General features: G+C 33.0%; 5 protein-coding genes across 11 annotated transcripts; 4 read left to right on the top strand and 1 right to left on the bottom strand.

Annotated features, from left to right (window-relative positions):
• The first annotated feature begins 16083 nt into the window (after positions 1 to 16083).
• LOC143231789 (alpha-1-inhibitor 3-like) lies at positions 16084 to 81525 on the top strand. Of its 2 annotated transcripts, XM_076466440.1 has the most exons (32): positions 16084 to 16117; positions 19653 to 19822; positions 20211 to 20405; positions 22465 to 22520; positions 24390 to 24462; positions 25591 to 25704; positions 30002 to 30086; positions 30654 to 30759; positions 31397 to 31508; positions 32989 to 33110; positions 34658 to 34861; positions 35216 to 35431; positions 35879 to 36193; positions 37093 to 37242; positions 38982 to 39075; positions 39745 to 39821; positions 41820 to 41913; positions 42954 to 43098; positions 49440 to 49668; positions 50869 to 51108; positions 54356 to 54407; positions 55178 to 55261; positions 69810 to 69986; positions 70312 to 70550; positions 70868 to 71105; positions 71195 to 71388; positions 72108 to 72320; positions 73015 to 73133; positions 75649 to 75739; positions 76018 to 76092; positions 80787 to 80889; positions 81218 to 81525. In XM_076466440.1, exons 2-32 carry the CDS (start codon positions 19753 to 19755, stop codon positions 81286 to 81288), a joined length of 4353 nt encoding a protein of 1450 aa, XP_076322555.1. In that variant the 5' UTR covers positions 16084 to 16117; positions 19653 to 19752; the 3' UTR covers positions 81289 to 81525. The 2 variants fall into 2 exon arrangements, 1 of the variants encoding a protein (XP_076322555.1); XR_013017186.1 differs by lacking the exons at positions 71195 to 71388; positions 75649 to 75739; positions 76018 to 76092; positions 80787 to 80889; positions 81218 to 81525.
• Positions 81526 to 96082: 14557 nt separating this feature from the next.
• On the top strand, positions 96083 to 141648 carry LOC143231788 (murinoglobulin-2-like). Its single transcript, XM_076466439.1, has 32 exons — positions 96083 to 96239; positions 99885 to 100045; positions 100393 to 100587; positions 103087 to 103142; positions 104780 to 104852; positions 105428 to 105541; positions 107360 to 107444; positions 107636 to 107741; positions 108049 to 108160; positions 109834 to 109952; positions 110592 to 110795; positions 111544 to 111759; positions 112097 to 112411; positions 114406 to 114555; positions 115493 to 115583; positions 115983 to 116059; positions 116801 to 116900; positions 117277 to 117439; positions 118018 to 118246; positions 122566 to 122805; positions 123828 to 123879; positions 125167 to 125256; positions 126062 to 126238; positions 126791 to 127029; positions 127301 to 127538; positions 127687 to 127880; positions 135737 to 135949; positions 136344 to 136462; positions 139192 to 139282; positions 140160 to 140234; positions 141107 to 141209; positions 141535 to 141648. Exons 1-32 carry the CDS (start codon positions 96160 to 96162, stop codon positions 141597 to 141599), a joined length of 4542 nt encoding a protein of 1513 aa, XP_076322554.1. The 5' UTR covers positions 96083 to 96159; the 3' UTR covers positions 141600 to 141648.
• Positions 141649 to 149073: 7425 nt separating this feature from the next.
• LOC143231787 (murinoglobulin-2-like) lies at positions 149074 to 200666 on the top strand. Of its 3 annotated transcripts, none has more exons than XM_076466438.1 (32): positions 149074 to 149751; positions 165346 to 165506; positions 165851 to 166045; positions 172253 to 172308; positions 172862 to 172934; positions 173529 to 173642; positions 175491 to 175575; positions 176139 to 176244; positions 176585 to 176696; positions 178717 to 178835; positions 179471 to 179674; positions 180322 to 180537; positions 180876 to 181190; positions 183118 to 183267; positions 184205 to 184295; positions 184706 to 184782; positions 185527 to 185626; positions 185975 to 186137; positions 186922 to 187150; positions 189178 to 189417; positions 189970 to 190021; positions 191306 to 191395; positions 192163 to 192339; positions 192944 to 193182; positions 193454 to 193691; positions 193838 to 194031; positions 195453 to 195665; positions 195902 to 196020; positions 198379 to 198469; positions 199007 to 199081; positions 199578 to 199680; positions 199993 to 200666. In XM_076466438.1, exons 1-32 carry the CDS (start codon positions 149672 to 149674, stop codon positions 200055 to 200057), a joined length of 4542 nt encoding a protein of 1513 aa, XP_076322553.1. In that variant the 5' UTR covers positions 149074 to 149671; the 3' UTR covers positions 200058 to 200666. The 3 variants fall into 3 exon arrangements, with proteins under 3 accessions (XP_076322553.1, XP_076322552.1, XP_076322550.1); XM_076466437.1 differs by having other exon boundaries at positions 185963 to 186137; XM_076466435.1 differs by having other exon boundaries at positions 185957 to 186137.
• Positions 200667 to 206029: 5363 nt separating this feature from the next.
• Positions 206030 to 223932, top strand: LOC143231780 (5-formyltetrahydrofolate cyclo-ligase-like). Its single transcript, XM_076466425.1, has 4 exons — positions 206030 to 206360; positions 210122 to 210255; positions 213370 to 213497; positions 221304 to 223932. Exons 1-4 carry the CDS (start codon positions 206235 to 206237, stop codon positions 221525 to 221527), a joined length of 612 nt encoding a protein of 203 aa, XP_076322540.1. The 5' UTR covers positions 206030 to 206234; the 3' UTR covers positions 221528 to 223932.
• A 2733-nt stretch (positions 223933 to 226665) lies between these two features.
• On the bottom strand, positions 226666 to 250168 carry LOC143231784 (uncharacterized). 4 transcript variants are annotated; one of them, XM_076466430.1, is made up of 5 exons: positions 241170 to 244543; positions 238597 to 238691; positions 234827 to 236021; positions 229147 to 231509; positions 226666 to 226923 (listed from the first exon to the last, which is right to left on the bottom strand). In XM_076466430.1, the coding sequence occupies exons 4-5, from the start codon at positions 230323 to 230325 to the stop codon at positions 226726 to 226728; spliced, it is 1377 nt and encodes a 458-aa protein (XP_076322545.1). In that variant the 5' UTR covers positions 230326 to 231509; positions 234827 to 236021; positions 238597 to 238691; positions 241170 to 244543; the 3' UTR covers positions 226666 to 226725. The 4 variants fall into 4 exon arrangements, with proteins under 4 accessions (XP_076322545.1, XP_076322546.1, XP_076322547.1 ...); XM_076466431.1 differs by having other exon boundaries at positions 234827 to 234972; positions 238601 to 238691; XM_076466432.1 differs by lacking the exons at positions 234827 to 236021; positions 238597 to 238691; positions 241170 to 244543 and adding exons at positions 249681 to 249771; positions 249998 to 250168.
• Between the last annotated feature and the right edge of the window lie 31764 nt (positions 250169 to 281932).

Below are 281932 nucleotides of genomic sequence, written 5' to 3'. Positions count from 1 at the left end.
CATGATGGGAGACTATGTTTGGTGGCTGACACGTGAAAGTGATTTACATTACAGTCGCAAATTTTGAAAAACTACTCACTTCTAAACATTTTTATTCATTTTGTATAACTTTAGTATAAATACATGTAAATCATATGTTGTTTTATTTAGATCTTATGTAAATGAAAAAGTGTAAATTTGCCCGTTTTTACGTAGAAAATAGGTTAATTTCTAAATTTCAGTGTCCAGGTCACAAAAGCAAAGTATGAAGGGAATAATGGCCATTTTTTGCACTTTTACAACATAAGCAATTAAGAAATAACACATACTATCCAGGAACAAAATATGTGTTACATAGTGTTATTATCTCAACAAGGTTCAGGTAATGATAAGCCATTTTGTTCTTTTTCTGATACAGATAGTTATGTGTCATCTAACCCTGACTCTATTAAATCTACCATGTCAGATAATTATTTTCAACTCTGAATTATGTCAGATGTGTATCGTCAACTGGAATCTCCTAGTCAAAATTGACAATAATGACAGCAAAAGTAATGATGCTGCACTTCCAACCAATGATTGGCACAAAGTAGATGGAATATATCGCAAAATCTTTCTTCTCACTAACAGCCTAAGCATACCAGAAATAATCCATTAAAAGATATGATAGGAAAGTTATAAGTGATAAAAGATGAGACATTTCTATGTGCCGTTTGGCGTTGGAAACGACTTTACACTACAAGCTAAGGAGAAAATTAATAAATAAGTCACGCGACAGCCAACGGTTAAACATGAATATTTGTCATTTTCTCTTTCTCTTAGGCCCGGCATGGTCAGATGGATAAGGCACTCGACGTTCAGCCGTGGGGGTATTATAATGTAACGGTAAATTCCACTATTCGTTGGTAAAAGAATAACCACTGCTAAATTAGAGACGGCTAGCGTTGTCCCACCAGAGGACTCGGACAATAACCACATAAATATAAACCCACAAGTTTGTTTTTAATTGAGCACAAAGCTGTACAATGGGCTATCTGAGCTCTGCCCACAACTGGTATAAAAACCCAGTTTCTAGTTAGGTGAGTTTGTAGACATAACGTTTGCCATTGGTGGTGGTGGGGACAAACCAACAACTAGTTTGAAAACTTACAAAAGCATTAGTGTGAATGAAGATTTTTTTAACTTACTGTCAAAATTCGATATATTTGTTGCATAATAGTCCTGAACCTGAGTTAATGGATTTTTTTTTTTAATTTTAGGGGACTTCTCTAGTTCATAATATAGTGTTTTTACTATGTTGTTTATGTACTGATGGTTATAAAAATTTAGAGATGGTATCACGTGTTAATGGCATTTGATTTGACCTCCAATAACGTATGATGCATTGGTGGTAAAACATAGTACTCACGGTACTATATTGAAGATGAGCAAGCATATTACTATAGTGCAGAGTTGCAAAGAATATTAGAAAAAATGAAAAAAGCACAAACATTATTAAAACGAGTACATAACTAATGTATATATATATATATTTCACACAATTCATTAATAAATACTTGTTTATACACGCGTGTTTCCATAAATTTAAAAATATTATAAAACCGCTAAACTGTGCTGGATTTATCGAAACAAACAAAGAAATATTCGTTCATTTGGTTGTTTTTAAGTACAAAGTATATAACATTTATATGTTTTTCTGAGAGCTTCACAAAATTTTATCAGATAACTATGTAGCTCACGTAAATGTGCTGAGATTAATTTTTAAGAATGCTTGCAATGATTTCTTTTAATCTGTGCTGTGCTGTGAGTTATATAATGTAACTTGCCAGCATGAAAATAAAACAGCTTATTTTATAACTTAGGTCAAAGTTTACTTTGGCAGAATGGTTTGGTTTGTTTGTTTTGAATTTAACGCAAAGCTACACGAGGGCTATCTGCGCTAGCCGTCCCTAATTTAGCAGTGTAAGACTACTGGGAAGGCATCTAGTCATCATCACCCACCGCCAACTTTTGGGCTACTCTTTTACCAACGAATAGTGGGATTGATCGTAACATAATAACGCCCCCACAGTTTGAAAGGGCGAGCATGTTTAGTGTGACGAGAATTCGAACTCGCGATCCTCAGATTACAAGTCGAACGCCTTAACCTGTCTGGCCATGCCAAGCCACAAAAATAACCTATAAATGGCGCGGTGATATAGGCCTATAAAATAACTCTTACATTTTTCAACAGCTATGGAAACAGAATTGTTTTCAAATGAAAAAGTCTTTTGTTAGTGAGACGCGAATATTCCCATTCTTTGTTGTTATTGTTAAGAATAACAATAATTTAATTCACACTGAAATCATTAATTACCCATATTAATGAAGTTTAATTGGTAAGACAAAATGGCAATCGAAAGTGAAACGTAATAATAAACATATCCGCTAGAGCGAAAGCCCAGCATCAAAATAAATACGACAAATTTAGGAGATTCGATTTTTGCTCACTAATCTTGGACAAGAATACAATCGAAAAGAACAAAAAAGTACTTTAAAGTTTCGTATTATTTGAACATTTTTTTCTAGCTAATGTTAACTTCCGAATTAAAAATAGTTTCCTGAATTTACCGAAATTTGTTGCGAACGATTTAGGCGAGTGTAACATGATAATATATTTATCAGCGTTTGTAGGGTAAACGATGCACACGATAATCACGACAATATCTTATGTTGTTGTAAATTTAGATTTAAAAAAAACAAACAGGCATGAAATATGAAATAAAGTTTGACGGGAATGACGATTTCATCTCGTGGAAGTTCGACACAAGGGAGTGTCGTCAGCAAAATAGCCGAACTTGCAGACATTTCCGTGTGCTGAATAATCTCGATGTTCTTGTACAGAGGTCGCTCTATATCAAATATCTTGAAAAGGTTAAAAATTAACTCTCTCTAAGTATGTTACTGGTTATTCGTAACTTAAATCAAGAAGTCTTTCATAAGCTCGTGCATGACCTTGACAGATATGAAAAGGATTGCCTATTAATTAATAAAATTTTCCATAACAACAGGAAATCAAAACTTGCTGTTTGAAACGACCGAAATCAAATCCCGAATTTTTTTAGCCGACGTTATTGTTTGTTATTAAACACAAAGCTACAGAGAGGCCTATCTGTGCTCTGCACACAAGGGGTATCGAAACCCGGTTTCTAGCAGTATAAGTTATCTGTCATACCACTGGGATATGACGGCATTTTAAGCCGAGAACAGATCGTTTATTCAGATTTTTATTATCATGAAACTATACTGCTTTTGTTTCCACTGGGAGAGGTAAAAAACATAAAATTCTTTCCAATAAGAAAATAACCTCGGTGCCTGTTGCATCATTGTGCTTTCACTAGTGTTGTTTTTAAAATGTAAAAAGTCAAAGCTCATTAACTAGTGGCAAAAGGTTTTGGTAAACTAGCAGACTAGTCAGACCACACAGTTTATTAACTAGTAACAGAGAATTTATGTGAAGTAGAAGAGTAGTCACACCATACAATTTATTAACTAGTAGCAGAGAGTTTATGTGAAGTAGCAGAGTAGTCACACCATACAATTTATTAACTAGTAGAAAAGAGTTTATGTGAAGTAGCAAACTAGTCAGACCACACAGTTTATTAACTAGTAGCAAAGAGTTTATGTGAAGTAGCAGAGTAGTCACACCATACAATTTATTAACTAGTAGCAGAGAGTTTATGTGAAGTAGCAGAGTAATCAGACCACACAGTTTATTAACTAGTAGCAGAGAGTTTATAGGAAGTAGCAGAGTAGTCAGACCACACAGTTTATTAACTAGTAGCAGAGAGTTTATGTGAAGTAGCAGAGTAGTCAGACCACACAGTTTATTAACTAGTAGCAGAGAGTTTATGTGAAGTAGCAGACTAGTCAGACCACACAGTTTATTAACTAGTAGCAGAGAGTTTATGTGAAGTAGCAGACTAGTCAGACCACACAGTTTATTAACTAGTAGCAGAGAGTTTATGAGAAGTAGTAGACTAGTCAGACTACACAGTTTATTAACTAGTAGCAGAGAGTTTATGTGAAGTAGCAGACTAGTCAGACCACACAGTTTATTAACTAGTAGCAGAGAGTTTATGTGAAGTAGCAGAGTAGTCAGACCACACAGTTTATTAACTAGTAGCAGAGAGTTTATAGGAAGTAGCAGAGTAGTCAGACCACACAGTTTATTAACTAGTAGCAGAGAGTTTATGTGAAGTAGCAGAGTAGTCACACCACACAATTTATTAACTAGTAGCAGAGAGTTTATGTGAAGTAGCAGACTAGTCAGACCACACAGTTTATTAACTAGTAGCAGAGAGTTTATGAGAAGTAGCAGACTAGTCAGACTACACAGTTTATTAACTAGTAGCAGAGAGTTTATGTGAAGTAGCAGACTAGTCAGACCACACAGTTTATTAACTAGTAGCAGAGAGTTTATGTGAAGTAGCAGAGTAGTCAGACCACACAGTTTATTAACTAGTAGCAGAGAGTTTATAGGAAGTAGCAGACTAGTCAGACCACACAGTTTATTAACTAGTAGCAGAGAATTTATAGGAAGTAGCAGACTAGTCGGACTACACAGTTTATTAACTAGTAGTAGAGAGTTTATGTGAAGTAACAGACTAGTCACACCATACAATTTATTAACTAGTAGCAGAAAGTTTATGTAAAGTAGCAGACTAGTCAGACCACACAGTTTATTAACTAGTAGCAGAGAGTTTATAGGAAGTAGCAAACTAGTCAGACTACACAGTTTATTAACTAGTAGCAGAGAGTTTATAGGAAGTAGCAGACTAGTCAGACTACACAGTTTATTAACTAGTAGCAGAGAGTTTATGTGAAGTAGCAGACTAGTCAGACCACACAGTTTATTAACTAGTAGCAGAGAGTTTATAGGAAGTAGCAGACTAGTCAGACTACACAGTTTATTAACTAGTAGCAGAGAGTTTATGTGAAGTAGCAGACTAGTCAGACCACACAGTTTATTAACTAGTAGCAGAGAGTTTATAGGAAGTAGCAGACTAGTCAGACTACACAGTTTATAAACTAGTAGCAGAGAGTTTATGTGAAGTAGCAGAGTAGTCAGACCACACAGTTTATAGGAAGTAGAAGAGTAGTCAGACCACACAGTTTATTAACTAGTAGCAGAGAGTTTATAGGAAGTAGCAGAGTAGTCAGACCACACAGTTTATTAACTAGTAGCAGAGAGTTTATGTGAAGTAGCAGACTAGTCACACCATACAATTTATTAACTAGTAGCAGAGAGTTTACGTAAAGTAGCAGAGTAGTCAGACCACACAGTTTATTAACTAGTAGCAGAGAGTTTATAGGAAGTAGCAGACTAGTCAGACCACACAGTTTATTAACTAGTAGCAGAGAGTTTATGAGAAGTAGCAGACTAGTCAGACCACACAGTTTATTAACTAGTAGCAGAGAGTTTATAGGAAGTAGCAGAGTAGTCACACCATACAATTTATTAACTAGTAGCAGAGAGTTTATGTGAAGTAGCAGACTAGTCAGACCACACAGTTTATTAACTAGTAGCAGAGAGTTTATAAAAAGTAGCAGACTAGTCAGACCACACAGTTTATTAACTAGTAGCAGAGAGTTTATGTGAAGTAGCAGACTAGTCAGACCACACAGTTTATTAACTAGTAACAGAGAGTTTTAGTTGAAGTAGCAGTTAGTCAGACCACAAAATTTATTAACTAGTAGCAGAGAGTTTATGTGAAGTAGCAGACTAGTCAGACCACACAGTTTATTAACTAGTAGCAGAGAGTTTATAGGAAGTAGCAGACTAGTCAGACCACACAGTTTATTAACTAGTAGCAGAGAGTTTATAGGAAGTAGCAGAATAGTCAGACCACACAGTTTATTAAATAGTAGCAGAGAAGTCACATCATACAATTTATTAACTAGTAGCAGAGTAGTCACACCATACAATTTATTAACTAGTAGCAGAGAGTTTATGTGAAGTAGCAGACTAGTCAGACCACACAGTTTATTAACTAGTAGCAGAGAGTTTATAGGAAGTAGCAGACTAGTCAGACTACACAGTTTATTAACTAGTAGCAGAAAGTTTATGTGAAGTAGCAGAGTAGTCACACCATACAATTTATTAACTAGTAGCAGAGAGTTTATGTGAAGTATCAGAGTACTCAGACCACACAGTTTATTAACTAGTAGCAGAGAGTTTATAGGAAGTAGCAGAGTAGTCAGACAACACAGTTTATTAACTAGTAACAGCGAATTTAGTTGAAGTAGCAAGTTAGTCAGACCATAAAATTTATTAACTAGTAGCAGAGAGTTTATGTGAAGTAGCAGACTAGTCAGACCACACAGTTTATTAACTAGTAGCAGAGAAATTATAGGAAATAGCAGACTAGTCAGACCACACAGTTTATTAACTAGTAGCAGAGAGTTTATAGGAAGTAGCAGAGTAGTCAGACCACACAGTTTATTAACTAGTAGCAGAGAGTTTATGTGAAGTAGCAACTAGTCACACCATACAATTTATTAACTAGTAGCAGAGAGTTTATGTGAAGTAGCAGAGTAGTCAGACCACACAGTTTATTAACTAGTAGCAGAGAGTTTATAGGAAGTAGCAGACTAGTCAGACCACACAGTTTATTAACTAGTAGCAGAGAGTTTATAGGAAGTAGCAGAGTAGTCAGACCACACAGTTTATTAACTAGTAGCAGAGAGTTTATGTGAAGTAGCAGACTAGTCACACCATACAATTTATTAACTAGTAGCAGAGAGTTTATGTAAAGTAGCAGACTAGTCAGACCACACAGTTTATTAACTAGTAGCAGAGAGTTTATAGGAAGTAGCAGACTAGTCAGACCACACAGTTTATTAACTAGTAGCAGAGAGTTTATAGGAAGTAGCAGACTAGTCAGACTACACAGTTTATTAACTAGTAGCAGAGAGTTTATGTGAAGTAGCAGACTAGTCACACCATACAATTTATTAACTAGTAGCAGAAAGTTTATGTAAAGTAGCAGACTAGTCAGACCACACAGTTTATTAACTAGTAGCAGAGAGTTTATAGGAAGTAGCAAACTAGTCAGACTACACAGTTTATTAACTAGTAGCAGAGAGTTTATAGGAAGTAGCAGACTAGTCAGACCACACAGTTTATTAACTAGTAGCAGAGAGTTTATGTGAAGTAGCAGACAAGTCAGACCACACAGTTTATTAACTAGTAGCAGAGAGTTTATAGGAAGTAGCAGACTAGTCAGACTACACAGTTTATTAACTAGTAGCAGAGAGTTTATGTGAAGTAGCAGACTAGTCAGACCACACAGTTTATTAACTAGTAGCAGAGAGTTTATAGGAAGTAGCAGACTAGTCAGACTACACAGTTTATTAACTAGTAGCAGAGAGTTTATAGGAAGTAGCAGACTAGTCAGACTACACAGTTTATTAACTAGTAGCAGAGAGTTTATGTGAAGTAGCAGAGTAGTCAGACCACACAGTTTATAGGAAGTAGAAGAGTAGTCAGACCACACAGTTTATTAACTAGTAGCAGAGAGTTTATAGGAAGTAGCAGAGTAGTCAGACCACACAGTTTATTAACTAGTAGCAGAGAGTTTATGTGAAGTAGCAGACTAGTCACACCATACAATTTATTAACTAGTAGCAGAGAGTTTACGTAAAGTAGCAGAGTAGTCAGACCACACAGTTTATTAACTAGTAGCAAAGAGTTTATAGGAAGTAGCAGACTAGTCAGACCACACAGTTTATTAACTAGTAGCAGAGAGTTTATGAGAAGTAGCAGACTAGTCAGACCACACAGTTTATTAACTAGTAGCAGAGAGTTTATAGGAAGTAGCAGAGTAGTCACACCATACAATTTATTAACTAGTAGCAGAGAGTTTATGTGAAGTAGCAGACTAGTCAGACCACACAGTTTATTAACTAGTAGCAGAGAGTTTATAAAAAGTAGCAGACTAGTCAGACCACACAGTTTATTAACTAGTAGCAGAGAGTTCATGTGAAGTAGCAGACTAGTCAGACCACACAGTTTATTAACTAGTAACAGCGAATTTAGTTGAAGAAGCAAGTTAGTCAGACCATAAAATTTATTAACTAGTAGCAGAGAGTTTATGTGAAGTAGTAGACTAGTCAGACCACACAGTTTATTAACTAGTAGCAGAGAGTTTATAGGAAGTAGCAGACTAGTCAGACCACACAGTTTATTAACTAGTAGCAGAGAGTTTATAGGAAGTAGCAGAATAGTCAGACCACACAGTTTATTAAATAGTAGCAGAGAAGTCACATCATACAATTTATTAACTAGTAGCAGAGTAGTCACACCATACAATTTATTTACTAGTAGCAGAGAGTTTATGTGAAGTAGCAGACTAGTCAGACCACACAGTTTATTAACTAGTAGCAGAGAGTTTATAGGAAGTAGCAGACTAGTCAGACTACACAGTTTATTAACTAGTAGCAGAAAGTTTATGTGAAGTAGCAGAGTAGTCACACCATACAATTTATTAACTAGTAGCAGAGAGTTTATGTGAAGTATCAGAGTACTCAGACCACACAGTTTATTAACTAGTAGCAGAGAGTTTATAGGAAGTAGCAGAGTAGTCAGACAACACAGTTTATTAACTAGTTCAAGCGAATTTAGTTGAAGTAGCAAGTTAGTCAGACCATAAAATTTATTAACTAGTAGCAGAGAGTTTATGTGAAGTAGCAGACTAGTCAGACCACACAGTTTATTAACTAGTAGCAGAGAAATTATAGGAAATAGCAGACTAGTCAGACCACACAGTTTATTAACTAGTAGCAGAGAGTTTATAGGAAGTAGCAGAGTAGTCAGACCACACAGTTTATTAACTAGTAGCAGAGAGTTAATGTGAAGTAGCAATCTAGTCACACCATACAATTTATTAACTAGTAGCAGAGAGTTTATGTGAAGTAGCAGAGTAGTCAGACCACACAGTTTATTAACTAGTAGCAGAGAGTTTATAGGAAGTAGCAGACTAGTCAGACCACACAGTTTATTAACTAGTAGCAGAGAGTTTATAGGAAGTAGCAGAGTAGTCAGACCACACAGTTTATTAACTAGTAGCAGAGAGTTTATGTGAAGTAGCAGACTAGTCACACCACACAGTTTATTAACTAGTAGCAGAGAGTTTATGTGAAGTAGCAGAGTAGTCAGACCACACAGTTTATTAACTAGTAGCAGAGAGTTTATAGGAAGTAGCAGAGTAGTCAGACCACACAGTTTATTAACTAGTAGCAGAGAGTTTATGTGAAGTAGCAGAGTAGTCACACCACACAATTTATTAACTAGTAGCAGAGAGTTTATGTGAAGTAGCAGACTAGTCAGACCACACAGTTTATTAACTAGTAGCAGAGAGTTTATGAGAAGTAGCAGACTAGTCAGACTACACAGTTTATTAACTAGTAGCAGAGAGTTTATGTGAAGTAGCAGACTAGTCAGACCACACAGTTTATTAACTAGTAGCAGAGAGTTTATGTGAAGTAGCAGAGTAGTCAGACCACACAGTTTATTAACTAGTAGCAGAGAGTTTATAGGAAGTAGCAGACTAGTCAGACCACACAGTTTATTAACTAGTAGCAGAGAGTTTATAGGAAGTAGCAGACTAGTCAGACCACACAGTTTATTAACTAGTAGCAGAGAGTTTATGTGAAGTAACAGACTAGTCACACCACACAATTTATTAACTAGTAGCAGAGAGTTTATGTAAAGTAGCAGACTAGTCAGACCACACAGTTTATTAACTAGTAGCAGAGAGTTTATAGGAAGTAGCAAACTAGTCAGACTACACAGTTTATTAACTAGTACCAGAGAGTTTATAAAAAGTAGCAGACTAGTCAGACTACACAGTTTATTAACTAGTAGCAGAGAGTTTATGTGAAGTAGCAGACTAGTCAGACCACACAGTTTATTAACTAGTAGCAGAGAGTTTATAGGAAGTAGCAGACTAGTCAGACTACACAGTTTATTAACTAGTAGCAGAGAGTTTATGTGAAGTAGCAGAGTAGTCAGACCACACAGTTTATAGGAAGTAGAAGAGTAGTCAGACCACACAGTTTATTAACTAGTAGCAGAGAGTTTATGTGAAGTAGCAGACTAGTCAGACCACACAGTTTATTAACTAGTAGCAGAGAGTTTATAGGAAGTAGCAGAGTAGTCAGACCACACAGTTTATTAACTAGTAGCAGAGAGTTTATGTGAAGTAGCAGAGTAGTCACACCACACAATTTATTAACTAGTAGCAGAGAGTTTACGTAAAGTAGCAGAGTAGTCAGACCACACAGTTTATTAACTAGTAGCAGAGAGTTTATGTGAAGTAGCAGACTAGTCAGACCACACAGTTTATTAACTAGTAGCAGAGAGTTTATGAGAAGTAGCAGACTAGTCAGACCACACAGTTTATTAACTAGTAGCAGAGAGTTTATGTGAAGTAGCAGACTAGTCAGACCACACAGTTTATTAACTAGTAACAGCGAGTTTAGTTGAATCAGCAAGTTAGTCAGACCATAAAATTTATTAACTAGTAGCAGAGAGTTTATGTGAAGTAGCAGACTAGTCAGACCACACAGTTTATTAACTAGTAGCAGAGAGTTTATAGGAAGTAGCAGACTAGTCAGACCACACAGTTTATTAACTAGTAGCAGGGAGTTTATAGGAAGTAGCAGAGTAGTCACCCCATACAATTTATTAACTAGTAGCAGAGTAGTCACACCATACAATTTATTAACTAGTAGCAGAGAGTTTATGTGAAGTAGCAGACTAGTCAGACCACACAGTTTATTAACTAGTAGCAGAGAGTTTATAGGAAGTAGCAGACTAGTCAGACCACACAGTTTATTAACTAGTAGCAGAGAGTTTATGTGAAGTAGCAGAGTAGTCACACCATACAATTTATTAACTAGTAGCAGAGAGTTTATGTGAAGTAGCAGAGTAGTCAGACCACACAGTTTATTAACTAGTAGCAGAGAGTTTATAGGAAGTAGCAGAGTAGTCAGACCACACAGTTTATTAACTAGTAACAGCGAATTTAGTTGAAGTAGCAAGTTAGTCAGACCATAAAATTTATTAACTAGTAGCAGAGAGTTTATGAGAAGTAGCAGACTAGTCAGACCACACAGTTTATTAACTAGTAGCAGAGAGTTTATAGGAAGTAGCAGAGTAGTCAGACCACACAGTTTATTAACTAGTAGCAGAGAGTTTATGTGAAGTAGCAGACTAGTCACACCATACAATTTATTAACTAGTAGCAGAGAGTTTATGTGAAGTAGCAGAGTAGTCAGACCACACAGTTTATTAACTAGTAGCAGAGAGTTTATAGGAAGTAGCAGAGCAGTCAGACCACACAGTTTATTAACTAGTAGCAGAGAGTTTATAGGAAGTAGCAGAGTAGTCAGACCACACAGTTTATTAACTAGTAGCAGAGAGTTTATGTGAAGTAGCAGACTTGTCAGACCACACAGTTTATTAACTAGTAAAAGAGAGTTTATAGGAAGTAGCAGAGTAGTCAGACCACACAGTTTATTAACTAGTAGCAGAGAGTTTATGTGAAGTAGCAGAGTAGTCACACCATACAATTTATTAACTAGTAGCAGAGTAGTCACACCATACAATTTATTAACTAGTAGCAGAGAGTTTATGTGAAGTAGCAGACTAGTCAGACCACACAGTTTATTAACTAGTAGCAGAGAGTTTATAGGAAGTAGCAGACTAGTCAGACCACACAGTTTATTAACTAGTAGCAGAGAGTTTATGTGAAGTAGCAGTGTAGTCACACCATACAATTTATTAACTAGTAGCAGAGAGTTTATGTGAAGTAGCAGAGTAGTCAGACCACACAGTTTATTAACTAGTAGCAGAGAGTTTATAGGAAGTAGCAGAGTAGTCAGACCACACAGTTTATTAACTAGTAACAGCGAATTTAGTTGAAGTAGCAAGTTAGTCAGACCATAAAATTTATTAACTAGTAGCAGAGAGTTTATGTGAAGTAGCAGACTAGTCAGACCACACAGTTTATTAACTAGTAGCAGAGAGTTTATAGGAAGTAGCAGACTAGTCAGACCACACAGTTTATTAACTAGTAGCAGAGAGTTTATAGGTAGTAGCAGAGTAGTCAGACCACACAGTTTATTAACTAGTAGCAGAGAGTTTATGTGAAGTAGCAGACTAGTCACACCATACAATTTATTAACTAGTAGCAGAGAGTTTATGTGAAGTAGCAGAGTAGTCAGACCACACAGTTTATTAACTAGTAGCAGAGAGTTTATAGGAAGTAGCAGAGTAGTCAGACCACACAGTTTATTAACTAGTAGCAGAGAGTTTATAGGAAGTAGCAGAGTAGTCAGACCACACAGTTTATTAACTAGTAGCAGAGAGTTTATGTGAAGTAGCAGACTAGTCAGACCACACAGTTTATTAACTAGTAGCAGAGAGTTTATAGGAAGTAGCAGACTAGTCAGACCACACAGTTTATTAACTAGTAGCAGAGAGTTTATAGGAAGTAGCAGACTAGTCAGACTACACAGTTTATTAACTAGTAGCAGAGAGTTTATGTGAAGTAGCAGACTAGTCACACCACACAATTTATTAACTAGTAGCAGAGAGTTTATGTAAAGTAGCAGACTAGTCAGACCACACAGTTTATTAACTAGTAGCAGAGAGTTTATGTGAAGTAGCAGACTAGTCAGACCACACAGTTTATTAACTAGTAGCAGAGAGTTTATGTGAAGTAGCAGAGTAGTCAGACCACACAATTTATTAACTAGTAGCAGAGAGTTTATGTGAAGTAGCAGAGTTAGTCAGACCACACAGTTTATAGGAAGTAGCAGAGTAGTCAGACCACACAGTTTATTAACTAGTAGCAGAGAGTTTATAGGAAGTAGCAGAGCTAGTCAGACCACACAGTTTATTAACTAGTAGCAGAGAGTTTATAGGAAGTAGCAGAGTAGTCAGACCACACAGTTTATTAACTAGTAGCAGAGAGTTTATGTGAAGTAGCAGACTAGTCAGACCACACAGTTTATTAACTAGTAGCAGAGAGTTTATAGGAAGTAGCAGAGTAGTCAGAACACACAGTTTATTAACTAGTAGCAGAGAGTTTATGTGAAGTAGCAGAGTAGTCACACCATACAATTTATTAACTAGTAGCAGAGTAGTCACACCATACAATTTATTAACTAGTAGCAGAGAGTTTATGTGAAGTAGCAGACTAGTCAGACCACACAGTTTATTAACTAGTAGCAGAGAGTTTATAGGAAGTAGCAGACTAGTCAGACTACACAGTTTATTAACTAGTAGCAGAGAGTTTATGTGAAGTAGCAGTGTAGTCACACCATACAATTTATTAACTAGTAGCAGAGAGTTTATGTGAAGTAGCAGAGTAGTCAGACCACACAGTTTATTAACTAGTAGCAGAGAGTTTATAGGAAGTAGCAGAGTAGTCAGACCACACAGTTTATTAACTAGTAACAGCGAATTTAGTTGAAGTAGCAAGTTAGTCAGACCATAAAATTTATTAACTAGTAGCAGAGAGTTTATGTGAAGTAGCAGACTAGTCAGACCACACAGTTTATTAACTAGTAGCAGAGAGTTTATAGGAAGTAGCAGACTAGTCAGACCACACAGTTTATTAACTAGTAGCAGAGAGTTTATAGGAAGTAGCAGAGTAGTCAGACCACACAGTTTATTAACTAGTAGCAGAGAGTTTATGTGAAGTAGCAGACTAGTCACACCATACAATTTATTAACTAGTAGCAGAGAGTTTATGTGAAGTAGCAGAGTAGTCAGACCACACAGTTTATTAACTAGTAGCAGAGAGTTTATAGGAAGTAGCAGAGTAGTCAGACCACACAGTTTATTAACTAGTAGCAGAGAGTTTATAGGAAGTAGCAGAGTAGTCAGACCACACAGTTTATTAACTAGTAGCAGAGAGTTTATGTGAAGTAGCAGACTAGTCAGACCACACAGTTTATTAACTAGTAGCAGAGAGTTTATAGGAAGTAGCAGACTAGTCAGACCACACAGTTTATTAACTAGTAGCAGAGAGTTTATAGGAAGTAGCAGACTAGTCACACCATACAATTTATTAACTAGTAGCAGAGAGTTTATGTAAAGTAGCAGACTAGTCAGACCACACAGTTTATTAACTAGTAGCAGAGAGTTTATGTGAAGTAGCAGACTAGTCAGACCACACAGTTTATTAACTAGTAGCAGAGAGTTTATGTGAAGTAGCAGAGTAGTCACACCATACAATTTATTAACTAGTAGCAGAGAGTTTATGTGATGTAGCAGAGTAGTCAGACCACACAGTTTATAGGAAGTAGCAGAGTAGTCAGACCACACAGTTTATTAACTAGTAGCAGAGAGTTTATAGGAAGTAGCAGAGTAGTCAGACCACACAGTTTATTAACTAGTAGCAGAGAGTTTATGTGAAGTAGCAGACTAGTCACACCATACAATTTATTAACTAGTAGCAGAGAGTTTATGTAAAGTAGCAGAGTAGTCAGACCACACAGTTTATTAACTAGTAGCAAAGAGTTTATAGGAAGTAGCAGACTAGTCAGACCACACAGTTTATTAACTAGTAGCAGAGAGTTTATGAGAAGTAGCAGACTAGTCAGACCACACAGTTTATTAACTAGTAGCAAAGAGTTTATAGGAAGTAGCAGACTAGTCAGACCACACAGTTTATAAACTAGTAGCAGAGAGTTTATGTAAAGTAGCAGAGTAGTCAGACCACACAGTTTATTAACTAGTAGCAAAGAGTTTATAGGAAGTAGCAGACTAGTCAGACCACACAGTTTATTAACTAGTAGCAGAGAGTTTATGAGAAGTAGCAGACTAGTCAGACCACACAGTTTATTAACTAGTAGCAGAGAGTTCATGTGAAGTAGCAGACTAGTCAGACCACACAGTTTATTAACTAGTAACAGCGAGTTTAGTTGAAGAAGCAAGTTAGTCAGACCATAAAATTTATTAACTAGTAGCAGAGAGTTTATGTGAAGTAGTAGACTAGTCAGACCACACAGTTTATTAACTAGTAGCAGAGAGTTTATGTGAAGTAGCAGAGTAGTCACACCGCACAATTTATTAACTAGTAGCAGAGAGTTTATGTGAAGTAGCAGACTAGTCAGACCACACAGTTTATTAACTAGTAGCAGAGAGTTCATGTGAAGTAGCAGAGAGTTCATGTGAAGTAGCAGACTAGTCAGACCACACAGTTTATTAACTTGTAAACTAGAGTTTATGTTAAATATATGTTTATATAATTGGTTATATCATTTAAAATATTAGTATATCATGGGTTATGATGCTTCAAGTAATTGTAATATTAGCATTTTATCATTCTAAAGTTTTACATTTATAAAATTGTTTTAAAATGTTAGCTGACTGCTAACGTTAACATCTTAAGTTCTCTAAAATTTACGATATGTTATTGGGATTACGGCCGAAAATGTTATTAATAAGTAAGAATACTCAGGAAATGATTCAATGCATTGTATTTATTAGAGGTTTTAATTTTATTTTGTATAGTTTTATGATATTAAGAACGTCTCGTAATTCGTTTTGTAGAATTCGATTCATTGAATTATAAGTGTAGTTCGAGTTCTGGTCTATCCTGTTAGCTTTTGATAACGAAATAACAATAATTTATATTAAAGCTCAGAAACTGCATGATCAAGTGTTCCCTTTGGGTCGTGTTAATGTCACGTGGTACTAAATCGAATGTATATATAATAGTATCTCATGCGATTTGCTCTGCTTAGAAAGATCTGAACTAAATATCGTGAGGTGCATGCGCAGAAGCAATACTTCTAGATCTATAAACTATGGATGGAAATAGGTGGCAGAAATCTTTCAGTCTTCTTCTCTTTCTTCTTTTCATCAATGATGTGTATAGTAGAAGGTGAGTCAATTACTGATTCCTGAATCCATATTGTATTATTATTTTAAAAATAAATTTCTAATTAAGTTATTGCATTAATTGCAACAACGGTTTTCATTATTGTTAAAAGTTTGCTTTGCTGTAAGGTGTAAACTATTTTACTCTCTGTTTCACAGGTCACACGAATATATTTTTCAAAGAGATTTGAGAAAAAGGTAAGACTTTCTATTGCTTAAAAAGGTTTAACTTAAAAGTGTTAAAACATTATTACAGAGCTGGCATGATAGAATGCGTTAGGCCCCAAGTAGCAGATTAGCCGGATCACATAGTTCATTAACTATTGGCAGAATGATTAAGTGAAGTAGCAGGTTAGTCAGACTACACGGTTCATTAATGGAATGTATGCCAGCAGAATATTTATGTTGCTTGCACTCTACTCATACGAATTCGTATATCAAAATCTTAGTAACAAACATAATGTTACTTTTTGTTTCAATTTTAGGTTGGTAAATTTTATCAAGTGACGTCCTTTAGTTCATATTTGTAAAAGTGTATGAAGAAATTGGTGAAATTATGAAACGAGTTGAATAATAGCAATATACAGCTGAAGGTCTATTATTTAAACGGTATTTTAACACCTACCACACGATACCAGGCCAGCATCTTTACTGGTGAACCAAAGATAGTTAACAGGGAAGAGGTAATTCCGGAAGCTGGCGAGTTAGGATTATTTCGATATCTCTCGATCAATGAAGATTGATTAAACTTGCAAAACGAAAACAAAAAATAAGCAGAGTAAACAACAACAATTAAACATTAATGAACATGTGACACGATATGGATTGTACTTTGGTAGTACCATAAGGGCATAATACCACCATTCTTATATTCACTTGTCACTGCAGAAATGACATTATTGGTTTGAAAGTCACTAAGAAAATTATCTTGTAATGCATCGTGCATCTGTTTCAGCATCAAAATTGCATGTTTTGGCTTTACTGTGCCGTTAATTTCACAAACGTTTGAAACTAATTATTTCTGATATATGATTCCAATCCCCTTCTTTAAGGTAGCGATCCCATCATGCCTATTTTCCTTTTCTTATCTCACATTAATTAACTGACGAATATCCAATTCAGCCTGTAAGTTACGTTGGTTAGGATATCTTCAAATAAGTTCTTCCCTCACTTGACCTGGGTCCAGGATTTAGCTCAATCGCTACACTTAAACCACAACATTCACATCTGGAACATTTCAAGTATGTTTCATTGCAACATCGCTTCTCTGTACACTTAGAAGTTAACTTCTTCGTGTTGACTCTTAAGGCCTCGGATCAGGTTTAACAACCTAAACCTCGAAAATAATGCCAAACGTCAATCGACACAACACAAACCTTTCAGGAATTACTTTTTATTTTAAATCTACATCAGGTCCGTCTTGGCTTGTGTGGTAGGTGTTAAGATATTATATAAACTTTACCTCACACACTCACTGTCAATAAATGTGGATACATCGTGATTAGTTTATCATTATTTTAGATTTACTAATTAGTGAAAGTCGATGAATGCATATTTTAACAAACTAAAAAGTGACTAGTAAAATAATTTGTATTAAAATAAATATTTAAAACGCATCCAAGTTGGTTTTTATTAAACTAAAACAATGGGCTATCTGTGTTTTGCCCACTACTGGTATCAAAATTCGATTTTTAGTGTCTTAAGCCTGCAGACTTATTACTAAGCCTCTATAGAGTAAACCATTTCAGAAAAAACGAATTCATGTATCACTCTTATATTTAGAAAACCTATATGATTTTTTAAAAATTCATTTCAATTTTCCCTGCATGGCCAAGCGTGTTAAGGCGTGCGACTCGGAATCTGAGGGTCGCGGGTTTGCATCCCCATCGCGCCAAACATGCTCGCCATTTCAGCCGTGGGGGTGTTATAATGTGACGGCCAATTCGACCATTCGTTGGTAAAAGAGTAGCCCGAGAGTTGGTGGTGGGCGGTGATGACTAGTTGCCTTCCCTCTAGTCTTACACTGCTAAATTAGGGACGGCTAGCACAGATAGTAGTAGCTTTGTGCGAAATTAAAAAAAACAAACAATCATTTCAATCGGTTGTCTAATATTTTGAATTAACAGCATTATCGCCACTTAATATATATACTTGCGAAAAGAACTTCGAGTACTACTTACAAAATTCTTTGTTTTTGTTCTCATCTCCAACTTCCTGTTTTGTAGTAAATGATGTCTTAAGCTGGAAATTCTGGGTAGATGCAGAAAAAATTGTGACTAATTTAATATTTGCATTTAACAGTTCATTTTCCCAGTGTTTTATTCTGTTATTGATGTCCTTTTATATCTCGTTGATTTCGTTTTTGTACTTCTTCAATTTTCGTTGTAGTGATTCCATACTTTGTTGTTATGTGGTGCTTCAGTCTTTTTGATGAAATCTCTCTTCAAATCTTCAGTAATTTTGTGGATTTTATCGTTTGTCATATTTGTTTTTGTTCTCGATTCTTTTTAAAATTACCACCTGTTACTTCTTGATCTTTTGATTTTATATAAATTTATTTTAAACATTTTTTAAAACTTGTTTTATATCTCTTTCTTATTGATCTTGTTTTAATCATCCATCCCACGAAAATTACATATTATACTGTTTTCAAAGGCTCACCAAATCCATGTCTTCTAATTAAACCAATAATGAACACATTGAGATTGGATAAGCAGAAAGTAGTAAGTCTCTCTCGATAAGATTTGGCATCAAACTTTAATATGTTATCAGAGAAGCTAAGAGGTACATATTTCTCAATAATAATAATAATAGACAAAATTATCGATGGAAGCAAAACTAAAAAGTTGACGATGTGTGTAATTTATTGTAGCGGTAATTAGTTTCCTAGATGGGTGTACAAAGTATTTATTTAATAGGATAGTAACACCACTTCAAAAACAAAATGTGCTTCAGTGAAACTGGGTGTGATTTTGTTGTAACAATCAAACAAATGTCATGAAGAATATTAATCACTCAGTTTGATCAATAGTGAAACAAAGATTTCTATGGAGTTGTCAAATGTAGTTACCTTAGAATACATCTAGCTTCTTCAAATGACTACAAAGATCTCTTGTAGTCTTGAAAATGTCCCATGAGGCGTGTGTAATCATTTTTGTTTTATTGCTATATGAGCACCAAACTTAGTAACTACAAACGATTTGACACATATAAAATGCATGTTAAGCAAAATTAAATTAGATTTAATTTGTTAGGCAATCCATTGTAATGGTTGACTGAGTTAATGAGTTTGTCGATTTTAACCAATAGTTGAATTTTATAAGTTCACGTGAGCTTGTATTCTGATGATGAAATGGAAATACGGTGTAATTGTTAACATTGTAGTTCGGACATAACTTTTTCATTATGATTAATTAATTGAACTTTCACTTGTACTTTATTTTCCAAATATTCCTTTACATAAAGGATAATTTAATGACGTAGTAAGGTTAAAAAACTGGGTTTCGATACCTGCGGTAGACAGAGCACAGGTAGCCCATTAAGTAGCTTTGTACTTTAAAAAAATTACAACTTTTTTCAGCCTATACTAAAATAAATATTTATAACTTTTTATAAAATCAAATTAATTATTTCAACATATTTGCGTATTACTATTAATAATTGAAAATTCCATAAAAATGCTATTTTGCGAGGCTGAAAATTAAACTGATTTTTTTATATCTTGTTTTGTTAGCAGTTTCATTTTAACCTCTCAGAAGGTTTTTACAATTGGCAAGATTAATCGTCTGGACTTACAACTTTTTGGTACAGAAGGGAGTGTTGAATTTGATCACATGAGAATTGGTGTGAAGGACAACGATAATGGAAACGTCATAGCAGAAACTGTAGTGTCGTTCAGTAAAGGTTTGTTTATTCTTTTGTGTAGTATTCACAATTGTATTTTCCCTTTATTAACAGTGTACGTTTTTGTGTCATCCTTTTGTTACATATTAGGTTAATATAATTTTAAAAATAAATTTAAAGTGTTGTAATTTGTGTACCAGGTAATTTTTATTTTTAATTTTACCGTCACTTAATAGTGATGAAACAACGCAATCTTTATACTATATTAATAATGAAGAGACTTCAAAAATTCAAATAATTGTGTACATAAGCTTTTTTACATGTATGTGTATATTTATACATAGTGCTTTTATAACTGAAACAGAAAACTATAAAATATTTTGAAGATTTTAATTTTTATTTGATAACAATGTTATTAACTCCAATTATTTTTGTTTCTTTATTTTAGAAAGAGATAACCGCATCCTACTGTTAAATATTCCACCTAAGGTTGTAGTTAAACAGCCAAGGCTGTTTGTTTATGGATTCTACGCTCATTCCAGATTTAATGATTTTTCATATGAAAAAAGTATCAGATTAGAAGAAGAAAAGATTATTATCTTCATCCAGACTGACAAACCCATATACAAGCCGGGAGAAACAGGTAAGAATACTGCAATTTGGTTTTTAACGATTTAAAGTTTTTGAGTAGTTTGACTGCAATAGGTTATAAAAGCGCTCCATCACTTGACCAGAGAACAGTTTTGGAGCATTTAGTTTATTAGACGTAAGGTTAAAGTTCACAGGAACAGAGTAATCTGTCTCAGCAACAGGAAGAGGTTTGCGTATCTGCTAGTTGGGAGAAAGGATGTGGTGTTTTATTGTTGGAGAAAGAGTGAAGGCGAAAAACAACAAACAACTCTAGTCGACCACAGATGGACAAAAGTAACACTGACTTATTGTTTATAAACTATTATTGTTTAAAATAAAAAGGTGCAAGTGATCAAAAAAGATATGAAAGACTTTGAGCCAAATTCTTGGTTCTTGAAAGATAGAAACAAATCTAGTTAAAACTACTGTCACAATCCACATTGGATCAATGGTACAAAATAGTAAATAGCCTCCTTGATTGAATTGTGATACTGAAAGCAGTATCTGTGGCTGATTTAGCGCATGATGTTAATAAAATTTGACAAATTATGCATTAGAATCTTAGAGAAGTCCACAAATTTTGTAAATATGAAACAAACTATATGTTTGTTTTGAATATCTCGCAAGGCTACACGAGGGCTATCTGCGCTAGCAGTCCCTAATTTAGCAGTGTAAGACTAGAGGAAAGGCATCTAGTCATCACCACCCACCAACTCTTGGGCGTCTCTTTTACCAACAAACAGTAGGATTGACTGTCACATTATAATGTCCCCACGGCTGAAAGGGTGAGCACGTTTGATGTGACAAGGATTCGAACCTACGACTTAAACTATAGTACAGTGAAATAAGGTAGGTTATCAGTCCTAACTTGTCACAACAGAATGCATATAATGAAAACATATGTGTATATAAAATAAAATAAGGATAAAATACTGCTGAAAAACAATAAGTGAAAACAACTTCATTTTCAATACTGTAACTAGAAAAGAGAAAGAAATGTAGCTTTTACTGCAAAAATTTGTCGTTTGCAAAATTAGTCAACTAATTGAAGTTAAACATTCAAGTGATGATACATAAACAAAATTGCACAAGCAGCTCTTGGTTCCTCCAAAACTGAAATGAATCAGCTGAAAATCGCTAAACCTATATCCAGAGTCTGCATTTTCCCTACAGCTGACCAATCACAAACATTTGGAAGTACTTTTGTTCCATGTGACAGATGTCAATCTCATAATCATGATAATGTTGGATACGTTACAACTGTATCTTGTAAAACAGCATATAACATTTTGCCTGGCTTATTTCAAAGAGAGAAACACCTAAAACTAAGTTATCAATTGTGAGGTTTGAGTTTTCTAAGTTCTAAGCTATAATTCTTTAACATATTTTTACTTTGCTGTTGGGGTAACGCTACAATATAATGTTACATTTTTTTAAATAACTGTCATTACTGAATTAAAGAGGTCTCTTCATAACTTACTACAAGGAATTTGTTTTAAATGACAAAACTAAAAAGCTTGTGTGTTTCCATCTAATTTGTTCTTAAATATCAGGAATAATTATTGGAAAAGATGTTAAAAAACAGGATTTAATGAACTTATTTAATATTTTATTTGCGTTTATTATTATTCTAAAGATGTAATACTTTTTGAAGTAAAATATCCTATTTTATATTATTTATATTCCTATCAGAATGTTTCTGAAAGAGGGTTTGCAAAACAAGAAACTGTAAAAGAGAAAAAATAAAAATCTACAACTAATTTTCCATCAAAAAAAGAAATTCTTAATTTATTAATTTTTATTGTGGAATTGTCAGTCATATTGTTTTGTGATATTTCATGTATTATTTGTATTTTCAAGTGAAAATGGATCTTAAGGTACCTGAGTTGTTGGGTTTTTTATGTAATCGTAATTACTTTATTCTTTAGAAAAACTCGCTGTTTTACTATTGAAAAGTCTCAAAAATTGCAAGCTAGAGAGTAAAACTGTCAAAAGTGTAATGATCATTCAAAATAGATTTATGTCTCATGTCTATACGCTACAATTTCAATATTACGTTTTCTTTTTTTCAGTCAAAGTGCGTGTACTTCCGACAACACATGATTTAAAACTTCTCCCAAGAACAACCGTAAGTCTTGTTTGCATTTCTACAAATTACTAAGTTTATTCACCATAATTTAAATAAAGACATTAATACTGTGACCAAAAACTTTATATTATAAATATATATTAAAAGATCTTAGAGCATTTCATACGTTGATAAGTATTATTTGAAATAATTTATTCGTTTTAATAGGAAGAATTCAAAAATTGTCTTCAGTGTTACATAGAATTTTCTAATGATTTAACATGGATTGCGACTCGTAATCCGAGGGTCGCGGGTTCGCGCCCGCGTCGCGCTAAACATGCTCGCCCTCCCAGCCGTGGGGGTGTATAATGTGACGGTCAATCCCACTATTCGTTGGTAAAAGAGTAGCCCAAGAGTTGGCGGTGGGTGGTGATGACTAGCTGCCTTCCCTCTAGTCTTATACTGCTAAATTAGGGACGGCTAGTGCAAATAGCCCTCGAATAGCTTTGCGCGAAATTAAAAACAACAAAACAATCAAGAAAAACAATGAACAGAGGGAAGGCAGCTAGTCATCACCACTCACCGCCAACTCGTGGACTACTTTTTTACCAACGAATAGTGAGATTGACCGTAACATTATAACGCCTCCACTGCTGAAAGGGCGAGATGTTTGGCGCGACGGGATGCAAACCCGCAAACCTTGGATTACGAGTCGCACGCCTTAACCCACCTGGCCATGCCGGGCCAACAATGAACAGACATGTTGTCTTTTATTCTTTTAGGTTATGGAAATAAGTACGTTTCTTGTGATTTTTTTCACTGTCAGAGTTTGTAATTAAAATGTAGTAAAATTATTTCTAGAAAACGCTTACAGTTTCAAGAATACTTTTTACATAGGAACTAAAAAGTATTTTAATGTTTGATACTGAAAATATTAAATGCCCCCTGAAAAGGATGTTTCACTGTCAGTTACATAGTTAACATTTCTGGTGTCGGTAATAATTTTTAAAAATCTTTCATTTAAATTTTGATTTTACTGACATGGATAATTCTCTATAAACTTTTTGTCTTGTAAGCTGATGGTTAATATCTGAACAAAAAACAATAAGTAAAAAGTCGAGACTCTATTTATTTATATGAAAAACTACTACATTGCACTGAAGTACTTCATGTATTAAAAGTGGTTAACTTGCCACTAGATGCTCTGTTACAATTCTGTTTGTAATGCAATCCATTTGATGTTGTAATTGGCCACCCAGTGGTACATCAGTATGTCTGCTGGTTTCAATACTTGTGGTGGTCAGAGCACAGATGACTCACTGTGTAGCTTTGTGCTTAGCTACGAATAAACAAGACACTGTAATTGCTACAACAAGACAATGAAAGGAAATTTGGGACATAAATGAACACTTTTTAAGTTACCCTATTTTATTTCAAAATATATTTTGGCAATTTTTCAGTAGTTACAGTCCATCATATTTTGATGGTTAGGATCTGCTTGTATCTACATTGATATATATATAGTTGTTTTGTTTTCATGGATCATTACCGGAAACTACTTCATTAGTCGGTAAATCAACTGGTAATAAGATGAGCATCCAGCACAGAAATTATGAATAAATATTGTGGTTTGTTCTGTGGAAGGTTTTAAAAAGTATATGAACATGTCTAGTGTGTGCACAGAAATAACAAATAGCATGCAAAGCAGACACTAAAATAACAAGTGAATGCTCTGAGGATATACCTAAATAGACGTATCTTAAAATGATTGTTTTTATGCAACTGATATTACACTTTAGCACAAGCAACGATAGAACTTTTGGTATTTTTTATTTTAATTATTTTAAATGTAATTAGCTTTGTTTCATAGAACTACGTCGATAATTTGATGATAATGATATTTTGTTTTCAAATTAATGACTCATGAAGATTGGACATTTCCAAATTGAAAACCCTAATGGAATAGTTCTGGGGATTTGGCCAACATTGTCTTTTGTTGAAGGTAGGTTGTACCTTAAATTTTTGACTATTTCAGAACATTTTGGTTCTTATTTATTTGTTGACCTTAAAATTGTAGTTCATGTATGAAATCTTGTGGTATATTTAATATTATTTTATTTTGCTTTTGAAATGTCTTGGTTTTGTTTTTATCTGCAAATGCAAAACAATTACAAGATCTGATCTTATCAGATCTTTTGAGTTTCATTGTATATTGCTGTTCGTAAGTTGAGTATTCTTTGAGCGTCTTCTTTTGTACATTCTGCTAACATTTGAAGGTGATGGTAGCCATTAGAACAACACTATATAGGTAGTATATAACCAAAATATGCAAGTTTCCACCTATCCACAGAAATAGCTAAACTACCACAGTATTAAACTCTACTGTTTTTTCTCCTCTCTATTGTCTTCTAGTTGTTTAGTGATTTCAATGAACACTCCTCAGAATTTAATTTTAAGAGAATCCATAACATAAACATTCAAAGTCAACTTATAAAATGTACAAACATAAACTAAAATTTTATATAAAATAAATACATTAAGATATACTTAAAAATGTTAATCTAAGCTAATAACTATTGTAAAACTATACTTTTAGTTCTACTTTATTCCTTTATCATTTGTGTTCTAATTAAAGTGTTAGCTAATTACGCTTTTTCCTGCCATTGTACTAAAGCAATTTATTTCTGTGACCACTTATAGTATAATACACAAATATTTGTCTTATTTCCTTAATTTTTTTTGTAAATCTTAATACTAGGTTTTACTGTTGCACTATTCTAGTTCACAATTAACAATTTAATATATAAATATTTCTCTTATTTCTTTAAACTCTTTAGATTTCCACAACTCTCTGCAACATGTATTGCTACCATAACAATGTGGAAACTAAATAATCAATTGTCGTAAAGATTTCTGTTTTACTCAATGAGATAGAAAATCCATTATATGTCTGTATAACACAATTTTTTTGTCGTTTTTAAGGATAAGATGCAGATGCTTCTATAAAAGCAGGTGACAGAAAGTAGAACAGGTTATTAATTGTTCAAAAATTTCGTTGTTAGTGTAGATAAATGTTGAAGTATTATCAGTGAAAGAAGTATCTAATTTTGTTTTGATAAATTTTTGACAGGCATTGCACAGTTTGAGTTAGATTTACCTGATGAACCCACCTATGGATTTTGGCACATCAAAGGGAACATTGATAATGTTCAAATTTCTTGGGCTTTTGAAGTTAAGGAATATGGTAGGTTTTTTTTCTTTCATGTTGTAACTTGAATGAATTGAAGAGATTTTAGAATTTTTTTAAAACTATAAGATGTAGTTTTTGGAAACTTAAATTCTCTCTTGTTGAATAAAATAACTAAATGAGGAATTAAAATCTTTGTAATAGGAATATTGAATAGGAAATATTGATAAAAATGGGTCATTTCAGTGTATTTGGAGATAATAGAAATTTGGTTTTTATAATAGTCTTTATGAACTATTTTTCATTATTGTCAACAGGCTAATTTATTTTCTTTTTTTAATTTTGTTAAAGACAGAAAATATTTTTGCAAAACACTTGACACTGTATGGTATATAAGAATTCTTGCTTCTCTAAGCCAACATAAGAGAAAATATCTTGTATATGCTTAATTTTGAATTGTTTAGATACTTCCTTATCAGTAGTATTTTTCTCAAAATATATAATTAGTTTAGAATGTCATGGTTCCTTTTGTATGTCCGACATACTGACCACTTCTGTATGTTAAGCATGGTTATGATGTCTCACATCATGTTTTGATTATCATCTAACTTAAGATCTCATTGGTTGGATTACTTTTAAATTTATGTTTAATTATAGGGTTAAAATTTAGCGATCATCTGTAATTGGATACATACATACACCATGTTAATTTTTAAAACATGTCATAATCAACAATTAAAAGTAGCTCTGGACATTAATTTCTAATAATTACAATTAGGAAATTGAAAATATAATTTTTGTGCAGAAAAGAACACAAATTAATTTGTTTTAATTACATCCAAGTAAAAAACTGGTTTAAGTTACTGTTATAGTAAGTTACTTTTTGCATTTACTGTGAAAGAACTAGCCCTTGAAGATTTTCTTTTTTAGCTGTGTATTATCACTCTAAGTTAATTACAACTTAATAACATAATGTGTTTGTTGAATAACACGACATTTTATGTTCCTTTGCTTAGTTTACATACATTTAATTCTTTAATTTTTGATCATGCAGAGTGTGGTATTTTTGAAGTTTATAATCAGATCATTGATACTGAATTGTGTAAGAGTCCTTGCATCAGCCATTGGATTTTATTTCATTATTATTTTGTTGGAGCATAATAAATGACAAGTGGATAACTTATTTTATAACATGCATTATAATACTTTGTATACTGTACATTATTTATGTGTATGATATTTTTCACACTGTTTTATTACACTCAGGAAATTGAAGTAAAAATTAAAATTGATGTATTTTGATAAAATAAATTGATATTTATTAGATTTAAAGTGTACTTTTACAGGTGGTGTGATTACAATCTACAACTATTGTATGTTTCACATGTGAAATGATTTCCAGTATCAGTTTATCTTTTCACAATAAAAGCTGTTGCTTCTAATATTTACGTTGTGATATATTTCAATAGCTTATACTAATAAAAATATGCATATGACTTCATACACACCTGTGTGAACATATGATGTGTCAGGTTTCTGCTTTATGTTCATGTTTTACAGAGTTGCATCTACCTAGTTGTTTACAGTTGGAATAACAACTAATTTCACCCTTTCATATCTAATAAAGAACATATATTTAATTAGTTATATTTTGGTAAATCTTTATATATTTTCATACATAGTTTTTTATGCAGTTCATTTGAATTTTCAAACTTACACTAACACTTTAGGCCATAAAAAATAGTTGAATAATGGAGTGGTAAGGCTTAAACTTGACCCTGTTTTGTTTCTGTATTAGGAAATAAGGCCATACTCATGTCAAGGGGTGAAACAAATTCTTGTACAAATTTGTACAAGCTGAGCATGGATATATGTATATATATATATACAATGGGAATTATCAATGATGTAGGTAATTTCCAATTGTGAAATATCACACTAGGAACTTTTGTTTTAATATATAGTGTGATACATCCTACTTTTGGTTCTGGTTTTTGTCTTGTGTGGACGTTTGGTAGTTCCAGCAGTAAGAAATTTAAAACAAGTTTAGCAAGTACCACAGAAATTGTTTTTTCTTTGCTGCTTTCATTAATTTCGTTCTTCTTAAAATTTGTGGTAATTTTATATTTGAAACTATATTGTAAAATAGCTGAATTACATTCTGTTTATTTACTAGGGTCGATGACAGTGTCTACTATCACACACAAAATTAGTTTCTGATCAACTCATGTGATCTTCAGATAATTAACAAAATGTGTATAGTGGATAAAAGCATAATTAATAATAACTAAATGAATGTTGTAATTAAAAAATACTCATAATTAATAAGTAATATGATATTCCTACAAACACATATGCAGGGCTGAACTGTAACAGAAATAAGGCTGCTTCAGTAGTAATCTAAGTTTAAATGTTATGATGATAAACCAAAGAGTTTCACAGAAATGGCAAAATATTTGTTAATTTTATAGTAAAAACTACTGAAAGAAACTACATTTATTGTACATCTGATTTAGAATATTAATCTAATTATTAGTTGTTTAACTATTTTTATATATTATTTCACAGAGTATTTGAAAAGCATGCTTGTATAGATTAGAGACTACTTTTCTAATTGTTAGTAAATCTATATAGGTTTCATTTTTACATAATTTCCTAACACTTAAAGATTAATTTATCAGATATTATTGTCTATTTTCTGGGAATGTCATGTCGAAAGTGGAAAGACAGAACAACGAAGACATCCCTCTTTTAGAGTTTCAGTAACTGAGTACAAATATTCAGGTATTGTAATACTAGATCTCAGAGGCAATCTCCATTGAAAACACAGTATAGTTGGCCCCTTATGCATAATGTTTGGATGGGTGTGTTTCAGTAGTTAGTGCGTCTGAACTTTGCATTCCTTGATTCGTGGCTTGTACAACGTTGTTGTAAAAACATGCTTTGGAATTTGGGGCTGTAGATGGGCTTATATAAAAAATGATGGTTAAATTACACTGTTCACTCAAATAAGAGTAATAGGAGTAATAGGTGCTGTTAACTAGCTGCTCTCACTCTTCTCTCTCATCTGAAAATTGTGATAGCTATTAAAAGATTGCCATTTTTATAGACTGAGATTCTGATACTTTTAAGTAAGGCTATTCAAGATAGATTAAAAACCACAGCTCATACAAGTTTGTACAGGTCTCTGTATCACCCTTTGAAATGAGCATAACCTCACCAGGATAACAATGGAGAACCAGAAAGAAGCATTGTAGTATTTAATATTTATCTAATTCAGAGTATTAGTGAAAGACACAACTTTTGTTCCTCATTGTACCAGAAAGATGCACAAAAACTGAAATAAAAGTTACCTGATTAAGGATATATTTTACACTAGTTATGAAAGAGCAAAATTTGATGTTATTAACATCCTTAAATTTCAACATATGTGATCAGGACTTGAGTTGAGGGGGAGTGAACATGAGCTCCATACCTGTTGTTAAAATAAATTGTGAAAATGCTCATGTTGTTATAAATTTTTATGGAAATGGTTTTATTGTAGCATGTTTAAGGACATATGCAAATTTATTACAGTTACTAATTACACTGCACAACAATTTTTTGGAAAAGTTTTTGCTGATTATGACAGGTACCTTGGGGGTATGCACAAATATAGTTTTGGTTTTGCTTCATCACATAGGAACTCTGATAAATAGACAGATAACTGTTTACCAGTAATAATGTATTTAATTGCATTTATGTTTCTAATATGCAATTAAGTTCAACATAATTAAAAGTGTTTTTCTCCTGATTTTCATTTGTATTCAATGTCTAGTGCATCACATTGCAGTGCCCAACAGTAGTCAGCAAGCATTGACGAATTCCAGTTGCCCTGATATCATTTATTCATTGTAGCAATGTGCTGACAAAACTAAAGATTTTGATGAAATGGTACGTGATGGGCAAATTTGGATGTGATTTTCATGATCAGCAGCCAAAAATCTATAAGGAACACCCAACAGTGTTGAAGAAGCAAAAATTTTGTTGTGCAGTATTATTATTACAGTCTTACTAATTAATATAATTCATGTAGGCCTACTTCATTTTAGGCCTATTTTGCAACACATCATTTTTATATATTTTAGTTATTTTCTCATGATGTCATCAAAGTGAACTTCATTTCATAACTTTACACAACTCAAGACCAATGTGTGATCTTCTTTCACTCGTTTTTAAATCTTCTACTAAATATTTTATATATCACAAAATATCTTTAAACTTAAAATGAATATTAACACAAGAATATTGGCATCTTTTCATGTAAAATGTGTCAAAATAAAAATGTTGGATTTTTCAAATTTATGCATTTCAGTATTACCAAAGTTTGAAGTCAAAATAATACCTCCTCCATATTTGTTGTCGGATGCTGAGTTTATCACATGGGAAATATGTGCAAAGTGAGTAAATTTTTTCTGTCCATTTGAATACAATGTATAGTGTGTATGTAACATTTTAAATATTATTCAAATATTAAAAATATGTTATTGGAGGTGGATAACTCTTACATGTTTGTGATGCACATTTTTTTACATATATTTATAACAATTGTTAATAACGACTTGTGTACGTTTAAAATATTTTCAAATAAAATTGAGAAAAAATAAATTTTTAAAAACACTATTTTTGATTATTAAATAAAATGAACACATGCATGTTCTGTATGGGTAAAAAAAGTAAAAAAAATTGGAAAAAAAAATGTCAGTGAAAACATGAATAAAAGGGTTTTTAAGTTTTTAAAACATTTACAAAGAATCAGCTTCATTTGAAAACTATAATTAGGTTTAATAAGATAACGAAAATGGATTACATAAGCCATTTATTTATCTGGAAATAATTCTAAAAAAATAGAAACAGTAAGTAACAATGTTGACTATTATTTAGTTCAAAACACTTGTCTTATGTGAGGCATGCTTTTCTTAACTCAATAAAACTTTTATATCATATAAAGTGTTTCCAAATTTCAGTTATACCTATGGTCAGCCAGTAGAGGGTACGATTGTAATTGAGACAAGTGTTGTTAAATACAACTGGGAAAAGAAACCTGTACCAGTCGTTCATCATAGTGGACCAGTAAGTGGACCATTTTAAACATTAGTACTCAAAAGCTTAAATAAAGAACATAGAGTAAAATAAGAAAGCGATTAACAACAGAAATATGCTATTTTAAGCAGTTTCAGGTGTGCCAGAGGAACATTGAATATCATTTTAAAGCACAAGATAAATAAAGTTTAAATCCATAAGTTAAAATTAATACATGATGTACGTTTTGATACAATATAATGCTTTCCTCAGTTAAATAATTTTAACATCTGTCTTTATTTGTCTGGCATTTCATTAAGATGTTTATTGGAAAAATTGTTTGTTTGTAGTTAAGCACAAAGCTAAACAATTGGCTATGTGCACCCTGCCCACCATGGGTTTTGAAACTTGGTTTCTAGCATTATAAGTCCATATAAAAATATTTGCTAAAATACACTTGGCGTGTTCTTATGCAAATGATAGTGTATTTGTTTTCACATAACATGCAAATTTATTTCAAACATAAACTGTTTTGTGTTGTTGTTCTTTTTTTCCATAATTTTCTGAAATATTTATTTGAAAATATGGAACTTAATATTTGTCGCAGTGTAAGCTAGAAACATTAAATATGGAATATGATTTCAATTTTGAAATTTGAGATAAGGTTTATGGAAATTGCTTCTTTCAGATTGTTGGCTGTTTTACATTCACTGTTAACTCTTCTGCTATCGGCTTCAATGAAACAAGGCTAAGATATCGGCCTGTGACCATAACTGCAGAAGTCACAGAAAAAGGAACAGGTACTAAAGATTTGATATAGCTCATAAATTTTCCTAATTTTTTGTGATGGTGAGAAACCAACTTGAAATAAAAATGTATCTCAGAATGGCTGGTATGGATATTAACACTTTTATCGATAAGCATAGAACAGTGTTTTGATCTTTCTAGGTCATCTTCAGGTTGACCAGTTTCTTAACCATCTTCTTAACATTTCCAAATTTTTGTTTAAACTTTTAATTTACTAGAAAGTCTGATTTTTTAAATATTTATAGATGAAGTAAAGAAAAATATTATTTAAAATAGTTTGCTAAAGTGATAAAAGGAATTAGGTAATTATTACATTTATTGTTCTGTAATATAATGTGGTTTTGGTTTAAAAAATTCTGATAGTGTGAAAATATATTTATTGTCAAAAATTCCATGTGAAAGTATAATGCAGTATGGTGCATTATAAAGTATGGTGCAGTAGAATTATACTATAGAATACTAAATATTCTTTATATTTTGATAAGAAAAGGAATAAATTATTAATTAAAATCAATATATAAATACTGTACTATTTATGTGATTTGTTTTAAATTTGTACATATTTCTTTACATGAACAAGATATTCAGTTTAGATGTATATTTGTAAGGTATTAATTTGTATTTGATGAAAATTTGAATTAGAAGGGCAAATTTGCGTTTTTCAGAACAAACATAACATTTCACATGAAAGTTGTGTAGATATCTAAAATATTTATATCATTACTAATGTATGGATTTATGTGGTGTTTATTTGTGATTTATGTGGTGATTTTTTTGTGACATTCTTTTGAGATAAAAATGTTTTTTTATGTGGGGATAATTGGTCACTTTCATTAAAACATGTTTGTGGTTTGGTGAAGTTTTTTTTTCTTTTTTGCATACTTAAAAATGAGTAATAAGAAAAATACTTGTGAAGTCTTAAAGAGATAGAGCCTGATATGTCTTCAACACAACTTTCAATTGTCTGCAATTTTAGTTTTATTGGTTAATCATCATATTATAACTGAGAGTTCATTGAAATAACAAAACACGAAACATTCAAGAAGCTTTGAAAATATAACAGAAGGTTACAGTGTTCCAAAATTCAAAGTGTTTTAGAAACGTTTTGAGAATATATTTCTACATTTTTAGATTTTTGTATCAATCACAGTTGTAAAGGTATATATGTATGTATAAAGTTATGAGGTTAAGTTGTGGAATTAATATTTACAATGTGTTTGTTATCAGTTTAACATTTGTATTACATAAGTCTTTTCATAAATATTATTGATGTTGACAAATCGATACGAAGCTAGCAATGAGACTATAAATGCTATGACAGAATTCTGCTTGTTTGTGTGATATACATATATATATAAAGATAAGATGAAAGTTACTTTATTGATATTAATAAAACTTAAACATGAGCGAATGATGATATTTAACTGCTGTTGGGTAAATAAGTTTCTTTTCAACTATAATTTTTTTTCTCAGATATTAAGATGAATGCCTCACGCTCAATCTCTCGAATATTTTATCCTTTCACTATTCATTATGTTCAGCCACCTACAACAACAAAAAGTTACTTAAAGCCTGGCCTTCCATTTTATGGAGAGGTATGCCTAGTACCTTTTTTTTTCATGTTAATGATCCATTCCTGTGATATATGTGATACCTATCTAATTGTAAATGCCTTAGAACATTTGTTAGTCTTATATGTAAGAAATATTACAAGGAAATCAGTCTAGCTATAAGTTTTTGTTAGATAAGTGTTTAATGTGAGATTTCTAATCACAGATTTTTACTTTAACAGTGGAAAATAAATGCTACTTAAAAAAATTAAATCTAGGTATTATAAGAAATATCTACTATTTCCTTTTAATTTGAAATAGTTTACATTTGCATACTGAGATTTTTATTAATTGGTCACACCCAACATAAAATTGTTAGCAAATTTCTAATGTTTAGGTCATAGCTACTGACAAGCTATGCTTAACTGTCAACTGGTGTTGTCTTGTATAATAACATATTCATTAAAGTATACCATATTTTGTAGGATGTGTAGTAAAGCTCAAACAAAATTATACAGCAGAATTGGTGATGTAATATTTTTGTTTCCTTAAATATGATAAAAATTAACAGGACTGCAGCTACTTTCAGTTAGAAGAAGATTATTTCTTTAAGTCAAAATAAATTACAATATTTTATTAATAATGTTTAAATACTGATACAAAAGTTAATAATTAATGGATTTAATAAAGAAATTTTTGATAAAATTATTAAATCATTCTGTAATAAATACAAAAAGTGAAATCAGAGAAACTTTACTAATAATTACTTTTAGTTGAAAATAAAGTCATTTAAAAACTTGGCACTATTTTTTTGTGGATGTATACCTTGAGCCACATATAAAAGCATGACAGTCACAATAAACTTAGTACACTGATATGGTTCAATGTCATGTTAATTAGTGCTTCCACCATATTGGGGACAGGAATGCTAACTTCAAAAAGTAAATTTCATCTTACTTATCCCCAAATTTTCCTTAGTTTTTATTTTATTTTCATCTTTTTATGTTTATCTTTTTCTTATTTTTATTTTAACTTGGGAGAGCAGTCACCTTTTCACAGCTGTCTGTATGCAGTGAAGGGTGATATAGACATGAGATGTTGTAGCCTTGAAAACCCACATCTCGCTCTCCTGATTTCTAATATTCTTATGTGAGGCTAGCAAATTGGAGGTTAAGACTGGTAAATGGTGTATCCCCACCACAATGTGGATCCCACTTCCATAGTCACCTCCAAAACCTAGGATACATTTTATAATCCCACATTGTAGCTTGTACTCTAGGATCTTTTACAAAAAATGCAGCGTATTTTGTTTAATTCTAATATGTTTTGTTTTGGCTTAAAAAAATTTATGATTATAATGTGATTAATCAGAGTTTGGGATTTAATGTTTTTAAAGTTGTCCTTTCTCATGATTTTGTTTACTTATTTAATTTATATATATATATATATACTACTCATATATTTATATATAAAGAGGGATTTTGTTTAAACAACTTTATTTTATAAATTGAATGATTCCAATCTAGTCATAATGACAGTGTTATTGTTTGTAAATTGTGTGTAAAAACTGATTGACTTAACTCTTTATTCAGCTGAAAGTTCAAAAACCTGATGGATCTCCCGCACCACATGAACCAATTGAAATATGCATGTATACTAGAAGAGAAGTGTGGAATATTGAACGTTTGTTGCTAGAAAAAAGTAAAACTTGTAAATCATTTACTAGTGATCAAGTAGGGATCATCCAATTTACTGTACCTCCTCAAACTCCTGATGTCATATCGCTAAGATTCAAGGTAGTCAACTTTCCTGGTCTTTTGTTGTTTGTGCATTTAGTGAATTCTTTTCTCAGCATATAGTTAATTCTTGTGTTACATGATTTTAATAAAAGCTTTTCAGATTAATGCTTCTAAGTTTGCTTGTATGAATGTTAATGACAGAAGAAATTGTTATTTTTAAAGCTTTCACATTTTGCATGAATTTACTTTGTGTGAAAAAGCGACATATCTTATTGAATCCTGTGTTCAACATCTACGTTATAAAATGATCACAATTTTTTACCATTTAAATATAATATAGATACATTATGCACATTTGTGTGAAATTATTTATTTTGAAAGTAAAATGTAAACCTTTTTTTTTTATCTAAGGCTAAGTCCTTAAGATATGAACAAAATAAAGCAGGAGACAATGATAACAAACTAAAGCAGCCTGAATATTCCTTCATCGTGTCATCTTGGTATTCTCCTTCTGGAAGCCATCTTCAACTGGAACCTATAACAGAGACAATTGAATGTGGAAAATATTTAGGTATTAAAATAAAATATACAACACGAGGAGAGAAGAAACGAATCTTCTATTATAAGGTAATTGTGCTTAGAATATGGATTTTTTTCCAGATCAGTTTCTTTTTTCCATATGCCAGAAATATGAATAACAACAACAATGAGAAAATTCATATTATTTTGTATCTGTTAATCTGAATATTTTCGTAAATACAACAAATTCAAACGTTTTAGGTAAAGAATCTTTTAATTACAGTATCAGACAATATTTTAAATCATTTATTTGAAATTTGAGTGTTAACAATCAACATGTTTGGATTGTTCATTAATTCAGCTGTAATAAACTACACTACAAGTGTATAAATAACTGGACAAAGAAATCAAGCAACAAATGTAACATCTTTAGGGTAAAAATTTGCATGTTACTGCCAAAAGATACATTATTTCAGTTTACTCTATATAACTCTGAAGACTTTCAGAGTTAAAATGATAAAGTTTTTAAACTGAAGTTTATTATTTTCTTTTCAGATAATGGCACGAAATAACATTGTTGATGCAGGCTCTTTTCAACGTAAATTCTTAAAGAAAGATGATAAATCAGGAGAAACTGATGAGACTTACTTTCCTTATGATACTAGTGTCCTACCTTTACATCCACCAAATGAACCTGAGTGGGAAAATTATGTAAATATACCTCCCTTCATTGGTGAAATCACATTGAAATTCATGCCAACTTTTAAGATGAACCCTGTTGCGAGAATTATTGTATTCTACGTCCGAGAAGACGGAGAAACTGTAGCTGATTCAACTATAATTGGAATAAAAAAGTGTCTGCCAAACAAAGTAGGTCACGAAATTCGTGATTCAATTTTACTGGATGAAACGTGTACTTTCCTCTTTTATTATTTAGTATGTATCTGATTCTTTGTAAACTGTAATGTGATTAATACTGTTAAATTAGCAATCTGGTCTTTTACTGAGTGTAATATATGTAATAAATATCCCTAATTTAGTCTTCAATCTAGTAGTAACGCATGATATCTTAAAAGTAAAATATTTAATGTTTCTAGCATTAAATTTGTGTTGCCTCTTTGAAACAAAAAGGCTCTTTTTTTACATTAAGTAAAATGGACGTTTTCATCTACTTTTTAACTACTAAATTTATTAATATTATTTTTTAACAAGTAAAAATAAACAGCTGTGTTTCTTCTTTACCTTGAAGCTGGTTTGACTCAGTATGACAAATTAATTTATTAGAGTTCAAAGGTTTTTTTGAGTAAAAATTACAAGTATTGTAAAGACATTGTGGAATGTTGAGGGTTTTGGTAGCTTATAGGTTTACCATCGTTGTTAAGACAGTCTGAAATTAATAGCCCTGTCTTAAGATTTTAGAACTAACAATTTAAAAAGGTAATTATGCATGCAAAGAAATTCAAAATTGTTTTAACTTTTTGAAAGGAGTAAAGAAAAGTTTATTGATTTAATTCATGGTGAGTTACAGTGAATTATTATAACTTCTTGTATTCCAGTCTGTCAGATAGTTACAGTGTGATAAAACGATAAGTTGAAACTTAAATATAAATTGATAAGTTAGAACTTTAAATATGCAGAGCATACATGCTGTTTGTAATTTTTCTTTGCAGATTTTTTAACAAATTATTATATTTTTGTTCTTATAATTTTTTTTTCAAATATGTCACATTTTTTTCTATAAATATAAAATTCTTTATTTTTTTGAACAGGTTGACCTTAAATTTAAAGAAGAAAAAGTAACTCCAGGTGCTACTGCTACACTACAGCTAACAGCAAGTCCTTATTCTGTCTGTGGAATTGGAGCTGTTGACAAAAGTGTTTACTTATTAAGTTCAGATAATCGAATAACTGAAGAAGAGGTATATATTTCTATATAAAAATCAACAAACCACAAATACTTACATTGGATTATTTTAGTATTAGATGAAAAATTTGTCGCACATTAATGTGTAAATGTCAGTAAGTGCGTTTAAGATGTTTGAAATTCCTCCTTAAGTCTAGAATGTTTCAAGAGAGTGGGCCATAATAAAATATTTTGTAAGTTGTATATAAGTGTTAATGGTGCTGCCCCATTATATACTTTTAAAATAACTCATGTTTAGATCACAAAAAGAACAGCACACTTAAATTATGTATTGAACATGTTGGTAAATTTTTTACATAAAAAAACCTTCTTCAGAAAATAAAAATTTTTATTGCAATGTTTAAAGACCTTATAGAAGATACTGGTTATGTGGTAAAAAACATGATGGAACTATTGTTGAAGTTGTGACAAATGTTAAAATATGTGAAAAAGCTACTAAAGAATAGATGCAAGGGAAAGATTTAGGGCCTGGCTTGGTGTGGTGTTTAGGGTGCTTGATTCCCAATGTGCAGATTATGGATTCATATTCCTTCATCAAATGTGCTCACCGTTTCAGCTGTGAGGGTGTTATAACTATGATAATCAACCCCATTTTTCATTTTTAAAGGCATAACCCAAGAGTTTACAGTGGGAGGTGTTCACTAGCTATCTTCATTCTAGACCATCGCTTCTAAATTAGGAGTGCCTAGCACAGATAATCCTCAAGGTTTTGTGTAAAATTTCAAAGATAAAGAAACAAATGAGAGATTTGGTGGGAAAAAGTGTCTTAAGTTTGAGGAAAGAGAATTTTTAAAAATGCACATCCTGGGAAAAACTGTGTCTGTTCAAAGAAGGCTTCCTTTGTGCCCTATGACTAACTTCACATCCTCTGGAATGCTGTGTAAGAATTTAACAGCATGGAGTCAAAATATGAAATACTTGAATACTGACTTAGGTGAAGAGCTGGCATGTTTTTCTTACTATCATATTGGTGGTCATTAACATGTAGATTTTAATCTGCTGATGCCTGATAAGATTTATCATCCAGTAATTGAATTTAACTTGTCCAGTGTTCATGAATTGTGTTGTGTAATTTGTAATGAATAAGTAATTCCCAAGTTTACTCAATGTGTTGTTGTTGAGCTAGTTTAGGCTACTATCAATGATTTAATCATTCTTAGTACAGGGTTAGCTTATATCACTTATCTCAACCAGCTAACTACTCGCATTACTGTAACAACGTAAATTTAAAGCATCTATTTTTTTAGTGTGGTATACCATTTGGATGTTATACCCTACATTCTGTTTGAACTAATGATACTTTGAAATGACAATTATTACCAAGCAAGATAGGTTTCCAAATTTCTGAAACCAAAAACATTAAACTATTCACTTTCTCTGAGTACATTTTGGGTCATTTTTTTAAATGTTTTCATCTGCCTACTAGATCCTCTCATTAAGAATCACTAAATTTACCACCTTCTACAGTGAAGAAATAATTATTTGAAAATTTTGGTTGTCTGTTAAAGATTGGATTGGTGTTAGAGTTGTTAGATCAAGTCAATAGTAAAATGTTGACTCTATCCTCATAATTTGTGTTGATGTCTGAGATTCATGTATGGTCTTTCTTTGTCATTTCTATAGAACTTTTCTCAACATTGTTTTTAATATTACATTTGAAAATGTCATATGAAACAGTTTTTAGGTACAGTTAAAAAAGGTAACACTTCATTCATTTATTTTATGATACCTCAGATTTTCAGGAAACTTGGAGGCCATATGAGCTATTATTGGCCACCACAGGCAACACCAGACCATGAGTATTGTAAAAACTATGTACCCAAACACCGTAAGTATGTTTAAATAGTTTTAAAACAGTTATTATAATGTATATACTATGATTATTTCAGAGTAAATAAAAATTTTGTAAATTCAATAAGTAAAGAAAAATATTTTCTTTACAAAAGTAACCTCTTCTGGTGTAGCCAGTGGTTAGGGTGCTTGACTTGCAGAGTCCTGAGTTTGAATCCCCATTCCACCAAACATGCCTGCCATTTCAGCCATGTGGATGTTATAATGTGATGGTTAATCCCAATATTTATTGGTAAAAATAGTAATCCAAGATTTGGCAGTGGGTGGTCATAATTAGTTGCCTTTCTCTCTTGCCTATAACTGTTAAATTAGGGATGGCTAATGCAGACAGCTTTGTGTGAAATTCAAAACAAATGAACAAAAGTACCCTAATTAATAATATTATATATGTTTTTTCTCCATATGTTAATTAATATAATCTTTGGTTTGGGGGAAGGATTGATGTTATTTTGCGAACATTTATTGTTTAGGCTTAAGTTTGGTGGGTTTTCTTAATGCTTAATATATTTATTATGTTATTTTTCAAAACAGAAAAAAAATTATGTTTACAGGCCATGGAAATATTGTCACAAGGAAATATATTATTAATTTGTTGGGCTTACAGACATATTTTTTTACAAACATGTTTAATGTTTCATTTCGTTAGCTGTAAGTGAAGAAAAGATGATCTACCCACCAGTGTTTTCATCTATTGGGTATTTGGATACAATCTATGCTTTTGACGTAAGTTATGATGTTACAAATGTTTCCTCTTGCATTTTCTATAATTAAAATGATTTTAAAGGTTTTAGGTTAAGAATAAAAATACATAATTTTCGTAAATGTAATCAGTTTCTTATTTCTTTGAGTAGCCCAAGAGTTGGCAGTGGGTGGTGATGACTAGCTGCTAAATTAGGGATGGCTAGCACAGATAGCCCTCGAGTAGTTTTGCATGAAATTTAAAAAACAAACAAATCTTATCTCTTTGAACATACTTCTTAAATCTTTTCAGATTACTGTTAAACATTTTTTGTCTACCTTTTGCAATAAGTTAAGACTGTTAGGTACAACAATTAAAAGTATACATTAAAGCAGTTGTTTTCAACCATTTTTATGCTACATACCCATAGTCAAACCTTTGAGCCAGTGGATTACCCCTTATGTAAGTAATTTGTTAAGGAAAATTATGAGTTACTGTAGTAATGTAAAAGTAAATGAAACGAATTATTCAACAGTTGGTATAAATACCACAAGTTTGGAACAAGTTTCATTAAAAAGAAGTAATGAGACATATGTTTTGTACTTTGTAAATTTTTTTAAGACTTGTGTTGCTGGAATGGGCTTGATGTTTATCTTAGACAGTGATGTAGTTTTTCAAAATAATAATAATAAAAGAAATCTGTAACCCAAATGCTTTTGAAAGTGCTTAGGCTATAGGGTTTTCTTTTTATCATTTTATATGAAGACTTATGGAGCTTACATGTTGTTTTGACATCACGTAGTTATAATAAGTCAGGCCTAGCTGGAACCCAGGCATTTTTTGTATGTAATAGATTCATGCACCTTCAGAGTTTTTTGTGGTTTTCTCTATAAATTGTTGATTAGGTAAATTAAAAATATTAATTGGGTAATCAATAAATGAAATAAAGATTTGATAAATAACAGAGCAATGATCCCTCTAAAAACTTCTAATTATGTTTGGCTTCACACAGTAGCAGACTGAACTCTTGAAAATCTTACTGGAGAAAAAACTAAAAGAGTCCCACAAATTTGTCATAAAAACAAACAAACTACATACTTTCTCAAGGAAACCCACCAAGATTTTTCTCAGTGTCTTGTTTAGCCAGTCTGTGCCTAGCTCCATATTATTATTTTTAAAATATAGTTCAAACACTTTTGATTTTCTAGAATTATGTCATTGCAATTGATTTTGTGTTTTTACAACCTTGTTATTAAAATGAAAGTAAGTTATTTGTTTCTTAGTCAAAGTGATAGACTTTTTTTAAAATTCTGCAAAGAAATCAGAATAAAATATTTTCATGTGTGGTGTTCCTGGTTTGTGGAAATAGTGGCTTTAAGGTGTAGTAGCCCCACATAACAAGAGTTTCAAGGATTTAGCTGAACAGGATATCAGTTTGAGAACAACAGGAGAAGAGAATAAAACAAGTTTTATGATACAATGTGTTTATTTCATATTTTCTGTACAAAACTGTTATATGACATTCAGGGGAAAGACAAAAAGTAGAGTAAAATAAATAGAAACTTAGAGAAGTAAACTTACGTGAATAGCAGAATTAATAAATAACAGATAAACACATAGATAAAACTTCACTGACATATCTATATTCTCTTAAAAATAAGAACTAATATCTAAAAGTGCCAGCACTGCATGTTCTCTCTATAGGTGACCAATCAGAAAAAAAAGGCACAAAAACATGAAAATATTTCTTTTTGTTCAACCACAAGACCAAGCACGGCATATGCAACATTTCCTTGACTAATCCAAGCTGTTAAAAGTAGCACATGAGACTGTAATTTTCACATGATTTTAATTAACAAGACTTAGCACTCCCAGAAAAAAACGTTTATAAATATTAAATGTAAACTATGGGTGAATGTGTGTGTGTGTAATATTTACATGTAATTTTAAAAGTTTTGCTATTTTCAAAAACGTTTATCAATAATATGACCAGTGTTTTAACAATAAAATGTATTGATTTCTTTCCTTTTTTTATTCATAAGGAAGCTGGTCTTCTTGTGATTAGTGACATGGAATTGGAAACTCGTCCTTGTAAACCACAGGATTTTGAAGATATTCAAAGACCTTGCTTCTATGGTAGTGTGATTTAAAACATTTGATTTGATTTTTGATAAATATTTTAAATTTGAGTTTTTACACATTTTGTGTTATTTTTTAAAGCATCACTTTAATTTTTTTTCTCACTTTTGTTTTTTATTAGAATTTAGAGAAAAGGTTGGAAACTTTGACATACAATTTTGTTTAAAATAACTTGTTGAGAATCACTCAAACTTTAAATCAATCATGAGATGGGGTCTTTGAAGGAATAAGAAAAATCATGGTGAGTCATTCAAATAGTTCAGCATTTAGAACATCCATTTATAATACACAGAATTAATAGTACAAGCCTGTCTGTGGAAAATCTTTTTTCAGCAGTGTTGTCACTGTAATATTATTGGTCAAGATGAAGAAACGTTTGAACTGAAACACCTGGACTGCACATATACAAACATACTTGGCTCAGTTGATGAAGTGACAACCTGATCTATGGCCAGTGCTAAGTTTTAGTGTGTCACTCAAATTAACTCTTAAAAAATGTGATGCTGTCATCGATGAATGCTGTTTAACGATTGTAACCATGCTCACAATTACCTCAGTAGATGGGATACAATAAAATCAAAATGGTGTTACAATGAAATATAAATACCATTTATAAAAAATTGTTTTCTTCCCTGTAATAATGTTTCAACAGAAAGTAAGAGGATTAAAATTATCCCAATTTTTTTCCCGAATTTATTAACTTAATGTAACTGAAGTAATGTTTTTATATCAGAGTGACTCATTTTTTAGTTAGCTGCATTTAGCAATATGTGATTTGGTATTAAGTAAAGTAGAAGCATAAACATACATAAAAGTGATTCAGTTTAACATAAAATTTAAATCCATATTAGTGGAACGACACTAAATCCATATGAATACAAGTTTCAACACTTTCGTGTGTCTTGTTTAGTCCAGTATTTGTTTGTGAAAGAGACACAGTGTTATGTGTTTACCTACAATTAGTTATTTAATTTAGTTTATCTAAGATATTTTAACAGATGAATTTTAATGTGTAAAATGCACTTACTACATACCAGATGTGAAGTATTTTGATGAAGAGGAAAACATTAGAGGACCACTATCACCACCACAACCTGGAAGTCCTGCTATTCCAGAAGAGCCAGTAGTAGCAGTAAGGACTGATTTTCGGGAAACGTGGCTTTGGGAGCTTCAACATGTTGGGTGAATATATTAAAGTGTAGTTAGTTATTCACATGTGGTGTAATTTGATTAAATTTATTATCGCTGTTATAAAACATTTTCTTCAACATTATGTTTGTCACCTGATGAGACAACATATTAGGTTTACAGACTTACAACACTAAAATCTGGGATTTAATTGGGGAAATAGCAGATAATCCAATGTGGCTTTGTTTTGAAAGAAAACAACAATTTTTTTCCAAAACATACCATCTGTTATGACTATTTCTTGATCTTCAAAGTTTCTACATCTTTGTCTATCTAAGCACTGATCATGCTTGCTCCAATCTTTTGTACTTACTCCACTTTGATACCCTTGGCAAAATCTAATTAGCAAAATTCTTCACTTTTATTTCAGCACTGTATATAAGCACATTATTCAGATGATGTAATTCAGTGATTATCCTGTGTGTGGGATTACATAATTATTTGGACATCTAGAGTTCTTTCACCATGGTATTTCGCAAAAGTTTATATACAGGAGTGTTGTGATTGTTAACAATTTGAGTTGTGACTTTAAATGCTGTTTGTATTTCTACAGTTATATTTTATTTTAAATTCATTAACTGACATGGAGAAAATTTCTGGGCATGAATTACCAAGTTAATGTTTCTTCTGTGAAGGCCAGTGAGACCTCACCTATTACCTCACCTATTCCACCTCTGTTGGTGGCATTTGTCAACAGTCAGAGGAGGATCCACTCTCAGTTGAGACTTTTAAGTGATATGATCTGTTGTAAGATGAAGATGTATGTGGACCAGTGATGTTTCTTTGGGAGGTTCTGAAATGGCTTTTACAAAAGACCCAGGACTGGCTAAGGAGAATTTAGAATTGTTTGTTCCAGCTCTTTCCTTCACTAGGTTGGTTTCCACACAGAACTATTTCAATCAGATGCCATCAGCTCTTTTCTTTCATTTGGTCAATCTGGTTCCTTCCTTATTAATAAAAAGGATGACAAGTGACAACTTCTTTCTTCTTCTTTCTCCTGATATTGATGTTCGTACTGGAAGTTTTACCATTAAGTTACATGACAGGAGAGCTATGCTTTGTTCCCCACATTTATCTGAACAAAATATCTTGGCTTATAACCATCAGTGACTGAACCCCTATTGAATCTATGATCACTTTAAAGAGATCATAGTTTTCTTGTATTCGTCTTACTCTCCTGACAGTCCTGAGTATTTTTCTACAGCTTAACTTTTTTCTGAAGCTTACTAACGTTCCCCTCAGCAATTTCAGGAGGTGGGGATTTTGTTGATATCTGCCTCTGTAAGATTGTCGTCTTTAGTTATTTTCTTGGTTTCCTGTTTTTGTTTTTTTTGGTATTTATTGGGTAGAAATGTCTTGTTGGAAAGTGTTTATTTGCCATCTGCTGCTCTCAGGGAGTTATGGAAGTTCCTTTTCTCCACCCCATGTTTTCTAGAGTTCCATAGATATTGGAATCGGAGATTGATACCACCCATTTACATTCTTCATTACCATTGTTGACCTCTAACCTTTCTTTAATTCCTGCTTGTAATTAGGGAGCATTGGTCCATTGCATTTCTTGAATCCCAACTTCAATCTCTTGACCTATTGGTTTCAACAGTAGAGTCTGTCCTTATTTTAGAGGTTCTTTTACTAGGGCAGACAGGTAACAACAGCATCAGTGATTATCCTGTGTGTGGGAGAATGATTACATCATTTTCTGGACATCTAGAGTTCTTTTACCATGGATACTCCATGTTCTGCCATAAGGGTTGGTCATTAGGTTTACATCACATCCTCTATTATCTTCTCAACCTGATGCTTTTCACCTCCAACAGATCCATGGTGAGGGGAGCTTCATCCCCAGGCTACAAGTGATGTTGTAAGCCAAAAGGGTGGAAGAGAGGGTTGATTTCATTCTTCTGAGATATTTATCTTGTTTATTTGTTGTACCTGAGAAGACAGGAGTTTGGTATCCAATCATATTTTGGATCCTTCTTGCTTTACAATGGAATCTTTTTTAACCCACAAGGCACGTTGCACCAGGGCTTTGGATGACCAGATTCAATGTTATCAATGCTTATATTCACATTCCTACTACAGTCCCATAGTAGAATCATCCCAAAGATTTCTATGATTTATGCAAAAACAGTGGTCAGGTACTGCAGTTCAGGGCTCTATTTTTCTGTCCTTATCTCAGCACCTGATGTTTTCTGTAGAGTTGTTCAAGCTTTTTCTTGTTATCTGCATTGCTTTGGCCCTTCTAGTGTACACATTATTATATGGAGTAATGGCTCCTTCTGGCATCACCTCTTCAGTTGGCAAAAGATACACACCCATATTTTCCTTTCAGAAGCCACAAAGATGGGCTTCCTTATCAGAGTGGAGAAATCCATTCAGTCATCAGCTCAGTATCTTGTCTAGTTGGGTGTGTTTTTCAACATATGCTTAAATTGGGTTCAACTGACTCCCATCAGGCTATGGAAAAAGCAGTTTGGCTTTTACTTACATCTTCTCATGCTACGTGGGTGACTATCTCTCTTTTGGGGAAGTTGGCACCCTTTGTATCTCTTGTTCCTTTGAGATAAACAATGGATTATGCTCTCTAATCCTTTGTATCATCCATTCTTTGTACTCAGGAGAAACGTTGTGGATTGAAAATGGTTGCTAGATCAGAACAACACTGCATTTGGGGTACCAGTTCCACCATCTTATTCTGAAATCCATCTGTTCACAGACATATCTCTCCAGGAATGAAGGGCATATCTTCAAGTTCAAGAGTTCCAGTGTATTTGGGACGAAAGACAAGCCTACCCTACACATTGGTGTTTTCAAACTCCTTGCTGTACAGTGGGTGATGGTTAAATGTCTGTATCTTTTGAAGGGAAAATTTGTCATAATACATTCTGACAGTTCCATAGTGGTATCTCATATTTCTTGTCATGGGGTCACACATTCTAAAGATCTTTGTTTTTGCTGCTCTCACTTCCTTTGTACCAGTCTTTTCGGATGCCATGTTCCAGGAGTGATAAATATAATTGAAGATCATTTGTCTTGAACCAATTGAATACTTCTGACAGTATGGATGCTACATCATAAGGTTTTTCAGTGGATTTGATCTCAGTTTGGATGTCCAATGATTGATGCTTTTGCAACTCATTGAACTTCTCAACTGCAGCCATTTTGGTCTCCTATACATCATCCTCAGGTGATGGCAATAGATGCATTCAGTCAGGACTGAATGATTTTACAACTGTATGCTTCCCTCCTGGCCTCTGTATTGCCCATAGTTCTGACTGTGGTTCATTCCACTCCCTGTTGAGTGGGCTTAATAAAACCATATTGACTATCTCAAACGTGGTTTCATTTTCTTCTGTATCTGCAGGAATGTCCACCTGTACCATTTTATTTTTGGTCATCTTTATTCAGACACTCTTGATCAGATGTTTCACACTCAGGTGATAAGAAACTAATATTCATACTTGGAAATTTTGCAATCTTTTCCCTGACATCAGGTTATAACTTCTAAGGTTTCTCTGTATTTAACTAAATCTCTCTGTAGACCAGCTTTGGCCTTTTTCAATAAAAATGGCATACTTAATGTGAGTGGTGTGTTAAAAGAAAATTAAACTCTCATTATCCTAAAGTATTTACCATATCCTTTTTTTGACTTGGATTTTTGAAAGATGTTTTGTCTACTGTGGCCTTATATAAGATATTCTTATCATTATATTTTGGTATTCCAAATATAGGAAAGTTTTTTCATTCCCCAGCAATACCTGGTTTACTTACATCTTTTTGCATTCTTCAGAATAAATGACCTTTTCATTTACTGAACTAGGATTTTAAGGTTGTTTTACATGTGATGTCTCATTATCCCTTTGAGCGTTTAACTTCATGTTCTTTGTATTACTTTTCACCTAAATTATAATTTTAATTGTGTTGGTATGTGGAAGTCATTGGTCAGAGTTGTTTGCAATACATGTGCATTAGATTCTTTATCATTCCACTTATGTCCTGCTTTACCCCAAAAGGTCTTTTCTTCCAAAAGCACTGACAGATACAGAAGGGGAAAAGTCGTTCTTACTAATTAAATTGTCAGCCATTTTTATCCTTTATGATTGATCAGACCCTGATCAGTTGTTATGTTCTGTCAGGGTCCTCAGGTGTTGTGGCTCATACTAATTTATGTAGAGATACTATGAATCTGTTGTTTACTCATTGGGATCCTTTGATTTCCCACAGTTTACCTCCTATTATTTTAATAAAGTGGGTCTGTAAATTGATTCATAATGCCTATAATGATTTATCATTGCAGGAGAGGAATCTTCTACAAGTCATGTTTCACCAGCTTCTTCATATTTCAGTGTCATTATCCACCTGGTTGAATTGCTTTCTGGTAAACATTATATGGGTTAGGATGTGGAATTATAATACTTTCCTCTTTCATTACTTACATGATAAGATAGTTTCCTCTTTTGAGGGTTTTTGACTACACCCTATACTTATTTTGACCACTTCCACTAGATTTTAACCAGGGCTGAGTCACTTTCTCCATCATCTAATACCTTCTATTTCCATGGTCCCTTTACTTTTCACTGGATCCCACACTGTGGAGAATGTTGCCCAGACAAGTATATTTTATCATTTCATTTCTGCTCTACCAACCACTTTCATTATAATTACTGTATGTTGCAACAAGCTCTATGAAAATGGAGTGTTCAATAAGCTCATCTAGACATCTACTGCAACAGTATTTTATGGACCAACACTCACAGAGATTACCATGAGTAAACCTAAAGGATAATCTGTCCATCCTTGCTAATCATCAGATTGAATAAGTTGGTGTTAGTTTAAAATGCTTTTGAAAATTTTGGGAACTTGGTTCACTGTTTCTCAACACACACAGAGATTCTACTAATGGAGGTATGGAGTCCTTACCACATCCAGCTTCCAGTCACTGGAATGGTGGGTAGATGCTTTTCCTCCAGAGTGCCAGAGTGTGTTCCTCAACTCTTGGAGAAGAGGGCTCTCCTACTCAGATCCCTGAATGTTTTTTCCAGATGTCAAAAAAAGATGCACCAACTTCCATGGAAGTCTACTCGCAATACTAGTTCAAATTCAAAATTATGTTATCTGGTTGGAGTATGCATGGTCCATCTGTTTGATCAACGTTGTTTTAATATATTGTTCAAAGAAGGAAGTTCACTTTCTCCTTATAATTCCAAACACAAAGTGGTCATATTCTAGATTCTTAGTTGTGCACAGTGTTCCACATCCTCTCCATAAATCCAAGGGTAAATAGAATACTTCTTGCCCACTAAGGTGGGGAATGAGGATGAATGTTCATAATTCCAAACCAGAGGAACTCTGTCCATTTGTTTGAGTATAGCATACACAGTTCTGTCAATCAGAGTCCGGAGTGTTGCTTTTGGGCTTCTTTAGGTGGAAGTGATAGTTTATTCACTTCGGTGTTGCTTACTTCCTCATTGTGATTCTTGTGGTTCAGAACACATCATCTATGGCTACAGGTTGGGATCCAATCAAAAGTATATCTGTAAATAACATTGAAGTCCAATTGCCCTATCCACTAATGTCGGGTATAGGGACCAAGACCCTATAATTCCAACATTAAGTTATGGAACCTCAGTTATCTGGTTGCAGCTGGCCTATACTGATGATTACTCATATTCTCTTCCACCTTTGGTTCAGGAAATAAGTTCTGTGGGAAGGGCATACCTATTCTAAATGTAATGCAGTACTTCCACTTTTGTACCAGTTTTATCTTGGTACACTCCTTTTTTGCATGCATATTGGCTGCATCAACCCCTTCACCTTTTCAGTATGGGATTCTAGCTATAGTGTGAGCAGGTGGTGTGCAATTTTTGGAAATTAACATTTTCCTAAAGTTAAAATGTATTTCCAGTAATACTTATCTCCCATTCCACTTAGAGCTGCTGTATATGTAAGAAAATGTTAACTTATGCTCTTTGTTGTACAAAAACACCATATGTGCTATAATTATGTTAAACTGGTTATGAAGAATAAACAATCTATACATTTGTTGTTACACTGAAAATTTTCTGTCAGTACTGGAAACCGTAACTTCCACTTTTGATTTTCATTGTGTATTTGTGCATCTGTTGGCATCACAATATTGTTTTTAATGTAGTTGTTTTTACTTTAACAATGTTTATATCAATAACATCAATTGATTTTAATACAAAATTTTAGCTGTATAAAGTATTATGCAGAACTGTAGTAATATGTACTACTTAGTGTAGACTTTAGTCTGAAGTTCAATCTTTTTCCTTATAAGTTAAAAACATACACTGCCTTAATTTTCAATTTATTAGAACCACTGGAGAACTATGTTTGAAGCGTAATATTCCACACACAATCACAGAATGGGTTGCCAGTGCTATCTGTATCAGTGAAAAGACAGGCTTAGGAGTTTCAGAGGCAGCAACTGTTAAAGGATTCCAGCCGTTCTTTGTCAGCCTTACACTTCCATACTCTGTGATACGAGGAGAGAAAGTTCCTATCATTGTGACAGTCTTCAATTATCTCAATGAATCATTGGGTGTAAGGATCTAGATTTTGTAACCGTAAAAACTAAATCATGGAAGATGTATTTCGTATAAAGTCAGTAATAACGTTTATTTTCTCTAGATGATCATATATAGCATCAATGTATGTGTTGAGTACAATAATTTTCTGCTCTTTTTGTCTCTAGAATACGCTATGAATATTTTTAGTTATTGCATTAAACTAAAAAAATATCTTGTTTATTTTCCTTCACAAAAAATTATTTCTGAGAAAAAGTTATGGTTGAGAGGCAAGTCTTAATTTAAGGTACATAGTAAATTAAGAGTTTCTTTCATACGACATGAAATTTACTTTTTTTAAAAAAACATAATTTACTTTTTTGTCACACAATCAAATTTTATATAAGTTCTATTAAAAATATTTAGTATTAAAAATAATTTGTTACAAGGGTTATTTATTCCTCACCTATGATAATCCTTTTATATGAACTAATTTCATTGCATTGAAAATCAAAAAAGTGTACCTGTGATAGATTATAAGAAAATTCACAGATAAACTTTCTAAATGATTAAACAGTTTTATCTTTTGTATTTAGTCTAAAAAGAACTATTTGTTTACGTTACCAAATTAGAACAACTCAGTATTTCTTTATGCAAATTTCTAATTTTTCATGAATCTTTTCTGAATATATTTTTTTATATTTCTACTGTGAATAATGGATCACATAATAATAAATTTATAACTAATAGAATATAAATTATTAGGAAAGCACCCTCCAGTGGGACCCGGCATGGCCAGATGGTTAAGGCACTCAACTCGTAATCCGAGGGCAGTGCATTTGAATCCCTGTCACACCAAACATGCTCGCCCTTTCAGCCATGGGGGCATTATAATGTAACTGTCAATTCCACTATTCATTGGTAAAAGAGTAGCCCAAGAGTTGGCAATAGGTGGTGATGACCAGCTGCCTTCTCTCTAGCCTTACACTGCTAAATTAGGGACAGTTAGCGCAGATAGCCCTCATGTAGCTTTGTGAGAAATTCAAAACAAATAAATGAACATTAGGAACAAAATTTCGTACAGAAAAAAATGTAATTATCATTCTTGAGATTCCAGAAATAATTACTGACTGTTATTTTTAACAATATATCTAGTTAATATAAGGTGAAGAAATCCGCTATTGTACTTGCATCTGGAAATTTTATCTTATTTGAACTATATTATTTTCTCTTTAAGGTTGAGCTGTCATTAGAGCAGAGTGAAGATTTTGACCTGGAAAATTTTACCAGTGCATACACCAGCTGTGTTTTAGGAGGAAGAGGTGACACAACTCGTTGGATTATTAGACCAAAATCTCTTGGCCAAGTTAATCTGACAGTCTATGGTGCTTCGCTACCTTACAGAAGAAGTTGTGGTAGTCATTATTATTCTACAATTACAGTACGTGATGCAGTAACAAGACAGTTGTTGGTTGAGGTAATGTTTCTTCATCTTAGTAAACTTATTTGTTGGTTTGGAGTAATTTATAAAACTGCTTAAATGTTATCATTAAAGTAAGACTAGTAGAAGAAGCCAGATGAGCAAATAAAATCTTGTTTACGTCAAGCAGAACGTTTTCACAATTCAATATAAAAATTGCTCCTAGTATCTCTCTAACCTTTGACTACAGAAAATTAAAGGTCATGACCTTCTTATTTGTAAAGTGTGGTGGTTTTTCAAGTGTATGTATCACCAACTTATCGCTTTTTAAGAGGGTTGCATTAGAAGACTTTTCTACTTGAATTACTTTATTTACAATTATTAACAAATGGAAAGCACAAGCTTTATCAGTTTTAGAGAAAGAAATATCTGTTATGCTGAATCATACTGGAAAGCAAGGGAAAGTGTGATTCCAGCAGGGATGAATGTGCTACTCCATGACCATCTACCAGATGCTCACCAGAAGTAACAAGGAAGTTAAACAGCTTGTTAGTGGCAATAACCCAACCACAAATTGGCCCATTTCAAAATCTCACAAGAACTTTAAATGAGATAATTCAGTTATGTTTAAAAAAATCAACATGGGGGATAGCATTCACCGACGTCTTACGTCTGAGCAGGAAAAGATGTTCTGAAAGTTGTGCCTACCATATATCAAAAAAATATAGATGTTTTCATACTAGATTAAACATGTCTATGTACATTCCTAGAAAAGTCTGGGTGATTTATTATAATTCTATCAGAAGAGTTGGGAATGTTGCATTATTAAAGTAACAATGTTTTCTATTTTGAGGAGACTTATGAACTAAAGCTAGCTGCACCCCAAAATTCCTCCCATTACAGCAGTGAAAAAACTCTTCAGTCCTCAAAATCTACTACTCATTGTTAAGGAAATTACTTTTCCAAAACAACTAATTCAGAACTTTCCTGCTGATGTGATACAATAAGGAACTATTCAGATCTGTAAATAAAAAAGTTTGAGTAAATGTTTGTATTGAAAAATTCAAATTGTGTGAGTGTGACAAATACCTCAATGTAGTTGATGGATAGATATACAATACATATCTACAAAATAGATGTATATGTCTATCTGTTGGTTATGTTAGTACTTTACTTTAACAATTTTATCTATCCTATGTATCTATATATATATATATAAAAGCAACATTGTATGTTTGTCTGTCCACAAATTCCTCCCACACCATTTAACCGCTTACCACCATACTCTACAGGGTGGCTCCCCCTACAGTCCCCCAGAAGAAATATAAATACCACAACATTATTAAAAACAGAGCAGACAGAGATAAACCACAAAATAGCATGCATTACACATTCAACAAAAACAACATTGTTGGCCTAACAAAAATATTCTGATAGTTTTGCTACTAAGCAACAATGCATTACCATAAAAGGGGCATAAATTACTTATCATATTAAAGGAACTGATTACTCCTCTAGAGGGAGCTGTTTTAAAGAAGTGATCATTTTCTTTGCTATAAATTTCAATGTAAATGATTTTAAACTCTTGTTTGATTATTAACCTTTTAGGAGAAAAGAAGTGAGCATGCTTAACCTTTAAAATGCCAAGAAAAGTGACATTAAGATATCTTTAAAATACAAATATTCCAGAGACAGCAAGAAAACCAGAAAGAAGACTAAATGAATCACAGGAACAAAGAAAAGTAAGGCTGAAAGCTGAAATACGTGCATAAAAATCTGACGAATTAAGAAATGAAAGACCTGAAGGAGTGAGATGTGTGAGAGAAACTGGAGGATAATGAGAGAGAAGAAAATAAGGATTACATCTGGCAGCTCATTGCTATAATTTTCAATTCAGTTATGAATCTCAATAGTCTATGATATTGGGGGTATGATCACAGTTTCTGAACACTGTAAGGGAAACAAATGGTCTGGTAAACTCCTTCAATGTCTTGTTCTGGTGCAAAAGTTTACTTGTCTTCTCTTGAGGTCCTACCTGAATCATTAAAATTGTTGTTACGAAAAAGCAGTGAAGAAATCTCGACAGCTTTTAGCCAGAATTAGAAAGTATAACAATTTTTTTTTCAAATTTCCTCCTTTGGAGCTACAAAAAAGTAATGAACAAGGCTACATGTTCATATTCAAAATACGAGGCCAACCAAGTGTATCAGAGTATTGGTTCATTACAACCTTTTCCAAATAAATCACACAAATCTATTTTATTGCAAAATTGGCTTTAATTTAGATTGTGTAATTTTAGTTTTGAAAATCAAAGATAAAAGATGCTATGAAAATTGAATTTTTTAAAATAAATGTTCTTAAAAGAGATTTCATTATGTTTTTACATACCTATTTCTAATAATTTGGACACCTGTGCAGGAATAGTTAATTCAGTTAGCACATTATATGTCAGTTTCTTTCAACTAACATGAGCTATTCTCTTATGCATAACTTTTATTCTTTTGTTTTGTTTTAATAACTCCTTATGTATTACAAGTTGGAAAAATGTATACTTCTGAGGAGCTGTGTGTATTCAAATGGTAATAGTTTACAATTTGTATTATCTAAGACATACTTGAATTGTTTCAACAAACTTTTCATTGGATGTGCAGAGTGAAACTTTTATTTTGTCTTGTCAAATTTTACCAGGTTTATTGGGCATCGTCAGGTGTGAAAGAGATTTAATATGTACAGAAATTAATTCAGAATAACAATTCATATGTGTATGCCATAACAATAGTATTCTGCAATGTAGGTAATTCAGCAATTGTGTAATTAATAAACAAACTGTCAAATACTTAAATATAGAAGTGAAACTTTAATGTCTGAGTCTAAATGTGGAAACTTGTTTTAAGTGAATCTATGTAACTGCTCTGAGATTAACTTACTTTTATGTGAACAAATTACACCTGTAATTAAATAGCTCTGCATAACATGACCTCCATTAGCTCTTAGTATTGTCTTAGAGCTGCAATCAGTATTGACCTTAAAATGGAACCACTTTGAAGATGTTTTTCCTTGATTTAATACTGGAATTATGACCTAATATGATGTTAACAGAAAGGTCATCCAATTTATGAAACAGTGCCTTCTTATCTTTATAGTTAAGACCATAAGAAAAGCATATTTCATACTAAATGGTTATGCTCATTAACATATTGATTACTTGTAGCTTGCTCTGATTGAAGGTTCATATTAATAATTTTCTATTATTGTTCTGATGAACATAATTTGAATGTGTTTCATCCTTTTGTTTTTCTTTTAGCCTGAAGGATATCCTAAAGAGGAAACTTGGAGTGCCTTTCTCTGTTCAGAAGGTAGTGTTTCAGTATTTATTTAATTCTATCAGAGAATAATGAAATATATTACTAAAACAAACATCCCCTGTTAGGCCAGCTCTAAGTTTCTAACATGCGATCCTAAAATAAGGGTGATTCTTTGCAGCGGACAGAATTCAGATAGTCTACCGTGTACCTCTGTGCTGAAACAATAGCAAACACAACCAAGAATAACTGTGATTATGGTGAGCCATATAAGAGAACATTGGTTAAAACTGATGATAATTTGTGATCTTTAGTATGTTCTAATTTCAAATTCACTTAAAGTCTCACAAGAAACTCTGTAAATAGTTCTAGAATTGAGTCGCTTTTATTGTAATTGTATTTGTTTTATTATTGAGATGCTTTGTGACTTTTTACGTTTCTTACAGTTATACCAAATAATACAGCACTTTTGTCTCATCTTTGGTGTTCTGAGGCAGAACTCCTAATGAAATAAAGGCTAAAAATGAAGAAAACAAAGATTTCTACTGACTCCATCAGATTAGGTTAACAAGAATCATTGTGATACTATTTTTGAAGTTCACTGCTAACTGAGAGAGTTTGCTTTAACAATTGTGTATTTCTCTGACAGGTACACACACACTCACAAAAGAAATCTTGTCTTAATCAGGTAAAATTGAAAACTGAAAATGTGAATAAAGTTATGTTAATTACTTATTCTCTGTTGTGAGGCATAACTTTATATTTTTTATGATAGTTTGGGTGTATCATTAAGTTTTCATTATTATTTTTTTTATTCTCACAAGCTGAAGGGATTACTGCCACTTCAGAACTTGTATCACCCAACGATTTAGTTGAAGGTTCTCTTAGAGGATATGTATCCGTAACAGGTAAGAAAATTAAAGTGAAGTTATGTGTGTATGTAGACTTTTGTCAACCTCTTTAACAATGTTACTAAGTTAAATTCGGTTTATTATATATTATTTTAGTGCAATTGTTTCACTAGTTTTCTTGTATTTTGTGACACTTGCTCAGTTATTTTTTTATCCAGTATACACTGACAATGGAGATACACATTCTAAAGAATGGTTAATATCAGTTGGTACACATCTACAAACAGAGAATGTCAGATGTTGTCACCTTGATCACAAAGACTCTTAACTAGTTCAAGTGATAGAACTGAAAACCGCTACTTAGTATGAGTTAAATGAATGAGTTATATAAATACCAAATGTACAAAAAATCAAACACTAGCCATCCTATAAGCACTTGTGAACTATTTCTAACATAAAAATTAAATGGCAGTCAGATAAATATTAAAGTGTTAAAACCGAAAAATAAAAGTAGAAACTAAAGTAGTAAGTTAAATAAAAAGTTATGCTCACAAAATTATTATTATGTACCTATATTATTTAATTGTGTAACCTTTTGTATCTATGTTTGAAGAAGTGATTTACATTTTTAATTCCAAAATTAATGTTTATGTCCTAGAATATTTTAGGGGGCAAACAACAGATAGTCCGTTATATAGCCTTGTGCTTAATTACAAACAAACAAGCTGAGAAGAATACAAGTAACTTAGTTTTATCTAACTTCCATGTTATTTAAACAATAATGTAATTTGTTCTGAGTGTCATATTTTTTAATGTGAATTTGTAATTGGCTTTAAATCAGTGACAGTTTGTTTTCTCGTTGCTTAAACTCTTAGTTTACTGTTTTTACATAATTCGTTCTTGTTTCATATTAAAACAGCATAATTTTATATCTATGTAATCTAATTCGTAACATTTAATTGAAATATTTCAGATGAATGTGACTGTCAACAATAGGGGGTTATTATATGGGTTTGACAATTAACAAAAGTTAAATATGAGTTGGTTCATCCAATCACATACTGAGTTACGGATTGACGAACTCCAACAAAATATTTATTTAAATGAAAATATAAAGACTTTGATAAAAACATGGCATGAATAAAACAGATTTCTTTTATTTAAGGAGGAGTAATAAAGAAATCAATATTGTATGGATTAACAGTGTGAATGTGTGTAGTTACACATGATATAATATGTTATTAATATGATTCACTGATTGATTTGGTGTTTTATGGCACAAAGCAGCTAGGCTATCTGCGCCAAACGTCCAGTAAAAAGGTAAAAAGAAATTAAATGTAGTAAAATGCATAAAAGGGAATGAAGGTAAAACAAAACATCATTGGAAAACAGAAAAAGTATAAAACCAATGTTGACATCTAGTTTACAATGGTAAGAGAGAAAGCAGAATAAGAGAAGTTGTAAAGTACTTACTCTAGCAAAATGGTAATGATCATAACCTGCCAGGAAGACTAACAGGTAAGTACAAGAACCACCGTCAGTCACCTGAAGTTGGTCTTTCCAGTCCTGGTTCCGGGTTATGTTGTAATAACAGCCATTATCAAAAGGTAAAATAAGAAAAGTGTTAAAAGACACATAGCAAAATCGTAATAATAATTACCAAATGCCCAGTAAAAAGGTAAAAAAGTAAATGTAGTAAAATTCGTAAAAGGAAACAAAGGTAAAAACAAAACAGCAGTTAAAACATAAAATGGCGTAAAACCAATGTTGACATCCAGTCTACAAAGTTGTAAAGAACTTCTGTAGCAGAATGGTAATGATCATAACCCGCTAGGAAGACTAACAGGTAAATACAAGAACTGCCATCAGTCATCTGAAATTGGTCTCTCCAGTCCTGGTTCTGGGTTATGTGTCATTATGGCCAGTACCAAAAGGTAAAGCAATAAGAGTGTTAAAAGACATGCAGCAAAATTGGAATAATAACTCGCCAGGACGACTAACGAGTAGTTCAAACAGCAGCGTTAGTCATCTGAAGTTGGTCCTGGTGTCGAGTGATTTAATGTTCTGGTCATTTTCCAATTTCAAATTGAATTAGAGATATTGATATTCTGAAAATGGAACCACAATTAAAAATGTGTAATGAATAAATATCCAACACTTAAATGAGATTAAAAAGATTAATGGCCATTAAAAAACTAAAAACTTTATCAAGGTGGACAGTGTCACCATCACCAATAACACTGTCCAATGTTACAGACAAACCCTGGGACAGAACATGTTTAAAATAGTGACGTCGTTGAGAGTCATAACGAGGACAAGACAGTAAAATGTGGCTTACAGTGATCTGAGTGTTACACAAACTACACACTGGTGTAACTGTTCCAGATAAAAGAAAACGATGAGTTAAAAAACTGTGACCAATGTGCAGTCTAGTTAGAACAACTTCTTCCTTTCGAACTTTAAGAAAGCTAGACGGCCAAAGCCCAATATAGGGTTTTATTGGAAAAGGCTTGTTGTCTCGTTGCTCAATCCAAGTGGACTGCCAGCTGGCACGGAGCCGAGCCTTGAATACAGGACCATAGTCCATATACGGAATAGGCACAGTGGTGATAGTGCCAGAGCAGATAGATTTAGCTGCCATGTCTGCAAGCACATTCCCGCGAATACCAACGTGGCCTGGTATCCAGAAAAACTGGATAGAAGTAGATGTTAATGAAAAATGGGCCAGTCGGTTTTAAATATCAGCAAGAACAGGGTGTGAGCCAACGTGAAGTAATTCCAGGGCCAGTAGAGAACTAAGCGAGTCAGTGTAGATAGTGCAGTAGGAGTACTGCTCAGCTTCAATATGATCCAGGGCAAGAGATATGGCATACAGTTCAGCAGTGAAAACAGAAGCTGTAGAGGGGATTCTGCGCACAACCACCGAACTGCAACAAACCATGGCAGAGCCCACAGAGTAACCTGATTTTGAACCATCCGTATACATTGGAATAGAAAGGTTGTTCGAAAGATGTTCTGTAAATAAAAGACGGCACTTCCAATCGGGAGTATCTGCCTTTTTAGATGACTTAAAGAAAGGTCACATTTGGGGGCTGTAATAAGCCATGGGAGGATGGGCTGACCAGTGGATTCTGCAATGTTTTCCAAGGACAGACCCAATTCATCCAATTGTGCCTGGATGCGAAGGCCAAAAGGAGCAATGACAGTTCGTCTGTTCTGAAAAAGTAAGGCCCACTGAGGAAGGAAAACACATCACCAGGTGGAATGCTTTGGTAAGGAGCGAAGTTTCGAAGAATATAGTAAAGACGAAGGTGCAGAGAATATTCGTGAGATTCCATATAAAAGCTCTGAACTGGGGAGGTGTGGAAAGCCCCAGTGCAGAGTCAAAGTCCATGATGATGAATGGGGTCCAGCATTTTTAAGGCCAAGAGTCTGGCAGAGCCATAGACCATTGATCCATAGTCGAGTTTTGAACGAATAAGAGCACGATATATCTTTAACATAGAACATCGATACGCTCTCCAACTAGCAGTAGAGAGGACAAAGAGGATGTTCAGTGCTCTTGTGCATTTGACCTGTAGCTGCTTTAAGTGTAGTATAAAGGTCAGCTTATAAGCTTGATAAGCCCCAACAACTTGGTCTCAGGGGCCACTGGCAGCGAAACTTCACTGATACGGAGTTCAGGATCAGGGTGGATACCCCGTTGGCGGCAAAAGTGCATGCAAACGGTTTTAGAGAGAAAAACCATTTGCCGTAGTCCACTTCAGTACACGATTGAGGGTAGTTTGTAATTGCCGCTCAATATATCTCATGTTCGACGACTGACACGAGATGTGATAGTCGTCAACATAGAGCCCATTTCCAACAGTGAGAGGGAGTAGTTCAGTGATGGCATTTATCTTTATACTGAAAAGTGTGACACTCAAAACACAGCCATGAGGGACCCCAAGTTCCTGTACAAAAGAACGGGAAAGTGTCGAGCCCACACGAACTTGGAATCTCCTGTCCATTAAAAATATTTTAATAAACATAGGTAAATGGCCACGTAACCCATATATATGGAGTTCTCGCAAAATGCCATACTTCCATGTTGTGTCATAAGCCTTCTCAATGTCAACGAATACTGAAACAAAATGTTGGCGTTTGAGAAAGGCTTCTCTGATTGATGTTTCAAGTCGAATTATGTGGTTCGTGGTGGAATGCTGTCGTCGGAACCCACATTGGATGGGCGAGAGGAGGTTATTTGATTTGAGGAACCAAACAAGACGAGCATTAACCATCCTCTCTTAGGTCTTACAGAGACAACTCGTCAAGGCAATTGGACGGCAGTGTGAAGTAATCTTGGGATCTTTCCCAAGTTTAGAGAAAGGTAAGATAATAGCCTTGTGTCAGGCATCAGGAAAAACATTCTCCTGCCAGATCTGGTTAAAAACAGTTAGAAGAACATCAAGAGAAGCAGGAGAGAGATAGCTCAGTATGTCATAGTGTACATCATCAGGTCCAACAGATGTACTGCCAGACCAATGAAGGGCCATTTTCAGTTCCACCAGTGTAAAGGGACGATTATAGTAAAAAAGACAATCAGTTCGAAAGGAAAGAGGTGAACGCTCTGCCCGAGTTTTGATGGCCAAGAAGGTGGAGGAACAAGCAGAAGTGCTAGGTACCTGGCAATAGCTTTCACCTAGAGTATCGGCGATGCTCCGGACATCAGCTACCTCTTGTCCATCAGAGAATAAGATGGAGAGGGGTGACAGAATTGTAGTGCCCACTGACCTTTCGAATCCTGTCCCATATGACCTTGGAACTGGTGGTAGAAGATATGCTAGTTGTGAACTTAATCCAAGATTCCTGCTGGCTTTGACGTCTTACCCACCTAGCATGTGCACGGGCCCGTTGGAAAACAATGCGGTTCGAAAGTGTGGAATATATACAAAAAGTATCCCAGGCCCGTTTTTTGAGCCTTCCGTGCCAAGTGGCAAGCAGGATTTCGCCACAGACAAGGATATCGTGGAAAACGTGTCGAGGTTTCAGGAATACACTGAGCAGCTGCTTGTATAATACAGCCAGTTACTGCTGCCACACAGCTGTCTATTGATGGCCGATTCACGATGGCAGGATCTAGTTCTGTCGAGGTTTCAGGAATACACTGAGCAGCTGCTTGTATAATACAGTCAGTTGCCACTGCCACACAGTCGTCTATTGACGGCCGATTCACGATGGCAGGATCTAGTTCTGCAAGAGCAGTAAATGTTGACCAGTATGCTTGATCCAGCTTCCACTGGGGAACGCAGGTAGGGTGGCATCAACCACGGCTAGTCTCTCTCAAAAGTATAGGAAAATGATCACTGCCTAGTGAATTACTGTCAACCTTCCATGAAAAATGGGAGAATAATGAAAGGGAGCAAACTGAGAGATCAATAGCGGTAAAGGACTGACTAGGTGCATGAAAGTAAGTGGAAGAACCAGTATTGAAAAGAGAAAGATTGTGATTAGAGAGCATATGCTCTACAGAGCGACCCCTCCTATCAATAACAGCACTTCCTCAGAGCGGATGATGTCCATTAAAGTCCCCCCAGGATTAGAAATGGAGACGGCTACTGTTTAATGAGACCATCAAGGTCTGATTGGTCATATGTATTTCCAGGGGACAGGTAGAGAGAAGAAATAGTGATGGTATGACTCAAGGAAACACGAATTGCTACGGCCTTCAAGGGTGTGTTGAGTGACAAAGACAGGGTGGGCACATGCTGATCAACCAATAGTGCCACCCCTCCATGTACTCGTCCATCACATAGCCTGTCATTTCTGTACAGAGAAAACTGCCGAATGGTGACTGTATCAGCAGATTTTAGAAATGTTTCTTATAAGAAAAGACGTACAGGATGGTAGGAAGCAATCAGTGTTTGATATCATCCAGATTAAAAGGTAAACCTCGACAGATCCATTGTATTCAGGTGGCCATTTTTAATGACGGGTAGGCAAAGTGGCTGGAGAACCCTTCTGTTTACGACCACGTCTTTTTTCCTTACTGTCCTTATTCGGAGGAAGTCTATCGATCTCCATGGATCCTGCCCTGGGTCGATGGGGCAGGTCTTTGTTATTGGAAGGGGTTTCCAGTGACTGAGGACGCGAAAGAATGATTGTTTTGCATCGTGGGGTTGGAGAAAAAGATGTATCAGAAGAAATGTCTGTATTTGAAACAGAAGGATGTGGATCTTTAGGTTTGTTGGAATGGATGGGAGGAACAGAGATGGATGTGGAAGTCAATTCATCGACCTTTTTAACCATGGAGGTCAAAAGGCTTTTCATTTGTTTTGAAAACGATTCTCTTGGAGGTACAGAGAAATCTGTCTGCACTCCCACTGTAGTTATGGAACGAAGTGCAGCAGCATATGTCCGAGATGAAGTGGCGGACAGCAATTTTCGAGCCTCAGGATAACTAATGTTATGTGTCGTTTTCAAACGCTGCACCTCTTTTTCCTCCAACCATTTTGGGCAAGAACGAAAGCAGGAAGGGTGAGAACCATTGCAGTTGACACAATGTGGGTCCATGTGAAACTCATAGGCATCGTGGTCCTTGCCACCACAACGAGCATATGTCAGGGAACCACGACAGGACGTCTTTGAGAGGCCGAACCTCTGACATTGGAAATATCGAAGAGGGTTTGGAATGTACGGTCATACCCTGCAAATTAGACAACCTGCCTTGATGGTGGCAGGTGCACGTGGTGATGTAAATGTCAAAACGAGGATATTTGTCGGCAGTGTAACTCCGTCTTGCGAGTGGAGATGTGTCTCACTGCAGAAACTCCTTGAGTGGAGAAACCAGCAAGAATCTCTGACTCGGGGATGTTCTTCAAATCCCTCTCAATAATAACTCCTCGTGATGAATTCAAGGTAGGGTAACCTCAACAGGTACATCCCTAATTGCCTTTGAATTCAAGAGGAGTTCACTATGTTGGTATGTGGATGTTTCAACCAATATGTTTCCAGATCGAAGCTTCTTTACTGACTTTGGAGAGCCAGCAAGTCCCTCTAGTCCCTTCTGAATAAAAAATGGGGACATTTGCCCTAAAGGTTTTTCTTAAAGAGAATGTAATATAAGAAAATGGGGTACAGGTGTTACAGATGTTGAAGATTGCTGCTCAGAGTCTTCAAGACGTGGTCGTTTACCTATTGACTGTTTTTTCGCTATTTTATTTAATTTTTTTATTGGAGGATCCATAGGAAAAAAGGAAAATTTCGGTACCCACTGACCCCACTCACCATGGAGCCCTACGAGGGGACGCACTACAGTATCATGCAAGGACATTGCAGTAACGCCAGGGTTTCGTGAGCACTATACCCAAACACCAGCATCAGACACAATGTCCACAACATCCTTTGAGAACTTTCAGCACTGGTACTATGTTGACTGTAGCCCAAGTGGACCAGCCGATTGACCCAAGGGGGGCCACCCAAAGGCCGCCCGTCTACAGGAATTCAAGGCCAAAGTGGTGTGTTAGGGTTAGACCCCTCAACCACCAGGATCCTCTCCTCTCCTTCACGGGTCGTCACGCACGGCAAACACGTGGGTGGATGTTTAGATCCCAGAAGAGGTAAACTGAAAGAACAGAACCTTCCCTGGGAGGACACCTCACCACATACAGGAATCCACATCGAGGGGCGTTATTAATAGTGTGAATGTATGTACGTACATGTGATATAATATGCTATTAATAGTGTGAATGTATGTACACGTGATATAATATGTTATTAATAGTGTGAATGTATGTACGTACATGTGATATAACATGCTATTAATAGTGTGAATGTGTCTACGTACATGTGATATAATATGTTATTACTAGTGTGAATGTGTCTACGTACATGTGATATAATATGTTATTACTAGTATGAATGTATGTGCGTACGTGATATGTTATTAATAGTGTGAATGTGTATGTACATGTGATATATGTTATTATAGAATTGAATGTGTGTACACATGATATAATATGTTACTAATTGTGTGAATGTACACGTGATATAATGTTTTATTACTAGTGTTGAATGTGTGTAGGTACACGTGATATAATGTTTTATTGATAGTGTTGAATGTGTGTAGGTACATGTGATATGTTTTATTGATAGTGTTGAATGTGTGTATGCACACGTGATATAATGTTTTATTGATAGTGTTGAATGTGTGTATGTACACGTGATATAATGTTTTATTGATGGTGTTGAATGTGTGTAGGTACACGTGATATAATGTTTTATTGATAGTGTTGAATATGTGTAGGTACATGTGATATAATGTTTTATTGATAGTGTTGAATGTGTGTAGGTACACGTGATATAATGTCTTATTGATAGTGTTGAAAGTGTGTAGGTACACGTGATATAATGTTTTATTGATAGTGTTGAAAGTGTGTAGGTACACGTGATATAATGTTTTATTGATAGTGTTGAATGTGTGTAGGTACACGTGATATAATGTTTTATTGATAGTGTTGAATGTGTGTAGGTACACGTGATATAATGTTTTATTGATAGTGTTGAATGTGTGTAGGTACACGTGATATAATGTTTTATTGATAGTGTTGAATGTGTGTACGTACACGTGATATAATGTTTTATTAATAGTGTTGAATGTGTGTACGTACACGTGATATAATGTTTTATTGATAGTGTTGAATGTGTGTAGGTACACGTGATATAATGTTTTATTGATAGTGTTGAATGTGTGTGTAGGTACACGTGATATAATGTTTTATTGATAGTGTTGAATGTGTGTAGGCACAACGTGATATAATTGATAGTTTATTGATACGTGATATTGAATAGTGTTGAATGTGTGTAGGTACACGTGATATAATGTTTTATTGATAGTGTTGAATGTGTGTAGGTACACGTGATATAATGTTTTATTGATAGTGTTGAATGTGTGTAGGTACACGTGATATAATGTTTTATTGATAGTGTTGAATGTGTGTAGGTACACGTGATATAATGTTTTATTGATAGTGTTGAATGTGTGTAGGCACAACGTGATATAATGTTTTATTGATAGTGTTGAATGTGTGTATGTACACGTGATATAATGTTTTATTGATAGTGTTGAATGTGTGTAGGCATTACACGTGATATAATGTTTTATTGATAGTGTTGAATGATGTGTTGAATGTGTGTAGGTACACGTGATATAATGTTTTATTGATAGTGTTGAATGTGTGTACGTACAACGTGATATAATGTTTTATTGATAGTGTTGAATGTGTGTAGGTACACGTGATATAATGTTTTATTGATAGTGTTGAATGTGTGTAGGTACACGTGATATAATGTTTTATTGATAGTGTTGAATGTGTGTAGGTACACGTGATATAATGTTTTATTGATAGTGTTGAATGTGTGTAGGTACACGTGATATAATGTTTTATTGATAGTGTTGAATGTGTGTAGGTACACGTGATATAATGTTTTATTGATAGTGTTGAATGTGTGTATGTACACGTGATATAATGTTTTATTGATAGTGTTGAATGTGTGTAGGTACACGTGATATAATGTTTTATTGATAGTGTTGAATGTGTGTAGGTACACGTGATATAATGTTTTATTGATAGTGTTGAATGTGTGTAGGTACACGTGATATAATGTTTTATTGATAGTGTTGAATGTGTGTAGGTACACGTGATATAATGTTTTATTGATAGTGTTGAATGTGTGTAGGTACACGTGATATAATGTTTTATTGATAGTGTTGAATGTGTGTAGGTACACGTGATATAATGTTTTATTGATAGTGTTGAAATGTGTAGTGTACACGTGATATAATGTTTTATTGATAGTGTTGAATGTGTGTATGTACACGTGATATAATGTTTTATTGATAGTGTTGAATGTGTGTAGGTACACGTGATATAATGTTTTATTGATAGTGTTGAATGTGTGTATGTACACGTGATATAATGTTTTATTGATAGTGTTGAATGTGTGTATGTACACGTGATATAATGTTTTATTGATAGTGTTGAATGTGTGTATGTACACGTGATATAATGTTTTATTGATAGTGTTGAATGTGTGTATGTACACGTGATATAATGTTTTATTGATAGTGTTGAATGTGTGTAGGTACACGTGATATAATGTTTTATTGATAGTGTTGAATGTGTGTAGGTACACGTGATATAATGTTTTATTGATAGTGTTGAATGTGTGTAGGTACACGTGATATAATGTTTTATTGATAGTGTTGAATGTGTGTAGGTACAACGTGATATAATGTTTTATTGATAGTGTTGAATGTGTGTAGGTACACGTGATATAATGTTTTATTGATAGTGTTGAATGTGTGTAGGTACACGTGATATAATGTTTTATTGATAGTGTTGAATGTGTGTAGGTACACGTGATATAATGTTTTATTGATAGTGTTGAATGTGTGTGAATGTGTGTAGGTACACGTGATATAATATAATAGTTTTATTGATAGTGATATAATGTTTTATTGATAGTGTGTGAATGTGTGTAGGCACACGTGATATAATGTTTTATTGATAGTGTTGAATGTGTGTAGGTACACGTGATATAATGTTTTATTGATAGTGTTGAAACGTGCGTACGGTATAACGTGATATAATGTTTTATTGATAGTGTTGAATGTGTGTAGTACGTACACGTGATATAATGTTTTATTGATAGTGTTGAATGTGTGTAGGTACACGTGATATAATGTTTTATTGATAGTGTTGAATGTGTGTAGGTACACGTGATATAATGTTTTATTGATAGTGTTGAATGTGTGTAGGTACACGTGATATAATGTTTTATTGATAGTGTTGAATGTGTGTAGGTACACGTGATATAATGTTTTATTGATAGTGTTGAATGTGTGTAGGTACACGTGATATAATGTTTTATTATTGATAGTGTTGAATGTGTGTAGGTACACGTGATATAATGTTTTATTGATAGTGTTGAATGTGTGTAGGTACACGTGATATAATGTTTTATTGATAGTGTTGAATGTGTGTAGGTACACGTGATATAATGTTTTATTGATAGTGTTGAATGTGTGTAGGTACACGTGATATAATGTTTTATTGATAGTGTTGAATGTGTGTAGGTACACGTGATATAATGTTTTATTGATAGTGTTGAATGTGTGTAGGTACACGTGATATAATGTTTTATTGATAGTGTTGAATGTGTGTAGGTACACGTGATATAATGTTTTATTGATAGTGTTGAATGTGCGTAGGTACACGTGATATAATGTTTTATTGATAGTGTTGAATGTGTGTACGTACACGTGATATAATGTTTTATTGATAGTGTTGAATGTGTGTAGGCACAACGTGATATAATGTTTTATTGATAGTGTTGAATGTGTGTATGTACACGTACACGTGATATAATGTTTTATTGATAGTGTTGAATGTGTGTATGCACACGTGATATAATGTTTTATTGATAGTGTTGAATGTGTGTAGGTACACGTGATATAATGTTTTATTGATAGTGTTGAATGTGTGTAGGTACACGTGATATAATGTTTTATTGATAGTGTTGAATGTGTGTAGGTACACGTGATATAATGTTTTATTGATAGTGTTGAATGTGTGTAGGTACACGTGATATAACGTTTTATTGATAGTGTTGAATGTGTGTAGGTACACGTGATATAATGTTTTATTGATAGTGTTGAATGTGTGTAGGTACACGTGATATAATGTTTTATTGATAGTGTTGAATGTGTGTATGTACACGTGATATAATGTTTTATTGATAGTGTTGAATGTGCGTAGTGTACAACGTGATATAATGTTTTACTGATAGTGTTGAATGTGTGTAGGCATACACGTGATATAATGTTTTATTGATAGTGTTGAATGTGTGTAGGCACACGTGATATAATGTTTTATTGATAGTGTTGAATGTTTTATTGATAGTGTTGAATGTGTGTAGGTACACGTGATATAATGTTTTATTGATAGTGTTGAATGTGTGTATGCAACACGTGATATAACGTGATATAATGTTTTATTGATAGTGTTGAATGTGTGTAGGTACACGTGATATAATGTTTTATTGATAGTGTTGAATGTGTGTATGTACACGTGATATAATGTTTTATTGATAGTGTTGAATGTGTGTATGTACACGTGATATAATGTTTTATTGATAGTGTTGAATGTGTGTATGCACACGTGATATAATGTTTTATTGATAGTGTTGAATGTGTGTATGTACACGTGATATAATGTTTTATTGATAGTGTTGAATGTGTGTAGGTACACGTGATATAATGTTTTATTGATAGTGTTGAATGTGTGTAGGTACACGTGATATAATGTTTTATTGATAGTGTTGAATGTGTGTAGGTAGGTAACGTGATATAATGTTTTATTGATAGTGTTGAATGTGTGTAGGTACACGTGATATAATGTTTTATTGATAGTGTTGAATGTGTGTAGTGTTGAATGCACACGTGATATAATGTTTTATTGATAGTGTTGAATGTGTGTAGGTACACGTGATATAATGTTTTATTGATAGTGTTGAATGTGTGTAGGTACACGTGATATAATGTTTTATTGATAGTGTTGAATGTGTGTACGTGATATAATGTTACACGTGATATAATGTTTTATTGATAGTGTTGAATGTGTGTAGGTACACGTGATATAATGTTTTATTGATAGTGTTGAATGTGTGTACGTACACGTGATATAATGTTTTATTGATAGTGTTGAATGTGTGTACGTACACGTGATATAATGTTTTATTGATAGTGTTGAATGTGTGTAGGTACACGTGATATAATGTTTTATTGATAGTGTTGAATGTGTGTAGGTACACGTGATATAATGTTTTATTGATAGTGTTGAATGTGTGTAGGTACACGTGATATAATGTTTTATTGATAGTGTTGAATGTGTGTACGTACACGTGATATAATGTTTTATTAATAGTGTTGAATGTGTGTAGGTACACGTGATATAATGTTTTATTGATAGTGTTGAATGTGTGTAGGCATAACGTGATATAATGTTTTATTGATAGTGTTGAATGTGCGTAGGTACAACGTGATATAATGTTTTATTGATAGTGTTGAAGTGTTGTGTGTAGGTACACGTGATATAATGTTTTATTGATAGTGTTGAATGTGTGTAGGTACACGTGATATAATGTTTTATTGATAGTGTTGAATGTGTGTAGGCAACACGTGATATAATGTTTTATTGATAGTGTTGAATGTGTGTAGGTACACGTGATATAATGTTTTATTGATAGTGTTGAATGTGTGTAGGTACACGTGATATAATGTTTTATTGATAGTGTTGAATGTGTGTAGGTACACGTGATATAATGTTTTATTGATAGTGTTGAATGTGTGTAGGTACACGTGATATAATGTTTTATTGATAGTGTTGAATGTGTGTAGGTACACGTGATATAATGTTTTATTGATAGTGTTGAATGTGTGTAGGTACACGTGATATAATGTTTTATTGATAGTGTTGAATGTGTGTAGGTACACGTGATATAATGTTTTATTGATAGTGTTGAATGTGTGTAGGTACACGTGATATAATGTTTTATTAATAGTGTTGAATGTGTGTAGGTACACGTGATATAATAGTGTTGAATGTGTGTAGGTACACGTGATATAATGTTTTATTACTAATGTTGAATGTGTGTAGGTACACGTGATATAATGTTTTATTATAGTGTTGAATGTGTGTAGGTACACGTGATATAATGTTTTATTGATAGTGTTGAATGTGTGTAGGTACACGTGATATAATGTTTTATTAATAGTGTTGAATGTGTGTATGTACACGTGATATAATGTTTTATTAATAGTGCTGAATGTGTGTAGGTACACGTGATATAATGTTTTATTGATAGTGTTGAATGTGTGTATGTACACGTGATATAATGTTTTATTGATAGTGTTGAATGTGTGTAGGTACACGTGATATAATGTTTTATTGATAGTGTTGAATGTGTGTATGTACACGTGATATAATGTTTTATTGATAGTGTTGAATGTGTGTAGGTACACGTGATATAATGTTTTATTGATAGTGTTGAATGTGTGTATGCACACGTGATATAATGTTTTATTGATAGTGTTGAATGTGTGTAGGTACACGTGATATAATGTTTTATTGATAGTGTTGAATGTGTGTAGGTACACGTGATATAATGTTTTATTAATAGTGCTGAATGTGTGTAGGTACACGTGATATAATGTTTTATTGATAGTGTTGAATGTGTGTATGTACACGTGATATAATGTTTTAATGATAGTGTTGAATGTGTGTAGGTACACGTGATATAATGTTTTAATGATAGTGTTGAATGTGTGTAGGTACACGTGATGTAATGTTTTATTAGTAGTGTTGAATGTGTGTATGTACACGTGATATAATGTTTTATTGATAGTGTTGAATGTGTGTATGTACACGTGATATAATGTTTTATTACTAGTGTTGAATGCGTGTATGTACACGTGATATAATGTTTTATTGATAGTGTTGAATGTGTGTATGTACACGTGATATAATGTTTTATTGATAGTGTCGAATATGTGTATCTTTATTAGGAGACCTCATGGGACCATCCATCAAAAATCTAGATCGTCTTGTGGAATTGCCAACTGGTTGTGGTGAACAAAACATGGTCAAGTTTGTTCCTAACATATTTGTGTTAGACTATCTAAGAGCAACTGGAAATATAACTTATTCAATACAAAAAGAGGCCCTGAACAACATGAGGAAAGGTGAGAATTAGTTAATGCTGGATATTTTGAAATATTAATTATTTTCAGTTGTGAGGTTGTGTATATTTTCTGTGTGTAATTTTTGTAATTTATGAAATTAAAAAAAAATTACAGAAATAATTATAATATAGCAGTTATTATGCATAGTGATAAAATATGGTAAGTATACTCAGTAGGTGATTCACACTACAAACTGTGTAAATTTTCTGTCAAATTTACAAGCGTATTAAACTGCTAAAAGTAAATGGATATAATTGTTGTAACAAAGATATTTACATGTTTTATGAGCAGGGTTGTGATATTTTACTGTGTCAAATCTCTATAGGATATGCTGGTCAACTTAAGTATCGCCACCCAGATGGATCTTACAGCGCATTTGGAAAACGTGACAAAGAGGGCTCCACGTTTCTGACAGCCTTTGTATACCGTTCATTTTTCCAAGCTCAGCGTTTCATCCTGATTAAAAAATACGACCTCACCGTAACAGAAAACTGGATTTTGAGCAAACAGCGACCTAATGGTTGCTTCATTAGAGTTGGAAAAACTTTGCAAAGTGCTTTAATGGTACTGCTGGATGTAATATAACTAACTTTATATCATTATCTCTCTTTCAAAGTGACAAAGAAATCATGTTTATATTTACCAACTCAAGAAAACTACAACAACCACCGTATTTAATAATACAGTTTTTGTTAGAAATCATTTCCTTTCCCTTTGTAAGTGGTTAGTGTGTTTTGTTACTTGTATTTCATTTATGTAGGAAATTGCACAAAGTTCCAATAATTAGTTAAATATGAATTAATTTATTAATTAATTTCATTTCAGGAAAAATAAAATTTAAAATGCCATGACACTGTTTATTAATATTATTATTTTTGTAGGGTGGACTGAGCCACGAAGATGAAACTCCAGCACCTTTAACTGCCTATGTATTAATTTCCCTTTTGGAAGCGGGTTACAAAAATGACACTGTTATTGATCAAGGCATAAGATGTCTCAATGCATTGTCTAATCCAAGTACCTATTCTCTTGCCCTATTTGCATATGCAACTTCACTTGCAGACCATTCTTCAGCTAGAAACTACCTACGGTTACTAGAAGAGAGAGCGACTACTGAAGGTTAGTATTGTACTTGTGAAGCTTACAATATTGCAGGTACTTCTGTTTCTAATCTCTTTGTCATAAGTGTTTTCTTATGTTTGTGTTAGGTGGTAAAACCTTCTGGAAATCTCCAACTAGTGGTCCTTATTCTTGGGGAAGATCTGTTAGTGTGGAAATAGCTGGTTATGCTATTCTAACACTTTTACAGAATAGAAGTGCTTCTGACATGGCTAAAGTTACTCCTATTATTCGTTGGTTGGCTCAGCAACAAAACTACCGAGGTGGCTTTTTTTCAACTCAGGTTAGCTCAACTAACTTGTAAAATATTACTCTGTGATTACATAATGTTCTGATATTTATTTAACTAATTAAAATATGCTGTTTTATACATGCATTTCAGCAACATAATTTATTTTTATCCTTGTGGATGGCAGAACCAAGATAGTTCATTGTATAGCTATGTGCTTAACAACAGCCCAAATTAAATTATTAAATGTTAATTTTTTTACCTGAGAGATGACTAGATGTTAGTCTCTTAAGACTATCACACTAATATTATTGAATATAAAATGTTTTATTCTCATTCAAATTAACTTTAATTAATTTTTCAACATGGAAATTTAATTTATCTTAAATGTCTAATAAGCACATTTTAAATAATGGCCTACAAGTTTATTCAAAACAGTTCTTGGTTGTTTTCTTCAGTAAAACATGCTGTAGTATTTGGTTAAAGTTGTTTCAAAACTCATCTCAGGAAGGTAATTGTTTTCTTTGTGATACATTATAACACGTTCTACAGTAGTTTTGTGGTAATTCTCACAGCTTACAACTCTATCATATGAGTTTTGACATCTGTGGTAGGCAGAGCACACATAGCACATGATGTAGCTTTTTGTTTAGTAACAAACAAAGCAGTATCTTTTGAGCTGCTACCAAATTGTTACAAATGTGGGCCCTACAGAGTAGGAAACAACAAGGGTTTCCAAATTTTCATAAAAGGTTTTGTCTATTTAATTGCAGGACACTGTTGTGGCTTTGCAAGCTATGGCCAAGTTTGCTACCATCGCTTACAGGCACGATTTATATTTGAGAGTAGAAATAGAAAGTACTGGATTTAAAAGGGAGATCACACTTAACAAAGATAATAGCATCTTGATGCACACTTTCCGTATACCAACTGTCCCCAGTCATGTGGAATTTGAGGCTACGGGGAGAGGTTGTTGTCTTGTACAGGTGAGAGTATTTTATGGAAAATAAAGATGCATGAACTTTGTTTTTGTTTATTTATTGATTTTCTCCAATTAGCTTGAAAATGCTTATTTGTAGTAATCTTTTTAAATGTAAATTATTTTACAATTAATTGGAGGTAGCTGTTTAAACAATTTCCAAGACTATAAAATTTAGTGAAGAAAATGCTTATTTGTAGTAATCTTTTTAAATGTAAATTATTTTACAATTAATTGGAGGTAGCTGTTTAAACAATTTCCAAGACTATAAAATTTAGTGAAGAAAATGCTTATTTGTAGTAATCTTTTTAAATGTAAATTATTTTACAATTAATTGGAGGTAGCTGTTTAAACAATTTCCAAGACTATAAAATTTAGTGAAGAAAATGCTTATTTGTAGTAATCTTTTTAAATGTAAATTATTTTACAATTAATTGAAGGTAGCTGTTCAAACAATTTCCAAGACTATAAAATTTAGCTTGAAAATGCTTATTTGTAGTAATCTTTTTAAATGTAAATTATTTTACAATTAATTGAAGGTAGCTGTTTAAACAATTTCCAAGACTATAAAATTCAGTGAAGAAAATGAAAGAATGATTTTTTTGGAAATACCTTATCATTTGACAATGTTTTATTAATAATAAAAACTTTGTGTTTTCACAGCATATTGATATGTATGTTATAATTTTAATTATTTCTAGACATCTCTTCGTTACAATGTTTACACTCCACCTCCAAGAAAAGGATTTCATCTGTACGTTACTGTAAAAACAGATATGTACCAAGATTATAATAATGCCCACATTACCATCTGTGTGAGGTATATCGTTTTTATATGTATCTATGTACAGAACTATTATATGATAATTCAAATTACTGCTTTTTGAAAGAACAAGTTTAACAATGAATATACATAGCTTTATCCTTTTGTGTAAGTAATCCTTTCTCCCCCAATATACTGACAGTTTGGTAACACTAGTATCTTTACTCCTATATGGGCTTTTGTTGTACACCTGAACAAAGTCTTTATATTAAATTTGGTATGAAGAGGAAAAGGTGTGTTTTATGTCTGTGTGGTATGCAGAAATATTATATCTGTTTGCTACTCCTTACTTAATATAAGTGTATTTAGTTTAAGCATAGATGCTGTTGAATAAAGTCACTAAATTCCTTTTGCCCTAGCTACCTATTGTCTTGGGTCACTCATCTAAGACAGAGGTTCTCAAGCATTTTTCTTGGTTCCTCTTCAAACATTATTTCAAATTGTGATGAATCTTCCTTGTTATGTATTAGAATTTGAAATAGTCTGCAACTGAGTTAAAAATAATTTAAATTTAGAAATTAATGAAATGTCAATATGTATCAGTTTTATGATATTTGTCAACAATATTCTTACACAGTTTTTTTTCTTAATACAAGTGTATATTAATATATAAACAGTAATATAATTTATAATAAAGGTTATTATAAATAATGATTTATATACTAAAGTTTTACAAGCAATATTGAGTCTGATCTGGAACTTCCTTGATGTCTTATTGAGGGTTCATGATGAGTGAATTAATTTCAAGTTGGTATCATTATAATTTACTTAAAAGGAACCTATCTAGCTCTCCACTGATTGTTTACTGGTTACATGTCGAGTTTTTCACCGATGAAGGTATGTAATATTTACATAAAGCATTGAGGGGGAACATAAATTGATAAAGAAAAAAATGTCTCTTTCTGGAGGACAGTGATTGTGGACATGAAATTCAGTTCTGAATTTGAAAAATCCTGAAATAGAATGAATGACTGAAGTATATGCCCATGAAATGGTTTTTGTAGTTTCTAAAGCATCTACTTGTATAATAACTTTTAAAGAAGGTGTGTGTTGAATATTTCCTGAGAATTCTGTTGAAACAGTAATAGTGCAGATATTTAAGTCTTGTCCATTGATAAAAAGCATATTGGCACTTGGGCTAAAGGAATGAATTTGTTACACTATAAATCTTATATCAAACAGACCTGATGAGAACAAACAAGCTGTATGAGTGTAAAACTTGTATTGAAGGCTTAAAAGACAAAACCTGGTTCTGTAGGTAATATAATAAACTGGAATCTCGGAGAAACTAAATTGGTAAATGTGATCATCTTAGATGGAAAATATTTCAATCTAAAACTTCCAATAAAATTCTCAGTTATTCCTGTGGATAATCTAACTAATATATTAAGGCAGAATAAGAATTAGTCATTTAGGGTTGAGAAAAAAAAATAACTTGAATCCAAGTTTCAGATAAAGGACAATGATTATGAAACATGCATTTGACTGAGGGTATTATAGAGGTTCTTCCATCTTAATAATCTTGAATCAGCTGGTGAAATAGACTATTGTGATTTTTGAGGATACTTATGATATTTCTGGCATCACTTAGAGTAAATATTAATCTGCACCTATACAGGTTTTAACACATTATATAAAAATAATTCTGAATATTTGAATCAACAAGACATGCAACATCTGCTGTAAATCTGTAGTAGAATAGCGTGTATCAAAACAACATTTTAACATTACTTAGCATTTTGTGATGCCATTAAAAATTATTCACTTTTGGGAAGGCTATGTAACAATCTTTTCCCATGCCAAAATATCTGTACATTCGGATTATAAATATGTAATCAAATTTCAGGACATGGCTTCCAGTTGTTCTTCCTATTCAACCTGAAACAACTGAAGAATGAAACATACATGCTATTATACACAAATACATACCAGTCAAATCACCAGAGGCAATACCAGTGGATTTCTGTGCCATCGTTGTTGAATTGAGCACTAAAGAACAGTTATCCTTGTACAGTGGGTGATTATTGAAATTCTGCAAGTATGAGTGGTGCTCTTTGGACATGATTTCCTTTTACAGTGGAAATTGCACTGCAAGACTATTGCAAAGATACATGGTTGTTAAATAGAGCATGAAGATACATGGCAGCATGGACTGTCATGACGTATGTAATATAACATACTCAAATCTCTATATTTACAGGGATAACTACATTAATATTTTATAGATACTGTTGTATCAAAGCTATATTACGCAAATAGTTTTTGTTCTAATATGTTTCAATACTTCTTAATACAGATAAGTGTAAAATCTTTATTTTGCTTGAGATGTTTCAAAGATACATTACATCTATAATAAAATTTCTATTACATAAACAATTACATAAAAGATAAGTAATTAGTAGAGATGGAAAAATTAATTACATAACAGTAGGTAGAGTAGAAATGGGTTACTCTTATACTGATAAATTTTGATAACTGATAATGTGTTAACCTATAACACCACTTCTTTCAGCTATGATGGCAAAACTGGCGTATCTAACATGGCTGTACTGGAGATGAAAATGGTTTCTGGATGGATACCAGATGAAACAAGCATTGAAAAAGTGAGGCGTGTTTGTTGTGTGGCATTGTGGACTTCAAAATAAATAATTTATATACCAGCAAGTTTCTAGAACTTCATATATTAAAATCTGTGTTCACTCATGAATTTTTCTCAATAATTTCTCCAAAACAATAGTTTGTTTTAAAATTTATTGTTGCATTATATTTTAATGTATTTTGTTCTCTTACTTTATTATAAGAGTTTGTTACTTCGAGTTTATAAAGTTATACACAGTTTGTTGATAACTGTCATGAACATTCTTGTTATTTTCTCCCATAGCTTTTGACCGACGAACGGCTAAATATTAGCTATTATGAGGTGGATGGAAATCAACTAAACTTGTACTTTTCAGAGGTAAACTTGTACTAAATTAACACAAAATGTTATTAGTTGATGATTTGCTAACTGGAATTAGTTCATGGAACTGAAAATTTTTCTCCTTCAAAATGTCTTTGCATAACTATTCAAAACTTATATTCAAGAAATCTACTTGTATTATGTCAATTACAGATCCAAAACTGTGACAAAATGAGAAACCTTTCACACTGTACAATTTGAAAGCATTTTAATAAGGTTTAAGCTAATTATTAGACATACAAGACTGTTTCTGAATACGTATGTAGCATGAATGTTAGAATTTTTAAAGTAATAGTTTATCACAGGTTTATTTACATAGGTGTGTGTTGTGTAGTTCAGTTGTTGTGAATTAGCAGTTGTTATATTGTTACATCATATTACTAAAACCTTGTGATGACAAAAACCCACTTGAAGTAAAAATGTATTCTGAAGATGATCTAAGAAGGTCAAAACGTTGTTCTATACTGTATTTTAAATAAAATACTAATCTTGAGAATACATTTTTACTTGAACGTTATAAGTTTTTCTAGTTTTAATTAAGTATTATTCCATCATGGTATCTTGTAGCATGTAGAAAGTTCTATAGCTCTGCCAGATTATAAATAGGTATTTGGATTTTGACTGAGTGATTGCAAGTGCAGGCATAATTAGAGCATATATTTGCAATTTTTTAAACTGAAATTATCACAAACTGTAATGTGATGATAACAGAGCAGGAAAAATAATTTGTCTTATGAAATTGTGTCCTAAAGTAACCGGCCCCCAAGTATTGCAGTGGTATGTTTGTGGACTTGTACTTCTAGAAACTGGATTTTGATGCTCAGGGTGGGCAGAACATAGATAGCCTTTTGTGTAGCTTTGTGCTTAATGACAAATAAGAATAGCAATGTAAAGTGACTAACTAAGCTATTGTATGGACTTTGATGTAAAAGAGACAATTATTTAAAGCTCTGAATACAACTGTGGTAGTCAACAGGGTAATGAACATTTGTTTCTATGATTAGTGATGTCGAGAAAACCCACTTGTAGAGAAATATTTATGTAAAAATGGTTCGTTTGGGTTGAGAAAATATTTTACGTAGAAGAGGGAACAACGTTTCGACCTTCTTCGGTCATCGTCAGGTTCACAAAGAAAGAAAGAGGTAACTGAACGGGAGCTGACCACATGTTTGGAAGGGGGTTGTGTAACTGAGTGTCGGAATGTAGAGGGCGGTGTTAGATGTTTGAATATATAATTTTATGTTATTTATTTTATTATATTTAATATAGGTATAAAGGCGTTCCTTTATATTGGTTTATTTTGGGTTTAAGTTGTTGTATAAGTAAGGCTTCTTTAATTTTGCGTTTGTTTATGTTTGTTTCTTTATTTAGTATTTGAGTGTTTTCAATGGTTATGTTGTGTTTATTTGACTTGCAGTGTTCGAAAACGTGTGTGAAGGTGACTTTTTATGTTCATTGAATCTGGTTTCCATTTTTCTACTTGTTTCTCCAATATAGAAGTCGTGGCAGTTATCACATTGTATTTTATAATACAATTGGTGTGGTGTTTGTCAGTATAGTTTTTACATAGTATAGACCTCAGTTTTGTGCCTGGTTTTTGAATAAATTTGGTATTAACTGGAATGTCATATTTTGTTACTAGTTTTTGCCAAATGTTGGTTATTTGTTTGCTGATGTCAGGAATATATGGTATGCAGCAGTATATGGTTTCGTGATTTTTGATTCGTGAGATATATTTACTTTAGTTGGTTGATTTTGCTTTCTGTCTAGGTGTGTACGTATAATGTTTTCTACGGTTTGTGGAGGAAACTTATTGATGTTGATGAAGTATTGTTTTATTTTGTCTAATTCATCGTTAATTTATCTGGTGACCATAGTTTTATAAAACTGTGTTTATTTGGTTTCTTAGTATGTTGAGTTTTTGTTTTGTTTCATGTGCTGAGTCCCAAGGAATGTATAGTCCAGTATGGGTGATTTTTCGGTGGATTTCTGTTTTGAAATGTGTGTCGGTTATTATAATTTTGAGGTTAAGAAATGATATTTGATTGCTTTCTTCCTGTTCATGTGATGTTAATGTTGGGATGTATAGAGTTAATGTGATTGAAAAAGATGTGTGTTCTGTAGATGTGAATCCCAATCAGTGTCATCTATATATCTGTACCAGTATAGTGGTGGATGTAATGCTGTGTTAATTGCTTTTCTTTCAACTTGTGTCATAAAAATATTGGCTAGAACTGGTGATACTGGGTTGCTCATGCTTAGGCCATTTGTTTGTATATAGTTGTGGTTGTTGAACATGAAGTTTGTCTTTATCGTGGTGAATTCTATGAGGGTTGCTATTGGTTGCTGGGAATGTCTATAGTTGGGTTAGGGTCTCGGATATAGAGTTCTAAGGCTATCTTGCAGGCTTCAGTAGTTGGAACTTCTGTAAAGAGGGATATAACATCGAAACTGGCCATTAAGGCTTTATGATTAAGTTGATTTAGATTAGACTTGAAATTAAAAGAGTCTTTGATGAATGAGCTGGCTGATGTTACATATTTGGAGAATGCCCATGCTATGTATTTACCAAGATAGTAATTAAACGATTCATATGTGGACATTATTGGTCGTAATGGACAACCTGGTTTATGAGGTTTGGGGATGCCGTATATTTGCGGTGTGCGTGAGTCGGTTTTACGTAGGTAGGAATAAAGTGTTTGTGAAATTGTGTTGGTTTTTTTCATTTGTAGTAGTAATTTGTTCAGTTGCGTCTCGTGTGTCTTTGTTGGATTTGTGTGTATTGGCTTAAATTTGTTCGTGTCTGAGAGGATGTTCTTCATTTTTTGGATGTATTCATTCGTGTTCATTATGACTATAGCGTTACCTTTATCTGCTTTTAGAATTTTTATGTTTTAGTCTTGTTTTAGGTTTTTAATGGAATTAATGTCTCTTTTTCTAAGTTTTTTTTTTAGCTTTCTGTTTTGTGAAATTATGTTGATGGTTTTGTGAGAAAATTCTTTGAAAAATCGTTTAAGATGTTATTTTTAGGTGTTTCTGGAAAATATAAATTTTTAATTTTACCTGGGAATTTTGGCTGTTGAATGTCAATAAAATTATCTAAGTTGTCTTCTTTCTGTTGGTTGTTTTTGGTCGTTTCCTTGTTTTTGTTTTCTGTAGAAAGTATCACAAGTCTCCTGGCTAGATCTTCCAAACATGTTTTGATTTCTATGGTTGGAATGTACCTAGGTGCTATTGCAAAGAACATTGCAAAGATTTAAAGAACATAAAAGTCACCTTCACACGTTTTCGAACACTGCAAGTCAAATAAACACAACATAACCATAGAAAACACTCAAATACTAAATAAAGAAACAAACATAAACAAACGCAAAATTAAAGAAGCCTTACTTATACAACAACTTAAACCCAAAATAAACCAATATAAAGGAACGCCTTTATACCTATATTAAATATAATAAAATAAATAATATAAAATTATATATTGAAACATCTAACACCACCCTCTGCATTCCGACACTCAGTTGCACAACCCCCTTTCAAACATGTGGTCAGCTTCCGGTCAGTTACCTCTTTCTTTCTTTGTGAACCTTACGATGACCGAAGAAGGTCGAAACGTTGTTGCTCTTCTACGTAAAATATTTTCTCAACCCAAACGAGCCGTTTTTGCATATATATTTGTTTCTATGTTTGACTTGTTTTGATATATTATTTTAAGACACTTCAGCTATGTGCCACTTGTTTATTATTGAAATTTATTGCTAAAAGTCACAGACATCTACTCTAAATATTCTTGCTCATCCATTCATATCAAAACCTGACACTAAATCAATAGACAAAATTGGATGCGAGGTTAGTATTTTTTCGATTTTGTTCAGAACACTCTTTGTATTTAAACGACACCTGCAGATAATAAATCTTCAATAGAAACCTTGATCTTAAATGTGGAAAGTAAGCTTTCAATAAATTTCTGGACTGAAGGTAGGAAAGTAAGCAAGAATATTAAGTAATATTGTAGTTTCACATCAGCTTAATGTGTATTCGTACCTTAGTTTCATGTTTCACATCAGCTTAATGTGTGCTCGTACCTTAGTTTCATGTTTCACATCAGCTTAATGTGTACTCGTACCGTAGTTTCATGTTTCACATCAGCTTAATGTGTACTCGTACCGTAGTTTCATGTTTCACATCAGCTTAATGTGTACTCGTACCTTAGTTTCATGTTTCACATCAGCTTAATGTGTACTCGTACCTTAGTTTCATGTTTCACATCAGCTTAATGCGTACACATATCTTAGTTTCATTACATCCTAGTAACATTAATTTAATCCAGTAAGAATTTCAGAAATTTAAAATTTGGTGCATAGTACAATTTTAAAAAATTTCTGAAGTAATTAAAAATTACAAGTTACGTGCAATAAGCTCGTGTTAATTAATATAAAAATACATTTAATCACTGACAGTTGTCTTTTTAAAAAGGTTCCAATTGGTTTGAATACAAACTCAATATTTTTTCATAACTAATAAATTTAAATTATATATGTATAATTCGATGGTTGCTGTTTTTATGAAGTAATCCTAAAGTGTTAAACTTAAGGTTATTTTTCTGTGTGATTAATTTATGGTGTATGGGAGCCATAGTTATGATGATTTTGCGAGGTATCATCTAACTTGTTTATCTTATCTTACAGCTAACACAAGAACAGGATTGCTTCACTTTCTATCTTAACCAAGAAACTGATGTTCAAGAAACAAAGCCAGCTTACATTTGGTTATATGATTATTATGAGCTAGGTATGAAAATTATATGAACTAAAGCCATATTGATATTCATATAGATTTAACGAAATTCTGAAGAACTCCCATAAACTTTTCTTTGCATTTGTTTATATCATTGATAAGAGTGCAGAACGTTACATTAAATTGTTAAGCCTAACTTCTTTTTTAATCGATTGTAAAAGTGCAATGCATTTAAAATTAACCACGGTTATAAAAGATTAATTTATAAAACGATTTAAAAGCGATAATAACGTTTAACTTGCCAAAGAAACAATGACTTTCAAACAAGTTTTGAGTCTCGTTTGAAAAACCATTTATTAAATTGATTTTATAAATTTTTCAGAGCAAAAAATTGTAACCACGTACACCATTGGTGAGAACATTGAGAATCTGCGGCAACGTCCTCGAATTTGATTATACGTCAGAAAAGTTGACTAAGAACTGTTTGATGTGTTTATTTTTGTATTTTTTTCACAACAGATCTTAAATTGTCGTTCATTTTAATTGATCAATATGTATCGATCTTGTATTAAAAAAAAAGCAGTTACAGTTTGTAGTGTTAAATCTCGCCCAAGGTCAGTTGTGTGTTAGAGTGAAATGAAATAAAGACTAACCTTGGAAAGCACAAACACGAGGTTAATGGAACACGTGGTTCGTGGTGTGCTAGTTTTTGTAAAACAACTTTGGATCGTTGTATTTCATCATAAATACTCTCACTATCACAAATGGCCTCAGTATGTTCCAACAGTAAAACTTTGAAAAAAAAACAAAACACGTACGAACTATGTAAATACTTGCTATAGCAGAATTAATGTGTTTTCTAAGTATCTCATAATTACAAACTTTAAGGCGTTTGTTTCTTTTGGATTTCGCGCAAAGCTACACGAGGGCTATCTGCGCTAGCCGCTCCCAATTTAGCAATGTAAAACTAGAGGGAAGACATCACCACCCACTGCCAACTCTTGGGCTACTCTTTTACCAACGAATAGTGGGATTGCCCGTATCATCATAACGCCCCCCACGGCAGAAATGGTGAGCATGTTTGGTGCGACGGGGAACTTTAAGACGTAATAATAGGGCCTGGCATGGCCTAGCGCGTTAAGGCGTGCGCTTCGTAATCTGAGGGTTGCTGGTTCACGCCCGAGTGGCGCCAAACATGCTCGCCCTCCCAACCGTGGGGGCGTTATAATGTGACGGTCAATTCCACTATTCGTTGGTAAAAGAGTAGCCCAAGAGTTGGCGGTGGGTGGTGTTGACTAGCTGCCTTCCCTCTAGTCTTACACTGCTAAATTAGGGACGGCTAGCACAGATGGCCCTCGAGTTGCTTTGTGCGAAATTCCAAAACAAACAAACAAACAAATAAGACGTAATAATAGTAAAGATTTATTGGCGAAGTTGGATAATAAAGGAGTTATATGGCCTAAGCCCGCCTTCACCCATGGGCGTCCGCAGAACAATAATATACATATGCTGAATGGATAAAAAGAATTATGTTTCACATTTTCCTCCTCCCCCGCGGACGTTCATGTACTCATCCTATTCCACTCTAAAGGAGTTAACCCCTTATCGTTGCGCGGAGCAGGCGCTACTGTGACTTTAAGATAACAAAAAAGATGACGTCATGTAAGGAATTTTGTGGAAGCCACGGACGGACAGACATAATTTCTTCGGCTTCTGCTCTCTGTGTGATGTTAAAATGCTTATAATTAATTCAAGTAAGACATTCGTATTCTCACTCTATACTATCTCTGTATTCAAGCGAAAAGCCACACGTTTGATTATGTACGCTCTGCCCACAGCCAGTATCAAACTCCCAATTTTCATGCTCTAAACCCTTAATCTCCTCACTGAGTTACTGGAGGAAAACTCCAAATACCGAGCTATGGAGCTGAAGCCACATGACTCGCTTCCCACATTCTGAGGCTGAGGGTATATTTCACTATTTGCAGGGGGCTAGCCCCCTTACTTCCTGTCTTTGAATTTAAAATGAGAGAAATCCAAATGCTGTACACCTGATAATAACATTTTAACAAGATTAACTTCAATAAATGACTGCCACTTGATTTACATTAAGTAATTAAAAAACAAAGGTAACACACTTTTCTTATTACCGTCAAGAGATGTCACACATTAAATTCAATGGTCCGCCCTTATTATGTTCCAGTAAACAATATTTAATGTACTTGTATGTAAAACTGAATGTATATATACGCTAAAACCAATTTTAATTACAACAAATAGGAAGGTATGCGCATCCATTTGATTAAATCCCAGACATAAAGGTGGAATTTCAGGTTAACTAAAGTAAGGGTATAATGATGTAAGCTGAGATTCTATTTAAAAACATTAAAATCATTAGTGGATAAAGTGATATGTGATCATTAGTGGATAAAGTGTTATGTGATCATTAGTGGATAAAGTGTTATGTGATCATTAGTGGATAAAATGATATGTGATCATTAGTGGATAAAGTGTTATGTGATCATTAGTGGATAAAGTGATATGTGATCATTAGTGGATAAAGTGATATGTGATCATTAGTGGATAAAGTGATATGTGATCATTAGTGGATAAAGTGTTATGTGATCATTAGGGGATAAAGTGTTATGTGATCATTAGTGGATAAAGTGATATGTGATCATTAGTGGATAAAGTGTTATGTGATCATTAGTGGATAAAGTGTTATGTGATCATTAATGGATAAAGTGATATGTGATCATTAGTGGATAAAGTGATACGTGATCATTAGTGGATAAAGTGATACGTGATCATTAGTGGATAAAGTGATACGTGATCATTAGTGGATAAAGTGATACGTGATCATTAGTGGATAAAGTGTTACGTGATCATTAGTGGATAAAGTTTTATGTGATCATTAGGGGATAAAGTGATATGTGATCATTAGGGGATAAAGTGTTATGTGATCATTAGGGGATAAAGTGTTATGTGATCATTAGTGGATAAAGTGATATGTGATCATTAGTGGATAAAGTGATATGTGATCATTAGTGGATAAAGTGATATGTGATCATTAGTGGATAAAGTGATATGTGATCATTAGTGGATAAAGTGATACGTGATCATTAGTGGATAAAGTGATACGTGATCATTAGTGGATAAAGTGATACGTGATCAAGTGATAAAGTGATACGTGATCATTAGTGGATAAAGTGATTATGTGATCATTAGTGGATAAAGTGATATGTGATCATTAGTGGATAAAGTGATATGTGATCATTAGTGGATAAAGTGATATGTGATCATTAGTGATAAAGGATGATCATTAGATAAAGTGATACGTGATCATTAGTGGATAAAGTGATACGTGATCATTAGTGGATAAAGTGATACGTGATCATTAGGGATAAAGTGATCATGATCATTAGTGGATAAAGTGATACATGTGATCATTAGTGATAAAGTTTCATGTGATCATTAGGGGATAAAGTGATATGTGATCATTAGGGGATAAAGTGTTATGTGATCATTAGGGAATAAAGTGTTATGTGATCATTAGGGGATAAAGTGTTATGTGATCATTAATGGATAAAGTGTTATGTGATCATTAGTGGATAAAGTGTTATGTGATCATTAGTGGATAAAGTGATATGTGATCATTAGTGGATAAAGTGATATGTGATCATTAGTGGATAAAGTGTTATGTGATCATTAATGGATAAAGTGATATGTGATCATTAGTGGATAAAGTGATATGTGATCATTAGTGGATAAAGTGATATGTGATCATTAGTGGATAAAGTGATATGTGATCATTAGTGGATAAAGTGATATGTGATCATTAGTGGATAAAGTGTTATGTGATCATTAGTGGATAAAGTTTCATGTGATCATTAGGGGATAAAGTGATATGTGATCATTAGGGGATAAAGTGATATGTGATCATTAGGGGATAAAGTGTTATGTGATCATTAATGGATAAAGTGATATGTGATCATTAGTGGATAAAGTGTTATGTGATCATGAGTGGATAAAGTGGTATGTGATCATTAGTGGATAAAGTGTTATGTGATCATGAGTGGATAAAGTGATATGTCCACTTCCATTGCATCCTTGTTTGGTTCCTTTTTTCAGTTCAATATCAAAGTTTCCATAGGTTTTAAAATTTTATTTAGTGATAAGTTTTTGTACTTGTATATATTATAAATGTGTTTCTTTCATGCTATGGATAATGAAATGAGGTTGATTTTAGTTTGTAAGAATATTCTGGTTACATTATAGGTCATATCAAATGTTTAATGTGATTTCCATTTATTTAAAGAAATTCCGAACAGGATATGATCTGACGTATATTACGTAATGTTGGACATGATTTATTACTTGAGGATTAACATTTGATATCTTGCTAACTGATGAATGGGCTGTGATACTAAACACACTTTCAAATGTCACATGATAAGCAAACGCTAGAGTTTTGAAGGTTACCATAGAACGCCAGTTAATGTATTGTAATTGTAAAAATATTACATATGTGGCTTTATTCATTAATGGTTCTCTGGCTAAATAAAATCGTCTGCTAAGTGAGAACTAAAATATTCTATAGGCCCACTGAAAATTGTGTTTTGAAACCACATGAGTGTTAAAACAACAAAAATTACTTAATATCTCTTGTAGCCATATATAAATTTATTTTCTGAGATAGTGTAACGTTTGTTAAGTTCACGCTATGTGCAAAACATCACACGTTGTGGTCAACAAAAGTATTTGCACACAAAAGGTAGGGCGCACCATATTGCAAAGCAGCATGTCACGTGACGACCTCAAACTGGTATAAAATTGTGGTGGAACGGATCTATAAGAACTACTTTTGGACATTGTTTGGTACTGTGAAACCACCGAAAACAGACCTCTTTATAACAATTTATCTTCCGAGTTTGGCTCGTGATCTTTCGCTAATCGGTTCAGCCTTAGTCCATACATTTTCAATCTGATTGACATCAGGTGATAGACTTGGCCATTCCATAACATGAATTCTCTTACGTCTAAGATATATTTTAACGACTCTACAATTGTAGAGAAACTTGTTTGGTCATTGTGTAGACTAATTGGAATAATATCTAACAAACTACGGCAGGTGCACGACACCTTTAATGAGAAAATGTAACTAAAATCATGAAAAGTTAAGGTATTTATAAAACCCAGTAGGCCCGGCATGGCTAGGTCGTTAAGACCCTCGACTCGTGATTTGAGGGTCTCAGGTTCGAATCCCCGTCGCATCCAATATGCTAGCCCTTTCAGCCGTGGGGACATTGTAATATGACGGTCAATCCCACTATTCGTTGGTAAAAGAGTAGCCCAAGAGTTGGCGGTGGGTGATGATGACTAGCTGCCTTCCCTCTAGTCTTACACTGCTAAATTAGGGACGGCTAGCACATATAGCCCTCGAGTAGCTTTGTGCGAAATTCCAAAACAAATTTAACATTTAGCTTTTTTTTTCAACACTTCAAATTAAAGTATGCCCGAATTTAAAAATTGATCTGGGCAGAGATTACTGAATATTATCTTCATATGTTGGTTTTGACTGCGCATTCTGTCTGAGCTACCAAGTGATTTTTGTACCGTTCAACATTGTTGAGGCTTCCGTATTGCGTATTGTGTTGTTTAATAATACTGAACTAACAAAAAAAAAGGATGAAACCTCTCATTTTCTGTGTATAATCAATAGAGGACCCACGTATTAATTATTGTGATTAAATGCAATTTTGATAATTTGTTGTTTCTTATTTTACATTTTTGTGTGTCTCGGGTTACTAAGGTTACATTTTTTTAAAGCTAATGTTCCTTACGTAAAGTATATTACGTTATTTATATATTGTCGCTTTCTTTAATACTATTGGTCAGACTAGTGTTTATTTGACTGAAGTTAAGCACAAAGTTACACAAGGGGCTATCTGTACTCTCTCCACCATGAGTATGAAAACCCGGTTTCTAGCTTTGTAAGTCCCAAGACATGCCGCTATTTAGTGCATCTAATATTATCAGTTTTAATTACTTCTTATTATCGTAAATAACGTTTTACACTATTAACGTAATATGTGTATTTTATTCTTACCAAAATCTCCTAAGCTGAGATATTATTGGTATTATGGCGGAAAATATCGCTAACAGTGAGGGTACCCAAGTGACGTCTCTTAAAAAGATTGTATTTCATTAGTTAGGCTTATACCTAATTTCACTTCAAGTGAATAGCTTATTTTTATCGGAAGTGGTATAAATTAAGAATTCTGTAATCAGCAGCCGCGTATCACAATTCCACTGGTTTATAAAAATAACATCAAAATATCTTTTTTAAAAAAAGCAGACGAGAACTCTATCGTTACTTTTGGAAATTAGCATCAGTTTGAATGCAGAAACGAATCGTAAGATTACTGCTAAACTCCAAACGTTACAGAATACATTAAGTACGTCATCATACAGAGTACCTAATACCACTTCATCAAAGTTCATGCATAATTACTCAAACACACAAACAATACCAGATAAACTTCTACATAGTACAATAAAATATTTTGATAAAAATTGGCGAAAAAATGAGTTTTTATGCGAACTAGACAGGTATTGCATATGTGATGAAGAGAGACCTAAACACCTCTCCCCGCTAAACTTCTACATTAGATCATTAAGATAAAATTATTTAAAATAATAACAATCATAGTAATAATAGAATAGAGCTAAAATAAAATAGGCCACCTACATTCTAGACTTATTAAAATAAATAAAATGAAAGAACAACATAAATCGACATTGCCCTGAAAAGGACCAGATTAAAGTTATGATATTACTTCAGCCATTCAGTATTTACTCGAAATATATTAATCTGGCCACTCCAACAAAGTAATGGAAGAAGGAAGAGGTCTAGTGTACCTCACCCTCCTGGGTATACAAATATATATACCCAAATACCAGAGAGAGAGAGAGATTACTGCTATGTTTGATTTACAAGGTCGTGTGGTGATGGATAGCTAGCCTTGTACTGCTTGGCTTCCTCAAGGTCAGGAGCAATGGCAAATGCTTCAAAAGCCACTAATCACGTTAATCTAACAGACATAAACTACCAAGCGGAGGAGCTTTTATGTTCACCGGCGCACGTTAAAGGATGCCAAACAATGTTGAAAGGTCTTACAAACCAGTAAATTGATTGCTACGCTAGCACGTGGTAGTTGCTGTTACTAAGCGACATTTCAGTACAGCAACTTATGATAAAAAAAAAGGCTAATGCGTAATCATGTCAACTGGTGATATGGAAAACTCTTTTAAATATGTGTAGAAGTCCAAGCACTTCGACTGTTACGAGAAATTTCAATTACATTATTTAAAAACAACGTTACGTCACGATTAACGTGAGATCACCAGGCGCTGTAACGACAATAAATACACCTAACTCGTGACCTGATCTTCCTGTTTCATTTATTATAGATTTATATTCGTTTATGTTCGTTAATATTAGGTCATTTACAAATAATTTTAACAGTCTTACATTTATTACTTCGCTTTGTATCTTTAAAACGTGTACATGTTCCACTGTTCTGGCACTTACATTCCTATCAGCCTCCACTACACAAAGATTATTATATTCCATATATTATATTTCTTCTATCACATTGCAGTTGTTTTCTAAAATTGTGTAGAAGGTGTGTGTTTTCTTATGGCAAAAGACGCATCGGGCTATCTGCTGAGTCCACCGAGGGGAATCGAACTCTTCATTTTAGCGTTGTAAATCCGTAGACTTACCGCTGTAGTAGTGGGGGATTTTAGAATGTTTTACACTACCAATATTTACAAAACTAACACTTTCGAAGAACAGTGTTCTGACATTGTTAAAAGCCAAGTGTTCTGATTGGTATTATTTCGAACCAATTGTTCTGACAATGTTTTAACTAACGTTGTTGAAAACCAAGCGGTATATTTCAGTGATATACGCTTGATTCATTCTTCTCTTCGTGACAATTAAAATGGTATCTCTTGTTGTGCGACCTTGTGTTCCAAATAACTTCCTTATTAAATTTCTTTTCTTGATAACATTAATTAACACTACTTAGTTACATTATCAACAACCATGACCATAATTAGCTATGACGTCACTGTCGTTGTGTTCTCGTCTTTTCCTTATATAAGTTATAACTTGAAAACTAACTGTGACCTCGGTAGAACGTAGCCTCTGGTTGTAATGCTCGTCACGATGGCGAAGCGCCTACGTCTGTTAAGGCTGAAAGGCAGCTAGTTAACAGTACTCACCGCCAACTCTTGGACTGCTACTGTTTGGCCAAAGAGTGGGATTTGACTGTGACTCTTATAACGCATTCACGGTCTCAGAGCGCAACCCCCCATTTTTGCATCAATTTGCTGCAAATCACAAGCCTTCAGATTTGCAGTCCGAACACGCTAGCCATTAGGCCACACGAAGCTCAAATTTAATTTGTTCGTGGTGTCATTAACAAGTCAATAATCTACTAAACGTTGTTTTTTCATGTTTGTTTTAACATAAAGCTACACACAGAATAGGCTAACTGCGCTCTGCCCAATATAGGTAATCGAATCCCTTATTTTAGCGCTGTAAATCCATAAACTGTCAGTCATAACTTAGTTTTGATATAAGGTTGATAGTGTTAAGATCTTTGTCGCAATAGTTTGATAATGCTATTGTTTAAATTATTGTCACAATAGTTTTAATGAGGTTACTATTGTTAAAATCCTTTTCGCAACAGTTCAATTTTATTTCTTACCTTTGGTGTTATTTTATGAAAATACACGGCCCCAAAAAGGTAAAAATTTATCACTAAAAAGTATGTTATTAAGATAATAATTCCTTATCACTTGTTTCATTTGAATATAGTCTGTAGGCAACCCTGGATTAAGGCATGGACTTACTAGGTAGGCTGAAGCCCAGAGCCTCACACTGACAAACACTGTCACACACACTTGTTTAATTAAATGTGTAATATCTTACACATGCAACGCATGTTGGCCTAAAAACTAATGCTTTGTCTACGAAGTGTTCTTTATCACAAGGCTTATAACAGGAAATGATACATACGTGAAAATAGTCCTAAGTGTTGAAACAACACGTATATCAATATAGAGAAATATAAGATTTTACAAATATGTGCAGAAGATTTTTAAAAAATGTAAATAACATTACAAATTAAATTAGCAGTTAAGATTTTGAAAGTAATGTGTGTGTGTGTGTGTTTTCTTATAGCGGTAAGATTAGTAGATTATAATGCAATAATCCGGGGTTCGATTCCCAATGGATCGAAAATTTTGAAACTTAATTGGATTGAATGTTTTTAATTTTCTAATTAGACGGTTTTTACAATGTATGGAAAAATGTGTATTTTGTAGTAAGCAGTTCACTTTGTTTAGCCCATGTTTCGATCCCGTATGTGAAATGAATTATACGTTTACGACATTCCTTAGGGCTTGTATAACTATCTATTTACTGGGATAGCCCAAAATAAGTTAAGTAACGTAGACGTTTTATCATAGTTTGTATGTTTTAGTGCAAAATTACATTGAATTATCTCTTGTGTCCACCACGGGAAATCGAACCCCAGATTTTAGGGTCGTAAGTCCTTGGGTTTACCACTATCCCACAGCGGGTCTTTACTCTGATGATGTGTGTGCTTTTCTCCTCTTTGTTCGTTTGCTTAGCAAACAAAGTACACATTTGTGTCATCACGAGTATCGAAACCCAGTTTTTAGAGTTATAAACCTTCAGGTTTACCGCTGAGGCCAGGCATCGCCAGGTGGTTAGGGCGATTGACTCGCAACCTGCGTGTTTGGATTCCTGTCCCACCAAACATACTCGCCTTGACACCCATATAGGCATTATAATTTGATACTCAATCCCACTATTCGTTGGCTGTGGATAGTGATGAATAGCTGTCTTCCCTCTAATGATGGCCCAGCCATCACGAGTTCGAATCCTTGACGCACCAAACATGCGCGCCCTTTCAGCCGTGGGGGCATTGCAATGTCACGCTTAATTCCATTATTCGTTGTAAAAGAGTAGTCCAAGCGTTGGCGGTGGGTGTTGATGACTAGCTGCGTTCCATCTACACTGCTAAATTATGGACGGCTAGTGCATATAGCCCTCGTGTAGCTTTGCGCGAAATTCAAAACAAACAAACTAAGCATATCTCTGAGCCACTTCTCTTCTTTCTACCTAATCCTAAAAAAGAAAACTATGTTGTAATGTACGTTTCATTCTGAATGTTAATTAATAACTAGTGTTAAAGAGCATGTTGTGTCAAATAATATGTGTGATTTTATCCTTGTTAAAGAGTTCAATCATGTATTTTTACGAGTGTTTTTCTCTTCGTCATGTGTTTTTAAGGGTTTATTTATGTCTCTAATGAATGTATCTGTGTTTTGAATTGTCCCGTTAAGCCTTAGCATGTGGTCTTTTCAAGCAAAATTGACTTTCCAAAATGGTAGCTCAGGCAGATCCTCTATATAACAGGAGGTTCGGAAAGATACACTACGACATTACACTGGCCAAGTTCAACTAAACCTAATTTAGTCTGTGCTAAGAAATATACAGACTGGACATAAGTGAGGCACAGAGAAACAGCTTTTATTTTGATGAAAACGATGTGTATTTACGAATAACTTGAATAAAGCGGATAAAAATTATTCTTTACTAATTTAATGTAATTCTCAGCATATTGTCCATGTAATTTGATTATATAGATAACGTCTTTATCTCTGTTGTGCCTGTTGTATGCCAGCTATAGTATTGGATGAAAGGACACAAGAGCACCAGATATAGTAGATGTACTGCAAGTTAATGATGGAAAGTTGTCTTTACTGGAGATGTAGATCGATCAAGAGTTATTGCAGGTTATCTAATCCATTCGAAGTTATTTTAAAGGCTTAATGAAAGTTACACCAAATAGTTGACTTGGAAATGACATACTTATCCAGAGTGACTAGCGATAACCACGTTACTGATAATTATTATTGGAATATAAGACATGTTGTAACCTCAGGACATCAAATAACCTTCCAAGAAAGGACACTTCTGTTGATTTATTTCGATAAAATACAACTTTACAGCGAAATCTCTTATGGACAGACTAGATCTTTCCTGAAGAAAATGAACAAACATAACTGGAGTAGAAACATTCTTGACGAAGCATTGCATGGAACTTCACACATCTAGAATAAATAAATAAAAAGGGAGATGTTCCTACGTTTAAATAAATAGTAGAAGTGCATGGTATGCCTGCATAACACATGTGCTTATAATTTCCTTATTCCTATATTTGATTCTGTAAAAAAAAAAATGTAACATTTTAAATTTGCAATTGAAGTTAAAAAAATGTTTGACTGTTTGTTTATTATTCAAATAAATAACTACGGTAGTTTTGTTGGCTTTTTTTGCTGAAATTGTTAAATAACCCAAATATCAATGTATTATTACCATTTTTAATTGTATTCACTGAAGGCTATATTATCTGAATTTTTACAATTATGGAGACTGTAGTGTTAAGCTTTGAATTAAACAAAGAAGAGTTACTAGATGGATTTTGAATTAGAAAGCTCATATTATTTCGTGTTTGTACTTTTTGACGTGAAGATATTTTGAAAATGGTAGACTGATGATGTCAAACCCTGGTGGCCCAATAGTTTAATCACGTTTAGCTCTATAAATTTAGAATAAAAGTGAGAATATTTTCGCATGTACTTGAAACCATAATTTTTTTCACACCAGCATAATTTTTATAATTATAAGTGGCCAAAATTTAAAAAAAACCTTTTAATGACTTTTAAAACATTTTGACAATTTTTATGGAAATCAAGTCTTGCAACATCCTTTCAATTTTAAATGTGGCCAACTCTATGAGACATGAACAACCTATAAAAGGTTTTATTTCATTTTAACATTGGAGTACTTCTTTTAACAGATGTTAGACCTGTATATAGCAAACTTAAAGTTACACCTACTCAGATGTAATATTAATAGTCACCTTTGCAGTAGGACTATCTTCATCTATTCCAGTTAACCGTTTTTGTTCTGAATTTTCCTGTTACGTGGAAGATCACTTGTGGTTATTTTTCATATCTTTTTTGTTCTACTCAATGACTAAAGTGTTTGATTTTTATTTTGACTTTATTACTGTGTCTTGTCTCCTTCATTTCATCTACAACAAATCATTACGATAATCCATTTGAAAATTAAATTAAAGGAAATGGTGGTAAATTCCCGTGTTTGACTTCTCAAAATTATTTTTATCACCAAATGATAAATTGCTCAAGAGGTAGCGCTGCATTCTTGAAATAACTGATGGAATGGAGGACTTCCAGATTGATCTGAGAGTAAGAACAATGGAACCCTGATTAATTTAAAGAAATCTTCACAATGAAGATTTTCTTTTCATCCTCCAACATTTTTTGTTTTTTCTTTTACTTTTATAAACGTTCAGTAACGTTAGGTATAACACTAATTAAAAACAGACGATCTCCTTAAAAACACTGGAATTTGAAACCTCAATATATCTCATCTAGCCTCGACCACAGCTCGGTTCTGGATTTTCTTATTTCTAGTTGGAGATGAATGATGTCTTCGTTCTAGAAATCACTGACTGCAATTAGATTAAACTAAAAATATGAATAGCTATATCTCATCTAGCCTCGACCACAGCTCGGTTCTGGATTTTCTTATTTCTAGTTGGAGATGAATGATGTCTTCGTTCTAGAAATCACTGACTGCAATTAGATTAAACTAAAAATATGAATAGCTATATCTCATCTAGCCTCGACCACAGCTCGGTTCTGGATTTTCTTATTTCTAGTTGGAGATGAATGATCTCTTCGTTCTAGAAATCACTGACTGAAATTAGAAAGAACTAAAAATATCAATAGCTGAGGATGATGATGGCATTTTGAGCTAAAATTTTGGCAATTCTGATCATTGAATAAAATCTGTGTTTATTGTGCCTACTGCTTCAAAACCTCAAAACAATAAGCTAGTAGGCTACAGTATCATAAATGGAACAATAAACTAGAAGGCTACAATGTTATAAACAAAACAATAAATTACTGCGCTAGAATGTTACAAATGGAACAATATATTTATAGGCTACTGTGTTAAAAAGAGAACAAGGAGTAAGGTACAGTGTTATAAACGGAACAATAGACTACAGTGTTAAATTCGGAACAGTATATATGTAGGCTACAATGCTATAAATGGAACAGTAAACTAGTGAGCTACAGTGTTAGAAATGAAATAATAACCTAGTACGAGTGAGCTACAATGTTAAAAACGGAACAATTGACCAGGAGACAACAGTGTTATAAACGGAATAATAGACTACAGTGTTAAATTCGGAACAGTATATATGTAGGCTACAATGCTATAAATGGAACAGTAAACTAGTGAGCTACAGTGATAGAAATAAAACAATAAACTAGTACGAGTAAACTACAATGTTATAAACGGAACAATAGACCAGGAGACAACAGTGTTATAAACGGAATAATAGACTAGGAGACTACAGTGTTAAAAACGGAACAATAGACCAGGAGACAACAGTGTTATAAACGGAATAATAGACTAGGAGACAACAGTGTTATAAACAGAACAATAAAGTGGTGTGTGACATTTTTATAGACATATTATTTGTTGGTTTCTTTCAACAATAAATTTGCATTGGACTCGCTGATGTGTTTACTGTGAGGTATCGAGTCCTGGATTTTAGCATTGTAAGTTCGTAAACTTCCTGCTGGCCCACTGAGAATCAAATGTACTGCAAGATAGAGTGTAATTATAAGAAAATAAACACAGTTTGTATCGCGTAATGCTTGAAGTATGTAATTCCATCCACTGGTCTTATCACTGTAGCTGAGGCCCCGTACGGCCAAGTTTGTTAATGCACTCGCCTCGTAATCCGAGGGTCGCGGGTTCGAATCCCGGTCGCACCAAAATGCTCGCCCTTTCAGCCGTGGGGGTGTTATGATGTTACGGTCAATCCCACTATTCGTTAGCAAAAGAGTATTCCAAGAGTTGGCGGTGGGTGGTGATGACTATCTGCCTTCCCTCTAGTCTTACACTGCTAAATTAGGGACGGTTAGCGCAGATAGCTCTCGAGTAGCTATGAGCGAAATTAAAAAACAAAACCAAACCTTACTGATTACCAAACTCATTGTATCAGACAATGAACGTCCAGAGTTGAGGCCCACAGAAAAATGTTAGGGGCATAATGTGTCCAATACGTAAAACATACAGACATTATTGTTTTTAAACTAACTTTTAATTAATTCCTTAAAACATGTTTTTTGTAATGAAAGTAGTGGGGTTGGAGCCTCACTTATCATACAGAATGTTCGTATGCTCAGAACGTGTGTACACATTCTGTATGTGAAGACATGTTTCATCTGGCAACTCCATAACTGGAAGAGTAAGAAAATATAACTAAAAATACCTCCTTCCCCATTCTCCCCAGTGGCAAAGCAGTAGGACTGTGGACTCACATATCTAGAAATCGGGTATCGATACCCGTGGTGGGCAGAGCACAGATAGCCCATTGTATAGCTGTGTGCTTAATTCAAAACAAACCCTTCTATATACATAACTGTTGATCTTTATTCCAACATTGAAAGTTAGTTAAAGTGGAACTCACATTTACACTGTGATATTAATGTCTTTGTACATACGTTTTATTGTTTCAAATGTTTAACTATGGAGTAAGTACGTCTGCGAGTCTGCTCTATTTGTAGTCATTATATTATGTTCTCTGTAAACTCTATATCGCGAGTGTGTCCTTAGCAGTAGTAGCACAACCTAACTATGTTTATCACGTTTTGATCCATATAAAAAGGAAACGACAACAACAAAAATGTTTAGTAATTGTTATGATTACGGTTGTTTTCCGAACTCTGTAAATCAGGAAACGTTAGTGTTTTTAAAGGAGAGATATGTTGCTATGGGTTAAAAGGTGATAAACAGATTTTACGTTCTATTAAGAGATGTTGATGTATTTTGATACTGATGTGCCAGCTGTGTTGATAGAGGTCAGTAGATATTTGCACATATACCCAAATATTCCCACAAGAAACCAATTTCCTAGAACTTTATACTAAACCCAAAAGTTTGCGAGTGAAATTAACAGCACGTGTTATGTCCACCCACCCACTTGCTTTTCGTCATGTGAAAGTCACGTGATACCAAATCCACTATATATTGTGGTAACGCGTGTCAATTGTTTCACGTGGAAGTACTTGATATCGCGAGGTACTAAAACAATACGACCAGACCAACAAACTATGAAGGAAGTTAAATGGCGGAAGACATTTCCACTTCTCTTTGTCTTCTTCGTCTTCACCCAAGTTGTTTATAGTAAAAGGTGAGCTAGTTATATCGGCAGATTTGGTAAATTTAATAAGCTGAATTATTTCTATAAAAGCATTTTATATGTTTAATTAGATTATGCTATAAGTGAAGTCTAGTGTAACATTGTGTTCCACATAATTTACGTGTATAATAATTATATAAAGGTTTTAACAAAACAATTTTTGTTTTAAATGTGAATGGCTTGTATATAATGTTGTTTTACTTTACAAACAACCTATTAGTGAATCGCGAGACTACCTATTATTGCAGCTTATATTCTAACGCACAAGTTAGACAAAGCTACTCGAGGGCTATCTGTGCTAGTCGTCCCTAATTTTGCAGTGTAAGACTAGAGGGAAGGCACCTAGTCATTACCACCCACCGCTAACTCTTAGGCTACTCTTTTACCAACGCATAATGGGATTGATCATAACATTATAATGCCTCCACTGCTGAAAGGGCGAGCATGTTTGGCGTGACGGGGATGCGAACCTGCGACCCTCAGATTACGAGTCGCACACCTTAACACGCTTGGCCATGCCGGGCCTAAAATATTAATAATATCTTTAAAATTTGATTTTTTCTGTTGTTAGACAGAATTCAGTTTTCATTAATTTTTTTCTTCATATTGTTATTATTATTCATATTATTATTGTTTCATAGGCCTACAGAAAAGAACAACAACTTCGAATATTTTATTCACGCCTTCTTAAAAAAACAACAAACACCTGACTATTTCTTATGTTGATTCATTCATTTTTTCTTCACATTGTTATTATTATTTGAAAGAAAAGGAGAAATTGTACCCGGTTTTGTTTGTTTTTTTAATCAGTATTGGTTTGGTTTCTCTTCGAAGCCATTCAAGCACTGAAGCGTAAACGGCTAGGTACAGAGTGCCAAAATCTGTGTCCAGCTACTAAAGAAACTTTTACAAATATAGTAAGATTATTTTTATTTGATTCTTGAAAGTGGACATTTTCGCACTTTAAAAGTTTCTAACTTCTGCGCTACCTAAGTCATCTTTTTGAAACCCTTCAAGCATCTTAGAAATGTAGAAGCCACTTGAACAGTGTTATACGAGTTGGAAATGCTTCATTTCATTACGAGTAAACAATGTGTACATTTATAACAATAAATTATTGTTATTGAAAAAACGGTTACGAATATTTTATTGAAACCTGGACCCTAGGAATGAATGCAGTCCTGAATATGTCGCAGAGTTGCTTAAATTTTATTTCAAGCACCTTTTTTTGGTTTCTCGCCCTGGAGAATTGCTTTAAGTCCCTCACTTTCCGCTACCGAAAAATATCTTGTGTTTTACTAATGCGCATTAACTGGAAAATAACTTATGCAACTTATAGCACCTTAATTAGAAACTGCCACGTTAAGGATTCATTTCTCCAGTTTGTCGTTCTTCATTGTTTCTCACGTTCACTGTTACACTTTGTTTGTGTGGTTTGCTGCGACGATTTCAGTGAGTTTCATTACAGTAAACGATTACCATAGAAGATATCTCTATTCCTGTGAGTGGTAACGTGTGCTACTGATTTTCTCTTTTTCCTGAAATTGTGAGTGCGTATTGTATTATTATTTTATTATTATTCATATTTTTGTTTTACAAGCCTACAGTAAAATTGGCTGAGTATTGTGCGCTAAAATTATATGAACTGCTTTAAATGTCATGACCTATTTTTCATTAACTATAAATACAAAATATATGTGATGCTGCTGTAAGCGAGTTTCTTTGTATTAGACGCTTGTTGAACGTGTGTTTATGCGAAACCTTAAGCACAAAATTACCTGGCTCATTAAATAATGATTGGATGAAAAAAACAACAACAATGCAACAGTAAACTGTTGGAAAACATTATAATTCTTAACATTTTAAAGGCAAATTGGAGTTATTATGAGACATTTTTATAATCGTAAATAAAATCATGACCTATATCTCCAAAATGCAACTTTAGTAGCTCAGTATTTTGCTATTACAAGTTCATTAATCCAGTTAAACTTGTAGATTATCGATAGTTTTTGACGAATCTGTAACAGCAAAATAATGAGCTAATAAAGTTACATTGTTGAGTTATAGGTCGTGATTTTATTTATATTTTTAGAAATGTTGAAAAAAAATGTAACATTCAGCTGAACGCATATGTAGCTTAAAATTATTTTCCATAACTGAAAGTTTTAATAAACAAGATTAATAAAGATTGTCGATTTGAAAATGGGAATAGGGTACGTCACCAAAGTATAGAAACAAGTTGAATCAAAATGTTTGTTTGTTTTTTTAATTTTGCTCAAAGCTACACGAGGGCTATCTGTGTAAGTCATCCTTAATTTAGCAGTACAAGACTAGAGGGAAGGCAGCTACTCATCACCACTTGGCTATAGTTTTACCAAAACCGAAGTGTGGGATTGACTGTAACATTATAACGCCCCCACGTCTGAAAGGGCGAGCATATTTGGTGTAACAGGGATTCGAACTCATGACCTTCAGATTAGGAGTTGAACACTCAAACCACTTGACCATGCTGGGCCAAACCAAAATACAAAGATTATACTTTAAAACTAAAGACCAGAAAGTTAAAAAAACTAGATTGAAAACAGCGTCTACATTATTTTCTCAAGCTAAACATTCTTATTCTGATTCCACTAAATTTGATAAATGAAAAAGACATAGAGTCTCTGAGTGTTGTTTAAAGAACAAGTCTGCATTTTAAGATGGGTTCTGCTCGTATTTTCCATTAGAAATTTTGTAAGTTCCCTTAACAGTCCATATCATGAACCACTATCGTGACTTATGATAACATACGTGCAAAGAACGATTTATGGATCGATGTTTTCTTCCTTGTTATTATGGGTTTTCCTGGTATTTGTAACTTTAGTTTTGTACAATGTTGTGTTTTCGATTTTGCTCACTTGTAAGGTGGTGTAAATGTTTTGCAGGGGTAAAAGTTACACCAGTTTATTCACCAATAAGCAATATATTTAAAAAACAAACAAACTAATAAAATCTCACCTTATTTTTAAATAATCACCATAAAAATAGTTCTATTACCTGCAAATGAGTTTTATTTGTAGGCTTAACCAGGTTTTAAAGCTTAAACTACACAATGGGCTTTATGTGCTCTGCCCACCACGGGTATCGAAACCTGGTTTTTAGTGTTGTAAGCCTGCAGACATACCACTGAGCCGATGGGGGCTGGTGTTCAGAGTGAAATACACTAAAATCAGTATTCTTTGCTGGTAAGGACATTCTGATACATAATAACTTTTAAGAAGCCAATTAAAGTGATATTTTATTATTATTTAGACGACCATAGATGTAATTTATGCAGGGAATGTATCCTCCAACTTTTCATCGTCGAGGAAATGCCCCCTCATAATATATCTGTAATATATTTGTCAGTAATCTACTTGTATAATCACGGGTCACTACAGTACCCTAACATTTTGTACTTCAGATAAAATACTGTATCCTCTACTTCAACCTTTTAAAACTAAAATTACATAACTAGTTAGTACTATACATCTTCCAAAGTTTCTGTTATATGTAATGAAGTAACTTTACATGAACATTTCTGTATCGTACCAATTTGAAAGTTCCATAAGAAACTTTTATTTTGACTTAAATTTTGTTTTTCTTTATCCCCTCCAGTGGCTTCATTCTCACAGCTCCGAAGAGTTTAATTCCAGGGAGAAACAATATCCTAAACTTGCATCTGTTTGATATAAATACCAATGGATTTTTGAGAATAGGTGTAAAAGACCAAAATGATGGTAACGTTGTAGCAGAGACTGAAGTGTCCTTCAGTAAAGGTTGGTTAACACCTTTTACATAAAGATCTTAAATAGTTAGACTTTCTCTTGATGTCTACTTGCTAGCAGCTTGTTATTCATATTTCTAATTAATCAAATTGAAGTTGTTATGAAAGTGTTAATTTCATTTAGCTCATTTCTTACAATCTTTCCATTAGGATAAACTACTACAACCTGCCTGTGACACTTAAATTAAAAAATTCTCTGAGCCTCAAAGAATATTTTTGCATTTCTTGTTTTCATAATACAATAGAAACTATAAAAAGTTTTTAGGAATTTTAATTTCTCTGTCTTACACATGACATTGTAGGATAACTTGACTAATTTTTTGTTTTAAATTTATTTAGATAAACCTAGCAATTCTATTCAGTTAACTATTCCATCTGGAACTGAAGTTAAACAACCAAAGTTGTACGTCAATGGTTCCTACAGTAGTCCAAACTCCAATGACTTTTTTTTCGAAAAGGCCATCAATGTAAATAAAGACAACCTTCTTGTTTTTGTCCAGACTGACAAACCACTCTACAAACCAGGACAAATAGGTAGGTTGTAAGACTACACTTGATACAGCATTGGATTATTAACCAATTATTTAAAATATTTAATCTGTTTGAATGCATCACAGGAATCGTTTTTGACAAACCTGGTTTATTAAATATTAGGTTAAAATCATATAATGAAAACATTAACAAGTCTTAATAACTGTTCATTTTATTTCTTTAGTAAAAATTAAGTAGAGCTTTGTAAGCTATATTTTTCATGGTTTAATTTAGTGTATGGGACTGCCAAATTATAACAATATTAGTGTTTAAAATTTCATAAAAGTAGCCCTAGGGTGTGTAGAATGTTTGTGGATTTCATAATAAAGAGAATTCACAAAAACCTAGGAGCAATGCTATATTGTAAATATGAGAATCAGTGAAGCAGTCAGTCAGTTTCAATTTGTTCATTGACTGAAAAGTTAATGAATTTCACGTATTTTGATTATTGTTAGTTATTGTGTATATTCAGTTTCTCGATTGATTTGTCATTAAATTGTACACATACGTTTATTTATATGCTAGTCATAGTGCTAATAGCAAAATATACTGTTCAAATTACAAACATTATTTGTAAACTGGGATCAAAACGTACAAGTGATAGTAGCCTGTTGCTAAGGTCACAAAAGAAGCTAATTTTTTTATTGTTATGGTGACTAGACTGTCTTCATCAAATAAGTTAAAAGAACCAGCTTAACAAAAGAACATATTACACACTGTCAGAAGTGGAATTATTTTAGTGAAAACAAAATGAACAAACAAAAACTTATTTAATTTCAATATGACACCAGAGCCAGAAGCAACAGTGAGCAAAAGCGGAAGAACATGAGAATAAATTAAAAGATCTGGTTTCATTTGTTTAGAATTTTGTGCAAACCTACATGAGGGTTATGAGTTATTCATTCTTAATTTAACAGTGACTAAAGAGAAGGCAGCTAATCATCACTATCCACCACCAATTCATGGACTACTATTTTACCAATGAATAGGGGGGCTGAAGATCATGTTATAACACTCCCATGACTGAAAGAGAAATTAGAAGAAAAACTAAGAGTTATGAGAAATTTGAGAAGAGAATGAAAAAAAAAAAAGAGGCTTATGAAGGGTTCAAATCAAAAATAAATTTGAAGACAGGATTGGAAATGATTGAAGATATGCAGAAAGATTACAAGAACAAGAAATTAATATGGGTAGAAATACTGTAATGATAAAATTGAAGTGCAAGAAACATTAATGATGTAAATAATTAAATGAATGAAGTAGCAAAAGCAGAAAACAGAAATAATTAAATGTAATATTTAAATCATCGTTCTGTATTTACTGAAAATGTTCAATCTAACTCTACATACTAGAAAATATGAAAGAGAGGATCTTAGATGATATACACATTACCATTACTGAATGCATTACTACTGAAGAATCTTTTTGATTAATTACTACATCCATATCACTACCAAATACATTTCCATAACTGAACTGACCCATTAATCAACATTTTCTGATTGAGAAACTGATGGACTACAATGGATAGATACCATGAAAGACATATTGAGCTCAGTTTGAAATAACTGCAGAAAAAGGCTTGTGGAATCTTGAAACTCTTCTCAAAAGATATCAGAGAACCATTACAAATATTGGGAACTTAGCTACAACAGCCAAAACAGAAACCAATAGTGGTTCATACACCAAGGAAACAATACTCTGAGGATGACTTTTTGAGCCCAATGAGATCAAAAGGTTAACCAATCACCTCAGTATGGGGAATTAGTTGGACCAGTAGGACAAAAGGAAGCTGAGAGTAAAAATATCTCAGCTACCTTGAATGAAATAAGAAGTTTATTATTTAAAGACACCAATCCATGATTCCATGGATTTATTGATGGGAGACTTTGATCTATGTTAATTAACATTCTCTCTATTTGATGTAGTACTGAAAGATGAGAAATTGCCTGAAAGATGGATTTATGTAAACAACAGACATAAAGTTACAGTAAAAGGAGAGTTGGAAGATACCATTAATGGTATTATTGTATGAAAGTTTTCAACAACTCAAAGGGTTATAGAAAGTGGCAAGGCCTGAGTAAATTTTAGGTATTAAAACTTGCTTATTTTATTAATTCAATACATTATCTTATGTGTATCTGTAGTTAAAATGACTCGAGATTCAACTTCATAGCATTACATTTTCAAATAAATTCTGTCAGTAATTCAATACTTTATAGGTTTTAATGCTGAAAAAAAATTAAATATATGCATGTAGAAAGCAGAAACAATTATAAGTTGAAAATTATAAGTTGTGTCTTAAAATATTGATTTTCTAAATGATGAAAATTTTATTCTATGATCTCCACAAATTCTGTCAGTAATTTAATATATTAATACTGAGTGAGTGAATATAGGAAACTGGAACTACTATTAGTTGACTAATCAATTATTATTGAATTCTATCATGTATCTAATGTTCACAATTTGAATAATAAGTTTTGTATATTCTGTTTTCAGTGAAAGTTCGGGTACTTCCAACAACACCTGATTTAAAACTTGTTCCCAAAGAGACTGTAAGTTTTTATTTTTACCTCTACAAATTATGAAGTTTTGTTACAGATCACTAAAGTTAACTTAAAGTAAAATACTGACATCGGTAAATTATTTGTCCTCACGTTTTATAATTAGACAAATGTCAGTGATACAAAGTTTTCAAGAAATTAAGTTACCGTTATTTTTCTTTCAGATGTAGGCATCTGTTATTTCATAAACATTACATATATTATCATACCATTATACAATTTAAGACTTCAGTAACATTTTTTCAGAAAATAATACATCATTGTTTAATGAGTCTGGTGAACTCTTCCTTCCCTAGTTATGGTGTAAACAATGTTTTTTTATATTTGACTTAATGAACATTTCAGTTTTTGCATCTTATGATACAGCATTTAATGAAAAATTTAGAAATCCAATTATTTTTTTATTTTACAATTACATGAGTAAGTAAAGAATCAAATAAAAAGAGTCCCATTTGACATATGTTTGAAAACACAAAGTGATAACACATTTTTTTTTGTATGCTTCAGTTTCAGTTAACTTGGAGAGAGGCTAAGTACATATATCACTTTGGTCAAGGTATTATTCTAAAGGGTACATATGGCTAATGATTTAGTATTAAAAAACAATAGAACTTGTTTGCAAATCAAATGAATTAAAACAAATAGTGATGAAGATCGATTATTGTTTTAAATACTCCTCCCCAAAACAAATTTTATATATATCACATACCCTGCTAGTACAGCGGTAAGTCTTCAGATTTACAATGCTAAAATCAGGGGTTCAATTCCCCTTGGTGGGCTCAGCAGATTGCCTAATGTGGCTTTGCTATTAGAAAACATACACACACAAAACTAACCGAGGTTTGCTTATAGCCCCCAGTGGCACAGTGGTATGTCTGCAGACTTACACACTAAAAACCAGGTTTTGATGCACATGGTGGGCAGAGCACAAATAGCCCATTGTGTAGCTTTGTGCTTAATTCTAAACACACAAACAATTTAAATATAATAATAGTGTGGAGTAGAATGCTTTGAAACTTTCTCAAATATTTCAGATGACAATAAAGATTTTATGAACAATTGTGTATTATTCTAGCTTTTGTATTAATATTAATGTTTTTTATAGCAAAAACAAATATTGGCAATACCAAATGAATGGAATAAGGGTGTATCTAAAGGAATTAGCTCATAATGTTACTATAGGCCCAATATGGCCAGGTGGTAAGGCACTCAACTCGTAATATGAGGATAGCAGGTTCGAATTTCTTTCACACCATATATGCCCACCCTGTCAGTTATGGGGGCATTATAATGTGATGGTCAATTCCACTATTTGTTGGTAAAAGAGTAGCCTAAGAGTTGGCAGGGGTGGTGATGACTAGCTGCCTTTCTTCTTGTCTTACACTGCTAAATTAGCGATAGCTAGCATAGATAGCACTTGTGTATCTTCGTCTGAAATTCAAAAACAAGTAAGCAACATTCATATATCTTTGGCAAAATTTGTCAGATTACTTGCAAGTGAAACACAGCATTTTAGTATCTGTAATGTTTGGTTTTGAAATTTTATCTTGTTTATTTTGAATGTAAGTAGTTTTTGTCTTGTAGAACTAAATATAATATGTTTTTTTTTATATTTTTAAACCATAAAGGTTGGAAGTCTTCAAATTGAAAACCCTCATGGAATAGTTCTGGGGTATTGGCCAATGCTGTCTTTTGCTAAAGGTAGGCTGTTCCTCTGATTTTTGTATTTTATGATATAAATAAATAAATGCTTGCTCTTACAACTATTGTTTTCTTCACTCTTTAAATTGTGACGAAATATACAGGTGATGCATTTGTTTAGTGAGTCAATAAATCTTCACTGAAATTTGGAGTTTTCTGAACTATTGCTTGTATTACATTATGTTTTAAAAGTACTACATACTGTTGAGGATAAAAGATAATGAGAAAAGTTTGAATTATGTTACATGCTATTATATTTTTATAATAATTATATTTTCATTTATTCTTTTCTGAAGCGTCAAACTGTTTCTAGTAATGTGACAGAGAGTTCTAAGGTGTCATTTGGGAGAGTCAAGTGATACAACGTTGTTTAAACAATTTGTTTCTCTTGTTATTTAGTGAAAAACTTAGCAGGGACATACAACCTCATTTTTCACTACTTAGCATTGAATAATTTTTTTTTTCATTGAGCAGAATTTGTGGGCTTTTTGACAACTGTAGAGGGGAATGCAATTTTAAAAGTTTTATCAATAAAGATTATTGCTTAATATTTAATTTGTTGAATTTCTCTATAGGTATTGTACAGTTTGAACTAGCTTTACCTGATGAACCAACCTATGGAATGTGGCGAATCAAAGGGAACATTGAAAATACTGAAATTTATGAGAATTTTGAAGTTAAAGAATATGGTAAGGTTTTTTTTATTTCTTGGATTGGCAAGTTTAATGAAAAAGTTTTAATATCTCTTAAAAACTTGTTTTGATCATTGGAAAGTAAAGTATTTAAATATTGAAGTTAAACTCAATTTTTAATTAAATCATTCTAATAAATTTAAAATTAAGTTATTTTAAGATGGTCTAACAGTAACAAAGGTTATTAAGATTGTCCATTGCAGTGCTTTGTTTTTTGTAATACTTGTGACTGAGGTTAAAGTTTCATTGTTTGTTTTTCTCATCTCTACATATGTTTGTGAATAAGAAAAAAATGATAAGAAGTCAGTTCTACTTGAAACTAATGTAAACTTTTTTATGTATATTAGTAGAATATATTTTTGAAATTATTTTTTGTGTTTCTTTTTTGTTGTGAAGAATTTTTAACTTGAATCCAAGACTTGTCACATGCCAGGCAAATGGTTTGTCAACCTTATAGCACTTGCTTGTAAATCTCTCTATAGTTTGTAACAACTCAAACTACAATACTTTTAATACTATCCTTAGCAAACCGTTTTTAAGTTTTCTTTTTCTTTGCTTAATAATTTCATAATTTTCATTTATTCATTAAGAGTAAAATTGTGAATGTGTCAATTTTTTATCAAAATAAAAGGTTTGTAAACTATTAGCAGTTTAACCCTTCATCAAATGAATAAACTGTCTGTATGTTACTCACAACTAGTGGACATCATTTTAACTCATTGCATCTTGTTACTTTTAAACCTTTTGTAGAAATTTTCAAAAAAATTGAGTTGAAGTAATTTATGAAAATACATGAACTCTAGCAGTGATTACTGGGATTGATTAAAATACATGAACTCTAGCAGTGATTACTGGGATTAATTGTAAAGATGAAGGTTTTTCTTGTGACTTGGGTGTTAAAAAGATCCTGTAACTAAAAACATCATGGATTTATTGATTTCAAAAATAGGTAGGATCTATGTAAAAACTATTTTCTACTTTTAGAATAAATGTTTTATGTTTTAATAATTAATTAAGAAATGCTTAATTACAGATTTATCTGTTTGTAGTATTTTTAAATGTACTCTTATAAAACTATTTTTCAGAGATTATACTATTTCTTAATACATTCTATATTTGTCAACTATAAGGTTCTGATTATTCTTTTTCTTATTTGTTATAATTTAGTAATTTTATTGGTGGTGAACAGAATCATTTATATATATGAGTTTAATAATTTATAACTTTTTGAACACTGAAGGTAAAAGCTAAATTTAGCAAGAGTCGTTCTTTCATTAAATTTAAAATACATTTTTACAGTTGAAATAGTTTCACAAACCAAACTAACTGTATGTGTAATTTGTATTTTGTATTGTATTTTGTTCTTTGTTTATTCTGGCACATTAGTAGCTAATTTGAGTATTTTTTTTAGACTATTTATTTTTTCTGTGACTTATTCACATAATTCTATGTAGTTCTAATGTGTCAGCTTTTTGTTTGGTGTTAATATGTTTTATAACTGGGACAAGCCAGTTATGTTCTATAGAGAGGCCTGATTTAACTTTACTGACAAATGCATAATAAATTTCTAATTTATATAAATATCTAACAAAATGTTATTGATAAAGCAAAATTAATAATATTAATGTAGTAAATATCTTGTAGTCAGCAGTAAGTTATCACCAGATGTAAAGTTTCTGAAAATATCTTAAATGTTTATAAAATGATAGTTTAATAAAACTAACTTTTTACTATTTAGAACAAAATAAAAATAAAAATATTTTATAAAATATGTTGAAATAATTGAAAACTTCGTTTTTTAAATTTGTTTCATAGTCTTGCCAAAGTTTGAAGTGAAAATAACCCCTCCTTCATACTTGCTGTCTAATGCTGACTTAATCAAGTGGAAAGTATGTGCCCAGTAAGTGGAATTGTATCTATTCACTTTGAAAATTTTGAATATAATGTTTACATAATTTCTTCAGTATATATGTGTAAAATTTTGAATGTTACTGAAAAGTCTGTGAAGACAAAAACAAACAAGCTTAAAAAATAAATGTTTGTAATGTGTGGTTTCTACAAATTTGTAATTATGGCCTTTCAAACTTTCAGGTACACCTATGGTCAGCCAGTAGAGGGTACATTTGTAGCTCAGACAAATGTTGTTAGATATAAGTGGGAAAAGGAGAGTTCGCCAGCCATTCATAAGGAAGGCCTTGTAAGTTTTAAAGTTAATTTTGTCATTAATTATTAAATATTAAATATATTAAATATAAAAATAAGAACTAAAGTAATTAAAGTTGGTAGAATGTGTTGTTAAAACTTAACATTTTTTTTTCTGTAAATGATAATATTTATAGAACAATTTCAAATGAAGTTCCTAAATGTTTATTAGAGTGGATTTTTGAATTATACAAGTCCCCAAAAGATACAGATAGGCAGATGAAGTATATACAGGTTTTATTGGTGAAATCAAAGATGTCGAAATATGAAAATTTGCCATACATCTGCACAATTTCTTTCAGATCGATGGGTGTATAGATGTTACTGTTAATTCATCTGCTATTGGTTTCAATGAACAAAGGCTAAGATATCGAGCTGTAACCATGTTTGCAGAAGTTACAGAAAAAGGAACAGGTGAAAAAAGTTTCAAGAGTCAATATATCTCACTAATTCAGATACACTGTTTGTAGTTTTAAATTAACAGCATCTCTCAAGTATGGTTTTCGTAGTAAATATTTTTGTGAAATGTTAACTGGAGATTAATAACCATTAAATTTGTTATTCTTTTGCTTTGTATAATTTTATTTTATCATGCGGTTCATTTAGTTTGTTTATTTGTAATTAAGCACATAGCTACACAGTTGGCTATCTGTGCTTTGCTAACCACAGATACTGACACACTGTTTCTAGCTTTTTAAGTCCATGGACATACTGCTGTGCCACTTGTTTAAACAATCCAAAAGTCTTGATGTATTGTTGATTAAATTTGTTTATGTAGATGTAATGCAACTTCCATAAATATATTTTTAACGTTTTCAAGCATGTATTCTATATAATGAAAACTTATGTGTAAGAAAATACATTCAGTATAGAAACTTAAATATAATATATGAAGCTGAAATCTGTGATGAATGTGTATTTGGTGAGGCAATCTTAACAAGATTTGAGCTGTATGTAAATTTAAGTGTATATTACATTTTTAACTACAAAGTATATATACATAAATTTCCAGTATGTGCATCTTGAATGAAAGCTTTTTGGGGTGTCTATTGTAAAATTTCTAAATGGGAAGATAATTGGTTATTTGAGATTAAAATTAGTTATTGTTTTGATCTTTATTGATTTGAAATTATCATAAATTTGAATATTTGGAAACATATATTGCAACTACAATCACTTTGTGTATGTATATGTAACAATCTATTTTTTAACATTTTATGAATAACAAAAATAATGCTATAAAGAAAATCTAGAATAAATATAACTGACATGATTTATCACTGTTATACGCTTTTAGCATGATTCTTATTTGTTAGTAATTTCATTTATATAATTTTTGCATTATAACTCTAAAGAAAATAATCCAAGAAAACATTGATAAAAATATCAGTTAAAAAAACAAGAAGATATTTATGAAATCGAACCATTAAGTACAGTTTAAAGATTTTTATTGTTATTTAATTCAGATGTGTGTGTGTGTGTGTATTTGTTTTGAAGTACCAAGGTGAGTTATTTAAAAAAAGTTCATTAGTGGTTAGCTGCTTGAAGACGTATTGCTAGATACTGTCACATGGAGCATGTGCTTTTATTTTTTTTGAAAGTGAACTGAATCTCTGGGTGGTTTCTTAAAATCAGAATATAAAAACCATGATCAATATTGTACTGAAACTCAGAAAATAGATGCCCCTATGGGCCAAAGTCCCACATCTTTTGAGCACCTAGCAACACCTCAACTTACTTGCATGGATTAGAATGCCTAGACTGTATAATAATAATAATAATAATAATAATAATAATAATAATAATAATAATAATAATATATAATATATTTATGTGTTTATTTCATAATGCAGAATATTTGTATACATTTTCCTTAAAATATTTACTTGGTTAATGCTTAATTACGTCACCAGTTGATCTTTGTAATTACACAAAGTAATATAAAAGCCTTATTAGTATTGTTAAAAAATTGGAAGTTTCGTTGAAATGACAAAGAAAAAAAATAATTATGTTTTATATAAATCCAAATGAATATTAGATGAATATGTATTTATACTGATATTACACTTACAAATATTTTGTCACAGGAGTTAAGATGAATGCTAGTCATTCAATCTATCGAACATCCAATCCATTCACTATTACATATCTTGAACCAACAAGTAGGGAAAGATACTTGAAACCTGGTCTTCCCTTTTATGGAAAGGTATTTTATATCTAATTATTGTTTATTTCCAAATAAAATTTGAAGTATTATGATATCCTAACTGAACTTGTTACAAAACATATGAAAAGCAAAAAAAAGTGGAAGTTAATGTCTCACCAGCAAAATTGCAAACAGTTCAGAAGTTGTTCTAAAAATTCTGTTCTACACGATTATTACTCAGCTGTGTTCTAATCTTTCATTAATAAATGGTTTCTGTTTTAGATGTCATGTAATTTCACTTAAACTGTTAAAACATTTTTTCAGATTCTCTACTTCATGTAATAAAATACTGATTACAATAGTAACACGTGTTGTAAAGCATATAAAAAAATCAAATTTATGACAACGTGATAGATATATACAAAAAGAGAAAAGAATAACAACTGAAGTTTATTTATGGTATGGTAACAAGCTATATGCATTTACTAATTTTAACATATGTATTAAAGCATTACTTGTGTGCAAGTTAATGTTTTTGAGAAACAGTCATTATTTAAAAAACATTATTAAAATAATTTACATTTAGTTACTTTTAAAAGTTATTCATAATCTACTAGTTTTGAAATAAATTGTCATTAAAACAATTATTGCTTGTAAACTGTAATGTGTCAAAACTGTCTTACATAATGTTTCATTTAGCTAAAAGTTGAAAAACCTGATGGAACTCCAGCATCAGGAAAACATATTGAAATCTGTAGGTTTGCTGACAGAGAAAGGTGGAACAGGAAGCGTTGGTTGGAAGAAAAAATACGAGCATGTAAAGAATTCACTAGTGATGAAACTGGAATAGTTAAATTCACTGTACCTCCTCAGACACCCGACATCACTTCATTAAGATTCAAGGTAATCAAATTTCCTGGTCTTTACTTGTATATTGATATCATGAAAACTTCATGGGTTTTTTCTTTCTCTCAGAGTTAAAAGTCACCAGTTGTAGTGATCTGTTTTTAATTCTATATAATTAAATGTATCTGTAGCTAATTCTTCAAAGTGTGTTTCAATGAGTGTTAATGACAAGAACAAATTATTTGCAAGGAATATTTTTTTAACATCTAATTTGATAATTACATTTTCTAAACATAAAGAACTGTAAGAAAGTAATACATTTTATCAAAATTGGTGCTTCATTCAATCTCCAAATTTCTGATTTGTTTTTATATATATCATTTGCTACTGCTATTGTATCATATTAAATTTTTACATTTTTACATTATTTGTGTAAAGAATTGACTCAAATAGGTGTAACTATTCTTTTCTTTTTGTTTCTATGTCAAATGTCTGCTGGTCAAATAGTAGTAAGTTTATGGATTTACATAACTAGAATGTGGTATTTGATTCTTTGCAAAAAACACAGCAGATAGTCCAATGTAGCTTTGCTTTAATACAAACTTAACTTTGTGTAAAATAGTTATGAAACCATGTCAGTGATTAATGTGATTAATTACAACATTTATATGTCACTTTTCCTTTAAAAAAATGTCATGGGATAATTCTGTATTGTTCTCATCAATGCATAAGCTATATTTATGTGTATAAAATTAATGTTGTTAAAAATAGAATATAACTTTTATTTTTATTGTCTTTATTCAAGGCTAAATCATTAAGATTTGAAAAAAAGAATGGAAAAGATAGTGATAACAAACTAAACCGACCTGAACATTCCTTCACCGTATCATCTTGGTATTCTCCTTCTGGAAGCCATCTTCAACTGGAACCTATAACAGAGAAAATTGAATGTGGAAAACCTCTTACTGTTAAATTCAAATATACAACAGGAGAAGAGAAGAAGATAAAGTTCTATTATCAGGTTGTTATAATGTTCTCAAAATATGAAGTTTTAGTATATAGCAATTTTTTCAATTTCTAAATTGAATAATAGTAGAATTGGCATTTAATTTACTGATCTTATTTTGATGTTAATATAATATTATATTATTAATGCATCATTATGCAGGCTTTTATTAATTTGTCATTTAAAAGCAGCATATCAGTTTCATGCTAATACCATTTTATAATCTAGGATGTAACTTGTGACAAATAAACAAGCCGAATAAATTGGTTTCCTTTGAGACTTTCAGGTTTGTCAGATGAAACAGGTGAAATATAAAATCTATGAAGCTGAATAGTTTATTTTTCATTTTCAGATTATGGCAAGGAATTTCATTGTTGATACAGGTTCTTTTGAACACACGTTTCTCTTATCAGAAGATAAATCAGGGTTAACTGATGATACTTACTTGCCTGTTGATGTTAGTGCTCTATCCCTAAATCCACCAAATGAACCTGAATGGGAAAACAATGTCATTATACCTCCTCACATCGGTGAAGCATCATTAACATTTATTCCAAACTTTGAGATGACTCCTTCTGCTAAAATTCTTGTGTTCTATGTCCGAGAAGATGGAGAAACTGTGGCTGATTCAACTAAAATCACCGTAAAGAAATGTCTGCATAACAAAGTAGGTTACTGATTTTCTATTGTAATATTTTTTTTCTTCAAAGACAGATCCCATTATTCATGTATGTTCAATGTTTTATTGATGTTAGTAAGTCTCATATAATATTTTAAAGAGTAGCTTTTAGTGTTAATATCTACTTTAAACTTTATAAAAATGTATAAAATTTGTCTCAACAAGTAAAAGTTTATAGCATTAAACCTGCTCAATATTTTGAAAGGAAGGGCTATTTTATCAGTAAAAGTAATTTGATGTGAAAATAAGATATTTCAAAATTTGAATGTTACAGAGAACTGTGTACTTAATTTATTATTTGCTTTTATAATTTATTAGAATCATTAATTTCACACTTATTCAGGATCACGTGTTGGAAGCTTATCAGTTTCAAAAGGTTAAAAAATATAGTTAATGGAACCTATTTACCTATAAACAAGCTGATTTTTTGTTTAATCATGTGTGCTCCTCATTTTATGAGATTCCTGTTGAGACTTGAAATTATTTGGAAAGGGAAAAAAATTTGAAAAAAGGTTGTTACCGGAAAATACAGGATAAAACATGTAAATTAATCTTTTTTTCAAAATAATCGTAAAGAAAAAGTTGAGAACTATATTTTGTGGTATTTTCAGAAATTGTAAAAAAATTATAGATTGATATTAAAAGTTTTGATATTTCAAACTGTAAAAATACAACGTGTATGTGTTAGAAATTTGTACTTTTGACAAAAAGTTTACAATTCAGTACTGAAACTTTCTTTAAGTTATTGGATAAAACATGTGAGTAATGTATATGCAATATATGTATCATAGCTGAGAATTGTTTATGTGACTTTAAAATTAATTTGTGATGTTTCTCTAGCATCTTATTTTATATTATGTATATAGCACTTCTAAATCAAAAAATGTGCACAGTAGTTAAAGGTATGGTAATAATTGAAGATTTTATACAATTATATAAAGTTTTTTTAATATATTGTTGATAGCTTGAAGTTATTACATTTTAAATATTTGTTTGATAAAGTACAAAATTTGTATTATCTTGTGTTATTACTTTAAATTTTTAAAATTGACATCAGTTTTGGTTAAATTGTCAGATTTTATGGAAGATGGGTTTCTATTTCTGGCAATGAATTTTAGTGGTAAACATATAGCATACAATCCACTTGTTTTTAAATAACATATTCCAAACAGGTCAAATGTGTATATAAAATATTATTACACTGTTAATTTGTTATCACAGATGTATCAAGAAATTTAAATAATTGTTTATTTTTGTCCAAGTCTGTACAAGCTGGTTCAGTTACTTCAAAATACACTTTGATAATAGAAATTATTGTTTTCTGTTTCTGTTATCACAAAACAAGTTGAATTACTTCATGTAATTCTTTCTTTTACTAATTTATGTGTTACTGTAATTTTGTTGTTGTGTGTGTCCTATGACATTTTATAAGCTATGAGATATTAAGATGTATCAGTACTCGCTTCAAGCAATGAGAGATGTTTGGAAGGATTTAGTAACATGATGTAATAATGCAACAACTTCTGATGAACTACACAACAAATCACATGTAAACAGTTATGTTATCAAACCTGCAGTATCAATTGCTTTTAAAAATAACTTACTTAACATTCATGCTCTGCAAAAAATCTAAATGATAATGTTCTCAGTAAACTTAAATATAAAATTAAACATTCTAGTCTATCTAACATAGACTTTAGAAAGACCAACTGAAAAAAAAAAATTCACATGCAAAGAATTTTCAAGTACAAACAAATAATATTTATATAGAAAAACTTTCAATTAGAATGAAGTGAAATGCTATTATATTTCAATATGATTATTTACTGTATGCTAAAATAGTAATTTAAATGCATATTTATATCATATTTTAGTAATATCTTCTTCTTAAATTTGATAATTTACACAACTACTTTTTTAAATACCCCAGTTTTGCTGCAGTTAGATTGTAGGTTTTATGACGTTGTTGTATTTTCAAACAGGTTGGACTTAAATTTAAAGAAGACAAAGTTCTTCCGGGCGCCTCTTCCACTCTACAGTTAACAGCAAGTCCTGATTCTGTCTGTGGAATTGGAGCTGTTGACAAAAGTGTTCACATACTAAGTTCAGATAATCGAATAACCGAAGAAAAGGTTCATTTTCTCTTTGTCTGTAATCTTCAATAACCTGAATCATTGAAATGGTTTTATTGTATGTTAAATGAATGAATAATTATAACATATGGATTATACATCCATGTAGTTTGAATAACAAGATATTCAAATGAGTGTGTTACAAGAAATATATTATAAGTATGATTAATATTTTGTTTCCTTTTCAAATTACATATAAGTAAGTATCCCATGTTCACATTGAAGAAGGCTTTCATGTTTGTTTACATATTTGTAGACAAGTTTATTCCAGGTTTTCAAACAAAACTTATTAATGTTTTTTATTATCATCATAAAATTACATCTGTCTGGCTTTGAGCTAAAGATACGTCTGTTAAAAGATATAGTTAGTCTGACAGGTTGGAGTGCAAATATTGTTGTCCATTGTAATATTTGCAAATTGTATTTGCATAAGTTTTACTGCCTTCTTACTGCAAACCTAAAGTTTCTTTCAGTGCTTCAGTATATCTTAAGATATTCACTCATTTTTCTCAAGCTGTTGCCAAATCAAAAGTGTAAAATAATAAGAAAGTTTAACCACAACATTGCTATCATAATATTATTTTAGATGGTACTATATAGAAGGCTGGAGGAGGTACATTGTGACCCTAGTCATGCACACAGGGTTAACTGTGACAGTTAACTTAAATATTTTGTTTTTCATTAGTTACATTACAAAAGTGAAGACAAACTTATTTCTGCATCTTATTGAAAATGTGAGAAAACATGAATTGAGAAGTTATCTGTTTTAATCTATTGATGTGAACAACCTGCTTTGTGAGCTAATTCTCAGGTACCTTAATCAAGTTTTACAGTTGTTTGAATTGGCATATATTTTGGTATTTTAACTTGGAATATAATGCAATTTGACAGAGCTCCATCTGAGAAGTATATTTTTATTTTCTCTTTCTCATTCTAGGTTTACAACAAACTTGGAGGCCATGATTATTATTGGCCAAGACAGGCTACACCAGACTACAAGTACTGTCAGAATTACAAATTCAAACAGGGTAATACGCTTTTTATTTTGTTATACGACTATATCGAGTAATTGTCTGAAATATTTGTATATTTAAATTTTTATAACAATGACATTTACTCTGGAATAAGAAAAAAATATGTAATAAGTTTATATAGCCATATTACCATTAAAATTAAATATCATTTACAAAAATTACATAGCTAGTAATTATTACAAATTTAGTTTTAGTTCAAAAAATTATTTGTTTTCTCAACATCTTACTTAATGTGACATTTTTGTTCTATAATGGTGCCTTGAATATGTGCACCATCAAAAGAGATACAGTGTTAGGGTTGGTGTTTTTATTTGAACAAAGAAGGAGCTTTTGAAACTTAATGTATTTCATTGTTTTACTGTTTCTCATAGTTTTACTGTTTTATTTTTCTAGCTGAAGGAGAACATAAAGAATTCTTTTCACCAGGTTTTACTTCAACTAATTATTTAGATTCCATCGCTGCTTTTGATGTAAGTTTATCATTAACGTTTCATAATTTCATGTTGCATTTTAAGCTGCAGTTTAAGTTTTTATTGTCTTAGAACAAGACAAAAAAAACATTTCTCATAAAAACCAAACATAAAGAAGGAATGAGGGAAAGAATTTTTTTTTTCTATAGAAATTGATGGTAAAAGTTTATTAATAAATATTTGCTTCTCATTAAAAGAACAACACTGGCAAGACTAGAATCATCTTGCTGCATTATTGATTACTTTGAATATTTGTAGTTGCTTTTTGTATTAAGAATTTGTTTGTTTATTTATAATCAAGTGAAGTTACACAATGGGTTATTTATGCTCTGCCTACAACGTGTATCAAAACCCAGTTTTTAGTGTTGTAAGTGTGTAGACAAACTCACTGTGCCACAATGGAGCCTGTCTTAATAATTAATACATCATTATAGTTATGATAGAGTAATATTTTGTGTACCATTTGGAAAATAAGCATTCCTTCTTTAAGAGCTAACTAGGAAATTTATACAGTTATTACATGAAGAACAAACTAAAAATATGTTTTTAAAGAAGAAATTTTTGTTTTTGGTTTTAGTATATCAGTACAGATCAGTAAGTTAAGGTGTGATACAATTACTTATTTAATCATTGATAGTTGCAACAGGATATTTGTATTTGAATTTTTAGTTTAATATGAAAAATTCTAACACTGTTATAATTACAGTTTTTGAAAAGACTATATAAAGATTGTTTTATTAGGAAGCTGGCCTTGTAGTAATCAGTGACATGCAACTGGAAACCCGACCTTGTAAACCATCAGGTTTTGAAGATGCTAGAAGACCTTGCCCTCAATATGATGGTATGACAAATAATAACCTCTTTTAAAAATTATTACTTAATACTAATATTATTAAAATGTTTTTATTGTGTAAGTATTATATTAATTTTTTAAATAAATTGAAAGTGCTTGCCATTACAATAATAATAATAAAATTGGCCACAGATGACAACAAATATTGTATTTAGATTTTCAGGCCAGACAACCACAGAAACCGTTACTTTAAATCAGGTCATTCTAGTTAATTAATATTACCACACGGAAATAGCAATTCAGTAAGTGAGAAAGAATTAAGCTTTTTCATGAATTTTTTCTATAAAAACATTGATTAATATGTATCGATAAGTTAATCTGATTTATTTTTATACATTTAAGTTTTAACTTTATCTAATTACAGAAATAAACATTCCTGTGAGTTTTTCTTCTCCAACCATTGGAGCAGGATTACGTGGACCTGCAAGTCATCCATCTAGTAGTGCAAGAAAGAAAACTAAAAAGCCAGTTGTAGAAATAAGGACTTACTTTCCAGAAACATGGCTGTGGGAACTACAGTATATTGGGTAAATATATTTAATTATGGTTTACTCACATTAGGCTTAATCTATTATCATTTAGTATTTCACATGATTTTTTTTATATTTGAAGTAATATAAAACTTGATATAAATGAAAAGCTGTATGTGTGTCTGTGTGTGAAAATATATATATATATATATATATATGTAAAAACATGTTTGTGCATTATAACTGATAGACTATTTGGTTAATAAAGTAATGCAGGTAGCGGAAGCTGCTAACCAGTTCTCTTTCAGGTCAAAAGTTCTAAATTACGGAAGGCTATATCTGAAATTTGAAGGTCTCCGAAAAGTTTAATTATATCCGAGTACTACATAAGATGCCGTTTAGCCTACATTTTCAGTATCAGCTTTTTGTTAATGAATAAATACATTTAATGGGCTGTATTTCCATAATGTATTTGTATCTGACCTAGAGAATTATATGATATGCATTACAATACTCATATTTTAATATTAAGTTACATTGGTTACAGCCAGTTAAGAAACTGTTCTTAACAGTCAGAATAAAAACTAAAATTAGCTGTTCTGATGAATTTCTTTTCAACCTTTCCAATTTATTAGAACCACTGGAAAACTAAGTTTGAAGCGTAATATTCCACACACAATCACAGAATGGGTTGGAAGTGCTATCTGTATCAGTGGAGAGACAGGCCTAGGAGTTTCAGAGGCAGCAACTGTTAAAGGATTCCAGCCGTTCTTTGTCAGCTTTACACTTCCATACTCTGTGATACGAGGAGAGAAAGTTCCTATCATTGTGACAGTCTTCAATTACCTCAGTCAATGCTTACCAGTAAGAATGGAGATTTTATACTCATTTAAATAATTTGAAACAATAATTCATATAACTTCAATTAGATATTTAGTGCTGCCCTCTATATTTTGATTACCACTAGCCTTGATGCTGTCACCTATTTTCATGTGTACAGCTGCACTGTAACATGGAAGTAAGCATTGCTGTTTTCCTCCATACTGTTGAGCCCAATCTACACGTCTCAGTTTGGCATACTAGAGTGCAGACATATCTAATTTTCAGTTGTGGAACAACAATTTTCGTTGTTTCCTGCTTATTATATTTTTTTCTCCATATTAAATTAATACTGTGGGTTAATCTGAAAATACCCATTCTCAGTTTGAATTATCAATTCACCATTTCAAGTTATAACAGCTACTGTTATTACTATTGCCACTAAATCTCAACATGTAGTTTCTAAGGCTTTGAGATCCACTCTTTCTGTTGAGTGTTCATTTGCATCAGTTGGTGTCCATCATGCAGCCTTCTATGTATCCTGACCCATGACCAGATATATCATTTCCTGTGGAACCTGGCCAAGATGACAAGGGTTTGGATAATCTATTCCCACCTTTCACTGTGCAATCTTTTGGATGTTTCCAGACATTCTACTGCCTTTCTCAGTATAGTATCCCAGGTATGTTGACTTTTGTTTGTATTCTGTATGACTTATGATTACTTTCCTCTTCTGCATACTATGCTGCCCATTATTTGGATTACCTTGTTTTCTCACCTTTCTTCTATCCCTCAGCTATTCAAGGCTATATACTGTTCTTCTGAGGGATTCTTTGCAGATACCTTCTTCATTCTATTTCATATTTTGGTTAGCTTGTCTACCTCCGACTTTCCCCTACATACTTGACTCATCAGTTTGTGGGATCTACTTGGTAGGGAAATGCTTGTAGCTATTTTATGCTTTCCCCCTCTTTGTTTTTGTGTGATCTTTGTATGGCTACATGTTTACATCAGTCAGATGTTTCCCCTCACTTCCTTACCCTTTCAAATCCAAACATTCTGAAATTACCAGCATTTTATTGGCAAATACTGAAGAAATCAATTTTGCATTGTTTTGATTGGTCTAACTTCCCCAACTTATGCATGCTGTGAGGTTGTCAGGTCTTTGCTCATCTTCTTCATGTTCACACACATACACACACACACAAACATTTACTTTTTTGAGAGGCTGCTAACGTTTGTTGACTAGTAGAATTAGAGAAGTCCTTTCTTATCTTGTCCCAATATCTCATCCATTTTGTAGTGTATTTCAACTCCTGTCTCATTCAGGCCAAACTCTCTTCTCTGCTTAGAGATTTTTCTCATTTCATGTGAGATTCTATCTCTTTTTGGACCTTGGGCTTCCATGGAAGCCCTCATTCACTTGTATTGTGCTAACATGCATGCTCTTCAGCATGTTGTGCATGTTCAAAGAAGAAGACATTGCTTCCAGTTCCTTGAATTCTTTTACCCATCTCCCTACATTACTACATATTGATTTGTACGTTGTGGCTTGACAGATAGAACACCACAGCTGGTGTTTCTCTTCCACCTCTTTGCATTTCTTTTACAGGTGCCTTCTTTATGGGTTGGGAGCATTTATGGATTTCCTGAAAATTGTAAATCATTGATCTTTGATTGAAAAGGCTCAATACATCAGTCTGCTTGCTGTTTGATAAGCTGCAGCTCATTCCCTATCTTTAGGATAAAGCAAACAGGTCATTTTCCATTCTGGCTATTTGATTATTGTCTCTCATATCAGTTGACAAGGAGGTACCTATTCACATTTGCTTCATTTTCAAATATTACAACTTCTTTTGTGGGAAGGGTTTATTTAAATAACATAAACATTTTGCCTTGTCATGTCCTGGGTGCTCTGAATCTTTTTGCATATAGTTTGTCTCTTCCCAACAAGATTCTTCCAATAGAGCTGCCACTAAAGCCCCAGGTGTTTCAATGGTTGTGTGCCCAGTAGAGTACATCATTAATGGATCCATTTGCTACTCACATCAGTTTCAAACTGCCCGTTTTTGTTCTTTGGTTCCATATCCTTTGGTTTTAGCCATAGATATCTTCAGTCAGGATTTATCCAACCTTTATCCATTTCCTACCCAAATTTTTATCCTTATCCAAACCACTCTGTAGGAAGTTCTTCTTATTGCTCTTTTCTGACTTTGGTTTCCTTACCCTCCTTCAGTAATCTCCTCTGGCACCACTTCCATTTTTCTTCTTCTTTCTCTGATAACCTCAATCATCTGTATGTCATCCTCCCATCATTACTGTCCAAGATTACATGTGACAGTTGTCTGATTCCCTGTGAGGTAGCTTAGACTCTCTGTATACTTAGCATCTCTCCTTTCCCTTTTAGTTCATCTTTTGTCCAAAACAGTTTATCAGACAAAATGATGAGTTTCTCACTGTTTGTCTCTGTGCCGTAGTTATCTTCTTCCCTTCTTCTTCTGATGTTCCTCATGTCTCAGAATTTTTTACTTAGCTATTTGACAGTCATTCTTCTGTGTCAACCACTGCTTATTATTAGGTAGTTTAATACAATACCTTCCATTTCTCCAATTCCAATAGTTTTTATTCTCTTGTCCTCACTCTTTTGTTTCACTCCTTCTGCCTCCTTTTGTCCCTTCCAGATTGGGACCTCACTGTGGTTCTTTATGCATTTACTTAACCGTTTTTTGAACCATTAGTATAAGGAAGTAACCACACCTGTGTTCCTCTGTCAAGTTTTTTCTCAAGTCATTGACTGCTTGTGAAGGTGATGTCACATTCACATCTGTTTCCTTCTCTTTGATTTCCCACCTGTATTTTCACTCCAACATGGATCATTTACTCTTTTATGTTTGTGTTCTCCAGTCTTATGTTGCTTCCTCCTGTGATTCTCATTCCCATATTTTATCCATTTGTCAGCCATCTGCTGATCCCCATCTTTTGCATCAGATCCATCATCTCATGTTCTTTCTGGCTGCTTATTTCCATGACCCATTGACGGATATCATCCAGGCTGGCATGTGAACCACACCACACATCTTCACGTATTACCTGCATCATGTGGCCATCTTCTCTTTCTTCTCTGGATACAGAATACTGACTATTGCCATTCAACACATTGCAGTTGAACTGTAAGTTGATAAATATATTTCGATTTTTTGTTTCCATTACAATGTAATATTTTACTCACTGGATCACATTGTGTGATGAGTAGTTGCTGTCCAGGTTTGCCAATCTATAAATCCACACTGTATGAACATTAAGGTCTATAACAACTCACTTTTGAGATGGTGGTGCTCCAGAAGATTGCTAAAAATTTCCTTGTGGTGTTTTAATTCATACAGTCCATCTCTGACTGTACCATTGTCCCTTCTCTTTCCTAGTCTTGAGGGCTAAATAAGTGATGCAACTTGACTATGGACTGGAGTTGACCTTTCAACTATGGTGTGACATGCAAAATTAAGCACTGGATGTGTGTATGTCCTTTCTGCCTACTTCAGTGATATGAATCTTCACAATATGATAAAAGTATATCTGGTATAGATATGGTGTGGTTTCCCATGTATTTCTCCCTCTACCTTGAGGTTTCATGCTTCAAGTGTTCTCATTAATTGCTTTCCAAAGGATGTTCAACTAGATAAATTTTGTATCATTTCCCCCACCAGATTCCCCCAGATTAGAGATCAGGTACAGTATGGAATGTTATAATTTTCCTACATTGAAAATGTATTTGCAATACATACGTACTAATATTGCTTAAAGTAAAAATAGATATATAGTGCACATAATTCGTGGTGCAGCTATAACATACAATTTGTGGTATCAAATTACAACACAAATTTTAATTTTTAAATGAAACATTTGTTGATTTTTGTTGTTGTTGTTTTGAATTAAGCACAAAGCTACACAATGGGCTATCTGTGCTCTTCCCACCACGGGTATTGAAACCTGGTTTTTAGCATTGTAAGTCTACAGACATACCACTGAGCTACTGGGGGCATTGATTTTTGTATTTGTGTACTTCATAATATTTGTTGTTTTACTTCAGTTTATATAGATTTTTAAACTATACCAGATATTACTGTTGGAAGTATTAAGATAAATTTTGTTCAGAAGTAATTTAATGCCACCATTAAAGTCATGTGAATATTTGTTGTATTAAAAAAGTTGGCGGTACATTAGTGGTTCAGAAGTATTCATCATCAGATCTCTAAATCAACAGTAGTGACTAACTTACTGGTATGCAAATTTATTTTTAAACTATATAGACTTAAATTACAATTTCTAGGGAATTTTAATATCAGTAAATAATATTTCTTTCATAGATAAAATTGTCATTGGAGCAAAGTGATAAGTTTGAAATGCAAAGTGATACCAATAGTTATATCACATGCGTATGTGGAGGTAAAAGTGACACGACTCGTTGGATGATTAAACCACTGTCCCTTGGCCAAGTTAATCTGACAGTTTATGGTACTTCATTGCCTAATGAAGCAGTTTGTGGAAATCAAGATTATTCTACAGTCACAGCACATGATGCAGCAACAAGACAGTTGTTGGTGGAGGTAATGTTTTTCTGTTTTATCAAATACAAAAGTTGTTTAAAGAAATATCCATTCCCCCTCATCTCTAACTTATAAGTTTTATTGAAATCTCGGCCATGTTTATAGGAAAGAATAAAAGCTGTCTAGCATTGCTTTAAATTTCTTTATAAATAATTATTGGCTGCTGTGTAAATTTATGATGGTGAACTTATTACTTATTGTCAACTGTATTGACTTCCCTTTTTTATAAGTAGGATTAAAAATCACGCTGCAGACAAAATAGATAAATCTCAAAAATTTTTCATCAGGAAAGAAAAAAATAATATTTATATAAATGTTTTGCTTACCATTTCTATACATATCAGGAAAGGCTAGATTAAGGGTTTTATTGGCCCTAGGCTTTTCAACTTATAGAGGCTTCCTTAAGACAGAACCTCAACGTGCAGTACACTTATAGTTATAACTTGAGACCCCCTAATTAGTGTGAGGCCCTGAGTTTCAACCTGGGAAGCCCATGCCTTTATCTGGGGTTGATATGAAGTATTTGAAGTTTTAGTAGGTTCATAAAATTAGTTCTATATTTACTTTTCATTTAAAGGTATCTTTAAACAAGTGAAATTTCAAGTATGCTTGGAGTATATCTTCAACGAAAGTATCTGTGTGTATTCTAATAATTTAAGGCTCAGTTGCAATGCATGACTGAACCACCCGAGTCAGGTTTAGGTTGTTATATGTGATCTTTTCAATTGTCAGTTCGTATTTGTATGTTACACTTTAATGTTTGAGAAATGCATAAATCGAACGATTGGGTTTTGAAAAATGTTTTAAAGTTTTTTTTAGCAATATTTCATGTAAACATGTTCATGTAACTATTTTAAAATTGTTCCTTCTGTATTGATTTAGAAGCATTAACAAATGACAAACTTTAATATTGCACATAGACTGAAGTTCATTAACTTCGTTTTGTAGTCTGTGTTACTTTTCTCACTGATGTGAGTTTTGTTAAAGACTGAATGTTTTATCAGAACCTTGTTCTTATTTAGCCTGAAGGATTTCCAAAAGAGAACACTTGGAGTACTTTTGCTTGTCCAAAAGGTAATTTGTAAACTTATACTTTGATCAACATAACATTACTAGAAGTAACCGAGGCTGCCTGTAACTTATATAGAAAATTTGATGAGAGCCAAAAGTATTTCCAACTGTAACAGAACTAATATATTCAAACTGTTTAAGTTTTTATTTTATTACTTCCTATAGTTCTAGTTTGAATAGTTTATTAAATTAGCTATATCAAACACCAACTTGAATATTCTTTAATTGTAATATATTAAGGTAGCTTACTTCAATTAAGTTAATGATAGTTACAATTTCACTTCTAACCTTCACATAAAAAAAATATAAAGCTGAGAAACTATTATTATTGTAATATTCTAAACAACCATAATTATTTTCTAAAACAAAATTTAAGAAAATCATAAAGAACTGAGCCAATGTTTTTTATTTAAAGTTTGTTAATATCTTTTGTAACTTCCATATTTTACAGCACACCATGGCCAGGTGGTGATAACACTCAGCTCACTATGTGAGAGTAGTGGGTTTGAATCTCCATCCCACCAAACATACTCACTCTTTCAACTGTTGGGACATTATAATGTTATGATCAATCATGCTATTCATAGCAAAAGAGTGTTGGCAGTGGATGGTGATGACTAGTTCTAGTCTTTCACTGCTACATTAGGGATGGCTTTCACAGATAGCCCTGGTGTAGTGTTCTGTGAAATTCCAAACAAACCAAAGCCATCGTTTATTATTGGTTTCTAATTTTATCAGTCAAATTGTTTTATTTATACAGTACCTATGCCTCAACTTTTTTAGTGATCTTAGACATAGTTTTTATTGAGTTCCATTAAGCATTAAAATAAATCTAAATTTCATATTGTCTTCATGAGAGTACTTCATACTATGAATGTGGTGCTATTTTGAAGTAACACATTTTTAACAGAGATTATAAACAAGAATTTGTTCTTGTTTATTCAACACCAAAACTACTTAAAATTAGTTAAATTACCTAATAGGTTTTTGTAAAAAAGAAAAAAGTGTGTTTGTTATCTATGGTTTTAAAATAAGTATTCCTCAGAAATGTTTAATTTGTAATTATTTTTAAAATATTAAGAACTGTAAATTTATATTATTGTTGAACAAAAGTAAGAATTAGGCATTCTCCATTAAGATTAGCTGCACACTTAGAAGTTTCTGCAAATTATTATTATTATTTTGAATGTTTTGTAAACATTGTAAAAATTTTCTGTTTCTCAAACCAAAAATTTATATTATGATGTTTTGTTTTATTTATGAGAGAAATTGGTTTTTTATTTTCGTTAGATCAAAATGGAAAGTTTACTGCCACTTCAGATCTTTTGTTACCTGGAGATTTAGTAGAGGATTCTGCTAGAGGCTATGTATCTGTAACAGGTAAAAATTAAATACTGTGAATGTAAAATATTAAAACATTCTCCCATTTTGTTTTGTAAAACAGCCATGTTGTCACTGTTTTGTGAATTCAAAACGAACTTTGTAAAAGCATAATTGCTTTGATGCTGTGAAGTAAAGTCTTAATACATTTAAATAATTAGACTTTAGGTACCACTTTAATTATTAAAACTTTAAACATTTATTCACCTTCATCAACAGTCAAAGTTTGAAAGTATGCTGAGGAAAAAAAATATTTTTCATGTATTGCCTGCTTAAGATTATTTTAAAGTGGAAAACATTTTATCAACCCAACAAATGTTTGCTAATCTTTTATTCCATACAGAAAAAACAAACTTATTTAGTTTTTAAAGTTTTTTAGTTTTGGTGAGCAGAGTAGTTCCTACATTATTTTTTAGTTCTGATATTTCATTAAATTTAATTAAATTAATTAAAGTCATGGAGAATATTTTGCCAGCAGAATTGGAAAAAAAAAAAAATTCAACTATATGAGAAATGAAAGCATCAGATCATTAATGAATATGAAGTTCAGACCAAATTCTGCTTAAATGCTGTTTGGTAGTTTAAAGGTTTGAACGAACTTTAAGTATCAACAAGAATAACTTAAACTGAACTTGGACTGGTCTTATTTATAAACTTCATTTATTATGTCACTAAATTATTAAAACTTGGTTAAATCTATGTTGAAAAAGAAGAAATTCATGTATTAAATTATTTTAAGTAAGGTTTTTATTTATTATTTATGAGTGTAGGTAAATGGGTCACAATATTTTCACTGTATTTTCAGGAGACCTCATGGGACCAGCCATTAAAAATATTGATCATCTTGTGCGATTGCCAACTGGTTGTGGTGAACAAAACATGGTCAAATTTGTTCCTAACATATTTGTGTTAGACTACCTAACAGCGACTGGAAGTATAACCGATTCGATAAAAGAAAAGGCCCTGAACAACATGAGGAAAGGTGAGTTTCTACGTTTTTTTTTATTTAGAGCTAAATTGTATAGAATTTAAATTTGTTAATATCAAGTTTTCATTTCTGTTTTACTTAGCAAGTGAATTGAAAAGCATAGAAAATATTATTACAGCTCTTTGTTCTGTACTCTGGTTAATACAGTAAACACACACATTCTATAAACTTTATATTATATATCTGTACTATCTAATATGTTATTTATATGTCTTTTGTGTTTTGCCTTAAAATATTAACCATATTTGGGAAATCTACAATATTGAGTGAAGTTCAGTTTAATGAAGTGAAAAGTATAAACAATGAAAAGAAAGAAATGACAAATAACACTTATGTTTATTTCACCTTTTGTTTACTATAATTATGTCTTGAAGATTCTCTAGTTACTTTAGTAATTACTTTTGCACGTATTTCAGTCAAAATTGTGTCTAAATTATTTATGTTTAGTAAATAAAATTAATATTGAAAACAGATATCCGAAAGTGGGTTATATTTATTTAATTGTTGTAAATGTATTTCTTCAAAGTATTGCCAAAATCATTGCAGGATATGCTCGACAACAGAAATATCGCCACCCAGATGGATCATACAGTGCATTTGGAGGTCGTGACAAAGAGGGAAACCTGTTTTTGACTGCTTTTGTGTACCGCTCATTTGCCCAAGCAAAGCGTTTCATCATCGTTAATGAAAATAAACTTGGCATAATTAAAAATTGGATTTTGAATAGACAGCGATCAAATGGTTGTTTCAGAAAAATTGGAAAGCTTTTCAACAAAGCTTTGCAGGTACTTCTTTAAAATGTATTTAGTACGTTCACTATGTTATTACTCTTAAAATAATATCACAATAAATTCAAAAGTACCAATTTATCCATTTAACAAATTGTAATCATTCAGTTTCATAAGATTGTTTATAATAAGAAATTATTCCACTTTGTTTTAAAGTTAGTAAAGTTGTTATGTTGCATATTGTTTCATATGAAATTATGTAAATATATATTACTGACAGATCATATTGAAATCTCATTTCACTGTTTATAATTACTCTTATTTCAAGGGTGGAATAAGCTCCAATGACGAAACTCCAGCACCTCTAACTGCCTATGTATTAATTTCCCTTTTGGAAGCGGGTTACAAAAACGACACTGTTATTGATCAAGGCATAAGATGTCTCAATGCATTGTCTAATCCAAGTACCTATTCCCTTGCCCTATTTGCATATGCAACTTCACTTGCAGACCATCCATCAGCAAAGGATTACCTAACAAAACTGTATAGCAGAGCAATTACCGAAGGTTAGTTTTGAACTGGTCATATTTACTTACATGGATTTGCATGTTTTTTTTACATTTGAGTATAAGGTTTCATTAAATTATGTGGTACAACTCAAATGAGAGTAAACCACTTTTCATAAATAATAGTTTTTTTTTATTTTTGTTTTAGGTGGTAAAACATTCTGGAAAACTCCATCTGGTGGTCGTTATTACTGGGGAAATTCTATTGGTGTAGAGGTCGCTGGTTATGCTGTATTAACACTTTTACAGCATGGAGGCGCTTCTAACATGGCTAAAGCCACTCCTATTATTCGTTGGTTGGCTAAACAACAAAACTATCGAGGTGGTTTTTATTCAACTCAGGTTGGTTAAAGTTCCGTGGATAGTTTCCAGTTTAACTAAATTTTTATAATGCTTTAATTTGTATATGGAGAAATTTGTTTTTACATCAATGACTGTGTGTTCTTCGATTTTTCTGTAAGAAAAAATTAAAGTTTGATATCCAATGAACACACTTTATCACTTTCTAAAGTCACTGTTCATGTTATACGAATTGTGCAAATTATTATTTCATTGGTAAAAAAAGACTGTCATGGTACTTTAAAATTTTAGCAAGATATTATGACATAATATAATTATAATAATATATATATATATAATACAACTGCATTTGTCTGTTTGTCTCTCTGGATCTTTTCTTGCAAACTTCTTTATCAAGTGCTACAAGTTTTATGTTGTCAGAAAGCCTTTTCTCGAGAAGTCTGGATTGCATATTGACTTTTCCATTCATGATCCCCTTGCCTATTTTTTACCCCTTGGTGTGGATTCCTGTACATGGTGAGGGGACCTCCCAGAGAAGGTTCTGTTCTTTCAGTTTACCTCTTCTGGAATCTAAACATCTGCCCACGTGTTTGCAGAGCTTGGCGACCTGTGAAGGGGAGGAGATGATCCTGGTGGTTGAGGGGTCTAACCCTAACACACTACTTTGGCCTTGAATTCCTGTAGACGGGTGGGCTTTGGGTGGGCCCCCTTGGGTCAATCAGCTGGTCCACTTGGGCTAGGGTCAACTAAGTACTAGTGTCAGAAGTTCTCAACAGGTGTTGTGGACATTGTGTCTGATGCTGGTGTTTCGGTATAGTGCTCACAAAACCCTGGAGATGCTGCAGTGTCCTTATTTGACATTGTAGTGATCCCCTCATAGGGCTCCATGGTGGGTGGGGTCAGTGGGCACCAAAATTTTCTTTTCTTCTATAGATCCTCCAACTAAAAATGTAAATAAAATATCGAAAAACAGTCGATAGGTAAACGACCACGTCTTGAAGATTCTGATCAGCAATCTTCAACATCTGTACCACCAGCTGTACCTCATTTTCTTATCCTACCTTCTCCCTCAGAGAAACCTTTATTCAGAAGCGACTGGAGGGACTTGCTGGCTCTCAAAAATCATTAAAGAAGTTTCGATCAGAAGACATATTGGTGGAAACATCCACATCAACACAGTAAACTCCTCTTGAATTCAAAGGCACTTTGGGATATACCTATTGAGGTTACACCTCGTGCTACTTTGAAATCATCACGAGGAGTTATTATTGAGAGGGATTTGAAGAACATCCCCGAGTCAGAGATTCTCGCTGGTCTCTCAGCTCAAGGAGTTTCTGCAGTGAGGCGCATCTCCACTCGCAAAGATGGAGTTACATTGCCAGCCAATATCCTCGTTTTGACATTTACATCACCACGTGCACCTGCCACCATCAAGGCAGGTTATTTTAATTGCAAGGTATGGCTGTACATTCTAAACCCTCTCATCTTTCTAGTGTCAGAGGTTTGGTCATCATATCGTGGTTCTCTGACATGTACTCATTGTGGTAGCAAGGTCCTTGATGCCTATGAGTGTGAAGTGGACCCACATTGTGTCAATTGCAATGGCTCTCACCCGTCCTACTTTCGTTCTTGCCCTAAATTATTGGAGGAAAAAGAGGTGCAGCATTTGAAAATGATTCATAATATTTCTTAGCCTGAGGCTCGGAAATTGCTGTTTACTACTTCATCTCAGAGATATGCTGCTGCACAACTACAGTGGGAGTGCAGACAGATCTCTCTGTGCATCCAAGAGAATCGTTCTCAAATCAAATGAAAAGCCTTTTGACCTCCATGGTTAAAAAGTTGATGAATCAACTTCTACACCCATCTCTGTCCCTTCCATACATTCCAACAAACCCCAAGATCCACATCCTTTGGTTCCAGGTACAGCCATTTCTTCGGATACATCTTCTTCTTCCACCCCAATATGCAAAACAATCATTTATTCACGTCTTCAGTCACTGGAATCCCATTCCAACAACAAAGAGCTGCCAAATCGACCCATGGAGGTTGATAGACCTCCCCCGCATAAGGATAGTAAGGAAAAAAGACGTGGTCGTAAACGGAAGGGTTCTCCAGCCAATTCGCCTACACGTCAATAAAAATGGCCACCTTGATACAATGGAACTGTCGAGGTTTATGTTCTAATCACGATGACATCAAAACACTGATTGCTTCCTACCATCCTGTATGTCTTTCCTTAAGGAAACATTTCTGAAACCTGCCAATACAGTCATCTTTTGGCAGTTTTCTTTGTACAGAGATGACAGGCTGTGTGATGGACGAGTGCATGGAGGGGTGGCACTGTTGGTTGATCAGAATGTGCCCACCCTGTCTTTCCCAATCAACACACCCTTGGGGGCTGTAGCCATCTGTATTTTCTTGGGTCACACTATCACTGTTTGTTCTCTTTACCTGTCACCTGGAGAGACATGATCAATCAGACCTTGATGCTCTCATTGAACAGTTGCTGTCTCCCTTTCTAATTCTGGGGTACTTTAATGGACATCATCCCCTCTGGGGAAGTGCTGTTATTGATAGAAGGGGTTGCTCTGTAGAGCGTATGCTCTGAGATCACAACCTTTATATTTTAAATACTGGTTCTTTTACTTATTTCCATGCACCTAGTCAGTTCTTTACCGCTATTGATCTCTCAGTTTGCTCCCCTTCATTATTCTCCCATTTTTCATGGAGGGTTGAGAATAATCCACGAGGCAGTGATCATTTTCTGATCCTTTGAGAGAGACTGGCCGTGGTCGATGCCACCCAACCCGCGTGCCCCGGTGGAAGCTGCATCAGGTGGAATGGGCCACTTTCACTGCACTCGCAGAACTTGATCCTGCCATTGTCTGTCAGTCATCAATAGATGACTGCGTGGCAGCAGTAACTGACTGTATTATACAAACAGCTGCTCAGTGTATTCGTAAAACCTCGATACGTTTCCACTATATCCTCGTCCGTGGTGGAATCCTGCCTGTCACATGGCATGGAAGGCTCAAAAACGGGCCTGGGATACTTTCTGTAGGTATCTCACGCTTTCACACTACATTGCTTTCCAGCGGGCCCATGCACATGCTCGATGGGTAAGGCATCAAAGTCAGAAGGAATCTTGGATTAAGTTCACAACTGGCATATCTTCTACCACCAGTTTCAAAGTCATATGGGGCAAGATTCGAAAAGTCAGTGGGCAATACAATTCTGTCCCCCTCTCGATCTTACTCTCTGAGAGCCAGGAAGTGACTTTTATGCGGAGCATCGCCAATACTACAGGTGAAAGCTTTTGCCGGGTATCTAGCACTTCTGCATTTTCCTCCACCTTCTTAGCCATGAAGTCTTGGACAGAGCGATCACCTCTTTCCTTTTGAGCTGATTGTCACTGTGACTACAATCGTCCCTTTAGGCTGGTGGAACTGAAACTGGCCCTTCATTGGTCTGGCAGTACATCGTTTGGACCAGATGATGTACGCTATGACATGCTGCGCCATCTGTCTCCTGCTTCTCTCTTCTAATTGTTTTTAACCAGATTCTGGCAGGAGAATGCCTGGTGCCAGGCTATTACCTTACCTTTCTCTAAGCTTGTGGAGGATCCCAAGTTATCTTCAAACTACCATTCAATTGGTTTGATGATATGTCTCTGTAAGACCTTAGAGTTAATGCTCGTCTTGTTTGGTTTCTCGAATTAAACAACCTTCTCGCCCACCCAGTGTGGGTTTCGATGACAGCACTCCACCATGGACCACCTGATTGGACTTGAAACGTCAATCAGAGAAGCCTTTCTCAAATGACAACATCTTGTATCAATATTCTTTGACATTGAGAAGGCTTATGACACGAGATGGAGGTATGGCATTTTGCGAGACTTCCATATAGATGGGTTACATGGCCAGTTACCTATGTTTATTTAAAAAATTTTAATGGGTGGGAGATTCCAAGTCATATGGGTTTGACACTTTCCCATTCTTTTCTACAGGAACTTGGAGTCCCTCAGGGCTGTGTTTTGAGTGTCACACTTTTCAGTATAAAGATTAATGCCTTCACTGAATGACTCCCTCTCACTATCACAAATGGGCTCTAAGTCAACGACTTTCACACCTCATGCTAGTCGTCGAACGTGAGATATATTGAGCGGCAGCTATAACCTTCCCTCAATCATGTACTGAAGTGAACCACGGCAAAAGGCTTTAATTTCTCTCTCTCTAAAACCGTTTGCATGCACTTTTGCTGCCAATGGGGTATTCACCCTGCTCCTGAACTCTGTATTAGTGAAGTTGTGCTGCCTGTTGTCTCTGAGACCAAGTTCTTGGGGCTTATCTTTGACTGTAAGCTGACCTTTATACCACACATTAAGCAGACACGGGTCAAATGTACAAGAGCACTAAACATCTTCTGTGTCCTCTCTACCACCACTTGGGGAACGGATCGATGTTCGATGCTGAAGATATATCGTGCTCTTATTTGATCAAAACTCGACTATGGATTACTGATCTATGGCTCTGCCAGAACAACGGCTTTAAAGATGCTGGACCCCATTCATCATCAAGGACATCAGCTCTACACTGGGGCTTTCTGCACTTCCTCAGTTCAGAGCTTGTACATAGTCTCATGAACCTTCTTTGCACCTTCGCTGTCTGCAACTGTCTTTACTGTATGCTTCAAAACTTCATTCCTTACCAAAGCATCCCACCTGGGGATGTGTTTTCCTTCCTCGGTGGGCCATACCTTTTCAGAACAGATTATCTGCTATTACTCTTTTGCCCTTCGTATCCAGGTACAGTTTCAGAGATGCCAACCATTACGATTTGAGCGTAATCATTGCAATTTTGGTGTATACATTACAATTATATGCTCATGCAGACAAATATTACGACTTGTTGTAACTCCCAAATTATTATATATTATATAGGCCTACACAATAAAGTGATAAACTGTTCCTCCAGGGCTTGAAAGGGGTGAAAAGAAAATTTCTAGTGAGATACAAATAAATTTTGATAATAAATAAAAGACATAATCCAAATGGCTACTTGAGATAATCATGCTTGTGCTTGAAATAATAAAAAAATATTTGTATCTCCGACATCTACCAATTGTTTGAGTGTGGTGCTTCTCCATACTGGGTACGTGGGGGAATTCATAGTTACGTTATCAGTGCTTGTCAGCCAATCAGCGCTCGCGTAGATGGGTATTTCTCGTTTTCTAAGCGGCATAGAAACACCAATGCGATCGTTCACAAGATGGAAAAAAGAAGCGTGGTTCACCAGATTGTCTTGTTTCTGGCAAATCTAAAAGAACTAAAACTGTGAATCAAAAATTTAGGAGAAAGTATAGTGCAAAATATCCAATCATTGCATCAAAAGTCAGTGATAGTCATGCATTTTGTACAGTTTCTCACATCGATTTTTCTGTGGTGCATGGCAGGATAAACGATTGTTCCAGATATACAAAATCGGCATCTCACCAACAAAAGGCTGAGGCGAAGACAAAACGATGCAGATAACGACATTTATGAGTAAGAATTCAGAATATGAAACCATAAATGCAGAAGTGATATTCATGCAATTCTTCATTGCTCATAATTTACCCCTAGCTGTAGCTAATCATGCAGGACATCTATTCAGAAAAATGTTCCCAGACTCTGATATAGCGAAAAAATATGGCTGTGTTAGAACCAAAACTACAGCCATTGTACAAATGTTGGATTGTGAAGATGACAAAATGATTTCAAGCATACTTACTAATAGTGTTTACAGTTTAGCCACAGATGGATCCACAGACATGGATGACTCAAAACTGTTTCCAGTGGTTGTACGATATCTGTACAGGCTCTGTCTGCAACCATTATGCTCAGTCATTTGAAATAGTTGGCATCTCTGCAGTTGGATGAATTGGATCTGTCCTTGGATTACATTGCAGTATCCACTGGTCAGGAAATTCCACCATGGCTTAATACAGTCACCAAATGTGACCTTTTTTTAAGTCATCTGAAAAAAGCAGATAATTCCAATTGGAAGTACCATCTTTTATTTATTGAACATCTTTCGAACACTGTTTCCTTTCTTATTTATATGGATGGTTCCAAATCAGGTGATTCTGGGGCTCTGGCATGGTTTGTTGCAGTTCGATGGTTGCATGCAGAATCCCCTCTACAGCTTCTGTGTTCCTTGCTGAACTGTACACCATTTCTCTTGCCCTGGATCATATAGAAGCTAAGCAGTACTCCAACTGCACTATTTATACTGACTCGCTCAGTTCTCTATTGGCCCTGGAATCACTTCACGTTGGTTCACACCCTGTTCTTGCCGATATTCAAAACTGAGTGGCCCATTTATCTTTAACATCCACTTCTATCCAGTTTTTTCTGGATACCAGGTCACATTGGTATTCACGGGAATGCAGACATGGCAGCTAAATCTATCTGCTCTGTCACCATCACCACTGTGCCTATTCCATACATGGACTATGGTCCTGTATTCAAGGCTCAGCTCTATGCCATGCCAGTTCGCAGTCGACTTGGAGTGAGCAACACAAAAACAAGCTTTTCCAAATAAATCCCTATATTGGACTTTGGCTGTCTTGCTTCCATAAGGATTGGAAATAGGCAGTTGTTCTAACTAGACTATGCATTGGCCACAGTTTTTTAACTCAACGTTTCCTTTTATCTGGAACTGATGCACCAGTGTGTAATTTGTGTAACACTCAAATCACTATCAGACACATCATCAAGACTCTCAACAACGGCACCATTTTAAAAATGTTGGGTCCCAAGGTTTGTCCATAACATTAGACAGTGTTATTGGTGATGGTGTCACTGTCCACCTTGATAAAGTTTTTCGATATTTAAAGGCCATTAATCTTTTTAATGTCATTTACGTTTTTTAATATATACATTAATCCTTTTTTAATGTGTTTCCCTTTTACGAATCACAGTCTCTCTAGTTTGATTTGAAATTAGAAACTGGCCATAACATTAAATAACTCGACATCAGGACTGGAAAGGCCAACTTCAGGTGATTAACGCTGCTGTTTGAACTATCCATCTGAACTACCCATTAGTCATCCTGGCGAGTTATTATTAAAATTTTGCTACAGGTCTTTTAAATCTTTTATTACTTTACTTTTTGACAATGGCCATAAAGACACATAACTCAGAACCAGGACTGGAAAGGCCAATTTCAGGTGACTGACGGTGGTTCTTGTACTTACCTGTTAGTCTTCCTGGTGGGTTATGATAATTGCCATTATGCTACAGAAAGTCCTTTACATCTTTTCTCACTGTAGTTTCTTTCTTAACATTGTAGACCAAATGTCAACATTGGTTTTGTGCAGTTTATGTTTTTAAATGCTGTTTTGTTTTACCTTCATTCCCTTTTATGAATTTTACTACATTTACTTTACTTTTACCTTTTTACCAGATGTTTAGTGCAGATAGCCTCACTGCTTTGTGCCACAAAACACTAAATCAACCAACCATCCTGTTTTTTATCTTAGTCAAACATTTAATGCAACAAGTATTCTACAAAATGTTGTTTTCATGCAACAACTGGTTTCAACAGATGCATGTTTTCAACTTTAGGTTTTTTTATTTGCTAATTATTTCACACAAATAACACTCAACCCATGTATAATTTCCTGAAAAAAAATGAACATTACAGTAAATATTATTCCCATGGGTTTCGTTGACTTACTCAGGTCTAAAATGTGCATGTGGAGTTTGTTTAAAACACTATACATATCACTTTATGTTCATACTCTATACACTATTATAAGTGCTCTTACTTTCCTTTATTGTTTATCAAATAAAGTTATGTTTGCATTGATTTTTGTTTGATCAGAATTTAATGATCTGGATTTTCGTATTTCAGGATACTGTTATTGCTTTACAAGCTTTGGCCAAGTTTGCTAAAATTATTTACAAAGATGAATTAAACTTGGAAATAGGAGTTGAAAGTAGTGGATTTGAAAAGAAATTCATGCTTACAAAAGATAACAGTATATTGATGCAGACTTTCCGTCTACCAACTGTCCCCAGTCCAGTGGATTTTGAGGCTACGGGAAGTGGCTGTGGTCTTGTACAAGTGAGTACCTCAAATAAATGTTACGTTATATACTTCTTATTTGTTCTATATTAGCTTTTACACTGCTTGTGTGTCAGCTTATATATATATTTAAATAAATGTTTGTGTATAGAGAGGTGTGGGTTAAGAAGCATTCTTAAGGGGAGAAATATCTTTAACTGAAAATATTGGGAAACTTTGTTATTTAGAAATAAAAAAAAGTAATAAGAAAATTATAATTTGAATTACAATAAAAGACTGTTAGAAAATATTTATTTGTTTGACTTTATAATTAAAATTTTTGTTCATCTAAATTATGTTGGGTGTGTTATGTACATAATATCAGTTGCACTAGAAATAAAAATTAATCATTTACACAGCACAGTGACATGCATGTAATTTTTGTGCTTGTTAGACGTCCATTCGTTACAACGTCAACACACCACCTCTAAGTGTATTTTTTCATCTGGATATTACTTCAAAGAGGGGCCTTTACCGTGACTGTAATAATGCTCGTATTGCTACTTGTGTGAGGTAAGTTATCATTTTGTAACTTTAGTGACTCAATTTAAACATTGGAATAAATAAGTGTATACTCTTTGTTCATGGCTGTGCAATTAAATGCATAAATATTCGCAAATCTTAAGATTTTTTATCTGCAAATAGTCATTTAACATCCTGGGAGCTTTATACATGGGCATTACAATCTATGTGATTAGACACAAGTAATTTACCTAACATTTAACTGCGTCTAACTGATACAGAAAAGATAAATTTTTATGTGTAAATTTTTTGTAAGTTTCTCTAATGAAAAAAGCACTATAGTATTTGATAGTTTAATGAAATTTGTTTGGAAACTATCTCATGTTGGTAATGGTTTTGTCTAATTTTCATATTGTAGGACTGGAGCTGACTCGTAACTGTGCTATAATGCTTTCAATGAACTTATACAATTTTCTTCTAAATTTATATAGTACACAGATTTTAATCAAATGTCTGTCCTTATTGGGGTAAGACAAAGATGATGTGACTGCAGGAACAAAAACTCGTCACTGCAGTAAAATCATTTTTACGTGAAGTACTGTAACAGATCGATGCAGTCTTGTTTTATATGATACTCAACCAAATGTATAGAACATCTCTCTGTCTTTCACACACACACACTAATTGGTAATGTGAGAAAAATAAGTTTCTGTTTATAATATTAATGTATTATTGCTAAAAGTGTAATATGAAGATAACTATATAATAGGAAACTCAATTCAAACAAATTTCATGTAATAGTTGTCAATACAATGACAAAACACTTAAGATGTATGAAAAAAATGATCAAAAACATGTTCACATTTAAGATAGTTGGCGTTATTATAAAATCATTATGATAGCAAACTTTTACCATAACTAGAGAAATAATAAAGTAATTTTAATGTAACGTAATGTTTTGGAACAAAAAGGGACTTGCTGGTCTATTGGAACAATTCCATCTACTAAACTAAAACTATAAATACACTTTACAAATTTCTTATGATTCATACACTTCAAAACTTTCTCTTAAATTTACTGCATCCGCCAACCCTGGATTAAGGCATGGGCATACTGGGCTTTACACGAATTAAGTAGCCTCAAGCTAAGACTATAAATGAATTGCACATAGATATTCTGTCTTGAGGGGTCTATAAGTTGAAAAGCCTAGAACCAATAAAACCATTAATCTGGCTTTGGCTTCCACTGTGTCTGAAGGAAACCCATTCTAAAGACCAACTAGCCTCCTAGAAAAACTAAAACTGTATTAGCTGAAGATGACTCCTACTCTGCCAAAATCTATATTTGTGTCCCTCACTCCATATATTCTCACTGTTAAATATGATAAAAAATTGCTTCAATGCTATCAATTACCTTTATGATCTTAAAACACCTAAATCAGGTACTCCCAACTCATTTTTTTCAAGAGAAAACAGTCTGAAAGATTTCAACCTCTCATCATATGACAACCCCTCCATTCCAGGCACCATTCTAGTAACCCTCTTCTGAACCCTTTCCAACAATTCAATGTCTTTCCTAAAATAAGGAGTCCAAGACTGAAAACAGTATTCCAAATGTGGCCTAACCTCTCATCTCTACTAGGAAATTATAACCTCTTTAGACTTGTATTCAATATTTATGTAGATACAACCTAAAATCTTATTTGCCCTACCACTAGCAACAACACGTTGCTTGGAAGGCTTAAGAGACTGATCAACTATTACACCAAGATCCCTTTCTTTCGTGACACTGTCATTGTTATCCTATAGAAAATATCCTTATAATTCAAATTGTGATAACCCACATGCATCATTTTACATTTATTATAATTAAAACCCATCTGCCATTTATTTTCCCCACTTACTAAATGATATAAATCATTTTGTAGATCAGTAGCATCCTCTTTACAGCTGGCAACACCCAAGATCTTAATATCATCTGCAAATTCAAGTAATGTATTGATCATTCCTTCATCTGTGTCATTAATGTAAATAAAAAAAGATCAAAGATCCTAAGACTGAACCCTAAGGTACCTCACTTGTAACATTAATCCAATCTGACTTACCTGCCTTTGTAACAACCTTTTTTTCAACCAGCTACTCTTCTGTCCAATTTATCAACTTATCCCCCATACTTATAGAGGCATTTTTTTCACAAACCTTTTATGTGGCACTGTGTCAAATGCTTTCTGAAAATCTAGATACACCAAATCTACCTCCTTTACCCTGAACTACGTAAATTATACACTTTCCGAAGAATGTCAAAAGATTTGTAAAACAAGATATTTTCTTGGTGAGACGGTATTAACTTTCAAATATTATCCACGATGAAGAGAAAACTCTCTTATAGAGAAAAATATATATGTGAAAATGGCTGGTATGGGTTGAGAAAACGCCATGTAGAGGAGCAAACAACGTTTTGACCTTCTTCTTTGTGAACTTGATGATGACCGAAGAAGGTCAAAATGTTGTTCGCTCCTCTACATAAAAAATTTTCTCAACTAATACCAGCCATTTTTACATATAAATCAAATATTATGTGTCTTTGAAAATGCTTCATGTTTTTCTAGCTTAAACAAAATGAAAGTAAATGTCAACTTTATCTGTGTTTCGAAACTATATAAATAAATTATTTGCTATACTTATAAAGGAAACGCCAAATATTTAGCTTAATTATGATGATTTTCAAGTCTAATTTGAGATAAGTAATTAGCTGTTAACCAATAACATTAATGTTTTCAGGTATAATGGTAAAGGTGGTGTATCTAACATGGCTGTACTGGAAATGAAGATGGTTTCTGGATGGATACCTGATAAATCAAGCATTGAAAACGTGAGATACGTTTGTTCTGTAGCATTTTAAGCTTTGCAAAAGTAATGTATTATTAGCAAATATTTATACATTTTTTATGTTTTATGTACATTTATGAGCTGTATTAATTTCTTTATTTATGAAGGTTGTGTATTACTATGTATTTTATGTATAAGAGTTTATATGAGAACAATGAAATAACAATGTTTAGAGTTTGTATGAGAACAATGAAATAACAATGTTTAGAGTTTATATGAGAACAATGAAATAACAATGTTTAGAGTTTATATGAGAACAATGAAATAACAATGTTTAGAGTTTATATGAGAACAATGAAATAACAATGTTTAGAGTTTGTATGAGAACAATGAAATAACAATGTTTAGAGTTTATATGAGAACAATGAAATAACAATGTATAAGAGTTTGTATGAGAACAATGAAATAACAATGTATAAGAGTTTATATGAGAACAATGAAATAACAATGTTTAGAGTTTATATGAGAACAATGAAATAACACTGTTTAGAGTTTGTATGAGAACAATGAAATAACAATGTTTAGAGTTTGTATGAGAACAATGAAATAACACTGTTTAGAGTATCTTGAATTATATTTCGAGTGTGTTTTCTGCCTTTCGTTGACTAAGGTTAAGCTTCAAGACTTATGACATTAATATTTGAGTTTTGACACTCTGGTGGACACTGCAGAAATAATCCTTTCTGTGAACTTTTACTTAACAACAAATGAATGAAATGTATTTCTTTGTTAATTTGTAATATGTACTTGTTTTAAAACTGTTTTAAAACAAAAATTCATTCTCTTACTGTCTTCAGTAACGTTAGTGCAGAGCACTAATAAGTGTCTATTTATATTTTTTGTGTGGTTTTCTGTTTTAGATTTTGAATAGAGAAGAACTAAATCTGCGTCGTTATGAGGTGGAAGAAAATGTTCTAAACTTGTACTTTTCAGAGGTAAACTTGTATTAAATTAATACAAACATTCTCTGGTTTAGTTAGTTATATATTTATTAATACAAGAAGTAAACCGAAAATATGTGAACAGTCAGAATGTGAGTGGGTGATAGTTTGCATCTTTTGTGATGTACAGTATAAATAATTTCTGACACTCTGAATGAACCTGCTTCGGTAATTGTTATGAGAAGTTTCAGCATTTGCATTGAAGAGTTAGGAATGGCTGAAATGGCAAAAATAACTTCTAACAAAAGACACTTATTTAAGAAAAACTATTACGTTTATTTTTCAGTACATTTCTTTTTAAGTAGGGCTGATATCAGTGAGAAATTATTATTATTATTACTTATATTTCAATGGCTATTCAAAACTGAAATTGAAAAAAGAAACTGTTAATAAAGCTTTATTGATTTAATAAGTTTTTTATGGTGCTCTTATTTTATTTCCTTAACATTCCCCCTAAATACCCCACCACCACCTAAATCTACCACTCCATTCTAATGCTATTAGTTTAGTTTGAGGGGAAAAATAAAATCAGTTTTTAAATCTGAAATATAATTAGTTTTAGGATGTGGAAGAGTGTGATAGATGTAATCATAAATTGTTAAAAGACAATGAACCTAAATATATCAGTGATTTGGTAAACTGAAACAACTCTAAGTTCTTATTAATAACTTTGATTCAGAATGTCTTCAGTGAGACTTTGTTTTTGAGATAATAAAAGTAGACTACAAATATTTACCTTGTTGGCTGTCATGATTTTTATGTATTAAAGACCTAAATTTAATTTTCTATTTATTAGTATCAGGTTATATCTTGAACAGTATAATCATACATTATCTGACTTCTTTTGTTAATGTGTTATTTTACAGCTTACAGACCAGAAGCAATGCTTTAACTTCTGGCTTGAGCAAGATATTGAGGTCCAAGAAACAAAACCAGCAACCATCCGGTTGTATGATTATTATGAACAAGGTATGAGAAAGTTATGTTCTTCATGAATGTTCATTTCTGTATTTTAAAACTGTATTGTTATATGATGGGATATAGTCTGATATAACTATTTATATAATTTTACTAGTACAAAGTTTAACGAGGAACTCTGTTCTAAATATCGATCACATCAATTTACTTCAGTGATGATTTTATTTTAACTTGTTCATTTTATTTTTAAACTGAGATAATAAAACTATACTTGTTAGTTCATAAGACTTCTTGTGTGTGGCACAAACTTACTGAGTGAAATTGGTTCTCAGTTTCTAAAACAACATTTACTAATGTTTCTTATTACCTTTTTCAGAAGAAGAAGTTGTCACCTCCTACTCGATTGGTGAGAACTGTGAAAAGCTACCTCCCCTTCCATGAGTTTGTGTTTGTAATATCAACAGATTAATAAAATTTGTTGCAGAATGTATGTTTTGTTCTGATATTTTTGTGAATTTATTATTTTACGATAGAAAACTATAAGTAAGATTTATTTAATCAAAGTGTATCTTTCTTAAATTGGGTGAAGAAGCAATAACATTCTGAAGAATTCATTATCTATTTTGAAAAATTATTTTTATACTATTACTATACACATTTTGCAATGCTTCTTTTAACATATAATAATATTAATTTTCATAACTTTAACAGACTGAAACTGCCTTCTTAAGGAAATGAAGACGATGTTTTAGCTATTATATTGAGATATTCTTTAGGCTGTCATGAGTAACTCCGTATAGAAGTCTTTTTTTTTTTACCCAACAAGCAGTTGCTGTTCACTAATGTTCTTAAACTTGATACGTCTGCTTCACCTAAAGTTCTACGAAAACCACATGTAATTATTATTTTTACTGTTTTTTATAAATCTTTCTATGTATTTTTCACTTTCTAAATCTATTGGTATAACAAAGATAGTTTTTTCACTTCTTTTAACAGAAAAAAAGTTTAGTGATAATACTTTAAACTGATAAATAACAATTTTTAATGTAAAAACTTTTAAATATTTATGAGTTTTGTTGCACAGTTTCAGATAATCTAGGAGAGATTTTTTTTTGAAAAATTAAAGCAGATCTATAGAACATTTTCTTCATTGCAATGAGTTCTTTGCAGCAGTTTCATCAGTTAAAGTTTAATCTGCATATTATCTTAAGATTCAAAGAGCCAGAAAAATACTTTAATATTTTAATTCATTAAACTTTAAACTGAGAAATCTAAAATATATCAAAGCACACCAACAATGTTGCACAATGGGCTATCTTTGCTCTGTCCACTATAAATAATCATAAGCTCACCAGGGGACACAAGGAATAAATAGGACTAATAATTATTATCAGGTTATATGAGTGAAAACATTGGTGGTACATTTACTGTGGTTTTATAATAATTGTTTCTTTTCTTTCATATCCAAGTAACAAAACGTTTTCTCAATTTCACCGCATTAAAGTGTTTCCATTGTTTCAAAATAGTTTGATTTTCACAATTCTAATAATCAAAATATAAAATGCCATTTCTGAAAGACCCTGAAGCAATTACCTCACCTATTGCTATGATTCTGACAATAACCCACATAAAATAAATAAATGAATATTTTTTACTTAGCTATTTAATTAGTCTTAAAAATGAAATTGTATTTTCATGTTCACAAAATGGTTTAATTAACTAATATTGAGACACAACGTTCCTTTAAATCAGTGGTTCCCAAACTGCACCCCTAAAAAATGTTAATATGTTCTTGTACCCCTCACAGTAATTATTTATTTAAGAATAAAGGTGAAGGTAGCCCAAAAAAATGTTATCTCACACCCCCTGGAACGCTATCTCGTACCCCTGATTGGGAACCACTGCTTTAAATGAACCTGAAGTTATTTTTATGACTAATTAATTTGAAGTGTGGTACTTTAGAAAAACTATTTTCCTCAAGAGATTTGACAGAACCTATTAATGAAAAGACGTATAAGCAGAAGTTTATTATAGACTTTAACGAAATTATCTTAATTTTGACTTGGTTACAAGAAAGAGATTGGATGTGATGCTATAAACACAATAGGATTCAACTTTATTTCATGGCCCAGTGATTGAGCACTTAACTTGCAGTCTAAGGGTCACAAGTTCAAATTTTCATCACTGAACATGCTTGTCCTTTCAGTCATGGTGGCATTATAATTCAATGGCCAATTCTACTTTTGTTGGTGAAAGAGTAGCTCAAGATTTGGCAGTAGATGATGTTGAGTAGTTGCTTTCTCTCTGGTCAATCACTGCTAAATTAGCAATGGTTAGTGCAGGTATCCCTCTTCTAGCTTTACTCAAATATTCAAAAGGAATCACTCAGCCATGAGGGAGAAAGAAGTGGGATTAGTCAATTTGCTTTTCCTCAAGTCAATCAGCTGACATCAAAGGGAAGAGTTTCTAAAGCAAAATCTGCAGACCATCATCAATACTGTTGATATCCTACATATCATAACACTTTCAGACCAAGTTTTCCAACCCACCTCTTCATGCATTTGCGAATCATGACAACAATAAGTGCATATGTGATTCACCTGGCATATCAAGTGCTCTAGATAAGCCAGGAGCCCTCTTATAAGTAGAGGGGAAATAATGACACTCTGTTCCAGCAAGAACCTCATATGTGAGTAATATCAGATGGAAACATCATTACCTCTGCAATTTGTCACTTGAATAAGCATAAATGGGATCTGATATGAAAATAACTGTATGAATTTTGGCTTATAGAGAGGAGTCCATTCCCATAAACTGGTTGTGCATTCATTTTAACAAATGATGTATGGCAGGCTGCCCTTGCTAAAATCAGTAGGAATTAATGAGGTGAAACACATTGTCCCTCTGTGTTTTAAAGGTTTTGTGAAGGAAGACTTAGACCACTTCCTTAGATGGTTTATCATATGTGTCCACATGGAAGTCCTGGACTCTGTAATAAAATACACAGCACTTGCTACTTAGTGTGGTTAGTATGACCAATATGTGGAACTCTACAGCTTGGAGACAATAATTAGATAGTTGCACCAAGGATGTGATCTAATAGAAAACATGGTGCTCTCAAAATATCAGTTGTGTACACTTCTGAGCGTATACCAGCACATCAGTAACAGATAGATAATATCTTGGTTTTAAAAGGACATCTAATGAGCCTATGTAACATTATTGGGTGTTAAGAAATACCATGATTGTAACTGACTTTTACTTGGTAACATGGTAGGAAAGTGTAGATTCAATGGTTCCTCCAGAAACACAGTTCTGAAGTATACTAACTCCATACTACAGAAAGCTTTAATAGTTAGTACCACATCTGTAGATGCTATATGATGGTTTGGCTTGTCTTTAATGGCTACTAGCTAAGTAGCAAATGTATCTCAAAACTACCTCACTGGCTGCGCTGATGACGTGGAGAAAAAGCCGTCCTGAACAAATCAATTACGGAAGAAACGAATGTTATAGTTGTGGGTGGTTTGGTTATGATTACTATAGTGACTTTTCCCTGTGTCTACATAGGAACTTTAAAGTTCCAGGTACTAAGCAGTGATAGTAGACCTTTCTTCAAGCATCAGCATTTTAAGATTTTCTACCATATACTATATGGTAGTACAGCTTTATATTAGAGGGATTTTAATTCCCTGACGAGGCCTTAAAAAGTGTTGATCAATCTATGTTCAAAAGCTATGGACTCTCACGCATGTATGTAGACAATGCCGTCATTACTATTACACAAGTAATGTTTCATGGCAATCTATGATCTCAAGTAACACTTCCAGTTTATGTAGTGGTTGAAGCATTGTCTGTAACACAGTGAAAAACCAAGCCACACTTTCTCATACAGACATGTATCTGAGAGCACGACATATTCTGGCTGTTTATAATTATGAAAGAAACAAAAAGTTTGGAGATACTAGCTAGAAAAATGACTTATCCATGAAGGATAAGAAATTTAACTATTATTATTAGGGTCACATTTCACTGAAGTACAAACACGTGTTTGTCAGTTCACCGTATAATTATAATTAAAAGGTTTGGGTTTTTTTAGATAGTCACATTTTATATGATTAGCACAGATATAGATGTTTTAAAATTTAAACGTTAAAGTACCGAATGCAGAGAAGATCCTAAACAAAAGAAGAAATCTAGAAACACTAAGAATCAAAGACTAATTTTAATAAAACATTAGGAGCGCCATCACATTTATATTAAATTCATTACATTTAACACCGAAAGAAATCGGAATCATAAACTTTATGACTGGATGTATTTACACTCTGAATGTACTTGTACCATAAATATTAGCCACGAAACGTTGTACGGAAATAATCTACTGTTACACAAATAGGTGTTTCAAAATTTACTGTAACCGCGACTGATATCCCACCGACAAAACTTTGATGTGATCGAAAAGCCTTTCAGGTCCAAATGACTAGAATGACAAGGGTTGTGTTAACAGTATCTCGTAGCCCAGGTTGCACGTGCACTGACGATCATGGATATTGTCATTTCGATATTTGGTTTTCAATGAATTCTATGCGTCAAATACCAGTACACATGGCGTCTGGGTAAAACACAGCTTTTTTTTTATTATTTTCATTCTCTGTTGCACGTACTCTGACCAAGTCAGTGGACAAAATTACACGCGTTGTTTATTTTTTATTTAGTATCGAATAATACGTTTACTTAAACCATGACTGAACCGGAGCTTCCAAACTAAATCCTGTTTACGTTGAAACTTGTGAAATAATTTCATTTGAAGTCAGGTTTTCTCATTGTTATGAAATTCTGTTTGTTTTGGATATTTACGCAAGTTACACAAAAAGTACATGCACTAATTGTAAAATAATTGGAGGGATTGTAGCTTGTTAACAACACCTATTTCCAACCTTTCGGGCCACACTATTAAAGTAGTGGTATTCGAACGTCACTCTTATTATGCTGCATTAAGATAGAAGCTCCTGGATCCTCGGATTCACAGTTCAACACGTTAACTAATAGACCATGTCCGGCTCTATTATTAGAAAGGATTTATAATCTACTTGAAACTGTTTGTGATTTTGTTTCTATTTACTTCCACCAAAATGGCTGTTGTGTCTGGTGAATATTGGTATTTGACTGTAATTGACAAAGTCACGGTTTTTACTCAACTACAGAAGGTGTTTTAAAATATCATAATAATGTTTTTAGTATACATTTTTTATCGTGTAAATTGATAAGTTAGAAGTATAGATTCATATCTTTTCGGCCTGGCATGGCCTAGCGCGTTAAGGCGTGCGCTTCGTAATCTGAGGGTCGCGGGTTCGCGCCCGAGTCGCGCCAAACATGCTCGTCCTCCCAGCCGTGGGGGCGTTATAATGTGACAGTCAATCCCACTTTTCGTTGGTAAAAGAGTAGCCCAAGAGTTGGCGGTGGGTGGTGATGACTAGCTGCCTTCCCTCTAGTCTTACACTGCTAAATTAGGGACGGCTAGCACAGATAGCCCTCGAGTAGCTTTGTGCGAAATTCCAAAACAAACAAACAAACACATCTTTTCAATGAAACCCTAGCGGTAAGAAAGATATATTATGTCATAAATAACATAATAAATAAACATAAATGTGAAAGTTGTTTGTAATGATTGTGTAATTCAACGGGCTACGATCGTTAAATGGAAAACAAAAATTCTATGGGTGAATTAAAATATCACAACTTATTATCGTATTTTTGTCATATGCTATTGTATAACCCTGATATACATAATTTATTTTAACTTTCTCACAGCTCTCCAAATCTCACTTTTTCTTTTTTTTTCCAGTACCATCAGTTGTGAGTGTAACTTGATAATTTTATAGACGCCACCTATATGGAGGTTTCTTTATTTTAATTGTTTATACATGTGTATATATCCGCAGATCGACAGTCGGTGATGAATACCTGACCTTCAGTCTACACACAAAATCACAGACCTTACAATAGCCACCCCTACCCCCAGTAATACAGCTGAAAGTATGCGAACTTATAACGTTATAAATCGGTTTTGATACCTGTGTTGGGCGCAGAGGAAATAGCCTATTGTGCAGCTATGTGCCTAACGATAGACAAAGCAAACACATTACAAAGGCAAAGTTACAGTGATGTGACAAAGTATTTTAGTGTTAGAGGCCTGAATGTTGCGTGTTATAAACATAACGATACCTCAGTGATGTCGAGAAACCCACTTGTTGAGAAATTTATATGCAAAAACGGCTCGTTTGGGTCGAGAAAATATTTTACATAGAAGAGCGAACAACGTTTCGACCTTCTTCGGTCATCGTCAGGTTCACAAAGGTTCACTCTTCTATGTAAAATATTTTCTCAACCCAAACGAGCCGTTTTTGCATATAAATAACGATACCTCATTTTGTCATAAATTTAGGACAAAAAAGAAAAAAACATATGAAACAAAGTTTTATGGTGGTGAAAAGTTTCAGATAATGTTTACACGATGTCATTAAAGTGTGGGACAGCTTAATTATGGTCAGTTTTGTTTACTGAATATACGTGACGTCATTTTTGTGTACTGGTTGTACTGTAGCTTTTACCTGAATAATTTGTGTTTGTGTTTTCTTTTTGCAAATCTACATCGCGCTATCTGCTGTGCCCACCGAGGAGAATCGAACCCCTGATTTTAGCGTTGTAAATCCGTAGACTAGACTCACCGCTGTACTAGCGGACGGCTTATTTGAATAAAGATAACATTTTTACTATATTTATAGAGAGAGGGCAGGGAGACTGGAGACATTTCTCTAGAGTCCACGGCCCGGAAGAGGGTCCTCAAAAAGGAGAAAAATATTTAGTTAATCAGTGACTAACATATTAAAGTTAAAAGAGTTAATATAAACTTACTCAGGTATTATTCTTTTTAAACTGATATATAGCCTTACACGATTTTTTTAAACAGTTTTGCTCATCACGGGTATCGAAACCCGGTTTCTAGCGGTATGAGTCCGCAGACATACCGTTGTGTCACTTGAAGAGACGTATTTATTTAAACCAAGGAGTATGTGTTTGTGTGCATTTTTTATAGGAAAGCCACATCAGGCTATCTGCTGTGCCCACCGAGGGGATTCGAGCCCCTGATTTTAACGTTGTAAATCTGTAGACTTACCGATGTCCCAACGGGGCACTAAACTAAGGAAACTTCTATAAATTAATACATTTTTTACGTCTTCACATTTTACGATAACGTTACTTTATAAAGCTTTGTTAACTTTGCTAACACTAAAGTTATTTGTTTGTTCCTTACTGATTACCAAACTCGATATACCAGACAATGAACGTCCCGGGTTGAGACCTACAGAAAAATTTGAAGGAGGGGGTATATGTATCAAATGCACAAAACATACAGACATAACTTTTAATTAATTCCTTAAAACGTGTTGTTTGTAATGAAAGTAGTGGGGTTGGAGCCTCACTTATCATACAGAATGTTCGTATGCTCAGAACGTGTGTACACATTCTGTATGTGAAGACATGTTTCATCTGGCAAATCCATAACTGGAAGAGTAAGAAAATATAACTAAAAATACATCCTTCCCCATTCTCCCCAGTGGCAAAGCAGTAGGTCTGTGGACTCACATATCTAGAAATCGGGTATCGATACCCGTGGTGGGCAGAGCACAGATAGCCCATTGTATAGCTGTGTGCTTAATTCAAAACAAACCCTTCTATATACATAACTGTTGATCTTTATTCCAACATTGAAAGTTAGTTAAAGTGGAACTCACATTTACACTGTGATATTAATGTCTTTGTACATACGTTTTATTGTTTCAAATGTTTATGTGGAGTGAGTACGTCTGTGAGTCTGCTCTATTTGTAGTCATTATATTATGTTCTCTGTAAACTCCATATTGCGTGTGTGTCCTTAGCAGTAGTAGCACAACCTAACTATGTTTATCACGTTTTGGTCCGTATAAAAACGAAACGACAACAACAAAAACTGTCTCGTAATTGTTATGTTTACAGCTGTTTTCCGAACGTAGTAAATCAAGAAACGTTTGTGTTTTTTTTTTAAAGGAGAGATATCGCTGTGGGTTAAATGGAGATAAAAAGATTTTACGTTTTAAGAGGTAGCTGAAACCACACGATTAACATGAAATGTGAATTTGCATAGTGAAGTTATGACATAAACAATACAATGAGGAGGGTCAAGGAGAAAAGTTACGAGTGTGTTGTTGATCTGCTGGCTGTGTTGAAAGAGGTCAGCGGGTATTCCCACATATACCGAGGACCAGTTTCCTAGAACTTTATACTAGAACCAAGAGATTGCAAACCGAATTGACAGCACGCGCAAGTCCACCCAGCCCACTTGCCTTTCGTCATGTGAAAGTCACGTGATACCAAATCCACTATATATTGTGGTATCGTGTGTCAATTGTTTCACTTGGAAGTACTTAATATCGCGAGGTACTAAAACAATACGACCAGACCTACAAACTATGGAGGAAGTTAAATGGCGGAAGACATTTCCACTTCTCTTTGTCTTCTTCGTCTTCACCCAAGTTGTTTATAGTAAAAGGTGAGCTAGTTATATCGGCAGATTTGGTAATTTTAATAAGCTGAATTATTTCTATAAAATCATTTTATATGTTTAATTAGATTATGCTATAAGTGAAGTCTAGTGTACAAAACAGTTTTTGTTTTATATGTGAATGGCTTCTATATAATGTTGGTTTAGTTTTCAAACAACCTATTAGTGAATCGCGAGACTACCTATTATTTCAGTTTATATTCTAACGCACAAGTTATAACATGACAAACAGGTTGGTAAATAAAGTTAAGTAACAATGTCAGGGCTATTCCCATCTTTTTGATGACGATATTACGTAGTTGTTACGTACGTCATTTTATAAAACAAGGACAGCTGAGAAATATGTAAGATATAAGACATAGCTACTGTGCAAGGATGATTTAAAAAAAATCGTTAAAGGAAACTGAGTGGTTGACAAAAATTTCGTATTGCATACGAACTTGATTTGAATCATTATTAATACAAATTAAATCAAATGTAACGCATGTTTTCGTTCGATACTGTGAAATACAGCTGTAATTTCCAGTACAACTACAAATGGTGTGTTGACGTCTTATTATTTAACCATCTTTACGTGTATTATTGATTGAAGCACTGCTTTATATGTTTCAAGAAGTCGTTTTTTGTACTTTTCTTTTTAAGTCTCCGGACTATTTTTTGTGACTCTCAGATTTACTCAGTTAGCTACCTCCAGAAAGGAAAATGGAGAAGTAAATAATTTACAAAATTACTTGCTGTATTAGGTGTACATTGTTAGCTCCATTTCTTTTTTTAATTATTTTTCTCCATAAATAAATTCCATCGGATGAAAACGGCAGCACGCTATGTATAACATATATATATATATCGGGACTATATTGACTGATTTGATGTCTTTAAGCACAAAGCTGGACAATGGGGTATCTTCACTGTGCTCACTAAGGGTATCGAACCCTGATTTGTATCTTTAGAGTTAAAATTTCCCAAACTTACCACTGGGCTAATGGGTCGGTTGGGGTCGCTAACGATTGATATTTTAATTTTCTTCTAATATGTTATAATTAGCGAAGTTTGTTTATATGCTTATTACCGATGTTGCGTCTTTTAATATCAAATTAAATTTTATTAAAGAAGAAAATATGTCAAACTAAAGAAACGAGCCAGATTAACGTATTTACGTTTGAAAAGAAACTAGGACGCAAAATTCTCTATGTTAGAAATTACGGAATACATTTGCTCTTTGAAACACAAAATTATTAAATGTTTTATTGAAAAACTGATCAAACATTTTTCTACTAATCTAAGCCTAATTTCGTATTGGTTAATATTTAAAACACTTCTTGAAAACTAAATAAATAATATGTATACAATTGAAACACAACTAAATAAATATGTATACAATTGAAACACGAAAGATACAGGGCGGATCTAACTTTGTTTTTATAGTAATTATAGCTTGTGCTTATATATATAATTTTAATTTAGTCTGTAGCTCTTGTAATTCGCTATTATTTCGTCAAATAGTTAACTTCTAAAGGAACAAAACTTTTTATTTGAACACCGATGATTATTAGTAAACATGTGAGTAAATGGATTTAAATTACCTCGTGAGACGTAAAATAGTTCTAAAATTTGTAACTTCGTTTGAGAGGCTAGCAACTCCGTTAATTTTAGAAGAATGAAAGACAAAATAAACGAAGCGGTAACTCCATTAAACGTCTGTTATTTGCTACGTTTCTCATAAATGACCGTTATCTCCAAAATATTAATTATATCTTCCATTCATTGCACGATACGATAAATAAACCTGCGCTATTCGAAGTCTCTTTCTAAAAATTACGTATAATTTTTCGCTTTTCAGCGACAAAACTTTCGGTGCTCAAATGTTCAGTTTTTAATAACTGATGTATGTAGTGTTGTAATTTTTAAAAAACTATAATTGTATTTGCAATTTTTTTTATTTCTTTTACGTGTGTTTAATATTTATCAACATAAAATTTAAATATTGTTTGTATTGTGAGGTATAAAAATGACCAACTTATGATTGAATCCACTGAGATTTTATACGTAATTTTATGTTAAAGATTCAAAATTATAAACTAACAAATGATTTTTTATTTTAAGTAGATCTAAGTGACCAAGTATCGCGTTATAAGTGCAACGTAACTAAATAATTTAAAACATTCTCAGTAATTGGACTAGAAATCAGTTGCTAGCAGCAGAGCCAGATTAAGATGTTTTTAGGCCCTAAGCACTGAAATATTACGATATATATGTAATATAAAATCAAAACAACTTCATGAATTTTATATTGGGCAATGCAGACCGGATTTAGGCGAAGATAAGTATTATAAAGAGAATAAAAATGGGAGAATTGTTTGTTTGAATTTAGCACAAAACTACACAGTGGGCTATCTGTGCTCTGCCAACCACTGGTATCGAAACCTGATTTTTAGCTGTGCAAGTCCACAGACATACCGTTGTACCCCCGGGTGGGGACAAAATAGGAGAAGAATACTTACTGCAGTGTAAGTAAGTCTAACAAAGTTTTGATTTTACCCATGATGACTACTTCCATGCTATCTTTGAAATATCAAATTCTTTTAAAAAAAACATTCTCTCTTTTTTTCCTCGTGCGTTGCTGGTGCTCACGTTCTTATTATGCCTACTGGGAAATCCAGGACTGTCCAGCAATGAAATAGTGTTTCATGATTGTTTAGTTTTGAATTTCGCGCAAAGCTACACGAGGGCTATCTGCGCTAGCCGTTCCTAATTTAGCAGTGTAAGAGTAGAAGGAACGCAGCTGGTCATCACCACCCACGACAGTTTTACCAACGAATAGTGCAATTGGCCGTCACATTATAACGCCCCCCGGCTGAAAGGGCGAGCATGTTTGGTGTGACGGAGATTCGAACCCGCGACCCTCAGATTACGAATCGAGTGCCTTAACCACCTGGCCATGTGTTATGATATTTTTATCATATTGTATTTACACGCACAAACACATTAGCTTTTATAACAGTGCGTAAAGATCTGATAAAAACAAACAAGGTAAAGTAATTCTTTGCCCCATGACTCGTATGTTAATTAAAATTACGTAACCAATAAAACCACAGCCTAGCAAATAAGTTGTAATATAGATAGTTCGGTAAAATGTGTGTAAAAGAAATTAGAAGGCGTTAATTCAAGGACTGAATAGCGGGCACAAATTATAAGATGCAATTATATCAGAGCGTTGCATTAAATGTATGAGAATTATTCGTTTTTGTAGGGACCTGGTGTTCAGAGAGCTTGATTCGCAATCATCGTTTCGCAAATTCATTTCTCGTTGTCGGAAGTGCTCGTTCTTTCTGTCATGGGCACCTTATAACGTGACCGTCAGCCCCATTACCCCTTGATTAAGAGGCTTCGCGTGTAAGTGTTGTTGTCTAGTTTCCTTCCGTCTAGTTTATTACTTTCCAATTAGAGACGGCTAACGCAGATAGGTCCTGAGGAGCTTTGAACGAAATGTAAAACAATCAAATTTGTGATTATTTATGAAATATATGTGTAACATCTTTTCCCCTACTTTTTAAACACTGTTCAATGCAACGCAACAAAGTGTGTAACCAGTTTCCGCTATGCAAGCTGAATGAATGGTTTCGTGGCAAATATTTTTTTATGCCCAAATGAGATGATTTGCTCTGTCGATATATTTATACGATAGTTAAAGCAATATTTGGCATACATCCACATAACTAGGCCTTAAGCCTAATGTTAAACCGGAGTTCGCCACTGTACAATGCAAGTCACCTATGCGTAGATCCGTCTACGTCATGTACCACGACTACATAACTTTGTTGTAGTGAGAAGGGGAGGCGAATTAATAAAAAAAACACACACACAAAACAAACAAGCTGAGTCAACACAGCTGTTAAATAATTGTGTATTTATTCTGGAAGTGTATAAAGATACATTCTCTTTCCAACCTATGAGTTAGTGTCAATGTCAAACATGAACTAATGAAATCTAAATAAGCATTACCACAACTAATCTGTATTGGCATATCACTAAGACTAAGTTTCAGCACTTAAAAAGTATGGGAATTTTACCCTCAAACGGCGGCCATCATCAACTGATGATGCTACCTACAACATTGCCACTGTTCAAGGGTTAATGCAGGTCTTGAGTTGAGTATTGTGAGGGTTATCTGTTGAACAGTGTTGTAAATGTAATTTTTCGCATGTATCTGAAACTGTGAAATGAGTTAAAGCTCAGAATTAACTATGTTTGCGAACAGGTATATCTTTCATGGTTATTTTAACATGTTAAAAGTGTAAGTAAACAAGAATATACGTGTATGTATATATATATATATATATATATATAGTCAACCATATTCAAACTGTTCGTAATGTCTTCTCTGCAAATACAATACAATGAAACAAGACTAGACTTCCATAAAGGCCTGATGGTTAGGGCGCTCGATTTGCGAGTTCAAATTCCTTTAACAAATATGCTTGTCCCTATGATTTCTAATTAACTTCTACTTCAGGTGCGGTTATGTTTCGAACGGCTTTACACAAAATTTGAAAATGTTAAACCCTACCATAAATACCAAAGTACTATTGGGTTTTCAGTGATGTCGAGAAAACCCACTTGAAGAGAAATATATATGCAAAAACAGCTTGGATGACCGAAGAAGGTCGAAACGTTGTTCGCTCTTCTATGTAAAATATTTTCTCAACCCAAACGAGCCGTTTTTGCATATATACTATTGAGTTTTGTATTGATTCCATTGTACTATTGAGTTTTGTATTGATTCCATTGTACTATTGAGTTTTGTATTGATTCCATTGGTCTATTGAGTTTTGTATTGATTCCATTGTACTATTGAGTTTTGTATTGATTCCATTGTACTATTGAGTTTTGTATTGATTCCATTGTACTATTGAGTTTTGTATTGATTCCATTGGTCTATATATAGATTTTATACAGTTTTTAAGACATAAGCTCTTCAGTCGTAATGAAACTTATTTTAATCTGAAGTACGTTATAACGAAAATGAATCATTAATTTAAGTCTTATTTATCGTGTATGATGACTTGCATTTTCGAAGAGGTGAACTTCTGACATCCAGGTAGAAAACTTGTGCAATTAAAGACTGTTATTACTAAATATAATAGGCCTAGCATGGCCTAGCGCGTTAAGGCGTGCGCTTCGTAATCTGAGGGTCGCGGGTTCGCGCCCGAGTCGCGACAAACATGCTCGCCCTCCCAGCCGTGGGGGCGTTATAATGTGACGGTCAAGCCCACTATTCGTTGGTAAAAGAGTAGCCCAAGAGTTGGCGGTGGGTAGTGATGACTAGCTGCCTTCCCTCTAGTCTTACACTGCTAAATTAGGGACGGCTAGCACAGACAGCCCTCGAGTAGCTTTGTGCGAAATTCCAAAACAAACAAACAAACTAAATATAATAAACAGTGGGACGTACAAATAAATGAAAACTAAATAACCCGTGACAATGATAAGTGTTTCTTCTTTAAATTTTTTCTCAAGAAATGATTAGTTAATATATAGATACAGAAATCAGTTCGGAATAAAGTAATTTCTAAGAAATTACGTTTACAAACATTTTCTAAGTGGTAAGTAAAGGTAGACACACTTTCTTTGAAACGATATCATATGGATAGCACTTAACTTCCGTCAGGGTGATGGGTTTCAGAGTATTATAATTTTAATTTCTTAAGCAGAAATATTGTACTTAGGCCATGGCTTTTCATGGTGGACTCGCCTTAGGAAGGAAATGTTGAGCCAACTTCCTGCAGGGATATAAGGTGTTGTCTCTGGGCGACAATTGCAATTCGAAATTATGTACAGTGGCGTTAGAAGTGTGGCGGGTGTGACCTCTCGCTTTTCAATCTGTTCCAGTAAAAATGCATCAAAATTAGGAAACTTACTCACAGGAAAATGTTTAGAATTTAACTGAGAACCCGAGAGCTTTCATGGCTCTAAGATGAGCCCGGTATCCTAACCGTAATGACTGCATTTGCCCGCATGACCTCGCTTTCCTTGGTCAAATAAGCCTTGTTCACTTTATTTTCTATTTTTAATTACCCTTTTCAACCTCTCGCTCCCCATTGGCACAGTTATGTGTCTGTGGACTTATAACGTTACAGATTGGGTTTCGATATCCGTGGTGGGCACAGCACAAATAACCCATTATATAGCTTTATGCTTGATTCAAAAACAGCAACAATATCTGATGTAGAATAAACAGAAATGCAAATGAAATTTGTTTGTAGTCTATTACAAAGGCTCTAGGCAAAAGAATAACTAGATAGCATCGTCCGATAGCAACGAGAAGATTTATGGGACGATTGCGAAAGAGAGAGAAAATAACCCTTAAATTAAAATATTTTATTTTTAACTCACAAGCATGAAACCCCGAGTAGTCGGTTGACCTTGTTAATGTTATTGAAAGCTGGTGCTGCCGCCAACATGACTAAGGTTGTATCTAACGAGAGGGATCTTTATTTTTGGAACTTGTCAGCTTCGTGAACAACTATTATTAGAGTTCTTTATTTATGTTGGTTTGTCTCAAAATGTATTCAGTTGACCTTGCTTATGCTTTTGACTGTCTTTATAAATTTTATCTACAGCTTAATAAATTTACAGTTAAGTTCATACAGACGTTTGGTTTCACTGTGTGATAACACAGGACTTTAAGAATGTAATTAATATTAAAAAAACAAAACAAACCTGAATAACAACAGTCTTACTGAAACAAGAAACCTAACCTGATGACAAAAAATTAAACACCTGTTATTATATTCATCCTTTTGATATATCAAAAATGACCACAAAAAGAGACTAAATTTCAATATTTTAAGCCACTTAATGAAATTAAACAGTGTCATATCTTTTCCCATTTCCTCATAAAGTCGTGATGAATTACAAACACCAGCCGATTACATGTGGCGCCAGTGCTCACTTGGGGTGCCAGCAATTTATATGGATGACAGTGCATGTTGGCTACAGACGATTTGCACCCTTGTTTAGTAATCTCTGAACTCTTTTTCTCTAAAGACAAAAAACGTTTACTCAGCTATTAGTTAGCAACGTACTAATTAATGATAATGACACTATTCATCGCTTTCTCTGGCCCGGCATAGCCAAGCGTGTTAAGGCGTGCGACTAGTAATCCGAGGGTTGCGGGTTCGCATCCCCGTCGCGCTAAACATGTTCGCCCTTTCAGCCGTGGGAGCGTTATAATATGACGGTCAATCCCGCTATTCGTTGGTAAAAGAGTAGCCCAAGAGTTAGCAGTGGGTGGTGATAACTAGCTGCTTTCCCTCTTGTCTTACACTGCTAAATTAGGGACGGCTAGCACAGATAGCCCTCGAGTAGCTTTGTGCGAAATTCAAAAAAACAATCATCGCTTTGTAACTCTGTAATGCGTGAAAAACAATTAGATCCGCGTGTGACGTTTTCATGACATCATATCTGCACACTGCGTGTTTGTAAACAAATAGCACCGCTTCGAGAATTTTTTTCTCAATTTTTTGGCCACAAATAAGTTTTTCGCTTGAGTACTCGGTGGATATTTGAAAAACAGATAATAGAGAAATATTTCTGACACTACCCGTCGTTTTGTAACTCCGTAAACGTCAAATCTACGTGTCATCTCTTCACTTTTGTTTTGCTCCATTACCAAATTCATCTGCCCAATTTTTTTGTTCATTTAAATGGAGAAATATAAAGTTCTCTGTGACAGGAAAAAGAGAAACGACAAGATTGTGAACCCTATTGCAAATCTACATGCACACAGGAGTAAAATTCCGCGAAGTTGAGGGTTGCACATCGCGTAATAAAAATGCTTTACCAGTATCATATATATAAGAAAGAGTTTCATTACCGTGCGATAATAATTACTGCTCGTCCACAGAATTATCACAACTGTTTTTTAATTTTATGGAAAGAGGTTTTACACTTTCAGTCTTGAAAGCAATTTTAAAAGGTTTTCATTTAGTTCTGAATTTTGCCGAAATGTCTCCACTTTTCTTCCACCCCTTACTGTCGCTTACTAGGACTTGTAACCTTAGAATTTGGAGTTGAAGCCAATTCTATCTTTCTAACAAAGAGAAATTAAAAGGTTTTCTATGTCCAGAATAATATAATTTGCGTAAAGAACGTTTTTAAAACTTTTAGATTTCACTAATAAAAGAACGTAGTCTGTTTGCAGATCCACCTCGTAACCTGAACAACAGATTAAATTACTTTAGATGGTAGTAATTATTATATAGTATAGCGTTTGTTTTTACATGTAGTAAAACAATCTTTTTACACTATTAGATATGAAAAAATTGTTTAGTACGGGTATTATTATTTATTTATATATTATGTGTTTCTAATTTATTGATGTCGAGGAAATGAAGATTGTGTTTTTTTTTTTTAAAGGCCTATGTGTTTGTTTTTTAATTTTGCGAAAAGCTATACGACGGCTATCTGTGCTAGCCATTTCTAATTAGGCAGTGTAAGACTATAAGGAAGTAGTCATCACTACCAACTCTTGGACTATTTTTTTACTAACGAATAGTGGAATTGATTGTAAGATAACAACGCCCACACGGTTGAAGGGGATTCAAACCTGCGACCCTCAGATTACGAGCCGAGCGCCCTAACTATCTGGCCGTACCAGGCCAGGCCTAAGTGATAGTCGTATAAATACTTGTGACTAGACCAGCAGAAACAGAGTGAAAGTGACGTGAAAGAGGAGATTAGTCAGAAAAAATCAGAAAAAGTAAAATTAACCTCCGTAGGAGTGAATGACATAACGGTTCATATGTTGGAGTGAGGTTAATAGTTTGAAAGAGATGAATAGAATAATTTGTCTTGTGAAAGGGTGTTCTAAAGTAACTGAACCAGCCTGTTTAGACTTTGACAAAAGGCAAACTATTATTGAAAGTTCAGGATACAACTGCGCTAATTCGCACAGCAGCGTCAGTGAAATAAAGATAATAGTGCGATAAAAATAGTTCAACTTGTCAACTACATCCTAAAGCAACTGAATTGGCCTAAGTGGACTCTTGAGAGCAAGAAAACTATATAATGTTTACATTACATTAAACTTATTATCTCCAGAATATAAAGAATCTTGTATATACATTTAACTTGTTTCGAATATGTGTCTTATTTTAAAAGAAAGTGGAGCGTTTGTTGTTCGTTCATTGTCGAATTATCGCCAATAAGTCGGACACCTTCTGTAGAAGACTAATCAGTCCGACACAACCATATATTTACATTATTATATATGCTATTAAAAATTAAGTACTGAACATACACGAGAAGAATAACTGGTGAGAAATGCACACTAAAAATCTGTACAATGATATTTTCTAAAACATATTGAAGGTTGGTATATTGGAAGGCTTACGACGTTAAAAATTATGTTTCGATACCCCTTGTGTGGGCACAGCACAGCTATCCACTCTGTAGCTTTGCACTTAACAACAAAACAATTTAGGTTTAAGATTATAGTTTGTAAGAAGTACTTTATAATGTTGGAAAAGTTTTCCCCAGTTTAAACTATAACAGTTACAATATAACTACAGTGTCGGTTGACTCTATGTGTAGGGATGGTCAAGATTCTCAGAATGCATAATACAGATATTCACGGTTTGTTTGTTATTTTGAATTTCGCGCAAAGCTACTCGAGGGCTATCTGCGCTAGCCGTCCCTAATTTAGCAGTGTGAGGCTAGAGGGAAGACAGCTAGTCATCACCACCCACCGCCAACTCCTCGGCTACTCTTTTACTAACGAATAGTGGGATTTACCGTCACATTATAACGCCCCCACGGCTGAAAGAGCGAGCATGTTTGGTATGATAGGGATTCGAACCCCCGACCCTCGGATTACGAGACGAGTGCCTTAACCATCTGGCTAATATAGCAAATTCAATTACAACCATTCATGTAACACATTAAATTTCAATTAAGAGAAAAAAGTCGCAAAACAAGTAATTAAATTATTTTGTAACATAAAATGAAGGCAGGGTGGCCTTGCTGAAGAGAATGCAAATAGAGGGATGATACAGCTATACGGAAGTCGTTTTTACATGACTTTCAATATTAATGTTATACTGTAAAATGTCTTTAATACTATTGCATTTAGAAGTAATATATTTCTGATTGTTGATATGCAGTTTGTTCAATATCTTAATATCATTGTCATGCCAAGGTAGCTATCAATGTAACGCATTAAAAGCGCAAGACTTTCGTCCAAGGAAAACTAGATTGAGTCAAAATATGTTTTGATTATTACAGACTATTACAAACTATCGCTACGTGGTCGGTCGAATTGACAGATCTCGTTAATATTTCGTATTCACGCATTTTACATTGTAACACTAAATTTCAGTATTGAAAGTAATGTTGGAATGATCTGTGTATAGCTGTATCACTCCTATATTCTTATTTGCATTATTGTTGGCATTGCCATTCTGACATAATTTTACATTTACTAAATGTTGTTTTTTATTACTTGTATAAATAACATCTCAATTACTATTATACTAATAGTATTCTAATCGATCTCTTGGTCTTTGGTGTTGTACAAAAGGACTCCTCGGCACTAAGTATAATAAATATAGTACGTTCTTTGAATTATTTGTAACAATTATATAGATTGCGCCCGGCATGGCCGAGCGCGTTAGACGTGAGACTCGTAATCCGAGGGTCGCGGGTTCGCATCCCGGTCGCGCCAAACATGCTCGCCCTTTCAGCCGTAGGGGCGTTATAATGTGACGGTCAATCCCACTATTCGTTGGTAAAAGAGTAGCCCAAGAGTTGGCGGTGGGTGGTGATGACTAGCTGCCTTCCCTCTAGTCTTCCACTGCAAAATTAGGGACGGCTAAGGTTTCTCCTCCTGGTTTGGAGTTGTGCGGTGGGCTAGCAACCTACTCACTTAAAAAACCGGCCTGTTGATGAATCCGCAAGAGATTGCGGCCGTATGTTCCTTCATGAAATCGAGTGGCATAAATACTAATAAAAATAAATATAGATTGCGCGTGGTACAAGGTCAAGGTACCTGGACCGAATCCAAAGATTCGTAGTTTGTACAGAATGCACTCTGCAAGTTGAGGCCGTGGGTGCAATATAAGAGTGACGATGAAATCTAATTGTTAAATCAGTGAAATGTTGGCGAGGGTGCTTTTTGACTAGTAGCCTTTCCTATACTCTTTCGTATAGTTTTGTTGTATAGCGTTGTGATAACATCAAACAAAATAATATAAAAATAAATGGTCTATATTTAAATTTATCTGTTTGTATTTTTCACAAACAATATTTACATTATTAGGGTAACGTGTACGTAGTAGACTGAAGTATTCAATGTATGGACCTTTAGTGCAACAAAACCACGTCCAGAAATAAATTATTCATAGTTCGCCATTAATATATTGAACTTACCCCACCAACAGTGCATGCAGCATTAGAAATCATGATACCTGATAATTTAACGTTATACGACAATAAGTGATCCAGATAAATGTGTTTATATTAAAATTAAACTCTTCAAAAAAAAAGAAACGCAAAAGGCAAAATTTGGGACAAATTGTTAACAAGTTTATTCCGTGTACTTCTGTATGACATGTGTGAAACTTTGCACATTCACTGCTAAACATCCAAAGTCTGCAAAGGCGAAGTCCACGCTCACTAGTTGAAGTTTTACGACACTCAACGTCAATAACGAGTATGCCCCCCGTGAGTATCAATAACTGCTTGGCATCTCCTGCCCATGGAAGCGATGAGATGACGAATCGCATCCTGTGGAATGGCTGTCCACTCAGCCTGCAAAGCTGCTGCAAGCTGAGGTAGAGTCTGCGGTTGAGATTGTCGCTGTCGCAGACGTCGGTCCAACTCGTCCCAAAGATGTTCGATGGGGATTAAATCTGGTGATCTGGAGGGCCAGGGAAGAACATTGATGTTGTGGTGTCTCAAGAAGACAGTGGTGAGTCGGGCTGTGTGAGGACGGGCGTTGTCATGTTGAAAAACGTCGTTGACGTTCACCATGATGGGTTGCACATGGGGCCTCAGAAACTCGTAGACTGTTGCGTACGGTCTGATCGGAAATCCTACGCAGCCCTGGTATGGTTGAGGCAGTAGACGTCGCAGTGGTGGTCCTATCTCGAAGGTGACGTAACCGGATGTAGCGATCTTGTGCGGGCGTGGTCACACGAGGTCTGCCAGATCGTGGACGGTCACGAGTTGATCCATGTTGTTGGTGACGATTCCATAGCCTTTTGATGGTGCTTGGGTGGACATTCACAGCTCTGGCAACATCTGATGGAGATTCGCCTGCTTCCAAGCGACCAATGGCGTTGTTGCGTTGTGCTTTTGTCAGTCTTGGCGTAACTGTATTGCGTGTCGGTGGCTTAACACTGAGCTATGGAAACCGAAAACCCGTCACTTTTATAGGGATTTTGCACATGTTGCACGTGCAGAACATGCAGATCTCTCAAACAAATTTATTGGACGCGAATGCGTTTTGGCGAAAAATCCGATGTTTCCTCCGTTTTCAAAGTGCAAAACTTTTATTGTCATTTTGGTCTGACAATCAGTGCCTTAACACGTGTAACATCACATACTCAGCTTGTAACGTTATTACATATATTTCTTTTTAAAATAAAAATTTCCCTTTTGCATTTCTTGTTTTGAAGAGTATATTTACTTTTGTTTAGCCGATATGTTTTGTAATTTTATTTCATCATTTATTCGTTGTCTTTCTTCGTTATTTACTTTATGCTAAATTTATGTTAATTGGAAAAAAAGGAAAGAAACTTGTCAAACATACATTATTTTAATAAAGTACTGTAGCATATACGTGTTTTTGTTTGTTTACTTTCCTTGAAAATGTATGTTGCTTTCGCAACTGAGGCTACTCGTTAGACAAGTTTTTATAGCATTTTCACCTGTACGTTAATGGTGTTGGAATGAGGCAAATGCTGTAGGGTTACCACCCCCCGTTATTATACAACTTAAGTACTAAAAATTCTGTCAAACATCGAATTTCAGGTATATTCCATTGCGTCTTACACATGTTGTTTGATTGATACATACACTTGAAGTAAGTGTTTGTTCGGACTTAACAAGTGACAAGTTCTTTTTTAAACTTGTTTTTTAGCCTCGTTCTTCCGTTTTGTCCTTGTCCAGGGTTACTGATGAGGAAGAATTCTCGCATAAAACATAACGACTAGAAATCGAATGGTACATTGGGCTTCATATTCATTTCGAGCTCTATTTAGTTTTGCTGCATGCAGCATTACACGCCATTTTTGTCGGGCTTGCGTTGAAATCAGAGGTGGAGACAACCTGTTCCTCGATGAGGGAGCTGAGGTGTGCTACACAAAACATTTTGGGGCCACTCTACATCTTGTAGGTGCACATAATTTAGAAATTGAATCAACTTTAACAGCAAGATATGATTATTCGGAGGTGGGACGACAGGAGAAGCTAAAACATATCTTCCATTACCTTCAACACCTTCCCCCTCCTCATTTCGCCGCTTTTGGTTAAAATACAATAGAAAAAAAAACAGCGAAAAAAATGTTAAAGTTAAAACTGAAATTATGGGATCTTCTCACTACTGATATCGAAACTTAACATTTATCGTTACAAGCTCCAGAGTTACAGATTATCCACCATCGGAATGGGGGTGAGTAAATTGGTAAATTACCTTGATCAGAAGTTAGAGAAACTAGGAAATGGACTGTACTGCATGGTTAGAGCGCATGAGCAAGATAAATTTTTCTGTAATTGTTTTGACAAATGTATTATCACCAAAGTGATTAACTGATCTTGTTTGTTTGTTTGTTTTGAATTTTCGCACAAAGCTACTCGAGGGCTATCTGTGCTAGCCATCCCTAATTTTGCAGTGTAAGACTAGAGGGAAGGCAGCTAGTCATCACCACCCACCGCCAACTCTTGGGCTACTCTTTTACCAACGAAAAGTGTGATTGACCGTCACATTGTAACGCCCTCACGGCTGGGAGGGCGAGCATGTTCGGCGCGGGCTCGAACCCGCGACCCTCGGATTACGAGTCGCGCGCCTTGCGCGCTTGGCCATGCCGGGCCCGTAAGTGAAAGAAAAGTTCAAGATTACGCGTCAACTATCTACATTTGTTTTAGCCTACCACCTCTTATTTAACCTGTTCAGTGCCGTAGACGAGATAACTCGTCCAAGCTGATCGGTAACACAGTGCCACGGACGAGTTAATTCGTTTTCAGTAATACCTAACTTCAACGCTAGATGTCATACATGCATTTGACCTACTTGCAAATTGTTTCACTTTCGATCCAAAATGGCGTCACGAAAAAAGTTACAAAATGAAGAAGCATTAGAGTTGTGTTTTGAACTTGGTTCGGAGTTGCCGTAGCAGCTGAAATACTTGGCAATCAACAGGTTAATGACTGTTAACAGAGAGCTCTCGAGGAGCTTTACGCGAAATTGAACAAACAAACCTATAAATGACTCATTTAAGTAAGAAGGGTTCCCTGTCTACCCTAATGGAATGGTATTGTGCTGTGCGTTTTTCTCTCATAGTTCTTGCCCCCGCGCTAGTACAGCGGTCTCCCTACGGAATTACAACGCTTTGCTATGAGAAAACACACACACACACACACACACACACACACACACACACATAGTTCGTTCCGTGAACATTATCCCCTTCGTTAGTTTTTGTTTATTTTGTTTACTTAATGGTTCATCGCTCCAGATTTCTAGTTGTTATTCCATCGCAATAGTTCTTTTATAGATTATTTACACCTATTTGGATTGGACCATAACTGTATGTCAACTTATTAACTACTGTTTTATACAAAGTGATCAAATACTACAATCTCCCCTCAAATCTTCAGAGGGATTGGTGTTCATGGTGAAATACATTGAAATTAATATTCTGTGCTGGTATTTTCATGCATGATGCATTTTTAGAAGGTCAGCAAAATGGTACTGATGCTAATTAATGTACTATTTTATTATTATTTAGATAGTTTGGTTTGTTTTGAATTTCATGCAAAGCTACATGAGGGCTATCTGCGCTAGCAGTTCCTAATTTAGCAGTGTAAGGCTAGAGGGAAAGAAGTTGGGCATCACCACCCACCAACAAATAGTGGGATTAAACATCACATTATAATGCCTCACAGCTGAAAGGGTGAGCATGTTTGGTGCGACGGGGATTCGAACTCGTGGCCCTCGGATTAGGAGTTAAGTATTTAGGTAGTCACAGGTGTTATTTACATGGGGAATGTATCCTCTAACTTTTCATCGTGGAGGAAATGACCCCTCATAATACATCTGTAACATATTTGTCAGTAATCTACTTGTATAATCACGGGTCACTACAGTACCCTAACATTTTTTACTTCAGATAAAATACTGTATCCTCAACTTCAATGTTTTGAAACTAAAATTACACAACTAGTTAGTACTATACATCTTCCAAAGTTTCTGTTATATGTAATGAAATAACTTTACATGAACATTTCTGTATCGTACCAATTTGAAAGTTCCATAAGAAACTTTTATATTTTGACTTAAATTTTGTTTTTCTTTATCCCCTCCAGTGGCTTCATTCTCACAGCTCCGAAGAGTTTAACTCTAGGGAGAAACAATATCCTAAACTTGCATCTGTTTGATATAAATACCAATGGATTTTTGAGAATAGGTGTAAAAGACCAAAATGATGGTAACGTTGTAGCAGAGACTGAAGTGTCCTTCAGTAAAGGTTGGTTAACACCTTTTACATAAAGATCTTAAATAGTTAGACTTTCTATTGATGTCTACTTGCTAGCAGCTTGTTATTCATATTTCTAATTAATCAAATTGAAGTTGTTATGAAAGTGTTAATTTCATTTAGCTCATTTCTAGCAATCTTTCCATTAAGATAAACTACTACAACCTGTCCATTACAAATTAAAAAAGAAATCCTTGAGCATCAAAGAACGTTTTCTCATTTCTTATTTTCATAATTACCACAGAAACTATAAATCATTTTTATGAATTTTAACTTCTAAGTCTTTATTACATAACATTGTAATTTGATTTTACTTTTTGTTTTAACTTATTTAGATAAACCTAGCAATTCTATTCAGTTAACTATTCCATCTGGAACTGAAGTTAAACAACCAAGGTTGTATGTCAATGGTTCCTACAGTAGTCCAAACTCCAATGACTTTTTTTTCGAAAAGAACATCAAAGTAAATAAAGACAACCTTCTTATTTTCGTCCAGACTGACAAACCACTCTACAAACCAGGTCAAAGAGGTAGGTTGCAAGGTAGATTGCTTAATACAGCAATGGATCTAATCAATTATTTAAAATATTGAATCTGTTCGAGTACATAATATGAATCAGTTTTGATAAATATGGTTATTGGGTTAAAATCATATTACACAAAAAATTACTGAGTCTTATTGATTGTCCTTTTTATTTCTAAAGTAAAAATTAAGTATAATTCAGTAAGCTATATCTTCTATGGTTTTCATTTAGTGTAGAGGACTGCTAAATTATAATAATAACAGTGTTAAAAATTTAATTAGTAGCCGTGGAATACAAAGAATATTTGGTAACTTAATGGTAAAGAGAATTTACAAAACATCTAGAAACAATAGGAACTTAATGGTAAAGAGAATTTACAAAACATCTAGAAACAATAGGAACTTAATGGTAAAGAAAATTTACAAAACATCTGGAAACAATAGGAACTTATGGTAAAGAGAATTTACAAAACATCTAGAAACAATAGGAACTTAATGATAAAGAGAATTTACAAAACAACTGGAAACAATAGGAACTTATGATAAAGAGAATTTACAAAACATCTGGAAACAATAGGAACTTATGATAAAGAGAATTTACAAAACATCTAGAAACAATAGGAACTTATGATAAAGAGAATTTACAAAACATCTAGAAACAATAGGAACTTATGATAAAGAGAATTTACAAAACATCTGGAAACAATAGGAACTTAATGATAAAGAGAATTTACAAAACATCTAGAAACAATAGGATGATAAAGAGAATTTACAAAACATCTAGAAACAATAGGAACTTAATGATAAAGAGAATTTACAAAACATCTGGAAACTTAATGATAAAGAGAATTTACAAAAATAAAGGAACTTAATAGGAACTTAATAAAGAGAATTTACAAAACATCTGGAAACAATAGGAACTTAATAATAAAGAGAATTTACAAAACATCTGGAAACAATAGGAACTTAATGATAAAGAGAATTTACAAAACATCTGGAAACAATAGGAACTTAATGATAAAGAGAATTTACAAAACATCTGGAAACAATAGGAACTTAAGATAAAGAGAATTTACAAAACATCTGGAAACAATAGGAAGTAATGATTTACAAAACATCTAGAAACAATAGGAACTTAATGATAAAGAGAATTTACAAAACATCTAGAAACAATAGGAACTTAATGATAAAGAGAATTTACAAAACATCTAGAAACAATGGGAACTTAATGGTAAAGAGAATTTACAAAACATCTAGAAACAATGGGAACTTAATGGTAAAGAGAATTTACAAAACATCTAGAAACAATGGGAACTTAATGGTAAAGAGAATTTAGGAACTTAAGAGAATTTACAAAACATCTAGAAACAATGGGAACTTAATGGTAAAGAGAATTTACAAAACATCTAGAAACAATGGGAACTTAATGGTAAAGAGAATTTACAAAACATCTAGAAACAATGGGAACTTAATGGTAAAGAGAATTTACAAAACATCTAGAAACAATGGGAACTTAATGGTAAAGAGAATTTACAAAACATCTAGAAACAATGGGAACTTAATGGTAAAGAGAATTTACAAAACATCTAGAAACAATGGGAACTTAATGGTAAAGAGAATTTACAAAACATCTAGAAACAATGGGAACTTAATGGTAAAGAGAATTTACAAAACATCTAGAAACAATGGGAACTTAATGGTAAAGAGAATTTACAAAACATCTAGAAACAATGGGAACTTAATGGTAAAGAGAATTTACAAAACATCTAGAAACAATGGGAACTTAATGGTAAAGAGAATTTACAAAACATCTAGAAACAATGGGAACTTAATGGTAAAGAGAATTTACAAAACATCTAGAAACAATGGGAACTTAATGGTAAAGAGAATTTACAAAACATCTAGAAACAATGGGAACTTAATGGTAAAGAGAATTTACAAAACATCTAGAAACAATGGGAACTTAATGGTAAAGAGAATTTGCAAAACATCTAGAAACAATGGGAACTTAATGGTAAAGAGAATTTGCAAAACATCTAGAAACAATGGGAACTTAATGGTAAAGAGAATTTGCAAAACATCTAGAAACAATGGGAACTTAATGGTAAAGAGAATTTACAAAACATCTAGAAACAATGGGAACTTAATGGTAAAGAGAATTTACAAAACATCTAGAAGCAATGGGAACTTAATGGTAAAGAGAATTTACAAAACATCTAGAATGAATGGGAACTTAATGGTAAAGAGAATTTACAAAACATCTAGAAACAATGGGAACTTAATGGTAAAGAGAATTTACAAAACATCTGGAAACAATGGGAACTTAATGGTAAAGAGAATTTACAAAACATCTGGAAACAATAGGAACTTAATGATAAAGAGAATTTACAAAACATCTGGAAACAATAGGAACTTAATGATAAAGAGAATTTACAAAACATCTGGAAACAATAGGAACTTAATGATAAAGAGAATTTACAAAACATCTGGAAACAATAGGAACTTACTAATAAAGAGAATTTACAAAACATCTGGAAACAATAGGAACTTAATGATAAAGAGAATTTACAAAACATCTGGAAACAATAGGAACTTAATGATAAAGAGAATTTACAAAACATCTAGAAACAATGGGAACTTAATGGTAAAGAGAATTTACAAAACATCTGGAAACAATAGGAACTTAATGATAAAGAGAATTTACAAAACATCTAGAAACAATGGGAACTTAATGGTAAAGAGAATTTACAAAACATCTGGAAACAATAGGAACTTAATGATAAAGAGAATTTACAAAACATCTGGAAACAATGCTACATTAGAAATATGAGAATAAGTGCAGCAGTTAGTTGGGTTCATTAAGTAACTGAAAGGTTGTGAATTCCAAGTTTTCTGATCATTGTTAGTTATCGCATGTATTCAGTTACTCAGTTGATTTGTCTTTAAACTGTACCCATACATTTATTTATGTTAGCTATATTACTATTAGCATGTAAATTACTCTTCAATGTTAAAACATTATTTGTGAACTAGTGTTTAATGGTACTACTATTTACAAGTAGCCTGTTGCTACTAATGTCAACTAGACTTCACTTTGTTTTTATTAAATAATTTAAAAGAACCTGTTCAATGAAAGGAAATGTTACAACATTGTCAGAAGTGGGATTATTTTGGTAAAAACAAAATACAATTTTGTTCAATTTCAACATGATACCAGAACTGGAAGTGAGATTGAACAAAAGTAGGAGAACATGAAAATGAATAGAAGTTTTGATTTGGTTGTTTAGAATTTTGTGCAAAACTACAACAGGGCTATTTGTGCTAGCTGTCCATAATTTAGTTGTGAAAGACTAAACGAAAGGAAACTAGTCATCACTTCCAATTCCTGGATTACTCTTTTACCGAAGAATAGTGGGACAGATTGTTGCATAATAATGTCCCCACAGCTGAAAGGACGATTATAATTTAAGAAGATGGTTAATAGAAGGAGGTGTATAATTTAAAGAAAAATTAAGATCAAAAATAAATTTGAAGACAAGACTGATTAGAGATTACTACAAGAACAAGGATGTACAGAAAGGATCTAATGACGAAACTGAAATACACAAGGACACGAATGAAGTAAATAGACATCAACAAGTTTGAGAGCATCATTTAGGCATAAAGGAACATCAGTAACAAATCATTTTTTTAATGCAGTGTTTAAACCAGGTATATCCTGTTTTGCATCAGCATAAAACTTCATCTACAACAAAATATGGAATAGGAGAACTTGGTTGGTTTATAACTGTTGACTTCACTGCTGTGTTACCTGTAACTGCAAAACCTTCCTGGATTACTACAGCTAAGCTGTTGTTAAATTCAGCTCCATAATTTAAATGGTGCATTCATTAATATTTCTTAATTGAGAAACCAATAGTTTACAATGAATAGGTACAAAGAAACACATATTGGATTCAGTTTGAAATAACTTCCAAAGTGAAGGGGTGAAACAGTGACCAATAAATTAAGCCATCCACCTTCTATCCATCTAAAAAAGCTGTCTTTAGCAAAATTAAGTAACCTTTCAGCTTAAAAATGTAATAATTATCAATTACTAATAGCTTACTTATTCGAAAGTTTCAGTGTTGCACCAAAAACAAACATCCAGATCAAACTTCTGGAACATGGTATTGAGGATAGAAGAAATCTCAGCTGAAATTGCGAAAGATTTGGAAAGACTTGCACAAGTATATTACCTGGATGTTTCATATGAAATGATGAATTTATTAGTACATAACCAATTTAAGGATTCTTTAAAAGATGAGGCTGTGAAACTAGTGACACATTTAGGTGAGGGCTAGAGTAGCCCATGGTCTTAATGAGGGTCCATTGCTAAAGTTATTCTATATAAAATTACTTAGGATATTAAGATCACAAAAAGTATTAGCCCCTGGGTCCATACAACCTTAAATCTGCAACTGTATGAAATGTAGGCTGAAGCCAAGTCTGTTAAAATCTTTGAAGGAAAGTCAGCAGTTGGTGATAGAACTAAACTGATTAAAGCATCTAATAAACAACTGAATACACAAGTTTTGGGAAATGTTGAAAATCAACTTCCTTTGATAAACTTCACAACTACTTACCCAGAGTGGAGGAAATAAAAAACAAACAAACAAGACAGTAGGTGTTTCAACTTAATTTGAACAGAAGACAAAAACTTCTAGAGAATAAGAACCTCCCAAAGGATACTAGAAAGAAGAAACTGTTATAGATGCTGGAAACTTGGCCATTATAGCTGAGACTACTAAAAACCATTAACCATTTATACACCAAAATACCCTAAGGACAAGTTTTTTAGCTCAATCAGATGAGAGAGTTATCCAGACACCTGTAAGTGAGAAATTAGTGCTACTGTTGAATAAAGTTCAGCTAAGAATATCCCGCCTATCCTGGATGATATCAGAAGTTTATCTTTTAAAAAAGAACAGTTGATGAATATTGATGGAAAATTGATGTTGATTAACATGAGTTCTACTTGATATGTTATTGGAAGATGAGAAATTGTATTCAGTAATAATGAAAGAAGATAAATTTATATAAATCGAAAATTGACATAAAGTTTCAATAAAAAGAGAGTCGGAAGATATCCTTGTTGTAGGAAACTCTTCAACACCTCGTGGTTTGAATAACTGACTCCATACAAATACATGGAAGTGAGGTTAGGCTACCTTTAAATCGCTTCATTACCTTATCTACAACCATGGAATTCCTGAGCATTACATAACAGTTACTGCACCAGAGATTGATTTTTTCAGTAATAAAAAGGAAGATAGTCTTGTCCACCAAGAATTGAAATACTTATGCCATGAGTTTTTAGAAATAAATTAACTTGTAGTGACTGAGATAGAGTAGAACAAAACACTTCAACATGTCCTTGAAGCTTAATGATTGGAAGGACATTTGTAGCTCTGAAAAATAATGGCGTCATCAACTGGGCCATGAAGAAAATAAACCATAAACTTTGAGGCCAATCTAGACAGGACATTGTAGGATATGAAACTGTATAAATAGTGCTTTCATATCAAAGAATATCAAAATTATTCACCTTGGTGGAAAGATGTAAGAAGTTTAATGCCAAATTCCCATATAAGGACAACTTACCATCTTACATAAAAGGGCTGTTGTTGCAAACACATGCTTCTAACTGTGATGCTAGTGGTTCTCTACAGGAGTTGGTAAAATTTTACTGTTTTACAAAACATGAGCTGTTGGTATATACTGTTGATTGGTTACTATTCATTTACTGTATCCAATAAAACAAAAGTCAACAACATGCATGCTTACATCAGAATAACTTTGAAAAAGTTTCTCCTAAACTACAACACTAAAGTTAATTTTTGACATGTTAAAATAAAAATAAAGGATAATATTTGTTTCTAAGTTCTGTTTACAAACGTTATTATGTTATTTCTATTTTCAGTGAAAATTACTTATGCTGCATCTTAAAATATTGATTTTCAAAACTATGAAAATTTTATTCCGGGTAGAATCTCTTTCCTTTCTATGATCTGCACAAATTCTCTCAGTAATTTAACATGTTATACTTGAAATCTGAGTAAGTGAATGTAGGAAGCTGGAACTACTATTAGTTGACTAATCAATTATTATTGAATTCTATCATGTATTTAATGTTCACAATTTGAATAATAAGTTTTGTATATTCTGTTTTCAGTGAAAGTTCGGGTACTTCCAACAACACCTGATTTAAAACTTGTTCCCAAAGAGACTGTAAGTTTTTATTTTTACCTCAACAAATTATGAAGTTTTGTTACAGATCGTTGAAGTTAACTTAAATTAAGATACTGACATCGGTAAATTATTTTTCCTTACGTTTTATAATTAGACAAATGTCAGTAATACAAAGTTTTTGAGAAATTAAATTACCGTTATTTTTCTTTCATTTGTTATTTCATAAACATTACATATATTATCATACCATTATACAGTTTTAGGCTTTAGTAATATTTGATCAGGAATTCATATATCATTGACAACAAAGAATTAATGATAAATGTTTACATATCTAGCTTCTCCATTATTATAGACTTTTTGTTTACAGTAAAAACGAATGAATGCATTAAGGGTATATCTAAAGGGAAGTATCTTATGTTAATATATTTTATGTAAAATATATCAGTTAAGTTGGCAGGCAAAAAATAGGATCTCTTGGTATTTGTAGTGTTCAGTTTGAAATCTTTTATTTCATTTCTTTTAAATGTAATTTATTTTGCCTTGTAGAACTAAATGGATAATATAATAATTTTTTTTTTAAACCATGAAGGTTGGAAGTTTTCAAATTGAAAACCCTGATGGAATAGTTCTGGGGTATTGGCCTATGTTATCTTTTGCTGATGGTAGGTTGTTCCTTTAATTTATTATATTTTTATATTTTATTATATAAAAAAGTAAACCTTTCTTCTTATGGCTATTATTTTATTCACTCTATAAATTATAATGAAAAATGCAGATGATGCATTTATTTAGTTGTTCTATAACTCTTTACCAAAATTTAGGGTTTTCTGAACCATTGCTTGTATTACATTATGAGGTTGGTTGTTTTAAAAGTACTACATACTGTTGAGGATAAAAGATAATGAGAAAAGTTTGAATTATGTTACATGCTATTATATTTTTATAATAATTATATTTTCATTTATTCTTTTCTGAAGCGTCAAACTGTTTCTAGTAATGTGACAGAAAGTTCTAAGGTGTCATTTGGGAGAGTCAAGTGATACAACGTTGTTTAAACAATTTGTTTCTCTTGTTATTTAGTGAAAAACTTAGCAGGGACATACAACCTCATTTTTCACTACTTAGCATTGAATAACTTTTTTTTTTATTGAGCAGAATTTGTGGGCTTTTTGACAACTGTAGAGCGGAATGCAATTTTAAAAGTTTTATCAATAAAGATTATTGCTTAATATTTAATTTGTTGAATTTCTCTATAGGTATTGTACAGTTTGAACTAGCTTTACCTGATGAACCAACCTATGGAATGTGGCGAATCAAAGGGAACATTGAAAATACTGAAATTTATGAGAATTTTGAAGTTAAAGAATATGGTAAGGTTTTTTTTATTTCTTGGATTGGCAAGTTTAATGAAAAGTTTAATATCTCTTAAAAACTTGTTTTGATCATTGGAAAGTAAAGTATTTAAATATTGAAGTTAAACTCAATTTTTTATTAAATCATTCTAATAAATTTAAAATTAAGTTATTTTAAGATGGTCTAACAGTAACAAAGGTTATTAAGATTGTCCATTGCAGTGCTTTGTTTTGTGTAATACTTGTGACTGAGGTTAAAGTTTCATTGTTTGTTTTTCTCATCTCTATATATGTTTGTGAATAAGAAAAAAATGATAAGAAGTCAGTTCTACTTGAAACTAATAGAAACTTTTTAAATTTACATTAGTAGAATATATTTTGGAATTATTTTTCTTGTATTTCTTTCCTGTTGTGAAGAATTTTTAACTTGAATCCAAGACTTGTCACATGCCAAGCAAGTTGTTTGTCAACCCTGTAGCACTTGCTTGTAAATCTCTCTAGTTTTTAACAACTCAAACTACTGTACTTTTAATACTATCCTTAGCAAACTAATTTTAAGTTTTCTTTTTCTTTGCTTAAGCTTGCTTAATAATTTAAAAAATTTCATTTACTGAGTAAAAGTGAAATTATGAATGTGTTAATTTTTTACTAAAATAAAAGGTTTGTAAAATTGAAGGTTTTTCTTGTGACTTGGGTGTTAGAGGGAACCAGTAACTAAAAATATCGTGGATTTACCTATTTCAAGAATAGGTAGGATCCATGTAAAAGCTATTTTCTACTTTATACATAATGTTATATGCTTAATTATTAACTAAGAAATGCTGGCATTTGAATTTGATTTGTCTCATTGAAAGACGAAAGACATTTTGTACAATCTGATCAACATTAATAATTTCAAAACAGTGTTATTTAGAAAACAGTTTAGAGGATTGTACATTTCTACTGGACAATATTTGTGAAGTCTTGCCTTTTCTAGACTGGATATTTAATTCATTTTTCAATTAAGTGTTGTGTTTGTTGGTTTATAAGAATACTTTTGATTTTTCATCCAAATTAGTTTAGAAGTTTTATGTATGAGACGATCTCTATTGTCAAGCAAGTATAGGATGTTACTTTTGTAAAGAAATTCTTACAAGTTATTTTTAAACTCTCCTGGGGTAATCAATAAATTCACACATGTATTCTTATATTATTAAAATCTTGATGCAGCATAACTTAAGTTACAAACATGTAATAAATAACTTGATGTTTTAATCACAGTTTAACTTCTTTTATATTACAAAAAAATACTAAATCTTAAGATAGTGATGTACTGTAAAAACATGTTTACAAAATTAGTGTATATCACAGAAACTAATTTTTTGATGTAATATTAGTAATATTTTAGTATTACAGATGAGATCAGTATATTTCAAATAAAAAAAAAAAAAATTGAAACTAGCATATGAGATAAATAACTTCAGGCCATAAAGAATCAAGACAAATTATACAATTAGAAATTATATTGTTTATACAGGAAAGGGAAAGGAGTAATTTAAGTTACAATAAAAGGCTCATTACGTGGTCCAAGAATAAAACGATTTATCTCAGTGTAATACCATATTATTTCTACATGCACTCTTATTGAACTAGTCCTTAGATATTTTTAGTAGTTCTGTTTGTATTATCATTTTATATTTGCCAGCCATAAGGTTTTGATGATTGCTTTTCATATTTGTTACAAACTTAATAATTTTATTGTTGGTTCCACAAAAACATTTATATATTTGATTTGAATAATTTATAAAATTTTGCATATTTTAATAAAAATATTTTATAAAATATGTTGAAATAATTGAAAACTTAGTTTTTAAATTTGTTACATAGTCTTGCCAAAGTTTGAAGTGAAAATAACCCCTCCTTCATACTTGCTGTCTAATGCTGACTCAATCACTTGGAAAATATGTGCCCAGTAAGTGGAATTGTATCTGTTTACTTTTAAAATTTTGAATATAATGCTTACATAATTTCTTCAGTTCCCTTTTATATACTGAGGTTTGTGCAGTATAAATCTTCAAAATTTTGAATGCAACTGAAAGGCTTGTTAAGGCAAAAAACAAAATGAAAACTAATAGATCCCTAAATGTTTATGTTGTAATTCTATTTTTTCATATTTTTGTTTCTAGATTATTTTCAATAAAGAGTTATTGGGATTACACGTGACCTCTGAAAACTGTAGACAAGACGCCAACTAGTTTAGAAAATTTAAAGAAAATTTCATATGTATTTCACAAGTAACTATGGTCATATTAATCAATGGATTGAATAACTAAAATGTTTAAAAGTGGTTGGAACAAAAACAGCTGATAGGTGCCACTTAGTTGTATGAAAATAAATAAGAATTAGAATCATAAATGTGTCAATAATAAATTATAAATATTACACAACGTTATGAATGTTAGTGTGGATTTAAGTTCAAGTAAATAATTAATTCAGTTTCGTTAAACTTGTACTTATAGTTCTTCAAAATTTCAGGTACACCTATGGTCAGCCAGTGGAGGGTACTTTTGAAGCTAAGACAAATGTTGTTCAATACCACTGGGAAAAGGAAGGTGTACCAGTTATTCATAAGGAAGGTCTTGTAAGTTTTTCAAATTGATTATTAAACAGAACGTAATGATTACATGAGGAAGGTCTTGTAAGTTAAACAGAACGTAATGAGAACTAAAGTTAGCACAATGTTTTGTAGGAATCGCCTGAACATTTTCTTTTCTGTAAGTGATAATATTTATTCAGCAATTTCAAATTCATGCACAAAATATGAAGTTCACAAATTTATTGGAGAGAATGTTCACAAATATTTGAATTATACAAGTCCCTAAAAGATTCAGATGGGCATATGAAGTATATACAGGTTTTATTGGAGAAATACAAAACATGAAAGTAGAAAATGAACAATAAATCTGTGCAATTTCTTTCAGATTGATGGATGTATAGATGTTACTGTTAGTTCATCTGATATTGGTTTCAATGAATCAAGGCTAAGCTATCGAGCTGTAAATATGTTTGCAGAAGTTACGGAAAAAGGCACAGGTGAAAGAAGTTTTCAAAAATCAATATATTTCCTAATTTAGATATACAAACTCTATTTTGAAATTAACAGTATCTCTCAAGTATGGTTTTCTTTGTGAATGTTTTTCTAAAATGTTGAGTGGAGATTAGTAACCATTGAATTTGTTCTTCTTATCTACTATACAATTTCATGTTATGAATTTGTTCTTCTTATCTACTATACAATTTCGTGTTGTGAATTTGTATGAACAATCCAAAATTTTTGTATTTTTTATTGTAAATGTGATACAACTTTTATAAAAATATTTGACATTTTTGAATGCATATTCTATGTAATAAAAATTTATGTACATGAAAACACATTCGTTGTAGATAATTAAGTGTAAATTACATTTTTAACTTCAAAGTATATATAAATAAATTTCTAATATGTGCATGTTGAGTCAAAGATATGTGGTGTCCATTGTAAAATTTCTAAATATGAAGATAATTGGTTATCTGATATTAAAATTACTTATTGATTTCAACTTCATTGATTTGCATATATCTTTACATTCATAATTATTGGAATTTGAGAATTTAGAAAAATATATTGCAGCTACAAACATTTCATGTATATATGTTTAACAATTTAATTTTTAAACTTTATGAAATACTAGAAAAAAAACTAGAAATAAAATTTAAATACATTTTTAACTATTAGCAGTTTTTAGTTGTGACTTGTTAACAGTTTTACTCTTATTTTATTATTAAGTTTTGCATTATAACTGAAAGTGAAATAAGAGACAATAAAAGGCTTTGAAACATATCACTTAAAAAACAAAAAAAATACTTATAAAGTCAAACCATTAAGCATATAATGTATTTCAAATCAGATCTGTACCAAGGTGAAGCTATTAAAATAATATTCACTAGTGGTTAATTGCTTGGAGAGGTATCACGAGGCACTGGCAAAGGAGATCTTTGCCTCAAATTTATTTGAAAGTGTACTGAATTCCCAGTTAGTTTCTTAAAATCATACATGATTGATATCATACTGATACAATGCGAATTCTCATTTTTATTGACCATAGCCCTGAATCTTTTAAACATCAAGTGACACTTTAGGCTGATTCTGTGGATTAGAATACCTTGATTGTTTAACAATACACATACACTGCTGGCCAAAATCTTAAGGCCAATGATCATACAGAAAAAATATGCATTTTTCATTGTTAGACTCAACCAATTATTTGAGTAGAGCTTCAAAAGATGAAAATAAGAGAAGAGAAAAAAAAAAAAAAAACATTCTTTTTTAGCATTTAATTGGGAAAATGTGAACAATATGAAATTAGCCTAAATACTAGCTGGTCAAAAGTTTAAGACCGTACTGAAAGAAGTGTTAATCGGTAAACACATAACAAAATTTAGTCATTTGTGTTCAAGCATTAACATTGTCAACATCTCCCACTGACATCTGCTGTGTTACATTGGGTAAAAACATGGCAAAGGCTAAAAAGTTGACAGAGTTTAAACATAGCAGAATTGTCAAGCTGCAAAAGCAAGGTCTCTCTCAACGTGCCATCACTGGTGAGATTGAGCATTGTAAAACTGCTGTTACACATTTCTTAAAAGACCCTGAGGGATACAAAATGAGAATTTCAAGTGGTCGGCCCAAGGAAATTTCGCCAGCATTGAGCAGGAGGATTTGACAGGTTGTCCGGCAAGACACCAGCCGCTCGTTGAACCAGGTTAAGGCCAGCAGTGTATAACATTGTTATCTATTTATTTTATAACAGGGAATATTTTTATACATTTTTCATAAAATATTTATTTGGCCAGTGCTTAATTATCTCTCCTATTCTAACCTAGCTGAGCAATTGAGGAAATTAATTTAAAGCATTATTGCCACTGCATTCAATTTAATTAAAGTTATGTTATAAAAAGTGTAAGTTTTGTTGAAATGAACAGAGAAAAAAAATCGTTACATTTATACAAATCCATACAAATATTAGAAATATGCTATTATACTGATGTTATACTTACAAATATTTTGTCACAGGAATTAAGATGAAAGCTACTGCTTCAATCCATCGAACATTTGATCCATTAAATATTATGTATCTTCAACCAACAAGTGGAGAAAGATACTTGAAACCTGGTCTTCCTTTTTATGGAAAGGTATTTATCATCTAAATACGTGTTTATTTATTTCCAAATAAATTGAAGTACTGTTATATACTATCTGAACATGTTACAAATGAAAGAATGTGACAAAAATTATTACACAGTTCTCAAATTCTCATACGGTTAAAAACTTAAAAAGAATCTGTCATACACAGTTATTGCTTAACTATGCTTGAACCATGTATTAAAAAAAGAAAGGTTTCTATATCAGATGTAACCAAACTTCATTTCTTTCAACTATTTAATAGTTCCTTGTATTTACATCTCAAGTGTTAAAACATTTGTTCAACTGATAAGATATAATAAAATACAGGTGATGACAGTACCATATTCAGATCAACTTTAAGACAAGGTGGTACATAAATTTAAAAAAATGATTAATCAAATATTCTTTGTAGAATTGAAATAAGTTGTGTAGAGTTGGTAATTTTAATGTGTATTAAAGCATTAGCTTGTGTGCAAGCTAATGTTTGTGAGAAACAATCATTATTTCTGGACAAGATGTTTTACATTTAGTTACTTTCAAAAGTTGTTAATAATCTACCTGTCTTCACATATATTGTCTTTGAAACAATTATTGCTTGTAAACTATAATGTGTCAAAACTGTCTTACAAAATTTTTCACTTAGCTAAAAGTTGAAAAACCTGATGGAACTCCAGCACCAGGTGAACAAATTGAAATTTGTAGGTTTGCCGATAGAGAAAGGTGGAACAGAAAGCGTTGGTTGGAAGAAAAAATACGGGCATGTAAAGAATTCACTAGTGATGAAACTGGAATAGTTAAATTCACTGTACCTCCTCAGACACCTGACATCACTTCATTAAGATTCAAGGTAATCAAATTTCCTGGTCTTTACTTGTATATTGATATCATAAACTTCATGGGTTTTTTCTTTCTCTCAGAGTTAAAAGTCACCAGTTGTAGTGATCTGTTTTTAATTCTATTTAATTAAATGTATCTGTAGCTAATTCTTCAAAGTGTGTTTCAATGAGTGTTAATGACAAGAACAAATTATTTGCAAGGAATATTTTTTTAACATCTAATTTGATAATTACATTTTCTAAACATAAAGAACTGAAAGAAAGTAATACATTTTATCAAAATTGGTGCTTCATTCAATCTCCAAATTTCTGATTTGTTTTTATATATATCATTTGCTACTGCTATTGTATCATATTAAATTTTTACATTATTTGTGTAAAGAATTGACTCAAATAGGTGTAACTATTATTTTCTTTTTGTTTCTGTTCCAAATGTTTGTTGGTCAAATAGCAGTAAGTTTATGGACTTACATTACCCTGTTACAAAACCCTGTTAGTAATTAATGTGATTAATTACAATGTTGATAGGTATTTTATCCTTAAAAATGTTATGGGATAATTCTATATTGTTCTCATCAATGGATAAATTATACTTGAGTGTTAAATTAATGTTGTTAAAAATAGAATATATTTTTTATTTTTGTTGTCCTTAATTAAGGCTAAGTCATTAAGATTTGGAAAAAAGAATGGAAAAGATAGTGATAACAAACTAAACCAACCTGAACATTTCTTCACCGTATCATCTTGGTATTCTCCTTCTGGAAGCCATCTTCAACTGGAACCTATAACAGAGAAAATTGAATGTGGAAAACCTCTTACTGTTAAATTCAAATATACAACAGGAGAAGAGAAGAAGATAAAGTTCTATTATCAGGTTGTTATAATGTTCTCAAAATATGAAGTTTTAGTATATAGCAATTTTTTCAATTTTCTAAATTGAAAAATAGTAGAATTGGCATTTAATTTACTGATTTTATTTTGATGTTAATATTATATTATATTATTAATGCATCATTATGCAGGCTTTTATTAATTTGCCATTTAAAAGCAGCGTATCAATTTCATGCTAATATCATTTTATAATCTAGGATGTAACTTGTGACAAATAAACAAGCCCAATAAATTGGTTTCCTTTGAGACTTTCAGGTTTGTCAGATGAAACAGGTGAAATATAAAATCTATGAAGCTGAATAGTTTATTTTTCATTTTCAGATTATGGCAAGGAATTTCATTGTTGATACAGGTTCTTTTGAACACACGTTTCTCTTATCAGAAGATAAATCAGGGTTAACTGATGATACTTACTTGCCTGTTGATGTTAGTGCTCTATCCCTAAATCCACCAAATGAACCTGAATGGGAAAACAATGTCATTATACCTCCTCACATCGGTGAAGCATCATTAACATTTATTCCAAACTTTGAGATGACACCTTCTGCTAAACTTCTTGTGTTCTATGTCCGAGAAGATGGAGAAACTGTGGCTGATTCAACTAAAATCACCATAAAGAAATGTCTGCGCAACAAAGTAGGTTACTGATTTTGTGTTGTAATATCTAAGGGTTAATATTTTTTCTTCAAAGATGTATCCTATTGTTCATGTATATATGATGTTTTATTAATGATAATATGTCTAATACTATCTTTTACAGGTCTTTTACTTTAGATATAAATGTATAATATTTGAAACAGAAATTGTGTGTTAAAAGTGTACTTAATTTATTATTTGCTTTTAAAATTTCTTAGAAGCATTAAATTCACAATTACATGTTGAAACTTTATTACTTTCAAATGGTTAAAAAAATGTAGTTAATGGTACCTATTTACCTATAAACAAGCTGATTTTTTGTTTAATCATGTGTGCTCATAATTTTATGAGATTCCTGTTGAGACTTGGAATTATTTGGAAAGAGAAAAAATTTTAAGAAAGGTTGTTACTGGAAAATACAGGATAAAACATGTAAATTAATCTTTTTTTAAAATAATCACTAAGAAAAAGTTGAGAAATATATTTTGTAGAATTTTGAGAAATTGTAAAAAAAATTATAGATTGATATTAAAAGTTTTGATATTTCAAACTGTAAAAATACAACGTGTATGTGTTAGAAATTTGTACTTTTGACAAAAAGTTTACAATTCAGTACTGAAACTTTCTTTAAGTTATTGGATAAAACATGTGAGTAATGTATATGCAATATATGTATCATAGCTGAGAATTGTTTATGTGACTTTAAAATTAATTTGTGATGTTTCTCTAGCATCTTATTTTATATTATGTATATAGCACTTCTAAATCAAAAAATGTGCACAGTAGTTAAAGGTATGGTAATAATTGAAGATTTTATACAATTATATAAAGTTTTTTTAATATATTGTTGATAGCTTGAAGTTATTACATTTTAAATATTTGTTTGATAAAGTACAAAATTTGTATTATCTTGTGTTATTACTTTAAATTTTTAAAATTGACATCAGTTTTGGTTAAATTGTCAGATTTTATGGAAGATGGGTTTCTATTTTTGGTAATGAATTTTAGTGGTAAACATACAGCATACAATCCACTTGTTTTTAAATAACATATTCCAAACAGGTCAAATGTGTATATAAAATATTATTACACTGTTAATTTGTTATCACAGATGTATCAAGAAATTTAAATAATTGTTTATTTTTGTCCAAGTCTGTGCAAGCTGGTTCAGTTACTTCAAAATACACTTTGATAATAGAAATTATTGTTTTCTGTTTCTGTTATCACAAAACAAGTTGTATTACTTTCACCTTATTACTGTCACCACAGGCTCTGCAAAGTTAAAATGATATTCATGTGATTGTTTCTTTTAATAATTTATGTGTTACTGTAATTTTGTTGTTGTGTGTGGCCTATGACATTTTATACGCTATGAGATATTAAGATGTATCAGTACTCGCTTCAAGCAATGAGAGATGTTTGGAAGGATTTAGTAACATGATGTAATAATGCAACAACTTCTGATTTGCAACAAATGAACTACACAACAAATCGCATGTAAACAGTTATGTTAGCAAACCTGCAGTATCAATTGCTTTTAAAAATAACTTACTTAACATTCATGCTCTGCAACAAATCTAAATGATAATGTTCTCAGTAAACTTAAGTATAAAATTAAACATTCTGGTCTATCTCACATAGACTTTAGAAAGACCAACTGAAAAAAAATTCACATGCAAAGAATTTTCAAGTACAAACAAATAATATTTATATAGGAAAACATCCAATTAGAATGAAGTGAAATGCTATTATATTTCAATATGATTATTTACTGTATGCTAAAATAGTAATTTAAATGTATATTTATATCATATTTTTGTAATATCTTCTTCTTAAATTTGATAATTTACACAACTACTTTTTTAAATACCCCAGTTTTGCTGCTGTTAGATTGTAGGTTTTATGACGTTGTTGTATTTTCAAACAGGTTGGACTTAAATTTAAAGAAGACAAAGTTCTTCCGGGCGCCTCTTCCACTCTACAGTTAACAGCAAGTCCTGATTCTGTCTGTGGAATTGGAGCTGTTGATAAAAGTGTTCACATACTAAGTTCAGATAATCGAATAACCGAAGAAAAGGTTCATTTTCTCTTTGTCTGTAATCTTCAATAACCTGAATCATTGAAGTGGTTTTATTGTATGTTAAATGAATGAATAATTATAACATATGGATTATACATCCATGTAGTTTGAATAACAAGATATTCAAATGAGTGTGTTACAAGAAATATATTATAAGTATGATTAATATTTTGTTTCCTTTTCAAATTACATGTAAGTAAGTATCCAATGTTCACATTGAAGAAGGCTTTCATGTTTGTTTACATATTTGTAGACAAGTTTATTCCAAGTTTTCAAACAAAACTTATTAATGTTTTTTATTATCATCATAAAATTACATCTGTCTGGCTCTGAGCTAAAGATACGTCTGTTAAAAGATAAAGTTAGTCTGACAGGTTGGAGTGCAAATATTGTTGTCCATTGTAATATTTGCAAATTGTATTTGCATAAGTTTTACTGCCTTCTTACTGCAAACCTAAAGTTTCTTTCAGTGCTTCAGTATATCTTAAGATATTCACTCATTTTTCTCAAGCTGTTGCCAAATCAAAAGTGTAAAATAATAAGAAAGTTTAACCACAACATTGCTATCATAATATTATTTTAGATGGTACTACATAGAAGGCTGGAGGAGGTACATTGTGACCCAAATCGTGCACACAGGGTTAACTGTGACAGTTAACTTAAATATTTTGTTTTTCATTAGTTACATTACAAAAGTGAAGACAAACTTATTTCTGCATCTTATTGAAAATGTGAGAAAACATGAATTGAGAAGTTATCTGTTTTAATCTATTGATGTGAACAACCTGCTTTGTGAGCTAATTCTCAGGTACCTTAATCAAGTTTTACAGTTGTTTGAATTGGCATATATTTTGGTATTTTAACTTGGAATATAATGCAATTTGACAGAGCTCCATCTGAGAAGTATATTTTTATTTTCTCTTTCTCATTCTAGGTTTACAACGAACTTGGAGGCCATGATTATTATTGGCCAAGACAGGCTACACCAGACTACGAGTACTGTCAGAATTACAAATTCAAACAGGGTAATACTCTTTTTATTTTGTTATACGACTATATCGAGTAATTTTGTTAAATATTTGTATGTTTAAAGTTTTATAACAATGCCATTTACTATGGAATAAGAAAGAATTATGAAATAAGTTTCTATAACCATATTACTATTAAAATTAAATATTATTTATAAAAACTACATACCTACTAATTATGATAAATTAAATATTAGTTCAAAAAATTGTTTTCTCAACATCTTAATTAATGTGACATTTTTGTTTTCTAATGGTGCCTTGAATATATGCACCATCAAAAGAGATACAGTCTTAGGGTTGTTTTTTTTGTTGTTTAAACAAAGAAGGAGCTTTTGAAACTTGTTTATATTTTTTATGTATTTCATTGGTTTACTGTTTCTCATAGTTTTACTGTTTTATTTTTCTAGCTGAAGGACAACAAAAAGTATTCATTTCACCAGGTTTTACTTCAACTAATTATTTAGATTCCATCACTGCTTTTGATGTAAGTTTATCATTAACGTTTCATAGTTTCATGTTGCATTTTAAGCTGCAGTTTAAGTTTTTATTGTCTTAGAACAAGACAAAAAAAAACATTTCTAATAAAAACCAAAACATAAAGAGGAAATGAGGGAAAGAATTTTTTTTCTATAGAAATTGATGGTAAAAGTTTATTAATAAATATTTGCTTCTCATTAAAAGAACAACACTGGCAAGACTAGAATCATCTTGCTGCATTATTGATTACTTTGAATATTTGTAGTTGCTTTTTATATTAAGAATTTGTTTGTTTATTTATAATAAAGTTAAGTTACACAATGGGTTATTTATGCTCTGCCTACAACGTGTATCAAAAACCCAATTTTTAGTATTGTAAGTCTGTAGACATACTCACTGTGCCACAATGGAGCCTGTCTTAAGAAATTAATAATTAATACATCATTATAGTTATGATAGAGTAATATTTTGTGTACCATTTGGAAAATAAGCATTCCTTCTTTAAGAGCTAACTAGGAAATTTATACAGTTATTACATGAAGAACAAACTAAAAATATGTTTTTAAAGAAGAAAGTTTTGTTTTTAGTATATCAGTACAGATCGATAAGTTGAGGTGTGATACAATTACTTATTTAATCATTGATAGTTGCAACAGGATATTTGTATTTGAATTTTTAGTTTAATATGAAAAATTCTAACAGTGCTATAATTACAGTTTTTGAAAAGACTATATAAAGATTGTTTTATTAGGAAGCTGGCCTTGTAGTAATCAGTGACATGCAACTGGAAACCCGACCTTGTAAACCATCAGATTTTGAAGATGGTGGAAGACCATGCCCTCAATATAATGGTATGACAAATAATAACCTCTTTTAAAAATTATTACTTAATACTAATATTATTAAAATGTTTTTATATTAATTTTTTAAATAAATTGAAAGTGCTTGCCATTACAATAATAAACTTGACCACAGATGACAACAAATATTGTATTTAGATTTTCAAGCCAGACAACCCCTGAAAAGATTATTTCAAATCAGGTCATTCTAGTTAATTAATTTTACCACATGGAAACAGCAATTCAGTATGTGAGAAATAATTAAGCTTTTTCATGAATTTTTTCTATAAAAGCATTAATTAATATGTATCAATAAATTAATCTGAAAATGCTATAATCAAGTCATAGAATTTATTCCAGTGGCTTTTGCTGCTCCACAATCTGCAAATCGTATTGGAGGAGCAGCAGGACCAGATGGAGGGTTTGGAGGGTCAGGAGTAGTGAGAAAGAAAACTGAAAAGCCAGTTGTAGACATAAGGACTTACTTTCCAGAAACATGGCTGTGGGAAATACAGAATATTGGGTAAATATATTTAATTATGGTTTACTCATATGTGGATTAATCTCATTTAGTATTTCATATGACTTTTTTTTATATCTTTGAAAGGTATGCAAAGGCAGTTGGAAGGAAATTATGTATTTCTGAATCAATTTTTTGTAATTTTTATGCTTTCTAATGGTAACAGAAAACATAACTAAAACATTTTGTATATTTAAACAATTTTAGGCATTATGACTTGCAGACATGGGTATTTGCAAGGTAGGTCAAGAGGGGAAATTTGACTCTTACATTTCGCATATTATGATGTGAACTTGACATCAAAGTTAAACTAAATTTTAGTAATTTCTATTAAAACTGTAAATTTGTGTTTGCATTTAAGCACGTATAACACACTGTCCTCTAGTTTGCATGTTTTTCCCCCCTTTAAAATACATTCAGGGATGTAAACACTTGGATACTATTTGGTTAACAAAGCTATTCAGATAGTAGAAGCTGCTTTTTCAGGTCAATGATTCTAAGTTAGGGATAAATACATCTGAAATTTAGAGGTCTCCAAAAAGTTTAATTATATCCAAGCTGTTTAGGCTAAACTTTATGTTAATGGAATAAATACATTTAATGGGTAATATTTTCATAAAGTGTTTGTATCTGACCTAGAGAATTAAATGGTATGCATTACAATATTCAAATTTTAATATCAGGTTGCATTGGTTACAGTCAGTCAAGAAACTGTTTTCAACCATCAGAGTAAAATTTCAAATTAAATGTTCTGTTCAATTTCTTTTTAATCTTTCCAATATATTAGAGCCACTGGAGAACTAAATTTGAAGCGTAATATTCCACACACAATCACAGAATGGGTTGGCAGTGCTATATGTATCAGTGGAGAGACAGGCCTAGGAGTTTCAGAGGCAGCAACTGTTAAAGGATTCCAGCCATTCTTTGTCAGCTTTACACTTCCATACTCTGTGATACGAGGAGAGAAAGTTCCTATCATTGTGACAGTCTTCAATTACCTTAGTGAATGCTTACCAGTAAGAATGGAGATTTTATATTCATTTAAATAATTGGAAACAATAATTCATGTAATCTCTTCAATTAGAATTATTTTTGCATATTACAGTACTAGGTTTAATTTAAATAGGATACTTTGTTATTTAATATAATAGCTCTTCCAATTTAGTGCTGCCCTCTATATTTCTCTCACCACTAGCCTTGATACTGTCACCTATCCTCATTTGTTTACTCGTGGTACAGCTGCACTGTAACATGAAAGTATGTGACAGCCCTCCATCAATAGAAGTATGACACATCCTCCTAGAATTACTGTTTTCCTCTATACTGTTGAGCCCAATCTACACTTCTCAATTTGGCATACTAGAGTGCAAGTGTATCTAATTTTCACTTCTTTGCTTTGATTTATTTTTTATTATCTACCCAAGATATTTTTCCAGTTACCATTAAAGGTTGGATTTGTTAACTTATCTGTTTGTTTTATTTTTCCTTGTCTCCTGATTCCCATAATATTTCCTAAATAATATTACTCCAGATCCATCATCTCACTCTTTCCCTGGCTACTCACTTCTGTCTGTCCCCATTGGAGGTGATCATCCAGACTGGTGTGTGAACACCACCACACACCATAACTACACCACACCTCTATTCCTTACTTTCATTACAGTCTAAATTTTACTTGTTGGATTCCATTCTGTGATGAGTAGTGACCATCCAGGTACAATAATAGATAAATCAGCATTGAAGCTTGTAACACTCACTTTTGAGATTGACATGTTTCACAAGACTTCCTAAAGATTTTCTTGTGTTGTTTTGTTTCATAAAGTCCATTCCAGTCTAACATGTGGACTATCAAGAGTAAATTAGTATCGGGATAGCTGCCCATTCATCTGACTGGCCAGTTCTTAAAAACGTTGTTTCTCAGTCTTCCATTGTATTTTATGCAGTGTTTTATTACTCCAGACTCCCAACTCCATTATCTTCCACTCTCCCTTTGACTAGAGTATGGAAATCTTTCTACTTACCAGGTATACTTTCTGGTGTTCTCAGAGGTGTGCTGTCAATGTAAATGGTGTGAATCCTCTTTCTGCTGCAAACTGGAGCAAAAAATCCTTATGTCACTTGGTTTTGGACTGGAGTTGACCCAACAACCATGGTCTGGCACATGCAATTACACCATGGATGTGCATCCTTTTTGCCCACCTTAGCGATGCATATCTTCACAATAAATGAAGAATATACCTAGTACAGATGTGTTGTAGCTTCCCCCAGTGTGTCCCTCTATATTTACACTTCATAAGCTATCTTCAGACATTTCCCAAGGGATGTTCATGAAAGTAAATTTTGCACCAGTCCATTCAGCAGTTAAAATTTGCAACAACAACTTCAATTGTAGCTATATTCAGTAGCTATAAGTTAAAGTCAGTTGTTTTCTTACTTTTGGAGCTTCATAATGTTGGTTCCTTTATTTCAGTGCAGGTAGATTGCAACAGGTCTAGAAGTGGGAGGGTGGGTTTTTTTCTTTTAAAATGGATATAATTTCATGTGAAACTATATCATTTTATGAATAAAAGTGGCCAAAATATGTAATGGTTCTATTGTTACAACTGCAACTAAACATTTCTAGCAAATTCCCTATGGTAAGTATTTCCACATGCATTTACAGTGTTACAAAAACAATGATATAATGAATGGTCACCATCGAAAAAACTCAGGATAAATGTTATCACACAACTGGATAAGGGGAGGGTTTGTTGTCACCTCCTGAACTCAATCTAGTTATAGGCTTGGGCTGTTATACCACGCCAGTACAACTATTGCTGTTATAAATACTAAGGGTAGTTTTGTACCTAACTACATCATTGAAATTGTGTGAATATTTATTTGTAAGCAGAAAACATGTGGTTCAGAAATATTCATAGTTAATTAGATTTATAAATCAACAGTAGTGACTAAATTAGAGGTAGATGAATTAATTTGTCAACTATAGAGTTAAATTACAATATTTGGAGAATTTTAATATCAGTAAATAATATTTCTTTCATAGATCAAGTTGTCATTGGAGCAAAGTGAAAAGTTTGAAATCCAAAATGATACCAATTCTTATACCAGTTGTGTATGCGGAGGTAAAAGTGACACGACTCGTTGGATGATTAAACCACTGTCCCTAGGCCAAGTTAATCTGACAGTTTATGGTACTTCATTGCCTAATGAAGCAGTTTGTGGAAATCAAGATTATTCAACAGTCACAGCACATGATGCAGCAACAAGACAGTTGTTGGTGGAGGTAATGTTTTTCTGTTTTATCAAATACAAAAGTTGTTTAAAGAAATATCCATTCCCCCTCATCTCTAACTTATAAGTTTTATTGAAATCTCGGCTATGTTTATAGGAAACAATAAAAGCTATCTTTAAATACGTTTGACTAATTTTTTGCTGCTGTGCTAACTGTACTGAATTCCCTTTTTATGATGTTTTCCAAAAATTAAGTAGGGTTAAAAGTAAAACTGTATCCAAACACTGTGTTCGTCAAGAAGGAAAAAAAAATGAACGATATTTGTATATGACACTGTAATGCTTGGAAAGGATATAAGCCAACAATTGGGCTTCAGTGATTTTTTTAAAAAGTTTTGTTAGCCATTTTTCTGGTAAACATGTTTATGTAACTATTTTAGAATTGTCCTTCTGTATTGCTTTAGAAGCATTAACAAATGACAAACTTTAGAATTGCACATAGACTGAACTTCATTAACTTAGTTTTGTAGTCTGTCTTACTTTTCTCACTGATGTGAGTTTTGTTAAAGACTGAATGTTTTATAAAAACCTTATTCTTATTTAGCCTGAAGGATTTCCAAAAGAGGACACTTGGAGTACTTTTGCTTGTCCAAAAGGTAATTTGTAAACTTATACTTTGATCAACATAACATTACTAGAAGTAACCGAGGCTGCATGTAAGTTATATAGAAAATTTGATGAGAGCCAAAAGTATTTCCAACTGTAACAGAACTAATATATTCAAACTGTTTAAGTTTTTATTTTATTACTTCCTATAGTTCTAGTATGAATAGTTTATTAAATTAGCTTTATCAAACACCAACAACTTGAATATTCTTTAATTGTAATATATTAAGGTAGCTTACTTCAATTAAGTTAATGATAGTTACAATTTCACTTCTAACCTTCACATAAAATATATAAAGCTGAGAAACTATTATTATTGTAATATTCTAAAAAACCATAATTATTTTCTATAAGAAAATGTAAGACAATCATAAAGAACTGAGCCAATGTTTTTTATTTAAAGTTTGTTAATATCTTTTGTAATTTCCATATTTTACAGCACATCATGGCCAGGTGGTGATAACACTCAGCTCACTATGTGAGAGTAGTGGGTTTGAATCTCCATCCCACCAAACATACTCACTCTTTCAACTGTTGGGACATTATAATATTATGATCAATCATGCTATTCATAGCAAAATAGTGTTGGCAGTGGATGGTGATGACTAGTTCTAGTCTTTCACTGCTACATTAGGGATGGCTTTCACAGATAGCCCTGGTGTAGTATTCTGTGAAATTCCAAACAAACCAAAACCATCTTTTATTATTGGTTTCTAATTTTATCAGTCAAATTGTTTTATTTATACAGTACTTATGTCTGAACTTTTTTAGTGATCTTAGACATAGTTTTTATTGAGTTCCATTAAGCATTAAAATAAATCAATAAATAAATTTAAATTTTATATTGTCTTCATGAGATTACTTCATACTATGAATGTGGTGCTATTTTGAAGTAACACATTTTTAACAGAGATTATAAACAAGAATTTGTTCTTGTTTATTCAACACCAAAACTACTTAAAATTAGTTAAATTACCTAATAGGTTTTTGTAAAAAAGAAAAAAGTGTGTTTGTTATCTTTGGTTTTAAAATAAGTATTCTTGAGAAATGTTTAATTTTGTAATTATTTAAAAAATATTAAGAATTGTAAATTTATATTATTGTTGAACAAAAGTCATAATTAAGCATTCTCCATTAAGATTAGCTGCACACTTAGAAGTTTCTGCAAGTTATAATATAAATTTTTGGTTTGAGAAATAGAAAATTTACAAAAAAAAAATATTACTAATAATTTGTTTTATTTATGACAGATTTTCCTTTTGTATTTTCATTAGATCAAAATGGAAAGTTTACTGCTACTTCAGATCTTCTCTTACCCGATGATTTAGTAGAGGGCTCTGCTAGAGGATATGTATCTGTAACAGGTAAAAAAATAAAACAACTGTGAATGTACACAAGGTATATTTATATAGAATATTAAAATTTCTTTTTTTTGTAAAACATTTATATTGTCATTGTTTTACGAATTCAAACCCTACTCTGTAAAATCATAATCACTGTTATTATATGAAAAAAAAGTCTTAATACATTTAAATTTCTTGGTAAATAATGATTTATAATTACACTAAACAATAATTAAAACTTAAAATGTTATTCTGCTTTATCCACAGTTAAGGGTTAAACCTACTCTGTTTCTGTTGCCTCATATTGCCTATTTTCAGAATGGAGAATATTCTAGTTTGCTAATCTTTTACTTCATAGAAAAACATTAAAAAAAGAACTGTTATTTAAATTTTACTTGTTCTTAGTTGTTTGTTTTTTCATCAGTGTTCATAAATAAGCTTCCAAAATTATTTTTCAATTCTATATAGTACACATCAAACACTATTTCACTGAAACACACTAAATTAATTAAAATACTAGTGAATATTTTGCCAGCAGAACTGTAAAAAAATTTTCAACTCCATGAGAAATGAAAGCATCAGATCATTAATGAATATGAAGTTCAGACCAAATTCTGCTTGAATGCTGTTTGGTAGTTTAAGGTTTGAACGAACTTTAAGTATCAACAAGAATAACTTAAACTGAACTTGGACTGGTCTTATTTATAAACTTCATTTATTATGTCACTAAATTATTAAAACTTGGTTAGGTAAGTAAATGGGTCACAATATTTTCACTGTATTTTCAGGAGACCTCATGGGACCAGCCATTAAAAATATTGATCATCTTGTGCGATTGCCAACTGGTTGTGGTGAACAAAACATGGTCAAATTTGTTCCTAACATATTTGTGTTAGACTACCTAACAGCAACTGAAAGTATAACTGATTCAATAAAAGAAAAGGCCCTGAACAACATGAGGAAAGGTGAGTTTCTACGTTTTCTTATTTAGAGCTAAATCGTATTTAATTGTAAATGCATTAATATCAAATTTTTAATTCTCGTTTTACATAGCGAATTGAAAAGCATAGAAAATATTATTACAGCACTTTGTTCTGTACTCTGGTTAATACAGTAAACACACACATTCTATAAACTTTACATTTTATATCCATATGATCTAATATGTTATTTATGTCATTTCTGTTTTCTCCAAAACAACTATTAAATTTGTGACAAAAATCTACTGATCAATATTGAATGAAGTCAGTTAATTGAAATGGAAAGTATAATCAATTAAAAAAAACTAGATGGAGAAATTACAGAAAAAAAATTAAAATACTTACAAATAATATCCTGTGTTTATTTATCGTTTATTAAAATCATATCTTTAAGATTCTGTAGTTATTTAGTAATTACTGTTATTCAGTGTTTACTATATCATGACACTTCATTTTCAGTCAAAATTGTGTCTAAAATATTTATGTTTAGTAAATAAAATTAATATTAAAAACAGATATACGAAAGTGGGTTATATGTATTTAATTGTTGTAAATGTATTTCTTCAAAGTATTGCCAAAATCATTGCAGGATATGCTCGACAACAGAAATATCGCCACCCAGATGGATCATACAGTGCATTTGGAGATCGTGACAAAGAGGGAAACCTGTTTTTGACTGCTTTTGTGTACCGCTCATTTTCCCAAGCTGAACGTTTCATCCTGATTGATAAAAAAAACCTCGACAAAACTGAAGACTGGATTTTGAATAGACAGCGATCTAATGGTTGTTTCAGAAAAGTTGGAAAGCTTTTCAACAAAGCTTTGCAGGTACTTTTTTAAAATGTATTTAGTAAATTCACTATATTGTTACTCTTAAAATAATATCACAATAAATTCAAAAGTACCAATTTATCCATTTAATAAATTGTAATCATTCAGTTTCATGAGATTGTTTATAATAAGAAATTATTCCACTTTGTTTTGAAGTTAGTAAAGTTGTTATGTTGCATATTGTTTCACATGAAATTATGTAAATATATATTACTGTGAAATCATATTGAAATCTCATTTCACTGTTTATAATTACTCTTATTTCAAGGGTGGAATAAGCTCCAATGACGAAACTCCAGCACCTCTAACTGCCTATGTATTAATTTCCCTTTTGGAAGCGGGTTACAAAAACGACACTGTTATTGATCAAGGCATAAGATGTCTCAATGCATTGTCTAATCCAAGTACCTATTCCCTTGCCCTATTTGCATATGCAACTTCACTTGCAGACCATCCATCAGCAAAGGATTACCTAACAAAACTGTTTGAGAGAGCAATTACCGAAGGTTAGTTTTGAACTGGTCATGTTTTATTACGCAGATTTGCTTGATTTATACATCTGTGTGTAAGGTTTTATTAAATTCTATGGTACATCTCAAGTGATTGTAAACCACATATCATAAATAATATTGTTCTTTTATTTTTGTTTTAGGTGGTAAAACCTTCTGGAAATCACCATCTGGTGGTCGTTATTACTGGGGAAATTCTATTGGTGTAGAGGTCGCTGGTTATGCTGTTCTAACACTTTTACAGCATGGAGGTGCTTCTAACATGGCTAAAGCCACTCCTATTATTCGTTGGTTGGCGAAACAACAAAACTATCGAGGTGGTTTTTATTCAACTCAGGTTGGTTAATGTTACATGGATATTTTCCAGTTTCAGCTGAATATTTACAATGTTTTAATTTTTATGTGGTGAAATATGTTTTTATATTAATGACTGTGTGTTCTTCAATTTTCTCTAAGATAAAATATTAAGTTTGATATCTAATGAATTTGCATTTATAACTTTCTGAAGTCACTGTTCATGTTATACTAATCTTGCAGATGGTGATTTCATTGGTATCAAGAGACAACCATGTTATACCATGTGACTCTAAAAGCTTAGAAAGTAACAGTACCATAATATAATTATAATAATAATATATATAATATATTTGCATTTGTCTGTCTGGATCTTTTGTTGCAAGTTTCTTTATCAAACACTACAAGTTTTATGTTGTTAGAAAGGCTTTTGTTCAAAAAGTCTAGATTCCATATCTGCTTTCACATTCAGTATCACCTGATCTGTTTTTCGTTTCGCCAAATGTTTTAAGGCAACAAGTATGCTATATTGTCTTCAGGTAACAACTGAGTTTAACCAATTCAGATTTAGTCTTTTTAGTTTTTGCAAATTATTTCAAACAATGCTCGACCCACGTGCAATTTCCTGAAAAAATGGGATAGCTTTCTTCATGTATTTAAGTTTGATTATGAATGCACACTTCATTGAAAACCATCAGCTTAATTATCACTCTGTGAACATATACAGATGTTTCTGCATAATTCAGCAAATTTACCTTTGTTACAACTTTATATTTGACTTATTTTGCAACAATTTAACTTAGTCTCATTTTATAGACCACTATAAACAACTTTTAGCTGATTTTTTTTTTTTGTTTAGTACAGGTTTTATTCTCCATTTTTATGAGTTTCTCCATTTCATTTCATAAATCCACATCATACGTTGAATGCTCATGTTTAAATAATCTGTGTAAACTATTATAAGTGCAAATATTTTCTTTATTGTTTATTTCATACATAGTTTTGTTAATTAAAATTATGTCTGTGTGAAGTTTCGTCTGACTAGAATTTAATGATCTGATACACGACTCCTGCAAGATAGCATGGCTTAAATGTTGCACATGAAAAGGACAATGCCAATGGTTTGTGGCTTGCATCCAGAAATAAGTAAAACTATTTAATTCTTGTTTAAGTTATACAAACTTTATTATTTTATTATCTTTAGGTTTACCTAAATATTCAATAATACAGTTTTTAAATAATAACTCAAGGTTATTCAAAGAAATTTTTGTAAGTTTCACTAGTAGAAAACGTGCTGTAATAATGACAGCTTCATGAAATTTATTTGAAAGTATTTCCTGAAAATATTTGTTTTCATAGATTCTTTTAAAGTATGATAAAAGTATTAAGAAACAGTTACTTCTTTCTCGTTATCATATCAAAACATTTTGTCTTAATCTGCTTAACTGGATTTTCGTATTTCAGGATACTGTTATTGCTTTACAAGCTATGTCAAAGTTTGCTGCAATTATTTACAAAGATGAATTAAACTTGGAAATAGGAGTTAAAAGTAGTGGATTTGAAAAGAAATTCATGCTTACAAAAGATAACAGTATCTTGATGCAGACTTTCCGTTTGCCAACTGTCCCCAGTCCAGTGGATTTTGAGGCTACGGGAAGTGGCTGTGGTCTTGTACAAGTGAGTACCTCTTATAAGCGAAATATCATTTTCTTATATATTCTATACTAGCTTTTAGGTTGTTTGTTTATTAGGTTATATTTTGGGTAGGAGGGGATGTGAATTTTTTTTAAAATTAAATTATTATGGATATGCTATGTACATAACATCAGTGTTCTGATACTGCACTAGAAATAAAAATTCATCCACTTTCCTAGCATAGTGACATAATTGCTATAAATTTTAATGTTTTCTAGACATCTCTTCGTTATAACGTTAACACACCACCTCCAGTAAAAGGATTTCATCTGGATATTACTACAAAGAGGGGCCTTTTCCGTGACTGTATTTATGCCCGCATTGATATCTGTGCAAAGTATGTAATCATTTTGTCTTGTTTTGACTTCAGTAACTCCACTTAAATATTGGAGTAAATGAGCATGTACTCATAAAAGTGTTTTTATCTCGGCGTATTTTATCGAATTTTTATATTGTAGGACTGGAGCTGACTCATAACTGTGCTGTAATGTTTTTAATGAACTTATACAACTTTCTTCTAAATATGTATAATACACAGGTTTTAAACAAATGTCTGATGTGACTGCAGATACAAAAACTCGTCACTGCAGTAAAATCATTTTTATGTGAAGTACTGTAATAGATCGATGCAGTGATGGTTTATAGGATACTCAAACAATGTGTAGCACATCTCTCTCTCTCTCTCTCTCTCTCTGTTTACACACACACACACACTAAGTGGTAATGTAAGGAAACTATCAGGTCATCTCTTAAATAATGTCTGATTTTAGGTTCAGAAAAAGAGAAACGATTTCAAACGCTTTTAAAGTTATTTAATCAATAATGTTTGTTCAGATATTATTAATTACTTCCTGCCAATGATTCACAACCTTCTGAATGTCACTTCTATAAAATTCTTGGTTTGGAGGAAAATAATGTAGAGAGGGTAGTTTTGACATCTTCATGTGTTCCAAGCTTTTTTGCATCAACATCGTTCTGCAAACTAGATGATAATCAGATGAGGCAGGTCTGGAGAATAAGGAGGATGTGCAAGTTTTTCCCAGTCTAGCTCTTCAGTCTTTACAGATGTGATCCTTGCTGTATGGGGCCGTGCTTTATTCTGGTGTAACACAACACCTTTACAACTGATCAAAGCAGGCCTCTTTTCTTGCAGTGTAACATGCAAGCGCTCTAACTGTTGACAAGAGAATTCTGATGTAATCGTTACATTAAGTGGCAACAACTCAAATTGGATCACACCAACAATATCCCACCAAACGGTTAACAAGACTTTCATGGGTGGAGATCCATTTTGAGCTGTGCTTTAGCCAGTTTGCCTGCATTGAGTCATTGTCTGCTGTGTTTAACATTTTTATAATATCCATTTTTCATCTTCAGAGAAGTGCAAATGTCCACTCTTGCTCTTAGATTGGCTTATATCAAATTATGGGGGACCTATTTTCCAAGTTTTGACTCTTTTCCAAGCTGTTGCAGACGATGATGAACTGTTGAATGGGTTGAATTGAGCATCTGTGCTAGTTCTTCAACTGTTACAGCACAATCTTCAAGTGCAACCAGCTGCAAGTCATCGTTAAACTCAACAGGATGACCTGAATGTGGCACATCACTTAATCTGTACTCACCTGATCTGAACTTCTGAAACCACCTTCAACATTTTCTTTCATTGAGAGATTCTGCACCATAAACACCTTGAATGTTTCATGTAGTTTCTGCTGCACTATTGCTTTTTTAAAACTCATAAAACATTATATGTCTGATGTGCTTCTCAGACAGATCTATCTTCATAATAGTTTATTTAATTAATGATCTGAAAAAGTGTTGTTGGGATAGTTTCTTTTATTTGTCTGGACATTTTTATACACGTCCTACAACATATTTTAGTCGTTAAAGCCTTCTACAAAGACAGAAATGATGATGCACTTTCTGTATTAAATTTTTGGATATTACTTATGGGATGATCTGATATATTTGTGTTTATAATATCAAATATATCATTGTTAAAACTAATGTGAAGAGGACTGCATGACAAATTCAATACAAACAAATTCTGCTAATCAAATGACTTGTATTCAAGATTCATTGGAATATGTGAAAAAGTTGTCTTTTGAGAAATAATTTGATAAAATATTTTCATCTAATAGTTGTTAATAGCATAATATAGACATTGCTTAAAAAGTATGAAAAGGTTATTGAAAAACGTTTGCACCTATAGAGTAGATATAAATACTAAAAAAATTAAATTAAATTTTAAAACTTTAAAAATTTAAAATAAATTTTATAAAAGTCCTTGTAACATACTGTTAAACTTTTACCATAATGATGTTTTTGCATAAATTGGAGAAATAATACAATAATTTTGAAAATATTTCTGGTATTTCCAACTGAAGACAAAAATGAAGTAAATATCAAACTTTAACTGCATTTTGATTTTTATTTGTTTGTAGTTAACCACAAAGTTAGACTATGGGCTGTCTGTGTTCTACATATAATGGGTATCAAAACTCAGTTTCTTGTGTTATAGGTTTGCAGACATAGCACTGTGCTACTGGGGGCTGCCTATGTTTTAAGAACTACATAAAGTAATCGTTAGGTGTAACTTGTAAAGGAAATGCTAATACATAGCATGATCTACTAATTTGCAAGTCTATTTTTTGGAAAATAATTTACCGTTAATCAGTAACATTACTTCTTTCAGGTATGATGGTAAAGGTGGTGTTTCAAATATGGCCGTACTAGAGCTAAAGATGGTTTCTGGATGGATACCCGATGAAACAAGCATTAAAAATGTAAGTTATGTTTAACCTAGGACATTTTGAATTTTAAGAAAGTAACTGATTATCAGCAGTTTTTTTTATTTTTTAGTTCTATGTACAACAATAAGTGATTTTAATTTCTTCAGAGAAAGGAATTTTTGTTCTTAAAATTTATACTAACATTAATTTACAAAACTTGCCTACTATTACATTTGAGATTTTTTATTATGTGTAAGAGTTTACATAATAACAACGAAATAACACTAATAGTGTATTTCTGATTCTATTTATAGTGTGTTTTTACTTCCCAGTGATTCAGGAGAAAGCTTCTAAACTTATGATGTTAAACTTTAGATTTTGAAACTTTGGTGGGCATGGCACAAATTGTTCTTTCTGCAGCTTTTTCCTAAACAACAGAAAGAAAATATATTTTCTCTGTTAATTTGTAATATGTACTTGTTTTAAATCTGTTTAAAAAAAAAAATTTATTCCCTTACTGACTTCAGTAATGTTTGTGCAGAGCACTAATAAGTGTCAATTTATATTTTTTGTGTGGTTTTTCTGATTTAGATTTTGAATAGAGAAGAACTGAATCTACGTCGTTATGAGGTGGAAGAAAATAAACTAAACTTGTACTTTTCAGAGGTAAACTTGTATTGAATTAGTACAAACATTCTTTGGCTTAGTGAGTTAAATATTTGTCAATACAAGAAGTAACAAGGGGAGTGGCTAGCTACCCACCTAAATCTACCACTGCATTCTAATGATATTAGTTTAGTTTGAGGGGAAAAACAAAATCAGCCTTTAAATCTGATGTATAATAGGTTTTAGGATGTGTTGTGGAAGAGTGTGCCAGATGCAATAAGTTAATAACGGATATATTTTGTCTCTTAACAATTTATTATTTTGTAAACTGAAACAACTTTAAGTTCTTGTTAACAACTTTGATTCAAAATTATTTCAGTGAGACTTTGTTTTTTGAGATATTAAAGTAGACTACAAATATGTACCTTATTGGCTGTCATGATTTTTATATATTAAAGATCTAAATTTAATTTTCTATTTATTAGTATCAGGTTATATCCTGAACAGTATAATCATACATTAGCTGACTTCTTTTGTTAATGTGTTTATTTTACAGCTTACAGACCAGAAGCAATGCTTTAACTTCTGGCTTGAGCAAGATATTGAGGTCCAAGAAACAAAACCAGCAACCATCCGGTTGTATGATTATTATGAACAAGGTATGAGAAAGTTATGTTCATTTCTGTATTTTAAAACTGTATTGTTACTTGATGGGATATAGTCTGATATAACTATTTTTATAATTTTACTAGTACAAAGTTTAACGAGGAACTCTGTTCTAAATATCGATCACATCAATTTACTTCAGTGATGATTTTATTTTAACTTGTTCATTTTATTTTTAAACTGAGATAATAAAACTATACTTGTTAGTTCATAAGACTTCTTGTGTGTGGCACAGACTCACTGAGTGAAATTGGTTCTCAGTTTCTAAAACAACATTTACTAATGTTTCTCATTACCTTTTTCAGAAGAAGAAGTTGTCACCTCCTACTCGATCGGTGAGAACTGTGAAAAGCTACCTCCCCTTCCATGAGTTTATAATACCAATAGAGACACGTGCTTTGTTCTAATCTTTTTGTGAATCTGTTATTTTTACAATACAGAACTCTATATAAAATTTATTTAATCAAAGTTTAATCTTAAATTGATTGAAGAAGCAATAACATTCTGAATAATTCATTATTTATCTTACAAAATAATGCAAAGATATTTTAAACATGCAATATTTTTGCGTTAAATAACTTTAATGGACTGCAACTGCCTTCTTAAGGAATAGGAAACAATGTTTTGGCTTCTATACTGAGGTCTTCATAAGGCTGTCATGAAGAAATTGGTAGAGAAGCCAAAACGTTTTCATTTTCTCTCAACAGACAGTTGCATTCTGTTAAAGTTTCTAAAACTATTATGTTCACTTTGTCTAACGTTCTTCCAAAACCACATATATTATATATTATTATAATATTTTATTATATTATATTATATTTTTACTTTTTTTTTTTTTGAATCTCATTACGTATTTTTACCCTTCAAAGTTTTGTTGATAAAAAGTAGTTCTTGCACTTCTATTATTGTTTTTAGAGAAAAGGATTTTCTTTGATATTTTAATTTGGAAATAATAAATGATCAATTTTTAATGCAAAAGATATTTAATAGTTGTGTTGTTGTTTTAGGGTTAAATATGATGCTGTAGATTGGGTTATCTTCACTCTTTCAACTACAAATAATCATAAACTTCCCTTTGCCTTATCCCCTAGTGAGGCAGCTGTAAGTCTTCAGATTTACAACTCTAAAGTCAGAGATTCAATTCTCCTCAGTGAACACAGCAGATAGCTCAATGTGAATTTCTATAAGAAAACACACATACCCTTTGACTCACCATGGGAAATCATGAATAATAAAGCTAATAATTATTATGATATTGTATGAGTGAAAACATTAGTGGTAGAGTTGTTGTGGATTTTGACAATTTTTTTCCTACCGACCATGCCTCAGTAACAACATCCAGTAGTAAAACGATTTTTTTTCTCCACCCCATTTAAAATGTTTAGTTTGAAAATAGTTTAATTACTTTAGTTCAAATATTCAAAATATGAAATGTCACTTATGAATGATCCCAGTTGCATTATCCATTGCTATGCTACTGACACTAACCAGTATAACAAATGGTACTTAAAGATATTTTTACTTGATACTTAATTTCTCTTAAAAATAAAATGTATTCCCATGTTCACGAAATGGTTTAGTAAATTAATATTGAGGTGTACTATATTCCTTTAAGAGCCCAGGTTGCACGTGCACTGACGATCATGGATATTGTCATTTAGATATTTGGTTTTCAATGAATTCTATGCATCAAATACCAGTACACATGGCGTCTGGGTAAAACACAGCTTTTTTTTTATTATTTTCATTCTCTGTTGCACATACTCTGACCAAGTCAGTGGACAAAATTACACGCGTTGTTTCTTTTATATTTAGTATCGAATAATACGTTTACTTAAACCATGGCTGAACCGGAGCTTCCAAACTAAAACCTGTTTACGTTGAAACTTGTGAAATAATTTCATTTGAAGTCAGGTTTTCTCATTGTTATGAAATTCTGTTTGTTTTGGATATTTACGCAAGTTACACAAAACGTACCTGCACTAACTGTAAAATAATTGGAGGGATTGTAGCTAGTTAACAACACCTATTTCCAACCTTTCGGCCACACTATTAAAGTAGTGGTATTCGAAAGTCACTCTTATTATGCTGTATTAGGACAGAAGCTCCTGGATCCTCGGATTTACAGTTCAACACGCTAACTAATAGACCATGCCCGGCTCTATTATTAGAAAGGATTTATAATCTACTTGAAACTGTTTGGGATTTTGTTTCTATTTACTTCCACCCAAATGGTTGTTGTGTCTGGTGAATATTGGTATTTGACTGTAATTGACAAAGTCACGGTTTTTATTCAACTACAGAAGGTGTTTTAAAATATCATAATAATGTTTTTAGTATACATTTTTTATCGTGTAAATTGATAAGTTAGAAGTATAGATTCACATCTTTTCAATGAAACCCTAGCGGTAAGAAAGATATATTATGTCATAAATAACATAATAAATAAACATAAATGTGAAAGTTGTTTGTAATGATGGTGTAATTCAACGGGCTACGATCGTTAAATGGAAAACAAAAATTCTATGGGTGAATTAAAATATCACAACTTATTATCGTATTTTTGTCATATGCTATTGTATAACCCTGATATACATAATTTATTTTAACTTTCTCACAGCTCTCCAAATCTCACTTTTTCTTTTTTTTTTCCAGTACCATCAGTTGTGAGTGTAACTTGATAATTTTATAGACGCCACCTATATGGAGGTTTCTTTATTTTAATTGTTTATACATATGTATATATCCGCAGATCGACAGTCAGTGATGAATACCTGACCTTCAGTCTACGCACAAAATCACAGACCTTACAATAGCCACCCCTAACCCCCAGTAATACAGCTGAAAGTATGCGAACTTATAACGTTATAAATCGGTTTTGATACCTGTGTTGGGCGCAGAGGAAATAGCCTATTGTGCAGCTATGTGCCTAACGATAGACAAAGCAAACACATTACAAAGGCAAAGTTACAGTGATATGACAAAGTATTTTAGTGTTAGAGGCCTGAATGTTGCGTGTTATAAACATAACGATACCTCAGTGATGTCGAGAAACCCACTTGTTGAGATATATAGAACGGCTCGTTTGGGTTGAGAAAATTTTACGTAGAAGAGCGAACAACGTTTCGACCTTCTTCGGTCATCGTCAGGTTCACTCTTCTATATAAATATTTTCTCAACCCAAACGAGCCGTTTTTGCATATAAATAACGATACCTCATTTTGTCATAAATTTAGGACAAAAAAGAAAAAACATATGAAACAAAGTTTTATGGTAGTGAAAAGTTTCAGATAATGTTTACACGATGTCATTAAAGTGTGGGACAGCTTAATTACGGTCAGTTTTGTTAACTGAATATACGTGACGTCATTTTTGTGTACTGGTTGTACTGTAGGTTTTACCTGAATAATTTGTGTTTGTGTTTTCTTTTTGCAAAGCTACATCGCGCTATCTGCTGTGCCCACCGAGGAGAATCGAACCCCTGATTTTAGCGTTGTAAATCCGTAGACTAGACTCACCGCTGTACTAGCGGACGGCTTATTTGAATAAAGATAACATTTTTACTATATTTATAGAGAGAGGGCAGGGAGACTGGAGACATTTCTCTAGAGTCCACGGCCCGGAAGAGGGTCCTCAAAAAGGATAAAAATATTTAGTTAATCAGTGACTAACATATTAAAGTTAAAAGAGTTAATATAAACTTACTCAGGTATTATTCTTTTTAAACTGATATATAGCCTTACACGATTTTTTAAACAGTTTGAAAAAGGGAAACACTCACATTTAGAACGTTAAAGCTGATTAAAAATTAGTTGCGTTTCACTGTTGCTCAAGACAGACTGACATGTTGGTAAAAACGACAACTGACAACTGAAAGTAATTAAGCCTAAGAAGCACAGACGTCATTCTCATGTGTTTATTATCTCTGTAGTGCAAGATCATCACACTAAAAGTACGTAATAGAACATTACTTACACCACGACAGAAACGATTTATTTTCAATTGATAATGTTATAAGAGAAACAAGTTTCGCAAATGTCTTAAGTAAAAAACATGTATAAATAAATATATATATATAATATAAAATATCTAAAAAATAATATTTTAAATAAGGCAGTAGTAATTACCAAAAAGTTATTAATTTGTATTAAAAAAATCAAAGCCAGACAATAATTACAAGCCTTTTAACCATGACGATAACTTCCTATTAGGCACTTCAGGTATGAGGATATTGTCCTACACGTGAGGTAAATGGCCTATAGAGATAAATGCCCTAAAATCTTGTTTCGCACTGTGAATTTTGACTCCATAATTAACAACTTTATCAGAAAGAAGGCCAAGAAAGTGAGCCTTTCAATGACACAATTAATAAAGTTAATATACGTGCCGTTGATCTCGCCTGGTCAACAGAACTGGAAAGCATACATATTAATTTAATGATTAGAACGAAGTTTGAATAAATGGATAAAAGTTAGACTTGTTTACAACACAGCATATGTTGGGCCAAGGGTAACTGGCTGTGGTTAAAGCTTTTATGAATTGGCTTGAATGCATTTGTTTTTGTTTATTTTTAGCGTAAACCTACACAAAGGGATTTAAGCTTAAAGTCCATAGATTTTACAACTGACCCACTTGGAAAGGGTTAAGTTTCTGATGCTTTAAGACTTTCATCACTATGGCATCGTTTGTTGGCCCGACATGGTCAGGTGGGTTAAGGCGTTCGACTGGTAATCTGAGGGTCACAAGTTCGAATCCCCGTTGCACCAAACATGCTCGCCCTTTCAGCCGCGAGAGCGTCATAATGTTATGGCCAATCCCACTATTCGTTGGTAAAAGAGTTGCCCAAAGGTTGGCAGTGGGTGGTGATGACTAGCTGCCTTCCCTCTAGTCTTACACTGCTAAAATAGGGACAGCTGCGTAGATAACCCTCGTGTAGCTTTGCGCGAAGTTCAAAACAAACTGTAGTGTAATACATTGCAGGACAGTGTGATATACTACACTTGTTTATACACGGTGTTACAGCTTTCTGTAAAGTGACAGTATCTTAGTTATTTGGATTTGGGCCATATGACACATTCTACAATTACTAAACATTTTATTAGAATGTATAATTAGTGAACACACTGAAATTGTTCAGTGTTTCAAAATGAGGTCGCCTAAAGGGTTTAGAAAAACGTTTAAGACGAGTTGGGCAAAATCCTCATGATGAACGAAATTGAAATGGGCAGCTACATGGTTCAGAACGATCGTTGAGTAGAAATTCTTGGAGGACTAATCTACAGAAGTAACTCAGATACAAAAAGACAACGTATTGAAAGACGAAAGTTTTTCGTCTTCAAACGACGCCAACACTTTTTCCATAAATGCCATTATCAGTTTTGTGGTTGCTTTGCGTTTATATTCAGTTTGTTTTGGAAACGTGTTTAAAATACAGTTTTTTCTTAGAGGGCGCAGATGAGATTTTTAGTTACACGTAAACTTTACTAACTCGTTTCTGGAAATGAATGCTCTTAATTCTCATGTAAATTATTTATAAACACAAGTAAATACTTTTTCTTCAATACGTTTATTACTTGTTGCTGTGTTATTGTTGTTTTTTTCTTGCGGGGCATTTATGCTGTAGTTTTATTTAAAAAATAAACCCAAATCGACGTCTGATTGTTAGGGAGCTTGCTGAAGAGTGTGGGATATCAGTTGGATCTTGTTACGAGATTTTGACCGAAAAATTGAAGATGCACCGCGTTACTGCGAAATTCAGCCCTCAGAACTCGTGAGTTTTTGGCCAAACACTCGATCACTGTTCTTCCCCACCTCCCCTACTCACCTGACCTTGCTCCTTGCGATGTTTTCATGTTCCCCAAACTCAAAAGATCCTTGAAAGGAAGAAGATTTGAGACGATTCCCGATATTAAGGCAAATGCGACGAAGGAGCTGGAGGACATTAGAAAAGAAGCGTACCAGGACTGTTTCAACAAGTAGAAACACCGTTGGGATAAGTGTGTGCGTTGGGGAGGAGAGTACCTTGAAGGGGTCCCAGACCTGTAACTTCTGAATAAAGTACATTTTGTTTTATGACGTCAGTCCGCGTATTTTTTGAACAGCTCTCGTATAACCATTATGTAGCTAATGCGCTTATTAAAAACCACACGTATATATATATAAATATAATGTGTATGTGTGGTTATCAAAAAACGGGGATATTTGAAAAAAATCATTAAATAAACAATTACCTATCTTAATCGTATCAGAAATTATATGAAATGGTTAGAATAATCATAAATAACATATACTAGAGTGGGAAAATTATACACTCGAATTATAATAAAAATAGTAGGCTTAAGTGAAGTGGTGCTGAATGTACCACTTGTGTTTGTTGAGCAGCACGCCACTAGAGGGAATATAAGATTAATTGAGAAGCATAGCGCAACTGATTAATTATGTAACTCACATAGCAATTTATATACATAGCGTAAGCAGTTGAAGTTGGAATCAGACAGTTAGAGTAATCGAAACAGTTGTACTTTACCGTTTTTATAATATTCACTCAATGAATTCTGCTGCTTCTACAGCACTTCGAGCAGCTAAAGAAGCTTTAAGAGTTGAAGTTAGAAAAAAACTTCTTTCCATGTCTAAGGACGAGAAAATTAGACAGACAAAGCTCGTCACAGAAAAGGTTTGATATTTTAACCTTGTTACTGATGTTATAAAAATACTTTCGATTTCCCGGTTTTTGGTTGACATATCGGTACTTCAGCTTTTCGTCTAAGTTGGAAAAGTTAACAGTAGTATGAGAAATTCATGATGACGAGAAACCCACTTGAAGTAAAAATGTATCACAAGACAGCTGGTACGGGTATTAAAACTTTAATTAAAATAAAGTACAGAATAGTTTTTCGATCTTAATTACAGTTTTAATAACTATATCAGTCGTCTTTAGAATACAGTAGTATGGGCAGTTACAATTTACAGTCACGCTAAAAGTTAGTTCACACTAAATCACGTAAACAGTAACCTTTATATTCCGAGTTTTGGACTAATAAAAGTTAATGAAAACAGAATATTACAGGATTATATGTAATGGAATTTCGAATAATAAAATTGCGATGTTGGAGAGTACCATTACTTGTAATGATTCAATGAGTTTTACTATTAGTAGCTTGCTCCAAAGCAAGTTGTTGTGTGATTCCAGTTTGATGGCAGCGGTTATAAGCGGTGTGGTTATAAGCTTGTGCTGGTTATAAAAAAAGATTCGGTAGAGAACTGATATTTCGTTTTCATATGTATTTTTTCTACTTTAGTGTCTATCGAGCATTATAAGTAGTCTATGTTTAGGTAAGGAATTGTAGGGTTAATGGTAAAGTAATAAATATTGTAAGATATTATTTTACTAGAAGTTGAACCATAAAAGTATAAGGTGTGAAATTAGTTTTAATACTGAGATTTGTAGAGACTGTGCTTTAGATATGGGTGTGTAATAGTTTGAGAAACCATTGTTGTTGTACAGAAGGGAGAAAAAATGTTTATAAAATAAAAAATACTGTTTTTTTTTTTCTGTGGTGAAAGTAGTTTTGGATTATATGTACAAGAATTTTGAACAAAGATTGTACATATAGAAAAAACAAAAGGATAATTGTCCCACTGAACTCAGCTGTAAACAACAACTTTAAAAAATCTTATTTACATATATAAGAAAGTTTTGAAATAATACAAACTAATAGCAAAAAAAAAAGAGAAACTACATCACAGGCAACCCATTTCAATAGCAAAGGAACCAAAACACTACATAATACAAAGATTAAAACCTTTTTTTCAAGGGGTTTTAATAGCCTTGCTGTCTGTGATTGAAATAGGTTAAAATTGTATCTGTAATACTATGCCTTGTGTTGTTTTCTTTAATAATGGAATTATTTTGGCATGTTAAAAAGAATGAAGGGTGGGCTGTCCCCTTGAATGGAATCTTATTTTAAGTGTAAGGAAAGCTAGGTTAATGTTTTGTTTTTGTTTTTATCTGTAGTACAGAAGAATTACAAATAACTGATTTTAAATGATCAAAATTAATAGTGGTTTGAACATTCTTCACATACAGTGTGAATAGTGAATAAAGTGTAATATTTTAAATTACATACGTTTTTGTATAGATTAATCAATATAAATGATCACCAATGAGAATTGGTTATATCATTTAGTGTCATGCAAAATAATCAGTTAATCATAATTATTATTGAATCTATTAATATTACACAAATAATTACTAATAAAAATAGTAAAAAATAGTAAAAAGTGTTTCCAGTTATTACTGTATTTAATTATTCCAACTATCCAAGCAATCAAAATATTCCATTTAAGATTTCTCATTATCACTTTTGATTAGTTAAAGGTTATTCACACATAAATTAGTGTTACAATCCATGCAAGCAATCTCATACTTAGAAATAATGTTTCTGGTTATCAATGTTTTTGATTATTCCAACTGTTCAAATCTCATATGAATGATGAAGTTGTTAAATGGAATGATGATTGATTAATTAATTAATTACTAAATTCCATCAATTACCCAGATCTATGTGGCACACAGTGAAAACATTATATAAGTGACAGTTGTGGTGATTTAGGACTTTTATGTCTTAAAATAATTTTTGATGAAAATGAAGTTGCAAATTTTGATGACTGATCACCTAATCCTTACACATTGGTCATATGTTCTGTCAACATTTTGCTTAAACTACTGAATAGCAGTTATTTTTAACCTTATAACCTCTGCTCAGTTTTTATAACTCATGATTTGTCACTATCAATATTATTTTTTGAATAATGCTTACAATAGAAACAAACAGTTTTATCTTAGATGCAGAAATAAAATTATTCTCTCAACAATATTGTGCACTGTTGCATCCAGTGAGAATTCTTATCTTAGAAACTCTGAGCTCCACTGTATTCACACTTTAATGATATACTTGTATCCATTTTATGAATCCCAGCTGCAAGAAATCTCTTACTTTCTACATTTTGTTTTCTTTCCTTACTAACTTTGACATTTTTTTGATAAATATTTTAATGATAAAGGTTGACTTTGAATATTTTGTTTTTATTTTAGAGATTAGTATAATTAGTGGAATAGCCTAGAGTGATCAACAGGTAATCTGTTATTATTGTACTTAAATTATGCACATTTATGTATATAATAACTAAACATTAAAGGATGACAGAGGACCTACTGATCCACCAAGGACATTGCATCCAAACTAAACAGCAAAATTCTCAAAACAAGAACAGACAAAAAGTGCAAACAAATGTACACTCAAAATTTAATTAATTATTTTTGTTATGTTACCTTTAACTGACTACAGGGTTTGCTTGGGAATGAATTTTTTTTTTTTTTCAAATTACAATGGATCCCAGTTCATTATTACAATTTTAGATTAATTAGGAATGGAATGACTAGTTGTACATATTAATATTATTCAAGAGCTGTTTTTATATACAGTTTAAATATTGTAAATATATATTACAGTTTAGTATGTCTGTAACCAGATGTGGTCTTTTCAGAAGAATCGATTTCCTGACAATTATTTGATGGGCAAGGCAATAACTAACAACAAATTCACTCAAGATATAAGGGGAGTTTTAAATTGTATACAAAATGCATATATTGTAGACATTTAAATGACAATAAAACGATTTTTATGACATAACACAAAATACAGCCCGAGTACAAAAGTGGAGAATTGCCTGTACTAGATCAGTGACTAGTTTGTTGGCTTTTTGTCTCTCAAGATGAAACTCTTCTGAACTAGTTAAACTTGCTCTCTTTGTCCAGTAAACATCATCATCTCAAGTTCTTTATTTTCTCATCTTATTAGTCAGCTGTATCGTTCAAACAATGTCAAACTGAACAAGCAAGTGATATTATAGTGTAGTCTTACAAACATGGGTGTTATATGTCACTGCAATATGATCTTGGACAGAATAGGCTATAAAGAATGAAGAAACATAATAACTTATGCAAGGCAATTTTAATGACTTTCTGGATCATGTGTTGTTGCTATAAAGCAATGAAACTAAATAACAAAATTTTAAAATTTCAATATCCCAAAAGCAAGTAGAAAACATACAATATACCTGAATGTCACACAGATAGTTTCTGTATAAATAATAAGGTAAAGAAACTAATAAGAATGTTGCAAGGTATTATTTGTAGTTATATCCTTATTAAAAAAAATTATTGTAATAATAAGGATTAGTCACTCAAGACGTGCGATTCTTTTTTATCCATTTTTTGTTGGACATTTACTGTAAATTGTGCCTGAAAAACTTTAATATTCTGCCCTAAGATTTAAAGTTGCTTATTATATGACCATAAGATCTTTTCTTTAAAAGTAAAACTTATTTGGTTCCAGTATTCACAAGCTGATTGTTTCATGTATTTTGTCACAGTTGTTGAACTATGAGCGTTTCAAGAACAGTCGTAGAATTTCCTTGTACTTGAGTACCGAGCATGAGGTTCAAACACATGGAATCCTGGAAAAGATTTTGAATATGGAAAAGGAATGTTTTGTTCCTAAATATGAGTAAGTTTCAATTCTGTTGGCTTTTATAAATCATTTATGTATAATGGTGTTTATTTTCTGTCATACTTACTGTCTTCGTTGAAACCATTCTTTGATATAATACATCATCATAATGCTATTAAGACTATTCACTGACACAATACAGAATATTATTGTTAATAAGACCATTCACTGACACAATACAGAATATTATTGTTAATAAGACCATTCACTGACACAATACAGAATATTATTGTTAATAAGACCATTCACTGACACAGTACAGAATATTATTGTTAATAAGACCATTCACTGACACAGTACAGAATATTATTGTTAATAAGACCATTCACTGACACAATACAGAATATTATTGTTAATAAGACCATTCACTGACACAATACAGAATATTATTGTTAATAAGACCATTCACTGACACAATACAGAATATTATTGTTAATAAGACCATTCACTGACACAATACAGAATATTATTGTTAATAAGACCATTCACTGACACAATACAGAATATTATTGTTAATAAGACCATTCACTGACACAATACAGAATATTATTGTTAATAAGACCATTCACTGACACAATACAGAATATTATTGAATATTATTGTTAATAAGACCATTCACTGACACAATACAGAATATTATTGTTAATAAGACCATTCACTGACACAATACAGAATATTATTGTTAATAAGACCATTCACTGACACAATACAGAATATTATTGTTAATAAGACCATTCACTGACACAATACAGAATATTATTGTTAATAAGACCATTCACTGACACAATACAGAATATTATTGTTAATAAGACCATTCACTGACACAATACAGAATATTATTGTTAATAAGACCATTCACTGACACAGTACAGAATATTATTGTTAATAAGACCATTCACTGACACAGTACAGAATATTATTGTTAATAAGACCATTCACTGACACAGTACAGAATATTATTGTTAATAAGACCATTCACTGACACAGTACAGAATATTATTGTTAATAAGACCATTCACTGACACAGTACAGAATATTATTGTTAATAAGACCATTCACTGACACAGTACAGAATATTATTGTTAATAAGACCATTCACTGACACAGTACAGAATATTATTGTTAATAAGACCATTCACTGACACAGTACAGAATATTATTGTTAATAAGACCATTCACTGACACAGTACAGAATATTATTGTTAATAAGACCATTCACTGACACAGTACAGAATATTATTGTTAATAAGACCATTCACTGACACAGTACAGAATATTATTGTTAATAAGACCATTCACTGACACAATACAGAATATTATTGTTGATAAGACCATTCTCTGACACAGTACAGAATATTATTGTTAATAAGACCATTCTCTGACACAGTACAGAATATTATTGTTAATAAGACCATTCACTGACACAATACAGAATATTATTGTTAATAAGACCATTCACTGACACAATACAGAATATTATTGTTAATAAGACCATTCACTGACACAGTACATAATATTATTGTTAATAAGACCATTCCTCTGACACAGTACATCATCTTGTTATTGAGACCATTCACTAATACAATAAATCATCATATTGTTGTTATTGAGATCATTCTGTAAAATAATAAACCATCATATTCTTATTGAAACCATTCTCTAATTTTGCATGTATGACATCTTTATATACTTTACATGCATAATGAAATCAACTATTAATCAACATAAACACTCTCTTATTTATTTTGCAATTCTAATATTTACTTGGCAAGAATTTAAGCTAAGATTCTCAGCTAAGAAAAAATAAATATGACATTTGTGTCTTGAAAGTTAACTCCTGAAGATGACATGGCGAATGTGGAAACAGTCCACATCCGAGATGTGTTTTTAATCATGTATCAATTTTAATGTTGTTTGTTGTTTATTACATAATTATTGTTGATAAAAACTTTGTTTTATCTACACACTTGTGCACTGAGTTTTCTTTTGCTGTTTATTATTATCGTTATTAGTTATTATTTCAATTAAGAATCCAAAGCATGAATTTTAGCATAAACTTTTAGCTTTTACATCTGACATCAGCGTAATTGAATACCACAAGGAAACCTGAGAGTTACTGATGGATCTGAACGTTATCCAAAAATCAATGTAATTTTGTACTCTCATCATTTTTCCCTGTTGCATCCTCACTGAGTAGCAAGATGTCTCTTGGTTATTGTCAAATTTTAATGCACTAGAATTGTGTTTTCAGTACTTATTTTTAATTGTAAACTATCTGTATGTGATGTGATTTATAAAAAACCCTTTATAAATGTTCAGTTAATAAAATACAAATTAGGCCTAACAAGATATGTAATCATTAACTGATGTATACATTAGTTTATATTTCTGACACTAGTCTTGTTGCACTTTCATTCTGATTCAGCTTGGCTCTTAATTTATTTACAAGTTTTCTTTGAGTGGTTGTTCATCATTTGCTATTCTGAATGTGTCAAAATTGTTTCCACATAATTGCAAGGCACTGTTGACGTCCTTGCACTATGGGCACTGGCATTCGTAAGTGACTTATCCATCATATCAGTCTTGCTCTTGAAAGTAAAATAGTTTTTGTTTATCCTCTTATTTGATTTGAATAAAATCCTAAGTTTGACTTGTAATATCTTTCCTCTCATTAGCACAGTTTATCACCTATTTTCAGTCTGCGCTTACTTATGAAGGAAAAGGTTATATAATTTGTTTTCTTAGGTTCTTCCATAGGCTGTTTTATAGGAGTGTTAGCACTTATAAAAAAAATTTTTTTCACCATATTTATGAATGTAGTTGGAAAGCTGTTTTCAGTACATGTATTTTGTATGTATTTAACCTCTTAAAACGGGCTGTGTGTACTGGATAACTGAGATTTCTTATCTACTTTATAAACTTTTTAAATAAGCAAAGTGATTACCACTGATATTAGATATAGAAATATTTAAAACTTAGTAACTGAAAGTATTCAGTCAATTGTAGAAATATTTATTCAGTTTATTGGAGATTACATGATGTTTATTTCTAATTTATACCTGTACACTTTATTAATGTGATAAAACATTTATTCTTTTTCTGCTTTTGAAGTCCAAACAGCCAACATATGTATATGGTCAAACTACATTCCACAGATGACTTGTCCAAACTTTCTGTGATTAATTGGAGCAACAGTGAGACTGCTGAGGATAACATTCTGGATGATGCTCTTGTTGCAGGTAAATCCATTCATTAATGTTGAAACATCAGTTTAAGATATTTTGATCATCTTAAGCTATAATCCTTTGTTACTTTAACTTTTAGTATTTCGCTGTTTGTTGTTATTGTAATAAGTAAGTGTGCTCATTTTGTAATAAGTCTGTGCAGACTAAAAAATCTGCATTTCTTGACACAAAATACAATATCTGATCAGGAAAACCAATAACACACAAAATGGAACAAAAATGTCGTACACTGGTGTTCTTTAACTCGGAAAGAAAGAAAATTCGCACCAAACACACTGGTTAAGTTTTTTTTACAACTTTATTCTTTCAATTGGGTTGTAAATTATGTCATTAAATATCTTTGTTGTTAAGTATTTCTAAATTAATAGGAAAATTATTAAATGTTCTTATGAATCGCATAATTGCATGTTTCATATAAATATACTTGAGATCCAGAGTGGCAAGTGGTTAATATTTTTTTTAGCAAAATGCATTTCGAAAGCTTCTTTTTTATAACACAAAATAGTGTTTGTTTGCTTTTTTAAGTTTACATTTGTGACACAAATATAATGAACAAAGGAAGTTTTCAATTTTTTAATTACTTTAGGAAGGCAAAACACAGCATAGCATTAGCAGTTGAATAATATTCCTTGCCCAGTATGAAAACCTGGTGTTTAATAATGTTTACATATTTATATTCACTCTCACAATTAAGACTAATATATCATTTGTTAATGGTTACTGTTTGTGCAACTAGGTGGTGCTATGTAAAATGTGATCTAACCCTTGATTTGTAGTTTTGAGTTAATGACAAAAATGTTTCTCTTTTCTTCAAACTTTTAATGATATTCATTCTAATTTTAATCAGTGGAGATCACTATTATGTGTTATGACAGAACACATAACAATAAATTATCTATTATGATTCAGAAATGACAGTAGTGGCTTAGGTCATTTTTGCCTGATGCAAATTTATCAAAATTACTACCTTTCTAACAGTATCAAGAAATGTAATAATATATGAATTGAATAGTTAACAAGTTGTTGTAGGTTAATGCAAAAAGACAAATACCAAAACAAGTGTTTTCACTCTTGTAATTAGTGCTTTTTGTTGTAGCACTCGAGGTAAAGAGATAGAATTAGTTGTCCTCAATAAAAATATCCAGTTCTCCATCAAAGCTGTCCACATCATCAGTGATGTACTCATCTTGAAGGATGGAATGGTAGGATGGCTTGCACTCATCTGGAATGAGACACATTAGGCCTCAAATCATCTTGCTCGGCCATTGTCACTTTTTCCTCTTCGGCCATGGGAAATGCAAGATTTCAGTGAAAGTAAAGCTGGGGTGTCCCCTGGTACAACATGTAATGGTAATCTGTTGGGCCATATTTTCAAATGAAGATGTCCCCATGAAGATGACATTGGGTTTACCTTTCCTGAATTGTATCTTGCATGTTATCAACCTGTTAACATTTTAAACCCCATTTTGATGGTTCTTTGATAATTTCTTTCTCCACCAATAAAAAATAAAAGTATACAAATCTACTGTTATGAGGGGGAGGGGAGAAGAGGTCAAAGGTGTAACTGATCCTCCCAGGTTCAATAAAATCAGACTTAAAAGTCCTATACAGTGAACAGAGATTACGTCTGGCAACTAATATCAAAACTTTGCATTGTGAAGTGCTATTCGCTGGTCAGAAGGAGAAACTGTATTGTGTTTTGCACTTGTTTCCACAACCTTATTCTGAAATAAGTACTGCCATGGAACTTGCTTTGAGTCACCAGTTAGTCGTAGTTTGTGAACACAAATCAGTTGAACATTGTGTTAGTGTAATTATTCAAATAGGGAAAAAAATATGTGCAACAATTAATATAAGAAGGTGCTAAGAGTGCTGTGGACACCCATTTGCACCAGAAAGATGACAAAATGAGGTGTAACTGAGATGAGAGAAATATATAAACACAGATAGACATGCATTTCTAAACCTTTTCAGAACATTTATTTTTTTGGTCTTCAAAGTCGTTCTGCAGAAGTGATTTAACCCTCACTGATCACTTTTACATAACTGATATCCTTGATAGCATGAGTGCAGGCAGGACTTTCCTATCTCTAGAAGCACTCTGAAGGGATTAGGTGATGGTAGTTTTTTACGTTTTTTGCTGCTGCTCTGTTGTTGCATCTTTTGTCCTATAAAACGTTGTCCAAATTCTTTAAAAAGTGATATTCAGTTGGCAGTAGGTCTGGAGAGTAAGAAGGTGGAGGCAATGTTTCTCATTTCTTTGAGATTTTCCAGCGTGGCCGAGCATTTTCCAGCGTGGCTGAGCATCATTGTGAAGCAAGATTGGTGCTCTTTGATTGGCTAATGCTGGCATTTCTTCACACAGCTTTCTATGAATTTCTTCCAATATTTGACAGTAAACTTTTGCAGTGATATTTTAGCCTTGGTTCAGCAAGCTGTAATGGATAATACTGGCCACAGATCACCATACAATGACCATAATCTTCTGTTGGTGAAACTTTGGGAAGTGTTTTGGAGCCTCTTCACGGTTGAGCCATTGTGCAGATCGCTTTCTGTTGTTGTAAAGGATCCACTTCTAGTCACAATTCCATCAAGAAATCTGTCATTTCTTTTACACAAAATAAGCATAGAGCACAATTCGAAATTACAACTTTTCTGATTTTCACTGTGTTCGTGTGGAACCCACTTGTCAAGTTCTTTTACTTTTCCAATTTGTTCAAGATGGTCCAAAATTGTAGAAATGCTAACATCTAATCCTTGTGCCATTTCTTGAACAGTTTGGTATGGGCTTTTTTTCCACTAATGCTCTCAGTTGGTCGTTTCCAACAAGAGAAGGATGTCCTCTGCCCTCCTTATCTTTAAGACTCACATCTCCATTATGAAATGTTTGGAACCAACTCTGTACTGTACCTATGTTCCTTCGTCCCATGCTTGGTTGATATTGTGTGCTGTTTATGATGTATTATAACCAAGTTTGAATTCACGCACAACTTTCCTTTTCCCAACATTGATTGTAAGGATCTGAAATATTGGAAATAAAGTTTTAGATAAAAACTACTAATTAATAGAATAAAAAATTTAGTTTTTCAATGGTATGAAGTCGTTAAAAGACAGGTTTATTATCCTTATAAATGACTAACATCTTGATATAAAAATCCACCATTATTTTTCAAACAACCTAATGCATTGGAGGGTGTAGGCTTTGTGTTGTAATTATGTGTTAATAATTGTAATGTTCCACAGTTAAAGATGGTTTTTTGTGGTACAATTTCTTTTATATTACTATTGCGTACTTTCAGAACTTTTAAGACATTAAATGTATTTATATATGTTTTTCTTATTCATATTGTATGCATTTTGTTATGTTTTTCTTTTTTGCACACCAAGTTTTGTCTGTCGTTCCTAAAATACTAACTAATGATGTTACATTTTTTCAAGGCCCAGTACAGTCAGGTGGTTAAGACACTCGACTCGTAATCCAAGAATCGAGGGTGCAAATCCCCATCACACCAAACATGTTCTCCCTTTCAGTCGAGGGTGCATTATAAGGTTATGGTCAATCCCACTATTTGTTGGTAAAAGGTGGTGGGTGATGATGACTAACTATCTTTCCTCTAGTCTTACACTACTAAATTAGGGACAGCTAACACAGATAGCCCCTTGTGTAGCTTTGAGCAAAAATAAAAAACGAAACATTTTTCCAATGTCCATTCTTGCCATGTACCTTTTAAAGCAGTCGCCCTTTTTATTGAAGCAAATGTATCTAGATGTAACAACAAACGAGTGTTATTTAGCTCTGTATATTCTAACCAATCCAGAATGTGATTATAAAATGCTACCTCCTTTACTTTCACAATACCTCACTTATCTAAATGTCACTGTTCGTACAGGTTAAATGTGTAAGTGTACTTTGTTTCTGTTTATTGTAGTACTTCTTATTGTTTAAACATGCTAAATTACATTAATTTTGAACCACTGTAACCTTTATGGAACTCACAAAATACATGTCGTTATCTGTTTTGACTGAAAGAGGTGAAACATGTTTTTAATTGTGTATCAATTTTAATGCTGTGTGTTATTTGTTACAGTAAAAATTACACACTTTTTTAGTGTAATATCACATGCATTTGTATTCAATGTGTAGACTCCTATTTTCTCAATTTAATAGTATTAGTACAAATATGTTACTTGAGAGAGAACTTCTGTTTGCTTGTTCAGTATTAAATGCCTTCTTCTTGAAGCTGTGTGGTTAACCTTTTATTATTCACTATATTTTCTTTTCTGAGGGTAAAATATTATGGAAAATATACTTGTTACTTATGAAACTTTCAACACATCTCAAAATCTGTGATCTCTCTTTCTTGGTCACACATAACCTACATAAGCGAAACAAATAAAAGTGACGGTATCCTTTCTGTATCAGACATTTTGATATTTTTAATACACTAAAGCTTTTGACTAAACTCAGTGTGAAATATGAAGTTACAAAAGAAAACAAATTCAGCATTTTAATCGATTGTGTGCGAGGTTAGCCCTATATTGGAGAAGGAATATTTACTATGCATATCTATATGAAATGTGGCATGCATTTAGTAAATGTAAAGTTTGTTGTACCCAATATATCAGGTGTGCTACTAAGCATTTCTACTCAAGATATGTCTGTGAATTAATGACATAAATCTGATTCAGACAAATCAGAGTACAAGGTGATGTTCGCGTGAAAATTAAAAGCACTTTTGTCCATCATACAGTTTACAAATTGAGTTAACATAACCTCTAGAACCTTAAGAATGAATATCTACAGCTTTATCAGTATTCCTGTATACTCTTTCTGGAGCTCTGCATCACATAGTGCTACTAAACCAGTAGTGTAAGGTAAAATGAATATTTGATAATAATATCTTCAAATATATAATATCTTGTTAAGTAGTACTCTGTAAAAGGTCGTGGTATGCACACATTAACCCCACCTGTGAACTTAGGGTTAAACAAGGGATAATAAAACACAGGAGTATTGAAATTTTTTTGTTGAAAATCTCCTTAGTTTCTAACTTCCAACTAGTTATTGTTCTTATGAAACTGCAAGTTAAGACAAATATATCTGGGACTTAATAATGTTTTTATATTAGATTAAGAAACTTCTCAGAACTGTTTTTGCAGCAAATTTCAATTGATATTGAATTTTTCTCTTCTGATTTGCACCATTTGATTTGGAAGCGAGAGATGACAATATCCCAGTTGTTGATATTTGTGTTTCATTTTCACCATGCCCTTTTAACAAATTGCTATATTTGTATAAAGCAATATTTAGGTTCTTTTTGAGTGGAGTTTATGTTGTAGGAAGTGTTAAGTAGTTATTGGAGAAATGAGTTATAGTGATAAGGAAACTAAATATACAACGTTGAATGAGTTGTTTAACTTTTGTTGTCTTAAAAATCACATATCCTTCACCTGGTATTTTGAACATAAAAATAGATGTATTATTTTACAAATGAGTTCTATCAAGATTTCATATAAAAATCCTTTAAAACTTGAGCAGGTGAATAAAAGTAAGTGTGTGTGCTAATAATTTTGAGCTTTTTACAGTGCTTTGACATAGTAAGAACTGAAATCTGAAGCATGTAAGTTGTTCAGTGTTAGTGGCTGATAAGTAAATCTTGCATGACGTTATACTTTGGGCAGGGTTGAATTTAGGGTTTTATAATGGGACACAGTTGCCCTTGATCCACCTGATTGAAGGAGTACTCTGATTAATCCTTAAGCAGCAGCCATAATCAACTCATACTGCCATCTACAACACTCCTGCTGTTTAAGGGTTAAGGGAAAAATAGAAAATTAGTCAAAAACTGCATGTCTCTTTAGGAAATCTCTTTTTGTAGCTGTTTCATTATACAAATGGCAGTTTTATTCATTTCATATAAACCTGTTACTTTTAGTTTTTCATTAGCATGTTCTTTTTATAAGTATTAGAATTATTATTTTATATATTATCTATGAACTGCTTGTGTTTGTATGTTGATGAAACTGTAGTTAACAAGCACTATTGAATTGTTTGATTTATGAAGTTCAGGACTTCTCTAAAAAAGTTGTCCAGTGTCCATCGAGTCCTGTAAATGTAGGACGTGACAAAAACATATCTTATTGTGAATGAAGGAAAGGTTTAATAAGACTGGAAGTATCTTTAGTTATTATAAGTAAGTATGCAGGAACACTGTATTAAATATGTTCACTATCATGATTATTTTTAATTCAGAAATAAGTAGTTAGCTTGCTTTGATTAGAAGTTAGCATTAGACACTGTATTATGAAGTACTGTAAAAAGTTTATTATAAGTAGTTATTGAGATCTGTATTTTGTATAGTTGACTAGTTAGTTACTATAAAGTTTTATTTTAAAAAATAGTCGAGCTTCTTGGTAGTAACTAGCAACGAAATGTAGCTGAAATAAGAATACAACCTTTTCAGGTGATATCTGTTATTGGTCACATGAAGACCCATAGTATCTGTTATTGGTCACATGAAGACCCATAGTATCTGTTATTGGTCACATGAAGACCCATAGTATCTGTTATTGGCCACACGAAGACCCATAGTATCCGTTATTGGCCACACGAAGACCCATAGTATCCGTTATTGGCCACACGAAGACCCATAGTATCCGTTATTGGCCACACGAAGACCCATAGTATCCGTTATTGGCCACACGAAGACCCATAGTATCCGTTATTGGCCACACACGAGACCCATAGTATCCGTTATTGGCCACACGAGACCCATAGTATCCGTTATTGGCCACACGAAGACCCATAGTATCCGTTATTGGCCACACGAAGACCCATAGTATCCGTTATTGGCCACACGAAGACCCATAGTATCCGTTATTGGCCACACGAAGACCCATAGTATCCGTTATTGGCCACACGAAGACCCATAGTATCCGTTATTGGCCACACGAAGACCCATTGTATCCGTTATTGGCCACACGAAGACCCATTGTATCCGTTATTGGCCACACGAAGACCCATTGTATCCGTTATTGGCCACACGAAGACCCATTGTATCCGTTATTGGCCACACGAAGACCCATTGTATCCGTTATTGGCCACACGAAGACCCATTGTATCCGTTATTGGCCACACGAGGACCCTTGGTATCCGTTATTGGCCACACGAGGACCCTTGGTATCCGTTATTGGCCACACGAGGACCCTTGGTATCCGTTATTGGCCACACGAGGACCCTTGGTATCCGTTATTGGCCACACGAGGACCCATTGTATCCGTTATTGGCCACACGAGGACCCATTGTATCCGTTATTGGCCACACAAAGACCCATTGTATCCGTTATTGGCCACACGAAGACCCATTGTATCTGTTATTGGCCACACGAAGACCCATTGTATCTGTTATTGGCCACACGAAGACCCATTGTATTGTTATTGGCCACGAAGACCCATTGTATCCGTTATTGGCCACACGAAGACCCATTGTATCCGTTATTGGCCACACGAAGACCCATTGTATCCGTTATTGGCCACACGAAGACCCATTGTATCCGTTATTGGCCACACGAAGACCCATTGTATCCATTATTGGCCACACGAAGACCCTTAGTCAGTGTCATTATTATATCAATTCATCACACTTGTTATTTTCATAAAATATTATTAATAAATATTTTTTAACAAAATCAATATCAATTTTGAGAAGTTTTGATTATCATCTGTTTTATTCATTTGATTAGTTTGAAAATGTTTTACAGAAACTGTTGACATGTATGCTACTTTTGGTTTCTTCTTTAGGTGGGCTAGATCTCATGGTGATCCCAGGTTTGGCTTTTGACAAAAGAGGTGGTCGTATTGGAACTGGCCACGGCTATTATGATGCGTACATCGATCGATGTTTGCACGATCCTCATGGTCGTCCCTACCTTATTGGTTTAGCATTTCAGGAACAGATTTTACACAGTATTCCTATGGATGAACATGATATTGTTACTGATGATGTGCTGTATGCAGATAAGTAGAACATGTTTGTCACTGAAATAAAGTATTCAGTTTTAATTAATAGCCTTACATATATATGTGCTTCATTTTTAGCATGGTTTGCATTTAGACTTGCATTATAGTCATCAGCAAGAGAATTGCTTAGATCCTGATGTATAACACTAAACTTTGCCATAGCTCTTGTCAATTAACTTCTGAACAATGAACCAGTTGATATAAATTATGTTTCTCTTAATAGTTTATTTTGATCAGAATTAGAATTAGCTGACACTTGTGGATTTTACCAGTGGGTATAAATTATGACTTGATATCTTATTTCATCAGATTTGTCTGGCTTTTGTGAATTTTAATGTTTACAAATGAGCATCTTCTAACATAAACTGTTGTATATTATTCTATTTCATTCTTGAAATTAATCCTCGAATTTTTGAAAATACTACACTACAACCTAGATGCATGCAGATCTAACCTTAGCAAGTAGATCTGGGTATCTTTATATTAATTTTGTTTTCTATAGACTCGACTATCTGAAGCCTTCTTTACATAGTTAGCCCTGTCAGACTTGAGACACACTCTGTACAAGTATCAATTTAAGTATAAAACAAGATATAGTAATTCAGGAAACTATATTTTCAAGAAACTTCACATTTTTGCTGCTAAAAAGAAAACGGATATGGAAACCGAGTTCTCTTAAGGTGAAACAGTTTGAAGACCGAGATAGATATGCCAAAGTGAAAGTTTATTAGAAGTTTAACATTTGGTTCATGTTATACAAATGCTTGTTAATTGTAGTAACTTATGAGAGAAAATAAACAATAATTTAATAATATGATAATGTTACAAGGGATATACTGGGGACATCCAAATGTCTAAAACTGGGTTTGGACTCGTGTATTTAAACACAAGTATATAAATATCAGTGTAATAGACATTTGCATTGCATTTTTCCAAAGTAGTGATGTATCCACCAATCAAACTTTTTATAGTGAGCATATTTTTTGCCAGATGTTTATTTTTAATGTTTTTGTTAATATTTCTGTATTTTTCTTACTTGTTTTAAAATTTAATTGTAAAATTATTGAAATTGTTTTTACACCAGTTGTTTTCAAAGATCACCTTTTTCTGTAATTTTCCCTTAAATTAAAATGTTTCTGATATTTTTAGTATATAGTATTAATTATTCTTTGTGACATTTTTAACTTACTAGATTCTTATTCCAAGCCTTTTAAAAGCATTAATGTTTTTTTTCCTAAATACAAAACATTTAATTGATGCATTTGTACGATAAGCAACCGATCTTTTTGATTTCAGGTACTCTGATTGAAATTAGATTTCTGTCTAACCAGAGTAACTTCAAGAACTTAAAATGTGTACTTTCACATTCTTAGAATGTGTAAAATGGAATGACTTCTTATAAAGATTGATAATTTTGTGTAGTTGTGATTTGTAGGTTTTTAGTTCAATTGCAGTAACTAGAGGCACATGAAATGTTCTGAAAAGAGAGTTGTGTGTTGACCTAGAGTAAGAAGCTGAACAACACATAAGTTGTTTTTAACAACTAGTAAGTTGTGTGTTAGAAAAAAAAGATAAAACTTGAAAGATGTTAATCTAAAAAGTGATTTATTGAACATTTCAAGCCAAAACCTTCATTGAGTGATATTTAACCATTTTGGCACTGAATAACAACTTTTAATGTTTGGCATGGTGCTGAATATATATGTTTGATACTTCAACTAATTACGGTATCAGTACTAAAAGCATGATATCTCGGCAATAACTCAACAAAAGTCCCCGAAATATTCAGTAATTGTACCCAATTCTATATATGTTAAATTCAAGACATAGAAGAACAGGAATAAAGGAAGGTCGCCTGCTGCGCTGAGCCTTCAAGTTGACTGAGGTTGCCAACCTCGCCGAAAGGGTTAAACAGTCCAAAGTATGTCAAATCATTATTAAATAAATCACCTTCTAAAGTTACTTCTTCCTAGTGGATCTATATTGTGACATTTTTTTTTGTTTTAAACAGTTTGTATTAATGCTTCTATTTTATTGGTTTCGGATTATCAGGTGCTATTATTATAGTACTCCTATGTAATCGTGTTTATATTTCTCAAGGGTAAATGTTTGTTGTCAACTGTAGGATTTAATTCACTGATTTTGAAGAGAAATGGTCTGTTATTGTCAGTGACTATCCTGGTATTAATTACATTTTAAGATTATGTTTTGTATTGGTTATGACACCTGTACAAATTGTATATTTTGTGTAGTATTGTACTTACAACAGGACTGTGATGAATTGTTATGATGGGTGTGGGTGTAAATATAACAAAATTGTGTGTGAAAATCTTAATTCAAAATCTTGCTAATAAGTTAAAGAATTGCATGTACTTGTAATGAAGATTGAAATAAATTCTTGCCACTACAAGCAATATTCTTAATTAATTTATATTCAAAGCTATAACTTGTGATGTATTGTCTTTAACTTGTTTCCTTTTAATGTACTCTCTATGCACAGTGTGTGCTGAGGAATTTGGCTGTCTTCTTCAAAAACATTATTTAAAAAAATGAAGTTAAATGAACTGCAGGCTTTATTTACTTGAAGAATGGACTATCATTGGAAATGTATACAAAACATCACAGTTTTCGATTCACTGTTTCTCCTAAAAATGTGTCTCGAGGTTCCATCTAGTCGTGTTTTTCCATCGATTTTGTTGTACTCATATAAGGTTCATTGGAAATTTATATTAATTTATCACATATGATGACATGTTTTTCATACTTTTGTCGCTACCAGGACTTTATTACCAAAGCTCTGGCACCTGTTTTCAGTTTGTTAAATGAAAAATCTCTATCAAAGTAATTGTTTCATTTGTTAATATATGTTGGTGTGAATTATATAGTATAAATTTATTAGTATTAAATAAAGAACCCTGGAGATTGGATGTGCCACATTTTAGTGATTCTGCAAACCTGTCTATCTGTAAAATTGAAAATCTGACCTACATTTTAAAGTAAACATGCTTATTGCCTCTTCATTTGCACCATATGACAAAAAAAAAAATTGTAGTTATTGTTTGTATCAAACTAACAAAGTTTTCCTACATATTATTGTGGCCTGGCACGTTCTTGACAGCTTGACTTGCAAGTTGCACGTTTGATTTCCATCACTGAACATGTTTGCACTTTCTGCCATGGGGACCATAATGATATTATGGTAAATTCCACTATTTGATTACAGTAGCCAAGAGTTATCAACTAACTTACTTTACTTTATCGCTCTAAAATTAGGAACAGCTAGTGGAGGTAGTTCTTAAGTAGCTTTGTGCAAAAATTCAGCAACATACAAACTAACCTAAATGTTATAAATACATTTTTAAGAATGGGATATTTGTGCATTTTCAGAAAGTGTTTAAAACACATTAAGTGAATAGTTTCGGTGATTTTCGTATTTATAAATAAAACTCGAATTAAAAACAAAACTTCTAAATATCAGTTGATAAGTTTCTGTTAGAACAAGTGCAAGTTCTTCCATTACAAACATTACATATTATCAAGTTAATAATCTCCATGTTAATATTTTTAATGGTTGATCATTAGTGTAAAAAATGAATTAACGCAGTCAAATGAAATGTAGCTTTCACAGTAGAGTTTGTATAAAAAACTATTCAATCCACAACAAATAATATATTAGTAAGAAAGGTTTGTACTAAACATTAAGCACTCTTCTTAAATCAACAGAGTTTGAACTTATAACCATAATGAGTGTCAAATGCCGTTTCGTAAAACATACGGGTTAGTTATTCAGTAAATAATGTTCATTTCCTTACGAAAACAGACCTGCACCCGTCAAAAGCATTAGGGTTTCAACGTTTTGGTAATGTAAGTTACAAGAGCTGGTGAAAGTAAAGAGAATGTAATATGTCAACCACGCTATATATGTTACATCCAATGCCAACGAGGCCTTTCCGATTATATCTACGCTCCTCAGGCCTGCCGGGATACAACGCTCACAGTGGCCAAGAGATAATTTAAATCATCAGATATTTGAACAAAATCTGTTTAGGTATGAACTTGATTTTAATCAGTGTAATTTAAATCATAACACATCAGAATTATATTTAACATTTTTATTAATAATATCAGATCATTTTATTGAACAACAATTTTTCATTATTATTACTGTTTACTTTCAGTTTCATTTTACTCATAATTCAAGCTGCGCAATTTAAACGGCCATAAATATCCTTACGTTGTTCCCAAAGAAAATAAATGCACTTTACTAAATAAATACGAAACTAATTGAAATTGCACAACTCTACTATCTTATAACTTGAAACACTTTATCTTACTTTGTAATTAAATTATGTATAACGTTTACTAGAATTTGGTTAGTTGGTGAGTAAACGGAAGTATTCGTGCTACTTATTAGTAAACGCGTAGTTACTGAAGTTTTTCATATGAGGAAATATGTCTATAATTTTAGTTAAGTCACTGAGTCTGTTGACGAAATGTATAGGTATTTTCTAATGACTGAATTTCAAAAGCATTGGATGTTAATTTCGAGGCCACAGGCCAAATCACACCAATTCGTATGTGCCGTTGTTACATTTCGAATTACTTCCCATAGAAATGTCACTCAGTAATATTTTATTTTAATAAAATTACTAACACGATTTTGGAACACAAGCACGATTTATCAATTTATGATGTACATAAATTGTGATATACCCTGACAATACTCATGAACAGAATAGGCGTATGCAATATAAAAAGGCTATCATACGACTTCCTACGAAATGAGTTGTTTAGGCATATGTTGATAATTTGGTTTACTTTACACTGTCTTATCCATTCAGAGATTTATACACTATGTTAATACATATATATTTATTATTGTCCGTCTAATCCGATGATGGTTACTAGCGCTAACTTATCTGATACACTTTTATTATGATAAATTTCCTAAATTCTATTTTATATGTAACAATAAAGGTTTTTAATTATAAAAATGTAATATAGGTGTCTGTTAATAATTCATACAATGTTTGGGTAATAACGACCGTAGCCATCTGTTGGTTAGTTTTTGGTAGTAGTGGCTAAATTATTTAAAACTATTAAAAACCAGAAAAGAAAACAGTAATGACGTTTTCGGTTCGTGTAAGTTTCACTTCCTTCAAAATTTGGCTGCGTATTAATCCTGTAGCAAACCGATATCTTTTTAAGGGAAATTGTAATGTTTATGTCGTATTGAAGTAAATACCACAGCGACAATGATACCAACTACTAAGACGATACAAATTGCCATCACTCCCATAAATAGCGCCCTCTTTCGACGTTTCTGTAAATGTTTCCTATGCAAAAAATCTCTCACATTTCCAACATCGAGGCAAGGATAACTTCTGTAAAAGTCTTGTATCTGAAAGATAAACAAAATATAAATAAAAATTATATGCATGATATAAATATATGTTATAAGTATTATTTCTGTGTGAAGCCTTTTACGAGTAAAATATAATCTGTTTCAGTCATTATATACTTTCTCAATTTACCTAAAACACGTATATAATGAAAACTTCATTATTATTTACAACGTTTCGGACAGAAGGCCTTCGTCAAGTAGTTTAAATAATGTTACACACAAAAAGAAATAATTCATTATTATTTTATCGCGTCTAGTGATCTTTTACTACTGTATGTGTCCCATAGTAGGTCAGCGATAAGTCTTCATTTTATAACGCTATAATTAGTGACTCAATTCTCTTCGATGGACACAGTAAATAACCAGATAAAGCTTTACTATAACAAAAAACACACTATTGTATGCTCTTTCTTGGTTTTGTTTTATCTGATATGCTTAACATTTCATTTTTTAATACTTACTGCAAGGTAAATCATTATTTATCAAAAAAGGCGAAATCGAATCTTATTAACGTACTTTCGTGATGACGTAATTTCTGTTGGGCACTTGTGTATCTGTGAAATGTAATTAGGGCTTTTGTTTTTCGATTTTTATTTTTACCTGTTCTATAGTTTTACTTGGGTATTTTAAAACCAGTTTTCACTTTTAATTCTGCATTGAGTGTACTAATATATCGAATGCACTCTTCACGTTAGTTTTTTATATAAGAGTAAATAACATTCATCAGCGACCGATGGCAAAAAAATTAAGACATGAAGTGTAAGTCCAATTTTTTTTTATTTTAAAGTAAATTTTTAATTTATTCTTATGAGGGTAACTATTTTTTTTTTAATTCAAAACTTATTAAGTTTGATAAGGTCAGATTAGGTAGGATAATGAAAAATAATTACTTTCCACGTGTCTCTCTAGGGTTACATCTCCAGCATAGTGACTTGAGAAAGTGAATAACCAGTGAAAACTGAATAACCATTTCGGGTTTTTATTGGAAAAATAATGTGTGTTTTTAATCGTGAATTTTGAAAGTGTTTACAATTTAAAACCGAAACAAATCGGAAGCCTAAGCTATGAAGAATTCACATGTATGCTAAGCTTTTGACTAGTGAAAAATCATTAAACAATGGATTTGATTTCCAAGAAAAATAATTATTAATGTTTCTCGAAGAATAAATACTTTTTTACAAAATTTATTAAAAATGTCAATATTAAAATCCTGAAATTTTGGTACGGATTGAAGTGAACATAATTGAGTTACAGTTGAACAAGAGTTTTGTTTTTCGTGTGCTTTTACATCGCCTCCTTACATAATTTCAATATTTGATTTCAAGTTTATAAATATAATACAACAAGTCTTCACACTGATTTTACACATATCTGAAATTATTAACTTACATGGCCAGATGGTTAAGACATTCGATTCCTAATCTCGGGGTCGCGGGTTCGAATCCCCGTCGCACTAAAGATGCTCGCCTTTTCATCTAGTCTTACACTGCTAAATTAGGGACAGCTAGCGCAGATAACTGTCGTGTAGCTTTGCGCGAAATTCAAAAACAAACAAAATATTCCGAATTAAAAATTGTTTTCCGTTTCCTTACGTATCACATTTTAATTCTGGAATCAACAGCCAAGTAAACCTAATTATTGCCATTTGTCCCCATTTATTTAAAAATGTTTTTAGTAGATCAATTTTTTCACAACCTCACAATATTATTGTTAGCAGTGTATTTTCCATGTAAGCTACTCCCTCTTCCAGTGACAAGTTTGTCTATTAAAGCAAAGCCACATTGGGTTTTCTTTTGTGTCCCCTGTGGGGGTTCAACCCCGTATTTGAGTGTTTTAATTCTGCAAACATATCGCTATCCTACCAGCGGACTGGTGGCAAATCTGTTGGTTTGGAACGCTTAATATAGGGTTTCTATACTTGTGGCAGGTACAGCACAGATAAATAATTAGCAACTTTGAGTTTAACGAGAGAAAAAAAACAAAAGTCCATATAAATTATTATATCATTACTTCTTCCTTTGTTTCGTATCCAATATTTGATATTCAAATATACCTATTTGGCTGCTTTAACAACAAAGTAATTTAAAATGTTTTGAGATTTCAGGAGAAATTTTACTTTTTTTACAACTATTAATTATTTTCATTTATTAATGATACATTGGTAGTGATTTTGAATCTGTTATGATCATTAGATTGTTTTAATATTTCTGAAAATATTACCTGAGATGCCTGAAAAGGGGAGCTTAAGTGATGAATCCGGGTATTGTTTTGGAATCTTTCGTAAGCCAGAACATCTTCTATAGAAGGAATTGTCTTTTCATCTTCATTTCTGCAGAGATAATCCATACGACGTACAGAAGGTTGCAATTCAGTACCAACTCCTTTGTCTTCTAGTCTCGGACTGACCTTATTGGTATTCCGCCTTTTTCTTTTGTCAGACTTCGCATGGCATTGATGACCATCATTGGGATCTGTATGGTAACTACAAGTACAGTGTGAATCACTCCATTGATTCCTGCTTTCGATAGATTTCTGATTACCGCAAACACACCTTCCAAGATGTATATCAGGTTTTTGCCGCTCCTTGGAGCATCTGAGTGTAGCATAAGGATATTGATACATCACTCTTTGTTGGTTGGCGCCAGAAGCAGAATGGATATCAAAAACAACGTCGTCTTCCATTTCCCGAATGAATTCACTTAATGACCCGTGGGAATGATGTTCTATGTCCTTACATTTAGAATCTACTGAATTAGCCATTGTGGATTCATTTAAAAAAATTCTACAAGTATCAAGTTTGCGAGCATTCCAAGACCTGCTTTTGATTTTGGATTTTACGCTTGAATCTCGATTTGTCTGTTTTTCACAATAAGGACATCCATTGAAGTCTGCGGGACGTTTCCGACTTTTTGCTTCTCGAAGACTGCTGTAGTAGTCCTCATATTGTTTAGACTCTTTGTCTGTCTTGTGTATTTCACATTTTTTACACAGAGAAGATTTGTTTCGTACATACTGTGGTATTCTACTGGACACTGATTTCCAGCCCTCTTGCATACTGTTCTTAATATCAACATTGTCAAGTCTACAGGAAGAACCATCACCAAAACTGACATCATTTTGAGATACTGGTTCACTTTTTGATATATTCACGTCTCCTGAAACTAATTCCCGATTTGAAAGTTTTTGGCGAATTGACGATTGCTTACAAGCAGAGCATTCCAGGACACGTTCACTCAAGATGCTGTTGTTTGATGTTTTCAAAATCGAGATCCTTCTTTGCGAAGTTTGACGGTTGTGGTTCCTTTTCTGACTCAGAGTTGAACGTTCCTTTAATTGGAGCTGGTTGGCAAGTTTGGGTAAATTTTTGCTGTCGGTAGCTATATTTATTTTTCTCGACATTCAGTATACACCATTGGTGGTTTAGGGAGTGAAGAGTTTGGTGTGAACAGAAACTGACTTTGTTGAGGTAGCTCGGAATTACACCTAGGATGGAAGTCTGTATCCATAATTCTATTCATTTCTGATTTGAAACATGACATTTGCTTACACTTACTGGTCAAAATCTCGTGAGTAACTCCAGCCAATGTTTGATGGCTATCATTTAAACTCTTGTCATCGGATCTAAGTACAGTTTCAGTTTTTAAATTTCCGTTGAGACCTGATACGTTTTCTAGAGGATGTTTTATAATATTAACCGACAACATATCCGTTAACGCTTCTGCTTTCATTTCACACTTCACGTCTTCATTGATAACATTTGGTTGGTCATTTGGTGTAATACTATTTGGCAATACCACTCGGTTTTCTCTTACCGTTTCTAAAGATGGATGAAGGTAACATTCAATATTTTCGTGACCTTTACAAATTTCGCGTGAGGGGGAAGTCTGATCTTGATTCACAGAAATGATTGGTTCAACTAGATGTACTTTTCTTCTTTCTTTAGAGGGTGGACAGTAACTCATTGTACTTTCTACATTTTCTAAGCTGGACGCACAAGAACTAATCATTTGCACTCCACTGTCTTCAGTTTCAGTTGATACACGATCAAGAATCTCGGAAGCATTCGAGTTTTTCGCCCTTTTAATTTTTAGCTGTTCGTAAGCGGTTTTAATTTGGTTACTAAATGAACTGTTCGTGACATTATCGGTAATTTCAGTATCATTCATCACACTCTTGTCAAGAGAGACGTCAAGAGGATCTCCGTCAGGGGGCGTTTTCTTTTCGGAGACAAAGGAAGTCTCGCGTTGAAGTATAGGTGGCGCAGTATGGATGTGAGCAAGTGGACGGTTAATGTGACAAGATGATATGAGAGAATTAGTACCACAGACACAGCGCTCTGGTTTATATACATCTTCGAAACCAGGTTCCAATTGACCGTTTTTATACTCACTTTTAACAGACGAACAAATACGTGAGTCAAAACCTTGGTATACTGAACTAAGCTGGTTAACAGAACATTTATTTTTGGTAGATAAGTCTGCACCACCAAAAGAACCATCGGTTAGTACGAAAGGCGGCTTCTGTCCATGTATTTGCCAATGATTTAATAGGTGCTTCAACATTTCGAAGATGAACCCAACTATCTAAATATAGCAAAGGAATAAATGAAATAAACATGTTATTTATTTACATAACCAGTTCTTCTAGATTTGAAAGTATATTTAGATTTAAGATATTCTCTTATGTTTTTCTCGTTTTCAGTAGTACAAACGCACCACACAAACTTTAAAAGGCAAATATTTAGTATTCGCTGATTCGTCTTATTTACGTTGTTTTTCACAATCAATGCGCTCTATAGTGTCCAAATATAACTGAAAGAAATCGTGTTTAGTGCTCATGCGCGTATTAGTTCACTGCTCGATCGACAAACTGTAAAAACACGACAAAAGCGAAATTTTGGAAGACTGAACGGTGTAGAAATGGCGAACCTTCTACCGTCTAGAATAAGAAGGAAAAAAAGTCCGACATCTTTTTTCATTCAAACATTTTTTATTATTATTTCTAAATGATATTTAATCATTTCTAGTAGTTATCATATCTTTGTCGTAAGTAGAAATTAACTGAGAATACACTTCTTTAAAGGAAACAAGGTGACGTGATAACGTATCGAGAAAAAGTTTAAATGTAAATTATACTTTAACTGGGCCCGGCATGAACAAGCGTGTTAAGGCGTGCGACTCCTAATCTGAAGGTCGCAGGTTCGCATCCCTGTCGCGCCAAACATACTCGCCCTTTCAGCCGTGGGGGCGTTATAATGTGACGGCCAATCACTATTCGTTGGTAAAAGACTAGTCTAAGAGTTGGCGGTGGGTGGTGATGACTAGCTACCTTCCCTATAGTCTCACACTACTAAATTAGGGACGGCTAGCGCAGATAGCCCTCGAGTAGCTTTGTGCGAAATTCAACAAACAAACAATATACTTTAAAATGTTCGAATTGACATTTTGCATTGTCAAGTAAAACAAATAAATATGCCCGGCATGGTCAGACGGTCACATGAAACATGCTCGCCCTTTTAGCCGTGGGGACGTCACAATTGTACAATCAATCCCACTATTCTTTGATAAAAGAGTAGCCCAAAAGTTGTCGGTGGGTGATGATGACTAGCTACTTTCCCTCTAGCATTACGCTGCTAAATTATGGATGATTAGCGCAGATAGTCCTAGTATAGCTTTGCGCGAAATTCAAAACAGACAAATAACAAATATTGAATTAGATAATTTATATGCAAAAACGGCTCGTTTGGGTTGAGAAAATATTTTACATAGAAGAGCGAACAACGTTTCGACCTTCTTCGATCATCGTCAGGTTCACAAAGAAAGAAAGAGTTTGAAAGGGGTTGTGTAACTGAGTTCGGAATGTAGAGGGTAGTGTTAGATGTTTGAATATATAATTTTATATTATTATATTTAATATAGGTATAAAGGCGTTCCTTTATATTGGTTTATTTTGGGTTTAAGGTGTTGTATAAGTAAGGCTTCTTTAATTTTGCGTTTGTTTATGTTTGTTTCTTTATTTAGTATTTGAGTGTTTTCTATGGTTATGTTGTGTTTATTTGACTTGCAGTGTTCGAAAACGTGTGAAGGTGACTTTTTATGTTCTTTGAATCTGGTTTTCATTTTTTCTACTTGTTTCTCCAATATAGAAGTCGTGGCAGTTATCACATTGTATTTTATAAATAATGTTGGTGTGGTGTTTGTCAGTGTAGTTTTTACATAGTATAGACCTCAGTTTTGTGCCTGGTTTTTGAATAAATTTGGTATTAACTGGAATGTCATATTTTGTTTCTAATGTTTGCCAAATGTTGGTTATTTTTCTGCTGATGTCAGGAATATATGATATACAGCAGTATATGGTTTCGTGATTTTTTGATTCGTGAGATATATTTACTTTAGTTGGTTGATTTTGCTTTCTGTCTGGGTGTGTGTGTAAAATGTTTTCTACACAGCCATAAAACTTATTGATGTTGATGAAGTATTGTTTTATTTTGTCTAATTCATCGTTAATTTTATCTGGTGAGCATAGTTTTATGGCTGTGTTTATTTGGTTTCTTAGCATGTTGAGTTTTTGTTTTGTTTCATGTGCTAAGTCCCAAGGAATGTATAGTCCAGTATGGGTTATTTTTCGGTGGATTTCTGTGTTGAATTAGATAATCTTGAACACTAAAAAGACAGCACTTCTGTCGCTCTTGTTTCTCAATCTACTTTAATTACTGCTACTTTATTTTAGTAATTTATTAAAGGTGTTATTGAAAATTTATATGTATTTACTTATTAGACGTTAAATGTTATTGGCACGCGCTGCTTAAATGATTAACTTTCAGTGCCTCTCGTGATGAAACAATGTAGACTTTTGATTTTGGTGAATTACATTTGCCCGTCGATATTGCCATCTAGTGGAATTAGTTGAACCTAATTATAACATCACATCTTAACTTGTGTATTTCAATAAAATCGTGCAGGTCAGTCTGGAATAAATATTTTAAAGACAAATAGTTTAAGATATTTTACAAAAGGTGACTTTTAGTGTAAACTTAATTTAAAATATCAGCGTATTTGTACAGATAGAGTGTTCACTACAGAAAAAAAAACCAAAGTACAAGTTTGTTACATTCGTTATAAGAGGTTATTTCATAACATTATGGTGGACTTTTTTAGCTGAAATACTTGTTCGCACTAATTTTTTTACATTTACGAACAGGAAAATTGATTTCAGCTGTTTACTGGCGCATTTCCGTAATAGCTGGTTTGTTCAGCTATAAAATATGATTTTTGCAGAGGGTGCACTGTGTACTTGACCTATCTCATGGAGATCCTGTGCGCATGTAACAAGAAGTCAAAACTGTTCATCGGTAAGCACGTGATTTACTCTGCTGATGTAAGAAAAAGTCGGTAAAAAGGATTGTTTGTTTGTTTTTGAGTTTTGCACAAAGCTAGACGAGGGTTATCTGCGCTAGCCGTCCCTAATTTAGAAGTGCAAGACTAGAGGGAAGGCAGCTAGTCATCACCACCTACCGACAACTCTTGGGCTACTCTTTTACCAATGAATAGTGGGATTGAACGTCCCCCACGGCAGAAAGGGCGAGCATCTTTGCTGCTACGGGAATTCGAACCCGCAACCCTCAGATTAGCAGTCGAACGCCTTAATCCACCTGGCCATGCCAGGCCTAATGTATTTTAGGAAAATTTATTTTGTTAACCATTGCACACTTAGTTTCCTTAGTTTATTGATGTAAATAAGTATGTTATGAAACGCGAAATCAGGTCATATAATGTTTTTAATATGAACTGCTTTACTTTAAAAATTTATAAATTAAGCATAACTTATTTTTTTATAAAATAAGAGTGATATTATTATTACCCACATACAACCATTAGAGTTACCAAAAATAATCTCTTACCGTACATCACCTGTTTGATGTTAAACTCAGAAAGGGCTATCTGTGGTCTGTCCACTTCAGGGATTGAAGTCCTATTTTTAGAGTCGTAAGACTTCTGACTTACCGCTGAGCCGCGGAAGCTCTTAGTACGGCACCCTGAAATGAACCTATATCACAGCATATATGTGTTCATATCCTTTGATATCAAACAAAGCTGTGTATAAAGTTGTATTTTCAGAATGTTCCCAGAAAAACAACTGACGCTGTAATACTACACAACCGAGGCAAACTTTAATTCACGCAAACTTGAGTTTAGAAATATTAATATAACAAACTATTATAATTTTATCCTGAAAAGTATTAGATTACCATAAACACATAAACAAGTCATAAAATTATTAGCTTTCAGTCCTCAGTGCAATGAATCAATTACCTCATAATTTAAGCAACTTACAAACATTAAAGTCCTCAAATTATTAACTTTCAGTCCTCAGTGCAATAAATTAGTCACATCATGGTTTAAGTAAGTAACGATCATTATTCTTAGGCCTCATCTCTTAGATACCAATTTTTAAATAACATATTGAGGTTATTTAGCTTAAAAATAAATAAATAAAACTTCACTAAAGTAACTAATAACGCTTCTTTCTGCGGTAAGTTTGCAGGTTTGCAAAGGTATAAACCAGGGTTCGATTTATCGTGATGGACACAGTAGATAGTCCAATGTGACTTTGGTCTAAAACAAACAAGTTTCTTCTTGTGGCTATTCTCTTCACAAATATAAGCCATGGTCACTGAATACTTGTTACAATTTACAAAACTCGGATTCATATTTAATTATATCATCCTGAACAACCTGTCAGCTGAATAATTCAAAATAATATTACAGATATATATAGGATCACTGTGGTGAGATATTCCCCCCCCCCGATCCTTCTTATCAGTGGTTTAGCGTTAAGTATGAAGGCTTATAACCCTACAATCTGGGTTTCGATACACATGATAAGTACAACACAGATAACCCATTGTGTAGCTCTGCGCTTAAGAACAAATAAACAAATATGCTGTAAAGATTATAAGACAACTAAAACATGCCATATATGTATATATATATATGTATGTGTGCAGTTCCTTTTGTAGTTTCATTTTAACTACACGAACTGCTGGCATGCTTTGATGTAAAAGGGGTTCCGATTGGCCAGCCAATCAGTGTGATCTAAAAAAAAAAAAAAAGAACAATAAATATAAAGCTTGAAGAGCAGTTAAAAACTGGATTAATTATAATAACCAGAAAATGGATTAATTATAATAACCAGTGCAATCAGAGCAACATACACATTATTCTGTAAACGACTATCAGGAGAGAGTTTTTTTTTCTGCTAAATATTTTATCCAAAATTATACTGAAAAATATTTTTATGTTAATACGGTCACAGTAGATGTCGTGGGAATTTTAGTTTGAAATTTTCTTAAATTTAACTCTCATTACATTTGAGGGAACAAGCGGGGACGTTTAGGAATGTTCGTTCTTTGGGTGTTGTTGCTAATCAGAGGTAATATGGGTTGAGTTGGGGTGTGTATTACATGCTACACGGGCCCGGCATGGCCAGGTGGTTAGAGCACTCGACTCTAATCCGAGGGTCGAGGGTTCGAATCCCCGTCAATCCAAACATGCTCGTCCTTTCAGCATTGGGGTCGTTATAATGTGACGCTCAATCCCACTATTCGTTTGATAAAAAAAGTAGCCCAAGAGTTGGAGGTGTGTGGTGACGACTAGCTACATTCCCTCGACATTGCAAAATTGGGGACGGCTAGCGCAGACAGCCCTCGTGTAGCTTTGCGCGAAATTCACAAACAAACAATGCTTGCTACACTTGAGGGGTTGTTATGCATCGGAGAAGTCGATTAAAAAACGAAGGAACCAGAAATCGTTTAGTGTTTTAGTGAATGCGTATTGTCGTTACTGTCAATTTATTACTGTCGATATGATTATATTTATGCGTTGTTTAAGTTTAGGAACTTAACGTGAATACTGAGATGATCCGTGAAGGACCAGTTCCAAGCAGCATTTTCGTCAATATTTATTTTCATCTCTTTGATAGATGTACGATTAATGATATTTATAGGTTGGCCACGTGGACGTAGAGGATCCAGGCACACGAGAATTTACTTTACTTTCAAATTTATCTCAAATTTTACTTAAAAGTTTTGCCCGGCATGGTCAGGTGGTCAGGGCACTTGACTCGTAATCTGAGGGTCGCGGGTTTGAATTTCCGTCACATCAAAGATGTCTTTTCAGCCGTGGTAGCGTTATAATGTGACGGACAATCCCACTATTCGTTGGTAAAAGAGTTGACGGCGCGTGGTGATGACTGGCTGCCTCCACTCTAGTCTTACACTGCTAAATTAGGGACAGCTAACTCAAATAACCCTTGTGCAGCTTTGCGCGACATTCAAAAACAAACAAACTTGAAGTTTTACTTAAAGGTAAGTAGGCCTTTCTCGAGATGGGGATAATATCTAGACCAATGCATGAGAAAAACACAATATGGCAACGTAATAAAAACCAACTTATTCAACAAACACAGTAACAACATAAAAAGAGCCCCAAATCAAGGGAAAATTGAATTCTTACTTCTACAGTACATTCCCAGCGAACACCTAGAAACACTTGTAAAAACCCAGTCATAAAAATATATAACAACTCTTACCAGAGTTCCCCGCTAGAACAGCGGTAAGTCTTTGGATCTACAACGCTAAAATCAGGGGTTCTATTCCCATGGGTGGACGCAGCTGATAGCCCAATGCGGCTTTCCTATAAGAAAACACAGACACGTACTCTAGGGAGCAAATGCTTCAAAAAGAGATTAATCGCACAGCATTAACTCCCACTTCCCAGAGTCACCCCGTGAATCTTAACCGAACTATATTTCTCTTCTTAAAATTATACATGTTTAATTATATGTATTATTTTATGTTAATAACTCATTTAAAAATATTAAAAGACAAGCTAGATTTCTAGAAGTACGTTTTATTCGCCCCATAAATCAAATCAACAACAAACAAAACAAACGGTTTCATGGACTACAAAAGATATAACTACATAGATTCCAGGTGCTAACCTTCTGACATTACAGAAGTTATTGCTTAGCGATATAAACATATTAATGCCCTAATGTTAGCATTTATTACCTTTAATATTGCGTTGAACATTTTTTATCACACAAATGTAAGCTTATGAAGTAATTTTTGTTGTTTTTTTTAATTCACGCAAAGCTACTCAAGGGCTATCTGCGCTAGCCGTCCCTAATTTAGCAGTGTAGGACTAGAGGGAAGGCAGCTAGTCATCATCACCCATCACCAACTCTTGGGCTACACTTTTACCAAAGAATAGTAGGATTAACCGAAAACTATAACGTCCCCACGGCTGAAAGGGCGAGCATGTTTGGTGTGATAGGGACTCGAACCCGCGACCCTCGGATTACGAGTCGAGTGCTTTAACCACCTGGCCATGCCAGGCCGAATGAAGTAAGAAAATTGGTTTAAAAAATACAGTATTCGAGTATGAGGCAGCTTAACTTCAATAATAAAAATTGGAAACAGATGTTCTGTCGATAAAAAAGGATTCTTCTAAATGTTTTCCATAAGTGTCTAACGGGAAAAAATTCCTCTTGTTTGTAAAAGATAAACAACTTTCCAGACTTTTATAGAAGGAAAGCACAGGGAAAATTTAGCTCTATATCATTTTTATTTTTCTTTCTTACTGGAATAAACAAGTTAGGAAAAATTACCTACGTAGTTAATGAATTCTACTTTTCAGAACACATCAAGGGCATCGTAGTTTTCATTTCACGATAAAGGAATTGCTACATATTTCAATGTGCCACTGTAAAAAAAAAAAAATTAAAAAACTTGAACCGCTAGAGAATTGGAAGGTCGCATTTGCCTTAGATACCGAAACCGACTATTTCTCTTTGTTCTGTAATGATTCGTGGAAGTTTTAATGCATTAATGAAATTCTTAATGCGTTTATTCACTGGCTCACAAAACCGAAGCCAAAGGAATGAGTTGGAAAAAATATGGGCGGGAAAGTTGTTTATTCAAGACACCACCCACTTACCCTAATTCTTCGTTTACGAAGAAAGATAATTACATTTTAAAGGAGATTCATATCATATAATCCTATCAGCAAAATAAAGATTCGATAATCTTATGAACTGCTAAAAGCACTATCCATAAACTATTACGTTACTCAGATAACTTTCCATGAAACAAAGCACATATGTATGATTGTTTATTTCAGAATTTCTCGAATAAATATACAAGCGCCATCTATGATTTTGAACTTTTAGAACACAGGGAGTGTATTTTTATATGCAAAAACGGCTCGTTTGGGTTGAGAAAATATTTTACTTATTATTTCATCAGGGAGTGTATTTTGTCCACATCACTCACGGTCAACTCATGAGCAACACTTACATGATCGAACAATGGCACTTGACTGTAACATTAACATTACATCTAAGTTTTGTGGTAATAAGTCACGAATATTAAATATTCACATCCACAGTCCAGTCATTACAAGACAAGGCCTAACGCTACATGGACTAAAGCATCAACGTTAATAATAGTTTGAACAAATAGTTTTTGAAATATTTGAAATTGTATTCTTTTGAATAATGGTGATCACATGGTTTTTAAACAGTACGTTAACATTATTTCACATGACAGTCAGTACTTATATGATATACTTTATGAAAATAGTTTAAGAAAAATGAAAACATTTCAGCCCCTTCCGGCACCAAACATCCTCGCCCTTTCAGCCGTGGGAGCGTTATAATATGACGTTCAGGCCCACTATTCGTTGGTAAAAGAGTAGCCCAAGATTTGACGGTGGGTGGTGATGGCTGGTTGCCTTCCCACTAGTCTTACACTGCTAAATTAGGGACGGCTGGCGTAGATATCTCTCGAGTAGCTTTGCGCGAAATTAAAAAAAATCATTCCCTTGGATATTTTGAGTAAACACGTCACATGTTTCACATTTATTTAAACAATTTCAATTTATATATGTCGAAAATAATTATATGTTATGATCTGTGCCCTATTGAAGGTTTGCAATCAACGATTTGAATTATACGACAATAAGACTATCTTTCTAAAGGATTATTTTTCCAGTAGCAAGTTCTTAAACAGCTGAAACACGTGCAGTACTGTAGTATGTATTTTGTTATTCATTGTTTCTGATAACAACTCAGACATCCCCTTGGCAATCTTGAGGGCTAACAATTCTAAAAATTCTGGGTTCGATATCTGTGATAGGCAGCGCACAGATTGCCCATTGCATAGCTCTATGTTTAACAACAAATAAAATCATTCGATTCCCGCAGTATCACTTCACGGATAATTCATTTTGGCACATTAAAAAACTCAAACCATTTGAATAAACAGGAAAACTAGTAACGACTTTGTTTGAAATGTGTAAAAAACCGGAACATACAAATAAACTAATTAACATTTCGTGCAAACACCCACTGATTCTATAAAATGTATCATTTCAATAACATGGGCCCAAACTTTCATGTTAGGCCGTTTTAAACAGCAATTATCAGAAGATGTCCTCGTCTATCTCATGTGGACCACTAACGATAGCACAGCAGTAGAAGACATTTAATTACTTCTATATGTAACACTTATCGGATGTGATTAATTAGTGTTATCATCGGAAAATGGCTGATCTGTTAACTCTAATCATTTTAAACACGCACAAACTTTCTGCCAACCTTTGATGAACTATAATGCGCCCCCCAGTGGCTCAGTGGTATGCCTGCGGACTTAGAACCCTAAAAATCAGGTTTCGATACCCGTGGTGGGCAGAGTACAGACAGCCTATTGTGTAGCTTTGCGATTAATTCCAAACAACAACTATAGTGCAGTTCTGGACGTCGAAACTGACGAGCTGAGTTCCATTATATTGTTTGTTTGTTTTGAATTTCGCGCAAAGCTACTCAAAGTTACTACCTACTTTAGCAGTGTAAGACTAGAGGGAAAGCAGCTAGTCATCACCACCCACCGCCAACTCTAGGGCTACTCTTTTATCAACGAATATTGGGATTGACCGTAACATTATAACACCCCTACGGCTGAAAGGGCGAACATGTTCGGTATGACGGGAATTCGAACCCGTAACCCTCGGATTACGAGTCAAACGCCTTAACCCATCTGGCCATGCTGGACCTCGGAAATTAGGGATTTTTTAAAATAAGAAATAAATAATTATATACAAAATGTTACTGAGAGTGTGGTCGTTTTATATTTCTCACTAAACATTATATTACTGTAGCAACTACATTATTAAATAACTTACCTACCTGTTCGGCTCAGAACTTCGCCAGCTACAAGCAGACACACACGTTAGACGATTATTTAAAGGATAACTGACTTTACCTATGATCACTGAACAGCTTCTTTAAATCCACGATTTCACATTTTCATATATAAATACGCGCATCAGGCTTCGAATGAACCTAACAACAAAATCAGTATTTCAACCTGAAGTGATGGAATCACTGTGTTCAGGTTCGTGTTCTCTCTCTAGTTTAAACACCTGAATTACCACGAAACTTTACGTGCTCCAATCAGTAATGTATTTCATTTCCTGTGAATGTTTTTTTTTTTTTTTGCTAACTTTCCCAAATACCAACAAAGATCCACGTGTTTATTTTCTATATATTTGCCGAGTGCATAAAAATGGGAGCAAATGACAATATTAATAGTCCAGTTTGTGCCAAGTTTCGATCCCGTGAGACCTTGAGATGCACGTGTCTCATATCCTTGACAGAGCCACACTGCTTGTGAAGGACAGCACCTTCACATCTGACATAGATACTTCTAGGAATTTAACAGTGGGATTAGGAAAGTGGCCATAGACTCTTTACTTCTTCCTACTTTACATGTTTTTATGAAACTTTAATTACAATGCGTCCTGTTTTATTCCACCCAAAAGTGGCACATGGATTTTAGAACAATCTAAATTTAGTTGTGTGAGGAAACACATGAGCTTATGTGACTGTAATGTAATGTGAAAAATTACCAAACGTTCGCACATCCAACAACAAGTTGTGCTCTTCTCAAATACTCAAGACACCAGTGTGTAATAAGTTAGTTGTATCTCCACCACCTAAATATCCAAGACACCAGTGTGTAATAAGTTAGTTGTATCTCCACCACCTAAATATCCAAGACACCAGTGTGTAATAAGTTAGTTGTATCTTCACCACCTAAATATCCAAGACACCAGTGTGTAATAAGTTAGTTGTATCTCCACCACCTAAATATCCAAGACACCAGTGTGTAATAAGTTAGTTGTATCTCCACCACCTAAATATCCAAGACACCAGTGTGTAATAAGTTAGTTGTATCTCCACCACCTAAATATCCAAGACACCAGTGTGTAATAAGTTAGTTGTATCTCCACCACCTAAATATCCAAGACACCAGTGTGTAATAAGTTAGTTGTATCTTCACCACCTAAATATCCAAGACACCAGTGTGTAATAAGTTAGTTGTATCTCCACCACCTAAATATCCAAGACACCAGTGTGTAATAAGTTAGTTGTATCTCCACCACCTAAATATCCAAGACACCAGTGTGTAATAAGTTAGTTGTATCTCCACCACCTAAATATCCAAGACACCAGTGTGTAATAAGTTAGTTGTATCTTCACCACCTAAATATCCAAGACACCAGTGTGTAATAAGTTAGTTGTATCTCCACCACCTAAATATCCAAGACACCAGTGTGTAATAAGTTAGTTGTATCTCCACCACCTAAATATCCAAGACACCAGTGTGTAATAAGTTAGTTGTATCTTCACCACCTAAATATCCAAGACACCAGTGTGTAATAAGTTAGTTGTATCTCCACCACCTAAATACCCAAGACACTAGTGTGTAATAGGTGTAATAAAGAAAACTATGCTAAAAGTCAGGTGTTATGCAGGCATATCGTGTTTCCTTCTCGGTTAATAAGTAAAAATATTCTGTATATCTTTAGTATGTATTCTTAATTTATAAAGCTATTCAATGGAGCCATTAAGTTCCTTGCACTCTAGTTACCTTTGGAACTACTCAGTCATCTAGAGTGTCACTCGTACTTCCTCGTGGGAAAGATTGTTGTATCACTGAATAGATTGTATTTAAATAGACAGCGGTTTTTCTATTGACAAGTCAGGTGATTCCCCAGTGAAGTAAGAGTGACCACCTGCCAAATGGGTAGAACTTACGTCATAAAAAAATGGCACTTTTGTTTATAGCAAATAACACCATGACTTCTCGGTCTTATAAAAAATTATTTTGAACTTATATGCGTTAGCATTTGAACACAATAATTCTCCAATAAAGGCACCTTACTTTAAATTTGTTTTTAATTTGGATTATTATGTTTGTGTTTTGAAATAACAATTGGTACATACACTCTGTTTTTATTTTTAAATTCCACGAGAGGTTTAAAGAAATCTGACTTCTCCTCTATAGTACACTTCCTAACGAGTTTCCAGTTAGTCTACATTTCTTACACAATTACTTGACGGGTTTGGTTTGTTTAAATTTCGCGCAAAGATACGCGAGGGCGTTTCCACTAGCTGTTCCTAATTTAGTAGTAAAAGGTTAGAGCTAATCATCACCACCCACTGCCAACTCATGGGCTACTCTTTTACCAATGAATAAATGGAATGACTGTCACATTATCGTTCGCACGACTAAAAGGATGAGTATGTTTCATGGGACAGGGTTTCGAACGTGAAACCCTCAGAATGTTAGTTGAACACCTGGCCATGCCAAGTCATGCTCAACGTGAAACCAGTAAACATGAGGATATCGTTCATGTATTGTACGGATGAACATTATCTTCACTGCCTCCCCAGCGGTCTTACAACGCTAGAAGCCGCGTTTCGATACCCGTGGTGAACAGAGTACAGACAGACCATTATGTGGCTTTGTGCTAAACTTTAAACATATCTCTACTGATGAGAAACTACATCAAGTAGACAGTAGACTGATGCAGACTGCAAGTGGTGTAGACAGTAGATTATTGCAGACTGCACGTGGTCTTAAGTGTCTAACTAAGAAGAACCTACCGTTAAATTTTGAGTATTAGAGCTATTATATATAACGTGATGTCTGGGTAGCAAACTTTCAATGCAATAAGGGATGACATATCTTTAGAACTTTTGTAAATAAATATCGCGAAAGCTGAAGCAGGCTGATGTTATAGAAGTAACTCTGGAGTTATGTATTTTGTGAGATTTAAATTACGATTAGGTTAAAGGTGTTAATACTTAGTTAACCTTGAAATGTGATGAACAAGTTCATCTAGAGTTAAAGGTTCACGAGGTTCTGTAATGTCATTGTTACGACCATCAAAAACACTGTTACAAATTAATACCAGTTGATTACTATGAAAACCAGATACTTAAGGACATCGTTCATGAGATCTCAAATACAAATAATTTAACATTCAGTCTGTGTTCATAAATACCCATTCAGTATGCGTGGTTTTATATCTTTCAGTTCTTGACATTTAATTTAATATAAGGTATTAATTAATTAACCTTCCCCTCAAAATCTTTGCTTGTCAACCAGCTTGTTTAAAATAAGTTTTAGTTTTACTTACGGCGATCAGCGTTACCACGTGACTAGTCGTTCTCATTCAACACAACAGAAACCTTAACCTCTACAGATCACGTAGAGGTGAAGAATAACCTTATGATAACCTTCTTGAACAACCTACGGCATTGTAGCAAAATCAACCATGGGCGAAAGCGGTAGAAACAAAAGTACAAAGAATAAAGTGAAACCAACAGTTTAACATGCTTTGGTCATGATTCGAAAGTGTTTTTAGGTCAATTAAAACCAGCTCACACATGGTGGGAAGAAAATTATAGCACTTTCTGAACTACCAAAACTTAATTTACTCGAAGCACTACGAAAGTTCATGTCCGAAAAGTTGATAACAAATCCAATGTTTTATAAGGGCATTCTACGTCTGATTTTAATTTATTTGTTTTTATATGTATAAATAATCCAAGAACAGACTTTAAGTCGTGCCAAATCATCCATCTGAAGATTAACAGTTGAAAGGACTGGTCCATCTTGGGGATATGAAATAACATCTGAAAGCTTCATGATGACCAGAGATAAAGATGTTGGACAAACAAACAGACCAATAGATACAAGCCATTTTATTGTATGGACCAGTTGAAGTACACGTTGAACTCGCGTGAGAAACATGTGGCCCCCAGGTGACATATGGTTGTAGGGCAGACCCAAATACGGCTTCCCTGTGTTACTCTCTCAAAACCCTAAACGGTTCACGTCAGGTTTAGTGACAATCAGTTTAGTTTGTTTGTTTGTTTTTGGAATTTCGCACAAAGCTACTCGAGGGCTATCTGTGCTAGCCGTCCCTAATTTAGCAGTGTAAGACTAGAGGAAAGTCACTACCCACCGCCAACTCTTGGGCTACTCTTTTACCAACGAATAGTGGGATTGACCGTCACATTATAACGCCCCCACGGCTGGGAGGGCGAGCATGTTTGGCGCGACGGGGATGCGAATCCGCGACCCTCAGATTACAAGTCGCACGCCTTAACGCTCTTGGCCATGCCGGGCCCATCAGTTCAGTGGTTTGCTATTTGTAAATAGACAGGCACAAACTTCTCTCAATTAATTGGCTAGCTAATGCACTTAGACAATTTAAACTTATTGGAACGTCTCTTGTATAGGGCAATGAGTGTTTTTGTGTTTTTTTTTCTTTTAGCAAAGCCACAAAGGCTATCTGCTCAGCCCACCGAGGGCAATGAGGAACATGGAGAAAAAATCTTTCTGTTAAGAAATGGGTGAGCAGAAATACTGGAAAGACTCCAGCAGTATATATCTTTATAAATCAAGATCAAATGAAATTTATACACTCATATACTATCAAGCTAAAATAAAATCACGTTAAGAACGACAATTGTGAAACACGTGTTTCTCAAAAGCTAAATGAAAAAAACAAACAAACTAAATTTAAATTAATATTATACTTTTATATCTTTGTTTTTGTTGGTGTCAACGTTCTATGACTATTGTTTTCTTTCTAGGCCATTATTTTTATAATTCTCTAGTTTCCACTTACCCAAAGAATGTGACCTCGCAAGGATTAAGGCTTACGTGTACCTTTTTCACCGACATAAAAATATGGCGAGTTTCAAATGTTCTTTAGGTTTCAGAAGTAGACTTATTAGTATTACCTTTTGGTGTGTTTTGTAAATATTATTTACTAGGCATGCAGGTAATAAACTTAAAAAGATGTTTAATGAACATTAAAGTTTAGATACATTTGTGAACATTTCAGCTAAAACTCAAAGAGTCTCGAGTTGTTCGAACTGTTTATTATTCCTAGGTTATCAATATTTTTGCCCCGCCCCAGCGGTTCGGCGGTATGTCTGCGGACTTACAACGCTAAAAACAGGGTTTCGATACCCGTGGTGAGCAGAGCACAGATAGACCATGGTGTAGCTTTGTGTTTAATTCAAAACAACAACAGGAATATTCTGCCCCCTAGTGGCACAGCGGTATGTCTTCGGACTTACAACGCTAAAAACAGGGTTTCGATACCCGTGGTGGGCAGAGCACAGATAGACCATGGTGTAGCTTTGTGCTTCATTCAAAGAAACCAAAAGAAAAATTAATGTTTTAAAAATATTTTTATAAATGATGTACGACGTAACCTGTTTGCCATTTAATTCACGGAGATTTATGTTTGCCAATTAAAAGTTTGTTCTGAAGACGTTAGTAGGTGACGTAAAATGGACGTTTCTTAGTAACTTAATTTGAATTTGCCTGGAAAAGTCGTACGTCTTGACATCTTTATTAAATATGTTTATCATTTGTAAGTTTTCAGTTTGTATGTTTGTTTTGAATTTCGCGCAAAGCTATACGAGGGTTATCTGCGCCAGCGGTCCCTAATTTATCAGTGTAAGACTAGAGGGAAGGCAGCTAGTCATCACCACCCACCACCAACTCTTGGGTTACTCTTTTACTAACGAATAGTGAGATTGATCGTCACATTATAACGCCCCCACAGCTAAAAGGGCAAGCATGTTTGGTGCGACGGGGATGCTAACCCGTGACCCTCAGATTACGAGTCGCACGCCTTAACCTACCTGGCCAACTCTCTTTTTAACTTTAAAGTTGACTAATATCGTATTTTTGGCCCAGCATGGCTAGGTGGTTAAGCCACTCGACTCGTAATCCGAGGGTCGCGGGTTCGAATCTCCGTCGCACCAAACATGCTTGCAATTTCAACCGTGGGGGCGTTATAATATTACAGTCAATCCCACTATTCGTTGGTGAAAGAGTAGCCCAAGAGTTGGCGGTAGGTGGTGATGACTAACTGCCTTCCCTCTAGTCTTACACTGCTAAATTAGAGACGGCTAGCGCAGATAGCCTCGTGTAGCTTTGCGCGAAATTCAAAACCAAACAAACCCTTGCTTTTTTCATTGCGGAATATAAAGACTGGATTATTTAGGTTAAAGTTCACCTAGAAAAAAAATATTAATTGAAAAAACTGACAGAAATAATCCGAGAACCTTGAATGTTTTCCTTGGGGAACTGGGCTCCCTGAAAAGAGTGGGTGTTTTTCTTGGGGAACTGGGCTTCTGACCTATTGGGCAAATTTGCTAAGCAGTTACTTGGGATTCCTTTAAACAGCAACCACTATATAGTTAAAGGTCCTTTCACCTGGTATATCACATCACACTAAAGGCAGGCCAATCACTTTTCTATATGTGGTACATTTTAGTAGCAAGAAGAGATTCTGTTGCTGAAATGGAATGTGTCTGCTGATTGAATGTTGTTGTTTTTCACTCTAATGGAAATAATCTCACTTTCCATAATATTCGTAAAAGGCTACTTCACTACAGACATCACGATGATTAAACTGTGATAATATATAAGGTTGTTGGTTTCCCATATACAGAAGGTGAACTTTCGAGGTAAACAAACTCTGGTTAGGAGAGGGTGGGGAGTGTCTAAAGTTGCTCACGGGGAAGTTAGTGGACATCGTTAACCGGACACTTAATTTTAAAGAACTATCCTGTTTTTTCTACATAGTTATCTGAAGGTTTTGAGTCTAATTGTTTGTATGTATACGTTGTTAACGTTGGTCTTTACAAACTTTCGCGTGTCTTTCGGTAAGTCTTCGGATTTACAACGCTAAAATCAGGGGTTCGATTCCCCTCGGTGGATTCAGCAGACAGTCTAATGTAGCTTTTCTATAAGAAAAAACACACACTAAATTTCGTTCAATACTGCTCGAAAGCTATCTTTACTAGCTGTCCAAATGTTCAAGCAATCGACTACAGAGAATGTAGCTAGTGAGGGGTAATGACCCCTCGCCATTAGTGAACTGCTATAGTCGAATAGTGGAAGTTGATTGTCACTCTTATAACACATTTAGCGGTAACTTGATGCGAACAACAAAACCTCGGATTCACAGTCCGGCAAGATAACCACAAGGCTACGCTCGAACTAGCAAGTGGTTATTGTGGTCCCTCTGTGTAAAGTTGTACTAAACGTATTGTTTGGTGAAACTTGACTAGACTGGTTTGTGCTAGCAGCCTGAGAAGATCTTTCAACTTCATGTTTTTCCTTATCGACTACAGAGTACTGATACTGAGTAACTTGACAGACCATCGATTAAAAACCGAGAGAAAACCTTAAAGCAGACGAATTACAGTTCAGTCTGTTTAACGGTTGATTTTATAAAATTCCTTGTGGATATTTCAACATAAACAAACGTCAGAAGACAGGTTTGTAGCCCAAGGTACGTCTACTTAGTTCAAATAATATAGGCGAGCAGTAAACATAATAGTTCTGAAAGAGAAGTCGCATTAAATCACGATATGTACTGAACAGGGCTGAAAGCACAATTATGTTTTGGCATTTCCGTGTAAAACCTACAATGACAATTTAATTGTATACACGGAAAAGGAGATGTGTGAAGTTAAACTAACAAACAATCCTACAGGTGGCTGGTTTAATTTTTTTTTCAATTTCGCGCAAAGCTACACGAGAGCTAACTGCGCTAACCGTCCCTAATTTAGCAGTGTAAGACTAGAGGGAAGGCAGCTAGTCACCACCGCTCACCGCTACCTCTTGGGCTACTCTTTTACCAACGAATAGTGGTATTGACCATCACATCATAACGCTCCCACAGCTGAAAGGGCGAGCATGTTTGGTGGGACGTGGATTCGAACCCGCGACCCCTAGATTACGAGTCGAACGCCTTAACCCACCATGGCCATGTGTCAGTAATTAATTATTCATGCAGACATTAGCTGTTTCTCGATTGATGATAATTCATATCTATTTTTTTCAACCGTGGGGACGTTATAATGTGTCGATCAATCCCACTATTCGTTGGTAAAAGAGTAGCTCAAGAGTTAGCGGTGAGTGGTGATGACTAGCTGCTTTACTTTTACTCTTACACTACTAAGTTAGGGACGGCTAGCATAGATAGCTCTCGCGTAGCTTTGCCAGAAATTCCAAAACAAACCAAACCAAAACCAATTTAATAACAAATTCTTGTGACAATTATTTTGAACATTTTATGTCACGAATGTGGCGTTTGAAAGAAAATTCTCAACGTCAATATCAAATATAGGTATCGAAGCTCGATTTTTAGTGTTATAAGTTTTTTTTTCAGACCTATAGCTGTGCGTTAAGTTTAGTGCTAAGTGCGAAACTTAATGTATTAGAAAATATAGTTTTTGCATAAATATATTCAGCTTATGCCTTATTTGTGTCATTAATTTATACTATTACATAACGCTCTTACCTAATAAGTCAAATAAAATGCCAGCCACGGATGGTGCTCTCCTCGATGGATCGTTTTTCCGAAGTCTGGGTATCTATCATCTCTGCTTGCTCTGGAAGACAAAGATGAAACTTAAATAACGATTAGCCTAAAGTAATCAAATTATTCCATCGCTTTAAAACAAACGGAAAAAAATCGAATAAAAACAGTTATATTAAATCAGCTTAACTTTTTACAAAGTTTAGAATTATATAATGCGTTACCAGTTTGTTTTCGGGCATTTTACGTAACTAATATCGAGCCCCTATCCCCCCAAAAAAGAAAACAACAACACGTACTTGTATATATAATAACCTTTCGATCTTTTGCCAACAAGTTTCATAACTAAATGTTTTCAAGACATGTTCACTCAGTATTATGTGATATCCAAGTGAGAAAGAATAGTTTTGTGAGCATTCCAGTCATTACAAAGTCCCGTGTAAAGCTCACCCAACACGTCTGTAACGAGTGGTATACAGTTTGCAACAGTAACACAGTTATTTTCAAAACACCTGTCCTTTCCCTTCTGTTTTTCACAGTATCATCGGGCTCTTGTTCTATTTAATGGTTACATAGCGCCATCTATAGAAGTAATAAGTGGGACGTGCTATGTTCATAAGTGTACCTATAACATGTATACATTTTTTATTTTATGAAATACATGAAATCTTGTATAGTTTTACTTTCTTTTGGTATTTATATTCATGATCAAATCTGCGTGTTATTAGATATCACTCGTTCAAACCTTAACTTTATTTTTTCTAAATATCGTTGTGGAATCAGTTCGACTTTTGTTTTGTTTATGTGAAGGTAAAAAAAAAACAAAAAAAAAACTAATTTTAAGACTACCGTCATTACATTGCGAAACGGTATTACAACCATCTCCAGTTCCATCTCAAATAGTAGCTTGTTTGTTTTTTGGAATTTCGCGCAAAGCTACACGAGGGCTATCTGCGCTAGCCGTCCCTAATTTAACAGTGTAAGACTAGAGGTAAGGTAGCTAGTTATCACCACCCACCGCCAACTCTTGAACTACTTTTTTACCAACGAATAGTGAGATTGACCGTAACATTATAATGCCCCCACACCTGAAAGGGCGAGCATGTTTGGTGCAACCGGGATTTAAACCCGCGACCCTTATCTTCCTAATTCCCTTTGTCTTGTGGATCGGTTGTCTCCCCCTCACCTCGAAGAAGGACATATAGGGTGTGGTACTCGGATCTCTCTCCCTCTGTATTTCAGAGAGTATATAAAGTATACTCATTATAGAATAGTTCATTATATGAACGAGTGGTGGTGAGGGTTAATGTTTCATAAAATTCTTTAATTCCTAGAAAATTAAATAACAAGATATTTAAATCAAGTTCGATTTTACCATTGGTGGAAAAGAAAAGAACTTTTTAATAAACATAATCACCAGTCTTCTTTTGAAATCTGGCTCGAGTTCAACATTACTGTAAATTCAAACCTTGGGATATATCTTATTATGTTTTATTTCTGAAATAGGCTTTTTTATTTGTTTGTTAATATATTAATATTTCGAAGTTTCCATTTAGGGTAAGCTAAATGCTGGATAATGAAGTCTATCAGAATTACTCACTTTCCACGTTTCCTGACATGGACGTGGTCGTTTGGTTTCTTTTAAATTTTGCCCAAAGCCACTCTAGGGCTATTTGTGTTAGCTTTCCTTAATTTAGCAGTGAGACGCTAGAGGGAAGTAGGATAGTTAATACCGCCATCTACCAACTCTTGAGTTACTGTTACCACTGAATAGTGGGATTGGCCGTAACATTATAATGACCTACATTTGAAAGAACTAAGATGTCTGATAACGGGACTCGAACTCGTGACCTACATATTGCGAGTCAAGTTCTCTAACTACCAGGTCATAGCTGGCTTGATTAGCACATGGAAATTGTGTATTATCCATCTCGGTTTATTTATAAACATAATTTGTACAGTTTCGAGAGTTGGAACCTTCTAGAACTGTGTCAAACATCAAAAGAGCTGCTTCCATTATAATAATATAAGAAGAACATTACAAATAACATGGTTAAAGCTCGTTCTAACTACAGTTCATTTAAGTCACAATGACTCTTTTGAATAAGATTTGTTTTCTTTGCTTAGGCCTAACATCAAGTTGGTATTCATAAAAATAATTTCAGAAGATTGACCTGAATAAAAGATAGTTCAAACGGTTAAACAAACGAGTGGAATTGAAGACTAGTTTTAGTTTAAAATTTAATTTGCTTAAGGTAGAAACCTTCATTGGTTCTCAATGTATGTTCTTTTGCTTTCTTTTACACGAGCAAACAACAATCCTATTGTCGACTCAATGTAGCCTCGTTCAGTTTGAGGACAGAGTTCTGATAAACTAGAACAGAACGATCCAGAGAGATTTATTTAAAACTAGTTTGAGTTGATTTTGTGTGTATAAACATTTTGAAACTTTGATTGATTCCTTAACACAGTTAACGTTGTAACTCCAAAACTAAAGTAATTTTGTTTGTTTTGGAATTTCGCACAAACTACTCGAGGGCTATCTGTGCTAGCCGTCCCTAATTTAGCAGTGTAAGACTAGAGGGAAGGCAGCTAGTCATCACCACCCACCGCCAACTCTTGGGCTGCTCTTTTACCAACGAATAGTGGGATTGACCGTCACATTATAACGCACCCACGGCTGGGAGGGCGAGCATGTTTGGCGCGACGCGGGCGCGAACCCGCGACCCTCGGATTACGAGTCGCACGCCTTACGCGCTTGGCCATACCGGGCCAACTAAAGTAATAAGACACGCTATTAGAAAAGTTTATTTCATATTTGGGGTGTGTAACGTCTTTAACGTACTCCATAAATCATTGTTATCGTTATAAACCCCTAAAAACAGGATACCTTGATATACGTAAGTGTTTTTTTATATCTAGGGTTTTAACACCGTAAATTAGCTCATAAATCATTCTTAACACAGATATTTCGAAAACAAAAAAATGTAGGAAACCGAAACTCTAATGAAACTTTCATAAACACAACATTATTTCGTATTGAAGGAGTTAAGTTTGTTTTGAATTTCGCGCAAAGCTACACGAGGACTATCTGTGCTAGCCGTCCATAATTTTGTAGTGTAAGCCTAGAGAGAAGGCAGTTAGTCATCAACACCCATCGACAAATCTTGGGCTACTCTTTTACCATTGAATAATGGATTGACCGTCACATTATAACGTTCCCACGGCTGAAAGGGCGAGCATGTTTGGTGTGACGGGGATTCGAACCCACGATCCTCGGATAGCTTTCCTTAACCACCTGACCATGCCGGGGGCGTTAAGAACCTAGATATACTCATAACTAATATTCGTACAGTTAACACGATAACGAAAAAAAAACCAACAGCAAACAAATAAACAGAAAAGCGAAACAAACAGGGGGTCTTTATCCACAAGCTTGTTTCATACTTAGGGCGTAAAATCTGGATGTGCTGATATGTCATTCTTAACATAGTTAACTTGATAATTCCGAAACAAGAATAACATGACGCCTTAATATACAAGTTTGATCTACATTCGAAGCCACAGGTGCTCATAAATCACAAATGTTCACTTTACTAATTTAAAAAGAAATACTTGAAAACACACTTCTTTATGTGATGTCATTCAGCAAAACCAAAGCTCTTAAACAAGAAACGTTTTAAGTTAAATATGATATAATCTAGATTACTCTTAAATATAAAATGCATAAAAAATGTAATAAAACTGAAAGCGAGTGAAAGTATTCTCACGATATCAATCAAAGTGAAAGTTTCTTTGTTTATTACCCAAAAAACAGAATGCCGCAAGCACGTGTTCAGGTTACTTCCTGTTTAATGGTTACGAGAGAAGTTGTAAATATTTGGTGGTCAATTTGGCAGTTTTAATTTATTGCTATTAATATTTAGGGCCCCGGCATGGTCTGGTGGGTTAAGGCGTTCGACTCATAATTTTAGGGTCACGGGTTCGAATCCCGGTCGCACCAAACATGCTCGCCCTTTCAGCCGGGGGAGCATTATAATGTGATGTTCGATGACACTTTTCGTTGGTAAAAGAGTAGCCCAAGAGTTGGCGGTAGGTGGTGATGACTAGCTGCCTTCCCTCTAGTCTTACACTGTTAAATTAGGGACGGTTAGCGCAGATAGCCCTCGTGTAGCTTTGTGTGACAATTCAAAACAAATCTATCAATATTTTTTTAAAAAGGGAGGAACTGATTGATTCGACATCCTTAACTATTTGTCCGTTTCAGTTCGATTTTCCGACTTCTACTTTTGAGCGCGTGAAACAAGAGTGAGTGATATTTTTTTTTAACTTCTTTGCCTACATTTTAAAAATTCCACTCTAGTATGCAGACGAAACAGAAACCAGTTTATGATCGACCTTTTTTTTTTGTTTAACTGTTGCACAAGAAGTTTATTTATACTAAATTTGAAAACCTAATATATTCCATTCTGGGAGATTTCAACCAATGTTAACTTGAATTAATGCTTCAATAACGAAAAAAATGAGCAAATCTGTTGTTCATAAGTCAAACAAATCCTTGTATTTTGGGGCGTACTTGTCCTGAAAATTAGTCTTAGCAAATTTGTTAAATGACGAATTCTTCCGCAAAAAAACAAGTCCTCATAGTTTACAGTTTAAGAACATTTCAGACACATAATCAATCACGGAAACAAATGTCCTGTTTATTATACACGTCGAGAGAGTGACAAAAAAAGAAGTTAAACAGTAAGTTGAACAAAAGAATCAATTATTATTCACTGATCGGAGTTACAATTCATAGTGTAGTTTGTACATAAAATGTATTATCAGTTCGCGTATCTACGTTATATTCTGAAACAAAATGACTCTGTGTTACACAACCAGTTTGATTCAAAATGGACCTCCCATCAGAGACGAGTTTCAGAAAACAAACAAACGTGTGTGAGTAAACTTGTAATTATTTATCAATTTAGAATAAAGAATTGCAGCACTGTAGGGTTCCAGTAGAGTATTTCAGGGATTATTGCTACAAATAGGAACAAAACCTGAATTTAAGTGAAAATTATCAAAATATCTTTTATTATTAACGCAGTTTGTTTCTTTGTTTTGAATTTCGCACAAAGCTACACGAGGGCTATCTGCGCTAGTCGTCTCTAATTTAGCAGTGTAAGACTAGAGGGAAGGCAGCTAGTCATCGCCACCCACAGCTAACTCTTGGGCTACTCTTTTATTAACGAATAATACGTAATATAATATTTTTCGTGATTCGAACATGACGAACGGAATATAAATGAGACAAACATTCGAATATCTGCCAAAAAAACCAGAAAAGCCAAACTAATAGGACATCTTTATCCACAAGCTAATACATGCGTATGAGGTTGTTTTACCGGTATACAGAAACTAAATGTGAAAAACGAATTAGTGATTGTTTCAAAAGAAGTTAAAAATAGATGAAACTTTTGACCTTTCGTTTACTTAAGGAAGACGAAGTTAACGTGAAAGAACCGGTTTTCTCAACGTGCGTTTTTGTGGTCGGTATTAGGCCTGGTTGTACCTAATCTCTTGGCTACATTTATCGTATTTAACCAGTACAGTTAGTTGTAAGTGCTCACTACTTGAATAAGCTACTTCCACACGTAGCACCATGCCTCTAGGCTCATTCAAGCTTAAACACTTCGTCAGCCACATCAAGTTGCATTTAGTGAGAGCCTACAACTGAATTATATTCAGATTTATAAACAAAACTCAACCTCCCGCTGAGAAAATAATTATATGTGACCTCTCTGACCTTAACCAATAGAAGTTGCGATTCAATTAAAGTCACACATAAGTATGACTTGCATGTTAAAGTCCTTCTCACAGAGATCTACTTTCATCAGCCAGCTTAAACGTTTTGTTTATTACGTTGTCTTGTTCTGAATTACTTTCATAAGAATAGAAAATCATTCTTCTACTTCTGAATCGTCAACAATATTACAATCTGAACAGTTTCTAATTGGTTGGTGTTTTCATACTGGGCAGAAGACGGTGGTTCGCTGTACGTAATTAAATGAACTACGATTAATATTTTTTTCACTTTCTGAGAAACTTCACGCTACGCTAACTCATTACGTACACCAAGACGTAATATACACTACGTACATTATAAACATGTGAAAAACAGTAAAATATTATGGTAAGAGAAGTGGTTCTTCTTAAACAAGATGACTTGATGAAAGATCAAAGTAAAATATTGTGGTAAGGGAAGCGGTTCGTCAGATGGGAGAGGGGGTTGTTGAAAGAATAACAACAAAGTACGAAGAAAAGTTCAAGGACAGATCTATAGCTTGCTTGCTGGCGTTTATAATCACTAGCTGGAGTATCTATACTTTGGGTGGAATTTGTGAAAATTTATGATTAATGAAAGGTTATCTTTGTACATGAAAAGTTGTTTCCTTTATATATATATATAATTTAAAAAAACACCCATAAAAATAGCAAAACATAAAAAGAGAAACCGTAAATTTGAATGTATATCCTCATGGACTCAACACATCTTCATGCTACATTTAATGAAGATCTATCAATAGAAATAAAGTAATTGTATATTAACCTCGCAAAAAACACTCGTTAAACCTGCAAAATGCAAAATTTGTGTGTATTTCTTCATGAACCTAATGAATTTCCATACCAATTTTGGTGAAAATCCATCCACACCCTGCGAAGTATTTACTTGGACATACAACAGACAGTACTATTATATTTATATAAATGGCGCCAGTGCATTAGGTTGGCGTGTGATGTATTCTTGACGTCATTTCTGTACCTTAAAAATGGAATAATATGAAGTTCTCCGTGGGAGGCGAAACGCTAAACTCGTGAACCCTATTGCATATCTTCAGGTACACAGGTTAAACATTTCACAAAGTTGAGTGTTGTACATCGCGTAATAAAAAGGTTTTTCCAGTATCATTCAAGCAAGCGCGTCATTATAGTATGATGAAGATATACTAATGACCTAACTCTATCTGATAAATAGACAGAATATTTTATTATGCTGAGAAACTCGTGTTCTAATAAAATGATTCAACCTCTTTGCGAACTACTTTTGATGTTGAACTGCCAATATTAAAGTTTATAAAATATAATTAGGGTGAAAATAATATAACACCAACCCCAGATTAAGGTATGGGCTTATCGGTCTGAAATTATGAATATAAATGTATCGCACGTAGGGGTTCTGTCTCAATGAGGCTGCTATAATTTGAAAAGCCTAAGGCCAATAACATTCTTAATTCGGCCTTGTATATTTCATAATGTATTTCTCGGTAAAAACAAAACATAATCGGTTTTATTCAAATTTCCATTCTACTGATGTGGCAAGACACCCTTGACAAAAACATTGAATGATTGTAGAAATATCTGACAGGTTCCAGATGACGTACAATGTTCTCAAATATTGAAATCAGTGTGTAACTATTTGTTTGTTTGTAAATACAAGAACTATAAAATGGTCTATTTGTGTCCTGCCCATCGCATATACTGAAGCCCGATTTTTTTAGTAAGCCCTCTGACTTACTGCTGAGTCACAGTGGAGATGGACATTTTAAAACTATCTTTTACTTTTTTGTGGGTTTATTCATGATTCTAATTGAAATAAGTCTAGGGAGTATTTATGTCTTTATTATTTCACAATCATCATGTTTATTACATTTCGATACAGATTGGAACTTTAAAAGTTGAGAATGTTTCCGTCTGTTTGTCGGTTTCTGAGCAATGCACGATTAATCAGGTGAATATTTGTTTTAAAAAATTGTTAGTAAATATAATAATTCAGTTATAATCTTACAGCACATTTAACACCCCAGCTCTAATTTTATTTATTTTAACATCCATTTTTAAATCTTATTGCATATCTAGTGCAATTGACACATATTTCATGAGCTGACAAGTTTTGTGATGCTCTTTATTAACAATAGAATTAGTTCTAATTGCACTACATAAGTTACTCCCCGTGTAACGTACACGTACTATTGAAATCACCAATCGCAACCGCTTGCGCAGAGCATGTGCGTCCTATATGGTAGTTTGATCTCAAAAGATCATGTACTCCCGGAAAAGAAAGTGGAACATCACCACCTGCTGCCTCCTATCGTTATAGTTATTATTAATTATGGATAGAGTGAAACCATTGGACTTTCAGGATGACCTCATTCTTAGAGCAGGAAGAAAGCTGATAAAGACGGTAGACAACGGAAACAAGACGACTGAAATAAAGCTAAAAGATTGCCATTAACATACGATAACCAATTACTGCGTAAGAAAATTAATATGCGATGAGACAGCCAAACATGTCCACAAATGTCGTGAAACAAACGTTGTTGTTTTTTTTAATTTAACGATACACACTTCAACTTGAAGTACCAGAGAGATATTGTAATCTATTTTCATAAAGTGGTTTGGTTTAGTTTTGAATTTCGCGCAAAGCTACACGAGGGCTATCTACGTTAGCCGCCCCAGTTTAGCAGTGTAAGACTAGAGGGAAGGCAGCTTGTCATCACCACCCACCGCCAACTCTTGGGCTACTCTTTAACCAACGAATAGTGAGATTGATCGTCACGTAAGTAACTCCCCCAAGGCTGAAAGGACGAGCATGTTTGATGCGACGGGGATTCGAACCCGCGACCCTCAGATTGCGAGTCGAGTGCCTGGTCATGCAGGGCTCGTTTTCATGACTCTCCATCACATCAAACATGCTCGCCCTTTCAACCGTGGGGGCGTTACTTATGAGTTGGCGATGGATGGTGGTTAGCTTTCCAATACTAGTAAATTATGGACGGCTACCGCAGATAGCTCTCGCGAGGCTTTACGCGAAATTCAAAACAAACAAGTTCTTTCCTTTTTATTTTAAAGTTTATATAAAAGAGCAGTTACTTCATTTTAACGTGTAGTGAACCAATATGTAAATTAAACTATGCTAGTCACAACAAGTTGCTAGGAGTGTTAGGAGATTTTCATCAAACGAAGAATATATTATTTTTAAAAAAAAAAACTATACAAAAATTATATTGCACGTGACAGCAGAGGTGTCGCCAAATCAAGATAAGTGGATAAAAAGTGGTTGTGTTTTCGTATAGCAAAGCCACAACGAGCTATCCGCTGTGTCCACCGAGGGAAATCGAACCCCTGATTTTAACGTTGTAAATCTGAGGACTTACCAGTGTCCCAGAGGGGGACAAGTGGATAAAGTGTAGCAAGTGAAACAAGTTTGAACTGTAGTGAGTATATAAATCTATATAATAATAATCGCGTTTTAAAAACGTTAAATTTGTCAGACTAGTAGGCAGGTTAACCAGCAAAGATACAAACAATTATGGGTTTACTCAGCAATCCTATAAGTGACAATGGGCATGAGCCATTTCTTCCACTAAATTTTGGGCCGTAACACCCGAGTCCTTCGTCCTATACAGAAACAACATAAACAAAAAGTGCTACGCGGAGTACTAAACGTTGTTTTCACATTGTGTCAATTTCACGAATTTTGTTAACGACTTCTTAGTTCATCTAAATCGCAATTCGTGGCGTTAGGATCGTAACATGGAAATGGTTGCCAAACTCAAATCCTTTCTCGAGTTGCTTATCCATCTACACAGGATTGTTAGGAGGTGAAGACGGGAGGGGGGGAGAGGAAATCCACTGGAGTTCCTCTTCCAAATAGGAACATTCAGTTTCTTAATATATCCTGTGACATCAGATACAAAATTAGTTTTAGAACTGACCCATATTCGTTCAGAAGCACGCGGATTTAGAAGTTTTTGGCCACGTTTTAGTTTTAGGCACAATAATCTTTACAATTGTTCATATTGACCGTTTGGAACAGAGTAAATAATTTTGATACCAGTTTCAATTTCAGATGTACTTGGAAGCTTTCATTGTAACAGAGAAATTCGTTTTTGTAGCCTGGCTCTGTTCACAGATTATCTTATGTTATTTACTTGGAATCTGTTATGTAGTCTGGCTCCGTTCACAGATTATTTCATGTTATTTACTTGGAATCTGTTATGTAGTCTGGCTCTGTTCACAGATTATTTCATGCTATTTACTTGGAACTGGTTTTATAGTTCGGATCAGTTCACTGATATTTGTCTGGTACCATTATCAGTCACTGACACAAGCATAATGGAAAGTGAATGCTCTCTGGAAGACATTCAATATCTTCACAAGCATGTATTGTTAAAACGCATGATACTTTCAGAAATAAATGCTCAGGTACCATTAACGTAAATTCCGAACACCGTTTTAGTGGTTCAACAGCAAGTTTGAAGGTTTATAACGTTAATAACCGGGCTTCGATACCTGCGATAGGCATACAACGGATAGCGTTCCGTGCAGATTTGCGCTTAACCACAACAAAGAACACGCAAAGGAAAAACTGGAAAGCTAACTTGTTTTCCTTGCTATATTAAAACCTGGGAAAATCGTGACAGTGAAACACAACAGCTAAAATCGAGACTTTCCATCACCATAACAGTTATTTTTAGATAAAAATAACAAGATAAAACGTGTTTCAAGTGAAAATTTCTGTGAAAAGTTTCTCCAACTAGAAATAGGTCATGGAAATTGGATGGCGATATTTACTGGTTTGTTTTGTACTGAATTCATTAGACTTTGAGGTGGATTTTAAAGAACACTTCCTTCACGGAACAGGTGAATGACCAGCTGGTATGTTTGTTATAGTTCTGCCACCTCTCAATATGTGCTCTAAATCTAAACTTATTACCGACTGTGTATTACGTGATCAGGTACTATCAGGCATGCGCAAACAAAGTTGTTGTTTTTTTTAATTTCGCACAAAGCTACTCGAGGGCTATCTGGGCTAGCCGTCCCTAATTTAGTAGTGTAAGGCTAGAGGAAAGGCAGCTAGTCATCACCACCCACCGCCAACTCTTGGGCTACTCTTTTACCAACGAATAGTGGGATTGACCGTCACATTATAACGCCCTCACGGCTGAAAGGGCTAATGGTCAGGTGTCAGTCCAGTTGATCATACGACACCATGCGTATGACCTTTATGTCGAAATAATCAAAACTGATACCAATGACATCGGGCATCTGAACTCTTCACAAAACATTCAAGACGTTATGTATGAACCAGATGAAAATTAAACAGTCAGTGTAACTTTGTTAAATACGGTCTCTCTTTTTTTTGTCCTGTTCGATTTTAATGTAAGATCGTTTGTTTGTTTGGGAATTTCGCACAAAGCTACTCGAGAGCTATCTGCACTCGCCGTCCCTAATTTAGCAGTGAGGGAAGCCAGCTAGTCATCACCACCCACCGCCAACTTTTGGGCTACTCTTTTACCAACGAATAGTGGGATTGACCGTCACATTATAAGGTCCCCACGGCTGGGAGGGCGAGCATATTTGGCGCGACCGGGATGCGAACCCGCGACCCTCAGATTACGAGTCGCACGCCTTAACACGCTTGGTTTAATGTAAGAAGACACGAGTGCTACCAAAGGTTAGATTTGCTCTTTACTGATACATTTCTGTGGTTGTAGACCGAAATGAACGACGCTTAGGGTGTGGAATCAGACTGTATTATGTTCTGATCATCTGATGGATGGTAAGCACGAGTGGGATTTTTGACCAATACATTCAAAACAAACACTATGCAGCGCAGTACAGGGCGTGTCCTATCAAATACTCCTTACTGCACTTTCGACACTCAAGGCACCAAAGATCACGACCGCGAATGTCGCTTATGGACTTAACCTGTCCACAACATCCAGCAGTATCGGATTCAATGGACACTCTGGATTACAGTGACATATTTAATGCTACATTTCATTTGATAATAACTATTTAAAGGGCCCGGCACGGCCAAGCGCGTTAAGGCGTGCGACTCGTAATCTGAGGGTTCCAAGTCCGAATCCCAGTCGTACCAAACATGCTTGCCCTTTCAGCCGTGGAGGCGTTATAATGTGACGGTCAATCCCACTATTCGTTGGTAAAAGAGTAGCCCAAAGGTTGGCGGTGGGTGGTGATGACTAGCTGCCTTCCCTCTAGTCTTACACTGCTAAATTAGGGACGGCTTGCACAGATAGCCCTCGAGTAGCTTTGTGCGAAATTCAAAAACAAAAAACAAAACAAAATAACTATTTAATTCGACATGTGGTTAGTTTTGAGTAAGAAGACCTATACAACATACTTGCATGTTCCTTTATCTCTCTTTCCTTAAACAAACAAGCTACATTGTACGTAATTGTCTAAGACATTCACACCAACAAAGATGTATCCCATATTTTCTCCTTGAGCTTCGTGAGCCATTTTACACGTTATTTCGATTCCAACTGACTTATGTAGCAGTTGCTAACCTCTGTAAACTGTACACAGTAATGCACGTGAGACTCGCATGGCGTAGTCTTTGTTTTGAGCATGCGTGCCTACGTGAAACTCTCAGACGAAAACGAAATCAGGCATTTGGTTTTCGGCATAAGATACAATTATAAGTTAAGCGTGTTTACCGATAGCTGATCCAGCTAGAACTGGATGTCAGATTCGCAATGGGATAGCTGCTACCAAACTTTTAAATTTTAAGAACATTTTATATCAGGATAATAAAAGAAAATCATAAAATATTAACTTTTGCCATAAGAATTCATCATATACAGAAGTTAGTTATCAACTTCAGGATCTCTCTGGGCGTTCAGTATTCAGAAATTAATAATTAACAAAACATTATTTAGTCTTCAAATGTTATTCATGATAACAGCTTCTCGGATACATCAGAGCAAGCTACCTTCTTAAGTAACACGCCATCTGGTGATGATGATGTGTTCGTATAATCAAAACTACAAAATATACTATACTTCCATTTGTACTCATAAGAATTATAATCCACTGTTTTATCATATAAATAGCCCAGCATGGCCAGGAGGTTAGGACGCTCGATTCATGATCCGAGGGTTGCGGGTTGGAATCCCTGTCACACCAAACATGCTCGCCCTTTGAACTGTAGGGGAGTTATTATGTGCGGTCAATCCCACTATTATATGGTAAAAGAGTAGCCAAAGAGTTGGCGGTGGGTGGTGATGACCAGCTGGCTGCCCCTCTCCCTAGTCTTACACTGCTAAATTAGGGACGGTAAGCACAGATAGCCTTCGTGTAGCTTTGGGCGAAATTCAAAACAAACCAGACCAAATCATATAACTATATATATGTTGAGCATTTCAACCAATACTGTTAATGAAACTAATATTGCAGAAATATGAGAATGCACCTGTCTCACTTACGTAATACAAATATTCAGATAGTTTCAGGTACTGGCATAGATTTAATATTCTATTAAATACGGAGAAATAAAAAGACAACAATTCTTAACTAATAATTTGTTTTTTCTCGTTCAACTTTAACTGAATAAATTTTCATTTTTAAATTATTTTTTCCTTTTCTCATGTTCTTCGAACAAATTTTTTTCTTGGCACCTCTGTCACTCTAAGAACCATGGGAATCCACAGGAAGGGTCACTCTAAGAATCATGGGAATCCACAGGAAGGGTCACTCTAAGAACCATGGGAATCCACAGAAAGGGGAATTTGTCCCCTGTTACATTTCACAAGAATTGCACGAATTGTGACGTAAACTTAACATCGTAACTCAACTAAATATTTTAAGTAATTTTTACTAAAACCGTAAATTCGTGCTTGTCTTTAAGCTAACATAATACGTGCTATTTTAGTATGTTGATTTACACTCTAAAAACCTAAATCCCGATATACATGTTTTGCCCTCCCTTATGAATAGAGATTTCCAAGTTTCTATAATGTCATTATATGTTCTCTGTCAAAAAACAACAACAAAAAACTTTGAAAAGTAAGATAAGAATAATATTTTTCAGCCCTAACTAAGGTGCTCCCCGCTAGTACAGAGGTATGTCTACGGATTTACAACGCTAAAATTAGGGGTTCAATTCCCCTCGGTGGGCTCAGCGGATAGCCCGATGTGGCTTTGCTATAAGCAAACACAAACCCTAACTAAGGTTTGTTCTCGTTACTCCAGTATTCTCGTGCTGGCAACACGTGCGCAACAACTTAACCTTAAGCGCGGTTCCAAATGTCACACAGTCAGGTAAAACGACCTTCAGGTTTGAAGAACAATGAAAGATGTGACATCAACCAGGACTTGATTCTATGTCCATATCAAAGCGACGTCATTTCCGCTCGAGCATGTGCATAGTTAAGAAAGCCAAACCTAAAACGATCGTTACTAGAACACCACCGAGTTTTCATAAAATTATTTTGTTGTGCTTCGAATATTTAATAGGAAGTGCATGGTGGTAAATTAGATGTTCTAATACCTTGAAATGTTTAAAAAATTATTTTATGTGTGATGCAAATAAGAGCGAAATTTATTTTATCTTAAAATCATTAGGCCCAACATGGCCAGGTGGGTTAAGACACTCGACTCGTAATCCGAGGGTCACGGGTTCGAATCCCCGTCGCACCAAACATGCTCACCCTTTCAACCGTGGGGGCGTTATAAATCCACGGTCAATCCCACTATTCGTTGCTAAAAGAGTAGCCCAAGAGTTGGCGGTAGGTGGTGATGACTAACTGCCTTCCCTCTAGTCTTACACTGCTAAATTAGGGACGGCTAGCGCAGATAGCCCTCATGCAGCTTTGCTACATGAAATTCAAAAACAAAACAAAAAACTTAAAATCATTATAACACGAATATATTTTTGTATTTTAAAAATATATTTATCCAATTTTTCATAATTTCTTGATTATGCCAAAGATTGGTCTGTAAACCAGTCCTCATTGTACTAAATGTCGAGAAGAGTTATGGTGGAAGGTCTTTGTAAAATCAAAAACTTTATTGCACTTTAACGTAGATGTGCTATACACATCTGTGATATAAGCGACATTTTGTCGAAGCCAGAAGTATAGAGTTGAGTTTCACTGTGTGGGTATTTGGGTATCGATGTTAAATACCCAGGAGGGTCAGGTACATCAGACCTCTTCCTCCCTCCCGAACGTTGATAGCGTCTGACGTAAGGATTTTTTTTTTTAAGCTTAGGACCTGAGCAAAAGTATAATATCGTACTCAGGCCCATTTCAGGGCACAGTCCATGCATGGACGCACAAGTTGTTGTTTTTTTTGTATTTTTCACAATAATGTTTGTTTTTTTTCGTAATTTTTCTCCTTGTTTTTCTCCATAGATAAATGCTACTACTACTAGTAGTAACAATAATAGTAATAAAAAATTAAAAATAATAAAAATAAAATAAAATAAAAATAATAAATAAATAAATTTAAAAAAAATTAATTGTCTAGTGCAAGGAGGCCAGCTTGAGTAACATTTGTTGAATACATGTTAAAAGGGAAGAGGTGCTTAGGACTATTTACATCATGTACGTGGTATCTGTCGAGATCACACATTAAGTTATTCTTATGGCAATTCTTATTGAAATATTTTAGAGAATTATGCAAGAGTCTTACAGATATTGTGTCTATGTTTGCATATTTGTGCATAAATGTGGATGAAATGCTTCGTGGTATTTTATATGCCGAAGTTAGAACTGAATTTTGTATTCGTTGAAGATTCTGTAAATGTGTGGGTGCTATGTTAATCCAGTGATGCATATTCTCTTACGGGTCTAATGTACGTTTGTAGATTTTGAGTATATTACCTGGAGAGGAAGTACAGAAAAGGTTTGGTTTAGTTTGTTTTGAATTTCGCGCAAAGCTACACGAGGGCTGTCTACGCTAGCCTAATTTAACAGTGTAAGACTAGAGGAAAGGCAGCTAGTCATCACCACTCACCGCCAACTCTTGGGCTGCTCTTTTACCAACGAATAGTAGGATTGACCGTCACATTATAACGCTCCCACGGCTGAAATGGGCGAGCACGTTTGGTGCGACAGGGATACGAACCCGCGACTCTCGGATTGCAAGTCGAGTGCTTTAACCACCTGGCCATGCCGTGCCCGTTCCGTCTGCAACAAATACAGTTTAAATAAATATTTATCATCATATTTTACACAGTTTTAATCGCCAGGAAAAGCAGGTATGCTCATTTTAGTTGCTTTATTATTAAACGGTTTTTAAAAAAGTTTTACAAAAGTCCTTATTGCTATAAGAGAAAAATAATGTTAATTGAGTTATGAACTATATATTGTAGCGTATGTGTACGAGTTCCATTTAACCAATTGACACTTCAAGTTTTCGATACCCATATTTAAATAACTGACCTAATTACGTCTCTCATTCAATATATTTGGTTTAACATACTAATAACAATTCGTTTTTTTTCCCTTCCTTTCCTTGACCAACTGATAATATTAGACTTTAATAGCAAAAATTGACAATAAAATCGGAGTCAACGTTTCGTACGTTGCATACTTGTTACGCGTCGAATATGTATTATGCCACAGTATACAGGTAAGCTTTAGTGTTCTAACCTCGACATGAGAGCTTGACGTTTATAAAACACACACACAAACAAACGATCCGACTTCACATCCATATTTAATTACATGTACGTATCCGGATTGAACTGTAACTAAAACCATAGTTGAAACGTGAAACTAACATTAAATTAATGTTTACGCTTACGATCTTAACAAAATACATTGCTGTACAAAATAATTATTAATACACATCTAGTAGTGGCGCCTTTCCATAAAATACGAGTATATTTGTTAAATTCAAAAGAAATATCTCACAGTACATGTGTTAATTTCAATTTGTTTGTGGGAGGAATATAGCCATTTACAATACATCGCAAACTGTTCTAACAATTACGAGTGGGACGCTTTTTAATTATACGGATCATCCTATTGTTAAACAAATAATAAGGAACCAGAGTAACAATACGAGGTCTGATCAAAAGGTTCTAAGACTTTCTTCTGTTGCAAGTGCCAGTACAGAGGCAGTGAGTTTCACTGAGGTGTGTACAAAGTTCAAATAGTGGTTTACCCAACGAACAAACCATTTCTCCAGACCTTATACGTGTGTTGTGTAAAACGTGTTCAAAGACAGACGTATCACTTGTCCCAGTCGTAACAAAAATGGACAGTAAAGAAGAGCAACATGTTTACATCAAGTTTTGTGTGAAAAATGGTAAAAAAGGAACAGAAATCATCTGAATGTTAATAACTGCTTTTGGTGATGACTGCTTAAGTAAAGATGACGTTTATCAGTGGATAAACCACTTCTAAGATGGCAGGATATTGGTCAAAGATGACCCACGTGCTGGACGACCGTCGATATCGTCCACTGATAAAACGGTTGCCAAGGTGAAAGAAGTGATAGACGATTAACTGTCCGTGAAATTTCTGATGAACTGGATATTTCACGTGGATCATGACAGGCGAGCTGTGGGAGAATGGTCACTGGTTTCTTCATCATGACAACGCGCCTTCACACACTACTGTGTCTGTTTAAGATTATTTCATGTGGATCATGTCAGGCGAGCTGTGGGAGAATGGTCACTGGTTTCTTCATCATGACAACACGTGTTCACACACTACTGTGTCTGTTTAAGATTATTTCATGTGGATCATGTCAGGCGAGCTGTGGGAGAATGGTCACTGGTTTCTTCATCATGACAACACGTGTTCACACACTACTGTGTCTGTTTAAGATTATTTCATGTGGATCATGTCAGGCGAGCTGTGGGAGAATGGTCACTGGTTTCTTCATCATGACAACACGTGTTCACACACTACTGTGTCTGTTTAAGATTATTTCATGTGGATCATGACAGGCGAGCTGTGGGAGAATGGTCACTGGTTTCTTCATCATGACAACACGTGTTCACACACTACTGTGTCTGTTTAAGATTATTTCATGTGGATCATGTCAGGCGAGCTGTGGGAGAATGGTCACTGGTTTCTTCATCATGACAACACGTGTTCACACACTACTGTGTCTGTTTAAGATTATTTCATGTGGATCATGACAGGCGAGCTGTGGGAGAATGGTCACTGGTTTCTTCATCATGACAACACGTGTTCACACACTACTGTGTCTGTTTAAGATTATTTCATGTGGATCATGTCAGGCGAGCTGTGGGAGAATGGTCACTGGTTTCTTCATCATGACAACACGTGTTCACACACTACTGTGTCTGTTTAAGATTATTTCACGTGGATCATGACAGGCGAGCTGTGGGAGAATGGTCACTGGTTTCTTCATCATGACAACACGTGTTCACACACTACTGTGTCTGTTTAAGATTATTTCATGTGGATCATGACAGGCGAGCTGTGGGAGAATGGTCACTGGTTTCTTCATCATGACAACACGTGTTCACACACTACTGTGTCTGTTTAAGATTATTTCATGTGGATCATGCGTCAGGCGAGCTGTGGGAGAATGGTCACTGGTTTCTTCATCATGACAACACGTGTTCACACACTACTGTGTCTGTTTAAGATTATTTCATGTGGATCATGTCAGGCGAGCTGTGGGAGAATGGTCACTGGTTTCTTCATCATGACAACACGTCTTCACACACTACTGTGTCTGTTTAAGATTATTTCATGTGGATCATGTCAGGCGAGCTGTGGGAGAATGGTCACTGGTTTCTTCATCATGACAACGCGTCTTCACACACTACTGTGTCTGTTTAAGATTATTTCATGTGGATCATGTCAGGCGAGCTGTGGGAGAATGGTCACTGGTTTCTTCATCATGACAACGCGTCTTCACACACTACTGTGTCTGTTTAAGATTATTTCATGTCGATCATGTCAGGCGAGCTGTGGGAGAATGGTCACTGGTTTCTTCATCATGACAACACGTCTTCACACACTACTGTGTCTGTTTAAGATTATTTCATGTGGATCATGTCAGGCGAGCTGTGGGAGAATGGTCACTGGTTTCTTCATCATGACAACACGTGTTCACACACTACTGTGTCTGTTTAAGATTATTTCATGTGGATCATGTCAGGCGAGCTGTGGGAGAATGGTCACTGGTTTCTTCATCATGACAACGCGTCTTCACACACTACTGTGTCTGTTCAAGATTATTTTGGCAGAAAAAAAAAACATTCTTGTGATACCCCCCCCCTTACCGATCTTACCCCGTGTGATTTTTTTCTGTTCCAAAAAATCAAAATTAAGTTGAAAGGGAAGAGATTTGATGCCATTCCAACCATCCATAACAATATGAAAGCAGAACTTAGTCACATAACAACTGAAGACTTCCAGCATTGCTTCCGAAAACAGGAGGAATGTTGGAACAAGTGTGTATCAGCTGGGGGAGATTACTTTGAAGGGGGTAGCATATAATACTGATGTATGTACATTATTCTTCGGAATAACAGTGAAGTCATAGACCTTTTTAATCACACCTCGTACACTAGACTTCTCAGAGAACACAGATCACAAATAAGTCCATTCACGACCACGAAGGATGTTTATTACACGATTGACTTCGTTACTTCTTCTAATTCTTGAAGTAACAGGATGTTGGGGTTACTTTACTCGGGTTCTTATACCCCCAGATTAAATCTTACCTCAACAAACTACTCAGCTCTTTCTAATTCCAGACTAAATCCCTACTGTCTTCGACTCATCACTTTGCATCAGTAATTATTTTAGAATTAACAACATCTTACAACATCACTTTTACGTTCGATGGTAGTATATAAACGAACAGTAGTACCTGTAACGCCACCTACATAGACAAGACGTTTCATCATTTACCAATAGGATCCTTAAACACATGAGAGTTTCTAACAGAACTGGACTCTACTTAACTCTTCTGTATATGCTCACAAAGTTCTAACTTATGGACGTAATAATCACTAGTTGTTAGTAAAAGAAAGTCTACATGTTATGAACGAATATCCAAGAATCAATTGAAACTCGTTCCCTCTGGCTCTATTTAAGTAGCTCTTTTTGTTGTATATATTATGATTTCCTAACATTATTTATTGCATTTTTTATTAGTATTTATATTTCAAGTTGTTTAATATGTTATTTTATACACGTGATAAAAATGGAACGTTTAATTCCGAAGGGTTCATTAAAGATGTTTATAATTATTGTAATGGTAAAAACATTAAAGATGTTTATTATTATTGTAATGGTGAAAACATTAACGATGTTTATAATTGTTGTAATGGTAAAAACATTAACGATGTTTATAATTATTGTAGTGGTAAAAACATTAATAATGCTTATAATTGTTGTAATGCTAAAAACATTAACATTGTTTATAATTATTGTAGTAATAAAAACATTAATGATGTTTATAATTGTTGTAGTGGTAAAAACATTAATAATGTTTATAATTGTTGTAATGGTAAAAACATTAACATTGTTTATAATTGTTGTAGTGGTAAAAACATTAACATTGTTTATAATTATTGTAGTGGTAAAAACATTAACATTGTTTATAATTGTTGCAGTGGTAAAAACATTAGTAATGCTTATAATTGTTGTAATGCTAAAAACATTAACATTGTTTATAATTATTGTAGTGGTAAAAACATTAACGATGTTTATAATTGTTGCAGTGGTAAAAACATTAGTAATGCTTATAATTGTTGTAATGCTAAAAACATTAACATTGTTTATAATTATTGTAGTGGTAAAAACATTAATGATGTTTATAATTGTTGCAGTGGTAAAAACATTAACGATGTTTATAATTGTTGCAGTGGTAAAAACATTAGTAATGCTTATAATTGTTGTAATGCTAAAAACATTAACATTGTTTATAATTATTGTAGTGGTAAAAACATTAACGATGTTTATAATTGTTGCAGTGGTAAAAACATTAGTAATGCTTATAATTGTTGTAATGCTAAAAACATTAACATTGTTTATAATTATTGTAGTGGTAAAAACATTAATGATGTTTATAATTGTTGTAATGCTAAAAACATTAACATTGTTTATAATTGTTGTAGTGGTAAAAACATTAACGATGTTTATAATTGTTGCAGTGGTAAAAACATTAATAATGCTTATAATTGTTGTAATGTTAAAAACATTAACGATGTTTATAATTGTTGCAGTGGTAAAAACATTAATGATGTTTATAATTGTTGTAATGGTAAAAACATTAACGATGTTTATAATTGTTGCAGTGGTAAAAACATTAATAATGCTTATAATTGTTGTAATGCTAAAAACATTAACATTGTTTATAATTATTGTAGTGGTAAAAACATTAACGATGTTTATAATTGTTGCAGTGGTAAAAACATTAATAATGTTTATAATTGTTGTAATGCTAAAAACATTAACATTGTTTATAATTATTGTAGTGGTAAAAACATTAATGATGTTTATAATTATTGTAATGGTAAAAACATTAACATTGTTTATAATTGTTGTAGTAGTAAAAACATTAACGATGTTTATAATTATTGTAGTGGTAAAAACATTAATGATGTTTATAATTATTGTAATGGTAAAAACATTAACATTGTTTATAATTATTGTAGTGGTAAAAACATTAACGATGTTTATAATTGTTGCAGTGGTAAAAACATTAGTAATGCTTATAATTGTTGTAATGCTAAAAACATTAACATTGTTTATAATTATTGTAGTGGTAAAAACATTAACGATGTTTATAATTGTTGCAGTGGTAAAAACATTAACGATGTTTATAATTGTTGCAGTGGTAAAAACATTAATAATGCTTATAATTGTTGTAATGTTAAAAACATTAACGATGTTTATAATTGTTGCAGTGGTAAAAACATTAATAATGTTTATAATTGTTGTAATGCTAAAAACATTAACATTGTTTATAATTATTGTAGTGGTAAAAACATTAATGATGTTTATAATTATTGTAATGGTGAAAACATTAACATTGTTTATAATTGTTGTAGTGGTAAAAACATTAACATTGTTTATAATTATTGTAGTGGTAAAAACATTAATGATGTTTATAATTATTGTAGTGGTAAAAACATTAACGATGTTTATAATTGTTGCAGTGGTAAAAACATTAACGATGTTTATAATTGTTGCAGTGGTAAAAACATTAATAATGCTTATAATTGTTGTAATGTTAAAAACATCAACGATGTTTATAATTGTTGCAGTGGTAAAAACATTAATAATGTTTATAATTGTTGTAATGCTAAAAACATTAACATTGTTTATAATTATTGTAGTGGTAAAAACATTAATGATGTTTATAATTATTGTAATGGTAAAAATATTAATGATGTTTATAATTATTGTAGTGGTAAAAACATTAACGATGTTTATAATTGTTGTAGTGGTAAAAACATTAACGATGTTTATAATTGTTGCAGTGGTAAAAACATTAACGATGTTTATAATTGTTGTAATGCTAAAAACATTAACGATGTTTATAATTGTTGCAGTGGTAAAAACATTAATAATGCTTATAATTGTTGTAATGTTAAAAACATTAACGATGTTTATAATTGTTGCAGTGGTAAAAACATTAATAATGTTTATAATTGTTGTAATGCTAAAAACATTAACATTGTTTATAATTATTGTAGTGGTAAAAACATTAATGATGTTTATAATTATTGCAGTGGTAAAAACATTAACGATGTTTATAATTGTTGTAGTGGTAAAAACATTAACGATGTTTATAATTGTTGCAGTGGTAAAAACATTAGTAATGTTTATAATTGTTGTAGTGGTAAAAACATTAACGATGTTTATAATTGTTGCAGTGGTAAAAACATTAGTAATGTTTATAATTATTGTAGTGGTAAAAACATTAATGATGTTTATAATTATTGCAGTGGTAAAAACATTAACGATGTTTATAATTGTTGTAGTGGTAAAAACATTAACGATGTTTATAATTGTTGCAGTGGTAAAAACATTAGTAATGTTTATAATTATTGTAGTGGTAAAAACATTAATGATGTTTATAATTATTGTAGTGGTAAAAACATTAACGATGTTTATAATTGTGTAATGGTAAAAACATTAACGATGTTTATAATTGTTGTAGTGGTAAAAACATTAACGATGTTTATAATTGTTGTAGTGGTAAAAACATTAACGATGTTTATAATTGTTGTAGTGGTAAAAACATTAACGATGTTTATAATTGTTGTAGTGGTAAAAACATTAGTAATGTTTATAATTATTGTAGAGGTAAAAACATTAATGATGTTTATAATTATTGCAGTGGTAAAAACATTAACGATGTTTATAATTGTTGTAGTGGTAAAAACATTAATAATGTTTATAATTATTGTAATGGTAAAAACATTAACGATGTTTATAATTGTTGTAGTGGTAAAAACATTAACGATGTTTATAATTGTTGTAGTGGTAAAAACATTAACGATGTTTATAATTGTTGTAGTGGTAAAAACATTAACGATGTTTATAATTGTTGCAGTGGTAAAAACATTAGTAATGTTTATAATTGTTGTAGTGGTAAAAACATTAACGATGTTTATAATTGTTGCAGTGGTAAAAACATTAGTAATGTTTATAATTATTGTAGTGGTAAAAACATTAATGATGTTTATAATTATTGCAGTGGTAAAAACATTAACGATGTTTATAATTGTTGTAGTGGTAAAAACATTAACGATGTTTATAATTGTTGCAGTGGTAAAAACATTAGTAATGCTTATAATTGTTGTAATGGTAAAAACATTAACATTGTTTATAATTATTGTAGTGGTAAAAATATTAATGATGTTTATAATTATTGTAGTGGTAAAAACATTAACGATGTTTATAATTGTTGTAGTGGTAAAAACATTAACGATGTTTATAATTGTTGTAGTGGTAAAAACATTAACGATGTTTATAATTATTGTAGTGGTAAAAACATTAACGATGTTTATAATTGTTGTAGTGGTAAAAACATTAACGATGTTTATAATTGTTGTAGTGGTAAAAACATTAACATTGTTTGTAATTATTGTAGTGGTAAAAACATTAATAATGCTTATAATTGTTGTAATGGTAAAAACATTAACATTGTTTGTAATTATTGTAGTGGTAAAAACATTAATAATGTTTATAATTGTTGTAATGGTAAAAACATTAACATTGTTTACAATTATTGTAGTGGTAAAAATATTAATAATGTTTATAATTATTGTAATGGTAAAAACATTAATAATGTTTATAATTGTTATAATGGTAAAAACATTAACATTGTTTATAATTATTGTAGTGGTAAAAACATTAATAATGCTTATAATTGTTGTAATGGTAAAAACATTAACATTGTTTGTAATTATTGTAGTGGTAAAAACATTAATAATGTTTATAATTGTTGTAATGGTAAAACATTAACATTGTTTATAATTATTGTAGTGGTAAAAACATTAATAATGCTTATAATTGTTGTAATGGTAAAAAACATTAACATTGTTTGTAATTATTGTAGTGGTAAAACATTAATAATGTTTATAATTGTTGTAATGGTAAAAACATTAACATTGTTTATAATTATTGTAGTGGTAAAAACATTAACAATGCTTATAATTGTTGTAATGGTAAAAACATTAACATTGTTTGTAATTATTGTAGTGGTAAAAACATTAATGATGTTTATAATTGTTGTAATGCTAAAAACATTAACATTGTTTATAATTATTGTAGTGGTAAAAACATTAATAATGCTTATAATTGTTGTAATGGTAAAAACATTAACATTGTTTGTAATTATTGTAGTGGTAAAAACATTAATAATGTTTATAATTGTTGTAATGGTAAAAACATTAACATTGTTTACAATTATTGTAGTGGTAAAAATATTAATAATGTTTATAATTGTTGTAATGGTAAAAACATTAATAATGTCTATAATTGTTATAATGGTAAAAACATTAACATTGTTTACAATTATTGTAGTGGTAAAAATATTAATAATGTTTATAATTGTTGTAATGGTAAAAATATTAATAATGTTTATAATTGTTATAATGGTAAAAACATTAACATTGTTTACAATTATTGTAGTGGTAAAAATATTAATAATGTTTATAATTGTTGTAATGGTAAAAACATTAATAATGTTTATAATTGTTATAATGGTAAAAACATTAACATTGTTTATAATTATTGTTGTGGTAAAAACATTAATGATGTTTATAATTGTTGTAGTGGTAAAAACATTAACGATGTTTATAATTGTTGCAGTGGTAAAAACATTAGTAATGCTTATAATTGTTGTAATGCTAAAAACATTAACATTGTTTATAATTATTGTAGTGGTAAAAACATTAATGATGTTTATAATTGTTGTAGTGGTAAAAACATTAACGATGTTTATAATTGTTGCAGTGGTAAAAACATTAATAATGCTTATAATTGTTGTAGTGTTAAAAACATTAACGATGTTTATAATTGTTGCAGTGGTAAAAACATTAATGATGTTTATAATTGTTGTAATGGTAAAAACATTACGATGTTTATAATTGTTGCAGTGGTAAAAACATTTATAAAGCTTATAATTGTTGTAATGCTAAAAACATTAACATTGTTTATAATTATTGTAGTGGTAAAAACATTAATGATGTTTATAATTGTTGCAGTGGTAAAAACATTAATGATGTTTATAATTGTTGTAATGGTAAAAACATTAACGATGTTTATAATTGTTGCAGTGGTAAAAACATTAATAATGCTTATAATTGTTGTAATGTTAAAAACATTAACATTGTTTATAATTATTGTAGTGGTAAAAACATTAACATTGTTTATAATTGTTGTAGTGGTAAAAACATTAACATTGTTTATAATTATTGTAGTGGTAAAAACATTAATGATGTTTATAATTATTGTAGTGGTAAAAACATTAACGATGTTTATAATTGTTGCAGTGGTAAAAACATTAACGATGTTTATAATTGTTGCAGTGGTAAAAACATTAATAATGCTTATAATTGTTGTAATGCTAAAAACATTAACATTGTTTATAATTATTGTAGTGGTAAAAACATTAATGATGTTTATAATTATTGTAATGGTAAAAACATTAACATTGTTTATAATTGTTGTAGTGGTAAAAACATTAACATTGTTTATAATTATTGTAGTGGTAAAAACATTAACATTGTTTATAATTATTGTAGTGGTAAAAACATTAACATTGTTTATAATTGTTGTAGTGGTAAAAACATTAACATTGTTTATAATTATTGTAATGGTAAAAACATTAACATTGTTTATAATTGTTGTAGTGGTAAAAACATTAACATTGTTTATAATTATTGTAGTGGTAAAAACATTAATGATGTTTATAATTATTGTAGTGGTAAAAACATTAGCGATGTTTATAATTGTTGCAGTGGTAAAAACATTAACGATGTTTATAATTGTTGCAGTGGTAAAGACATTAATAATGCTTATAATTGTTGTAATGTTAAAAACATTAACGATGTTTATAATTGTTGCAGTGGTAAAAACATTAATAATGTTTATAATTGTTGTAATGCTAAAAACATTAACATTGTTTATAATTATTGTAGTGGTAAAAACATTAATGATGTTTATAATTATTGTAATGGTAAAAACATTAACATTGTTTATAATTGTTGTAGTGGTAAAAACATTAACGATGTTTATAATTGTTGCAGTGGTAAAAACATTAACGATGTTTATAATTGTTGTAATGCTAAAAACATTAACGATGTTTATAATTGTTGTAGTGGTAAAAACATTAATGATGTTTATAATTGTTGTAATGGTAAAAACATTAACGATGTTTATAATTGTTGCAGTGGTAAAAACATTAATAATGTTTATAATTGTTGTAATGCTAAAAACATTAACATTGTTTATAATTATTGTAGTGGTAAAAACATTAATGATGTTTATAATTATTGCAGTGGTAAAAACATTAACGATGTTTATAATTATTGTAGTGGTAAAAACATTAACGATGTTTATAATTGTTGCAGTGGTAAAAACATTAGTAATGTTTATAATTGTTGTAGTGGTAAAAACATTAACGATGTTTATAATTGTTGCAGTGGTAAAAACATTAGTAATGTTTATAATTATTGTAGTGGTAAAAACATTAATGATGTTTATAATTATTGCAGTGGTAAAAACATTAACGATGTTTATAATTGTTGTAGTGGTAAAAACATTAACGATGTTTATAATTGTTGTAGTGGTAAAAACATTAACGATGTTTATAATTGTTGTAATGGTAAAAACATTAATAATGTTTATAATTGTTATAATGGTAAAAACATTAACATTGTTTACAAGTATTGTAGTGGTAAAAACATTAATAATGTTTATAATTGTTGTAATGGTAAAAACATTAACGATGTTTATAATTGTTGTAATGGTAAAAACATTAATAATGTTTATAATTGTTATAATGGTAAAAACATTAACATTGTTTACAAGTATTGTAGTGGTAAAACATTAATAATGTTTATAATTGTTGTAATGGTAAAAACATTAACGATGTTTATAATTGTTATAATGGTAAAAACATTAACATTGTTTACAATTATTGTAGTGGTAAAAACATTAATAATGTTTATAATTGTTGTAATGGTAAAAACATTAACGATGTTTATAATTGTTATAATGGTAAAAACATTAACATTGTTTACAATTATTGTAGTGGTAAAAATATTAATAATGTTTATAATTGTTGTAATGGTAAAAACATTAACGATGTTTATAATTGTTGTAGTGGTAAAAACATTAACGATGTTTGTAATTATTGTAATGGTAAAAACATTAACGATGTTTATAATTGTTGTAATGGTAAAAACATTAACGATGTTTATAATTGTTGTAGTGGTAAAAACATTAACGATGTTTATAATTGTTGTAGTGGTAAAAACATTAACGATGTTTGTAATTATTGTAATGGTAAAAATATTAATAATGTTTATAATTGTTGTAATGGTAAAAACATTAACGATGTTTATAATTGTTGTAGTGGTAAAAACATTAACGATGTTTGTAATTATTGTAATGGTAAAAACATTAACGATGTTTATAATTGTTGTAATGGTAAAAACATTAACGATGTTTATAATTGTTATAATGGTAAAAACATTAACATTGTTTACAATTATTGTAGTGGTAAAAATATTAATAATGTTTATAATTGTTGTAATGGTAAAAACATTAACGATGTTTATAATTGTTGTAGTGGTAAAAACATTAACGATGTTTATAATTGTTGTAATGGTAAAAACATTAACGATGTTTATAATTGTTGTAGTGGTAAAAACATTAACGATGTTTATAATTGTTGTAGTGGTAAAAACATTAACGATGTTTATAATTGTTGTAGTGGTAAAAACATTAACGATGTTTATAATTGTTATAATGGTAAAAACATTAACATTGTTTACAAGTATTGTAATGGTAAAAACATTAATAATGTTTATAATTGTTGTAATGGTAAAAACATTAATGATGTTTATAATTGTTACCATGACTCTGCTGTTCATTATCAAACTTTGTTTTCCATAAAATGTATTAGACTGTTTGAAAAATAATGGTGGATTTTTATATCAAGATGTGAGTCATTTATAAGGATAATAAACCTGTCTTTTAACGACTTCATACCATTGAAAAATTAAAGTTTTTATTCTATTAATTAGTAGTTTTTATCTAAAACTTTATTTCCAATATTTCAGACCCTTACAATCAATGTTGGGAAAAGGAAAGTTGTGCGTGAATTCAAACTTGGTCATAATACATCACAAACAGCACACAATATCAACCAAGCATGGAACGAAGGAACATAGGTACAGTACAGAGTTGGTTCCAAACATTTCATAATGGAGATGTGAGTCTTAAAGATAAGGAGGGCAGAGGACATCCTTCTGTTGTTGGAAACGACCAACTGAGAGCATTAGTGGAAAAAAAGCCCATAACAAACTGTTCAAGAAATGGCACAAGGATTAGATGTTAGCATTTCTACAATTTTGGGCCATCTTGAACAAATTGGAAAAGTTAAAGAACTTGACAAGTGGGTTCCACACAGGCACAAAAATCAGAAAAATTGTAATTTTGAATTGTGCTCTATGCTGATCTTGCGCAGCATAAATGACCCATTTCTTGATCGAAATATAACCTGCGACGAAAAGTGGATCCTTTATGACAACAGAAAGCGATCTGCCTGGTGGCTCAGCTGTGACGAAGCTCCAAAACACTGCTCAAAGCCAAGTTTCACCAGCAGAAAATTATGGTCATTGTATGGTGTCTGTGGCCAGTATTATCCATTACAGCTTGTTCAACTAGGGCCAAAACATCACTACAGAGGTTTACTTTCAAGTATTGGAAAAAACTTATAGAAAGCTAGATGAACAATGTTAGTATTAGTCAATCGAAAAGGACCAATAAACTGATAGAAAGATAGATGAACAATGCTAGTATTAGTCAATAGAAGAGGATTAATAAACTGATAGAAAGCTAGATGAACAATGCTAGTATTAGTCAATCGAAGAGGACCAATAAACTGATAGAAAGCTAGATGAACAATGCTAGTATTAGTCAATCGAAGAGGACCAATAAACTGATAGAAAGCTAGATGAACAATGCTAGTATTAGTCAATCGAAGATGACCAATTTTGTTTCATGATAATGTTCAGCCACACGTTGCTCAAATGACGCTCCAGAAAGAAGCTCAACAAAACATTACCTCATCCTCCTTACTGCCCAGACGTTTACAAGCATTTGGACAAATTTTTACAGGACAAAAGATTCGACAACAGAGCAGCAGCAGAGAATGGCTTTTGATATTTATTATCAAAGTTAAAATTTGAAACCTGCCACTATTTTTTGAACAGCATTATATCAATTTTTAGTAATTCGTCCAAGTGGCGCATGCGCTATACGAGTAGCGTATTGGTTTGGGTTGTTTTGAATTTCGCGCAAAGCTACACGAGGGCTATCTGCGCAAGCCCTCCCTAGTTTTGCAGTGTAAAAATAGAGGGAAGTCAGCTAGTCACCACCACCCGCCGCCAACTCTTGAGTTACTCTTTTACCAACGAATAGTGGGATTGTTCGATACATTATAACGCCCTCACGCCTGAAACAATGAGCATGTTTAGTGTGACGGGGATTCGAACCCGTGACCCTCGGATTACGAGTAGAGTGTCTTAACCACCTGGCAGAGTGCCTTTTCTGGCCATGCTTATGAAGAGCAGAACTTTCCTTGATTATATATTAAAACTTGCTTGGAACAAAGTTTTTGGTTTTTTCATGAGCACGTTTATGGTTCATACGGATACAGAATTATAATTTTATTTTAACAAATAATAATTGTTATGTTTTTCAATAAAACTAGTAATAAACGTGACTACTGGTTGCTAGTTTGCCAAGTACTAGGTGGTCGTAATACATACTATGAATTAATTAGATTCAACGGCTGTAGGTTCTTAGATCCATATTTATTATGTATGACGAAGTTTTCTGGTGGTTAACAAATAATTGCATTTGAATGTTTCTTAACACGTGTTCTTCATCTATCTAAAAGACTAACGTCTGCGTAACTATGTAAGAATGCTGTGTTTGTGGTTCTTGGAATGCTGTGTGTTGTTGTGATTACCATACCTCTAGTTCTGTTAGGTGTGACTTCGCAGAATCTGCCACTGAACTGAAGTGGCTCCTGCAAAGTTTCAAGTTTGTAGTTGTGTCCCTAGTGTTGTAATTCAAATATAGTTGGCTTCTTGCCAGGTTTCATTTTGAACCCCATTGAATTTCATTGCTTACTTTTGTTCAGTTATTCCAGTTTGATTTTCAGTTACAGATTAGATCCAGATACTTAACATGCGTGGCGACTTGGAGAAAGGTTCCGTCTAAGAGGGGTCCTGAGCTGAGGCAGCGGTAAGCTTACGAATTTACAACCTTAAAATAAGGGGTTTGATTCCTTCGGTGGACACAGCAGATAGCCTGATGTGGCTTTGATATAAGAAAATACACACATCTGGGGGAGGGGTCTTTTTTCTTAACAAATTTTGTGAATAATAGTATATTTCTCTTCGGAGTATTTTTTTTTCTCTATGTGTTACAATAATTTCTATTTTTTGAGTTACTTTTTCTTTTAAATCTATAAGAGATATTTCACTCACATAAATGATGAATAATATAGGGCTAGTTAACCCTTCTTCCTCGGGAAAACCTGTGTCTATACTTAAATATTCAGAAAAAGTGGTAGACGTATTAACATTTAATTTTCTATTCGGCCCGGCATGGCCAGGTGGTTAAGGCACTCGACTCGTGAACCGAGAGTCACGGGTTCGAATCCCCGTCACACCAAACATGCTCACCCTTTCAGCCGTGGGGACGTTATAACGTTACGGTAAATCCCACTATTCGTTGGTAAAAGAGTAGCCCAAGAGTTGGCGGTGGGTGGTGATGACTAGCTGCTTTCTCTCTAGTCTTACACTGCTAAATTAGGGACGGCTAGCGCAGATAGCCCTCATGTAGCTTTACGCGAAATTCAAAACAAAGCAAACCAAACTGTTATTCATTGTGCCATACGCTGATTTATCTACATCGAGACTGTTAGAGAGAGAGTATTAATTCTTATCAAAGCTATTTGAAAGTTATCTTAAGTGTAACTGCAGGACAAATGATTTATCTTGATCTCTGGTAAGTTCATGGTTCCAGTTACACCAATTCTTTTTTAATAATGATATTTTCAGCCTACTTTTAGCTACTGTTAGCTTCCAAGCGGCATGTACACAGTCTGCTTTTATTGAAAGATAAAACTGCTACTTATTTATTTGGAATTTCGCGCAAAGCTACTCGAGGGCTATCTGCGCTAGCCGTCCCTAATTTAGCAGTGTAAGACTAGAGGGAAGGTAGCTAGTCATCACCACCCACTGCCAACTCTTGGGCTACTCTTTTACCAACGAATAGTGGGATTGATTGTCACATTATAACGCCACCACGGCTGATAGGGCGAGCATGTTTTGTGCGACGGGGATTCGAATCCGCGACCCTCGGATTACGAGTCTAACACCTTAACCCACCTGGCCGTGCTGGGCCCTCAGGGGATTGTAGTAAAAAAGATGAGAATGAAAGATGCTTAGTAACCAGCATTCATAGTCTAATTGCTGCCATAGTAACCAGCATTCATGATCTAATTGCTACCTTAGTAATCAGCATTCATAGTCTAATTGCTACCTTAGTAACCAGTATTCATAGTCTAATTGCTACCTTAGTAACCAGCATTCATAGTCTAATTGCTACCTTAGTAACCAGCATTCATAGTCTAATTGCTACCTTAGTAACCAGCATTCATAGTCTAATTGCTAC

Source organism: Tachypleus tridentatus, chromosome 11 (genome assembly GCF_004210375.1).
Source record: "Tachypleus tridentatus isolate NWPU-2018 chromosome 11, ASM421037v1, whole genome shotgun sequence".
Taxonomy (NCBI): Eukaryota; Metazoa; Arthropoda; class Merostomata; order Xiphosura; family Limulidae; genus Tachypleus; species Tachypleus tridentatus.
This window is presented reverse-complemented; position numbering and strand designations above follow the sequence as displayed.

Coding starts and splice junctions, on each gene's coding strand:
- LOC143231788 (XM_076466439.1), top strand. CDS start 96,160: ATGAAGGAAGTTAAATGGCGGAAGACATTTCCACTTCTCTTTGTCTTC. Junction 107,445..107,635: donor AAGTGGAAAGTATGTGCCCA/GTAAGTGGAATT, acceptor TCAAACTTTCAG/GTACACCTATGGTCAGCCAG. Junction 127,881..135,736: donor GTGGTTTTTATTCAACTCAG/GTTGGTTAAAGT, acceptor TTCGTATTTCAG/GATACTGTTATTGCTTTACA.
- LOC143231780 (XM_076466425.1), top strand. CDS start 206,235: ATGAATTCTGCTGCTTCTACAGCACTTCGAGCAGCTAAAGAAGCTTTA. Junction 206,361..210,121: donor CAAAGCTCGTCACAGAAAAG/GTTTGATATTTT, acceptor ATTTTGTCACAG/TTGTTGAACTATGAGCGTTT. Junction 210,256..213,369: donor TGTTTTGTTCCTAAATATGA/GTAAGTTTCAAT, acceptor CTGCTTTTGAAG/TCCAAACAGCCAACATATGT.
- LOC143231787 (XM_076466435.1), top strand. CDS start 149,672: ATGGAGGAAGTTAAATGGCGGAAGACATTTCCACTTCTCTTTGTCTTC. Junction 186,138..186,921: donor TGGGAAATACAGAATATTGG/GTAAATATATTT, acceptor CCAATATATTAG/AGCCACTGGAGAACTAAATT. Junction 189,418..189,969: donor CAAGACAGTTGTTGGTGGAG/GTAATGTTTTTC, acceptor ATTCTTATTTAG/CCTGAAGGATTTCCAAAAGA.
- LOC143231789 (XM_076466440.1), top strand. CDS start 19,753: ATGAGAATTGGTGTGAAGGACAACGATAATGGAAACGTCATAGCAGAA. Junction 37,243..38,981: donor ATCGAATAACTGAAGAAGAG/GTATATATTTCT, acceptor ATGATACCTCAG/ATTTTCAGGAAACTTGGAGG. Junction 51,109..54,355: donor CAAGACAGTTGTTGGTTGAG/GTAATGTTTCTT, acceptor TTTTTCTTTTAG/CCTGAAGGATATCCTAAAGA.
- LOC143231784 (XM_076466432.1), bottom strand. CDS start 230,325: ATGTCGAGAAAAATAAATATAGCTACCGACAGCAAAAATTTACCCAAA. Junction 226,924..229,146: donor CCCCTTTTCAGGCATCTCAG/GTAATATTTTCA, acceptor TTTATCTTTCAG/ATACAAGACTTTTACAGAAG.